Genomic DNA, 225,252 nt, shown 5'->3' with positions numbered 1-225,252 from the left:
CCGGCCTCGCATCCGCCCCCAGGATCACGTTACCCCCCACAAAGAGGGGCCTGTGCGGGAGCCGTGGCTTGCGCTGTGCCGAGAGGAGTCATAAAGCTCCTTTAAGCCGCCCAGCACAAAGCAGAGTCTGTTCGCGTGCAGGTTGGGGGCTCGCTGCCTCGGCCAGGCACGGAGGAGTGAGTCATCTCAGAGCCGCCGGGCTGCCAGCCCAGCGCCTGCGAGAGGGCCGGCAGCGGCGAGGGCGGATGGAGAAACCCACGTCTGCTCAGAAACTCCCAAGCAGCCGAAAATAGCGGAGAGCCGCTGTCCATCACGCAAGCTTCTCCCATCACTGTGCGAGAGCACAAGGCTGCCGGCTTGCCAGGAAACACTGCCGCTCCGAAACAGAGCTTCTGCCAACTGCTACAAGGGTAAAAAAATAACTTAAAAAATAATAATGATTCCCTCAATGTATTTCTTTCTCCCTAGCTGCAGCTATTCCACAAAACGGGCAATACGGTGGAAATTACCCAAGTTGGCTAGGGAAAGGGGCAGCCCCATGGAAGGGGGTGTGGAAGGCTTGTGTGAAACCTGCCCCAGGTTTTTAATCTTCTGCTCCAAAAGCTTTCAAATCTGTTTGTGACACAGAGCAGCACGGGTTCGCACCTGCGTCCTTTTACAGGGGAAGGGGGGAAAAGATGGAGGATATCTTGCAGCTTGTAATACTCATGGCTCTCCTGGTATCTGATGGGCTTTCTTCTCCTTAAAGCCTCCACACCCAGAGCCAAGGGACTGCAAAGGAATTGCGGCTTTTGTGTAAAGTGACACAAATATAACACACACTTCCGCCCTTCTAGGTCCCAGAGAAAAATCTGCAAAAAGTCAATGTCAGCATCTTCCAACTGGTTTTTTTTTTTCTCCTCCTCCAATGTTTTTATACCACTTTGACAATTTTGACTCCCACTTTTTTGACACTGAGCTGGCAGCGCTGTGCTGCTCCCAGGTCAGAGGTTTTATCGGTGCCAAAGGGATCAAGGTACTGATTCTCCTTGGCTCCTCTGCAGTCCAAGCCTCGACAGGTGAAAACGGAAAACCGACCTTTCTCCAGTGACATGATGCACATCACCAGCAGGCAGGGAGGAGAGCTACAGGTACACGTTGCGATTTCAGGTTACCAAGAACTCCTAAGACATAACATACAAACAAAATAAATTGCAGAGCATCATAAAGGTGGGAAACGGTCCTACTCAAAGCCTCTGTGAAGGTAGGAACATGGGATGGGTTGGAGAAACATACTGACTCTCTTACGCTGCGCATGCCAACACAGATACATGCTCCCTTACAAGCCCATCAGCTCCAGCAGGATAAAGCAGCAGCTGATTTAAAATAGATGGAAATAGGAGACTTTGAGCCAAAAAAGGAGGTCCTTGAGCAGCCCCCCTGCACCCAGCCATGCAAGTTCAACAGCTGGAAGCACTGCGCCCCTACTGTTACACACCTAAATAACTGGCCAGCTTCACTTAGAAATTCCCTTGTCGTGCCGAAAGACAAAACAAAAACAAACAGCTTAGCAGTCTGCAAGTTGGGAAAACGATAACTTCAGAGCAGAAAAAGAGTCAACGAAGGGCAGGAGATTCACTCTCCGAATTTCTTTGTCTTCCTAACTTTGTCTTCTCCTCTTCCTTTCTCTTACCACGTATTCTAAGGCACGCTAACTAACTACAGAGACTCAGTTAAAGTCACCACAAAACGCTCTTCTGAGAGTCTGAACCCAGGGCAAGCACTGAGGACCAGCTTGCAAACGGGTGTCAGCACTGAGCAGGCATTGATTTTTCCTGTTCTTATGCTACAACCTTCTCTCAAGAAGATCTCACAAAGACCAGCGCTTTGGTTTGACCACGTGTCACTCCGACAGGCTGGGCCTGAAGCCAAATCCTCCTGATTTCTGCCTCCGTGGACCATCGTGGGCATTCTCAGGCAAGAAGTGATTTTTCATCTGACACACCGGCTACTCCTGCCATGACCCAACCTGAAGTCACTCATGGTTCGCGTTCCTCCTTCGAGCATCACAGACTTTAATATTGACCTTCCTAGTCAGACTTGGCTGAAAAAACTGCAGCCTTTACGTACGTACGTACTGAGCTCAACTTGTGTTTGACCTCCAATGAAGGCCTGCAGTCTTGATTGCCAAGCGCAAGGCTTCAAAGAGCTAAGCAGACGTAATCAGCATTTGCAATGGCTTTCGATGGCCACAGCCACTTCGACCCTGCTGCAAGAATACGCCAAACAGCACGTTTTGCCTGTGCCCACCCAAAAGCTCCCGAGACATAAAGGGAAGGGGGTGCATCCTCAACCCCCCCCCCCGCAGCAAGTGCTGACAAACTGAGGAAACGGGCTCTCTCCCCTTGCCTGGGCTTGCCGCTAAGACAAGCGGGAACGAGTCTAACTGAACAGGCTATTTTAAAGCCAACTCTTTCCCTCGATTTCCAAGGGCCAGAAGTTTACTCCTCTCAGTAGGATGCTCTGCCCAACGCACTCAAGCACCAGGGCACAACGAGGAGGGAGCACCACGAAACTGCTGGACCATGACACCGGGGTGCTATTCGTGGCTCAGCCGCCCTCCCACCCCTCCTATTTTTATTTCCACGCTGAGCTCTGAGGACACAGTTGGGCACTGACCAGGTATCTCCAGCTCCAGGTGGGCAGGTAAGCCTGCTTTAAGCCACAAGTGATTGGATAAAGACCGGACCAACCTGCCAGAGCCCCTCTGTCTTAGCCATCCCCAAAAAAGTCTCCACTGAAACAACTTGGCAAATACGAGCTGGGCAGTTCCAGGTGGACCAAACCTGGATTTCCTACCGAATAAACTGTTTCACAAAACTCTGAACAGCATTGCAACAGGCATCTGACACGGGGAACAGCTAGCTGAATCGTCCCGACGCCTTCCTGCCAGCTCAAAGCCACTTCACTGCCCTGAATCTAAGTCATCCCTGCTGCAATTCTTACCTCTCCGTAACTTCTTGAATGCACTGTGCTCTGCTCCCCGAGTCCTGGCATCCATCTCCCGCAGGGCTGCTCTTGAGCTGCATTTCCTTGCAAGGAAAAGCCCAGGCAAAACCATATACTTCCCCTCCCCTTAAACACGCTCCTGCTTAACTTCATAAACCTGTCCGGGCTGGCTGCGCTCCACAGAAAAGCCACATGAGTGCTCCCCGCTCCGCAGGAGGGTTTCTGGGCAAAGCTTCACCTAAGGAGAATGATCCAGGCGATTTTGCAGAGCGGTCGACGCTACTCAGAGCCAGCCTCTAGTCAGGGAGAAAGGGGCTGGGTTTTTGGTTGGTCGAAGTTTGCTCCAAATGAACACTTGGTAATCAAGACTACCTTAAGATACGCTCCATTTTGTTGTTCTTCTCCTTTCCACAACAAGGAAAAATAAAGCCAAGCCCTGCGGGTCAGGGGAGCGTTTTTTAGCACCTCTCTGTACAAACAGGCATATATATATTTTTTTATATATGTGTATATATATATATATATGCATATGTATTAAATGCCAGGCACGCAGCAAACAAAGGTCAGACAGGAAACTGCTCAGGAAACCTCGGGACACAAACACGCCGAACGTCACGGCCTGCTGAAACGCCCTGCGCGGAGCCGACCTGTAGCCTTCTCGCAGCCCCGGCACAGGAGCACCCGCTCCCGACCGCCTCGCGCACAGCCCTCAAAGGCCCCGAGAGCAGCCAGCGAGCGCGCAGGCACCGGGACGGAGCGCTCCCCACGTTAGGTGTACGCGGCCTCCTTCCCCAGGCAGCTGCGGCTTCGTGCAAGCCGACTGAAGGGTTGCCACCCTCTCGAGGAGCTCCAAGGGGACCCTGCTCCATCGCATGCTCCTGAAAGCTGTACTTCACCAACAGGCTCTTCTGGAAACCGGGGAAGCTGCCTGCAGCTCGGAAGCCCCGAGTTTGGCTTCCTGCCCAAGTGATCCAGCTCTGCAGGGAGAAAAACCAAGCAGCTCAAGAAAGCCATAGGCTCAACAGAGAAGCTGAAACATTGCTGCCCAGGCAGTGCACGGGAGAATGAGGTGCCCAGGCTTGGCATTTTCAGAAGCTACCAAGGAGAAGAGCTCAACCCTTACTCCACAAAGGAGATTACCAGCAAACCTGAGGCCAAAGGGAGGCCCCCCTCCATGGGATACCCAGCTGGGAGCTCTCTCCTAGCAAGGTCAGCCCTGACTTCAGAGACGAAAAAACCCAGCCTCCTCCCTCCCTCCTGTTCACCTGGACAGGCATTCAGCCCAAGGGGAATGAAAAACTCCCACCCAAAGTGACCAAAATAGCCTTCATGCTTCACAGCACCTCCCGCACCCCCTCCCATTGGTTATTTTCTCTCTTAATACTCACTTTTTTTTTTTTTTTTAAAAACACAGTCTAAACTGTTCTCACTAGGGATGCTCTGGCTGTCCAAGACCTCTGTGGCACCTCAAACATGCTCCCGGGTGTGGGAAACTTCACCTCAAGCAGAACTGAGATTTGAAAATAAGCCAACCCCACCCCACCGGGGTGCAGAGTCTGATGGGATACATGCCCAGCATCTGTCCTTCAGCAATCCTTGGCTGCAGTGTGATAGTCTGGCAAAGAATAGGCTGAGGGCTAGCCAGTATGAGCAGCCTATGATCCTACTGTCTCCCCGGGAACTCCTCCCTTTAGCATTTATCTCAAGGACCTACCTGCTCGGAGCCTGCTAATGCAGGCCCACGCCAGCTGGGCTTCGGGAATAGTGAGATCCACTTAAACCTGAGGCGAGGCATCACCCAGATCAGCAATGACAGGACTTCACAGGTTGTTGTTCAAAGGGAGCTTTCCATAGGCTGGGCAGATGCTGCAGGTGAGGTTGGTTTTTTTTTGAAGACAAAGACTCATTTCAGAATAGTGGGATTCTCTGAATGATATAAAATGGGGGGGGGGGGCAACTCCAGCTCTTCACAAGGCTTTGAGGCTTCAGGGCTTTTAACAGGTATGTAAAAGTGATCACACTTAGTGTACGTTCCTGTCCTCTTAGTCCCACCTATGCCTGGTCATTCTTGGCCTACAGGGATCTTTCTGATTAGTGTGTAGGACAAGAAGGGTGGCCCCGTTCTGCATAGCCCAGCCTCCTCGAAATACGGCTTTCGGGCAGCAAGGGGAATTGGTGGTCCTCTCTCCAGCTCTGGAGCAGACAGGAGGGGAGGTGGCAATTCACCTGAGCTCAGGATTCGCCCCATGCTATTTGCAACTCCTGCAGGCTGGAGGCAGAAAGAAGGGACTGCAACTAGAGTTTATTAGCCAGCGCTTCTTCGTTCCTGCACCTCTGCAGGTTGACACTGGCAATCGTCTTCAGTCTTCCCTTTCTTTTCAATTTTCCTTTCTCTTTTAAAGATTTTTTCCTTCCCCTTCCTCATTCAAAGGTTTCAGAGCTATATTCTCTGCGATCCCTTGCCGGGTGGTTTAGAGGCCTCAGGAGGGTTTGACGGTGATGAGACAGGAGTGATTTTTCCTCTGCGCCGACGTGTTTGTGGCAAATCTGCCCCGCACGTGTTTCGCAACAGGCAGACTCTGCCACCAAAACATGCTGTAGTGAGTGCCTGCAGTCCTGGTCCAGAAAAGACATCTCAGCCTGTTTGGCTGCAGAAGGATCACAGGATGTATTAAAACAGCTTATTAAACTAACCTGGGTCGTGTTCCAAGGCGTGCTGAAAGTCAGTGCTGACATGAAGGGATTTCGGAGGGGAGCTGATACCATTAACCTGTGTGCCTGGGAGGTGCTGTAAACCCAGCTGATTACTGTGCGTGTAAGCCATTCCTCGTAAAACAAAGAGGACAAATTAGCCTCCTGTGTTTCATAATCTGTGATGACTAACAACAGATCACCTGCATCTGTTAATATCCGTCTCTTACACGGCCTCGTCTTTCTCTCCAGCTAGTGCCCAGCTCATCTTTAGTTACCGAAATCACAGCCAACTTTCCTGCAGAAGGGAAATTCCTTTCATAGTCATATTTAATTTCTTGCAAGCTACTGCTTTAAATCTGGGCTTTTCAATACAATTACTCCAGAGAATATGAATGTCTCCTCTGTTTTTACATGGAGCCCGTTTAGCCACTTTTGGGCAGAGGGAAACATCTGAGAGGGAGGGCCCATTTCTCCCTCTCTGAATCACAAAAGCAACATCACATCTCATTCCCTACGTCCACACCGCTTGACTCTCTGAATATCCCTCAGCAGTTCCTCCCGTGGCCTTTGAGCCTCTCACCATCACATTGCCTGCCAGCTTGAAAGCCAGGGACACATATCCGGTACCCCCGAAAAACAAAGATGTGGGCTTTTCCAGCCTTTCAGGGCTGTAGCAAGGACAGTTACCCCCTGCCTTGATCCCACGACAAAAATCAGAGCCCAACACGCAATCCCACAGCTCCTCACACTGCAGGGCCCTAGGCAGGAAATAGAGAGAGATTTTGCTCTCTCCGAAACAGGGAAATAGTGTTTTTTGCTTCCTAGTCGTTTATCTGCTGTCACAACAGCTGGTCTCCACGGACTTATTCTACAGCCCTCAGGCTTAGCTCAGTTTAAGTGCATTAAATTTGCCTCCACCCCACATGACTTATGCATTAAACCTGCCCACACAGCTGGCAGACAGTCTGCTGGTACAAGTGGGGCTGCAGGGACTGCCTTTCTGAGGATCATAACGTGATTAAGAGATTCTCCTGCCCAATCCTCCTCCTTACTCTCCCATGGGATGATGCCACTGGGCTGGAGAGCAGAGCCAGTACGAAAGGAAGATCAGAGCACAAGCTCTGGGACTTGAGTTTTATGTATATGCAGAAGGTGTCTTAGGCAATTTTTTTTTTTTTTTTAGTTTTTGAAAACAGGTTAAGTTATCCGTGTAGGCATAGCCAAGAAGGATGAAAGCAAATCAGAGCACAGCTTCTCTCTGCCATCACGCAGAGAGAGAGAGGACAGCTGATCTGTGCACCAGACTACTCCATAGCATACATTTGATTGAGGTCTCACATGAGCAGAAGATCTAATTTCTACCCAGTTAGCCACGGCTATACAGTTTACACTATCTTTGTGCAGGAAAACAGACAGTAAGTGGTCTGGCATGAAGTTAGCCGGATATAGATATAGGCAGTTCCTGATCTGGCACAAGGCCCTCCAGTGGAAAGTTAGCCTGCCAAAAGTATTTAACAAACGTGAACCAGAAAAGTGACTTTGTCAGTAATTAGCGCTTCGCATCACAGGGCCAGGATATTTCTGATGTGGTTAGCAGGAGCCCTGAAACCACAGCCTCAAGTCCAGGGCAAGAGCGCGGCACAGGATAGGAGAGAGCGCAGGCTACGCCACGCGACAAGCGGCACTGTCACCCTTACCTCGTTCCAGAGAGCGAGCCTTGACGTTTGGTTAAGCAAGGACCACACAGGGGAACAGACGAAAACCTCAACTCCTCCAACATACCTCCAGAAAAGCACAAGACCCTAAGAAACTTAGAACATGACAGTAAAAAGCAGCACGAGAAAAGATCTGGGGGAAACGGATAGTTTAGCAGTACCCGAGACGCTGAGATAGCAGCTGTGCAAGGAGATAGTAACGCATTTCTAAATTGAGCAGACGCGCTTCTGCGACTGTGATGGTTTCTTTCTGCACGTGCTGAAAAGGACACGAATACTCGGTTTCCCTTGACAGCTTTGTCAGCCTAAGGGGGTGCCAGGAGAGAGCCATTTCACCAGAAGTTTCGTGCTCTTCTTGTCGTCATGCCTGAGGCCAGGACCCCTTTCTGCAGCACTGTTCAAACACACAAGACAAAGATAGCCCCTATCTTAAACCGCTTTCAGGCTGAGAACAGATGGACTGTGTTTTAAGAAATTAATTGGTAGCCTCTGGAGGAGAGCACAGCAGAGCAGCTGTTGACACCAGGTTTCTTTGCCCAGCACTGAAATGCTTCTGCTTCTGGGGAGGCGCGTGGCAGCTGTTTCTACAGGGGTTTCAGCTGCAGCCGCTGCTAGGGTCAGTGATGGCCCCTAGTAGCATCATGCCAGAACATCACAAGATACGAAGACATCTCAGCCCAGACACCGGCTATGTTTTGCATTTGCCAAGAAGCACCCACTCACATACACACACCAGACACTTCAGGTCTTCAACCGAGTTAGGGAAAATGTTTCTAGTAGGTAGCTGGCCACATTCAAAGCCCACCATGCCCAGAGGTGAATTTCTGCCTATGCTACGCATCTGGTTTTCCAAATATATCACAGACCAAACCAAATATATCACTGACCAAATGGATGAGCTACTGAAACAGGCCAAAAGGAGGTAGGCACTACGTCATTCTCAGTGAGACTCAGGCTCCCAATTCCCCTGTTTCCCCTGGGAAATCACAGTGCTCTCCTCTAAAGACATGCAAAAAAGACAGGAATGGGGTACTGAGGGAATGAGTTTTTCCAGCATCCATCCCAATAGGGTCTTAATTTCTCTTTTAGGAGTAAAATAAGACCTCCCACAAACACCAAAGCATCAACACAACACGCAAGTAGCCAAAAGATTCATATCTACCTGATCCCCACCCAAAGATGGGCACAGAGCAAGCCAGCTGAGAAAGAAACAAGGAACATAAATGGGCACGGTTCCTCTCTGTACGAAATCATGACTTCCCTTGGTGGATCTGGTTAGTCAGTGGTAGAAGTGGCTGTACCGGATGGCAGATATACATGGCAGAGAGGGGCAATGGAGCAATTCAGCTCAGTCATGTTAGAAGATGTTGCCCAGGCTGCTGGGAGTCTGAACAGGGTGGAGGCAGCACGTTCTCCTGCTAGAGAACAAGGGTAGGAAAGTTGATGTCCTCCAGCACCCTCTGGGATCGACCCTAGTCTCCTCTGGAAGAGAAGAACCTGCTAAAGGATGGTAATAGCATTTCCAGCTATTCCCAAGGATTTCCATGCTTCCTACGATCCTAAATAAAACAAGGCTGGGGACCATTGTCCAGTCAAGGCCAAGCCACATGGCAACCAGGTTTGAGACAAACTGGCCTTGTTTCATTTTCTAGCATGTGCAGACTGGGCCTGCATTTTGTGCACAGACCAGTCTGTCCTTCCCCCCGGCTTTGGAGAGGCAGAAAAGCCTCCATCCCCATCCAGATCCCTCCAGGTCAAACCCTCTCCCCTGAGACAGGCAGGGGATGAAGGCACAGCATGGCCACATCAGGCAAGGCTGGAGACTTAAGACCGTAAGAGTGGCAGCAAGGTCCATTTCCACATGGCCAGTACTACTTCTTTCAATATAGCAAAGCCATTAATAAAAGCATTATTGCAGTCATTAAAAAAAGCAAGCACCTGGTCGCTCTTCCTGAGGAAGCGGGAACGCACGGTGTGCAGACACCACTGTGGAGGAGGAAGGAACGTATCAGTAAAAGTGCCAGCTGCCTCTTGCCTCTTCTGGGGCTAACGTTGGTTAATTCCCTCCTGTTGCTCCCCTCTCTCAGCAGATCAAAATAAAGAGTTTCTGGCTCTACGTGAGCCCCTCTAACAGGGGCAAACATTGTCCCAGCAACTCAAACAGAAAAGGGCTCGTCAGACATCAGACGAGAGCTGGTGCATCATTCACACTCATTTTGGCCAATGCCGAGCGTGAATAGGGGTTTGAGGACTTTCTTGATCGGAAATGTGCTGTTATGACCTTCAAGAACTGGCATGCCAGCAGGAAAAGCAGCATATTTCTAAAATAACCTTTTCTGATATCAACCTTGCAGCTTTTCAGACAAAATATGCCTGTACCTGAGAAAACCCAGAGCAGTTCCTGGAAAGTCTGTCCCACTTCTGTGACTGAGGCCAGTTTCATAAGTATTATCAGCAGCACCACCTCAGCCATAAAAACCATTTTTAGCCTTGGCCCTGCTCAGTTTCAGGTGAGCCTTAGAAAAAAGGAACAGTAAATCTGTAACCACTGGAACTACTTGACTCAGGAAAGCATTACAAATGAGAAGAGAGATTAAACACTTTGTTAGCTTACAAAGAGCCCTGTTGTGCTGCCTTCCCAGAGCAGAGTAGCCTACAAACACTGATATTTCAAACTGAAAGTATCACTTACTTCATGGGCAGTTGCTAGCAAAGCTCAGTGCTCCACAAATCCCAAGGTGAACGTGCCTGAGAACACGCCCCTTGGCAGCATTATCCACCAGGAAACAACGCTGCCTCTTCCACTTAGCTACCCTGCAGCCCCACCAAGAAACCTTCCTACGCAGCTCCTCTGAATGGGTCGCATGGAAAAATAATTCCTATGACATCTGTTACCTTCTCCGTGTGCAAATACCAGGCTGCTGACAGCAAGGAAAGGCTACAAATATTTACAGACAAGGTGAAGGCGGGAGCTCTGCCAGACATTGTGTTTGTGGGTCCTGCTGAGCAGCAAACTAAGCTGCCAGGCTGCCCGTGCCGTGGGCTTGCTGCGGAGATCCTGGATTCAGCAGCAAAGCATTTTTCATAGGCTGATTTTAAGGCATACAGTTTAGAGCTGACATACTGATCCAGACCCAGCCAAGGGTGGGAGAAGCAGTCATGTAAACCAGGCCTAGATATTGGAAGTTTTCCAGCATCCCAGCCTCTCCGCACACTAGCGGTCTCATCACAACACCCCACACCGGGCACCACCGCCACAAGCCTGCTGGCCAACAGGAAAGGCTGGCACCATTGCAGGAGACGCACACAACCACAGGAGCCCCCACCATCACCTTCCAGGCAGTGCTAAAATTCCAAAAACGCCCTCCCTTTAGGTATGTTCAGTCTCCTCTTTGTCCAGCAAGCCTCAGAGCTGGGACATCCTCCTGCCCTCACATGGACCAGCGAGAACAAGACAGTCTCCTACTGTATTAAAGGAGGGAGGGCAGCCTCCTACTGTATTAAAGGAGGGAGGGAAGGGAAAGCAAAGGAAGGATGAAACAATTTCACTATTCTAGAAATAATTTATTTAAATGTGCCAGGACCTTTGCTGGGAACTGGAACTGTTATTGTTAGGATGGTCCAGGGTGTGGTTTCAGCCCATGCAACATAGCTTCATCCTCCAGATATCCCAGATTTGGGAGGTAGTGTGGGTCAGAGAGCATTTCCAGCAGGCAGCATATCCTGCTCTGGAGGTAAGAGACTTTAAAAATATGGACTTGGTGAAACCCTGCCATCTGGGCCACAAAACACTCCTGCATACCTTAAACTTACTTGTGGAAGCAGCCTGCATGTTCATTTCTGCAGCTGGAGACCTAAGGACAAATATTCTGGGGTGGGTGAACACACTTTCACTCCGGCTTTCGTAGGCTCCCTCCTGAATTCATCTTTGATCTGACCTTTGCAGACACCCAGAGCCTCTGGCTGCTTTCCTGGGGTTTGTCCTTGCCAGGAATGGGCATGAAGGCACCTAAGTCCTCTCACCCACCCGACACAAGGGCCTCGTAAATGAAGAAGCTGGAAAACAAGTCTCAGTGACAAGAGAAGCATTGACCAAAGCAGCAGGGCCTGTTTCTGATGTTTAACAGGGACAATTTATCTGGCCCTTGACGCAAAGGCAGATATTCCTCTCAAATTTACAGTAGGACCTTGATGTATGGAAATGCTATTAAAGAGAAACCTTTCCCACCTGCTGCAGTGTCCTTGTCACAGCTGATCACCTTCAGCTCTCTGCTTCTCATTCCCCAATTGCACCTCACTGAAAACATGCCAAGTTATCTAATTCCTGTACCTACCAAGCCAAGAAAATCACATGTGATATTGCTTTCACATATCAGATTTCTGGCCTCACTCATTCAGGGCAACAAAACCATACAGGGAGAAAGAAGATCTTGCATAATCCAACAGGGGGAGCACAGAAGGCCTAGCTGAGCAACCAGGCAGGGACACAGGCCACGGTGGAGCCCATGGGGACCTTCAGGCTGGAGCAAAGGTTTCCTCTACCCTCTCTTCCCACCAAGCAACACAAGCTCATGCTGCATATGGACACCAAGTGGCCAGCACGTGTACGCTCTCCCAACAGCAAACACAAGGGTCACAGATACAGAGGCATCCACCTCTAAATGCTTTGATGGGAAGGCTTGAGACACATCAGCCCTTCAGCCAGCAGGATCTTCAATCTGTTCCAGCACTATGGGCCCAGTGCTGTCTGTCTCTTCTCCATTTTTCACCCTTTGATCTGCCCTGGTTCACTGTAGCATTGCAGCTCTGCTCCTTTAAGCATCCCCTGCAGTTCCCTGCCAAGGGGATTAACCTGTTTTCTCTGGCCCAGCTCTGCAGAAGTCTCTCCCATAGCTAGCACAGACACTGACTGCAGGCAGCTCAAACCCTGGCAGAGCCTCTTGCTTTCTCTCCCACTCAGCATGTATCTGGCTGCAGAGCCCTGCAAAGCAAAGAGCTCCTCAGGTTCAGAGGGCCTGCAAAGGGCCCACTCTCGTGGCGTTGACAAGGCAGACGAGAAGGAGCAGGGCCCCACTGCTTGGTCCACCCACAGGCAGAGCCCCAGCCACAGTTTCCCCTGCTCAGAGGGGTCCGGATCCATCAGGAACATGGAAGAGACCACTAAAAGTTGGGTGGCTTGCCCTAGATGCCCCATGGGGTAAGGAAACCAGGAAAAGCCAGGTCCCTACTGCCACACTGCTAGCCAAGTTTTTGAGGAATCAGCACCCTGATGTCACACACTGGCATGTTGTCCCCCTCTTCGCACCCATCTGGGGGATAGTTCCCTTCCCATCTCCACTCTGCCTACTTCGTTACAGCTCTGCAGAGCTGTGTGACAGCCACTTAAACAAGGATTGGGTAATCTCAACATGGAGCTCAGAGTCACTCACTCAGCAAACAAGTCTCCTTGTAGGACTGCCTTATCTTGCAGCTTTGGTAACCCCAGCTTACGCACAGAGCTGCCTATTGCAGCTGGCAGAGGCTGCCCTCAAGCCTTACCCATTTCCTTCTCGCTGGTGTGCTTCTCAAAAGCAGTGTTCCCTTTTCATGCTTCCTGCAGTTTCCCCAAAACTGCTCTATCTATCCAGCCCATGGGGCTCAGAGAACCTGTCCTCTCAGAGTCCTTCCTCTTAACCAAGCTTTCAAAAACAGTCCTTTTTCAGCTTGTCTGTAACCAAATAGAGCCAGGTGGCTTATTTGCAAAGATTTCTCCACTAAGCTGCATAGTTTCTCACCCACAGAAGACTCCTTGTTTTCATTGTACCTTCTTCCAGTTGTTCTGTGCACTGAGGGAGTCTTGGCAGCTAAGGTTTGCCTACTCGCACAACAGCTTCTAGGAGTAACCAACTTCTGTTGACTAAGTTATTCTATCCAAAGAAAGCCTTCAGCCAAGCATCATCTTTCTTCCTTCAGCATACATCCTTCAGCTTGCAATCTCATTCAAGCGGGGAAACATTACATGTGCCGTTCTGAGGACAGCAAAATGCTGCATTGTCCCCTTCCTCTCCAGCCAAGGCTGAGACGCTTGCAGCATCCAGGCCGCATGTTACAGTCTGGGCTTGGCATAACGCCTGACTGAGGAGGGCTCCTCAGTGTGGGCATCCGCACAAGAGATGCGAGCCCATTAGTCCTCCTTTGGGCCACTAGCTCCATTCGCAATGCCTCCCCCATTTCCTTCTTCAGGAGACCTAAACTCTGGCCTGGCCATTTTGCCAGCCCTTGCCACAGAGAGACAGGAGATACTGTCCTGGGGTCCAACGCATGACAGAGCTGCCTTTCCCTCAGTGTGAGATGGGGGGTAGCTCTCACTTGAGCACACACTGCTGTGCAGGAGAATGCACTGAATGAGCCAGCGTTGCCGGAAGAGCGTCCCCCGCTCCAATCCCATCCCTGCTGTCCACAGGGTCACACAGAGCAAGGAAAGCAAGGAGAGATCATCTTTTCCCTCGATTCCCACGGTAACACCCACCTGAGGCTTGGTGTTTCCCAAGAGCACTTACAGCATGATTCACTCACTCTGCCCAGAGCCAAGCTTCTCGGCCTCTTCTTTTAACCCAAGGGCAGCCTAGTCTCTCCAGAAAATATTAAACTGACTGCACACTGCACAGAATGGTTGACAGTGACAACCAGATTGAAGATAAGCTAAATCACTGTTTTCATTTATTGCTTCTACCTCCTCCGTTTCTTTCTTCGCATACACACATGGGACAGACAGAGCTTTTTCATGTTGTCTTGTTGCTATCTGAGACCGACCTCTGTATCGCCTTACATGTTTTCTAGGCCATAGGACTAGTAACTCCGGGAGGAACAGGCAGCCTTAAAGTCAGATCCTAGCCAGGCCCTTCATGGATGCAAAGCAGTGCCAACTCAGACCTAGAATCCAGGCTTTGCAGTAGGAAGGCTTTCTGCAGTAGATGGATGGAAAGACACAGACTCCAGCTAAGCCTAAAAAGCCCAGTCTGTCCAGTCAGGGCAGACAAACCACATTAAGGTGAAGACATCTGAAACGCACGCTGTCAGCTATCAATGGGAAAATATAGCAACGCAGAGGGCGGGACTTGACTTGTGTAAATACACACAGGGAGGGCTGGTACAGAAAGGCAGCAATGGCTCTTTGCGGTCAGTCATAAAAGGAAGAGGTGAATCAGGTCACCATATATTAACTCCACACTGACGTCACAACCAACCATATCCAGAACTAGGCAAACACAGTCAGAGAACCCTCTCGGTGTAAATCAGCCTTGCACTCTCACAAATCAACACAGCTACACCAGATTACATCAAAAGAGACTTCATCAGCCTCCTTTCCCAACATATGAAGAAACTGTGCAAGGAGGTTGTTTAAACTAGGATTACACCATCCTGCACTGCAAAACAGCTGGGCTGTGGCAAGTCCGGGAACAGTTTCCAGGGAAATCCTGGAGTAGCATTAGGGAGGATCTGGGAGTTTCACCCCACAATCACTGCTCTAGGATTTTGGTACTGCTCCCTTTCACATCGGGCGTCATCAGAAGCGCCCCAAATTCAGTCACCTACAGCAACCCTCTGAGCAGCTCCCAAGAGCCATCCCACAGGCCTCACTACTGATTTAACCACATATAGCACAGGAACAACACAGGTTGGTTAAACATATGGAAAGTAACACGGCACGTTAACAGAAGCAATGATGACTGGTGCTCGATGAGAAGTTGAACATTTTGTTTCCAGCCAGGCTACCTCACATAACATGATGGCCTATACATGCAGGAGTCTCCTCTGAAGCAAGTTCAGCTCCGTGAGCGTGAGCACAAAAACAGGCCCTTGGTATTTATTCAGGGTCAAAGCCATGGCTTGAAGTAGAACTAGCCCACTGGAGCTAAAGCTCAGGGCATAGCTGTAGCTGAAGAGACAACCTGGAGGCTAAGATACTTGCATCCTCCGAGAACAAAATCCTCTTATTCCCACTGCAAACCTATTCCTAGATGGAGGGGAAAAAAGGACTAGCAACAATAGGCAGGTCTAGAGCTACAGTCCTAATCTCTACATCATGAGAGGTTTGGGCTGAAGTTTTTCTATTTATTTGTACTGATTTGTTATGAATAGATTAGGGGAAGAAGAGAGACATCGGAGATCCCCAGAGCAACTGCTGTGGAATCCCAACCGCCGGATGGGCATCAGGTTGGATTGGAAGGCAGAGAATAGGCCAAGCTCTGGAGAGACTTGGTCCAGCAAAGACTGTCAAATGGAGGTTAAAGCTTGCCAAGTCAGACATGGCTTTCTTCATCCGTGTCTGTTGAATCTAGCATAGTTCAGGACCGTAAGCTGTGCCACATGCAGACAGACAAGACAGCAATGGGACAGAACCAGATCTGAACTAGATCACTGAAAAACCTGTCTCTGGAAGAACAGAAAGTCCTGATCCAACGGTCCATTTATGAGTGACCGACAACCACTGGTGAGCGTCAGTGGCAATCTGCTTGTCCGGCCTCTGAGGAAGATCACAGGAAGGATGGACAAGTCCTGGTAACAGGAAAGGCGTCAGTGCTTAGCAAGCTACCAAGCAGCCAAACCTTTATACAACTTGATGACGCTAACAGCGATGACTTGATAAAGCCAATTAGCCAGTAAGGGCTTATCTGGTCTCACCTTCTGCAGGAACTGGGTCCTCTTGCAGTGGAAGGATGAGGCCAACCTGCCCTGAAAGACCCTCCTCAAACTTCACCTCCTCCCCTCCACACGGAGATATGGTAGTTCTAAGCATTTAGATATTTGCAGGAACAGCCAGCCAGCTGCTAAAGCAACACACGTGGCCCAAACTGCTGTTTCTGGCTCCAGCAATAGCCGTCAGGACGCACCTCAGTTTGCCGGGTAGAGAACAGATCCACCACAGCAGAGGAGGTCTGAGAGGTCCTCCTTTAAGAGGTCCAAGGCCTGAAAAACCAGATACCTTCCTCTGCAAACAGTGGAGGGGAAGAAGAATAAGAGGAACTGCAGAGTTACAGACTCTGTAAATTCGCTAAGCATCTTACTCCCAAGTGAAAATCCCTCCTGCTCCACATGTTAATCAGGGCACTTAGAACTAGTCCCAAACAGCTGCTCCCACTTCCTTTGTCCAACTCTTCTTCAAACATACAAGCAGCACATTAAGAAACAGGGCAAAGCTGTGCAAAAGTCTGCAAATAAAAAATGAGACCTTTGGAAACACCCCATACAAGCAAGCACCCCCCTCCCAGCACAGAGGCAGCTATGCTTTACAGGAGGACAGTTTCCAATATTTTCCCTCTCTGTTCAGATGAGGGATTTCCTGTCCTCCATGGCAACAACACTGCATTTACTGAGGGAGGCCGTGCCAATAGACTCTGCAGCAGCATGAAAAATTTTAAAGTGGAACTGCCTGTTAGCTCAGGCCTTCAGCTCACTGATAGATTCCACATCCATGGTCCACAACCACTCGGCTGCCCTGCTTAAAAGGGTTGCGAGTGGATACAAGTTTCCAGACAACACAAATTTACAGAGCTGCACTGCCCATGGTAAGGGAGTTATTTCCACCACTGCTTGAGAAACTAATCTTTCTGAAGGAAGTCACCTACCACCAGCGTGTCGTCTTCCGGCAAGAGCTGCCTAAACGTGTTCCAAAGGACGATCCCTTTCTTGCAAGTAATGGTTCACAGTTCAAAGGCAGCCCCACTGTGCAAACAGCCTTGGATTGAGGCAGCCTGGGTCTTCCTGCTGCAGCTTTAAAAGTAAGGATTACCACTCTCTCCTGGCAGGGAAGCACCTACTAGGCAAGCACTAGTCTTGTTTCAAAACACAGAAGAGCTAAGCTAAACCTCCCCAGCAAGGTCTCCCCTCTCCTCCTTGCCATCCCCTCTCACTCTGCTCCAGGACCACTGAAGTCCCTGACTAAGTGATACCAAACCTGAGTTTTGGGCTGAACCATAGGTGCAAACGATACCTGTGCTAGCTTTTTTTAGGATGCAGATCTCTCCCTCTTTTTTTTTTTTTTGGCATCATACAGGGAGCAGAACAAATCCGATCCAATCCAAACCAAACCAGATACAATAAAGATGAACGTTGCTTTCAAAGCAGGTAGGTTATCATTAGACAGGAACGTTAAGCTGTTTTTCACCCTTCTTTTATACCAGGGAATCAGATTCCATGGGGCATTTACCACACAGAACAGACAAGGCTTATAAGTAAAAGCAAAGCAACTCTAAACAAAAGAAACAAACACAAGAGAGAAGAGAATCCCTTTAACGGATGGGGGAAACTTCTACAGACTTGCCTGAAAGCTAAGGTGCTGCAAGCAGCAAGTGCACGCGATCTGCCCGCTGCACTCCGCCTTTTAGCCCTTACACGAAGCTAAAGCATCAGCAAAGCACCCTCCACAAGGCATTTCAAGCCATCCAGGACTCAACCACCCTCTCAGCAGAAACCAATCTCGAAATTCCACCACCAAGGAAAACTGACCCACAAGAGAGATGCAAAAATACTTAAACCAACGTGTTTCACTGTGTGGAAGCAGTCAGGAAACAGTCACACTAGTAGTTACTACGTCTCCACTGAAAAGCAGCAAATAGCAGCCAAGGGACAGTCGAACTAAAGTCACGTGCACTCATTTGACCGCTTCCAAAAGCGGCGGATCGAGTCAGCAAGGGCTCTCGAGTGGGATTTCAGATCCAAGTTAAATTCCTGGCTCTTGCCACAGACTCCCTGTGGAGCAACGGACAAGTCACCTTCTCCGCACCCCGTCTCAATCCCCTCCCCTGTACAAGGGGTACCGTTCTTGCTTGTCTGTTCAAATTATAAAGCTTTCCTAGCAGGGATTATTTTTAGCATACAAGGATGAAAATCCAGCTCTGCTGGACTCTGATCTCAGCTGGGCCTTCTCCTTGGCCTTGTAATATGAAAAGCAAACAAAAGGTAAAGGCTGAGCCCAAAATACTCTGGACAGCATTCTGTTAGCAGATCAGCAGCTTACTGTTTTCTAGAAAATGCCGTTCGTCTAAAGCTAGAGCCAAGCAACAATCTGAAGCATTAAAACGGATCGCCAGCATCCAAATTCATTTGCTGGTGACCAGTGAGCTGCAAATGGACAAATTTCAAATCAAATTCAGATATTTCACTGTCACCAAGTGATGACACAGGCATTTCTCAGAAAAGCGCAAGTTGAAATAATTCCTAACTGCTCTCTCAGACCTAGAGCAGCAGGAAAAGCACTGGAAGTCCCATCCAAGAAGGCATAACCAAGCCGTTCCTCTCAATCTTTGGAGAGAGGCTGCAAGTGCCAGAGATGCTACTGATGGCTACTGGGAAAAAGCTTGCCAGCTCCATGTTTTGAGAAATTCATGTTTGCTGCTATCAGAAATGTGGCTCCAAAACTGCTAGACAGCAAGGCCTCAGATCATGTATACATACATAGTCAAGAAGAAACAGGATAGAGTGAAGAGAAGTTGAATAAGTTGGGAGCATATTCAAAAAAAAAAAAAGAAAGAAAAAAACCCCACACCCTCGTCACAATGAACCTTTAATCAAAGCATTTCCTCAGTGGTCATCTCAAGACAAGTCAGACCGTAGCTGAATTTCTTCCCCCTTTCAGGATCAGAGTGTTTATCAGAGGTTTCCAGGCTTACTAAGCCAGTCACAGCCACAGAACCACTGTGGGCAGCCCAAACCCCATAGTAACTAGGATAAGAAGTCCATGCTCTGAGCTTTTCTAGGCCCTCCGCATCCCAGAGGGGCAGGAACTCTTCTCTGCCCGGTTCACCAGCTTTAGCAGTGTTGCGTCTCCCTGGAATCATCAGTATTTGCATAAACAAGGACAAAGCAGCTCGCTCTTCAAGCACTCTCGAATGGCTGCCCTTAATTATCCCCTTTCTGTGACTGTTTCATTGAATCCCTTGTTTCTTGTACCACCTGGAATTGCAAACTCATGCAACAGGATAGATTTATTAGCCTCATGTATCTGATCAGGCTGGTTCCCATCCACAGTTTTCCAATATCCAAACATCTCTGACTCCAAGCACAACCACCACCTATTTCTACCACCCCGAAGATACTCTCATTTTAGTATGCCTGACCCACTGCAAACTCACTATACCAAGACTGCAGATCCAGACATCCTGCTGCTGCTCCCTCCTGAGTTTGTACTGTAATCCAGATCCACCGCTCTGTTCTTGACATTCAGCTCTACTCCACCAGGCACAACCAGCCAGATATCTGCAGCACCCAAGGACTCAGTTCTAACCTGCTAGAACTACACCATTGCAACAGTCATCTTCACTTCTCTGCAAGAAGAGATGTGCTACCGCTGTCCAAGGACAAGAATCTCTTCCTTGCTGTCTAATGCTGAGCACACAGCGGGATTCCTCAGAAACCATGCTCCAGCTGACAAGATGAAAACAAATCTGCTCATCTGCAGGATGGAAGAGAAAAAAATCAGACCCCCAAATTACTATGTGTGGAAGGGAGCACTATATCCTACAACACCCTGCACAGCCCAGCAGCTGCATGCCAGTAGAAGCATTCTCCCTTAGAGAGCAGTTTCTCCATGCTACCTACCATAATACAGACCACCAGCACAGCACTGATATACAGGCAAATGCATCTCTGCTACCAGCTATATAAGAGCACATGCCTGGCTCCAGGCTAGAGATTTTTACCTGCTGAGCTGCTCCTAAAAAAGCCCATAGCCCATTTCAGGCAAGGCAAGCTAGGTTAGCAGAAACCTGCTATTTAAACTCTGAGGTAACATGGCCAGAAGGGGTCACGTAGCACTAACCCAAGCACTTGGGCTGGCTGGTCAGTGGCGTGCTCACCTCCGGGTAGGAGCAGCAACTGCCTCTCAAAGCTAGAGCTGGATATTTAACAAACCTGAGTAAACGTGCCCAAACATTGGTTTTTCTCTCTGATCTTATTCAGTTGGACAGAAGAGAAGAGATGATAGACAGGAGAACTGATGTGGAAAGCCACAGACTGCAACAACTACCAAAACGGTGAGGCTTTTGTCTGTTCTCCAAAGCCTGTTTGCAACTCATAAATCAGAGCACCACACTTGTAAAAATAAACTGCTTTTTGAATGTGATCAGTATTTGCACACTGAAGAATCAATCCTTGTTTGAGGCCTTCACGAAACTCTGCTCTCCTCCCCCCCACCCAACCTTTTAAACCAAGTCTCTGGTTTCACACAACCACCAACCACCCTTGGATTTTATATTGGTGATGACTTGCCCTACCATACCAGCTTGTCTGTACTGATCTTTGTTCCACTAAGGCTTTATTCAAGGCCCTGCTACAAGGGAAGTCATTACATTAACTAGAAAAAAGATATTTTTGTCCTTCCCTATGAGCAGATTGCTCACATAGGCAGCTGTTTAAGGCTACACGTTTCTCTTATATATCAACATACAACCAATCACCAGGTAAGAAACTGGGTATGCAGGTTTCCAGCACTTCCTTACAACTCAGTCCAAGGGCCACTCTAGTGCTAATATTTATAAACAGCTGTCCAAGCCTGCCACCCACTGGTCGCTAGGAGAGTGATTTGCGCTCTGTTACCAGCATTTTCCCCAGTTTGACTCATTTCAGACATTGAAGCTGATCACAATGCACCCTGCTGACATATCTGATGCAAAACAGCTTCCTTCAATGCAACAACTCTTGGCAGACTGCTTTATAGCTACAGGCTTTTGCAGTCATTATGAATTAACTACAACATCAGTATAAAGCTATAGTTACACCCACTGAAACTATGCAGAAGATGCTTAAAATCTGATGAAATTAATGCTTTAAGTCAAGACTTTAGAGTACAAACCAACTTAGAGCCAACCATCTCTGCAAAAAGCTCCAAAAGAGCCAAACACTTTTTTGCCTAAAGTTTCAAGCACCTAGCTACTGGTAGTATGTGAAGTCGAGAACAGCCTAAAACGCTCCTGGAGTCAGCATTCAAAATGCCATTTCTCACGTTGATACTATCCGCAGCCTTTTTTCTAAAAGTAAGCCTGTAGCAAAAGTTGAAGTAGTTTAGGATAACCACATGTGCCAGTGACCCACTGTAAACGCGGCATTTTACTGTAAATGCAGCAAAAACAGGAGAATGCTACCTCCCCTACTCCATATGTACAAGGGCATGAAACAACCACGGCTTTCCTGGGCCACTGCTGGCCACCAGAGCCCAGAATACTCAGTCTGCTCTTCTGCAGAATGAAGCAGCCAGCAGCAAGGGCAAGAGGCAGAAAACATTTTTAGGAAATGCCAAAGCTCCACTAGCATGAAAGCTTCTAGCTCAAGACCACCAACTGCCCAAGGACAAGCAGCTAGAAGAGTTTACATGACATGTGCTTGTCATGAGTGATAGCAGTGCTACATACCAGCCCTGTTCTATATATGGGCCAGATAACCGCAAGCAATATGCTTATACGGCTGCTGCTGAAGTGATATTCAGGCAGAAGTTGAGCATGAACTCCAGAAACCAGATCACCCACTGCTTGCTATTGTTTCTGTCAAAGGAAGTTAAAAGGTGACAGAGCGAGGCATTTTTGAGCTGGACTGTGCAGCTCTCAGCAGCCACACCATCCTGCAGCAGAGTTTCTAGGGGTTTCAAAGCAGAAAAGCATTGAGAGTCATGGAAAAAGTAAACCCCTTAACAACTCTTAGATACTGCCTTTGAGCTGCTCATTCTTAGAGCTTCTGCAGCTGAGGCTGCACAGCCACACAGCCTCCTTTAAGCAGACAAGGGACTGGTACAAGGCTTAGATACTCTTCTTCCTCTACAAAAAGCAGCCTTTAGAAGGGTACAGCCAACTGAGCTAGATTCACACATGCCAGAAATTGGCCAGACTGTAGAAAGATGACATTGGAGCTTTCAAGTCAAGTTGCCTGAACTATGGCAGTTGGCCACACTAAACTTAAAAACGAGGTTGAGCTTAAATTGAAGACAGACAAGAGCTACACTCCAAGGCTTGAAGTTTAAACAGTCACTGGTTGCTAGTAGAAGGTGTTAAGATTGACAAAAATAAGTAGGAAGCTTTGTAAACCAGTCTGAAACAGCCTAACCCCTTTAAACATCTCCATTTAACATTTCAGAAAGCTTTAGTTTTCCTGGTGTGTAACATATCACAGAATCACAGAATCGTTTAGGTTGGAAGGGACCTCTGGAGAGCATCTAGTCCAACCTCCCTGCTCAAGCAGGGTCACCTAGAGCAGATTGCCCAGGATCACATCCAGACGGCTTTTGAATATCTCCAGCAAAGGAGACTCCACTACCTCTCTGGGCAACCTGTGCCAATGCTCTGTCACCCTCACAGTCAAGAAGTTTTTTCTCAGGTTCAGATGGAACTTCCCGTGGTTCAGTTTGTGCCCATTGCCTCTTGTCCTGTTGCTGGGCACCACGGAGAAGAGGCTGGCCTCATCCTCTTGACACTCCCCCTTCAGATACTTGTACACGTTGATGAGATCCCCTCTCAATCTTCTCTTCTCCAGGCTGAACAGGCCCAGCTCTTGCAGTCTTTCTTCAGAGGAGAGGTGCTCCAGCCCTCTAATCATCTTGGTAGCCCTCCGCTGGACTCTCTCCAGGAGTGCCATGTCTCTCTTGGACTGGGGAGCCCAGAACTGGACACAGGACTCCAGGGGAGGCCTCCCCAGGGCTGAGGAGAGGGGCAGGATCACCTCCCTCCACCTGCTGGCAACACTCTGCCTCATGCACCCCAGGAGACCATTGGCCTTCTTGGCCACAAGGGCACACTGCTGGCTCATGCTTAACTTGTTGTCCACCAGCACGCCCAGGTCCTTCTCGGCAGAGCTGCTTTCCAGCAGGTCAACCCCCAGCCTGTACTGGTGCATGGGATTATTCCTGCCTAGGTGCAGGACCTTGCACTTGCCTTTGTTGAACTTCAGGAGGTTCCTCTCCGCCCACCTCTCCAGCCTGTCCAGGTCCCTCTGAATGGCAGCACAGTCTTCTGGTGTGTCAGCCTCTCCCCCCAGTTTAGTATCATCAGCAAACTTGCTGAGGGTGCACTCTGTCCCTTCCTCCAGGTCATTGATGAATATATAGCAAAAAACAGCTTAGGACAGCTGCTCAGCAACAGCAGCATGTGCTGATTCCCCCATATTTCATATCAACACCCATTCTAAGAGCAATCCTATTGAGTCAGATAGGCATCATGTTCACAGTGAAGAGCCCCAGGTGATGAGTAATTTGTGATAATTCTGTGCCTGAAGCCTCAGTTCATCTTACATCCCACACAAAGTCTTGATAGAGCAACAGCCTGTAGTATCAGACATCTTTATTTGCTGTATTGCCCAAGTGTACAAATACTGAATGTACTCATAGAAATTCAAAATATACTGTAGTAGAAATCTGTCTGAAGTGGAATGTTAAGATACTTACTTTATAAAATTACTAGATTTATACAAGCCTTTCCCACTTGCAAGTTTCAAATATATCAGGGCTATGAAGAGACAGATTGCTTTATGACCCTTCAAAAGGGGAGTTCTCAGAAAATGCCTTCTACTAGATGAAGAGTCAGTCAACAGCAAAATGATTTCTTACATTTGACTCCTTTTGAGTTGTCAGCCAAACAGGATGTTAGCTACATCCAGACAATTCATATGCAATTCAGCTATCATATGCAATTCAGCTATCATTTATATCAAGAAAGTCAATACATCACTATCAACATGGTTAAGTATTAGTCAAACAGGATCTCAGTGACAATATTTATTTTAAGCTAATGAAATTAAGCCAATAAGTTTCCCCTGGCCATTGAGTGCAATTGATGCTTTTTTTCACATTCTCAGAATAAGGCGTCTTAGTTCTTGAACAAGTCAATACAGCTTTGCAGGAGAGACACATTGTTCTGGAAAGGAAGAGAATTAATTTCAGATGAGTATGACAGATGATCTAACCCCTGCCTTCCACAAAAGGAACAAGGTTTCAAAATAGCAGGCCCATCCCAGGATTTTGTAGCTTGTGGCAGTGACAGTATTAAAGTTGTTGTACTCCACAGGCAAGCATTCAAGCAATAAGTATCAAAAGCAGCTCATACAGTTTCTCATCTGCCCCTCACACAGGCCTAACTGACTTTGTGGGAAGGAAGAGGCGAAAAGACAAGAATATTTTTAAGTAGGCCACAAACTGAGTCGTGTTGTCAAAGCCTTTAGGCCACGTTCAAGCCTTGCGCTGAAGTAGCTACCTGTAATGAAGTCCTGGGAGATCACAGCTCCTAAAGTGGAAAACTAGCCTTTCCTTCTCCTAGGAAGCAGCTGAGCAGAGCTCAAGCCTCAGACATGAACCTGTTAGCTGCCAGTCCCTGCACTATGGCTGAATAACTGCATCTAATGCAAGTGGCACAAGTACAAGCACCTGTTTCCCATCCCACTCCATCTGAAAGCAATCAGTCTTTCAGCCCTGAGATATACAAGCACCTAGATTCAGAAGCTTTCCCTTTCCATAGGTACATACTAGGCAAGCAATTTATTCAAGAGACCTGGAGGCCTCTGCAGCTGAGGGTGCTGAGTTACCCCTTCCTGAAGCTTCCTGCTTTGTTCTCTACCCTAAACTAGCAGGCCCTGTAAATGGTGCACATTTTCCTGGATTAAGCCAGCAGCATGTGATGTGATCTCCCTAATCTACTACAATCCTGCCCACTGTGCCTTGGCTGAAGCCTCACAATAGACCTATAAACCAATATCTCCCCCGGCTGCCCAAGGGGACCACATTGCTGATAAGCCAGGCAAGAATGGTGGACAGCTAGATCAAAAGCTGCAGGGGAACAGCACTTCTGGAGAACGTTTGAGGCAACAGTTCCCCTTCAGCATCAAAAGGGAAAACCCCACAGTTAAGGTTGCATCATGGAAAGTTAGACAAGATAATATTGTGTACTACTTGCAAAATTGATGAGACTGCGCAAGGGATTTGTAGTGCAGTAGGCTGGTGTCCTAGAATTGACAGGTTGAAAATAGTCTTTCTGTACAGAACAGGTGAAACTGTCAGCACTTGTTCTTTGTGCATACTACAGCTTTTCACTTCTTCCTTCTCTTCTCGTCTCAGCTAGAGAGCCTGGCTGTTCTATTTTATATCTTCCAGCTCTAAAGAGAATCCACCAAGTTCCACTAAGTCACACATTAGTCATTTTTCCCCTCAAGTCATGCTATGCCCGTTTATTCTAAAAAGAACACACCTTTGCATGTTTTATTTCCAGTTCTGCCATTTCAATTAGGTTTTTGCGGAAAGCTGCTATTCTCTTCTGTTTGAAGCTCATCAGTTCTGTAGGGAAGAAAGAACAGGCTGAGACAAGACAGCTGTACAAGGTAGTGATTGAAGTTTTGGTTATGTCCTTTGTGTACGTGAGTTTTGTTGTGCAGTTCTGTAATTACAGCATTTGACCAGAGAGCTTCAAAAGCTAGTCTTACCGTTTCCAGCCAGAAAGTGTATTGTATTACATGGCACTGCTATCTTGAAGAAACAGACAACTTGCTACAAAAGCCATTCTGTCTTTAGTAAAGAGGACAACTAGACTACAGAAGGAGGAGTCCATACAACCTTTGGGAGAAGTCTGAGCACTTCCAATCTGAGAACAGGAAGAGAGAAGTAGAAGTGCAGCATGAAAGTATGTCTCCTATTTTAGGCTTGCCAAATACATTCAAGAACCAGTGTTTGAAACCTAGTATTAGGCATTCAGCTTTACTGGGACAGAGAAAAAAGCCTGCTTGCACAGTTCTACTTGAGAAGATTAGAAGATCATGTACCTACCTTCAGGTGGAGGCCAAGAACAAGAGCTCAGGCCAGAAAGCAAGTAATAGGGGCTTATGCTCAAGGTTGATCTAGTGCTGATGTTTGTGCTTCAGACTGAAGCAGTTATGCCTGCCATGTGCATGCAACTATACTCTGTCCCCGGTATTCTGTCCCAACTGCTCACTTCAGATGAGTGTTTAGAAGGCTGTAGCAGTTTAAAGTCAGATGGAGGCCAGGACTGCATTAAAGTCTCCCTTCCACAGAGGTATCAACTTTACCTTGTTTTGCCGATTCTGAAATCTTTTCAAACTTCTGGCAACAATCCTGTTGATGTGCCTCAGCCAGCCTGACATCCTTGCTTTTTAGTCTGGCTTTATCCAGAGCTTTGTTTGAGTTCTCATAGTCAACAAGAGCCCTTGTACGTCTGTACAGAAGATCCTGCAAGTAGAGAGAAAAATGCATCATACAGCCTGCAGAAGGACTACTTTTCAAATTGAGGTTACAACTACTTTAGCAGGAGAAGGCTTCACTTTTTTTCAGCATCAGATATTGCTTCTTCCAAAAAGCTTTTATAACTTGTCATACTTTTAATGCATCAACAGGAGCCTCTGCCAGTGCAGTATCAGGTGTTTATGACAGTCACTTGTACTTTCGGTCAAGAAGATACATATTAGGGCTACTGTAGGCATCACTTCTTCCCTTAGGATAGCTTCATCCTGCTCTAAGGAAGGCCTCTTCACTAAGGAGCAACAGAGTTTTCCAAATTTCCTCAGAATCAGAGTTTGCTTTGAGTAAGGGATACATTCCTATTCCCTGAAGATCTGGCAATTTGACTGATGCCCTATATTAACACTGACATGAGAAGCAGTTCAGATGTCAGTGCTGATGCCTTTTAATGTAGGGGCAGTCTGATCTTGATACCTAAACAGCTATACAGCATGTTCCAGGGTACGCATTAGAGACACTACACTGGATGGAAAGGACCGTCAGATCATACCATACCATTTCTCATGGTCATCCCTTTGCCAAGTATTGATTAGAGAAAGAGTTGCTCAAAAGTTTTGCAGTCCCATCACATATCAAGCCCTGTTGGAAATACAACCACCTTCATATGTTACTGCAAACCCATGCTAAAGGGTATACAGTAGCTCGGATGGCTAATTAAAAATCCTGAAGTAAATCCATAGCTTTATTACGAGTCTGAGCATTCAAGCAGGGTAAGGGTTAGGACACTGCTGGAAGCCTCAAACTCAGGTGGCTGTAACTTAAGGGAAAAAATCTAATGATACTTCCTCCCCCTTCCCTCTCCATGTGCTAAATGCAAACTGCTCAGATAGAGAATGGCTTTTTCAGAGCTAAGTGGACTGGATTGCAGCTGGCCAACATATACCTTTCCATATTCTGCCATGGCTCATGAGTGCCAAGTTTCTCTGAAAGGAGAATAATCCCTGTTCTTGCCTTCTTAAAGAATAGACTGCTGTAGCTAATTATGATACCCATAACAAGCTTCAAAAGGAAAATAACTCTCACCTTAGCAGCTTCTATATTGAGCATGTAGTATCTCAACAGTTCAGAGAGCTTTAAGTCTTCATCAGATGAAACTCTGCTCTCTACCTTCTGCAGGAGAGATTAGATAGCAGGCATGTAACAGGAGACAGTAAGACCCAGGTCTTTTGTTTTGTTTTTGTTTTAAGTTTTTCCTTACCCTGAGTTTCTCAAAGAGCTCAGCAACTTTCAACAAGTACCTAGAAAAAGCACACAGATTTTAGGTATTTCCCGAGCATGATGAACCCCAGGTTCAACCAGCAGGAAGCCAAAAAGCTGAAACTTGCAGTTTGTTCTTGCATACAGATCCAGACAAGGGCTTACAAAGAACTTTTGTCAAGGTCTTTGTCTAGAACCCAGGTTTAATGTAAGAGGTGCTGGATTCCAGGCCAGACTGGTAGAGCTGAGCAACTAGACATCATTTAAAGTAAAATCCTCTTACCTCTGGAACATAATGGTCTTGCAAAGAATCTCCCACCACTACTCCCCTCCAAGAAGGGTAAGCCATCTTGTTTATTCAGCAGTAAACTGGGTACACAAGGCCTCAGTAACTTGACAGCAAAATTTAGAGGCAGAATAATCTACCTCAGAACAGGTGACTAGGTTTCCACAGGTTGAAAAACCTACTAGCCCAGAAGATAACACATACCCGATTTAAGCTGCACATAGACTTATTTAGCAGCACATTAGAAAAGATGCATAACCCCTTTCCCCAATATTCATTTGGCATTTATAACCTGAATACAGTCTGGTGGGGGTCTATTTAGAAGAAGCTCTGATCAGTAATACAGTTCAGCTCAGGAGTTCTTGCCAGTTGTGCCCTAGAGACCAACTAGTTAAGAGTCAAAAACAAGTCAATAGTTTTATTAGGCCTGCCACATCAGAGGAAAGAGTGCTTCAACGGCACTTGGATGCAATTAAAGAAATTAAAACCAGCTCTAACTCAATCCCCTGAATTTTACAGGAGGAACTTAACCTACCCAGACTCAAGATAGGCTTATAAACAGTTAGTAGAATTGCTTACTTTTTAATAACTGTAGGCTCTTCTAATGCCAGACTGTTCAAACAAGCTGAAGCATAAATATAGTCATCTGCAACATCTGCAAGAAGACGACAAGATTTTCAGGCTACAGAAGACACCAACAAAACCAACAAGGTCTTCAGAAAGGTCTTTGAAAAGATTCACTTTTATGAGATCTTGTCATCTTGTCTGCTTTTGCACATGCATCCTTGATTCTGTTGTAGTAGTTTACAAGAAAAGTCTTCTCTTGCTCAAAGAAGTCCTCTACTTCCTGAAAGAGAGTATGATCTGTTAGGTCAGTTAAATTACTGCAGAATATAGGCTCTTCTTTATTTAGGAAACAGTCCAAAGATACAACCATAGCCACTTGAGTATAGCACCTGTCAAATTTCTACTGAAGAGCAGAGTTTGAGACACCGACAAGTTTCAAGCCACTTAGTAAGTTTCTTCTTCACAAAGAAGAGGGATTTGATGCCCATCTATTCAATGCTGCAGGGTCAGTCTATAAAGCAGCCAGCAAGTTGATATTAGAGAGCCTTTGGGGCTATGTACTGCTAGAACTTTATTTCTCAGGCCTGTTGCAGCATGGGGGCTAAGCAGTAAACAGTTCACAAGCTTGTTTCACATCCACACCAAAGACTGTATGTACTGTAATGCTGTAGGACCCCTAGTCTATTAGAACGAGCTACCATGGCAGAGTAGAAGAGCTGAAGCTAGACTAGAGGCAGGAGCCTTTGGTCCCATGATTTTATCTAGTGCAAGCAGAAACCCATAAATCATGTTTGCTCAGAGCTCTGAAGCAGACAGAAGCCATGAGCACATTTGTGGAAAAGTTTACCTTCCCTCCTCACCAGTATCATTGTCAAGGCAACTCTTGGGTGTCCAGCAGAAACTCTGAACACACACTAGAACTTTAAGTCTGTAGCTTCCATGTCTCTGGTTTCAGAGAGGTCAAGATTAATATAAGCTACTCCACCCAGCTTGGAGAAGCAGTAATAAGGAAGGTTGCATTAATTATTCAGACAGCCTCACGCACATCAAGCCTCCAGCAGATATAGCTAACCTCTCAAAAGCAAGAGGCAGTCAGAATTAGGGTGAACAAGTCAATCAACAACCTCACCTTGACTCCAGAGAAGAGGACTTCATCAGCACTCTTTACCACACTTTTTAAAAAGCCACCAAACACCTCTTTGGTGTTTTTCCTCCGAACACTTAGCTAGAACAGAGAAATAGACACAGCTTTAAAGTCACTGGGGGGGGGGGGAGTGGGAGCGGGTACTGTAACATTTGCAGTGTAGTGTCATTTATACATAGCGAGTGACAGTAGCAGCCTGATTAGGGTAGGGGTACCACGGAGAACTTGCCAAGTTGTACAAAAGATAGCTCTTGTAGTGTAACAAATGGTTTTACTGGAGGTCCAACTGTTCTGTGCTAGAGATGTCTTTTCTATTTCCAGAAACAGTTCCATTTCTCCTGATGCATTTTGGATCAACATCCACCACAGGGTGTGGCACAAGAAAAATCTAGTATCCACTTCGATACACCTCCATTCTTTCACGTTAATGACTGTGCAACAGACAGCACAGCTATATCTGAACCATACTTGTTCCTAACATCTCAGGACACAGGAAGCTGGCTTCTTCACTTTCCTAGAGCATTAAGACATGCTACGAGACTCATAGCAAAGCTTTCAAGATAAGCTTTCATCCCTTCATCATCTCACAAGCACTGGCAATATCTACCTACTGACACTGCATGTAGATTTACATAAACATCCTAACTGCGCACAGAAGAGTGACAGCACTCCTAAACACCTTGCCTCACTTAAGAAAAAGAATGCCTTACATCCTGGTCATACTCCAAGAAAACATGAAAATTGCGATCTTTGCTGAGCACAGGGTGAGAAGAAATCCGCTGAAGGAAGATTTCATGTGATGATACAGTCTTCTTGAAGACAGCAAGGTATTCACTGAAAGGAGAAAACAGACAGACCCCTTCTGTACTGCTTTCTTCCACGCACAAAGCGGTGAATATTTTCCCCGGATAAGTTTAAAGCAACAGTGTGCTTCTGAAATGACTAGTTGGTGATAGAAAAACTATTTCCAGCCTCTCTGGCTGGGAAGTTTTCTACTGAGAGAAACTTTCAGCAATTCCCCAATTCCAGGTTTTTACAGAAGATTGTGCAGGGACAGACACTCTTCAAAACAGCCACAAAACATCAACTAGCACCAAATTGGCTCTCCCAGGAGGCCTCTAAGTGCAGCTTTTAGCAGTAGATTCAGGTTCTACTTACGCTTCTAGCTCTTGCTTCATTTTGGCAAACTCTTCTTTTGTCATAGACACTTCACCCTCCCCTAGCTTCTGCATCTTCTCTCTGGGACCATCAAAGTCAGGCTTTGAAGGTGCTGGAGGTATCTAGCCAAAGAAATAGTTAATGATAGTTTCTAGCAATTGCAAGGTTTTCCAGTTTCTGCCAGCCTTCTCTGGAAGTAGCCCCTTCTGCCTGGTCACGTCCAGCCAGCAAGACTCTGCACCCAGAAAAATCTAGACATGTTGATGTCTAGGCACCTTATTGCCCCTCCCAGCTCCGAGGAGGGAAATCAACCCAGAGGAATAGCCTTCACTCTTCACCCCCTAGCCAGCTGTCTTCTGCAGCCCATAGAGCCTCCTGAAAAGTCCTAGCAGGAGAGAAAAGAGACTATTTAATAGAGTAGTCCACTTGCCATCTTCAGGTAGATATCAATACCAGCATGGAGTTGGGGACTCCCAGAGCCTCTAGGCTTTCTGCTAATCCTAGCCAAACTAAATGGAAAGTTAATACAGAGCCACATCACTGAAGTTGTTTGGGAACTAGGGAAACTCCATCAGCACTAAAAGAAGCACAGGGAATATCCAAATCATGAAACACTAGTAGCATTGGTAGAACAAACTTCATGTCCTTACTAGTTTCCACTCTAAATCACCATGGTATTCTTTAGAGTTGCATTTTTTCAGAAAGCACTTACAATGAGTCCCGCATACTCTTCAGTTTCAGTGAGCGTATCATGCAGCCATACAAAGTCTTCATGCTGCCTTGTAACTGAAAACTCAGGATTTTGAAAAGCTGGCAGCGTAGTCTGGAAGAGAAAATATAGAAGCCCTACTGTTTTTTAAATTAGTGCTTTTAGAGGCAGTTCTGTCCCTTTCCAAAGCAAGCTATTTTGCCGAGTAAGAGCCTCGCCTACTCCATTTTAGCTGAGCTGGCACTCATTCAAGAACTTTACTAGTAAAGAGACTATTTAAAGAAAAGACACTGTTGTAGAACAGTGTTCATGCAGATCACTGAAGTTTTATACCAGCTGATTTCCCCCTCCTCCCCATCCTCTGGTCTCTAGCTCCCGAGTAAAGCCAAACTAGCACATCAGCTACCTTGTCTCCATTTAGGAGACCGTTCAAGTCAGGAAATCCAGTTCTGCACATATACCCTCAGGCCACCTTTAAGTAGAATAGCTCCATCTAATTAGAGTTAGATTCAGGTTGATCTTTGCAGGTATATGTAACAGACAAACATGTTACATAAGTAATCTGTATATAAACACTGTTTTCTACCCCACAATCTTACCTTGGTGTGCACAGTGAACTTCACTCTGTCCTTTTCACTCAGGGCATCTGGTATATCAATTTGGAGAGAAGGATCAACATTCAGGTCTACAGATACAGACCTCAGCTGCAACAGAATTCGCAGTACAAGCCTTAGTCAGACATCAAGTAGGTTTAGTCAAACTAGACTGATCACCAGCTATGCCAATGAGAATCACATTGCCCTAGACTGACGCCTCCAGGAACAGCACGTATGGAAAATTATGACAGCCTTAACCCTACCTGCATGCCACTGCTACAAGCCTTCCCTTCCAAACACAAGGGAAAATGCTTGTTGGCTTAAAGACTGAAGAGCCAATATTTAGATATCATACTAAAGGTATTTGTAAAGCCTTTCTAGAGGGTAGCCTCCCTTTCTACCAGCCTTTCAGCTTGTAGACTTGGAGCACACCAAGCCAGAGCCTAGGGTGCCATTTTGAAGAAGTTAACAACCCTAATAGTTTTCTCTTCATTATCCTTTGCCTCTACAAGATGTTGAGGAACAGCTCTTAAAAAAAAAGTCTTGCAATACAAGAGTCCTCATCCTTAGGCCAGAGAGCTGCGTTTGAACCAAATGAGCTTAAAGTTTTTATCTACTATAGGCAAAAGCCTGGTGCCTCCCCTCAAGCCCAGCTCAGTCACCACTGCCATTCTGACCTCCCAGCACTGCTGTACATGAAGCTAAGCCCCCCCATGTCATTTCCAGTAATGTTTGACAACTGCAAAGGCTATATTCTTTCTGATCTTGACAAAATGTGACAATTTCATGAATCTTCTCTTTAGCCTTAGGCTTCTTCAGGCTTTTTAAGGAGAAAAATCAAATTATCTGCCAAAACAGCACCAAGAATCCAAGTACACTCTGGCACCAACACTGCAAATGTTAATCTTATTTTCAGATTATCAGGCATAGTGTTACTCACTGCTGCTAGAAAACTCATTTTTCTTTAAAGAAAGCCCCAGTAAACTGAAGTAGAGATCAGTTGCTGCCTGTCAGGCACATGGACTAGCCTCAACAACATCCGAGCTCTGCTTTACAAAAGCTTTAAGCTTTCTTGTAACTGCAAGTCTCACCCTCCTCCTAAATTCAGGTCTTATCTTTCCTAGACAGAGCTTTGTGTCTGGCAACATTTTAATGCTATTTGCCTCCAGAGTAGAGTAGCTAGGAGAGGTTTTTTGAGCATGCTATGTCAGGCATCCTTCACAGGAGACCCCAGAGCACTCCAGGTTCAATAAAAGCCAGACTTGCCTGTGCAGTGTTTTAGGCATCAGAGGCCTTGAGAAGAGCCAGCTTCCTTCCCCCAACATAGGGTTGTTTTTTTTTTTTTTTGGGGGGGGGGGGGGGAGAGGAGGGAAGTAGGAGGTAAAGGGTTCTTTATTTCAACAGTTTAAATCCAGAGCATAGTTTTAACTGTACTTAAACTTTTCTAGGCAGTGGAACAGCTTTCTCAGTTGAAGAGGCTGCAGTTTGTACATCTAAGCTCCTCAAGGCACAGCCCTGCAGATATTCCTTACAAAGACAGTGCTTTCAGGCTCAAAGCAAGTTAGGCCCTGGTGCTCAGTATGCCTCCCTATTCTGGAAAGCCAAAGCAGCAGCCAGGTTGAGCTCATGAACAGTAAGATTCATCACAGCTGCTAGCCCATTTCTCCCTCCAAACCATGGTTTCAGCTTCCTTTGGCAAGTGGTACTTCACAGCTTCCTGTATTCCTGAAGCATGCAAGACCCTCAGCCTGATGTGATAGGGTTCTTTGTGTGCTATGAAACCTGTTTTTTAAGAGGCCCTTACTTCAAGGCTACAGCCTAATACATCATTCTCATTTTCTACATAAGGGGGGGGGGGGGGGAAAAATCACTAGAGATCAAGGTCACAACACAGGAAGTTTGATGAAGAGCAAGTGACTGTCAGAGCTCAGCTGAATCCCAAGGCTATTCTTTAGAGATAATTACAAATACATTCCCAGGAAAGAAAGCTAAAGTCTGGGCCACAACTGATTTCATTTTACCACCCTGCAAGCACACTAGTAAACATGCTCCACTAGCCAAGAGCCTGCACCTACCACCTGCTAACCCCAACAAGAGTTACAGGAGTCAGCCCACAAGCAAACAGCACAAGAGCACACTAAGCAATCCTGCCATAACACAGATGGCTTGAAAGCCGCTTTAAGCTTCTGTAAAGCTGCATAAGAACTGTTGAGAGGCAATACTTCACCCCCAAAAAGCTTTAGAAACTCCCTCCCCCTAGTCTGGCCATCTGTGTACTGCAATCCAGATCAGGTAGACAAGTCTATCTGCAGAGGATACAGCTGTCAGGCTATCACTCATACGCCTTTTGCCAACCTGCTATCACTGACAGTGACCATTATCATCTCTGCTTAGGCTCTCATGCATAGGTGAAAGCTATCCAAGTCACTGCACCCTCCATCCTTCCAGACATGTTAAAAAGGCTTCTACCTTGCAGCATACTAGCTGTTCACTAGTTTACCACACTATAAGAAGGTTCTTACCGCTTTAGTAAAAGATATATACATATATACACACACACACTCCCCCCCACCTTTAAGCCTATGACTACAGGAAGGCTTTGGACACAGCACATTCAGCTTCCCATTCTGACTTCTACGCAACAGAAGGCTTTAATCCCATTCTGGGTACCATTTTGGCAGCAAGCAAGGATGCCAAGCTTACAGAGCATGCTCTGAAATACACTTCCCAGCAGCCCAGGCTTTGCTCAGATTTGAATGGATTTAGTGCTAAAACCACAGGGGCTTCAACCACACAGTTCCTTCCCTCCAGTCATCCCATGGGGTGGGGGGCTGGATCTTGTTATCCCCCTAAAGGCCTATGATTCTGGAAAGTCATAGGAAGCCACAGAACAAACAGCATAATGCAAAGCTACACAATTCAGAGATCACAAACACTAGCTGGGGCAGAGGCTGCCCTATCCAAACACTGAAGAGAGAGGCAGAAGGCCACCACCATTGAGACATTAATTTGAGCGCACAGCTGCCTGGCTGTTGCCAACTGCATGAAAGGTAAATTGCTCAGTGTTTTCCAGCTGCTATGGTAGCCAGATAACACTAGTATCCAAAGCAGTGAGGAAGAGACCCTTTAAGCACTAGGCAAAACATTAAGAGCCCACTATTTTGAAATTACTTATCTTCACTGTCCAAACAGAATCAGCAGAGCTAACAATACAAACTGCTGAGTCTGTGAAAAGTATGATAACCCAGAGGAAGCTGCTTCCTCTCAGCTAATCTAAGGAAAGGATTATATACAGTCAGTCCTGAAGTTGTGAGCTTTCTCATTATCTAATTGAGACAGAGAAAGTAACCTGTAATTAGATGTCAGTGTCTTCCCTCTCTATACCTAGTAGTTGTCTGCACAAGAGAAGCAGGTATGGACATAAACCGGTATTTCTTCTGTCAAATTAAATCAGTTTGAGCTTCCTGGGCATTTCTTCCCTGCCCTAGTGCCATAAACTGCAGAGGCAGCAGGGCAAGAACATGCAACCCACAGCCTCAACAATCCACAGGAATGCTACTGCAGGAGAGGCCCTGCTGGGGCAGCAAGCTCATCTATACAGAAGCAATCGGGAAGCAGCAGCCCTCAGCTGTACAGCATGAGACTGGCCCAAAACTGAGACAAGAGTCAAGAAAATCCCTGTTACAGGGGTGGAATCGCACCCCTCAAGGTAAAGGGCTCTGAGGACAGCCTCGGGTCTATGCAGAGCCATTTGCTGAAGGAATCCAACACCTCTCCAGCACCAACTCCTGCTGAGGCAAGTACAGACTATGCTTAAAGACCACTGCAGACTGAAACATTAAGCCTCTTACTGTTGGAAGACAACACAGGATTCTCACCTCTACTCTACAGGAGCCTGGTCTTCACTGACTAAGGCAAAAAGAACATAAAAGCACTGGTCTGCTCTAATCTATGAAGGCTACCATGGGCTCCTGACACCAGGCAAGAGACATCTAGGATTACACAATCATGGCAGCAAGGCTCAGACTACAAAGAGGGCATTCACATTGTCTGACTGGGGAAGGAGAGAGTGCTTTGTTTCCCTATAGAAACCGTGGGCAGAGCCTTTCCCCGCTCAGCAAGGGGCAGATGCCTCCCTCCTAACCAGCCCCAAGACACTAGCTCAGTAAACACCTAGAGCAGACTTTCTGCACCAACCCTTGATCAGCACAATCACCTGTTCCTACAACATTTAGTTTGTTATCTTCCAGGATCTTTTACTCTGCCAGTCCTTCTACACTCGTTTTATAAGCAGGAATGAGAACCAATTTGCTCACGGTCACATGAAGCCTGCACAGAGCAGAGGAATTAAACTTTCATCTCCAAGCCCCAGGCTTGTTCCTTTATCACAGCAGTCACCTGATCTAAAGAGACCTTCCAAGGAAAACGCTTTGTCTTAGTTCTCTGGCCTCCCATGCCTGGAAGCTCTTTCATACTGGAGCTGTTTCTCATGAGTGGGAGGTCATCACTTCCTCCCTGCGCTCTAAGCAGTAGGAGGGCACAAGAGAACTAAAGTTCCCCATCCTAGTTACCAGAATCCAGTCCCCATGCGGGAACATGATCAAAGCATGGCAGCTTCCTAGGCGGATTACCCCTTACTTGCAAGCTGTGCCCAAAGGTGTAGAGGATGACGATTTAGGTAGGACTCCTGAATTCCCACCCAAACTGAGCTCAGGGCCTGTACTTTCACCTCTCATCACCCTTCTCAAAAAGGGTTTAGAGGCTTCTGGTTTGCAATGACTATAGCAATGTTACAGGTGCCCTGGATGTCTTTCATTCCTAGGTTCAAATCTCCTTAGCAGCTTGCACAGGAATCCCCAGGCTCTCTTCAGGGTTCAAAAACCACACACACTTTTCCCTGTTAAGTGAAGATGCACTGTCCACCATGACACCTACTTAAACTGCCTGACCTGGAAATTAGAGCAAGACAAAGCAGAAATATCCAGAACAACAGATAGCCACCATATTGATTAGCATTTCCACCATCAGGACCAGAACACTAAGCAACATTCAAGATAGATGGTCCATTTTTTAAAAAGTGGATATTATTGTACTAATTAGGGCACTTACAATAACCACCTGACCTGAAATCCAGAGAGCTGACTGCAGTGTTACTCTGACCAATCCAGGTAGAGACAAGCTAGTGCTGTCAAACTCTACAGATGTAAGTTGGATCATCTACCTATAATCCAGTGATGATCAACTCCCCAGGCTTTAACTTGACAGGCCTCAGTTTCTGATCAGACCTTACCCAAGGCAAGCGTGTATCTTCACACATACAAGCACCCAGTGGTAGAAAATGCCCTGAGCCACAGAAGCCATTTAATTTTGTTGAGCAGCCTGCACTGCTGCTTTTAAAAGTACATTCTTAGCAGTTTTAGCATCAATTCTAGATAAAATGTGGAAGTAACATCTGGTTAACAGAAGCACCTGCCAGCACAAGCAACTGTGCATAACATCTCATTACTAGTGAAATAAGAATCCATATTTATTCTCAAAACCTGATCAATCCAGCAATCTCTTCCACATACTAGGCTCCCAGAAGGAGCAGAGACCCCTTTTACAAGGGTTTAACATTTCACAGCACATTCTGCTTGCAGTTAGCTACCTTTTAACCGACTCCCCTCTTGCTGATCACCTCTCTGCTGTCATTCAAGCAACAGCCACAAGTGAGACTTCAGCATTAATTACATCTGCCACTATCCAGCATCCATCAGCTTTCATAAAGTAGCTTTTCTAATTAAACCTGTTCTAGTGCTCTCTAGAGAACGTTTAAAGATCATGATGTTCTCTGGCAGTTGCTAGAGAGCTCTTAGCACCATAGATGCTGTATTTTTACATCCAGAAGCATGTCAGCAGCCTTTCAGAGCATCCAGCCAGCAGATACTAGTGGCATTAGTTGCTAGAACTATGTTTCAGTCATTCAGCTCAAGTAGATTAAGGGGAACTTAAGCAAGATACCAAAAATATACCTGAAAATACTCTGCATGCACACACTAATAAGCAGCCAGTACAGATGAGAAGCTCCAATATTGCAGCCTTCATGATAGACTTACTGTTAACACTCTTTAAGATTAGCTGAAATAGTCCTGAAGTACTCGGAGCTGCATATAACCAGGAAAACTGAACAGGGCTCACACACACAATCTTCATGTTGCTACTTAGGCTGTAGAAAATGCTTTTCCAAATTTGATTTTTGACTGTAGAACTGCAGTAACTTAACGGCTTAATTATTCTGCTTGAAATAAAGATTCAGAGGAAATAACAGCTCAGTTCAGTAGCACTACACTTGGCAAGCACAAATGGTATTCCTCACCAAGTGAGCAGAAGGCAGGCTTGCTAGCCAGAGCACCTGTTACCACTGGCTGTACAGTAAGCTGGGCTGGTTGCTGAGCTCTGTTGGCACAGGGGTCTCTGCATCCTTCTCCGTAGGAACCAAATAAGAGTCACACACCTCCCTGCAGTGCAAAGGGGTTGGGGGGGGGGGGGGAAACGGGGGACACTATCAGCATTCAAGAATTCTACATTCTCTTACAGACTAGAAGCCACTCACTTGCTTTGCTCCATCTGACACACAAGATGCGCACAAGACACCTCCACCTAGTCCACTGCTTCCTCAGCTCTCAAAGAGTCAAGCAACAGTTTAGACAGCGCAGGCCAATTCACCCTGCTGGGGCAATTCACATGCCAAACACAGACCACGGCAGAGCACTTTTGGCCCATGTTCCATCTGTAACATGAAGTAGGCCCAGCTAAGATGGAAACTGGGCAACAGGAGCAAAACCCTATGCCATGCTCAGTATTTACAAGAATGTTTTGTTGACCTACTGTAATAAGCCTGGAGCTGGTACTGGGAAGTCTCAGCAATACAACCTCACTAGGCTCTCTTTATCTCCACCTCTGGTGGATTTGAGAGGCTGACATAAGTCTAAGGAGTTCAGCCATCTTTATGGCAACTACAGCCCCTGGGTGGTAGGTTATGCCTATTCAATAGCTTTCACTTTGCTAGCACTTCATTGCCCTACTTGCTGCCTACAGCAGCATGCAGGAGCCATTTTCCTTGTAAAACAGAAGCAGGACTTAGTTGGCCCTCATTCCTCACGAGAGGCCTAGCAGAAGGTGTCTAGAACAAAGAACCACCGTTCACTTTTACCTGTATCAAATATATTCTCTCATGGCAGTAGTTCCGGACCAAACTTACAGAAAGTAAGGCATTTCCTATAAGTTAGTAAAATGAAAGTAGCCAGCGTTATACTAGCAAGTCCCTGCTTATGACAAGCCATGAACTTTGCATTGGAAATATCAGGGCAATTGGGACATTAGATATAATCTCGTGTCCTGCCTTCCACTGACTGTTCTAAGGAACTGGGGCTACAATGCTCATTTGAGCTAGAGCAGTTTAACTGCAGACTTGATTTTTGCAAAATACTATCACACCAGTGATGTTTTAAAAGGAACCTTGTGTAAATATACTGGTGTATCTTGGCAGTTTCACTACTTGCTTCACTTTCTGAAGTGCCTTTTCCTCCCCATGAAGAATTGAACTGTCTTTCCTACTGCACTTCAAATTCCCTTTTACCCTACCCTCCCTTCCTCTTCCTATGTATCCTGAACCTCTTCTGCTTTGCTGTCTCAGGGTCACGTTTTTTGTTTATGCTTACCAATGACTCTCACTCAAGGTTAAAACCTAACGAAGCCTCCCTCATAGGCACAAAATTTATCTACTGGCCACACACCAGTTCCATGTTGCTGTTTCCTTACCTAAACCGGAACAGACAAGATAGCAATATTCCTATCCTCCCCCAGCTGCTGGAATCTCAAGACAGCTCTACCACCTGAGACAAGCTAGTTAATCTTTGGCCATTCAGCATTAGAGTTGAAAACCACTCCAGCCCTCAGAGTGGGAACTTTTTCCTCCCTCCCCCAATATTCTCCTCTGCTAAATTAAAAAGGGCACATTAATATTTGTTGAGTTACTGATTGCTACAAGAAAGCAGATATCTTACCTTCCCCTCCACCCATCATTTGCAGGTCCTGCAAGCAGGCACAGACTTTCACTCAGCATTCTCAAGAGGCAGATACTTGAATTAATACTGCTAGTGAGTATTACAGAGCAGCAAAAGGTAAAAGCACAGGCTAGTCCACAGTTGAAAGCAGATAACCGGAAAACACAAGGCACTTTGGTTCAACAAGTTTCTGACAGTTCCAAGGGCCAAGATTACTTTTAAAAGATCCAAACTGCAGAGAAACCGAGGGAAGGAAGCTGTTTAAGAAACCACTTGAGGCAGGTGTACTTCTAGCCCTCGAGTCAGACAATCCATATCGCTCACAAGGCAGAGAAAGGCTCAGACTGAGGAAACATCACTTAAAACACCCGCAACAGCTTCAAACGCAAGTCATCTTCCCGCAAATGAGCTCTGCGCAACCGTAACACAAAACTACGCTCAGATGCAGCAGCACAAGAGTTGAAGGAGGCAGAGCACAGCTTGTTAGAGGGGTGGCTTGCCTTTTATTCGAGGTGTGTGTCAGGGGATGGGGGGGGGGTAGTTATTAAGCCAGGCAGAGGAGGCAGATTAAACGAGGCAGTTTGGCCAGTATGAGAACCGACTCCAAGCAGCCTCTTACATACACACACGCACTAACCAACGCACAAGGCTCCCATTTTAGCATTTGATTTGCATTTCCTCTGAGAGATCTTCCCCCCCCCCAAAGCCCAGACACAAGCCCCCTTGGCAACTAAGGCTTCGGGAGGCGCCACCACAGAGAAAGGGAAAAGCAAGTCGGTTGCTGCCGTGACAGCCGAAGGACACCGGGGCCAGAGCTGAAGTGAGAGCCCAGGGCCTCACCGAGGCAGGCCGGGCAACAGGGAAGGCTCACCCCGGGCAGACGAGGCACCTGGCAGCGAGCTGCGGCGCCGCCGACAACAGCGCAGCCCCCGGCCCCTCACCTTGCTCTGCGCGTCCTCCCGGAGCAAGGCCATATCGCCCAAACGCCACCGGCCAGCCGCCTGCCCACCCCGCCGCCTCGCCTCATATAAGCCCGGGGTGGAGCTACGGCCGCCGCCACCGGTACCGGCACACCCCCACCGTCCCGGCAGCCCCCGCGCCCAGCCCCGCCTCCCGCGATAGGCCGGCCTTCCCCCCCACCCCCCACCTCAGCAACCTCGAGGCAGCAGCCATCTTGGGTGAGGGCGCGGCACGGCTTTGCCCTCATCCGAGATGGTGGCGCGGTGTTGCGGTTGTTCGCTCTCTCCCTTCTCGGTCGGAGACTGCGTTGTTCCCCACGTCGTTGCTCCCGAAAGCTTCCGAAGAGCGACTCTCTGTAAATCGGAAGAAGCGCGCCCTCCCCCTCAGTGGCACCCTGGGGGAGGGGGAAGGGGGGGGCCGCAGCCGCCGAGCGGAGCGCGGTGCGTTGTGGGCATTGTAGTCCTCGCCCGGCGTGGGGGGCGGGGCCAGGGCCGGGCGCGGCGGCGGCGAACTACAAATCCCGAGAGGCCGTGGGGGGGGGTGTGGTGCGCGCGTGCCGTGAGGCGGAGCCGTTGGAGCCGTTGAGGGCTGCCGGCGCGCGCGCGCATGCGCTCTGGCGGCGGCGGTGGCGGGAAGCGCGGCGCTGAGGTAGACGGTCGCCTTTTGTACGCGTGAGGGGGCCGGGGCTTCGCCTCGCCTCACCTCACCTCAGGATCACCTCGGAGGGGTAGGCAGGCTCGGGGCGGTTCGGGCGTTGGTAGCTCTGTGGTGCGAGGCGAAGGGATGCCCGCCTCTCTGTCCGGGCCTGGATTAGCTGAGGGAGGGCAGCAGCTTGGCCTGTTTTATTTAAAAGTCACGCTTTTTCTCATTGCGCTTAGCTTCCCGAAGCAGGGGACGGCATGTGTTTTTTTAACCGGACTCAGTTTAGTTTACACGCTGCGCGGAGGAGTGGTTGTGGCAGGGAACAGCAGGTGGTAGAGGCCCTTCCGTTGGCGTCTCCGTCGTTGTTAAGCTATAACCAGGGAAAAAAAGGGAAGCGGTCTATTTGACCAGGAAGGTAGGCTGCTGTTGCCTCTCACCATCAAATAGTAATGCTTCTTTTTTTCCCAGAGAAAACTCTGTGATTTTAACTTAAAACTATGCCTTTATCAATATATTTCCTCTCCTCAAAACGGGGATACGGGGCAACAGGTCTGTAACTATGTTAAGTAGCATTCTTTCTTGTTGTCTCTAAAGTGAAATGGTGCTTGTATTTGCTATTTGGTAGGTGACTGTGAAGAAATAGCTATACTGGTTATTGTCTGAAACCATAGCTGGAGGAATATTTGTGCAGATGTGAACGCATACTTAAGTAATACCTTTCATTGCCCTTACTTAAGCCATTCATTCCTATCCCAGAACAACTTTTTTCAGTTGTATTAGTACCATAGTTATTGGAGCTGCAGAGTCAACTAGCATGGGGAAATTAAGAGAAGTCCTTCTTTTTCTTTTTCCAGGGTTTTTTTTTTTTTTTGCATCAATTCTCAGGTCTCGTTCATACTGCAGTACTTGAAACAAATTCACCAGTCTTGGAACAGAAACATTGTGAAGGAAAAAAGAGACACTTCCACTGAGAGAAATATCCATCAAGTTTTGTTCTGTCTGTATGAGAGTAGATCCAGACACACGGCCTCACATCTTTCTTGTAAATGTAAGTAGCTCTTTGTACAGAAGTATCACTGAAATTAACTAAACAACGTATGTGATTTTTCAGTCCGTTAGATACAATTGTTTTTTATTTCTTAGCCCTAGAATGTCTCTCCATCCTTAGAACAGCGCAGCAACTGACAAACTACAGACTCTCCCTTTTCCTGCAGTTCAGTTCATAGCATGTGCAAAGATTTCCACAAGTATTATTCCAGAACAAAACTTGTCTGCGAATTTAAATTTCATGCTAGGTATCACTGAGGCAGTGTTGCAGTAATATAGTCAGTCAGCTCTAGGGCTCATAATAGTGTGCATTTTTGTAGCCATGTAATCTGGTATAATTTACTTCTCCAAAAACATTGAGGGGACAGCTTAGTGCAAGTGAGCTTTATTTGTTGGGTCAGGTATCATTTTGCCTCCTGCAGCTGACAGACAAACTTCCACCATAAACCTTTTCTTTTGTGCTCTAGCTAAGTCAACAAGTACACAGTCGTTAACCAGGCTTTATTCTGTTCTGATTAATACACTTTGGTAAGCATATTAATAGTCAACAGACAATAGCCTGAGAAACTACAAGCTTGGATACTATTAGATTGGAATAAGAGGTTTTTTTTTTTCCCCCATTTTAGATTAAACCACTTCCCCAGTAACTCTTTAGAAGCATACCCCAAGAGAGGAGAGATTAATTTTCCTGCCTTATTTTCTATGATTAAAAAAAAGAAAAAAAATACCGTGAAACATTTTACCTATGGTGTTGAGGTCTGATCTTTATATATGCCTTTGCTGCCCTTACCCCTTTCTGTGATCTCCTGCAGCAAACTGAAAACTGTGCTAAAACTATTCGTTATTTCTTTTTCAGCAAGTGGCAGATTCTGACAGGTAGCCAATCCCATTCCAAGACTGAAAACCTATTTAAAAATGTAATCATCTTCTGAGAAGAATAAGTTACTGTAAATCTTGGCAAAGCAGCTTTGCAGAAGTGAGCTGCTTTATGATAATCAAATAACATCATGCAAGGTGCTTCTTAAAAATAAATTTATCAGAACAATGGGCAGTAGAAATTCAGGCATATAGAATTCACTGGCTGGAAACCTAAGGAGGACTGAAACAATTGAAACAGTTGCATACTTGATTTCAAAAGTACCTCTTTATCCTGTCAGAAATTTTTACAAATTTGTAACTAGCAAACTGTAGAAATAACTTCATGCCATCAAATAAAAAAATTAGAGGTAACATAAATTTGATTTTGTTTTACTTAAATTTGTAAAACTGCCTCAAATGTCTGTGAAATAAAGCCAGGTAGAACTTAATTTCCAGAACATAGACAAGCCAATGTATTACTGTTGTATAAGCTGTCCAAAACAGACTATTCTCTTTTTGGCAAAACTTGCACGCTGTCATGGAAATAAAATGGTTGAAATGGACTGGTTTGTCCTTTCGTAATGCATCTGAATGATCTCTTTTTGAGTGCATGTAGGAGAGTACTTTTTACTGAATCTGAACGTCAGGATGCTTACTGACAGAGCATTCTCAGTGTTGAGCACTGGAAAATTAGAAAACAGATGCAGCTGCACATAGCACAGTCCTACTGGAAAAGAAAAACAGATTAAGGTTTGCGTATGATTGAAAAGGGGAAGTGACACATTGAAAGTATCTTAAGTGGAAAGGTTTTCCTTTTAAAGTAACTTTTTATCAAATGAAACTGCAGAAAATCAGTAGCAGGATTAACCAGGGTACTTTCATTATTTACTTTGTTTCTCCCTTCTGGACCAGGAAGTCGTTTTAAAATCGCTAACTATTTGGGTTGATACGAATTGTAGTTACAGGGAATCCTTAATGAAGACTGAATGAGACCATCATACAACAGTTGATCAACTCTTACTTTAGAGCTCCTAGTGCTGGGTCAGAAATGCTGGTCCAGTACCACTGCTACGTGACACAAAGTTCTCTTCCAGTATAATTGGATTTTCCTCATTCGGATTTATCTGCTTTTGACAGGTTAATTTTGTATCAGATTACATGCCATCTGTTTGGACCCTTTATGTTCTACACTAGCTTTTTGTTAGATCAGTTATTATTTGCCCTCCCAAACCGTGCGAAGTCAGTGTGAAAATGTAAAGTCGGTAAAGAAAAGTACAGGGTATCTTTTTATTCCGACAAAACTTCTAACACCTGGAGGATTTTGTTCTTCACGAATGAAGAACGATGTTTTTGGAACCAGGGTCCAAGGTCACACCCTTTTGTTACAAGATGGCTTGATCTAATAAACTGTAGCTGATATAGCCCCATTTTTGCAAAGTGTTCTGCTTGAGAGATGCTTCAACCTACACAGAGCCTTACTGATGTCAGTGAGGCTCTGCATGAGTGCAGGATCTCTCCATCCAGAATAACTCCTTGTATCAGGGCCTTCAGGTGTTTTTTTTTTTTTTTTTCCTTTGGCATCTACTGTTTGGACAGTGTGTGAATTGCTGTGTAAGAAGTGTGGGGAAAGCAAAACGTAATGTTAAGGTATTTTTAAGAACAAAAAGCCGATGTCGGTTGGCAGTATGCATCGCCTGTCCTGTTTTGATTTGTTTTTTATACAGAGGGTGGAATGGAACTTTGCAATAGTAAGCAGATAATTTCTGAAAGAATAGGGTCTCAACTCTGTGAGTATTTAATGTTGATTTAAATGCCACTATTCAAGTGTTTACATCTAACCCATATTTGTAAAATTTTCTGGGGCTTACAAATGCAATTATACTATGGTTTTGAAAGCTATGCCGGGAACAATAAATCTGGTATACTTTTTTTTTTTTTAAACTTCCAAAGCATCTTTGAAGGACACAACTCCTCCTATTTTTGAAGCTCAGTTTGGAAAAATACTTTCATATTTATTTTACTATGATCTTCAAAAGATGTATTTAAGTTTGAAGTTACTTGCCGTTTATTTGATATCTCTTTGGTTTTCCCGAGTCTCAGGTCTTGCAATTCCAGCATGTACATAGTGCTACTGTTTGCTTTCTCCTAGGTATAACAGAGAAAAACGTGTTTTTATTCTCCAAAAATTACTTTGTCCCCACCACCTCCTTAAGTTCAGCATCCACTATAAACTTGCTCTTGTTTTTAATACCTTGGCAAAAAGAAATCCATTCATTCTCTTCTTCGTGGCTTTTTTCTCCTTGTCCCACTTCTGAGAGAAGTTGTTTGTTACAGATGAGTTTATTATGTCTTCTTTCATGAGCATCCTCTACTGCAGCTTTTTCTACTTGCACCATCTTTTATGTTTTTGCCCTGTTCCAGTTTTTGCCAACTAGCCCTAGTTCTTTTCAGGATCCTTTCCTCTTTTCACTGTTTATTGGTTCTTTCTGCTACTGTATTATTTATCTAAAGGAATTTTGGTGGCACCGATTGTATGAAGACACTTGTGACCATGGCAGTTCTTTATTTGGCAAAGAGCAAAAATAGATTGATAATAGAGTTTTTTGTCTCTGGAAATCACGAATTTCTTTTCCACAGGAGGAAGTTATGGTAACCTACAGAATGTTCCTAACAGAAGAAAGAAAACTGTAAATACCTACAAATGCTTCTTTTCAGAATGAAATTCCTACAGCAACTGTTCAGGAAATCTAGGGGACTGGAAATGCTCTTTCAAGTACCTTTGTGCCAAAAGCCAGTCCCGTGTATGTGCCTGGCTACCTCCACTTGCCTTTACAGTAAGAAGAAAAAAGTGAATGGTTATGAACAAGTTGATCAAGAAAAATACAAGAATTTGGTCTGCTCTGTGACATCTTACAAAACCAGCTCCCAAACACCAGAGACATTATTTGAAGAAGACAATTTGTTATATGGGCCAGCAGATAAACATAGATCTCCAGTTAAAAACGCTGAAACAAAAACTCCAAAGAGCTGGGTTCCTCTCGTAAACCCCAACAAGAGAATTCCACTTCCAGGCAGTGACTCAAACCTTCCCCTGAAAATCAGCTTACAAAGAAACAAAATACCCAGTGTTACCAGTATTCTTCAACAGACTATTCCTCCGCAGCAAGCCCTTTACCTAGAAAGATGGAAACAGAAAATGATACTCAAACTTGGGAAAGACGGTTTTGCAGAGTACACTAAAAGTAAGTCTAACCACAGTGTGATTACAAAGTAGAACCACTAGTCTGGATAGTTGGCTGGGACGTACTAGCATAGCTGCTGGATTTGGCCCTAGAAGTCAAAACGTTTTGAAAATCTGTTCTGCTCTTTCCATGTCAAGGTGCAAGAGCACATTGGAAGGGCACCTGTTATTAATGAATCTAATCTTTGTTCTAGGACCACTAAAACTAATTTAGAATTTCATGGGGAAACTAGAATTAGACTGTAGATATTTTTTGCTCTATCCTATCTGCCTCTCCATTACTTGTTCATTTGCTAAAATCTGCAACATATATTTCCTGCTGATTTGATTGAGCCTGTCTGCAGATGCAAGCATAATTTGTATTCTGAAATCATATCCTCCTGTGTATTTAGAAAACTGTATGTCTTGTTTTAAATGCTGAAGCTCTTAAGTAACTGTGGGCTTTAGTATATACAACCTTTTCTTTGAAATTCCATGCATTTAGACGTTTTTATTTCATAAAGTCTACAAAGCTGACTTCCCCCAGGCTGTAGGAGTGAAGACAGCATGGTGCTGAGGTGGTTGCCCTTGGGGGATAGTGTGTAGCTTCTTATAGCAAGATTGGTAAATACCTCAGCACTCCTTAACATAAATGATTATGCTTTTGAAAACTAGATATGCTTTGTTTATGCTCTTTTTGAATCATTTCTGCATTAAACCCTTTATTCCTAAGAATTATGTCCATCCAGTGAGGGAAGAGATTTGTTCAATTCAGATGAACCAACGCAATAGCACTAGCATATACAGCAAACAGCTCATAAGCAGCCTCAAATAATGTTTTTTTTTTTAATTCATAGAGATTGGCAAATGCCTTTGAATGAGCAGGAAATTAAAGATCATATTTTGTTCCTATGTAATTAGTATGGGGGGGGGGGATAGTCATTAATATAAGAGATACTAATTTCACTCTTGGCACTTAACTTTTTTCTCTCTTGTTTCTCTCTCCTCCTCAAATCCTGAAGCTTTCACTACAAAAAGCAGGATTGGTTTAAGAGCTATGCTGTGTAACATCTAGTACACATGTCCATCACGTATTATGAGTACAGCCTAAAATGTGGGTTTTTTTGACGTCTCTCTTAGATCTTTTCCTCCAAGGAAAGCTCTTTCATGCAACTTTGGAATCTATATTTCTGTCTGAAGAGATGCCAACTAAGGGGCAAGGAGAAGACACTGCTGTTTCTGGCTACTTATCAAGCGTACAACATGTCTTAAAAGATATCAGTGAAATAAAAGCTCTGGAAAGTGCGGTTCAACATGAGACTCTTCAGTATCTAGGCCTGGTAGACTGCGTGGCTAAGTATCGGTGAGATACTGGTTCTTTAAGAAACCGAAAAACGTCAACGTCGTTTGATGCTCTGTGTTTTATGGGAGGCTGTGTTCCAAGCTGGAACAGGTGTGTTGGTGAGCTCCGGGGGGAAAGCTGGGAAGACCGCTGAGAGAGGCAAAATGGATGAGCTCAGAGGTGAATCTGATGTCAGAAGTGCTGCTGTTCCTTGTGGAGGTTTCCCTATTGGAGTGGGGTATGAGCAGGGTGGGGTTAAGCGAGGCTCTGCAGTTGCCAAGAGCTTCAACTAGTATTAGTAAGTCCTGGTTTCTGAGAGCTAAGCTACCAGTGCAGAAGATATTTAATTAGACTGGATATGATAATGAGCAACATGACGTTGGGATGAAGCAGGGTGAGCGTGAAGTGCCTTTCTTTGGTGCCATGTCTTATTTCTTATTGGGACTAAATTTAAGGTAAAACGTTGTCCTCTCTTCTTGTGTTATGCAGAGGGCAGTTATGTGTGATTGACTGGAAGACTTCAGAGAAATCAAAGCCATCTCTGCAAAACACTTTTGACAACCCATTACAGGTTGCAGCATATATTGGAGCCATAAATCATGATGCTAACTATGACTTCCAGGTAAGCAGGCCTGCTGCCTGCCAAGACATGCAGCAGTACCTGTGTTATTTTCATTTCTCCCCACTTACTGATTTCAGACACGAGCTGTCCCTCACGCAACTATTGGTAGGATTTGTACACTTGTACAAAGCAGCCCAGCCTTAGATCAGGTTGAGTTGCCGTAGAACTGCACCTTAAAATAACTCCAGTACTCTTGCTAATCCTGTTGCCTTTGCTTGTCAGTAGTATCTTGTCATTGGTTTGAAGGAAATTCCTGCTCAGTGGGAACTAGGTGTCCAGTGTCTTAGGAAGTCAGATGAATTTACAGCAAGGACTCAGCCTGTGGCAATCCCCTCTGCTTTGTCCTGTATGTTTTGGTTTGTGTCAGGGAGTAGGAAAGAGGAAGTGAAGCAGAAGAGCATGCAGACAGGTAAACGGGACAGGAGTGCGTTCCTCACTTTGTGTTGCTTTATCCCATTAGCAAGTGAAAGACTACATGATTTACTTCCTTAGAGTACAGTGTGCTGTACACTGTACAGTGCTTCCTCAGAAGAAAAGGATGTGCTGTCACTCCATCACTTGATCAGTAAACAGTGGAGCAATGTTTTTAAAGACTCCAAAGGCAAGACTCCTGCTTGACCTGAAGGACTGTTATTTCAATACAAAGCCGTGAAGGGAAAATTTAAAGCAGGAGAGAAAAGGGTAATTCATAGATTCTACAAAGGACTTTCTAGAATAAGAAAGAGATCAGTGCACGTGAGCACTTAACAGGCATGGTCCTTATGCAGTGAAATATGCAGGATTCTGCTAGTAACCTTCTGTCATCCCAATCCCTCACCCCCTTGTTTGGGGTTTGAATTAGGGCTGTTTGTCAAGTGTCGAAGATGTCGGAACATACCAAAGTAACTACTTCTATTCAGACAGATGCTGCAATCGCATCAATAGGATTATATCCTCCCATGCAAAACCTCAGCAGTTGGTGGGAATTTTGCCTGCACCTGGAAGATGCAAATAGACCCTACCAATCAATTTCGACTAAGGTCAATGAGACCTTTGTACTCTCAGCATTTGAATATTAGTCTCCAAGTATTTTATTGCGAATTATTGGTCTTTTTGGTTCCCTATTTCTTATTGAAGATACTATATGTTAAACTGAAGTTTTGTAATGAAATTTAACCTTTAGAAGTGTTGACTGAAGTTGCATGTTAATGTTGAATTTCTGACAGCATCCTGTTTTTTTACTATAGGTTAGTTGTGGACTCATTGTGGTTGCTTATAAGAATGGCTCCCCAGCACACCCACATTTCATGGATCCGGATCTGTGCTCTCAGTACTGGAATAAATGGCTTCTGCGCCTTGAGGAATACATGGAAAGAAAATAATCCAAACTAAGCTATACAGAGGCGAGTGGTCTGAGCACAGAGCTGAAGCACTTTGTTCTAATCTGAAGTACTCTTTTTTGAACAACCTGGGCTAATTTCTTTATTAGTTTGTTTTCTCCTTTTTTAAAAAAAAAAAAAAAGGAACAGGGAATATTTATTTGCCTATGTTGTAGGTGATTTAGGTGGACCCAGCAGGACAACGCACACTTAATTGATCCCTATTTTTCCACACACGCAGTTTCTACCATCTGAGATCAATAGGAAAGTTTCTGTAATCTACATTTAAATAAAACTGTTCAGTAAAAATCATCCTTCTTTTGCCATTTTTGAGGAGAAAGCTGTTGCAGAACCGAGACTCTGGAAATGAAATTGATGGTGAACTAAAGCGAAAGGACACTTGCAGTGTCTGAGCTGAGAGAAATGCAAACGATAAATGAATACAGCAGATTGGGTTGGCTGGTTGACTGTTTGGCTATTAAGTCAGTCTTGCTAACCTCAGAGGTACCTATTAACAGATTTTTACTATGTGTGATTTTCTTACAGCAACAACTGGAAAAATTATAACGAAAGCTCTTGCAAGTAATTACTGAAACTACTAAGACAGATTGGCCATTTGACAGAAATGGCTCAGCAAAGAGGAGCAGAATTGTAGCTGATACACTTGGAAATTTTCCTCGTGTCCCGAAAGGTAGGAGATTTCACTGCTTGCAGTGGCTCCCCCTGCAGGCTGCTCCTCTTAGCCGTCTGCAATAGCCCCCATAGAAGAAACCTGAGAGTAAATGGGCCTTTGTACCTTAGGCTGTGAGTTACAATAGACTCTGTGCAGGCCAGTTCTGTGGCTGTCTTGAGCACTCCCGACTTTGCTGTGGTCTTTGCAGACAAGGACCCTACCCAAGTGGAACTACCTCCAGGGTCAGGTTCTAGCATTTGCCAGTGCCAGTAAGTTTCTTTATAACAGCAGGCTTGTGACTTTGGAGCTGGGCCTTCTTAGGAATGAAGAGTTGCTGATAGATTTTTCAGAGTAATAAGTTTATGAATAAATGTCCTAATGCAGAAGAGTTACTTTTGAAGCTTATTTTATAAAATAAGTTGTAGACACAGGAGACACTTCGATGTCAGGTAGTATTGCTTTGTGTGTTGTATTCATAGGAAAGCGTTTTTTTCCCCTCCTCTTTGTTTGCTTTGAATTGTACATAGGAGCTTTCCTAATAAAACCTTTGAGGATTATATGTAAAAATACAAGTAACCCATAAACTTCAAGAACATCACTAGAAGAGTCTAAAAAACAATGTGCAGGCTTGCTGCTGAAGAGACTTAGACCTTTGTAGTGTTTAATCTTCGGCTCTTCTAGGGCACTAATGGTAGAAAACTGTGCAGTAAAACGTTGTTAGTTATAGTGGTACTTGCTTATTCACATCCTGGTCTGGTGATGGTGGGATTACTCTATGCTTAATTAGATAAGACTTCTAACTAAAAAGACTCACATGGAGACTAAGCAACTAGGTTCAGAGATGACTAACCAGAATCATCAGGCTGTGTGAGGGCTCAGAAGTTATACCTGTTTTGCAAGTAGGTCCCCACTACATCGAATTTTAATAAGTGGGTTGTTCAACATCACTGAACACTGTCAGTGTTCTGCGAAATATAACTCCGTAGATAAAAAGAAGGCAAGTAGGAGATAAGATACTGTAGGCAGAAGCAGGAGGTGATAAAATGTGCTGAATTCCCCCTGAATTCCAGTCCCTGATTTGGACTGGATAAAACACGAGAGTATGGAACAGTGGGCCAACATTTGGGTTGGATTGCCTTGTTCATCAGCATGTCCTGCAGCTGCAGGATTTCCTGCAGCCATGTAGGAGTGCTTCGGGCACTGGTAATCAAGGACAAATCTGGAGCCTGGGCTGTGCAGGCACCTGTTTGCTTCACCTCTGTTCATTTGTTTAACAAAAGCCTTCTCTCTGAGGAAGGCTGCCAACTTCACAAGCCATGTCAGTCTGTGAGCCTATCTCAAAGTCTAAAGACCAGCCAGAGAGCCTTTGAATACGGTATCACTGGAAGGTACCGCTGTCAAATTACTTCTGAAAAAACCTGGCTGCTGCCTTGTGTGAGCTCTCGGGAACATTTCTGTAGAAGCCTAAGCTATTACCACCAACCCATAACAGATTTGGGAGATTGCCCGTGCCCATGCAAACTAGCATCTTTGCTCACACTTCATTACCAGTTTAAACTAATTCGCCAGACTGTTAAATTGCAGTGCCCACGGCATTTGCTACAGAGAGTATCTGTCCTCTGCAGAAAAGCCAGCCAGACAATCAGGGCAGTTACTCCAGCTATAGCAGTAAGCATTGCCTGAACTTTGCTGTCCATCAAAAGTGGCTTTTCTTCTGTTACGTGCTACTCTGTTCTGGTGCTGCAAATGGTCTTTGACTGAAGTCGGGTAGATGGACCATGTTGATCTGTCTGTAGTTCTTTCAGTGGAGACACGGCTTTGCAGTGATGTTGGAGGGACTCAAAAAAAAAAAAAATCACTGTATTCTACAGCAGAAAAACAATTATACAGCGGTGTCTCCAGTTAGATAGGCGAGGAGGGTTTCTGCTTTAGCTCCCCTGCTGCAGTCAAGGGCTGAGCTTTCAGAAGCGTTAAGAGCATGAATCCTTTGCAGTTGGGTGCACTCCAGTCACTTTGCTCAGGTGGACTCTGTTGAGCAGTGCCAGCTAGGTGCTGAGCTCAACAACCCGTCTTGCCTGAGACTTAACTAAGCAGGTTTTAGGGGGATTCTCACCAGTATAATTGGCTGAACCAGCAGTTAAGTCTGTCCGTCCCTATCTGGTCAATTTTGTCAAAATATTTGCAAGCTTCGCTTGGACTGAGCAACCTTGCATTTATACTATTCAGTTATAAGGGCACAAGCTCAGAAGAACTGAGGACTAGTACATAAGCTACAGTCAGTTTTACAAAGTATCTTCTAATTTACCTCAGACACTTTTTTCTTCCCCCTCCATGGACTTTCCATTTATTAAAGTATTCTGCAAACTCTCCTCTCATATAGGATGACAAGTTTAGTCTTTACACAGTAGCATCACTTTATTATCAATGTTTTCAAGGTCCCAAGCACCCACAGGTCTGTTGAATAAAATAGTAGTATCATTAGAAATGCTTTAAAAAAAAAAAAAACTAAAAGCTATTCCCCACAAGAGCCCAAGCAGATGCCTGTATAAAACAGAGGCAAAGTGAAAAGATTTTTGATTCTTACAAAGACACTCCAAATCTATCACTTGAATTATAATGTTTATGAAGGTAGTGGCCACGACTCAGCATTTCAGGTCGAGTTACATTTCAGCTTTTGTTTTAATGTATACAGAATGCAGCACATCTTCCCCAAATGTACAGCTTTATTTTGAGCACAACATGCATTTGGGGGAATTTATAAGTAAATCCATTCATATTTATTTATTTAAGTTCATTAAAAACCTGCTTAGCAGCTGTGTCCATTAAGGTAAGAGACAGGCAAACAACATGTGCTTGGACCAGCATAATGTCTGCTCGCTGAGGCAGTTACCACCCTACCCTGTCTGTCCTGATACAGCCAAGTGCCCAGTTAGGGCTGCAGCAGCTCAGCAGCATCTAAAGCATCCTCAAGCATGTCAGGAGGTCTTGGTGATAGCACCTAGGGACACCTCTCTTTTTTTTTTTTAATTACTAAATCTGCTCTTGATACTCCCTATATTGGTGCTCCAAGGTCAATAGGAGCTGGAGCAGAGATTTCGGGAGAGTCTGAAAAGCACGGGGACATAGTACCGCTCCCTCCTCGTCCTCTCTGCCTCTTTGCCTTGCAGCATCATTCGCACTGAAAGCCTTCTCAGCCAAGAGGGACTGAAAATTAGAGGCCAGAGTGACTCATACAATTTTGCACTGATCTCACGAGGCAGAGACAGCCTAAGCCTCACTCCTAACTGCTTTGCACTGCTTGGTTGCATTAGTGAACAGGCACTTGATTGTTCATTAAAAAGAAAGAAAAACCCAAAATACGCACTCACGCACACACACACACGCACCATAAAATACACACAAAATTGCATATCGTCATGACAGATACTACATATCTTCAAGTCATTAAAGTGTTTTCTTTCGGTTTCTGGCTTGATATTGATGTAGATTAAAGGGATGTGTTAGTAATCCCCAAAGTAAGTATGACGAGTCCAGGAGAGTCAGAGGTAAGGTCACATTTAAATCTAAACATGATAAAAAGTTCACAGCTTAAAGTACCTAAAACATGACCACAAGTCTGTCCTGGAATAATGTTACTACCTGGAAGAGAAAATGAAGGAGAGAAAAATTCTGCAGCCTTAAAAAAAAAGGTCTGTTTCAGCTCACCTTGGACTACAGATCCATAAATCATTAGTTTACTGCCCAGGTGGGCAGAGCTAAGATTCTTTGTGCATTTAAACTTCATTTACTGACACTATGTACTCCTAGCCTTAAAACCATTTCAATTATTTTTTTTAATCTGAGAACACCACAATAACAGCTGCGCCTACATGGCGCTTTCTACCCAAAGCTCTTTTGGGTGACGCTTTGGGGAAAGGTGAAATTACTTGTCTGTGGCCACTCAGCCTGGTGGTAGAGCTGAAACAGAAAACGGGTTGTCTGAATGCCATTTCAGTGAATACCCCGTTAACTAGGTGACATAGCCTCTTCCAAGCTTTCTGTTTTTTGATTGAAAAAGTCCGATGTTTGCGTCATACAAGGGAATATTTCTTTCAAGTTGAGGTTCCGTCGACATCAATAGAGTCCCATTAACAACAAGCATCCCTACTATTTCAGGGATTTCTTTCAAAATTGTTTTTAAAAAAATAATATATTTATAGTTCTGCGTGTAAACTTCATTCCTTTAGACCACTCTAATCCGCTGCATTATTCATCTTTGTCGTCTTCTTTGGAGTTCCTCTGAAGGACAGGGCTCAGTTTGTTTTGCAAAACTGCTGCAAGTTTTTTTGAGGTCTTTTTCAGGAAAGCACTTCCGGGGTGAACATTACTAACATGCAGATATAAGTCCTCCTGCGTGGGGCCCGTGTAGCCACAATCTTCGCACACATAGAGTTTATCTCGCCTCTGTTTGTAGGCATATTGTTGCTGCACTCCGTGGATCTTCTTAAGATGGGACTCTAGAGAACACCGCTGGGTAAATGCTTTGTTGCAAACCTCACATTTGTAAGGACGAATTCCTACAAGATTAAAAGACGGTGATTATCATTCAAATTTAAATTCATCATAGCCTGCTAGGGAATCAACAGAGAACAAGGCTCGGCATTATTAGATATTGAGCAAAATGCACAGCAGTAGGTAGCAGCTACACCCCAAGGAACCGTCTGTCTAAATAAAAGATCTTACTTTTAGACTAAGATTTTCAGAAACGGGTTCATATATTTACAAACGGTTCATGTATTATATCACCATAAAACCTAGAAATGTTGCAAAGAGGCTTAAGTAGATGCTGAATGTGGCAGATGCCCATCAGCGCTTTGGTCCTGAAGAAGAAACCATTAGCAGCTCTTGCAAAACTGACTGCTTTAAAGCCCTCTTGGAGTCCTGCAGTTAGGTAAAACTGTTGGTTCCAGCCCACCTTTCATTTCGTTTTCTTTTAGTGAATGAGATCTTGTATCTGAGTAAGTTCTTAATTTTTTGCTTGTAGTGAGCAAAGCTTAATGCTGCAGCGAACGGCTGCCGGACGTGAACATATAGTGATGACACTAATTCAAATGAGTGCTAGTGGTTTTGTACAATATCGTTTTGATTATTGTCATTGCAAGCGCCAAACGTGAAAACAAGTGCATTAAGATGAAAAAAAAAAAATGCACGCGTGTCTTCTAAGGGGGAAGAAGGGGCTGGCTTCTAATTTGAAAGCCTCTGAGCAGTTTCATTTACTACAGTCAACCAGCATTATAAAACGTACCAAGCAGTAAACAATATCCATTTTACCAGAAAGCCTCACTGAGTTAACAACAACAGCCCCCTGATACTTTCCTGATAAATAGCGCAGGGTTTATCAGCGCTTGAGACAAACTAAAGCAACTGGGATTTGAGGTTCTACAGAGTAGGTCAGTAGGTTTTCAAGCACAGACCAGCCTTAAAAGGGATGCAACGTCCTACTTACAAACCCTGGTTTTGCAATGAGAGGTGAAATGCATGCGAGAGCAGCGCTAAGGCAATAGCCAGGCCAAAAAGGAATAAATACACACGCTCGTACACACGGTTCATAACTTTGTAATTGAATCATGTCAAGTTTACCACTCAACTGCTGGTCTTTTTTTTTTAAACCAGAAACCCAAACTAATTAGAGGTTGCAATAGGAAGAATCTTGGCCGCATTTTTGCAAGTCTTGAAGAATGAGTTTGTTCCAATGTGTTGGCTTAAACAATCATGACTGAAAAGATATTTTCCTAGCATCTGCTGCTGTCAGACTGCCTCAACGACTTAAATTATATTAAACTGCAATTTGAGAGTGATTCCAAAGCTTCGTTAGAATTCACATGCAAAAGTTTATCTTTTATGAATAATATTTTAGCGGGCAATTTCATGCGCAGCTTAAGTCAACTTAAATCTTCAGTGCACAGGCTCCCGATGCCCATAGTCCTTCACAGGCACCAGTGCCAGCGCAGGAGAGGGTTAGACCATCATGCTGGGAAGGCTGGGTCTCTCCCTTTCCAGCATTAGCCCAGGCTTAGATCAGCATCAGCAATCCGACAGGAAGGAACCATGCCTTTCCATCACTTTGGAATTATTTTAAAAGTCGATTTTGCTGTCTAGATTACTTTTTAACATCTTACTCTGCTCATGCCATGAAACTAGTTAGGTGTATTTGGCTTTCGTGCTCTCCGATACTACCAGACTGTCACAAAGTCTGGCTACACACACTGCAGAATAATCAGGCTAGCTCACCGTTTCCACTGGAATGCCAAAACTGAAGAAACCACATGTACGCGAGCAGCTCTTGCTACATAAGAATGCCCACGCTACCACTTTCGGCCCCAGCCTGACTTCTTTTTAATATTCACATAAAGCCCAGCTTTCCTGACCAACAATAAATTGCAACATCAAAATCCATTGCTTTCAAAGATGCCTTTTTCAGCCTGGAAAAGACGCATGCCAAAGACACAACGCTACACCCTGTGCACCAAGGGAAACCCTACCCGTACGACCTGTACCCGCCTGAATCATGCTGACCTGAAAAAGCACCACACTATCTGCAAGGGCAGTGAAAGCAAAGTGGAGTGGAGAAATCGGGCATGATACCCAAGGAACATATCCAACGTGAAAGGCAAAACCTAGAAGAAAAAGCACAGGCTTTGCTCAGGAAAATACAGCCTATACAGCGTTCATCTTGTCTTAGACTAGAGAGGAGAAATAGTGAAGTCAGGTTTCTTCCAGTAAACTGATGGACAGTTTAACCATACGAGTCACGTCTCCAGGACAGTGGTTTTCACCCCCGCCCAGCACAAAGATCCTCCTCCTTCGCTTCCGTGGTTTTCCAAAATCACTTCCAACCCTGCATGGTGAATTCAAGTCTATCAGGCATAGCACATCTACTTTCACCTTCTGTTCACGGACTCGCTTGGAGTTAAGTTTATGAATCTCAAAGAAATATGTGAGAGGTTGAAAAAAAAAAAATCACTTCTTTTAGAAGCACGTACTCTCTGCAGTTGAGACAAACCTCCGAGGCAGTTCCCCGGTCACATCCAGATTCCTTTCCCACATGAAAGCTACGGTGGCGCTTTGCAGACAGAGCAAAACAGACCCAAACATTGGCTCTGGCCAATGTTTTGGCATCAAAATAGGTGTCAATGTTTACAAGGGTTCTACTGCTAAGAAATAACTCGCATCTACCAACATAGTTGCTGAACCTCTATGTGGGAACCTGGTTAATTGTGGCTGATCCCCTAAGCGAAGAGAAGGGATACTGCAGAGCAAGCCCAATTATTCAGTTGGTGTGGTAGGAAACTGGAAATTTGGGAAGTTGGAGTACACCCAGCACGTGCAATGGAGATCATCTTCTGGGTGCCTCGCAGTGCAAATTAAAAGCCTCCCGAATGCAGGCAGCTGCCTTACTAAAGAGCGTCCTGTTTGGGGAGGATGGAGTTGATACGTATTTAAGCCAACACTTCAAATAGAACAAAAAAAAAAAAAGAAAAAGGAAAAAAAGGCAGCCTTCTGCCTGCTTGGTTAGTACAAGCACTTCTGTAACCAGACAGCGAACTGGATTTGAGGTGGACTGGAGCAGGGAAGAAATGGGGAGCAGCTGGGGCTGTCGACCTCCAATCCCACCATTTCAGACAGAAGAGGACATTTGTCTTTGGCCCTGGATGTCCATTTTGACTTTGCAGGTTTATACACACCCATCTGAACCTGTAGGAACCCTTCTTCCAGTTCTGGAAATGGCTCATGTTGACATGAACACATTTACAATGAAGATAGTCCTTCAGATCTGATTTGTAAAAAGGTGCAAGGGCACAAAAGCTAAAACAGAGTCATGTAAACTCCTTAATACATCTCTTGCATTTCTTAATTTCTTGCAATTTCTGCACGCAGGCTCAGAAACCCCCACAGTGCCTCCTGCGCCCTCCACGGGGATTCAGCACGCAGGACTGATCAAAGTCGAACGGGTTGTCTAGTTTCCCTAAAGAAGCTCAAGGCACAGCAGAAACCACGTCTGGTTCCTTCAGAGGGTGCCAAAATCAAACCATAATCCCATTCCACGGATCGGCCCGCAGTGAAGGTTTACCAAAAAAAAAAAAACTGCTCCTCATTTCCTCTAGAGGGCAAAGCATTTTCGTTGAATGCCTGCAGTCACTCACCGGTACCCGCTCAGCCCTTGATAATCCACGCTGGATTATCCCGATGTCATGGGAGATAGCTCCACCAGCAATCCCAGCTCGCCAGGTTTGCTAGCCAAGGCGCAGCAGCACACAGGCTGCGTGTAAGCCTGTGCACCCCCAGGGCTTCACACGGATTTCACTAGTTCTCCTCAGATTTCATTAATTCCAGGAGTTTCTCTGTTCACAGACTCTTGTCTCTTCCTTGTCTCCATCACATCCCCATTACATTTTTGCAAAGGTTGTTTCCCTGCATATTGTGTTATCAGGTTGGGTTACCCTCACCCCCCCCCCCCGCCCCGTGTTGGTCCCATCTCACCCTTTCTCCCACTTCTGGTTATTCTGAATAGCCCAGGGCTGTCTGCAAAACACTTTGGTAAAGCATTCTCACCAGTATGGGTCCGGACATGTCTTTTCAGATCAAAGGTGTCGTTGAAGCCTTTCCCGCAGAACGTGCACAAGTGTCTCTTCACCTGGCTGTGACACTTGATGTGACGGTTGAGCATGCGCTGCAGACGAAAGCCTTTGCCGCACAGCTCACAGCTATGCATCGCAGCGTCGTTGCAGGTGCCAGTGGTGAACTGGGAAACGGAACAGCACTGGGTGAGTAGGTGTCAACATGGCAAAAAAGACTGACACCCCCCGCCCCAAAAGAAAGGAGGAGGGCTTGCTCATTGCTTCGTGAAAAAAACCCTTGGTATAAATTCAAAATGAGAAGTGAAAATATTCAGGAGAGATTCTTCCTGGGTGAAATCATCACACGTCCCTTGCAATAAGGTGTCCAAGACAGACTTCAGCCCAACACAGGTCTAACCAGGGCGCAAGAGGCCTGTGATGCCCAAGGAGCACCACGCGCAATCACGTGCACACATGGGGCCACGGCTAAGGAGCGGCCATCTATCCACTAACTGTTCTCCCTCTTGCAAGCTGTGCGTGCCCTGAGCACTACCCTTGCTTAAAGAGTAAAACCATCCCATCCCATCTAACCGCAACACCACGTCCCTACACCGCCGTTCCTCCTGGCCCAACATCTGATGGTTCAAGTCACGACAGAAAACGGGAGGAAGTTCCACAATGTCCTGGTTGACCTTCTCGGGATGCCTTGCTCCTATTGACCGTGTATATAGGCACGTGGAGAAATACCCATGGCTCGCCTGATGGTGTTAGGTGGACACCTGGTGATGCGTACTGGCAACCTTGACTTCAGCGGTTACAGCAGAAACCATGCTCTGGATGGCTTCCAGAGACATGGACCCTTATCAAACTATGTACTTCGCACATGTGCTCAGTCTATGAATGGCTGTCCTTCGGGCCACATCTGCACAGGTTCATGCATTCAGATAATATCTCGAACAGGGACCGGAGGCCCTTCCTGGCACGAGAAGGCTGCACCGAGGTAACTAAAAGCTCCATGTGCAGAGCAACGAGAAGCGTGACTCTCCTGTGTCGGTACGCCCTCGTGAATCATTCTTCTAGCTAGCATGGACACTGAATGCATACCTAGAAAACCAACCAGCAGGCCAAAATCATGCCACTGCCTCCTCTTTTCATGCTGTCAGGCCCCAACTCAGCAAGGTTAAAAGAAGACACCTCTTGTCTATAGGGCACGTGTGCCCCCAAAAGGCCTAATCTCTACAGCGAAGCCTTATGAGCCCTAGAGGAATTGTTAGAGGAGTGACCCCCCCACAACACACACACATAGCCTGCTGTCAGCGTGGCTCTGTATTTAAAGCTTAGCTTAAACCTCTTCCCAACCAAAATGAGACATGGCTGCAGACAAAAAGCAGGAAGCGATGCTGTCAAGTCAAGCTGGTCCAAAATCACGCTTTGAGCCTGCGACAGACGCTGTGCCGCCCTGCGGCCCCCCACCCAGTTAAAACCTGCTCCGGGGCCCAACCGCTTCCCCCATCGCCGCTTCTCTAGGGGGAGTCAGCCGAAGGGACCAAGGGGCCAACAGCCCAACTGCGGAGGGCAGCAACGGAGGTGCGGGCACACGTCCCCTGCCCCCGACCGCTTGGGGACACAAGCCCTGGCGGACCACACGGTCAGCCACCGCAGCTGTTTGCCCAGCCAAGGTGAGTCACAGCCCTTAGCTTGTGCCCAAAGCGCTCCTACCTGCAAACACGGCCTGGGCCAACTTAAAAAAAAAAAAGCTTTCTTCGAGTCCAGCATAGCTTTTCCACACGTCTCAGGTCATGGTTTCCCGCTAAGGATTTCCCTGGAAAATGTCGCCACTGAAGACTTTTCAACCCTCCCCCCGAAAAAGCTGGAGGGCGATGCTGACTGTGAAGGTAAACTTGGTTGGATAAAGCAAAGCAACGCTGCTGCGTTGACTCAGCAGGGATTGAGACAACGGCCCCAGAGTCTCCCTTGCTCGTTAATTCACTTCAGAGCGTCGGGACGGGTTAATCTCTTCATTCGCTGCTCCAATACCAAAAATGTTGCGCTGACGCCGTGACCTGACTTCCCTAAGAGAGATACGGACGACTGAGCTCCTGGGAAGAGCGTTCCTCATCGAGAGCGCCCCGCGCTTGGAACGTGCAAACGGCCCGCGAGCGCTGTAATTAATAGCCTAGCGGATGCGCTCGCTCCTACTGGCTGTTGAACGCAGGTGAAAGAAAGCGGATGACAGGCGTGTGCGGTGCTATCAGCGCTTGCGGCACCGTGGGCAACTTTCTGTGGCGTTCCTAGAAAACCCAACTCTGCAGAAATGAGGTTAACGAAACAGGTTTTCTCGTGGCCTTCACCGGGCCTTTCGCTAGCAGCGCAGATGAAAACATAAGAAGGAGGCTTAAGTAAAACTGGGGGGGGAAAAGTATGACTACATCCCAGCAGAGCTTCCATAGTCCGGGTGAAAAGTAAGCCCAAGTTCCCAGCTTGTCTCGCCTCTGCCCGCATGCGCCTTCTCTCCGGCGCTAACTCTGTAAAACCGAGCCTTGGAGCGGTGCTTTTTGTCAGACCCAAAGCAGATTCAAAGCGTTTCTAGTGGAGCAACGAAGCCAGCTCTTGGTACAGAAATGAGTAAGCGTTGGGTTTCTTCTTCCTGAGGGGCCAGGTATTTTTCGTGATCCCCCTCCTTATCATGAAGGAAGCAACGCTATCGGGAATGGTTGGTAAAGAAAAGAGGAAGGGAAAACACAAGCTAGCTGCAAAGCAACGTGTGAAGCTAGAGGGGGAGCAAACCGAAAGTGTCTATTGGGCTGCAGGTAGGACTCCACCTCCCTGTGGCCATCTATATAAGCAGAGCAAAAATGTAGTATTTAATCACGAGTTTACTAACCTGATGGCTAAAACACTGTAATCTCAGCGCAGACAGCGGGGGGGGGGGAGGGGGGGGGGATTTTTTACAGCGCCATCCAGCAAAACAACAGCTAGGGTTTAACGATGCGTTAAGTAGCCACTGGCAAAACACATCCCTTATTTGGCAGCACAGAGGTGGCCTGCGGACCTGATGCCACCTCTGTTAAGGAGAATCCTTGATGTTCTTAGGAGCTGGACAGGGTCCTGCGCTGCGCTTTCTCCTCCCACCCCGTGTGCATCACCAGATGCTTTGAGGGGTGGTGGGTGGTTGGGCAGGCATTCGCGCACGGCGAAGAGCCCGTGATCAATTTGCCTTCAGCCTTCGGAGTGAAATCCCTACTCTGCCTTCCCGAGGTACGGAAAAGGACCTTTTCCTAGCTGCTGTGCTGATAAGTCAAGAGAGGAGGGGGCTGGGGGAAAAAAAACGCGCTGCAGACCTCTTTGGTGAGGGCTTGGCCACGATCTAGAAGAAGGCCCTTCAAGAAGGCCCCATGTTACACAGGGGATCCACCCACGCGTTGTGGGGCTTGCCTCCTGGCTGCCAGGGCTGGTCCTTCCTGGCTGGGTTTGGATCTCCTGCAGGACCTGAGCCAAGCAGGTCAGCGGCAGCATGTCCCAGCAGGGCTAAGGGCACTGGAAGACGGTGGTATATCGCAGATGAGGTTTGCCTTGCTGCTGCCGTCCTACGTCCTACACCTAGCTCGCTCCGGCTGCTCTCGCGGGCATCGGTCTCAGCTTTTGGGATGGGCACCATCACCTCTGGCAAGAGGCGCGCGTGGGATGAAGCGGCTCAGCCCACGCAGAAGAAGAGGGGGGCTTTCAGCAGAGCGAGCGCGGCCCTAACCCGCTTCCATCCTCCCCGACGCCTTGAGCCCTCGCTGCGGGGAGGGTCGGGGCCTCGGGGCGCGCTTACCTTGATTTTCGACCTGACGGCGGCGGCGGGGCGCTTGACGGCCAAGTCGAGCAGCATCGCCCCGGCAGCGGGCTGGGGCGTCGGGGGGTCGCCGGGCTCCGCTTCCCTGGCGCCGCTGCTCCCGCCGCTCTCCGGGCTGCAGCTGCCTTCGTAGCCCAGCAGCGCGCAGCCGAGGCCGCCTGCATGCGGCAGGGGCAGGAGGAGGAGGGTGAAGGCGAGAGGAAGGAGAGGGCGCGGGGCGGGAGGAGAGGGGGGCGGCCTGCGAGCCTCCCCCCCCCCCCTCCGCTCGCCCTCCCGCAATCGCGAACTCAAACACGGCCGGTCCCAAAGTTCAGGCGCGGCCGCTCCGCCGCCGCCTTCCCGTTATACCCAGCCGGGGCGAGGGCGGCCGGGCAGCGGGGGGGGGGGGGGGAGGCCGAGGGGACGTGTCCGTCCGTCCGTCCCCCCCCAGCCCCACCGCCCCGAGCCCTTTCTTCCCCCGACCCTTTCTCCCGCAAACGAGGTTTCCCACCTTAATTTTAGGGTTCCCCCCCCCCCGGGGCGGGAGCTGCAGCGAGGCGGCTCCGAGCACCCCCTCCGCTAAGCGGACCCGGGTGGGTAGGTGGGTGGGTGGGTAGGTGGGCGCCCCCCCCCTCCACCCCGCCACCCCTCGGTGCCGCCCCCGCGCCGGGCAGCGAGCGGTGCGGCGGGCGGGCGGCGGCGGCGGCTCACCTGGGACGTAGGTGTCGGCTCGCTGCTCGTCGGGCAGCCCACCCCAGCTGCGCACGGCCGGCTGCGGGCTCCGGCGCTTCACCAGGAAGGCTCTGGGCATGGCGAGGGCAGGGCGAGGGCCGGGGGGGGTGCTCGGCGCGGCGCCGCGCTGCCGTCGGCGGGCAGCGGGACGGCGCGCACCGGGCAGAGGCGGCGAGGCGCGGGGAGGGGAAGGGGAGGGAGAGGAGCAGCGGCGGCGGCGGCGGCGGCGGGGGGGGGGGGGGGGGAAAGTTTCATAAGGTGGAATAGAAAAATGCACCAGGAAACTTGGGAAGGAGCATGCGTGCTGCAAACATAACGGTGTCAACAAGTCTGCTTACCTGTCCGACCGGTTGGAGCAGCTGAGCTTTGTTCCAGCCCTTCCTAAGGCATGAATGTTTGCAAAAGAATTTAACGTCTGAAAATTAAAAAAAAAAAAAAAAAAAAACCACCCAGCGGGCGGGCAGGGGTGGAGGGCGCCGGGGGTTGGGGGGGGTCCTGCCCCTGCCGCCCGGCGGCGGGCACCCGGCGGGACGCGGCCGCCCCGTCCACCCGCGGGTGCTGCGGGGGCCGCTTCCCCGCGGGGCAGCGCCTTCCTCGCTCCCCGAAAAGGAGTTTCCTTCCTGCCCCAAGCAGAAGGGGCCCCCGGTGTCCCCCACCCGCGGGGGGGGAGGGTGCACCCAAGGGCCCCTCTGGAGCACCCACCGGCCAGGGGAAAAAAACCCCGAGGGCTGCAGGCGGGAAGAGGCTGCGCTGTCCTTGGGCCAGGCGCCGGCCGAGAAAGTTGGGGTTTTTTTTTTTGGGGGGGGGGGTTAATGACAGGTTTTTCTTCTGTTTAAAAAAAAAAAGGGCTTTATTTATTTCATTTTAGTCCTTTCTTTGAAATGAAACATGTGTCGAAGCCTCAGTCCCCCCCCCTTCTTTTTTTTTTTTAATTTGCCTCTTCCCCCCCTTCCCCAAAGGGCAATTCAACAAAAGCAAAGAGGACGGCGAGGGGGGAGCCAGAGGAAGAAAGAGAGGAAAACCCACAGAACGGGGCTCAGGAGTCCGGGAGCGCAGCAAAGGCCGCGTGCGGCGTGGCCTTGAGTATTTAACAACAGTCGGGGCTTCTTCCTCCTGCCTCGTGCCTGTTATTGCCGTAGCTTTCTTATTAAACAAGGCGGAAATATATTCCGCGCCGTCCTGGGCAAGCACATCCTCCCCTTAGTGTCCGCGCTGGCCCGAAGCCCTTGCGCAGGGTGGCGGGGCTGCAGTAATAGCTGATTCCCCGCGTAAAGAGACCTTTCAGACTGCGTTATTTTCCCCTAAGATTGCTGCTTTCCTCCCAGAGAGCAAAACACAGGTCACAACCAGTGCGAGTTTCACTACTGATTTCCTCCACATGAAGCTTTTACTTCGGGCCAGCTCTGGAGCCCCTGGAACGGAGGTGCCTTCGGATGCACCGGCCACGGTAAAGAGCACTTTTTGGTGCATTGCAAGTCCCTGGCTCCTGCATCCGGACTCTTCCGGGAAGGAGCACCAGTTTAGGGCTGTTGGAGACTTCATCCAGACCAAGCGGGCGTGATGTCTCGCGTAAGTCTGAGATCTCAGGCCGTAAGAGGGGCTGGATCTGGGCTCCGGTGTGGATGCTCAGGATGGAGGAATTGCCAGGGCAGCATGGCCTGAGGACCCTGGCCGTGCAGGAGGAGCCTGAGCCCCACCGGCCCTGCAGCGCTCTGAGGCAGAGCTGCTGGTGGCACAACTGGGAAGGTCTTCTCGGCTAAGTGTCTCCACACGATTGGTATTTCCAGCCACAGAAATCCTAGCTAGGAGACACAGCAGCCCTCACCCGTCGGTATGTTTTGATAGGGCCTACCAGAGTGAGGCATGGGCATGGCCAGGACCTTCTGCGCAGAAGACTTCCAGCTCTTCCTCCCTGGCTAGGCACCATCCCCCAGGAGCCAAAAGACTTTTGAGGAACGGGGCCTGGCTTTGCTCCCATCAACACTAAGAATAAAACCAAAGTGGCAGAGGAGTTCACCCAGCACTTGGGGAAAGGTCACCCAGGAGGACTTCTAAAACCTGACCATTTGCCTGTAGGACAGGCTCCTCGGAGCGACCACAGCTGCTGGGGGTGGGAGGGGGGGGCCTCTTCTGGCAAACAAGGCTCCCTCGGCTTTCCTGGGGAGTTTATGGGAATCTGCAGGTACTGGAGAAAAGTGACCTCAGCATGCCTCCGGGGCATCTCACCAGCACCACATATAAAACCTTCTCTTCTCTTTAAGGCTATGTAATTTCTCTGTTATAGCTGATTTTGCTCCAGGTCAGAATATAACTACATGGGTTTTAATTGATTTCTGCAAGGCTTTCAACTTGAGGTTTCTTTTATTTTAACCACTCCTTGTCTTTTAAGCCAAAAGAGGTAGCAAACGACATTCATCACACCCGTCTCGAGGCAAGAGCTTGCTGTGACTACTCTAAGGTGTTCTTAGCTTTTTCAGCCCCCATTCTGAGACTCCCGTTTAGCGAGGTGCTGGAGCCCAGGCTTCGCCTTCACTGGGTGCTCCGAGTCAGACACGCAGCTACGTGCTCAGCTGAATCAGGGACTAAGTTATTAAACGAGCGGTCAGGGCTGCAATGTGCTCAGCGTGGTAGAAGGCACGGGGTGGAGAGAAGGTCTCGCCCCAACCCGCGCTCACTCCAGCAGCAGCCCCGCGGTGGGGAGCAGAAGAAAGCCATGCTTCCTTTCCCCAAAATAACGTTCCTCAGTGGTTGTTGCCCCGGAGGAGCGTGGGGAGCGTGCTCACCGCGGGGCCCCGCAAACAGCATTGTGGGAAGCTGCGCGCGGCACCCGGACCACGCGAAGGAGCGAACGGGGACCAGGCTGGAGACATAGGAACGGCTTGATCCATCCCTGCTCCCGTAGCCACCAAGCGGCATCCTTGGGGCTGCTCCTCCTTCGGCGAGGCAGCCCACAAACCCATCGCTGGGCAGCCAGGCTCCTTCCCCATGCGGCTGTCGGAGAAGCGTTGCACATACAGTCTGCGCACTGTAATTACGTAATAAATAATGATGCTAATGAGGTAATGGCTTATAAACCTTTCTGTAGAATCTTGTTTAATTTTGAGCCTTAGTTGGGTGTGGAAGAAAACCCAGTGTGTTAAATTAACGTTTTGGGTGTAAATCAAATTAAATGTACAAAATGCCCTGTAGGGTCAAAGCACAATGGGACCCACCCTTACAGATTTGACTACTAAAATGTGGTTCATTTGACTCAAATCATTGGGGAGTGAGAAGAGAGAGACTGGACCGAGTGATGAATCAGCCACAGGATGCTGTCGCAATCGCACCCCCCCCTTCCCGAGCAAACCCCTGGCGTGGGGATGGATTGATGGCCGCGTGGAAGACACACTGGCGACTGTTCCTTGCTGGAGGGCTCCTTTTCACTGCCAGCACCCTGATTTATGTACTACCTCAAAGAAAGTGGAGAAAGTGTGCTTGAGAGCAAGAGCCTTGGTTTAGAGAGCCAAGGAAGGCGCTGGGCTGGAGAGGGGCAGAGGGAGAGACGTAAGGACATTAAAGGGGGCAAAAAGGCGCAGGCAAAGGCAGAGGTCTACTGCTGGGGGATGAGGAGGCTCCAGTTCTATTTGCAAACAGGGAAGATTTTCGTTGCCTCTTAGGGGGAGTTTCCCAACGAGCGGAGCAGGAGCCGGTGACCCAGGGGAGCTGCGCAGTTCCCTTCACGGGGGATTTTGAGGGACAAACTGCATGGAGATGAACTTCCACCCTGCTTTGGTGCAGAGAGTGAGAGCAGAGCAGAGATGGGAACTGGCCAGCGGTGGGTTACCCCACGCCACTGTTGGCATCGCGTCACCGCGGGACAGCAGGCAGGGAGACCCACCAATGCCTTCCCACTCCTCCACCGCTCATCACAACTCCGCATCATGCCATCAGCTGTGCCTGCGCGACAGACAACTGATCAGAGTTAAAAATAACCTTTCTCTCTCTTGCCTGGGTTATTTTTAACCTTGATCAGCGCTGTGCAGCTCCAGAAATAGGCACATGCCAGTGTGGCGGAGGGCCACCGCCTGGGTGGGCATGAGGCGACGGCTTGATCATCCAGCTGCATTGCTCTGACCGAGCAGAAATGGAGGGACAGCAGTACGGACAACCCGCGGGAGCCATGTGGCAGTGCCCCACTCGCGAGGTAAGGGCTGGGCTGAGAGCACAGTACCAGCAAGTCACCCCGTGCCCCTTCTCCAGTGTTTTCCAGTCATTTTGAGCCAAACAGGACTGGAGGAAGACGAGACCCTGGATGGCTCCATCCAACGTGGAGCCTTGGGTCTCTAGCTCCCAGCAGAGCTCGGATGGGTGCATTTGTGCAGGTTTATGGGCTATGCTCAGCTGTGTGAGGGAGGCCATGACTTCGTACGCTTGGGAAGGTGAATCTTCATCTGCTGGGCTCTGCAGAGCGCCTGAAACAGCACGCCGTGACGCCACGGGGAGCCCTGGGCTCGCAGTCTGACCGCGTTGTGTAAATGCTCCTGTCCCGAGCAAGCCTTCGCATTACCACTTGAACTCGGGTCTCCACCTGGTTTGGCACAGCAATGCAAAGCAGCTGGAAGAGCCATGACGACCTGGCCTTGGGCTGCAGCGAGGGAAGGGGTCTCAGAAGGAAGACACCCATGTTGCGGTCAAGGGAAGCTCGGATAAGGGAGAGTATTTTGTCTGCAACCTGTTCCAACCTGCGGCCTCCCTGGCTTGTCCTGCGGTGCTCCAGCATGCTGTATAGTGTAGTTTAGCCTGCCGAGAATTGCCTGGCTTTAGTTGGTCTTCCCAGAAGGGTCTCAGAGACCACGTCTAAAGACAATGGCTTGAAAACCCACAGCAGAGTGTATAGGAAAGATCCCCTCGCTCTAATAAAAAAACATCAGCCTGAGCACAAGTTCCTTCCAGTCCGTACCTCCCTTCTACCTGCAATTCTAGTCTTCGTCTCAACGCTGAGCACTTGCCTCTAAAGAGCTGATGTGATTTTGGGGGATGCTCCTGTCCACCCCACCCTGCTCTGATTCTGCCCCACACCCCATCACGCATCTGAAGCACTTGGGGTGACTCAGCTCAGTTTCGGTAAGGTGTGTGTGAGCACACACCAGCCACAGCGGTGTTGCAGCCTTCGTTAGAGGAATGTGCCCAAATCCCCGGGAACTCAATCTTAACTTGTGCCCAGTGCCCCGTGCCTTCGCCTAGGGGCTGTGCTGGCACTGAGCAACTTCTCTGAGCCGCCGCACCAGGAGGACTGCAGTCACTCTCTGGCTGGCACTGGGATGAGATGCTCGGCAGCGGATGCAGGGGTGGGCAGTTCCAGCATAGCTGAACCGAAAAGGCAACGCAGCAGGTGGAGTCAGTTTGCCTTGGCTCTGCATCTGCACTACCGTGCCCCTCGGATCGGTCCAGCCAAATGGGTGTTCAATGCTTCTCTCCCAGGGTCACGAGGACTGAGAGAGCCCAGGGAGCAAGCTCTACTGTCAGAGGGGTTGCCATCACCTCCAGGGGCACCTTCTCCAGGAGGAGCTGTCAGCTCCACCACTGCACTATTGCCACTATATCAGGCACTCGCCATGAACAAGTCCATAACCCTCATCCTCTGGATTCAAAGCATGGCCGCAGGGTCAAATCCTGGACATTGGACGTGTGCTCCCAAGCCAGATTTTGGCAGTTCCCCTGGTTACATTAGGAATCACTTCACTGCAGCGTATGGAGCCAGCGCGGCTCAACACCAATGTACCTATGAAGAAGATAGCAGTGGCTCCACAAGCTTCTCCAATTTGGAGGGCAACCTGCTTTCCTTGGCTGGGCAGCAAGAAAGGGCTAGAGGAGGTGCCAGCTGGGGGAAAATGGCTCCTCAGGCTGTGGCAGAACCTGAACGATATGCGCTTCCCTGCTGGGTTTCAAGGTACCCCACCGTGCTGACTCACTGGGCTCCTGTCTCCTTGCCTCCCACATCCCCCGCCACTCCCAGCTTCTCCCTGTCTTTCTTCACCGATACCTTTGGTTCCTTCCCACTCCCTCTCCCAGCTTGGCGCTGTCTCTCGGGCCGCCCACTCGCTGCGGCTCCGCTCCCTCGGGGCACCCAGCTTCCCTGGCTGCTCCCAGCGGCTCCTCCGAGTCCTGCTTTCCTCCTGCGCCATCCCCAGGGAAACGGCAGCCTCCTGCACCCGTGTCCCTGGGCACCCCCAGGACTCAACCACCCCGGGAAGCCCATCTGACGTGTTAGTCCTGGTGGCTTCAATGAGACCCCCAGCTTGGCTAGAGCGAGCTCCGTCTCCAGAAGGAGATCCCCTGTTGGCTGCATGCAGCATTTCTGAGAGGACTTGGGCGACGAGCTCGCGGCCTCTCCTCCGCTGAAGACACAGCGGCTGCATGTGATGGCAGGTTCGTGTTGTAACAGAGATCTTTGCCGAGGGAGGATGGGGTGAACCAGTTTGGAAAGCTGTCCCAAGCCAGGTTTGTGGCAGGGGCTGTTCTGGCAAGGACTTTAGCAGAGCTCTGAGCGCTGGAGACTTGCGCACTGCAAGGACCCCTTTGCCATAGAGACAGGACTCGATCGGCATCTTTCTCTTAAGGTTCTCTGAAGCCCTTTCCCCACATTCACTCACTCTGCCCAGTGTCCCTTCTGCATTTTTTCCCCCTTGGTTTCCTGTGATCTATGCACTCACACTGTCTGTCCAGGGTTTCCTCTCCAGGAACTTTGGTGCCTTCCTACCAAATTTGATAAAATAGTAGAGGTCACAAAGGTATTCAAACCCCAGAAGTTTCATGCAAATAGGTAGCTAAGTAGAGGACAGAAAGCTACTCCATATTAACGTGCCCACAGTGCTTAAAAATACATCATCTGCATATTTATTAGACTTCAACAGATCCACAAAAGCCAAATGCACACCAGTCAGGGCTCCACCAGCTCCTCAAGCAACCACCTTCTGATGGTGATGGTGTTCCTCACTCCCTGTAGTTTATGCGACGTTTTCACAGGAGATATCTACATACCAACCAAACCAAACAGCCATGTGAACTGGCTCATGTTCTTCTGCTGATTTCATCCCCGATGAGGTCTCAATACCCTCAGTGACAATCTTGTTCATCAGCTGTCATGAACTTGTTCCTGTTGACTGCATGCTTGGCGAGTTTGCCACTCTGTGTAGTGCTGTGTTGGATAGCTTCCTCCTCCTGATGAATGATTGTCCGCGCTGGAAACATGTGGCATTCATGCATTATGCTCCATCCAGGGGGCTCTTTGGGTAACTTGGAGTGAGTCATCTTATTTGGTTGAAGGATGTGCTTTTTGATTGTGTTGACTGGTGGCAGAGTTAGTCTCATTTGGATTTTGGATTCACTCTGGCAAGTTGGAAGGAGCTGAGTCCCACAGGTGGGCATAGAAAGCTTCAGCCAGGCAAGATCTGGCTGGAGCAGATGCTGATACCCACAAAGCTCCCACATCTGTAAGTCTGACTCTGTCTCCCAAGCAGATTACAGCCACCACTTAAAAGCAGGATGAAGGCTACTCTAGGTGATATGGCCGCAGCATGGAAACTCTGTGCCCTGACTGACCTTATTCTTGAGTGAGATGTTTTCCCTTATCACGTTATCAATTTCCAGCACTCCCCCAAGCTCACTAGCTTTTTTATGTTGTTCCCATTTTGCTGCTTGACTGCTGCTCGTTTCAGGGGGATAATCCATGCAAGTGAAAGGCAACATGCTGGAAAAGGACCCACTTTCCTTACCATTAGCATGTGTAGCTCACCGTTGCAAGTTCTCATGGAGGCTGAGAGTCCCAACAAGAGGTGCAAATCCATGCTGCCGAGCAAGCCAGTGATGCACCACTCCAGCCTGTCCCATGAGCCGACTGTGGCCACTCTATTTTATCCAGGATTACGAAACAGCTTTGCCAGGGAGCTGGCAACTGCCCAGCTTGCTTGGGAAACACCTTTCTGAAAAGGCTGATGTTGGCTGGTGCTGGAGGAAAAAGGCTGGATTAGCTGGAATTGCAGTCTGACCTAGATTGTCCCTTCCTATATTCCTAAAAATAATGAGAGTACTCTCAAAATGCATTTAAAAATCCCCGCTTCCGGCAAATCACACGCCCCGATGAGCTGTTATGCACTGCACCAGGGGCTGCATGGGTCCAGGTTTGCTTAAACAACAGCTTTTTAACCTCTCCTGCAAGCGGTGCAAGCTCTGACATCCCCCTTCAAGCTCAGACAGAAAATCCCCATCCCCGAAGGACAAATGGCATCTCTGAGGCTCCGAGGAGACTTCCTCATTCCTGTTAGACGACCAGCTGCAATAAAAACTATTGTATGCATATGGGTCGGCCACATTTCTTTACTGTTTCAAATAGATAGGAGTCAGCTTCCCTAGAGTGGGTCGAATGGGTGGTAGGTGCCGCCTGTGCCCTTCATTTCATTTTGGGTAAGTGCGAAGGTTAATAGTGTGAATGAGAGGAGACAGAGGCTTAGAGAGACCGTGCTGAGCTGGAGGAAGAAATAACTCCTGGGTTGGGCTCAGGTGCTCAGGTACCATCCTGCCACCCATGACAAAGCGCCCTCGCATCACAGCTCCCTGGAGACTTCTACAGCAGAAGGAAGAGGCGAAGACGTCCATCTGGACTCCCCTCAGCTCCTCAGCCTGGTTTGCAGTGAGGGGGACGATCATCAGAGCCAGGAACGGTCTTTGGCACTGCTGATGCCAGCATGAGCGCAGCCCAGGTCTGAGCTGGGCCGGAGCACGGGCTGGGCTGTCCGGTCCCCATGCAGCAGCTGCTACAGCAGAGATGGGCCTTTCCCACCGCCTGCCCTGGTGCCCCGGGTCCCCTGCCTACACCAGAGCGAAGGCAGGGCCAGGCTCCTGGCCAGGGAAGCCAGCGTCGCTCCCAGGGAGTCTTGCTAAGGCAGACGCATGTGTTCAAACATGCCCAGAATAAGTTAACCATCAGGCTACACACTCGCCGTCTATAAAATCGCCCAGAGATCTCACTGGTGCCGTTTCCAGTCGAGCTCCTCTTCCTATGGCGGTGGTTTGACGGTCGGTGCTAAGTGCTGGCTGCAGTGCGCAAGGGTGGCTCTGCCTCCTCGCTGCCCGCCCAGCTGAGGACCATCCCTGGCTTCTGCTTTCCTCTCCCCTTTCCCCGCACGGCCGCACCACCATTTGCGATGCCCCAGAATGGAGAGTCTGGGGTGGACAGGACCATCCTCTCCAGCAACAGCATGATCTGGGGGGTCAGCTCAGGCCTCAAGATAACTCATTTTCCACCAGACGGTCACATTTGCAACCTCGCATGGCCACGAAGCACAGGGAAGACGGGACAGTAGGGGCCCTGGTTCTGCTGGCTGCTGCTCTCATATCTCCCCGGAAGCACCCTCACCTTGCACCGTCGCCATTGATGGAGACGAGGCGTCTCCCCAGAGCCCCCCAACACCCTCAGGTGCAGGTCCCTGAGGTTTCACCCCTGGGGTCAGAAGGACTGAAAGAAGCTCCAAGAAAAAGAAAGAAGCTCCAAGGAGGGGAGCTGGGCTGAGGCAGAGCCAACACACTGCCACAGCGAGGTGGAGAGTTTCAGCCTCATCGGGCTTGGAGATGACTCCAAACGACTCCACGGCCGAAAGAAAGCCTTCTCCTCTTTGGGGTAACCTCTGGAAGCAGGGAGCGGCGCGCCAGGCGGCCCAGCTTGCCTGGCCCAGGTGCTGGGGCTGGGTGCTGGGCGGGTGCTGCGCCCAGGACTTGCACATCTCACCTGCGGCGCAGCAGGGAGGCAGCGGCTCCGGCTTTCGGGCAGGGTTGCCTTGTCATGCGAGGTAAGGCTGAGTAATTGCTTTCAGAATGACTTCACCAACGTTTTGGCACCAGGGTTTTTTATCACCGTTGCCTTTTACGATGTTTACCAGATAAAACGTGCCTTTCAGTGGCTCTGGCTGCAACAGATTCCCAACAATACTGCTGCGATATCTGCCCCTCTTTCTGTCCTGGACAAGGTTCTGCGAAATTGCCACCAATATAATTATAAAGTGCTGTTTTTACATCCTCCTCTTGCTACCACGCTGCTAGACTTTGGCCTGAGCCTACGTTTCAACCTCCCGTCCTTGCTGCCCGGGAGCACGTTCAGGATGAAGCTCCTGAGGCCACCAACTCAGCCACCAATTAGCTGCTTCGGCACCCCAAAGCGAGGACGCGGGGAAGAGCCAGACCAAGCAAAAAGGGGAAGACGGAGGGGTGACGCCAAGCCCCGGGGCCACCCCGAGCACCCCCATCGCTTCGTCAGTCCCAGGAGCTGGTGCGGTCCCGGGGCAGCGAAGCAGCTCCGGGCACGCGCCGGGTTGGGAAACTCCTGCAGGTCGGCCCCTTGACGCCCTCCGCCCGGGGCAAAGCAAGGCCACGGAGGAGGTACCGCGCTGGGAGTCCACACCTTAGTTTGCCTAGAGGTAACCTGCCCGTACGGCTGGCCCCCAGGCTTGCTGGCTAACGTGTAACCAGACGTCGCCAGGCTGTAAAACTGGCAAGGGTTTTGCACTGGCTTTCCAGGGTTTCTGCCCTCCCCGCTGCAAGGAGGAAGTGCGCAGGAGCATTAAAATCAGAAGTGACCATTTTACAAGCTGCTCTTCAAAGGAAAGGGACGTTTTGGCAACGTGTGCTTTTTGCTCTTTGGAGAGGATTAAAAAAAAAAGGCATTCCCCCGCCTCCTTTTCCTCTCTTTTTTCCACCGCTGGAGCTTCAGAAGCATTAGACTGACTTCCCTCAGCTTTCCTTGGAAGACTTGTTGGCGGCCCTGTGGCTTGGCCACGTGGGACACGCAGCAAAACTCACCCCAGTGGGTTGCGAGAGCAGATCAGAGGCTCAGGAAGCCCCGGGACGAGCGCTCCCGGGAGAAATCACGGTGGCGTCCATTTAATTCCTGCTGGCAGCAAATAAAACTAAACCAAGTTAGGAACAGTGCCGACTGCTTGGAAAGGAGGCTAACGCAACTGAAACGGCGCCTTCGAAATCCGAAGTCGATCGCTCGGACCGTGGGCCGAGTCTCGTCGCAGGCAGGAGCCCCCGCTGCCCTGCCGCTTCGTTTCAGAGACACGCTTACGTTTTTTTTTCCTCAAGTTTTTGAATTAAAAAAACGTTGACGATGCCACCCCCTAGCAAATCCGAAAGCACAAATTTGCTCCCTGGTCCGGTAGGTTTTGTTTGAGCGATCTCTACGTTGCCAGCACCTGACAGGGGGAGCGGAGGGCATAAATAATTGTTTTTAAGTGGAAAAGGCATTGCGGTGGGAAGAAAAACCCACCTAAACGCAGCAATTACCCTTTTTGCTACTGTTATTTGTACTCATGCTCCGTTAAGAAAAAAAATCAGTGATGGTAACGGTGGGAACGACGTGTTCCCCTCCCCGATAGTTTCTTCTTTTTGTTCCGCTCTGCGCCCCACGACTTTGCGCAGACTGTACGCACGCACACGCGGGCGGTCAGGCGGACGCGCACCACCGCACGCACAGACCCCTGGCGGTGTCTGGCCGGGCGTGCGACCGTGCCGCTGCCGGCACATCCTCGGGGAGGGAACGGCTCGGCTCCGCTCGGCTCTCCGGGGCGCACTCCTAACGAACGCGCTGCGAATCGTCGCTGCTTCACGGAGCATTTGTTGTTGTTGTTGCTGTTTCGGTTTTCTCTTTTTCCGGGCCAGGTAGTAAAGCGCTCCCGCGGCAGCGGCGCGCTCGGCGCGTACATCAGCTGGCCGGCACGCGCGCCCACCTTGTGAGAAGCAAGGACAGCTAGGCGTCCGCGGCCTTACAAAACCCTTCCGTACACTTTGTGAAACCACATCCTTGGGATTTTGGCTTGAGGGTTTTTTTTATTTGTTTGCTTTTGGTTTGATACAAGGTATTTGTTACTCGCGTTACACAGGAGACACGACGTGATGCTGGGGGGGGCGGTTCAGACTTTGACCCACATGCAGAAACCGATTCAGTTCAAATTTTATTTCCATCCTCTGCTGTATTTTGGAGGGTTTCCCCTTAGGCTTTATCGCTACGGGTGGCCGTCTAAGGCAAACCACAACAGAGCAGCCAGAGCTGTGGATTCTCTGGTGGCTAATATAAGGTTGAGCTCGTGCTGTTGCCCCCCACTCCTTTCATGGGATGCTACTCTGCTCTCTCATTTCTAGATAACCCCCCCGTCTACACAAAGCTTAGCACGGACTCCATGACTGTCAAAATGGTTGGAAGGGGCAAATAAATAGAGAAGACTTACCAACAAGACTGCTAGAAAGCATAAGGCAAACGACGAGAGGCTTTGTTAAGGAGACCGACAGACATCTGTGCAGAGCACAAAGGGAAGGGAGGGGGAGAATGAGGGACAGAGTTTGCATAAGCCTCATGTGCTTAGGAAACCAGGCTAAAAATGTCCCTTCAGCATCGACTTCAGATGCATTAGCCAAGTAACTCTAGAGATCTGAGCTGTTTGCCCAGGAGATAAATAGCCTCTATTTAGCTTTTTTTACAGTCTCCATCACGTGTGTGTAAACCCCTTACTGACTGATTCTCGATGCCTTCTCCATGAGATGTCACAGGTCGCTGTGCTCAGGTTAGCAAACAGGGAGCCAAGACACAGGAAAGAGGACATCAGAGAAAGGTATGGACACAGCACATATGGACACAGCACAGAGAAAGGTATGGGAACCAGCTATTAGTAGCCAAAGTGTTTATTTGAGGAAACCTCATGTTCACAGAAACCAGCAGTACCAGGAGAAAAAAAAAAAAAGGCCCTCCTAAGCCACATTTTACCCAGCACAAGCTCAGCCTTTGCCTCACCCTCTTGTTCGAGGGCATCAGCAACACGGTTTGTCTCCCTGCAAGAAGTTTCCATCACTTTGCCAGCCGCCACACGCTGCACTGGCTTCACAGGCCCTGCGACAGGTCTTTGCAACAGGCCTTGGGCACTTAAGCCCATACTCATAGTGGGAAAGTAAAATCTCATCTGCTCTTGTCCTTCTGCCAATCTCTAGGCCAAAGGCTTTCACCGGCAGTATCACCGTGGGGTATTCCCACCTCCCTCCCACATCACCTCCATGTCCCTCGCACCGCAACACCCCCTTCGGCTGTGCCAGGCTGCAAACGTGATTCAGAGAGAAAACAGTTTCTCAAAGAAAGGCAAGTGGGCTTTTCCCCATGTGGTTGCAGGGTTTTAAGCCAGATCCAGTTGTCAATCTGGTCCACGGCTCAGTCTCCCACTGGGTCACCTCCCAGAATCAGTTTACCTTGAGCATGGCAAGGGGACAACTGTCCAAAGCGGGAGGAGAGCAGGACCACGGCAGGCTGAACCGTCGGAGGGTGAGCACTCCAGCAAGCCCTAGCCGTAGGGAGGAAAGGGAAGAGAATGGTAACACCTTAAGCCAGAACTGTTAGGCAAAATACATCCTTGTTGTGAGACCCGTAGCTTGAATGTTTACTATTCAGCTGGGATTTCAGCCCCTCAGGTGGGTAACCCCAGGCTTGGGAAAAGGCACCCAGCTTCCAGCTGGGGTGAACTGTGCCCTTCCCCGGCTGCCAAGGGTGCTCTGCTGGCTCATATCCACTGTGCATCTGGCTCGCCCCTGCTCTCGGCACTCCGGTGGCCTTGGCTATGGTACAAGTGCTCAGGCATGTCTTAACAATAGTCAATACACCGATGTGAGCAAAACCATTCTACTAAATTGAAATCTTATCATTCCCACTATTTTTACCTTTCATTTTAATCACATTTGTTCAGCAGACAGATAAAGATGATTATAATGAAGAGGGATCAGCTTCACGCATTAGGCGTTCCTCTTCCACTCAGGAGTGGACTGGGGACACGACCCAGTCATCTCCTTGCAGCAACTGTTCCCATTAATGGTACAGAAGCTCCTGTATTCCAGCCTTTCCTAGAAAGTATTTGGATGCATTTCAAAATCCCCTTCTACCTGGAAACATCTGAGCTTGTGTTTGAGATAGGGACTGCGGTACTCGTGAGGCTGAAAGTCCCTCTTGCCTGCCAGCAACCAACAGCGCTTGCTTGGAGAAAAAGTACAGGAAGGAATCAGGAATAAGACAAAACCTCTCACGATAGACCTCCCACCTGCCCGTTAATTTGTGGTTCAAGGAATTCATGAGGGAAAAGCAGCATCCAGAGGTCAATGGTACCCCATGAATTTGTCCAATTTCTGCCTGAATCTGTAGATAAGTTTAGCACTATCTAGGGCAATGAATTCAACAAATCACTTGCTCATGGTGTGGAAGAGTACTTCTTTTTGCTTGATTTAAGCTTCCTACCTGAAGCTGGTTCCCATTGTACTGTGGCAAATTGTGAATGATTGTTCCCTCACATCCTTCAGGATTTTATAGGCCTCGCAATATATCCCACCTCCCCACTAGACATCCTTTGGCTCAATAAATTCACAAGAGTCACCAAGACGGCTCTTCCGCAGCTCTGACTTGCTTACTTGTATCTTAACGTAGCAGATAGTGACTGCCCGACTGTTCCTCACTTTGGGGGATTCTGACCTGAATCTCTCAGTGCTCCACCACCGCCAGAGGAAGCTTTGCTTTTAAGTGTTACAGGGTGAATATGCTCTGAAAAAAATGAACTCCCAAACCTCCCACTCCGAGCATCCAAACACAGCCGACCAAAGTCATTCACGATAACCACCTGCGGCTCTCGTACAGAGGCACTGGGAACATACATCTTTCTCTGCCTGTAAAACGCTCCGATGCTCTAGTGAGGTGTCAGTGAAAGCTTACAGAGAGGAATCACGTTGTCTTCAGAGCACAAAAAACTGCCAAACATGACGCCTACGGCCGCACGCTGAACAATGAGAAGAAAAACAGCCGAAGAGCTGCTTTCTCCAGTCGCTTGTCCCATGCAGTTTGGGTTTCCTGGGCAAGGAGAGCGCAGAAGTGGAGGTCTCCATGCAATAAAAGCCGCAGCTCTTTCCTCTTGAATTCTGCAGAAATTCCCTTTTGTTCGTTTTTCAGAGCTGCAGCCGCCCCGGACGCGCTCCGGAAGAAAGCCCCAGCAAACATCCCCTCCTGAAAGGCAGGGGCATCAGACCGGCTGGCCACGCTCCCTCCTCCGGTGCGCTCTCCACATCCGCCGCGTTAACGGGCCAAACACCCACCTTGTTTTGTTTCCCCGCACCTCAGCTCAGCCGCCGTTTCGGCCCGGCGCCGCCTCGCAGGCCCTTGGGAGGCCCCGCCGCCTCCCACCCTCTCCTGCCGCCTCCGCCCGGGCGGACAAGCGCCTGCCGGCGTGGCGACAGGGCCGGCGAGCGGCCCCGGCCCGGCGGAGGCGGCGGGGAGCGGCTCAGGGCACCGCTCCGCACAAGGCCTCGGCGCTGCCCCGGCGGCCGCCTTCTCCCTCACCCGCCTCAACCTCAGCTCGGCCTTCTGCTGCTCTCGCCTGGCAGGCGGCGGCGGCTCGATGCGCTCGGCGCGCGGCTGCCGGGGCGTGCCGCCTTTCCCCCCCCCCCCCCCGCCCGGCTGCCCAGCAGGCGGCTCCGGCACGCGCGGGCAACGGCCGTCCGCGCGCCGCGGGCCGGGGCAGGCGGCGGCGATGTCGAGGAGCTCCCGGGTGACGCTGGCTGTCTCCGTGCTGCTCTCGGCCCTCACCGTGGCCGCCGTGCACGTCCAGCAGCGGCGCGAGAGGGAGGTGAGCGGCGCCCCGGCCCGGCCCGCCGCGGGGAGGGAGAGAGGGGTTGGGGGGGGGGAAGGGGGAAGCGAAGCGGCCCCGCCCCTGCCAACCGCCACCAACGGCCCCTTCCCCCCCCGGGCCACGCCCACCGCCGGGCCCGGCCCCACCCCCTGCGGGTGACGCCCGCCAGCCCCACCCTTCTTCCCCCCACCCCAGCGGGAGCCCCGCCCCTCACCTGGCGCCCCGCCCCTAGGGGGTTCGGAGCCCCGCCCACCCGCCCCTCACCTGGCGCCCCGCCCCTCACCTGGCGCCCCGCCCCTAGGGGGTTCGGAGCCCCGCCCACCCGCCCCTCACCTGGCGCCCCGCCCCTAGGGGGTTCGGAGCCCCGCCCACCGGCCGCACTCCCGGAGCCCCGCCCCTCACCTGGTCCCCCGCCCCTAGGGGGTTCGGAGCCCCGCCCACCGGCCGCACTCCCTGAGCCCCGCCCCTCACCTGGTCCCCCGCCCCTAGGGGTTCAGAGCCCCGCCCACCGCTCCCCCCCCACCGGCGGCATCCCCCTAAGCCCCGCCCTAGGGAGGCAGAGGTCCGCCCCTCACCTGGTGCCCCGCCCCCTGGGCTCGGAGCCCCGCCCCCAGTTGGAGCCCCGCCCCCCGGGGGCCGGTGCCCGCTTCCCCGTGCGCTGGGGGGAGTGCGCTTGGGCCATGGGGCTCCTCTGGGTGGGAGAAGAGGCAATTTAATTTGCTACAGAAGCTGAAAAGCGTATAGGGAATGGAGCAGGCAAGACTCTTATTTGGGCTCATCCAAGGGGAAATGGTGCTTGACCAATCCGACAGCCTTCTCTGATGGCATGACTGGCTGGGTAGATGAGGGCAGAGCAGTGGAGTTGTCTCTCTTGACTTCTGTAAGGCTTTCGACACCATCTCCCATCACATCGTCATAGGGAAACTCAGGAAGTGTGGGTTGGATGGGTGGCCAGTGAGGTGGATGGAGAACTGGCTGGATGGCAGGGCTCCGAGGGTTGTGATCTGCAGTGCAGAGTCTAGTTGGAAGCGTGAATCTAACGGTGTCTCCCAGGGGTCCATACCGGGTCCAGTCTCGTTCAATGTATTCATCAGTGGCCTGGATGAAGGCAGAGAGTGCACCCTCAGCAAGTTTGCTGATAACACTAAACTGGGGGGAGTGGCTGATACCCCAGAGGGCTGTGCTGCCATTCCGAGGGACCTGGACAGGCTGGAGAGTTGGGCGGAAAGGAACCTCCTGGAGTTCAACAAAGGCAAATGCGGAGTCCTGCACCTAGGGAGGAATAATCCTATGCACACCAGTACAGGCTGGGGGTTGAGCTGCTGGAAAGCAGCTCTGCAGAGAAGGAGCTGGGCGTGCTGGTGGACAAGTTGACCATGAGCCAGCAATGTGGCCAAGAAGGCCAATGGTCTCCTGGGGTGCATGAGGCAGAGTGTTGCCAGCAGGCGGAGGGAGGTGATCCTGCCCCTCTCCTCAGCCCTGGGGAGGCCACATCTAGAGTACTGTGTCCAGATCTGGGCTCCCCAGTACAAGAGAGACATGGTACTCCTGGAGAGAGTCCAGTGGAGGGCTACGAAGATGATGAGGGGACTGGAGCATCTCTCCTAGGAAGAAAGGCTGCGAGAGCTGGGCCTGTCCAGGCTGGAGAAGAGAAGATTGAGAGGGGATCTCATCAACGTGTACAAGTATGTGAAGGGAGGGTGTCAAGAGGATGGGGCCAGACTCGTCAATGGTGCCCAGGGTGAGGGGCAACAAATAGGACAGGTACAAACAATCACAGGAAGTTCCATCTGAACATGAGGACAAACTTCTTCACTGTGAGGGTGACAGAGCTTTGGAACAGGTTGCCCAGAGAGGTGGTGGAGTCTCCTTTGCTGGAGATATTCAAAGCCTGCCTGGACGCGATCCTGGGCAACGTGCTCTAGAGGACTCTGCTTGAGCAGGGGGGTGGGACAAGATGATCTCCAGAGGTCCCTTCCAGCCTCAACCTTTCTGTGATTCTGTGATTGGTGGATGGGATGCCTTCAGCCACCAAGGGTCTAGCAGGAACATGTACTAAACGTTCCTGAGTGTCAGCTGAAATAAATGGGAGCTGTACTTTGAACACATGGTGTGCTGCAGGATACTGAATGCTCTGAAAAAAGTCTCTCCTTAATGTTTTAGTGAGACATCTAAAATTAAGGGGTGTTTTTGACCTTAATCTTTCCTTGATTAGTATCACTCCTTCGTCTGATAGAGGGGTTCTGAAAACAAATTCATATTTACAAACTGTGGAGGTAACGGACATAAAAGAGTCCATAAGGAAATGAGTGACACCACCATCAGAGCGTGATCTGTGTATCTCAAAGTAAATAATGCCTCAGGCAACAGGAGGAACAAGGGATGTGAAACTAAATACTGAATACCTGGTCAGGATCCATTCCCATTACTGAACGAGATGGCAGTCCCATGGCAAGAGCAGCATGGGAGAGACTGGACTGTAACTCCTGGGCAAAAAAAAGGGGGTGAGTTAAGGGCACAGAAGCAACTCCAGAGTGTGGGATTCTGAGCTTTTAACTTGGAAGCTTGGCGTTCTTCCAGTGTGTCCCTGAAAAAAGCAGTGGTCGATCAGCAAATTAATTCGTATGGTTAGCGCCCCCAGCTTGGTTTATGCATCTCTTTTACTATCTGGAAGAAAATAGGGACTTGCTGCCCTATGCCTGATGTTCCCATTGCTCTGCTGTAGTTGCTCCAGCAGGCTTCCGAGCAGAACAAAAAGCTTCCCTTCCCAGCCTAGCTTCTCAGAGCTTTGAAAAGCCTCGTTCAGCAGTGGTTCTCCTAATCCGCTGACGTCTGCTTCGTTTGCACAACAGCGTTGAGTAGCTTTGGTTGCTGGCGACCTGAGATCGCTTCTGCAACCTTCTGCCTGAGGAAATCCTGCATTTTCCAAGTGCCGGATAACTTATGGACAAGGATGGACAGCCTTCACCCCTGTGGCTGGGAGCGGTCACTGCTGCGGAGGGTATCAGCGTCGCTGCTGTTAAGCCGCTGACAGACAGTTTTGCTGCGTTTCCTAGAGATGGAGGGGTCAAAGGAACGCCGATCAGCGGAAAAACCTTTTTGGAGTTTCTGGGTGACAGAGCCGGTGTCCTCATTTTTTTTAAACCAAAATTTAAATACAATTTTTTTTTTTTCAGATCACTGAGCATTTTGTCCCTTTCCGCACAAAATGCAACCTGTTATTTTCTATCCGTCCTCACACAGCCTCTGCGAACTCTGGGAAGGGGAAAGGGGTTGCAGGGCTACCAGAAAGTTACCATATCATGGGCAAGGGAGGATGCGGGGAACTATTTTCCCCCCAGAGAAGCCGCTCTACTCTCAAAATATATGTCCGATGTATGACTTCAGAGGTGGCTGACCTGTCCTTAGGGGGATGGGTTAGCAAAACAGTTCTCTAGAATTGAGGAGGATTCCCCGAAAAGCTGAGTTTGACACAGATTACATGTTTCTGTTACAGGAGTACTAGGATTACTCAAGATGCTGCTGCTGCAGCAAAGCCCAATCACTTGATTCTTCGTTCTGAGCTCGCAGTTAAACTTTAAATCACTATTCAGAATCAATAGGGCTCAAAGCTTACCTTAGTATTAATAGGGCCCAAAGCTTATCTTTTATAAATGAAATCTGAAATTTTATTTTTATGATCTTGATGTTCAAGTTGGGAAATAATGGCTTCAGGTTTGAGGGAGCCAATTATTTAGATAAAGAAATGAAAATGAGTAACATGGACATTCTTCAGACCTGGTGTAGGGATTATTTCAGTTTTATCTTTACGTAGATTAACAGACTTTTGGCTTTTATAATTTGATATTCCAGGAACTGATTGATTTCAGCTTGCATAAATTTATCTAAATTGATTCAGAAAGCAAACAGGCCTAACCTTAGAGTATAGAAAAAGGAGAGAAGAACTTTTTTGTAGCTCTTTGTCATGTATGAGGTAACAATTATAAAGGTGTCTTTTGCAAACTGTGCGTTTTAGGAGGAAACGTTTTCAGCATCTGAAGGATTGCAGAACAGCTGTATTTTATGAAGGAAAAAGGTTAACCTGCCTGATGCCCTGATTGTTCAGTTACACAGTATCTCTTCACATCTTTGTTGTTATTAGATAGCACTAATGAAGTATTTAGTTTATGAGCTTTGTCTTTAGCAATTAGTAATTTGTAACCTGAATTCAGTGCTTTGAAGGTGATGGGAAGGAACTGCTTTTATTAGATTAATTTCCAGAGAGAGTTTTGATTATTGGCTGACAAACGTGTCTGTATATTTTTAACAAGATAAAGCATTTCTTAAACAAAGCATTCCTATTTTAATCTTAACAGAAGAAAAACACACACTTTTTGGTATTCTAGATGAAAAAGAAAACCCCGTGAGAATTTGTCAAATAATAATTACAAGTATGTTCTAAAACAGCTTCAGGGTCAGTTTTCAAACAAATTATTTGCAGGTGCATTTTGGCACCGGTAAAACAGATCAAATAAATTATTCCTCTTTTTCGTCATTAGGCTAAATACTTTATTCCTAACTCCAGTATCCAATGACTAGCCTTAGTACGTGTGAATCTTTCTCGTTGCTGACTGCAAGCTGGACGTTTTAGATTTATGCGTGTCAGCTGGTAAATCAGGCAGGGGTATCGCACTTCTTAGATTCCCGTCTCTAGTTGTGCTAAAACGTGACTGCGCTCATGTGGCTTGATTTAGATGTGAGCCACTACTGGCTTATTACAATCGTTTGGAGTGTTGCTCTCCTCAGTTACAATATCTCTCGCCTCGTGCACAATATCTTCTGATAAGCATATGACTGCTGCTTTGAAATTGAGTATAACGTCCACAGATTTAAAAGCTACCGCCTGCCCGAGGAGTTCGAGACAGACAGACAGGCAAGGGAGTCGGCATGTTGCTATGTTTGCCTTTGCACTGGCACTTACCTTGCGGTGAGCCAGTTCAGGGAGGTCAGTCAGCAGAGTATGACTTCTTTATGGGGGGGGAGGGGGAGAAGAAAAAAGTGAGCTATTTTCTACTGTTTTATCTGTCTGGGCTGGCTCACCCCTGGGATCAGGTGAGCACTGTTGTGAGTGCAGAGGAGAGCACGGGAATGGAAAAACTAGAGCAAGGCTGGCTTAGGTTGGTTTAAATGGCTGGGGAACACCATCCCAGCTGCCTGTAGCCAGTTTTACTTCTTTTTTCTTCTCCCCACTGTCACACAGATGCTCATATAGATAATAATAAGGAACTGGTAGAAGTTCCAGTTAAGCAGTCTGGTCCGCTTTCAGGACCAGGCTCTGAATTTGCAGGGCAGACTCTGGAAAGGACTGGTCGCGAAGTCTTAAAAGCACTGCAGGAGTGGGTCTGTGTGTGTGCCTGGAGCCCACCAAAGCCGGTTCTTCTCTATACTTCTTTCAGAGTTCAGTCTATGCAGTGTTCGCTGCAGGATCCCTGCCTAAGTGTTGTCACATGCACAAAGTGCTCGAGCAGATGAAATGCTCAGCTTGGGTCACCTTTTCTTCCAGAACTAGTTTCAGTCTTGCCATCTTCTCCATCCTGTGTCTAACCTCATCATCCTCTCCATTCACGTACTGCTGCTGTCTTACCTGTCCCCATCTGGAGCACAGCAACTGGTTCCCGTCTGCTGCCTCCCATTTCTTTTCCCCATCCTGATACATGTCACCACTTTTGGTTCCACCACTTGTTTTTCATTCCCCGTTTCCCTTGGTAAGAAATTAAGGTTAAGCATTTCTCTTGCTTACCGGAGTAAAGAAAACTTTCCAGGAGCAGAGAGAGACGAAAGGGTAAGGAGGAAACAAAGGCTAGCTGGAATTTTCTTAGGGCTTTTCAAACCCTTTTGGGGGCTTACCGGTCAGTTTGAGAACTGCTGATTGATTCTGCACATTTCATTCTTAACGAACATTTTAGGTAAAGGTTATTTTTTTTAATTAAGTGCCTTGCTTGATTTCAAGAGCTTGGCATAAGCACGCTAGGGACTTTTATCAGACTTCTAGCAACATCTTACCAGGTTTTTTTTAGGAGTAAGATATAAGCAGAAAGAAGCAGAATAAGGCAAAATTGTTTCTGATTTGCCACAAAATTCTCTTCAAGCGGAAGAGAAGTTTTGGAGAGATTCGTTCAATTTCCATAAAGATTTAGGGCAGAGTTACTGATACATAGCACTTCTTTGCTCAGTAGCTTTACCACGTCGTAAGTGCACCCATCTGAAGTGAGTACAAACCAAGTATTAGCTTATCAGCCTCAGATGTCAGCTACTGTAGTTTTAGATTCAGACAACAAAGTGGCTGTGGCTGAAGGCAGCGGAGAACTGAAGATTTGCAAAGGTAATATGATTAACAGCGCTGCCAGAGGGGTTGGAGCCCAGGTGGAGATTAGTCGTATTCAATATCAAGCAGGCTGTGATGAACCCTGTCTCTTGTATTTTCAGAGGCTGCACAGAGGAGTTCTCAGAGACCTTGAGCGACTGAGTCAGAAAGAGCAAAATATTCGCCTTTTAGAAGAGCAGATCGCTTTGACGAAGCAGCTCAAAGAAGAAAGAGACAAGACGCTAATGGAGAAAGGGTCCCAGCAGTCCTAGGCACGGTCCTGACCCCTGAGAGTGTGGACTGAAGGCAGTTGGCCAGGTTTGCTATCTGACAGCCCACAAGTAAGCGGAGGTAATCTGTGAAAGACCATTTCTTTCACATACATTCTAATACAATTCAAAAAACTATAGCGCCTCTATCTTCAGCACTTTCACGAGCGGAGACTTGACTGGCACATGCAGTGGGGATGGTCTTGTGAATGTGAGGAGGAAGGGCTCCTTGTAAAGTAAGCACCATCTTCCTTTATGTGATAAAGGATGGCTAATAATGTTCACATGAGCGGGCTGCTGAGTCGCCATGATGATGAAGCGACAAGGACGTCGACCTCCGAAGGCCTGGAGGAGGGTGAGGTGGAAGGGGAGACGCTCCTGATTGTCGAGTCTGAGGATCAAGCCTCCGTGGATTTATCGCATGATCAGAGCGGAGACTCTCTGAACAGTGACGAAGGTGATGCATCTTGGATGGAGGAGATGTCCTATTATTGTGAGAAGTGTCAGAAGTGGATACCAGCAAGTAAGGATGCTGTTTTTATTATTTCTTGTAGCGCTTCCCATTTCCAGTTTGCTTTATTACGGTTGCTATGTTCCCCCAAAATACAGTGTGTGGGTCTCGCCTGGTCTCATGAGGCATGAGGCAAGGTGGTCATGCTGTCCATTTTAAAGAATAGCTCTATTTAGCCTTATTCTGTCATTGGGAAGAAATGCTGTTTTGGCATCACATGGAGCCCAGTAGCCGAAAGCCATTTGTTGTGTTTGTGTGCATCAGGCGCTTACACCCATGAACCCCATATGGGTATCCAAAACTGGCATTCCCCAGTAAAAAAAATGGGACTGTTGGATCTGCTAAACAGAAAGCAAGGGCAGGACTTCGGAAATGCGAGCACGCATTCAAGTTCTGTTGTCAGTGTGTTAGGGGACTTTAGCCAAGTGACTTTGCATGTCGCTCAGCAGAGAGGTAAAGGCAGTGACTGTTTCTATAAAGGTCTATGGGTGAAAAGGGTTCTGTAGGTGGTGGTCTTTTTGTCTTTCTTTTTCTTTATTTTTCCTGGCTAGTTTGTCACATCTGTGGAACATAAGACTAACTCTCAACCTTAATGATTTCCTAAGAACGTGAATTTAATGTAGGTTTCACAGAGGCGTGTTAGGCCTGTAGCAGCTAGCTTTCGGAGGCGTTTGAAGCAGGTTGGATCACTTGATCTCTCCGCTCCTGCTATTTGACATAAGATACATGCTGTTAGCTGAGAAATAGAAGAGATGTTACTTTCCAAAATCTAAATGATTGAATCTACTATTATATCTAAAACCTACGTATTGCTACCTGCTGTTTGTTGGTGGCTAGAAGTAGTGAGCTCTTCAGGTGGCATCTGCCTGGCAGGTACGCCAGCCGCCCGTTTCGCCATCTTTGAGTCCACCAAAAGTTATAGGGTAGACGTCTCCTCTCCAGGCCGGTCGGCGGGTGTTTTGTGGTTAGCTTGATGGAGCCAGCATAGTACTACTGAGATACAGTGAGGAGCAGTTAAAGGGACATACTCACTTGACAATTATTAGTTTCTCAAAAAAAAAAAAAAAAAAAAAGGCAACCGAGTCCAAGGGAGCATGAGATGTTGCATCTGAGAGCGCTTAATTTTATACGCAATTTGTTGTGTTTTACAAAGATGTTCCTTTCTCTTGTTGCTGCCTAACAAATCCACAGAGCAGAGAGAGCTAATCGCAGAGCAACCGTAACTAGATGCAGGTGTGTAGAGTAAACAAGCTGGGAAGAGGAAATACTGTTCTCTGTGCTGTTGTTCCGTTAAACTGATCTCGCTTGTCGCTTGTGAACGATACCAACAGACTCGGCCAAATAATCTCTTTCTGTGTTGACCTGCCCTCTAGAAATCCTGTTCATCTAACAAGCGTGCTTTTTCCCAGCAAAGACATAGGTGCAACCTTACTCAATAGCCAAATTCTGCAGTTCCCTACAAAAGCAAAGCAGCCGTATGTGGGGAAACGCTCGATCTAGAGTCACAGCGTAGTAAGGGAGGTGCGGTGCTTTCCGAAAACAACCTTTCCTGTGTGAATTTTCAGAAAGGCTTTAGTGTTTCCCATGTTTTGCCATTTTTTCCTTGTAATATTCATATGTATGTAAATGAACCTCTGGTGAATTTAGAAGTCCAGATTCATTTGCTTGGGTTTTTTTTCTTTTTCTTTCCTTTTTCTTCCCATGCTCTGCTGCGGAAACATGGCGTTAGATCGTTTAACTGTGGGACCGGTGGGCTTTTACAGTTGGCTCCGTCCCAGCAGACCACTTTCGTTCAGATAAACTTGCGTTCAGGCTTAGCTTTATCCAGTAAAGCACATGCTGAAGGGCTTCGCTGATTTGGGGCCTAATGCGTGACCTGTAGACAAAAAAAAACCCCGTTTCCTGATAATATCGTTCCTTTTTGTCTAGTAAGGCCGTTCTTTTGGCTCTCAGCCTCAAGGAAAGATTAACCCCCAAAGGAGTAATAAACACCTTAAAGCTCCGCACCATGTCTACTTTGGTGTGTCCCGGAGGCTGCTGTAAACGGGGATCGACAACCTTGCTGTGTGGACAGGGAAAGGGAAGAGAGAGCTGTAAAGCTGCCTAATAATTCGTGGAAAGGTGACCAGAAAGAGAAAGCTTGTGTATTCTAATAGCCTTCGCCGTTGCATACCTTTTTTACAGGCCAGCTTTTTAAAGTCGAGTGGAAACACAGTTATTTACTGAAGTATATACTGAAGTATCTTAACCTCGGGGAGCATGAAGGAGTGAAGAAAGCAGAGGAAACAGGCAAACCCTTTAGCTGTTTACATGTTTCCAGATGTTAAGTGGGGCACCTCTTCCTAACGTCTGGGCCTTTCAGCTGGTCACTGCTGAGTCCTGTAGCTGTAAAATTACTCTGCACCTTAGTCATCACGGTGAATTCTGGAATTTCTTAGGAACTGGCTGGATCGCTGGACTCCAGAAAAAGGCAAAAGGACTCTTCTGCCTGATCTTGTAGGGGTTCCAAATATACTTTGCAGCATTTTTTCCTACAAAAGGACAAATAATTTGCTTTTTTGCCTGTTTGTTGTAGGTCAACTGAGAGAACAGCTCAGCTACCTCAAAGGAGATAACTTTTTCAGGTTTACTTGCTCTGATTGCTCAGAAGATGGGAAGGAGCAGTTTGAACGACTGAGATTAACATGGCAACAAGTAAGTAGAAATATTTGTGCCAGCAGAATGACCACGGGACTCTAAAAAATTGTTCTCTATGTTGTGCATGTACTACCTAGAAAATGAGGATTGGGTACAGATAACAAAGCCAGACATCCATGAACTTCAGAAATTAATTAGCTAAGGATTGCCTACATATTAGAACTTGAGCATTTGGCAAGTAAATTGGAAGGTAATCATGCAAACTACATTCCTCCTCTTTTTTTTGTTTTGTTTTTGCTTTTTTCATTCATGTTGCTCCTGAATTCATGGCCCCAGGCAAGTTTGGAAAAGGCAAATGCATACAATTTGGCTGCTAGTCACGAGCAGTTGTTTGTGTGTGTGAGATAACGTAGAGCTAGTGAGGTGGCGATACACAACTAGAAAGTTTGCCAGCTGCCTGAACGCAGAGTTATTTCTGCTCTCCGTAATCTGAATAAGCTGTGACTCGGCCACTTGCTTGCTAGCAATAGTCCTTGCTGGTGCTTACTGCTGAAACGTACTACTTCAGTCACTCGCACACCTGAACAACCAAAATAATCTCTGAATTATTCAGCAGCCACTATGTTATGGAGACACTGGCAATTACAGTGACACGTCTCAGGAGAATTCCTCATATGAGATGCAGCTTAGGTTGGGTTGAAATTAAGAACTTTTAGTGCAGGTCTAGATTTACTAAGCTCCTGAAAGATAGTTGAAATCAGGGATTTGCAAAGGCTCTTCCCATTCCCCCTAAAACATGAATTTTTAAGTGAGGTAGGAGTAATGGCTCACTGCGATAGGGCTGAGGCAGACTGATGCACATCATCTTGCCCTAACTAGGGTGCTAGTGTTCCCATTTATTGGCGGGGGAGCAGACAGGCAGCGCTGGTTGCCCCTGCATAAGGTGAATTTGATGAAGCAGCGGCTGCTGCTCGGCATTCAGTGTTCACGCATGCAGAGGAGCATTGGGCAGTATGTGTGCAAGGCATCTGTGTTCATCCTTTGGGACGGGGTGTTACGCTGTCTCATAACAGACCATTTAAAACCTTCCAGCCCAATTTTAGCTGTGGGCAACCTGCTAAAAACCAGCCGCATTTGTACGTAGTGGTCTTGGGCAATGTTGTGCCGCTTCTCAGGGAAGCTGGTGGTGTTACCGAGAGCGCGAGGGCCTGGTACTCTTAGCAAGTGCAATAGCAAGTGCTATTAGCATTACACTCAGGTCTTTCCAGTAGAATGGGAGGAGATTGAAACAGGGAAGAGAAAGACAAAATTCAAAAACCGGCCGAGAAGAGAGTTGATAAGTGAAAAATGTGTCTTCCTAGGCTTCCAGCAGCCAGAGATACTGCTGCTGGGGTAAGTCAGCTTGAGGGAAGTGGTCAAATGACTTTATCTGAAGTAGAAAAACCGGGGACGGTGATTTCTGGACTTTTCAGAGTACGTGGCCTCAACAGACCCTTGTCTTTAGCCTACTGAAAAGACGAGTGTTTTTGAAGTCTCACCTGAGTTTAAAGATTTAAAGTATAAATCTCTAGAGAAATAGCTGTCAAACCAAGAGGGATCAGGAGCGGGGCGAGAGTAGGGTACATAGGACATTAAAGCTGTCTGTATTCCCTCATTTTGGCATCTTCAGGGATATATTCCATGAAGCTACAGCCCATTGCTAGGAGACCATCTCCTTAAAAAAAATATATGTGAAACCTCTATGAAAGTGAAGACTGTGTCCCCACTGGAAGCTGTGTCCAACTGCGGCTTTGTGATTATTGAGAGGTGATTTAAGCCTAGCTGCAATATTTTGACTGTGTTGAGTGAATTGATTAAATGTAATTAACAGTTTGTCTTCTCGGATTTACTCATAATGAGGTGTGATTTTCAAACCTGTCTTTTAGTTTAGTCATATAATAGATCAAGCTGAATTTGGTTGTGATGCATGTGAATGAACTGTAAATGGATTATGTTTAATGAAGAGCATGTGGAGGAAAACTTAATTTGTGGATGCTCAGAACTACTGGTAGATATCATGTAATTTTTCAGAGAGTTTAACTTGTGTTCTGTTTGAAATGTAACAGTAAGTGTCTAGAAGGATGATTGTCACTGTGTTTCTGATGGATTAGCAAATGGGATTACTTATAAGCCATTTTTGGGGCAGACTTTTCCCTACCTCCACACTAGAGTCCTATCCCTGCTGTGGTACAGTTCTTTTATACTACTCTCATGCAAAGACTCATTATAAACCTGCATAACTAAATAACTTGGTATTCCCCTGGCATGGAGGAATCTCTGGGAGGAATTGAAAAATGTGTGCCTAACAATAGAAAGAGGAGTATGAAAGTAGGAAGAAGATGGATTGCAGAAATTGCCTATAAGGTGATGCAAAAAGTAAGATATTTAAGAGGATGCAAAGATTTTTTTTTCCCCATGAGATGATACAAATGGATTTGTTTCTGCTTCTAACATTTTCTTTTCCAGGTCGTCATGCTGGCAATGTACAATTTGTCTCTGGAAGGAACTGGCCGTCAAGGGTACTTCAGGTGGAAAGAAGATATTTGTGCTTTTATTGAGAAACACTGGACTTTCTTGTTAGGGAACAGGTAAAGACATCATGTTTCCCTGAAGCTCTGATTGGTGAGCAGAACGAGGAAGAAACTGTTACACAGCTGGAGAAGAGGAATCCTGGTTTATTTAATGACATCTCTACGGAGTTTTGCTGTTCAGAAAATGGGAGAATTTAATATTAAGAACCTGAATATAGAAGTGGAGGGTCATTTGGGGAAAGAATAAGCTTTTTTCGAAATGCTTCGAAATGCTTTTTTAAACGAAAAAAACCAAACAAACAGGAATGTTGCACAAAAGCAACATAGATGCATATATTTTTGGTACATCTATTACCTGCCTTTAGGTAGTATGTGAACCTGCAAAGTCAGGGCATTTGAGTCTTTTATAAATTGTCACAATGCATGGATTAGTTCTAGATCTCGTCTGCCCAGGCTTTAAAAAAAACCACACACACACAAAATAAAACCAAAAGAGCCCCTCCAACAATGAACCATGTTATTCAGCTATGCAGCTTATATGGACCAGGTTCCACAAAGAGGAAAACTGAGCTTTGTCTTTTTGCTTGTTTTGGATCTTAATAGACTATCTCCTACATAGCATGTATTACAAACCTTTGAAATCTGGCTTTCACGCTTGGTGTGTATTAAGGAAGAAACGGTCAGAATAAGAGTCCTTTTCAATGGTAGCCTTCCGTGGCACAGTATCTTGTGTGTTGTATAGACCGACATCAATTTTTTTTTTCTGAGCTCACTGAACCGGTCAAAAACAAAACTCACTTTTTAATGCATGTGCATTAAAGGGACTAGAGCAAGGAAGCTGTAGATTTGATTGATTTCACAGACTTCTCCCCCTCCCCCGGATTTCTCTGTTGTAAGATCTGTTTTCCCTAACTAGATTTGTTCTTTAGGGTTGCTTTCATTGCTTGTCTGGGCCTTCTTGCTCTGTTCTCAGTAATGTAAGTATTTGTCTCCTCTGCAAACAGCAGCATCCTGACAGGGAGGCAGCTGATGGCCCATTGTCCCTCACTCAGGGAGCCATCACCTCCCAGTGTTTGCTGCTGGCTTTTGAGACCTGCCCCATGAAGCTGATCTTCCTAGCTCTGATTAAATTCAGATGAAGTGATTAGTGCCTTCAGCAGTACGCTCCCCTCCTTGTCTGGAACTAGCCGCTGCTGGAGCAGGGACAGCTGAACCATGTGTGTAGCAGCTCCTGAACTGTTCCACTTTACATCCTTCGCATATTAAACTACTGCCGATCTAGACTTATTATAACACGTCAGGCTGTAAACTGGGGCATTTGACTTTAATCCCCCCTATCTGAGAGTCAATACCATGAGACGCCTAATTGCAGCATTCAGACATCAGCAAATAGCTGCTCAGCTAAGCCTAGCCCCTGAATACTGAAGTTTTTGCCAGTGGAGATGTGCAAACGCAAGGAGGAATACTGAGAGCCTCTGCAAAAGATGGCTTTAGACCTGATTCTCCAGTGTCCAAGGGAGTATCTCAGTTACTGGCTGATCAATTTTTTTACAGATCAATTTTTTTAACTCTTACTCACTCATTCTGCCCTAAGGGACATTTAGGTTAGCCCTGTGACCGGTTCTAAGAGGAAGGAGCTGTGCCTCAAATGCCTAATGCAGAGTACGCTGTCCCACAAAGTGAAAGGCTTAAATGCAGCTCCCTGTTCCCGAGTGGGTAAAAACATGATTCAGAAAACAGTTCAGTGAGTGCGCCTGGCTCAGGTTCGTTGACTAATACAGATCCTGTTCACTGTGCTGCAGGAGAAGCTTTATAGCAGAGAACCCCAGAGATGGGGCTGCAGAGTTTAGCTCATGCACATATGTGGGACAAACATACGCTGTCCTTCTTTTACCTTGATGTTTCCTGCTGCTCAGTTGTTGTCCTCGGTGTTTTGTTTCTCGTACTTTGTTTCTCGTACTCCTACTTCCCCTCTGCAGTGCCTGACAAGGCTGCAGCTATGGGTTCAAGCAGGTGGAGGCCAGTTAAAAGTGAAGTCATCTGATCCGAACCCCCTTTGTGAATTCAGCCCTTGGGATCCTATCCTACAGCGTTGGGAACATACTTTGCTACATGGGTTGAAATCTCAAAGTTGTTAGGGCAGGCGTTCAAATTGAGATTCTCTTTCTTTCTGTGTGAAGTGACACCTTTATCCCTATCTTCCCCTTGCCTCTCCCATCCTGTACACCCTAAGTCCTGTTTGCCGTCTTTACTAATGGTATATGCCTCTATAACATTAAGTCAACACAGCTATCTCTGGGATCCTGTTCCTGCTCTTGTGCCATTATAGAACTGCTAAGTGAGTAAGCTAAATGAGTATGAGAGTATTGGAAAGACTGGGGCGCTAGTGGCAAGGTAGACCTGTCCTTTGTAGGCTCAGTGTATTGTGACTCGTTGACAGAGGAAGACAAATCAGGTCTTGCAATGCTGTAGTTGCGTAGCGTTTGCAGGACATAAGTTCACACCACTCTGTAGGTCAGAGCCAATCAATACATTGCAGACTGTCCTTCAGAGCGGTTCTCTATTTGAGAAGGAAGTCATTCATCCTTCGTCTCTCTGAGGCTGGGAGACTAGTGAGTACATAAGCATGCATTAGAGTCAGGGGCAAAAACACACTGCCCTTTCCTCCTTTGTGGAGCAAAGCTTCAGGATAAAAAAAACGCTAGTGAATGGCGACTTAACACTTGTTTTTCCCTGTCCCACTACAGGAAAAAGACTTCGACATGGTGGAGCACGGTTGCTGGCTGTCTCTCTGTAGGAAGCCCCTTGTTTTTCCGTTCCGGGGCACAGGAATTTGGAGAACCAGGATGGTGGAAACTTGTTCATAATAAACCCCCAACAATGAAACCTGAAGGAGAGAAGCTGCCTGCATCTGCACTGAAGGCAAAAGGTAACTACGTCCAGGATCGTGAATAGGTTCCTAGCTGGGTCAGAACTGATGGTGCTGGAAGACATGAGAAAAGTTTATTTAAAACAATGTCGTCGTGTGTATGGATAGCGACAGGGCATGATATTTTTTCTTAGCTCTGCTCTGCTGTAATGGTTGATTTGAGAGGACTATATGTTGCATTATGAGAAGCAGCCTGTTATATTTTATTGCTTTTTTGCATTTGTACTAACTGCTTTGAAGCCTTCTGAGCTTTGTGCAGCTGAAAGCGATAATTCATCCGCTGTTCTTTATCCTGGAGACTGTTTTTTCTTTTGTCCACACTAGCTGCAAATTCCCTTTTGTGCAGAGGAGCAAGATTCGGGCTTAAAATGAGGCCTTAGTTGTGCATAGACTTTGTTACATGCCTTGGAACGAATTTCCTAGATATTTTCAAAATATGTCTTTTAAGATTTTTAGCCAACTGATTCTTATGACTGTGTGGTATTTATACAGTGATTGTAGCAGCTCAGTGTCCATTAGAATAAGCAGACTACTTCTGTTAGCAGCTTCAAAGCCACCTCTGGATCCCATCATTACTGTGGAAGGACTCAGGAAACGGGTGAGCCGCAATCCAGTTGAGTCAGCCATGGAGCTGAAGGAGAAGAGGTCTCGCACTCAGGAAGCCAAGGATATTCGGAGAGCCCAGAAGGAGGCAGCTGGCTTCCTGGACCGGAGTACTTCGTCCACCCCTGTTAAATTCAGCAGTCGGGGCCGTCGCCCTGACATAGTTCTTGAGAAAGGAGAGGTGATTGACTTTTCTTCCTTGAGCTCCTCAGATCGTACTCCTCTGACAAGCCCATCTCCTTCCCCATCTCTGGACTTCTCTGCTCCTGGAACTCCAGCCTCGCATTCAGCTACTCCTAGCCTTCTCTCGGAAGCAGATCTTATCCCAGATGTCATGCCACCACAGGCCCTCTTTCATGGTAAGAGATGCCATGTTTTTTTGTTTAATAAGAAGCTTGGTTTTCAAGCAAGACATTAAAAAAAGGGAAACTCCCAATGAGCTGCATGATTTTTTCAAGATAACATCGAAACTAACTAACATTCTGTTTTACCATAATTGCACATCAATCTTAATTAGATTTTCATAGTTGTAGTCACAGCTTCTGAGATCAGAAGGAACGGCCATTACCTTCTTCTGAGGCATCCTGAGTGCCTCAGAAGAACAGTGGGCAGAAGATTTCACCTAGCAATTTCTGCACCGTTCAACACAAGCTTTTTACTGCAACATGAATTAGACTGGTAGATAACTTTAATTTTGCCTTGATTGTTTCTTAAATGGGTGAACTTTTATTTTCACAGTAGTGTTTTAGTCGTTTTGTAAGTTTGAACATGGACAGTTAGCAATCCCAGCTAACAGATGTTAAATATGTGTCAGGTTGCAGTACACTAATTCAGGCTGAAAGCTGATAGTTCCTTAAGCAACCAGATCTCATTCTAATGGAGAAAGTAGAGAATAAAGCACTTCTTGTTGCAGGGAAAGATAACGTAGTTCTGTAGAGGGATCGATCCTATGCTTGTGTAACTCCTAATTATTCCCTCAGTTTAAACAGAACTTCTCTAGGGTACGCTAGCTGGAGATGTAGCTTACCAGCTTGGTCATTTGATCCCAAGTCTTCAGGAATTTTCAAGCAAACAATTAAATGAAAACACAATTTAAAGTTTGTCAAAGAAAGTGAGCTTACAGCTCAAGAGCACGGTGTTTTTGGATACCAAACTGGAAGACAGCTTAAGACGGGGATTGATTCTGTGTCCTGAAATTGGGCTCCTTAAGGTATCTCCTTTCAGGCATCCAGAATCAGGAGGCCCAGAAGTTATACAGAAAATGGAGTATGTTGGGTAAACCCATGTTATTGTTCTTTAGCAGAAAAGTCCTGTTACAACCCTCTTTGAAATGAGGCTCAGATCTTTACCTTTTCTTCCTGGGTTATTTTGATCTATTGAACAGATGATGAGGAGATGGAAGGAGATGGAGTCATAGACCCAGGAATAGAGTATGTGCCCCCTCCAAGTGGGACTGCTGGGGCTGGGACTGTGATAACGAGTAGAAAAAAAGTGAAGACAGCTGAGCAGATCAAGCAAGAGGTGGAGAGCGAAGAAGAAAAAACAGAAAGGATGGAAGGTGACAATGAAGATCCTGAAGAGTCAAACGCATCCTTGCAGGCAAGGGGGCGAGACAAGAGGAAACCACAGCTGGAGAAGGATGCTAAACCCAGAGCTCCCAAGCATGCCTCTGTTAGTATCTATGAAGAAAAGTTGCTGCTGAAGAGACTGGAAGCCTGTCCCAATGCCATGAGCATGACCCCAGAGGCCCGGAGGCTGAGGCGCAAGCTGATAGTCAGGCAGGCCAAGAGGGAAAGAGGACTGCCCCTCTTTGACTTGGACCAAGTTGTGAATGCTGCACTGCTGTTGGTTGATGGGATCTATGGAGCCAAAGAAGGAGGTGTTCCCAGGCCCCCAGTAGGACAAGCAACATACAGAACTACCAGCCAGGACTTCAGGATCTTGGACAGATACCAGGTGAGTGTTTTCAGGTCTAAGTGAGCTTTTGGCACTGGTCATTTGAGAGCTTTGGTGCAGAGAGCATCATCACCTTGAGGATATCTGACTCCCAAACTAAAAGGATTATGTGAACAAGCCTCATTTTGCCTTGGGGCTGTATCCCCACCAATGCTCTCACAAGCGCGTTTCTTCTTGGAAAATGCTCATACAGCACAGCTCTCTGTAAGTATCAGCGGTAAAAATTGTTATGTATTTGCACTCCAACCCTTCCAAAACACTGTGATGATGGAGGCCTGAAATTATCACAATGAAAGGCTGTTCTTTCATGCACTTCCAGTGCTTTGCTGAGCAATATGTGCAGCTCATAAGCTCTGGCGCTGAATCTGAGAGTGTGCTGCAGACTACTCTTGAGTGGGACCACTATGCTGCGGGTCCAGGCCATCCTGTCATAGAAGAAAGCCCTTATTGCAAAAGCCCTTTTTCTCTCTCTATTGATATGATTCCTCCATGTTAAGACATTGACTAATTTTCCTGATGTGTTTTGGATTTTTTTTTTTTTTTGGTACATGTAGACAATGCTGCCTGCCATGAAGGGATATCGACAGCAGACAACGAAATTTCTGTATCGATTGGTAGGCTCGGAAGACCTGCTGACAGACCACAGTATTGTCAGTCCTTACACATCTCGTGTCCTGAAGCCTTACATCAGGTACAGATGGTCAGAGATTGAATTTGCTCTTTGCTCATGAACCAACAGCCCACAGAGAGGACACCTTCCTTGTGGCAGTGATCCTCATCCCTCCCTGCAGTTTACAACCCAGTTTTTTATGATAACCCTGAAAGGACAGTGATTTAATTGGCAGAACAGCTAAATGGCTCTGCATCAGGAAGGGGAATCTCCAAGAGAGGGCAGGTCAGAGAGGGAATCGCTGTAGCCATTCAGTGCATGTTACACCTCTTCTTGGGTCAGAACCATAATTTTCCTGGCCCTCCTGTAAAGACGGGCTAGCTTGATGCGCTGTGGACCTGGGAAGCATCTTGGCCTCTGACACAGTGGGTTTTTTTGCTGAGTTGGGTGCTGTTTTCCCCCATGAATAGAAGACCGTTCTTTTGTTCCAACTTCAGCATGTAAAAAAATACTTCCTGGGCAGCATCCATTCAGCTGCAATGGCAGTTATTGTTGCTGACTGGCCTTTTGTGTTTGCTTTTCATGTTATTGGCAGGCGCGATTATGAGACAAAACCCCCAAAACTCAGGCTACTGGCAGAAATCCGGGCGTATCCACATAGGACTGATCCCAACTGGAAGGCTGAGCCAGAAGCACCCATTGATTACTGCTATGTTCGCCCTAATCACATACCCACTATAAACTCCATGTGCCACGAATTCTTCTGGCCTGGTAAGATTCCTTTATTGCTTGGTTTTCTAAGAAGGAAGTGGTTTTGTTCAGAAAAAATATTCTTGGGCTAAATTTTTCTTCAGTCAGTGTCTGTCTCAGTTCTTAGAAAACCATTATCTGATGTCCTAGAAATGCAGTTGAGATGGAGACATGGATTTGGTGTCTTTGTCTTTTGAGATCACATAGAACTGGGCAATTAGGCCCTAATTAGCACAGCACTTAAAGAAATAGGTCATGTGGGGTAATACCATTGATGCCAGTAGGAATCAAAACACTCCCTAACATCAAGCATCCATTTATATGTTCTGCAGAATCAGGGCCTTGAAGTAACAAACAATTTTATACCTAGTGCTTATTAAGTTCATAAGAAAGTTTCTTCCTAGTAGCCACAGGCTTGATGTGCTGGAGTGAAATCTGGGAATCGCACTGACTACTGCAAACTTCATGGTGGTGGTCTTTACTTCTCAGTATTTGCAAGGTATGGGAGAGCTTTGGTATTGATTTTTCTGTATCATCTCTTGAATTGTAAGCTCCTTGGAACAGTGGCTCTCCTTTACTGGGGGCACAGTAACGAGGCTGGAGTCTCTCGTCGTTCTGGAATAATAATAGTGACGTTCATCTACTGCATGGATCAGCTTCTGCAGCACTGCAGACTAATTTAGAAAAGCCAAATGCAAACAGTACACACCTTTATTCAAAGTAACCGTTTGCTTTATGTTTTGATTTGCAGATAATGATTCAACATTGTTCATAGTTTGGCAGTGCCCATAAGCTGCAGTTGGCATCAGAGCTCTTTGTGCTATTCGTTGTCCAAATTATACAGTTTAGAGGGGATAACTTGGCCTGTCTTCCTTTTCGCAGGCCGTTTTGCAATGCATGAGACGCTGCCATTCTAACAAAAGCTGAATTCCTTAGTCTCTCCCTTCTGATTGTGCATTTGAAGTTCTGGCCAAGTTGGGTGGCACCTTCCTTAAGTTCTTCGGGACTCACCCTGTTTTATTTAAGTTAAGGAGCGTGGGTGTGTTCCACCCTACTATGGACTGTGCATCATTAAATCAGAAAGCTGACACTCCCATCAGTCTCCAAGCAGGAATCAACATCTCTTCCTTGGTGTAAATTTTCTGAGGCTGGGGTTATACAGTTATTGCACCCTGCTCTGTGTTAGCAGGAGAGGTAAATGAGGAAGTGATAGCTCTGAAGATAAAGCACTGTCCTTACACCAGCGCAGAGGCTATTGGGACACAAAGGCTTTCGCTTCACAAGCACTACTTTTCAGCAGAAAATACGGAGTTAAGCAGCTCCTCCCTTCTTTTTCCTAGACCAATCACTGCTGTACCAGTACAGTGATATGTGATGAACCGACTGATGAACTTGTTAATAATCACTAGTATTTTCTGGGTTAATGTTAACCTGAAACAGTTTTCTGAGCCAGTTCATCATGTGGCTGCAGAAAGAGGTGGGCTGGCACAACTGAGGAGGCAGAATTGGGAATTGGATATGCAGCTGAGAGGGCATAGTTAAGTTAGCGCTGTTGTTCAAAGAAATAGCTGTAAACATTACAGCTTGATCCCACCTAAGTTTAGGCATCTGAGGCACCAGTGATTGGTGGCTGCTATAGCAGTAAATGAAAAGATGGGCGTTTTGCATCTCAGATGTGTTCAGTTGTCTTCTAATAGTGATGTTCTCTCATTGACTGGGGTCTTTAAATTTTAAGCACTTCACTAGGTGAGTCCAGGCCTCAGTTCTTATACCTTTCCTCTGAATCTTTCCTTCAGAGCTTTTCATGTTTTTCACAAGGCAGAAACAAGCATGCAGGTAGTTACTGCAAATGAGCTGACATGAAACAAGACTCCCCCTTGTTGGCTCTCGTGGTCTCTTGTGTCTTCATGTCCTAACGGGAAACATCTCCCAAGCAGGCAAGTGGTAAACCGTACTGAGCTAAGCGTCTTCCTGCAAGAGTAACTGCATACTGAAGGGACAGACCCGTTTCACTGACGCCATTGTGCTCAGGGCATTGCGGCGTTCCTGTACAGACATGCTCTAAGGCATTTCACAGTCAATTGCAGCCTTGAGATAATTAACACTGCTCCCTATTGCCAATCGATTCCTCCCACGTCTTACCCCACCCAGTTTGCTCTCGAGCAAGAAAGTAATTCTTCCGCTTATTTGGGCATAGTGCTGTGTGAAGTCTTGTATCTCTTCAGGAATGATAAACATTGCTGGAAAACCATATTCGGTTATTTTGTTAGCCCACCTTCCAAATAAATCTGTGATTGCCACTTTGAGGCTGAAACTAACATTTATGGCATGACTCTGCCATATCTTGCACCTCGTGTAGGGACTGTCTACACAAACAAGTCACCAAGCAGTCATCTGGGCTATGAACTAAACTGCTTGGTCCTAACATGCAGTGTGGCTGCTCTTAGGCTGCAACAGCCACATTATTAGGAAAGGTAATGAACTCCACTCAGAGGTCAAGCTTCAGGTATTTCTGTCCAGCTTCTGATTCATAGACAGCACCACTGTCTGAGAGGCAGCTTCACACCCCGGATTAGGAAACAGACACGTGCTAAAAGGAAATGTTTTTGATGGACTGGAAATCCCTGCTCAGGTTCACAGTGCAGCTCCGCAAACATCTGGGTACGCACAACAGAGGAGGTAGGAGCTCCGTGCCAGGTGGAGAAAAGAGGTGGGAACACCTTAGGCAGGTAATGCTCCCGAAGCTGAAGCCCAGCTTCATGTCTGCTGTGCTTGGAGAGTTTTTGCTGCAGGAGTGTGGGATGGAGTGGCTGATATGCTCTAAATTCCCCCTCGGCTTGCCTCAGGCAGGTTCCTTCAGCATTTGCAGACTGGAATATTAATGGTGGAGGCCAACCCAGCACTGGCCTGGTCCAGGTGGAACAGCGAATGCCTTACTCATTGACGTTCCTGCAGTACTTAGGAGTGCCAGGCAAGGGGCATAAACCTACTGGGACCCTATGCAGCAAACATTTGCACATGCAAGTATCTTTGTCGATATGGATGTTTAGAACTGGCTCCTTAACAGAGTCTAATGATATGGCTCAAGAATATAAACTAGGGAAAGATTAGTTGGATGATGAGATTATGTGATTTTTCTTTTAATCATTCATTAGAACCTAATTCTTGCATTCCAGTTTCATCCTGAGGTCCTTAGAGAGGAAATCAGCTTTGTTAGTTTCTTCACGCTGATTGCAGGAGTCCCCATTTTCAAGCAGGCTTTTTCCCTTTGTGCATGCTAAATCCAGCACCTATTGACATCAGTGGCAAAACTCTCGTTTTGACTATATGTTTGGTTGGAGCATCTCTGAATTGTAGCGCTTTGAAATAAAGGCAGAAGGAAGGAATCAAATAAGTGTTTCTAGAAGGGCTTTAAACTTTGAATTTCCATGCAAGTGTGGCATAGTGTAGCCTACTCTGCTCTTTATTTGCAATGCTTTCAACTGCTGTTTATCTTTCTCTCTATAGGAATTGATTTGTCCGAATGCCTGCAGTATCCAGACTTCAGCGTTGTTGTTCTTTACAAAAAAGTTATTATTGCTTTTGGCTTTATGGTGCCAGATGTGAAATACAATGAAGCATACATCTCTTTTCTGTTAGTTCATCCTGAGTGGAGAAGAGCGGGAATTGCAACCTTCATGATCTACCATCTCATCCAGGTAATGAAAAAGATCCCGTGTCTCTGCAAAAGATCTAGCTTTCCCTTCTTCCTTGTGTGTACACATGCAAATAGTACAGAGTAAGTAGTGATGTGTTGCTTCTTTCTGTCTCTTTCCCCTTGCCCTTTCTTTGTTTACTTACTCACAGAGTTGCACAGACTGTCCACAGTCACCAGCTAATATGAACATTTATAGTGTGAAATCACTTAAAAACCCTAATTCATCAGGATTAGTAGTGTGATGTAGGCTTTGACTGTCTTGGGATTCATTTTGAGTTTTTCGACGGTCCATATTTCATAAAACAGCAGTGTTGTAAATTTAGGGTATGGAGGAAAAAAAAAAAGATATGATAATGGGTAGGTTCAGTTAGTGTCTGTTGCAGCTTTTCTTACTTAGGTCTGGAGGTGTATTTTGTGACCAGTGTAGTTGCATTAAATCACTTACTGATCTTAATCATTCTCTTCCACTTGTAATATGCTGGTTCAAAACCAGCTGAGTTGAAGATAAAGAACGAATGTTTGCAGCTTCATTCACATTTGTTCAGACTAGCTTGTACTGGGCTTCGTTCCACAGGGACACTTGGGAAAATGAATCTGCGCTAACTAAAGGGGTGGTATTAAAGCAGTTAAACTTCATTAAACCTCTGAATGAATACTGTTATTCAGGAATCAGGTGGTCTACTTACTTCAATTAAATTGCATGAAACACAGCCTAATTGTGAGCAAAGATGCAGACAGATGTCCTTTTTGGAACCCAACTATGCCTCTTCAGGGCCCACAGTTTTACCACTCCCTGAAATCTCTTGGCAGAGTTGCAGATGTAAAACGTTCCTTAACTTGTTTTAGTCAAGATGAGCTGCACTAGTGAAAACTCGCTATTGAAATTGCTTTTGCTCCAACTCATTTGGTTAGAGACAGGTAAGGAGTGCTAGCAGGTCCTCAGGAACAGTGGTTCCTACCTTGGAAAACCAGTTTCCTATTGAGGGTAGCTCCTCAAGGACACCTGAGGGTAACTCTTCTACCAGCAAAGCTCTTTGCAGTGTCTGCCTCTCTTCACTCTACATGGTGGCACAGGCGTTTAGTTCACTAACCAATCTATTTAAAATTCACCCCTTACATTTTCTAAGTGTCTCTGGGTAGATGAGTGTTGAAGTAAATTGTCCTTAACTGCAGTCAGCTGATGTGAGATATCAACACCTAGTGAGAACAGGCCCTAGGGAGGAGATAAGATTTGAAGGGGTCCAACCGCTGGACTCATCCCTCCCTGTCAGGGTTGGGTGTGTTGGCATGCCCACTGTGGAAGATTACTACAGCTTTCTGTAGGACCTATTGCAGCCATTTAACCTAATTCTGCTCACAGGTAGACTAGCATGAAGCAATCAGGTTGAGGAGAGCCAAGCAGGTTTTAGGCTGATTAGACTTGCTAGATGTGTTACAAACAGTTCCTGAAGCGAGGAGAGATCACCGCTGTACATTTGGCTCATGGTGGATTTCTTTTCCGTTGCTGCGTGTCTTTCAGTGGTAGAAGGAATTCAGTCATACAGGAGACACAGTGGTGGCTGTGACCTTGTATTCACAATTGTCAGGTCATATGAGCTGCTCCACAGCCTGTTTGGGGTGATGGTATGGTATGCTTTCTGTAGCTAGAACCGCTTTCACCTGTTTGGATTAATGGTGATTCTCCATTTTGTGGGTCAGCATCCTTAGTTTGGGGATAAATTCTTGGGAACAGCATAATGTAACAGAAAACACTTTGATGCAGGCAGTGCTTTGGGTATGGGTTTGTTTTCAGAAGTTATTCTTTAATGTATCTGGCCCACAGGACCAAACTACAGCTCTTGAATGTTCTCATTCCAACTCTTTTCAAGGACTCTCGATTTTAAATCCCTACGAGAGCAAGCATTGCTTTTCCCCTGAATGATCATGGAAATTTCCTAAAGGGTGTTACTTACTGCTTCCACTTAGAGTTACAATTCATTCATTATACATAGAATGCTACTAAGTCACTAGATGAAAACGTGAACAATTATTATATTGGCATCTTTATCAGAGACCTGCTGGTTAAATAATCTGGGATCTTTAAGGTAATGTTAGCAATGCCATTTTCTGACTGAACTGAATTCTCTGCCTTCTCAGGAGGTGAGCGCTGTGCCCTGGAGGATGGGAGAGGAGCTGGGTGGGATATACAGGAATTCCAGTGTGACAGCCTTGGGGTACGTTGCTGTTGCTAGAGCAGTTGCAGAGTTCAGCTTTGTTTGCTGGCAGGGAGGAGCGGAGTGCCTGATCCTTTGGCGTGTTTTGTCTTTTCTTCAGGCCGTTGTTATTAAGTATTTGAGATTAGTGCTATACACTGAGATTAGTTTTAATTAACAATTATTTAGCCATTGACAATGGAAAGCTGACAAATTATAATCCAAAAGCTGCTTCCATTGTCAGAGATTCCCCCTTTCTCGGAAACAAAGGCTTTGAGAAACAGGAGCGTTCCCTTCACATTTCAGCTGTTGCTATGTGTGGTAACTTCTGTGTCGAGGCCTATGATTTTTCTCACGTTCCCTCAGTAACTTAAATACCAGAACTTATGAATCTCTTCTCCTCCACATTGCCCCAGAGGCTTTCGCATTCTCGTGTGTGATTTTTTTTTTTTCTTTCCCCCTCCACTTGGCAGACCTGCATGGGCAAAGATGTAACCCTTCACGTCTCTGCAAGCAACCCTGCTATGCTGCTCTACCAAAAGTTTGGATTTAAGACTGAAGAATACATTTTGGATTTTTATGACAAATACTATCCCTTAGACAGCAAGGAGTGCAAGCACGCATTCTTCCTCAGACTGCGTCGCTGATGTGTCAGGGCTCTTTGTGGTTCTGAGGAAAGCCCTGTCTGTCAAACAAAGAGTTACCATGGCTTTTGGCTGAGGATGTTGGCTGTCACATGAGGGCTGAAACGCACCAATGCCTTTATCCCTAGGACTGCTAATATCAGCAGTGCTATGTTGTGTGCTGAACGTGCAGTCTGAGAAGATTGACTCGTATCCTCCAAGGGGAGAGGCCTGGAAATACCACCTGGGACTTGCTGAAACCACTGGAAGACTGAAAGTATTTATGGGGTATTTATCTGCCCCTTTGTTTTGGAGAGCCTTATTGACTGTCCCCCCCCCCACACACACACACACAACTTGCCACTTCAGAGGGGCCCGAGATTTCAGATTTTGAAACCTATCCAAGGAAAGTGTCACAGGGGTGTTGTTGTTGTTGTTGTTGTTTTTGGTTTATGGAAAATGACGAGCATCTAGACGTAAATCATGAAAAGTGTTTCTGTGATTTGATGGCTTTGTTAGGAACTATGTTTTGAATCTATGAGGAGAAATACGATATTGGTACATATAGCTGGATGCTAACTTTAGGAAAGCTCTGCACAGGGCAGAACAGCAATACTGGAACCATGTTTTAGGAATAACGAAGAGTGTGTGAAGAGTGTGTGTTAGATGATTCCTAATGACAGGCTCAGAGGAGATGTCTTTGTCCTGCTCCTTCCCCGCTGCCCTCCTTTCCCTCCCTTGTTGAATGTGTGCTCAATATGACATGTTCTTGTAGTTTGCAGTATTTTGTGTTCAGGAACAAGATGTCAAGTGAGTTTGTAGCTAGGGGAGGTAGAACACAACGGCTGCCAAATCAGCCCTTTGGAATTTTGCAATCTATCCGCCAGTTCTTGATGCTGTGAATCAGCCATGGAGGCACACCTCTAACCACAGACCCAGCCTTGCGAGCTCCACCTCTTCCCGCCACAGACACTGGCTAGAAGAAACCCAGAGCAAAAGTCAGTGCAAAGGTTTGAAATGCAAACTCTGGTTTCTAGAAGCAAGCTGTTTGCAACCTCGAGGGAGCAGAGGGTAGAGGTGAGCCAGGAACAGTTCTTGGAAGCATCAAGGCTGTGATTTCATGGCTCTAAGTATAAGAGAGCAAAAAAAAAAAAAGAAATAATTGAGAAAAATAAACAAATAAGTTTCCCTGATAATGGAGTCTAGTCCTTCCATACAGTTTAGCAGCTTCCTCTCTCCCCGATTTTTACTGCGGAAGAACAGTAAATTGGCAGTTTATTCTGCAACTTGCTAAACTGAAGATTTGTCAGTGCATTTTGAACATGAATCACATCCACTGTGCTGTCCCTTAACAATCGAGTCCTGTGGAGAGCTACACGAGATGAGACTTCTGTGTTCTTAATGCACTGTGCAGACGTTTTGGGTACCTAGCTATAGTAATAGTTGCCTTAATGGAGTCTTCATGTTGATAGCAGCAGAGAGATGGACACAAAGTATGTTTTTGTGTAACCAATATATGTCTTCACTGAAACAAAAACAGTGTTAGTAGGAGCATAAAAGAACCCATCTGCAAATTGTGTGCCCTCAAATCCATGCACGACTGCCTGCTTTATTACTACAGGAAAATTTTTGATGTTACCAGTGTTAGGAGTTATCTGTACTTGCAGAAAAAAACCCTGTCTTTATGAATGAAATTAAAGCCCTTCCCTTGGAAAAGCCTACGTGTAGTCATACTGTCTGTGAAGCTGTCTCTCCATCATCTTTCACTGAAATCTAGCCAGGTCGGGTATGCCTGATAAAGGATGCTCCCTGCTTCTCTGAAATGGAGTCGCATTCACATTCTGCCTAATGCTCGGAGGATCTGCGACGCCCTCTTCCCTCTTTCTGAAGCACCATGTGCCCATACAGGGCAAATCCAGGGGCAAAGCGTGGTTTGGGATGGGGCAAGAAACTCTTTAATTGTCTACTGGGCATCTACACAGAGGCCACATAAATTCTAGCCCTAGCAGGCTGTTTCCTCACCCATCAGAAGCAGGAGATAGAACAGCTCTGCAGATTTATCTTTTATGTCATGTTCTCCACAGTGGCAGTGAAGACTTTGAGGAGCTTCTTGTTTTGTGCTTATACCTCTATAGCTTTGTCCCCAGAGGGAGGGTGACAAGTGAACAAAGTGTTTAAACAGCCTTGGCATTCCTACTCTGCTTCAGATAGCCTGTTTTATCCAGGCAGTTCATTTATCCTCAGATCCTCAAAGGGAATTAAGTGACTAGGTGTCTTTGAGTCTTTGCATCTTGACCATTTTGGATCTGTCTGTCATCTGGAAAAAGAGAAACAATGATGTTCCCCGTCTTCGGGGAAATGCTAAGAATGACGCATCAGAGGTTCCAGGGGCTGAGGATCAATACTGCTGTTCTGCAGGCTGCAGAGATGTGAGATTGCTCTGCAGCTTTGCAGGTCTACCTGTGTTTATGCAGGGATGGCTTGTTTTCTTGCTGATCTGCACATATTTCTGGGAAAATCAGCCAGTTTACTGCTATACCTATCGTATTCCTATCCCCAGGCTTCAGTTTCGATCCCTTGGTGTTGTTTTTAATGTGCTCTGAAAAACTCTGCACCGTTCCTTTGTGCTGCCTGTGAAAATTTGGCATGGCTTTGAATTGCTTATGCCGAGATCTTTCCCTGTTGAACCTAATCGCTTTGGTGAGAGCAGGATGCAAGCGTGGTTTGCTCTAGGATCGCTTCCTGATGGACTGGGCGAAGAAGAATGGTTACGACCCAAGAACAACTTGGAGCAAAGGGCTCCTTCCACGTCAGATCTGAAGGACACTGATGAAGCCTGTCGTATCTGTTCAGGAGGCAGGTGGCTATGCATGATTTCCGCTTGGCACCTCAAGTGAACCTAATGTTTTGAAGAGAGAGTTTCTGTTACATTGCTGGCTATACACGTGAACACAATGCATTATTTGGCAAGCAGAGATTGCTTTCAGCAAGAGACGTCTGAGGACAGTAGTTTGAGCCTAGCCTCTTAGCAGGCACTGTGTGAAATCGGGTGTGCGGGCTGATTTGAGCCAGCAGCCCTGGGGAGATAGGCCAGGGCTTCCAGGGAGCTGTACCTGGCCTTACTAGGTCGTCACCAGAAGCCTTTGAAGTAGCTGTGAACCAGCTGCTCAGAAACAGCCACCTTGTTCCAGCTCTCAGTTGTGGCTGCACAGGGAACACTTTCAACCTCCTTTCACAAGCCCACCCCCTCCCCAAACTGCTGAGTAATGAGAAGTCCGAACAGCGCATAGCAGCTCAAGGCCACTGCTTGAGTGGTCACACACTCGGCTTTCTGTGCCTTCTGTTGCCTTTCTGTGCAACAGCTGAAGCTCTTCCAGGGTATGGAGTGAAACTCCGTGCTCTTAGCCCTCTGCTTCCCTTCTCCTCATGCCTCAGAGACCAGTATGATAAACTATCTTAGCTGTGATGAGAAAGCCAGCATCCACCTTGATTAATGATGCAACACCCCATAATTCGGATTACTCTGCACTTCCCTGAGCTGTGCAATGACGGTATGACTGCAGTTGCCAAATGCAGCCCAGTTCAGCAGAACAAACTTTTCTTGGAAAATAAAGGTGGAATTTCCCCTTTCCTAATAGGACAGCAGAGCCCAAACTTCTTTAATTCCTTGTATGTGCTTTGATACTTCACAACCAGGAGGCCACCTATTGTGGTCAGCTTATCTGGCCTGTAGATCTACGTGAGCTGAGCTGGATAAATACTGGCATCATTCTGCAAGTACTCAATAATTTGGTAAAAGTAATAATTCACAGTTTACTCGCAAGAGAATTTTTCGGAGAGTCCTGCTGTTGCGTACATATGGGCTGAATGCTTCTTTCCCAATTTCAGATCCGATCTCTTTCTGGTCCTTTCATTGCCCCTTACACTTTCAGGATGCGTTTCCTTGCAGATCCACTTGGTCGTGATGGTAAGTTCTTAGTGGTTGAGCTAAGCTATGTTTATCACCTATCTTTGACCACTTTGCTTGCCTCGGCTTGCTCCAAAAGGTAGCCTGGTCCTCAGGGTTGCTCCCTTCCAGCCACTTGTGTTTTTTCTGAAGGAGCAAACCCCACGTGCTGCACCAGCCATCGGACAACATGGCAGGGAAAAGGCAGGGAAACCTCCTTTGCTGCTGTGATGGATGGTAGCTGGTTCTTCCTCGAAAAACAGGCTGCCTCCTGCCCCGGGGGCAGCTGTTCAGCTTCCTGGGTCCTGCTGCCTGCAGGAGAGGAAGGGCAGCTGCACGTGGCAAGAACAGGCAACCGCTGCCTCCAAGGACCGGGAGCATCTCTGCGCTCAGCGGAGGTTTGGCCCTTCATGGCTGCCACCACAGTCTCCTCCTTTCCGTGCTTGTTTCCCCGCTCTGTCAACGTTGAAACCCACAGCACCTTACCACAGACGTCATTTAAGAAGGGGGGGGGGGGGGAAAGGCCAACCTGACAAACTCATCCTCCTTCCTCTTGCATTTGTGCTGGAGGGAGCGGCTAGTATTTTAAAAAAACCCCAGCTTTTTCCTTCCGCTTCATGTCGTACCTCAGGCTTCTCAGAAATTACGGGGCTGCTTTCTGCCCTTCCCTCGCTGGCGGCGTTTCAAGGTGCCGAGTCTTGGCCAAGGTGGCCTCGGCCAGCTCGGGTGCCCGGCCCGACCCTTTCCCGTCGACGAATTTGCCTCCTCCAGCTGACTAGGGAGGAAAACCAGGGCGCCCGGCTCTTGTGGCACCGCCGGCCCCGACCCGCCCTGTGGTGGCTGCTGGCGGCGCGGGCACTACAGCTCCCGGCGTGCCGCGCGCGCCCCCGCCCCTCCCGCCCTGCCCCGCGGCCGCGCGCGCGCCCTTCCGACCGTTGGGAGCATGGCGGCCGGCGCCGAGGGGCTGCCCGCGGAATGGCGGCTCTACCTCGTCCCGGTCCGCGCCGCCACCTTCCGCAACTGGCCCTTCACCGAGGGCTGCGCCTGCACGCCGGAGAGGGTGAGCCTGGCCCCCGCTTCGCGGCCGGGGGGGAGGCGGAGCGGCCCCCCGCCCCGGCGGCGCTGACGGCCCCCTCTCGCCCCCAGATGGCGTCGGCGGGGTTCGTGCACTGCCCCAGCGAGAACTGCCCGGACGTGGCCCAGTGCTTCTTCTGCTTCAAGGAGCTGGAAGGCTGGGAGCCCGACGACGACCCCCTGTGAGTGGCGGGGGCGCTGGGCAGCGATGGTTCGGGTGGACCCCTTTGCGGCCGCCGGAGCGCTCGGCAGGAACGCACAAGTTGTGCCTGACTGCTCTGGCTTGTTTTGTTTTCCCTCCCCTTAGGAAGGAACACCAAAAACACTCTGCCGGCTGCGCTTTTCTCTCCCTCCAGAAGGATCCGGCTAACCTGACGTTGCAGGAGTTCCTGAAGCTGGACAAAGAACGAACAAAAAATGCAATTGTATGTAGCTGTCAGCACTGTAATGTTTCCTAAATCTTGTGAGTTTGAAAAAGCTATTTCAGCTCCTAGACGTGAGGTTGTTTAGCTGGCCTCTTCATTCCTTACTGCTGTGCTGACAGATGGGTTTGCTTCCTCTGTCTCGTGTTGGGTCAGATGGTACGCCCTTTCCTCGTTTTCAGCTTTTGCCTTACAGAAAATAATTTAGTAAAAATGTTTTATTTTTATTCTTTGCAGAAAAAACAAATTTCTCAGAAGGTGACTGAGGTTGAAGATGCGGCCAAGTGCATGCGTCGTGAAATACAGAATCTTGCCTCCTAGGCAACTCTAGCCTCTCACTTGCCTGTGGCGTCCGTCTTGTACAGATGCTCTGACATCGCGTCTTTGACTGAATCAGTGTCTCTCCTGAGGACGCTTCTGGGATGGCCGTATCTGTGAGGAGCAGAACAGCTCTGAATTCTCCTTCAGTCACCCGATTCTGGCAAGGAAGTATGTTGTGTTTGATGAATTGCATGAATAATCTTTTTCTGCAGGGATTCGCCTCTTCTTCCTGTTGGTCTAATTAAGGGTTATTACTTTGTTTGTTTGTTTGTTTTTTGTTGTTTTTTCTTCCTTTTTTTAAACCTAGCTGTTGCTATTTGGAGGATGCTTGTAGCCCCATCGTCAAAACTGTGTTTCCTACAAGGGTTGAAAGTCATTTCCATTCTTTTACTGAACATACCAATGCTTACTGATCCCTTTGGAAATAAAAAGGGGAAGGGGTTTCAAAACTCCTTCTGGGACTTAGGAACATGGCTGCTAATGTCTAAGAATTCATAGCAAATGTTAGTGTGTCCGTTATCTGTACGTTTCTGTTGTAGTTGGCTGCTGCCTTATGTTGATGCATTTATAAATAAAAGTTGAAGGCAAAACAGTGACTTGATTTTACTCAGTTTTCTGAAGGCAAAGAATCTGACCGTTAATGCAAAAAGCTGCACTGAATGCCTTTTTAACTTGAAAATGGAAAATAAGCTAATTGGAGTACAGCTTACAATGCTATCGGCTCAACTGTCAAACCATCTTAAGTAACGTTCATCAGGTTTCCTTAAAATGTCTTTGTGCCTTGGAAGAGTTTTGTTGGTCCTTCTCTTTGCACAAGTATGGAAAAACTCCTTTGGAAAGGAAAAGAAATCTTGCTGAATGGAGCACAGACAGTGAAGAACTGGACTATGAACTGCTGGGAGAGGATGGGAGAATCTTTCACCAAGTAGTTGGCTGTCATGGGGCCAGGGTTGATTCTACGATCCAGTGAAGCCTCTAGACAGAACTAGACAGACGAGTTTAAATTCTCCCAAACTCAAGAGCCTCCAGCTCAATCCTGGGGAAGAGGCAGTTGCAATCAAACACTGGCGAGACCAATGTTCCTGGATTTTGTAAGTTTGTCCAACATTTCCTGTCCGAGCTTACTTGCAAATAATGAAATAACTTCATTATTTCCAACTGTAACAGCCAAATCATATGCTGATTGTCCTTTTGCATTCTTCTTTTTTATGCTTGCATTGCAGCTGTAAATAAAGAACAGATTATTTTTAGCTACTTAAATTAATTCCAAATTACTGGCACTAGTAAAGTGGCTTCTAGGTAAATACTAATGTAGAGTCACTTCAGAATTTCTGGAAGTCTCTTTCTGCAAGGACGGAACGCTGAGATGAGAGCGTTCAACTGCTTGCAGGCTGTGCTCCTTCAGTATTACTGGCTGAATCTGTGCAGCTGGCTTGCAGCTGAGCTAGATGTCCCAGCTGCAGTACTTACTGTAATAGGACTTCAGTGCACTCCTTTCCCTCTAATCCAAGCAAAACTGCCTCATGGAGAGCAGTGGTGTTGTCCCTGCGTAGGAGTAATCAACAATATATTTACTACCTAAAGAAACTGTCCTGATACATCGAGAGGTGGTCTACCAAATTAAACTAAGGAAAAGGAATATTTTGATATAGAATATGCAAGCAGCTCCAGTGATTTTTTTTTTTTTTTTTTTGGTAGGCTTTAGTTTGATTTATCATTTATAAGTTGAATTTGATGGGGGAAGGAATTGGATGGAACAGCAGGCTTGTAACTAAAATGATAAGAAAACTTCAAAACTGGGAGCTGAGAGAACTGAATACTATTACCTTTGTTCAGGTGTGGTTTTTTGTTTTTTGTTTTTGTTTTTAATTGGCTTTGAAAGTTTATCTCCTAGGCTACAGATTTGGGGAGGGGCACCAGGGGGCTAATCCTCTCCAAAATTGGAGCACAAGTTCCTTTTGGTATACCTATTGAAAAGACCCGAGGCAGAGAATCCTAGCTCACTTACAGTCCTGACTGCTGGTTTATATTAGCACCTTTCTGCACAAGAAGGGAGATTGCGTTAGCATGCTTGTGTTACAGACAGCTACAGTTAGAACAGGTTGTTCCTTGCTGTCAGTGCAGTTCAGGTCAGCTCCCTAGAACACACAGGAGAGGGGAAGCGAGCTGTTAAATGCTATAAAGATTGTCTGGCTTCCACCTTGCTTGAATATAATGTCAATTTGAGTTGGGGCATGTCCTAGGGAGTTAGATACCAGACAGCAAGGGTGAAGAGAAGATGATAATATCTCCATCCGATGTTGCTTCTGACAAAAGCCTATAACAAAATCAGTCTGCAATGGTCTTTATGCCTAATGCTGTATCATTAAAAGCAAAATGGGTCCAAAACAAGAGCAACAATTTAATTAAGCTCATAGAGAACAGGAACAAAGTTGGCTAGTTCCAGTTCTGTGATAAATGCCAGTCACCAATTTTTTCAGGTTTTATATGAAGGTGGACTTATGTCCCCTTTTCTTTTTCCCCCGCAGTCAGTATTACAAGTTTTTTTTTTAACTCTTGGATGCCTGCCTTCATGTTAGTGCAACTCTATTGCTAAGTTTTCCTGTACTGCCAGAAAATACATACGGGGAGCTTATCTTCTTTTTCTGTAAGTTTTCTTGATTTTGTTTGCTTTATTTTGCTTCTTGAATGTGAAAGATTATGATCCTCTTCGTCTGCTAGAAAGGGAAAGCAGCGTTAATTCAACGCAAAGTCAGTATCCTAACAAGAACTCAGGAGTGCAGATCTAGAAATAATTTATCCCCAAAAAATCTTTTGTTTTGGGTTGAAATGAAAGCAGTATTTATCATTTTTCTACAAGAGAGAAAGCGATGAAATATGTGTTGCGGACCAGACTGGTTTTAACAAAGGTTTACATTCAGGCAGACTTAAAAACCTGCTATTTTGCAATGAAGATTCAATGAAATTTGGAGCTTTGGTGGGGTTTGAGTCTCTTTTTTTTTTAACTGGCTGCAGCTATTCAACAGTCTTGACTCAGATTCATGAATTATGTTGACCAAAATCCCTGCAATTTTTTTCAAAGTTGTTTAGTTCTGAAATACCTACGACCAAGACTAGAGGACCTTGAATAGATATGGATGTCCATTATTTTTAAGAGATACAATCTACCAATGTGTAGGAGAGTTGAAAAGCAAATTATACCACACATAGGGATCCTTTGGGCTGGTACTACTAGAGTGCCTAGGATCATGGTCACATCACTGATACTCTAGAAAACCAGGTCATACTTCCATGGCTGCCATTTGCGAAATCTAAGATCAGAAGTGCAAACTGGCAGGAATTTATATATTAATTGAAGTATGTGAAATAAATTTCTAAATTCTAATGCTGGCTTTATATATTCATGGTTGATGCAATGAAAATGAGAGTCCAATAGGAGTTACCTAAAGTAACAGTTGCCAATATGAGTTGCTGAGCTCCTACCGAAACCAGTGGGAGAGGCAAATTAAGCATCTCTGAAAACTAGCTCTAGGTTTAATGTGTTTCATCATTTCTTACATTTGCCAAATGTAGCAAAGCTGGAGTTCCTAGCACAGCTCAAAAGTAAAGATAATGGCATTTACAGCTCCTATTGGAAAATAATATGCAAACTGTCAGAAGCTTTATCACTTGACTAAAAACACTGCAGTGAGCTATGGCTGCAGTTTACTGTTTTAGCTGTCCTCTAGGGATGAAACATACTCGTGACCTTTTGACAGAGTCTGTACGTTGCTTAAATCTCTATTCAGCCACATTTTGAGACATAAGATGAACTTTAGTGGGCACAGAACATGCCAATATGATAGTTTGCTTGTCTCAGTATGTAATTTTAACCTTCCAAGCACTACTTCCCTATTCTTGACTAATAAGTTTATGATTGACCATAAAGACAGAAAAAAAAATCACCAAAACTAGCCTGACTGCCATCCTGTCCATCTCTGCCTTCTTTTACAGTGCTCAGGTAATGATTGCTGAACTTCACTGGTTTACTGGCAAGAGTATCCTGTAGAATCAAATGCAGGCATTTAATCAGATTATCGTGTAATGCTGTAATAATCTCAGTAGCACAAAACAGGTGTTATTTATCACCTAATATCATCAGTCTCAAATTAGCAGAAAACAGATGATTACCTGTAACTGAGCTCTTTTTGTTTTGAAGCAAGATAATACAGCAGATTTTTTCTAAACCATGTGTTTGTTTGGATTTAAAAAGTGACACAACCTCACTTTTGTGAAACCATTCTCATCCAAATGAAAGCATCTCTTCTGTTTGAGAGATCTGATTAATTCCTCACTTGTCAAATGAAGTGATATACCTTTTCAGTCACTGCTTGGCAAGGTAAGCTTTTTAAGATGCCACACAAAATATACAATCTGAATTCTGGATCTTTGAAATGATGGATTTTCATCTTTGAAAAAAATGGAAATAAATATGTGAGTGTTTTTTGGAACATGGTAATGCTGAAGGTAGGGATTTGGGGTGTTTGAATATTGTTATCAGGAGCTCTGGCAATTGTTATCTCCAAACTATTCAAAATTACTAAGCTTGTTTCATTAAGAGCATAACATGCAAACTGAAGAAAAGTAGGGTCAAAGATCAGGAGCTAAGTGATGCTAGGATGATTAAACACATCAGTTGAAAGAAGAATGTTAATATTAATAGCAAAATAATGAAATGCAAGGTAGCAACGTAACCATGGAGTCTGGCTTAATCAGATAAAGATTCCTGTTCAACCAGCTCTAACAGAAAAAGATTCTTTTCACTGAAGTGATGAGTTAACATCCTCTGAACAAAAAAAAATTATTGTACAGACCTGAATTTAAAAATATATCACGTATTATGCTGACTTGTCTAATGACAGCTTTAGACCAACTTTCTAACAACGGACCTCATCCCCCAAACTGACCTTGTTAATAGCAAGAGTGTAATTTAATGTAATAGTGACTTCACAGTCATCCTCATGAACTGTAGCAGAAGTAATCTAGAGGGAAAGAACAACTGTTAGTATCTCTTACAAAAGTACACAAATAGTTTTAGGAATAATCTTTGCTGATGGGCTGATGATCGTTATCAGCGAGCCAATTAAAAAAAAAAAAGTCTGTTGGCCTTTGCATAATTATCACAAAATCACAGAATGGTTGAGGTTGGAAGGGACCTCTGGAGATCATCTAGTCCCACCCCCCTGCTCAAGCAGAGTCCTCTAGAGCACATTGCACAGGATCGCGTCCAGGCGAGTTTTGAGTATTTCCAGCAAAGGAGACTCCACCACCTCTCTGGGCAACCTGTTCCAATGCTCTGTCACCCTCACAGTGAAGAAGTTTGTCCTCATGTTCAGATGGAACTTCCTGTGGTTCAGTTTGTGCCTGTTGCCTCTTGTCCTGTCACTGGGCACCATGGAGACGAGCCTGGCCCCATCTTCTCTGCACCCTCCCTTCAGATAGTTAAACAAGTTGATAAGATCCCCCTTCAGTCTTCTCTTCTCCAGCCTGAACAGGCCCAGCTCTCGCAGCCTTTCTTCCTAGGAGAGATGCTCCAGTCCCCTCATCATCTTCGTAGCCCTCCACTGGACTCTCTCCAGGAGTACCATGTCTCTCTTGTACTGGGGAGCCCAGAATTGGACACAGTACTCCAGATGTGGCCTCCCCAGGGCTGAGGAGAGGGGCAGGATCACCTCCCTCCGCCTGCTGGCAACACTCTGCCTCATGCACCCCAGGAGACCATTGGCCTTCTTGGCCACATTGCTGGCTCATGGTCAACTTGTCCACCAGCACGCCCAGCTCCTTCTCCGCAGAGCTGCTTTCCAGCAGGTCAACCCCCAGCCTGTACTGGTGTGCATAGGATTATTCCTCCCTAGGTGCAGGACTCCGCATTTGCCTTTGTTGAACTCCAGGAGGTTCCTTTCCGCCCAACTCTCCAGCCTGTCCAGGTCCCTCGGAATGGCAGCACAGCCCTCTGGGGTATCAGCCACTCCTCCCAGTTTAGTGTTATCAGCAAACTTGCTGAGGGTGCACTCTGTCCCTTCATCCAGGTCACTGATGAATACATTGAACGAGACTGGACCCGGTATGGACCCCTGGGAGACACCGTTAGATTCACGCTTCCAACTAGACTCTGCACTGCAGATCACAACCCTCTGAGCCCTGCCATCCAGCCAGTTCTCCATCCACCTCACTGGCCACCCATCCAACCCACACTTCCTGAGTTTCCCTATGAGGATGTGATGGGAGACGGTGTCGAAAGCCTTACAGAAGTCAAGAGAGACAACTCCACTGCTCTCCCCTCATCTACCCAGCCAGTCATGCCATCAGAGAAGGCTATCAGATTGGTCAAGCATCATTTCCCTTTGGTGAATCCATGCTGACTGCCCCTGATCACCTTCTTGTCCTCCAGATGCTCATCTCAGGATGAGCTGTTCCATCACCTCCCCAGGGGTCGAGGTGAGGCTGACTGACCTGTAGTTTCCTGGCTCCTCCTGCTTGCCCTTTTGGAAGACTGGGGTGACATTGGCTTTCTTCCAGTCCTCAGGCACCTCTTCTGTTCTCCAGGACCTTTCCAAGATGATCAAGAGTGGCCTAGCAATGACATCCACCAGCTCCCTCAGTGCTCGTGGGTGCATCCCATCAGGGCCCATGGACCTGTGGGTGTCAAGTTTGCCTAAATGATCTCTAACCTGATCCTCCTCGACCAAGGGAAAGTCTTCCTTTCTCCAGACTTTCTCTCCAGTCTCCATGGTCAGGGATTCCTGAGGGCTGGCCTTAGCAGTAAAGACTGAGGCAAAGAAGGGATTCAGTTATCTCTGCCTTCTCTGTGTCCTCTGATACTAGGGCCCCTACCCCATTCAGTAGGGGGCCCACATTTTCCCTAGTCTTCCTTTTGTTAATGATGTATTTGAAGAACCCCTTCTTGTTGCCCTTGACATCCCTTGCCCGATTTAGTTCCAAGTGGGCCTTGGCCTTTCTTGTCGCATCCCTGCATACTCTGACAACGTCCCTATATTCATCTCAAGTGGCCTTTATGATATGGTACCACCACTTCTCATCTAACTGAGCAAGGGGCATGTGGTATTTTGAGTGATTGCAATATCTGAACGCCAGAAATGCCCAATTCGTCCAAAAGATACAATAATGCTATGCTTCATACAACTGCGGCTGTTTTCCACTCAGACTTTGCAGCTTCATGAAAGGCTACGGAGTCCTTAGGATTCCCTAATCCAGCAGAGCTTGTTAACTGCTTTAATTTACCAAACTGTAGAAGCATAGTCTGTAGTAAAACATGGGCACCTTTCTGTATCAGTTCATTTAGACAACAGTGCTGGCAGGAAGGGAATTGAGGTCATTTATAAAAAGTGCATAGGGGATCATAAAAAGTGGTATGAAGCTGACAAGGTTACACTGTAGCAGGCTGAGAATTTTGATAATGTTGATTATATTTCTAATCTGCAGGAAAACTCAAAAAGAAGCATTCAACTCAGATAGTTGGCATCTATTTTGAATCATTTCTGTTACTTTTGGGGGTAATGGTTTCAAGACAATAGGATGACAAAAGGCCAAGAAGGAGCAGGAATAGTCTCTCTAGGCAATTTAATATCTTTCAGGCACATCCTTTTGAATCCTCTAGTAAAGAAAACAAGTTGCAGTGAATCTGTATCTCATCTCCACCAAGCAGATATCCTTTATATTTATACTTGTGCTACAGTTTCTGAACATACTGGTGGACACAATAGGTCTGAGTGGATATAAAATTCAGAAGCAAAATATCTGATGGAGTGTCATACCTCACAAAAGTGAAATTTGCCAAATGCCAATTAGATTTCTGACCCTCTGTGGTTCACGTGTACAGCAGGAGTTTTTCTATAGTTGCTTCTATTTGATATGATTGCTTTTTTCATGGGTGTTTCATAACCCTCAAGACAGGCTAAGTAGTAATGAGCTTACATTGTAACAAGGGAGATTCAGCTCAGATACTGAGAAAAAGCTTCCCACATTTTCTCAGTAGCAATGCCAACTTAAGGAAATCCCAGTCCTGCTTCTGCCTCCATCCCACTTTCAGCTACTCACTGCCAACCTTCTCGTGTACTAGCACTGATGCCCTTCCCCTGGCCCCCGAGTTATTTTTAGCATGGGTCAGTTCACTGATCCGGTCCACAGGACAGCCCCATAAACAGTTGTGCTGGCATCACTTAGGAAGCGGTGTGGGGGATGCAACTCCTTAACCCAGCAGGCCTGCCAAAGAAAATATGATACTGCAACTGAACTTCAAGGATAATTGAGTGCAGAAATGGACTGCTTGGGGCAATTGTGAAATCTCCATTGTTGGTGAGTTTTAAAAGCTACAAGACCAAACATCTGTCAGTAACAGTTTAGGCAGAGTTGATTCTCTGTCAGGGTAGGGACCAAATGATCACTCAGTCATTCCACCCCTATCTTCTAGGACTCTTAGGAAGAGCCTTCAATTTTCACCTTCTCACCAGCACCCCTTTAATTATTTTAAAGCATTCTGGTGACATATGAAGACCACATCTCCAATCTGAAAAGCCAACTGCCTTAAATACACTGTTCCAGTGCCAGTTTGCAGCAGGAGTAGACTATGTAGACCAGAGAGAATTGCTGCTATCTACTGGTGTAATCCAGCCATGAGCAGAGGCAAACACCATCTAAATCCTACTTCTCTAGCAGGGCTCATTTAACTGACCAGCTGCATAGATGTCAATGGCCTCTTTTTTTCTCTCAATTGCCTGGTGTGGAACATTGTAAAGGCAGCCGAGCAAGGGCTTTCTGGCTTCTGTCATTTCTCTCATAGCTGTGAGGTGAGAGAAGAATAGGAACTACTACAGAAATAAAAGCAGAAAAAAAAATCCTCAGTAAAAGACTAAGCAGAAAAAATGGAATAAAAAGGAGAAAAAAAGAACCAACCAAAACCCCAGGTCAAGGTCTAAAGAAAAGGGAGACATTTATTTCCCCCATGTTTTTCCAGCAGCCAGAATAATTTTTTCGTGAGATTTTTCTTTTCTATCACACTACATAGGAAGATACTATTCACAAGTTCCTACCTTTCCCATTCGAGGTTCTCCAATCAGTGCTCTAAATTCAAGGTTGTTCTGTGCATAGCTTCTCAGGTGAGCGCAGATGTGATCCAGCTGTTTTCTCCAGTAACCTGATCAGAGGGAGTGAAGCAGGAGAAAAATCTCTGAAACTGTGATCAAAATTTTTTTCCATTTATGTGATGGATGATTAGAAAATAGCATATTTTCACTGAGACAAAAATCAGATTTTTTTAGAAGATTCAACTGATCAAGAAAATGAAAAGCAAGTTACGCTCTAAAAAAAGATGAAATACTTTTATACATGAGTCATAATTCATTCCTAGAGCACCTCTATTCACAACAAAACCATGCCTCAGTTTTCTTCTAGAATCGAAACTGGCCCTTTGGGAAGGAGAATCTCAAATCCCAGATACAAAATTTTATCCCAGATAAAAATCAGTACAACGTTACAAATAAGCAATTGTGCATTACTGAATTTATTTTTAGTTGATTTGATGTCACTGACAGTTAACAATGAGCCAGATCTAAAAACTGCAGGCATGGTAACAAAATATATGGCATTCTAATCCATGTAAATGATTCCCCAAACAAATGCCTTCCAATTATACAGAGGAGAGCACATTAAAACTTAAGCAAGAATAAGTTTTTCTTTGACAACCAGTTGTTGGGATTCAGAAGTGGTCAAATGAGCAAATGCTCCTTCACTAACTCACATCCCTGCACCTTCTGCCATTGCACCCTTCAGCATGAAATGCCTTTCCTGAACCATGCGGCTGACAACTGCTCTTCTTAAAAGGCTTCAAGTGCCACATCTAACATAGTACTTCCAAACATTGGCCAGCTGCTAATTCCTAGGAAGAGTGCATGGGGTCCTCTGGGCTCATTCATGCAATATGGAAAGGCTATACATCTTCCTGTCAATACTGACTGCTTAGCTCGTTCAGTGGAGTTATTTCGCTAATCATCTTCCTGCTCCTTTGCCTGTCCGACTCTCTAGGAGGGAGACTTGGCAATCCCTTCTGTTGATACAGGGCGTGGAACATTCAGGGCTGAATGTTCCAGGATTCAAAACTCAGGATAAGACATTTTGGCTTTTGGCAGCTCCAGTCCAGTATTTTCAATGCAATGTTCTGTTTTCATCAAAGAAAAAAATCAAAAGGACTTGTTCTCATTCTTAAATGGGTGCTATCGGGATCTAGCTAGTTTTATTTTTGAGCATACTTACAGGAAGTACAGAGTATGATTTATTTTGTTGTTAATAAATTGTGTAGGCTTGGTAACCTCATTTAACTTAAACATTTAAGTTGCTCTGATATTGTCCTTGCCTTCACATTAAATGAAGCTCATAATAGTTGAAAAGAAGCTAAGTCAGAAGAGAAGTGCTGCTCTCCGACTTGTACTAGAGAGGGCAAGTGCACGAGGGATTTCATGCTTGGAGGACTCTTCTAAGACTGATCTGGCAGGAACTTTGACAAACTGAAACAGTAAGTCTTATTTGTTAGGCAACTTTAAAGGAACATAAAGAGAAGGAAAGTTGATCTCCAGAGCAACATAAATTGTTCCCTGCCATGGTCTCCTATGCAAAAACAAATACATACTGAAAATAGTAGTTAAAAATCTAAGCTAGACTAACACTTTGTGAATGAGGCCTCCAGAGAAGTAAAAGTTATTTGCAATAAAGTGGTTCATAACTAACCCTGAGTCCCAGCTTTCATTTCAAAAAAATCCAAATGGCCAGGAACATGCGCTTGCATATCTGAAGTTTTATTGCATCTAAAAAGATTTTTGGCAGCATTAATGGAGTACTTGAATTCATGCTGTCAATAGCTAGTTGCACCTAGGGCACACTGATTTACTGTTTGCTATAGTGGAAAAGGGGAGGCTTCTTTGTAAATTTTACCTGGTAAATGACTTGGCTTCTGTTCGACACAGACAGAAAGTACAGCAGAAAAGAAATGCAGTACGCATCAGAGGATTAGTGTTTTGGTACTGCTCTTATTTCCCCTGTCCTTTTTTTATTTTCTTTTTTAATCTTCACAAAAGCAAAGGAGGTTAGTTAATGGCCGATATAGTCAAGAAGAATAAAAACTACTTACTTATTCACTTGCATTTTTTTAAACTTTAAAAATAGCATCCAATATCTGGAACTGGCACTACTTGAATTCAAGAAACAGGCATATTTGGCCTACATAACTACAATTTTTCTGGGTAATGGCATATGGCTTTGTCAATGCATGGGGTTTCAGGCCTTATATACAGCTCAGCATCAAGGATAGGCAGCAGCACAGAAGACTTGAGACCGTAACAGATATCTGTCCATGTATAGAATGAAATATATTCCTCAGTCCCTGCGACGGTCTAATGGAGAATGCGTTACACCAGTGACACTTCAACAAAGTTGCCTTTGCTAACTGGCTTAAAAATTAACAAGAGTCTGCTGTAGTTCAAAAGCAGTTCAGAATGTCTTCCTAGCCTTTCCTAGTGAAAGGATTTCTCTCTCACAGGTCAAGAGCTATATGTCTGATGCACAGATATAGAAGCGTTTAGTGTTAAACATTTTCTCAGCACTGTTAGGGGTCAATCCCTTATCATCTCTAACTAAAGTTAAGCTCCCAAGACTTGCTGAGTCAAGTGTTGTGTTTGCTACAGTGATGTCTCTAAGGGAAGACTCCACATTTCAGAGCAAGGGAGAAGGAAAACAGATTGCTCTAGTGATAATCTTAAAAACAAAAAAAGAATCATTTGGATATGTACACACAGAGTCAAAACACAAAATTCTAACGTGCATTAGTGCCTTTTCCACACAATAGATAAACAACCGATAATGGCATGAGGGGTTGACCCTCTGATTGTAGAAAAGAGCTAGAGATGGGAAAGCCAAGCAAAAAAAGTAATTGTCCCTTTAAACTATGATTTGATGCTGTAATGCTTTAAAATTAACCTATACTCTGGACTCCACAACTCGACTGCCCTGTGACATTAAAGACAATCTGGCAGATTGGGCCATTTAATAGCTCCTTAGTTAATACTGATAGACTGTCTTCAAAGGTTTGGGGTCTAATAGGCTGGAACTGGAGTTTTCTCAGGATAATAAAACTAAAATCTCTAAAAATTGCAATGTTTTTAATCACAGCAAACAGACTAGAGATTCAACAAAGAAATCTGACCAAACCAGCAACTGCAAAACAAATTACTCTGCACTAATGACACAGTAGCTTCTGGACTTCTTACTCTGCAAGGAATGATGTAGAGGTACTGATACTTTTGAGGGCTGGAAGATGGGGACTACAAGAGCTGGAAGAGTTTCCACCAGCCCAATTTTTTGTAATCCTGTTAAGAATCCCTTTCCCCAGTGTAATTTGCTTTGCTTCCAAAACTCCCATCCTCTATTCCACAATGCTATTCCAAACAAGTTCTTCATGGAGACAAGCTCCATCACGTTTTTCAAGAGCTGTGATCCCCAGTGTCTCTAAGAGAGAGAGTTTTGTTCAGCAATTCTCCCAGCAGACACTACAGCAGAACTAACTGAACTTCACTTTCTTGGCCGCAGGGTGGGGATGATTCTCGGAGGTTTACAATTCAAATATAGGACACATCTGCCCCTGATCTTGTAAGATCTGAGGAGATTAAACTACTACCAAGTCAGTAAAGCTGTACAGCAGTCATTAACCCTAATTTAGATTACTGCTGGTATGCTTTTTTTTAGCCATTGATCAGTGAGAGCAGTGGTCTGACTTCTGCATTTACAAGTGTCTGGTGGGGAGACAGACTCGTAAAGATAGAAATTAGTGGCCTATTGACGGCACATTCCATAGACTATAATCTTTTCAAGAAAATACTAATTCAAACATCGTGGCTTTGGAAACTAAGAAGAGTTTTCCTTGATTACATAAAAACAAGAACTCTTTCTAACCCCTTCCAGGACTGATAGCTGTTAGGACAGGCTTATGATCACTCATCTTTTCCAGCTTTTCTTTTTGCGAAACCAGCTCAAGCTCCTTCTTCTCCAACAATTTGCTAGATGGGTAAAAAAGTCCAACGGTTTGGGTTCCTTTATCTTTTCTTTGATTTAGATCTAGTCTTGATTTGGACAAGGAAATAGGAAGAGGCTGCCAGGCAGCTTCAGCTTGGAATCCTTTAGCCTGAGGGGGAGTCAAGAGAGGAAAAGTGCAAATATTATTATTAAATCACTTACAAGTAGAAATTAACCAGAACAGTACGAAAAAAAAAAGTAGAAGAATGAAAAGGCTAGAAGGGAGAGATGTTAACAATTCTTGGTTATATTTATCAGTCAGTAAAAGACGATGCAACTTATCACAAATATTCAAGAAATCAAAACACCAAAGAAGATGAAGAAACCAAAACTGACGCGTGTTCTGGTAGGACAAACTATCTGCGTGCTACCCTTGCTAAGTATCATGGTCCTTCCTTAAAATAGAGAAAATAGAGTTTTAAAAGCAACGTTACATATGCATGAAAGATTCTTATACCTTGTCTTAGCAGGGCACAAATAATTTGTGATTAATCAGATAAAAGTACTTAAAGAGCTAAGACTTTTGAAAAGCTGATTGCTTCTCACTTTGCTACTTGGAATAAGGCTAGATTAAGGCCTTCAGCTAAGGCTGAATACATTTCCATAGAAAACGCTTCTCAGAATAAACATATCCTTTGTTTTGCCCACAGAATGCTCACAGAACACAGCACTGTCTCAAAAAGGAAATTAATGGAGTTACACTGATTTATACCATCAGTGGACTAGCCTATCTTTTAAATGTGGTCAAAACCCTGCTTTGTAAAACATTATGTCATTTGTACAAACCATTTGTAAGACACATGTCTTACCTCAGATGAGACCAACAAGTCCCCAGCACCCATAAGCATGCTGTTGCGAGTACCCACCCTTGCCTGGGGCTCTATATAAACACCACAGGACCCACAGAATCGAGCATACGGTTGGTTGGTTGTACCACACTCGAAGCAAGTAAAGTAGCACGGAGGAGGGCCAGACTGGAAAGTTCAATAAAACACTTGTCACCACAGCAACATATGATGCACCGTTCAAGAGAGATAAAAGCATGTCATGAATTAAAAAGAACTAAAACAACAGTAACAGAACTAAAATAATGGTAAGGTGTTAGATTAGAAATATTAACCAGGACACCAGACTGCTAACACATCGGCAGATGCAAGACAGTAAAATTTCAGTTATCTCAGCACTATGCCATGGAGGCAAATTTTTTTTCAGAAAGATCTAGCATTTTGGCAGCTTTTTTTTTTTAACATTCACTTTGAAAAAGTATTTCTTTTCTTTGGCAAACCCCTGTCATTACTAGTGTGATGCGCTGGTACTGAATCTTGACTGAAATTGTTTCCAGTTCAATTCCAGTCCCACTATCCCACTAGAGTCCTCTTTGTATAGCGTAGGACCAATGGTTATGTGCACTTATAGGGGAGAGTTTCATATTTGATGTGGACTCAGCCCATAGGGAAAAAAAAAACCTCTTCCTGCATGTGATTTTAGCCCAAAACACTACACTTTTAAATGTATTCCAGAAGAAATTTTTTTCATTGATTGTACTCAGTAGAGCAAAGACTCTACTGGGCAGTAATTATACAGGAAATGCTGTCTTTACTGAAGTTAATGAGGCCTTCAGCCAAAAAGTCTGCATGCATCATCTGATATCTGGCAATTGCCTGTATAAGCAATCATAGCCCAGGGTACACTTTGGGCAACAACCGGAGTTAGGTTAGCCTATACTTTAACATTTGATGGATAAGTTACTTTGGCAAAGAGTACGTGGTTACTGGATCTCAGCTCATGCAATGAGCTAATGCTCATTGACCCCCTGCAATTGGTTTACATCCCTAAACCGTTAAGTCATTAACTGAAGTGGGGCCAGGATGTCATCTAAGGCTTTAATTTTTCTTTACATAATCCTGTATGTTCTAAGCAAATGTTTTGATAATAATAATAATGGTAAGTCATGTCCTAACTGACGAGTTTTGCAAAGAGAAGTTTGGATTTGCTGCAGGTCATAGATGAGTAAAAACAGACTTGTCAACACAAACACTGATAGCAAATTAATCAGAAATAATTTTCAACAGAAGCCCAAACTTTGTCAGTTTTGGCACGTACCTTGGCCCCACACCAGTCACAGAAACTGGCATCACAGTGGTTAAGACGACTGCATTTTGAGCAGGCAACTGTCTTCCCTTGCTGACTGGGGAAAGGTTGGGGGGTGTCTCCTCTAAACGTGGGCTAATAAAACAACGCAAGCATTAGGAAGAAAATACTTCTTATAAAGAAAAGCTTGCAAGCTAAGTAAGGGGAATGGGAAAGCAAGCTACTTTGATAACACTAACACAAAGTAATATTCAGCCTAAAAGAATTCTTTCAACAGAGAATAATCAGATTGACTTTGAGCTAGCTTGTAATTTTTTCATTACAAAACCACAGTAAAATGTGGTATTAATTCAATTTCTTTACTTTTTTATTAGAAATGAGAGGAAAAAAAAGCTCTTATCAATTGTTCCCCTTTCTTTGAGTATTTATTAATGCAGCCCAATGTATAAGTACACTGGACACTAAGATGCGGTTTTTCTACTGCTAAACATATTTTCAAGATCCAAACCACAACAGATATTTTTGTTTGTACTTTAAAGTCTTTGTAGCAATTTGTCAGGGAAAGTTCATTCAGATAACGAGTTTTCTTTCGGTCTGATATTTTATTTGCCTCATACATAATTTTGGCACTCTTTTGCTCATACGGTTATATATTAGCTAGCTTTCCTTACTGCAATTAACCTCTATGAGTAAGCAAAAGAGATTTTTTTTCAGTTGAGACTTCTAGAGGGGTGATTATAGATCCTAGTTAGTACAAATATGTCCTAAAATGTTTTGTTAGCTTTTGCCTCAGGGCTTATGCAATTTATTTTCTCTGCAAGTCAGGACTATGGAAAAGGAACAGAGTCTGAGGAGAGTGATTTTTATGACATATCACAACAGCAAGTTGCAAAAACACTGACTAGTCCTCTTTTCATCTGTAGCCTTGATGACCATTTGAGCAATGTCATTTAGGGGTTTTGCATCATTTCACATTTGGAAGGTAAAATTTACAAGATCACAGGTCTAAATATCTTTTTAAATCTAAAATATTTAATTAGTAGTAATATCAGTACTATTGGTAATTATTAACTAGAAATTACTATTAATTATCACTAATCACTATTTATTCACTATTATCAGTAAAATTTATAATAACTATTCATAGTATTTCAGTAAGCACTTAACTTTCTCTCTTAGGTATCGCATATCTCACCATTCAAGTCACATGCTTAAGTTTATGCAGTCACATATTAATACCTACATTCAGTGAAGCAGTTAAATGTGTTTATCTTAAGTAAGTGCAGATTCCTACTGAAATTCACTTTGAAATGACACCTCAGTGACTGTACAAAAGACCTTTGCATCTAGCTAGTGACAGTCTTAAAATTCAGGATGTTGCCATTATAATCAGAAGATTTTAACTCGCAAATCATTCTTCTTCTCTCATCTCTATATTTATCAAAACCTGGAGAAGTGAAATGTATCATAAGGCTTTATACAAAACTTTTCAGGAGTGAAAATAAAATTCTTACAAGGAACCAAATCAGCAAGCTAAACTGGGAGTTGAAAAATAGCAATTTTAGGGGGAACGATTATTGTCATTTTTCTCACCTCTGTGTAGAGTTACTGTCAAATACAAGCACAGTAGCTGTATGCTGGTAGGGAGAGCAGCAAATGGAGATAACAAAGATAATGTAAAAGATTTATTTTATTTCCATAATATAATTGAAATCAATGAGAATGATACTCCTGATGTATATACTAAAATTCTCTACTGCAATTAAAAATAATCTGGACACAAAGAAGACTTCTTACAACGCTCAGTCAGGACTATCTGTTTTCTGAACTTTGACAATGGCATTTGCAATCCTGACTTCCACAAGAGAAACCTGAAGGTATAGGATGCATTTATTTTATGTGTAGCTGGGCATTTGAGATGGGGCATCAGTGGGAATGTTGAGCTAGAATATAGCAGGGGAAGGAGTCTCTGCTTCTGCAACATAGGTTCAAAGGGATATGACTTCAGTTTTTCAGAGGAGAAAAAAATATTAATTTTCTGCTTTGACTTGATTAACCCCAGTGTGATTGGTGCACGAAACCTTACCGTCTGTGTTTCAGGCAGTTTGCTTTCACAAGTCACACAGCGTTTATGGTGAAGAGGATTTCCTGCGCCACATGCCTGACAAATTACTTTGCCCTTTCAAATACAGAACGAATACATTTCACATAGTATTTAAAAATTGTCAGTAACAACAATAAGATAAAGTCTTATTGACTTTATTGACTATCCAGTCATTAAAGACTTGATCTTACAAAATGATGTGGGGATTCTGCACTGCACAATAGACGAGATCCTTCAAGTCAGTGCTATGGGCTTCAGACTTGAGTTACGCCATATTGCCTGGTCATCACAAATCTACCATTGGTGCCAATTTTGTTTAAACTATGGTACATTTCAGTCAGGAGATCCAGTATCAATACCTCCAGAGCTTCTTATGTATTACTGTCAGCTTGCTTAGTCACTGAAATTATACAGCACAGACAGTCCAATATTTGCAAGAAAAGGGTGAGTTTCCACCAGGGCTGAGTGAGAATGGTGGGTCTGATGTCTTAACTGTTGGCACCAACTAGTTCAGGTTTGCCTTTGTACCTTCCTCAGGGCTGCCCTAAAGCTTTAAATTTGGGTCAATGTCTAGCTGATAGTTGCTATGAGTCTCTTTTATTATCTGATACTATTCAGTCAGCAGTTTCCTTTCAGCATCCTCCTCTTGTCAGAAATGTTCCTCTACAGTTATCAGCCACTTTTGTCTAGCTAAGATCACTAGCATCTTTTGATCACTGACAAAGACTGTGCTTTAACTTTGTGGGCATGCACCCACTGCCCAAGTCCTGCCAGCCTATGTCTACTAAGCATTCACAATCCAATAAGGTAAACAGGGTAATGAGGATATATTTAATAAACTTAAAATGCTTAGTAATGCCATAAGTAAGGCCATAACTATGTTGATAAATTAAGATACTCTATATTAAACACAAATGCATGCATTTGTTTCAGAGTGCTAATGCTGCATCATATGCTCTTCAGCATGCCTCCCTGTGCAACCGTATATGGTTTACCTTTAATGATCATTTCTATTCAAAGTATTTTTAATCCTACTAACACTTAAAGCTGCAGTAATGTAGTTAGGCAAACCCAAGTTAGATCACAATATTTGTAATGAAGTCACCTGTTAGAAAATGAATGTAGGAGGTAAATGGTTACTTGGTTATTATTATTCTCAAATACCTTTAAGCAGATAGTGGTTTGGGGCTGCAGCTGCGGAGCTATTGGTGCTTCACATACAATGCAGGTGGGTGTATTCATTGGCACCAGACATCTGCACTCAAGACATGGTGCCATCTGAAGGAAAAGCCACATCGCATCTTACTAAGGACCATAATGAGATCGTTAAGGTTATCGTGACATTTTCAATATTTTGCTGGTTAGAGTCTACATCAGCAGCAAAGCCATTGGAACCAGCAACTGCCAACAACAGAAGCTGATATTGATTCTTAAAGATCAGAGGCTATCAAAAAATAGGAAGACAACTGGAGAGAGGATGCTTTACTAACTACTAAAAAATGTGCCAGAAAGGCAGTAAGCTAGTTTTCACTAGATTTAAAATGCTATAATAGTATGTGTGTACGTAGTTCAAATCCTCCTAATGATGAGCCTAATCTAATGAGGTGCTGAGTATCTTCCATCACCACTTGACACTACAGCATTGGCCTAGACAAAACATCCCTCTGAGGACACAGGAAAAAAAAAATAGACCACTGACTCATTAGATTGGGTTATTATCTCTTGTGAAGAACTTAGGGAAGATACTTAAAGGCATCATATAAAAAAACAGATAAACAGGGTGCTCTTACATATGCCCACACATGCCACCATGTATGTCTTCAGGCACATTAAATGGGTCCTCTACAATTATGACATATTAATCATTATGATAGTAATTATGCTAACTGCAGTGAAGGCTAGGGTCATGGGACTGCACTAGTTAAGGTGCATATGCAGTTCTTGAAGATTGGTGGTGGTTGTTGCAGGAAGAGGATGCTGAATTTGGTGATGTTTCCTGGTACAAATGAATAAAACATAATTTATTTTTCCAAAGATTTTCTTAATAAAACATATGGCACTTGAAGCAATCAATGGTTGATTTTTTGGGGGGAGGGTGAGGTTAGCTGGTGTCCCATTACTTAAAAATTACATTAGTCCCAATGCTAAGGTTCCTGAACAAAATAAAACAATCAGAATAGAACTTTCCAAATGAAAGTATGATTAAATATTTGGCATTCCCAGGATTAAATGGGTAATCTGCTGAGGAAGCTAGTCTCTCTTAAGAAGATTTGTTGATTTTTATGATTTTTTGCTGACCTGTGCTCCTTCAGGGGCTGGGAAGCGACGTACTGGCACAGGTGGGAGAGGAGATCCACATTCCTGACAGAAGTGAGCCAAGGGGTCAGACGGGCGAGGTACAGAACAGTGTGCACATCTAAAAATACATACAAACTGGCATAAGAAAAAGTAACCTGGAACATGACTTGGATCAGTAATTTCTAAGTTGCGGTTTTTAGGCTATGGTGGTCCATCAGGCCATGTCTCAGTGTCCATAATATGAGGCCCGGAGCTCTAAGCAGCCTTGCAAGGTATAAAATGCGATGGCTGCTGTTATTTCATACTTTCTTCCTCACCACATGAGGAAACATGTTTCTTGACATGAGATCTGTACCAGGCCTTGCTGCTGCAATATGGGGTAGCACTGATATAGATCACACGCCTCTTTCAGGATTAGTGAGCAGTGAAGGCTCTCTGCAAATTGGAAAGACAGTTTTTCCTCTGATCCTACAGATATTAGGGGTTTTTAAAAGGATGATGAGATAGATGATGGCTTTCTACAATGACAAGTAAATATAACCATCAGTAAGAGAAATCAGAATTTTCGAAGCCTTAACTAGATCACATTCTTCTGTTATGAGCCAGTGTCCGTCTTTGCTTTCCTTGTTTTTGTGAAACTCCATGGTATTATCAACTTGGTTGTTTAAGGCAATTGCTTTGTTACTTTCCACACACAAAAATGTCGAAAGAAAAAGTCACTTACTTGAGGAAATCTGTTTCCTTCTGGATTCTTGCTGTCTGTGTGCTTGCTAAACTCTTCCGGCTAATCACTGCAGAAGAACTAGCAAACTGAAATAAAGGGAGTTCTTTGGCATTAATTAGCTGACGTTTGCAAATGCATGCAAGGCTAGCAAAATCAACTGCAGACATGTTATTTGAGACAAAGTGCACTGAAATGCAGTGCTTTAAGGAATACCTGCTACACCTTGATTCCTCCATTAGCTGTAGTAAGGACACACAACTTCTTCCAATAAAAATAAACATGTCTTGCTACTTACTTCCAAGAAAGCATGACTGAATCTTAAGTTTTAAATACCAGCTGACTGACCTATAGCAATAACTATTTGTTAATTACAGCTCAGTAACATATTAGAAAAGAATTGTTAGGAATGTAAGCATTGGTAGTCTGCGTTGCCTGGTTTCCCCTTTTTCGATAACCGCGTACTGCTTTGGGCATTCCTATTCCAGTGTGTCACTACCAGCAAGTTTAAATCAGTACTGCATAGTGTAGTGTAGTCAGAGGTATTAATTTCAGACAGATTATGTAAGAACGTTCACAAATTTTCACATCTTTATTTGTTTAGAGCTCAGTTCTGATAACAGCCCTTTACAATTTCCCTCCATACCCCTTTGCTTACCTGTAATGACTCTGTGAGTGGTGCTGAGATGGATTCCTCTCTGTACCCTATAGTTTCCAAATGACTGGTCAGGAGCTGTGGTCCTTTCAGGGACCTGTGAGCAGTTCTTCTTTCTGTCTCCAACTCTAAAATTACAACCAAATTCCATCCTATTATTCCACTCTCCTTCACGTCATGCGATTTACATATAGGTTAACATGAATATCACATACTCTAATGTTTATATTCCAATGGCTAAACGTATTTCTAGCCATTCTAAAACATCTACATCTTGGTTAAAATAAATTGCATGGGATTATAGAAAATTAAGCCAGAAGAAATCTCATTCCTCTCTGAAATAGCTTTCTTTTGCATTTTTCTCAATTTAAGATTTTCTTCCTTCCCCCCCCACCCCCAAACAGCTCCTAAGAGTAAATTAGTGAGTAAATATTAATATGATTCCCTGCTCTTAAACAGTCCCATTGCCATAAGCATGAAATAATAGCTTTTATTAAAAGAGACAATTTGGGTCAAGTTTTCATTTCTGTTTTGTATATTTATTTTGGAATCCTTCTGCAAGCAACATTCAAGCATCAGTAAAGAACCCTGTAAAGGGTTTGAAATCCCATCAGTTTAACAGGATATTCTGGCACAAAGGAGAACACAGACTGGGCCTTGTTATGTTGCTCAGAACTGAATGATGTTTTAAAATGTTTTTAAAAAGGTAATGTCATATGTATGGAAAGTAATTTTTTTTCTCTATTTGCAGCGTCAAGAAATCTAAACTGGAATTTCCAGTGAATGCTATGTCCTCTGAGATGGTTATGAAATTACCCATATTTTACCAACGTTAACAGAGAAAACCCTTACACCACCTATTTGCAGCTAAGGTAGAAATCTATTTCAGCTATTACAAAGTAATACTATACTTTGAAAATCTTGGGGTGCTTCACTCCAAGCAGCCTTGATTTCCACATTCACTCCATTCTTTGGTTTTGTAGTAAACACTCCATTTTCAGTCTCCTAGAAAGTAATTCAATTTGAATTCCAAATGAAATAGTTGTCTTTCCTCCAGTCATCTCTTGCTATAGTTACTTGTTATGATTCAAAAAGTATACAGCTAAGGTATTTATTTTCAATACAAGCATTTAAAATGCTTAAATTATAAATGTATTTTTAAAATATCTGACCTGAACTGGTCATACAAGACCAAACAAGAAAAAAGAAAAGCAGTGTTCCCTTGAAATTTTAGTATCATGGAAAGGACTGAAGCAGGAAATATGGGCAAACAGAGAAAATGTAATATATAAACAGTACAGTTTAATCAAAGTTTAATTTCTGAGTAACACAATACAACATTTTATGCTCAGACAAAATTGCTACAACTTGCCTGTATGGAGAGATCCTTTAGGAAATTCTTGTCATTCTCTTCACCAGAGAAGGGGGTGATTGGCGGTTTGTATTCTACCAGAAACACCTTTGTTACGATGGCACTTTCCCTGCAGTCCCTGAAAGCCAATGTTCACAAAGCTATATACATACAACACACGGGTGTACAGCAAAACGTAAATCATTGATGAAAACAGTTCATTTGGTAGAACATTGCTTCCAAGCTTGCAGGTCATTACTTCAGTAAATAACGACCTAGGCAATACTCTCAGTAACTACCGTTTTGTTTTCTTCCTTTTTTTTTAAAGTTAATTATGCACACAGTAAGAAGTTACCAATAAAGCATATGGATACTTTAATTCCTTGCTATCTTTTACATATACGACTCCTGATACTCCTTAAACTGTGTCTGCCTTCTGGGGTAATTAGTGCTTACCAGCACCACAGAGACAGATAACGAGATTTTTCTCCCATTCATAACACCACATGTAAGCACTCATTTTCCCAATCAAGGAGCAGTTAGCATGATATTCATTTCAGGTAATAACTGTCATTCTCTACCATTTATTAGATTACAGTAGCAACACTAAAATGCCTGTAAATGTCCAAAACATCCATTCAAGATTTTATTAAACGTCATTCTAGAGCATATCTTTATCCCACCTAAAAACGTCTCAATAAAAACACACTGGAAATAAGTGTTAATCCAGATAGCGATAGCAGAAAATACATAGAGGCCTTTTTTCCGTGTCTCCGCACAAGGACTATAATGTTGTTTCATTGCAATGCAGACATAAGCAAAGGCTACCTGCAGGTGCTAATAGTGCGGGAGCAGTAAGCCCAGATCCCCAGCTGGAGCGGAATTTTATGCTCCCTTGTAAATAGAACATAAAAATACAACAGGGTACAGTCAGAGAATGCATGTGTCCCCATGGCCTGTGTCTAAGTGTGAAGTTAGCTGGAAGAAAGTCAATGATCAAGTTCTCTTTCTACATGTTATATTTTTACTTTGCTTTTGTGTGTGCTACATTGTACTTACGCTGTGAGGCCTAGTATTCTGCGCTCCTTTAGGAGAAGCTGAGCACGTTTCTCAGAAGACCACTTCTATAAATCTGTTGAATCACTGGATGTTTCCTGGCCTCAGAAAGCATCATACCAGCTCCTCTAGCATTTCTGATGATCATACTCACATGGAAGAACTCTAAGTACAGTGTATTTTACCAGCCCCTCACCCACAGCCTTCATGGATCATTGGCCTTCAGCCAAGGCCCAGGAGAAAACATTGTAGAGATAATCCAGCTCCACAAACACTTAATGATTAAAAAGTGCTATGAGAAAGTGAACACAGTGAAAGGAATCCAGGAAGATCACTTAGACTGAAAACCGGCTGGGGCAAGAGCTGCCCCTCATTCCCCAGGTACAGAATGCTTAGAAAAACACAGCTCCACGCCATGACTGGGATGTCCAGTCCTTGCCCCAGTACTACTAAAATAAAACAAGATACCTACTTTGTAACTGCCAATGCCTTGACCATTATTTTCCCAACTGGTAACATGATAGGTTGCTTATACTCAAAAGTATTATGCTCTCCATAGCTGGGTTTCCTAATGAGTTCTGGCTTACTTCCGTCTAAAGTGTAATAAATAGTGACTGCAGGTGTATCTGAAAGACACGGAGAAAGTTATTATCCAAATTATATTAGAGCTGGGCAAAATAAGCTCTACACCTGGAAATACTCACTCCTATGTTTGATTTTTCTCACATAAACAAAATCAAGGAGTAAATGATTGAAAGTTCAGGACCAAAACTATTTCTCCCATGAAATGCTGGTGACTAAACAAACAAAATGTCATTACAAGCAATATTTCTTTTCATAAAGTAGTCATACACTGGTTTTGTATGAAAACAATGCAACAACTTGTCTGTTCTAAAGACAGAAAAAATAATTTCTCCCATGATGAAAGATGGAATTTCAAAAACCGTAAGGAACACTTTCTGAGTGAGCCAGGCACATCATATTTTCAAGTCCTGGTTTTGCAGTCACAGCAAAATACAACAACTTAAGAGCTTGATCTCGGAAGCAATTAAAACTGCGAACAGGTATGAACTCATATATTATGACAATAATATTGCTTGAATGCTAAAAGTTAAGTGTATATATTTGCAGTTTCAAAACATCTAGGTTAATTTTGTGAGTTACTTAAGGAAGTGGAAACTCACAAAAATCATAATTAAATGTAAACAAAAATATAGAGGCTAAGAGTTTCAAATGATCACATAAGGAAAAGTTTTACACAGAGTCAAAAGTGTTATTTATACCTGACTTTATTTCTACAAGAGTATTTGTGTCTATTTCATGTTTAGCCTTCCCTGGAAGAGGGATTCGAAGAGGTATGACCTGAGGAACTAAGACAGAACCCGCTGTCATTTTTCTCAGCAAGGATCTTTAAAAAAGAACGAAAAACAAAAAAGCAGACAATTATTTTTCATAACACAAGAATGCAGTGAGAAATGTTGCATTTTAAAGAGATTCCTCATCCTGGTTTGTTTCCTTGAAAGAAAGAACACTGAATTCCTTGAAATACTAGTTCTCATCAATATTTCTAAGGTTTTCACACTGAAAAAGAATAAGATGCTATAGACCCATCAAACTTTCGACCTATTGTCCTATTACAGGGCTATGAATAGGGCTTGAGATGAGCACTGTTGCTTTTATTTCAGTTTGGCCTTCTCTGCTTGAATTTGAGGGCCACTTACTCAGGTGAAACAGCTTTAGCATCATATATCTTATACCATGCCAGGAGAGAATAACTGTGAAGCATCTTCACCCTCATCACTGAGATATGGTGTCATTTTCTCTACAGGAGGAACCAGTCCCTTGTTTCATTGTGGCCATCCAAATGTATGTCAGTGAGATGCAAGATGTCCCGAAAAGGACTAAAACAAGACAGCTATTCCTCAAGCTTGCCTCACCTGTGGTATACTTTAAGCATATACCTATCAAGCAGGTGCCATACATGATTTATCATAGCCTTTATGTCACTGAATTCAAGAATGAAAAGTTACGTTTGGATACGACAGCGTTTTAGAATACAAAAAGGATGTACTGCAGGTCATGGGAATTGATATTCACTGCCAGAAAACATGTCTACACTGGAAGCATTTCGTTTTGTAACTGGCCGTTCAGTCCTCCCGCAACGTCTCTAACACTAACTCATCAACGTAGATAGTAATGACTGAGTACAGAAGGAGTTCACGGATCTATGGGCTCACAGGGGCTACACTGAGATAAGCCAAAGTGCTATCTGCAGCTGCCCATCACCTCGGCTGCACTGCCTGTAACGGCTGGTGTAATGAGTGTGGGCAGTTCTCAGCCAAGCCGTTGGGCCGCATGCTGTGGCACAGGTGAAAGGATGATGCATGGATCCGCTCTTTACCTGACACGAGGGGGCAGACACTAATTTTCTCCGAGTACCTGACTGCTCTTGCCACACCTAGACCAGAAGCAAAGCGCCCTGTTTCAAGCCTGTGGCAGCCCACGATGGGTGGGATAAAGAGTGAGTTCCCATGGGCATCGCACCGTGACGGGGCTCCGGACCCCGCTCCAGCACAGCACAGCCCCTTGCTGCACCCCGCCGTGTGCCGGGCCCCGCGTTCCCTCCTTTCACTACGCAGCCCTGCCCACCCCACTGGATCCCCACTACGCAGCCCTGCCCACCCCACTCGGTCCGTGCTCGGCAGCCCCTGCCCACCCAGCTCCATTGCATCCCACAGCCCTGCCCTCCCCCTCCATCCCTGCTATACAGCCTCCCCACCTCCCCTTCATTCCCCCTGTATAGCCTATAGTCACTGCACTCCCAGCAGATCCCCACTATACCGCCCTGCCCTCCCGCTCGATCCCCTCTGTACCGCCCCGCGTACCCGCTCGATCCCTGCTATACCGCCCTGCCCTCCCCACTCGATCCCCTCTATACCGCCCTGCCCTCCCCACTCGATCCCCTCTGTACCGCCCTGCCCTCCCACTCGAACCCCGCTATACCGCCCTTCCCTCCCTACTCGATCCCCTCTATACCGCCCTTCCCTCCCTACTCGATCCCCTCTATACCGCCCTCCCAGCAGATCCCCTCTATACCGCCCTGCCCTCCCCACTCGATCCCCTCTATACTGCCCTGCCCTCCCAGCCGATCTCCTCTATACTGCCCTGCCCTCCCCGCTCGATCCCCTCTGTACCGCCCCATGTACCCGCTCGATCCCTGCTATACCGCCCTGCCCTCCCCACTCGATCCCCTCTATACCGCCCCGCGCACCCCCTCGATCCCCTCTGTACCGCCCTGCCCTCCCACTCGATCCCTGCTATACCGCCCTGCCCTCCCTACTTGATCCCCTCTATACCGCCCTCCCAGCAGATCCCCTCTATACCGCCCTGCCCTCCCCACTCGATCCCCGCTATACCGCCCTCCCAGCAGATCCCCTCTATACCGCCCTGCCCTCCCCACTCGGTCCCCTCTATACTACCCTGCCCTCCCCCTCGATCCCCTCTGTACCGCCCTGCCCTCCCCCTCGATCCCCGCTATACCGCCCTCCCCCTCGATCCCCGCTATACCGCCCTGCCCTCCCCCTCGATCCCCGCTATACCGCCCTCCCCCTCGATCCCCGCTATACCGCCCTCCCCGCTCGATCCCCGCTATACCGCCCTCCCCCTCGATCCCCTCTATACCGCCCTGCCCTCCCCCTCGATCCCCTCTATACTGCCCTGCCCTCCCCACTCGATCCCCGCTATACTACCCTGCCCTCCCCCTCGATCCCCTCTGTACCGCCCTGCCCTCCCCCTCGATCCCCACTATACCGCCCTCCCCCTCGATCCCCACTATACCGCTCTCCCCGCTCGATCCCCGCTATACCGCCCCGCGCACCCGCTCGATCCCCGCTATACCGCCCTCCCCCCTCGATCCCCGCTATACCGCCCTCCCCCTCGATCCCCGCTATACCGCCCCGCGCACCCGCTCGATCCCCGCTATACCGCCCTCCCCCCTCGATCCCCGCTATACCGCCCTCCCCCTCGATCCCCGCTATACCGCCCCGCGCACCCGCTCGATCCCCGCTATACCGCCCTCCCCCTCGATCCCCGCTATACCGCCCTCCCCCTCGATCCCCGCTATACCGCCCCGCGCACCCCCTCGATCCCCGCTACACCGCCCTCCCCCTCGATCCCCTCTATACCGCCCTGCCCTCCCCCTCGATCCCCGCTATACCGCCCCGCGCACCCGCTCGACCCCCTCGTCCCTCCTCGCGCCCGTTACCACAGACGCCGCGAGCCCGGCCGCGCCCCTCGCCCTCTCCCCTACCCCCGCCGCCGCCGATTGGCCCGCGTCCCGTTGCCTGGCGACCGGCGCCTCACTGCGGCGCGCCGCTCCGGCGTCATCGCCGCGCGCCGCGACCCGGCGGTGCCGCCATGGCGGAGGTGAAGGTGAAGCCGGAGGTCCCCGACCCGGTGGACATAGAGAATAGGTGCGCCCTGGGCCCGGCCCGCCGGCGGGGAGCGTCGCGTCGCGGGTGGGTGGGGCGGCGGCGGCGCCCGAGGCCCAGGGGGCTGGTCCTTGCCTGGGGACACCGCGCGTGTCGTGCTGGCGCAGGGGCACAACGAGGGATGGCGTCAGGTTGCCTCAGCTCCCCCCCCCTCCCCCCCCCGTTGCCTTTCCCAGTCCTCGGGAAAACTCTGTTCTTTTCCCTTCTCTTCCGTCGTGGTTGCAGTAACTTTGCGCCTTTGGTTGCCGCTGCAGCGGGGCCTGGTTGAAAATTTGCCTTTCTCCTCCCCCAGGATCATTGAACTGTGCCATCAGTTCCCCCACGGCATCACAGACCAGGTGATCCAAAATGACATGCCTCACATGGAAGCCCAGCAGCGAGCCATGGCAATCAACAGGCTGCTCTCAATGGTAGGGCCATCTTGGCTTCCAGTGCGCTCTGCATACACATAGGCTGCATGGTAGAAACCCGTCGGGCAGGGCTAGCAAGTTTTCTTTGGATTTAGTGATGTGCTCAAAGGTTGCCATAACCAATTAAAACATGCCTCAAAACTTAATAGTTTCCACTCTGTAATACAAGATTAACATGGATGTGCATATTCACATGGATTTCTAGGTTTAAGAGGCTACCACTGAGAAGTTCCGCATTTGTTTTTAATATTTTTCTCAAGAGTAGATGTGTCTAGAGTTCTGTGGTCTTTCCCCTGTGTATCAGTTTGTATGCAAAGCAGAATGTGATACAGTAGTGTAATATGAGAGTCCTGAGTGCAGGTGTAGCAGCAGTGGCTCAGCAGGTGATAAGACAAGCAGACATGGGTGATAATGACAAAGCCCTGTTAATGGTGGGGAAAGAATTAGCTAGAAAGGAAAGAATGGATATTGGCCTGTGCTGTTATATGTGAAGCCCTTCACCAAGCCCCTCACAAAATTGCAGGATTGTGGATTACTCTGATGACAAATAAGCAGGTGAAACACCTCAAGGAGTTTTTGTAACTCCTAGAAGTTTCCTACATCTCACTATGCATTTCCCTTTATTTTATCAGGACCCAGCTTAAGATAAGAGTGAGGATCACAGCCAACTACTTCTGCCACATGTTCAGGAATAGATAGAAGCTGTTGAGTCTTGGTTCTACGTGGCATAAACTTGAATATCAGCTAAGTGTTCAAGGTCTTAAAGATCAGGATTCCGTTCAGTTCCTTTGATAGCTGTTTCATACGCACATGGAGACTGGGTGGTGCAATGGAAAGCACTGTAGCGAAAGAAAAGCAGTATCTGATGCTATTGCGGTGGCGTGTGTCAGCGAAAGGAGGGGCGCTTGTACCCTGGGAAAGAGGGGTGGTAGAAAGTATCCGAACTGAGCAAGTTTCTTTTTGGGTTTGTTTGTTTGGTGTGGGGTTGGGTTTTTTTGTTCTGTTTTGTTTCTTTTCATAAGCAAAACTTCTTTAACTGGAAGAAAAAGTGCATGGTGCTGGAACTAATCTCTCTCTCTTTCATCTTTCTGCTTATAGATACGAGGTTTATAAGCACAGTAGATAAGAGCTTGTATTCAACCACTTTTTAATGGGTTGGCCATGTTTCACAGGGAGGTTTCAATGATAGTTAAGTCTCTAGAACTTATTTAAAATAGACACCTTGGGAGTGTGGGGAGAGATCCAGTAAGTACCTTAAGCATGGGAAGAACAGCAGTGAGTGCTAAGCCTTCATAAGCATCAGGGACTTCACATGAGATAAGACATAAGCGCTTTACCTATGGAAAAGCATCGAGTGGGATCATGTTGAGGTGTGAGCTCCAATCAACCACATAATGCAAATCTATAAGAAATAAGGCTGTTACCTATGAGGAATGGATTAGCTAGCAATGAAGGAGTGAATATTAAGCTAATGCTATTATATGCATTTATGTTCTTGGGCTTGTCTAATTGCTTGCCTCTTTCTTCAAAACAGGAAGTAAGAAATTACTTGGCTCAGTCAGAAGTCCAGGATAGGATACACCTTGTGTGTGAGAGATGCCAGTAATTTGTCTCTGAGAGTTATTGGCAGTCCTGACTGGCAGTTTCCCATTGGTGGTTTTTTTTTTTTTTTTAACTAAAGAAAGAACTTTGTTACTGGAAATCAGAATTTTTCAAATCTATTGTTCATTAGAGCTCTAACTTGATTTCTGGATTGCCATAGAAATGAGCGTTTCGGTGGAAAGCAAGAAAAAGGCATACGAGAGCTTGATGTCCTTTGTGCAGTGGCGAAAGCTAGCAAGCGCATAGAGGTGGGAAGAGGCTGGAACTGTATTTATTATTTCTAATAGCTGAGGATAAATGGATAGTTGCAGGAAAAAACACCCCGGAGTGTATTGTTTCTAGTGGTTGGAAATGTTAGTTTTCCCTTTCTTCACGCAGTTGACATTAAATAAGGCTTTATACTTTAGAAATGGTTTAGAAGATTCTTGCCATATTCTGAAACAAGATATTTGAAGGAAAATAATGTGTGCCTGTCTCTCCTAGGGACAACTGGACCTGCTCAGGAGCAATGCCGGTCTCCTATATAGGATCAAAGAGTCTCAAAATGCAAGGTAAGCCTCATATTTGTTGGATAAATGTTTGGCGCACAATTCTGTACTTCACGTGCCGCACTGCTGAGAAGACGCTCTGAGAAGTCTTCACTGGGATGATGGCTGTTACAGAATGTAATTGCTCATTCCAGAAGGGTATACTTAATTGCCCTGAGCTGATCCTGAAAACTGTTTTAGGTATAATGCTTTCTACTGAACAGAGGTTACTATGGAGCTAGAGCTCTCACTTGCTAGCAGAGTTCCTGATCTGGCAATGTGATCTTTGCAAACAAAGGCGTATGCTCAAGTGAAATCCAGTTGAAGTACAGTCTGCAAACGGTGGTTCTGTGGTCTTCCTGCATTGCTCAGGTTTCAAGGTTAGCTTTCCAATTTGTAGCTGTTCCAGGAGACCATTTGATCTGTTACTCGGGCCCTTTATTTTGTTCATTAAAATTTACCTTCAAACTGTGTTTTGTGATGCCTGTGTAAATTTGAGAAGGAGATTGTAGGCACCTCGTGCTCTTTCAAATGCTTTAGGAAAAGATTTGAATTCAGGCTTTCTCAGATCAGTGAAAAAGCAGTTTCCCGATTTGGGAGCACTGCACTATCCTTTTCTAGCCATTCTTGTAGAGAGTAATTATTCCAAAACATGCTCTGTGCTGTTTAGGCTTCTGCAGTTGTGTTGGTATGTGACTCTGAGTTCCCCGCTATTAGGACAAGCAACAAGTTGAGTGACTCCTGCTAATCACTTTTCTTTCATAGTGTGCACTTTTCTCTTTACCATGGCTTCTCACTGGCAAACTTGGCTTGATCCAGAGATGTTTACAGAGTCATGTATTGTATTTGCCTATAGGTGGCTCATTGTAGAGGGGTGTGTGTGTGTGTGTTGTTTTTTTTCATTTGTGCATTGCATTTTTTCCATAGTATTTGTTTTCAGTTTAAAACAAATCCAAATTCTTTCGGGCTTCGTGGACTTTTCAAAAATCCTGATGTCTGTCCTGTTTTTGCAGTAAAATGAAAGGCTCTGACAATCAAGAGAAGCTGGTTTACCAAATTATAGAAGATGCAGGCAACAAAGGTATTGAAATAAACTATATTCATGAATGCTGCCAACTCTGTTTATTTATGCATCTGTTTCTGTCCAAAGTTTTAAATGATTGTCCAAACACTACAAATATAAAAACGAGAATGCCCTCAACAGGACTGTAGCTAATGTTTCCTGTGACTAATTTAAAAAAAAAAAAAAAAAAAGACATGTTTCTCCACCGACTTTTTTTTTTTTTACAGACTTTTTCAGAAGATTTGGAACATAAGTTAAGTTATATCTGGGTCTGTCACCTGAGGAATCTGTGCAGAATACTCACTACTTTAAAGAAAATGTTATATCCTTATCAGATTTCACAGGTGTACTGCCAGCAGAAGCCACTACTAGTAACTAGGCTATCCTGGCGTTCTTTAGCACGTTGTGCTTGAGAGAGGGCCGATAGAACTGATTGTAATGTTTTTGTTGAAGCAAAAACTTGTTAGGTAAAAGCACATAAACATTTCTGTGGTGTATTCCTGTTAGCAGTGAAATGAGGTCTATGTGTAAGAGCTCTCAGAGGAGGGGTAAAGGACAGTTCTTTTTTTCAGCAACTGCAGAGAGTGGTAGGATCAGGGATACACTGCAAGTCAAGCAATGTTGTGACGTGGTTTTTGGATTGCAATGAATTACAGAAATGAACAGTTTCTGCTTGTATTCATTTCCATTCACTTCTCTGTTTTTAAACAGGCATTTGGAGCAGGGACATCAGATACAAAAGTAATCTGCCTTTAACGGAGATCAACAAGATACTGAAAAACTTGGAAAGTAAGAAACTAATTAAAGCAGTTAAATCTGTAGCGGTGAGTAATTTGTGATTGATTTACTTATTTCAAATAGTAACAAAATAATTAAAATGTCTGCTGCACACTGCATGTTTGGACAAAGTAGTGGGGGGCAGAGGAACGTGGGTTCTGTGTCCACCATTGACTATGTCCCAGAGTCTGACTCTCTTCCTTTAGAATGGAGGCTCGAGTTGTAACAGATACAAGAAACTACGATGCTTATTAAGTAATCAACACATTACTAATAAACTGATTAACTAGATAATAAACTGATTAACTAATAAACACATCATTATTAATATACAGTTCTATCGCTCTTCACACCATTGGTAATTACACACCATTATTATCAAGTTGTAGTCTTTACTACACAAAACTATTATTACGGTTCTGTCACCTCTCACACCACTTATTATTAAGTTGCAGTTCCATCACCCTTTTCTTTACCCTCCCACACCCAGTCTTCAGGGCACAGACCTAATAGAGAGTCTTGTGGGCCGCTTAAAGCGTTTTCCTCTGGCGTCCCAGGGGGCTTGAGTCTGCAGGTCAGCCTCTCTGCATCTGTAGGCATCCGTGCCCCTGCTGTTGGCAGATTCTGCTCTCCTTATTCTCCTTTCTTGTTTCTGGATCTTCCTTTTCACCACCCTTGTAGCATCCTTCCCCCCCCTAGTGCAGGAGAAAAGGATTTTCTCTTCTGCAGATCCTTTTCTTAAATGTTCCTCTCCTATAGAATTTTTTCAGCTACTAAAAGCTGTGCACTTTTCTTTTACAGGCATCAAAGAAAAAGGTGTATATGCTATATAACCTACAGCCTGACCGGTCAGTGACTGGTGGGGCTTGGTACAGTGACCAAGACTTTGAGTCTGAATTTGTGGAGGTTTTAAATCAACAGTGCTTTAAATTTCTACAGAGTAAGGTGAGTGCCGCTATTCAATTCATCTTCCATTTGTTTTGTCCAAGTAATAGTTTTCCTTATAAAACTCTTGAAAGAAAAGATTCTCCGTAGTGTTTTCCCTAAGTGTTGGCCGTGGTTGTAACTGGATCAGCAAATCTGTACTGGATTTTTACTTGTTTGCCACGGTAAGTGTGGCAATATTGCATTTTAATAAATGCATGTTTAGCACCCTTTACAGGCAATGAAGTCTTCAGTCTCCAAGGCTCAGTGATGAGTTAGGCAGCAAAGAACATAGGACTAAAAAAACTAGCGAAAGTCACAGTTTTTACCCTCGCAGCTCCAGATTTATGAGAGGGTAGATTGCCCTAGTCAGTTAGCTCTTCCTAGAAAGCAATTCTTGCTAGGCTAACTGCAGGAGAAGCCTGTTCCCTGTTAGCTGAGTCCTAGGCAAACTGCATCATTTCTCTGTTCAATCAAAATACTTTTTACCTGGCAAGCAGGTACAGCAGAGACTTTGTTTGTTTGTTTTTTAAATCAGTGTCAAGAAAACTCCAATGATTATATTACTTCACGTGAGTCTAAATCACTGCACCATATTTAGTGTAAAATCATGTCTGGCTATGCACTGTGTCCTTAAGACTGATGTCCATGAGATAACATAGTTTTAAATGTTAAATAAAAAAACATGTCCCAGAAATGGTTTGGAAATCAATTTTGATACTCCAGTCTGCGTGAAACTGGTCCACATATACGTAAAAAGAGGCTCTTGATGACAAGTGCTGACTGTAACTCATCTTTGCCTTTTCCCAGGCAGAAGCCGCTCGAGAGAGCAAACAGAACCCCATGATACAGAGGAACAGCTCGTTTGCCTCTTCCCATGAGGTGTGGAAATACATCTGTGAACTGGGTATCAGTAAGGTCAGAATAGATTCCTCTTACTACACTCAAAATCACAAGTGCATGACTAACTACAGGAGTTGACTCTTTCAAATAATAATTTGGTGTGGGTCTGATTAGTACTGTAGAAACCTACTGTTACTGTAGTAGAAATGGGTTTTGCTGCTTTATTGCTTTTTGAGGGGAGTGAGTGGTGCTGCATGGGATTACAGGATAACTGTACATGGGTTTTCTAAGTGGTTTAAGAGAATTAGTATCCACATCCTTGCTATTGGGAACTGGAATCAGTTTCACTTTAATAATCTCAACTAGGATATATTTTATAATTTCTTTCAAGTTTGCCTATTCACTTCCAGCAGTTTTAGAAAAATAAAATGTCAGTTACTGGTCACTGTCCAACTGATGCATCTTCAGTGGTCTGCCTTTTCTTCTTGCACAATTAGTTTCCCATTCAACTTTAAATGTATTATGCTAGGATGCTCCAGACACTTGAGGTGCACAGGGAGAATTTTCTGGGGAAACCAGGGCTAGTGTAATCCAAACTTGCTTGGGAGGAAAGAGGCGTTTGGTTTTTTTCCCTTTGTATCTGCACAACCCCATAAAGCGCCCAGTGGGAGCTGTACCTATATCTGGGCTAGGTTATAACTCCAAGGGGTTTGTCATTCATAGTATTTGCTTTTGTTTCATCCTCGCAGGAGTTTATTGACGTTCATTTTTCCTGATTTATCTTTCAAATTGATTCTTAGGTAGAGTTGTCAATGGAAGACATTGAAACCATTTTAAATACGCTAATATATGATGGAAAAGTGGAAATGACTATTATTGCTGCGAAGGAAGGCACAGTGGGCAGTGTGGATGGACAAATGAAGTTGTACAGAGCTGTTAGTCCTCTCATACAACCCACTGGATTAGTCAGGACACCCTGTGGACTCTGCCCGGTGAGTTACTAGCTTTGTGTATGAATAGGTGGATGCATCCAAATACGGAATACAATCCTGCAACTACACAGCGAGTGAATACCAAATGTACGCCTGTGAGTGATCTCCATGGGTTTTTAAGCCAGCTATGCTCACGAGTATCATCACGGATGCCTTGGTTAAGGCGTAAGAGGTAGATGCTTTAGTTTAGGCCAGGATGTTGCCCACTGCTGTGCTGTCTCTTCCCTGTACTGTATGTGAAAAGGACGCTGACAGGTTTAGCCTGTTTCAAAGTATAATTTTTTTAAGATATGTTTTCTAATCCCAAGTATGTTCACCTCCTTGCATCTTTTAGCCAGCTAATTTGTTTCTGTCTAGCTTTTGGTCTCTTCTGTGCTGATTGTAGACTGATATATGGCTACAGCTTGCCAGTGCATCTGTGCATTATTTATCACAGTGCGTCTGGTTTGCTTTGTTGCGCTCACTTTATTCTTCCTCAGAGCTGGAATTGGACTGTCTAGATTTTGCCTACTGTTAGATCAAAACTGCTGCTTTCCTACTGGGGAAAGAGCAGAAAATGTTTAGAGCATGTTACTTCCGAGTAGACTGTGCTTGCTGCATATAATTACACTACTGACACAAGGCCTTCTTTTTCATAGGTTTTTGACGATTGCCATGAAGGTGGTGAGATTTCTCCATCAAACTGTATTTATATGACAGAGTGGCTGGAGTTTTAAAGTGGGAAAAAAGAACTGTAAACTGGATCAATTCTTTACTGCCAAGGTGAAAAAGCAGCTTGCTTTTTATTAATGGACTTTTAAAATTTGTGAATGACTTTAGGACATGGAATTATTTTGTTTTTAACTATACATAAAGCAGCAATACATCAATTGCGTGAACAGTCCTGACAGTGGACTGAAAAACAAGCCAGCACTGAAGACTGGGGCTGAAGTGGGAAATCGATCTGCTCTTACACAAACACACAGGCTTGTTGACTTGCAACCCAGCTGTTCTTTGGCACTTTTTGATGCATCGCTTCCAAGGATTGCATCTAGTACTCCACAGGCAGTTATCCTGAATGAGAGGAAATAAGCTGCCGCCAGTAGTATTAGTCTGAAAACAAAGTTTGGGACCTTGTTCTTGGCAGAACTCATTTGCAGCTTTTTCCGGTCAGCTAATGACTTAAGTCTTAAAACTGGCACTTTTCTCCTGTGATAGCTATCATCTAATTGGAAACGAAGAATCTGATGCGATAAAGATCCTAAATACTTCAAACAGCACTCGCTGATTCTTTTTCATCTTTCTTACCTGCTAATTTATCCTTAAAACACCCTTTGATTGTTCTCATGTACATCTGTGTTTCATTTTCTCCATTGCTGCTGTTGTCTGCTGATGAGTCTGTTGTTAACAATTCCCTCATCTGACACCTAGAGGATCATCATGGGATTGGTGTGCTCTGGCAGCTTCATTGTGTGAGTAGCTGTGTCAGCTGAAATTCTAAATAGAAGTATTCTGGAAAGGTGTGTTTTCAGAATAGAAAACCACCACCTGCGGCCTGGTACTACAGGTACAAGGGAAGTGCTCTCAGGGTTGTAAAAGTTGCCCATGACAGTTACTCGCACATAAATATGGTCTCTGGTCTTGGTTTGTGATCTCAGAAAGGCATGATATTGGCATATCATCAACAAGTACCATCTTTTCTTCCTGTGGTGTACAGCCAATTCTTTTTTCTTTTAAACACAGCCTCTTGGCTCCTTCTCTGTGTGCCTCTAAAGTGGTGACTAGTGATAATTTCTAGACTCTGTTATTGTCGTGAGCCTGCTGTTCTTATGGTGTCCCAAGGCATGCTGGGACATGGACATGTCCTGAAGACAGAGCTTTTTCTAGTTTACTAGGACTGTGGATACCTATCTGGGTAGTGTAAAGGTGTGATACCGCCCTCGGAAATGTAGGTTCAAATCCTACTTGAAGTAAATAGATTTTTGCACTGTGTTACGCTATTCCAACTCTTCCTTAGCCTGTAATCAAGAAACCACTTGGAAAAGGTCAGCTCCTTTCTCATAAATGGAAATATTGTACATCTATGGCACAGTCGGCTCTCCACCATCCAGAATAAGAGGGGTGGGATGAGGTACTAGCAGCCAGGGCAGTGCAGATGCGTTAACTTTGCAGAGTCAGCTTCATTCCAGTACAACTTGCTACCTGTGGCTCAGCTCAACCTTGCTGAATCCAAGCTGGGTCTGTATGCAACTACTCAGTGTCTTCATGATATCCTCTCAGTGCTGGGAAATGGGATTGTTGGATCAAGCACAACATTGGACCCGTTGTACCTAGCTATTTGCAAAATTCCCTGTCTGGAAATAAGCCCTACAGGACACAAGCCAGCTCCTGTATTAGAAGGGGTAGTGGTCAAACACCTGCAACTGAATTAGCAGCATGCTAGGTAATCTGACCATGAATAGTAAACAACTGGCTAACTGATTTTGGAGGTCAGTTTACCTAGTTGGGGTGGGAGACTCTATATCAGTTATGTCAATACTGGCCAGGAATTAGATTGCCTCCTTATTTGGCAGCAGCTAAGCATGTTGTCTCAGGCTGGAGCAAACAGCTAAGACTGATAAACTGTCATGCCCATGGAATCGGTTTGATAACAGGGCATTAGCTAGTGGGTACACCCAGAGCCTGCCCTTTCTTTTGTTGCAGTGCTATCTTTTGAGTGACATGGGTGCACGACTCTAGCCAGAGGCAGAAGAGTTTTAACAAAAGAAATGTGGGGGTGAAACTGTGAGGTGTTTGTTTCTCCTCTGTCTCCTTTGTCCACTCAGTACACTGAAGCCTGAGGAAAGCCTTCAGGCATCTGCTACTTTGCTGAAGATAACTTTCATTGAGGTGTGGGGCTGGGATTGTTTTTGCCTTTCTGCTTTCAGAGAGGACCTAACACAATCAGTCCTGAATCCTGCTGCTGCAGAGATAACAAGCTGTTTATGCTCTGCTTCAGCTAGAAGACTGCTTCCAGGGAAACAATCTTAAATATGCAGGAGTGTCACCTTGTGCAGTATGACTATATTCACTTGCAATAAGAAAAAGGAGAGAGAGCTTGTAGTCAGGGAACAGGTTTAGGAAGCGGATAGCTGGTTTATTAAGGTCTTGCCATCATGCCTTGTTTGTACTGGCTTTATCTGGTGACTTACCCAGCATGATCCAAGCTCTGTGGTCCCTGCAGCTTCTTAGCATTGCAGCTGTAGCATGAGTTCAAGTTTGGAAAAAATGTGCCTATAGAGAAAAGTAAAGCAATTTCACTTTCCTCTCCATGAAAATGAAACATATTTAAAAATAAACATATATTGACAATGTGTATCAATATGACTATATGGATCTACCTTTAAATAGGAGAATGATCTTTTTATCATTCTAGCTCTTCATGAATGTGAGTGAACTATTAGCCTCTGTCATTCTTTTTTAAAAGAAAGAATGAATGCTAAAAGGTAATATAAATTCTCTATTCTGCTTTCCTCCTTGACTTCCTTCAGTCTTCTGCCTGACAAAGCTGTCTCCTTTACAAATGAATTCGGACGTGCAGTCTGCTCATTTCTTTATGCAAGCCTCATGCAAGAGGTCACAGTTCAGCCATTACAGGACCAGCAGGGACCTCCTGGGTCATAGAATTCATCCCTGTTTTAAGCCCTGGGTTGTGCAGTCCCTTTTGTGAACTTACAGGCTGTCCTGAAAGGTTCATTAATTAATGGTAACCAACGGTCCAAAGGCAAGTTGGAGGTAGTCACACCCCCAAATGCTATTTTCACATGAAATCAAGTGTAAGATTGCTTTTGTTTCTGAGAGAAACATTAACTACAGTACCAGGCTGTATTGTCAACTGAAAGAGGGTACCGCTAGCAGATCCTGTTTAACGTTTCTAGCCTTTACAGTCCAAAGTTTAAAACATTAACATTAATGACAAACTTGAAGCTCTGCTAGTGCAAACATTTATCCTTTGCCTTGCTGGCGTTGTTGTTTTTTTCCTAGTTTTGTTTTGTTTTTTTTTATTTAGTCTAGTTTTAACCTCCCCTCTGTTGGAGGTGTTAAATGTGATGGTTGTTCATGTGGTGCTGTTCGAGTGCCATCTTCTGCCTGATCTCAGGATGGCTGCTAGGAGGCTCCAAGAGGAAAAAGAGACAGAAAAGTTCTAAGCCTTGCTCAGTTTTCTGTTCTGCCGTGAGGTGCAGAGTATTTTTTGGGGGGTGAATGGGGACAGTGACTCCAATTGCTGCCAAACGTTTCATAATTTGAAACAGGTTATAGACATATTGACAAACAGGGTTGTCCTCCAAAACACACACCACCACCTCGTTTTGCATCACAGACAAAACCATGGTGGCCTTTCCAGCTATGAGAAACAGGTAGCTGTGCAGAGGCTCTCTTAGCCTATGGCCTGGGGGGAACAAAAAGGTGCTGTGGGGAGCGCTACAGATGATGTCAAAGTTCTTGTTGAAACTGCTCTTGTTCTCTGAGAAAGTTAATTATTGCATTTTGTGCAGTTTTCAGAAGATCCTGGCAGGTGAAGAGGAGGGGAAGCTAAGCTCAAAGTATATTTCTTCAGTTGTTAAATACAAAACAACTTGGGGCTTGTGTACTGGCCGGTGTTTTCCCTATCCCGTGCTCACACGCTTTTTGCGCAAGCCTGTGATTGTTTCAGGTAAATTCAAGACTGGGAAAGCTTTTGCTTTAGTTATTGGTGGTTTGTAGAGAAATCAAGGGCTTTATGATTTTGCTCCTCTTGCAAACTCACAACAGTTGCTCAATGTTTTGGTTAATCTAATGATAACAGGATGGGCAGAGTGTGGCCTGAAGCCCTGGATCCCAGTAAGGCGCTGTGCTTTGCTTTTGAAACGTGGCGGTACGTGAGGAAGATGTAAAAGGAAGGCCAAACTACTAAGTCCAGAAGAGCACGTTTGCTTGGCCTCTTACTGATATTGCTTGGAGAGAGCGTCCTGGGGCTGAGACCATAAACAATAAAGTAGTTTAAACTTTATATACTTTAGTGTATAAGCATAGGTAGGTTCTTTCCTATTTTTCCTAGAAAATAGCTTCTTTCCTATTTTTCCTTCCCATTGGATTTTCTGCTCACGTTCAGCTTTTACGTAAGCAAATTTAATCCTACCTCCTGGAGAGCATACAGCTTGCCCTATGTCAGAAAGCTAGGAAGGCAAAATTAACGTTCAGCTCAGACAACAGTCTGGCCTAGAACACTGCTCTCCAGTGTTAGTTGCTTCAGGAGCAAATATAACTTTTTACACCCTGGAGAGAAGGAATGGCTTCTGGTTTAAGCAGTTTCCTCAAGTATTCCCTAGTTAATGCCAATCAGTTTGTGGAATTTGGTGTTCTGAAAATGGCCCCTCTCTGTATTTGTGCAGTTCTGCTCCAGCTCTGTCAACTGCTTCTTGCGGTCCTTTCCAGGAAGGAAAACTGTCTGTGGATCCAAACTGTGCAAAAGTCTGAGGGCAGTTTGACTTGATCTTCTCCCACTGTCAGGGTCTGTTGAAGTATCTGGAGGGGCACAGAGAACGGCGTTGAAAACCTCATCCTTCTCTTCCCAATGGTTTGTTTAGTTTCTTGCTATTTCTAGTGTAAATAAACCCTTTCGTAGCACAAACTGCAAGCTAGGAGCAGTCACATATTTTTACAGGTGCTTGAAGCCTGAGAAGAGGTTGTCCGTTTCTTATGGCCAAGCGTTCCATCTTGGGCTGCACAGTAATATTTAAAACATACTTCCATTCCTAATGGCTTATTACATGTCAAAGGTGGCCAAATTCTCTATGCATGGTTTAGCAAAACCTTCATATAGCAAAGTAAGTTGTGTCACCTGTCCCATGTAGCTGAGCGAGCAGAAAGGAAGGGGTGCTTTGAGAGGAGGTGATAACAGTTGTGCATGATTCTGGCATGCGAGGGAGGTAAGCTGGGTCACCGAACACCCCAGCGCTCTGCACCTCAGCAGCTCCTGCGAGTTTGCATCCTCCCAGGCACATGGTTTGGACCAGCCGGCAGTCCTGTTAGCAACTTCACCCTGCTGGGCACAAGAGACAGCGCCCACAAGGAATCTATGCTCCACAGCTTGGACAGCTTTTATATTCTTGTGCCAGTTAACCGGCATGAGGACACGCCACTTAGCTCAATAGATCTCCTTCCTGCTGGCTCTCTAGTTTTCATCTCCCATATCAGAAGCGTAGGCAGGCACCAACACGATGGCGTATATTGGGTGAGTTTTGGCATACGTGGGAAAAACAAGAGCCTAGTGACCAAGCCTGCATGGAGGACCACACTGCTGTACAGCATGTCAAACGCATTGTTCCTGTTGTCTTAAGCTAGGTGTTACAAAGTGAACAAACTTTAGACTTTTTTCTAATCAATCACTTCAAGAAAAATGTGAAATTTTTAAAACATGGATTTTTTTCATTTAAAAGAGAGAGAAAACAGAAAAAGGGCAGCTTAACAGCGCATGCATGAGTGAACTTTACCACAAGGCATTAGTTTCCTTTAAGCAGAAATGGAGTGATGCTCACTCAGAAGCCTGGGAAAGATTTATAGGCTGACCACTGCATGAATTTAAGGCAGATTATTGAAGTGAGGCGCCCAGACTATGAGAACCGAGTGGAGATGTTTCACTATAACATGTTATTATGCATGAAAGTTGGCAGCATTCAGCAACAGGGTTATAGGCATAGGCTAAAGTAGGGACAAATCCCACTTACGTGGCATTACATGAAGTCGTAATCAAGGATTCAGTCATTTTTATTCTAGTCGATGGGAGTTTTGTCATCAATCTCTCTGGGAAAAGACTTTACCTTCCACAATCGTTCCTCTTCTGAGGCCAAGGAGGCAACAGAAGAAGGAACCTCTTTGCCTAGTCGTGTGTGCTGTACCTCGCAGCAGCAGCTGCTCTAGACCTGTGTCCGATAACAACAGTCGGCTCGTTGCAGCAGAGCTCCGATGCCGTGAACAGCAGCCAGATGCTCTCTTGAGGGGTAAGGGGGTTTCCCAGAGAAGACGGCCACTTTGCGTTTCCTCATCTAGCAGAGAATGAACTTCACTAAGTAGCATTCCCTGGCCACATGTCTCAGGGTTTTTTCCTTCTTAAATTCCCAGTCTTTCAGTGCGTACATTATAGCGGGACTCATCAAGCCAGGACACCACAGTTTGGCTACAGACTGGTGAAGTAGATATCGCAGCACAGCAAATTCTTCTTGCAGTTGCATCTCATTTCTGAGCAGTGGAGAAATCAGTGCATAAGTCAGTGCCATAGCTTAGTTCTGGACCTCTTCTGTGGCAGCAGGTAGCTTCATCCATGAGGTGCTGGGCTGCCAGAGAAAATCCCTTCAACTTTTCTAGCGTGCCCTGTGGGTTTCTGCAATATTGATTATCGTCGTTCCTCCTTCCTACAGCTCTCAGGTGAGTTTTAGTTCATCTGGGCACAGAAGTTTCTGAGGCAGGTCAGATTTAGTCACACCTATATCACACGTTCACGGGAAGCGTTTTTTTTTTTTTTTCCAGGTATACTAGTCATATCAGCATCCCCAGATCTCTCCTGATCAGAGAGTCTGAGCAACTGGGCTGGGTTTTCCTCAAAGGCTGGGGACTTCCTTGTGGAGTGAGGAAACTCTGTTGCCTTAAGCCAGCCATAAAGGTAAAGCAGGCTCACACCTATTTTCTGGCAGTAGCACGGGAAGGAAATCCAGCTTACCTGTGTCAGGCGTATTTTGAAGTAAATACTGGAAACATGGTATCTGAATGGAAGAAGACAAGTATTGTCAAAGGATGCAAGTTCTCAGAGCAAACAGAATTAGGCAAATATTATATTGGTCCTTTACAAGCCATCAATTTTTAGATGCTTGAGCATAACGAAGCCAGAGTAAAATACTAAATAAATTCAGTGATACGTTACAGTTCCTGTGAGCATGGAGAGGACTTAGCAAGTGCGAAAGCACACTGCAAGAGGTGACAGTTCTCCCAGGCTAGTAGGCACACTTCAAAATTTCACAGAAATTTGAGTTACTCCTGACTCAGTCTATTAGTAGTGTCTATGCAGTGTCTATGCTGTTTGTTCTTTCCTGACAAATCCCTGCTTGCTCAGGCTTGCACCTGCCTCAAGCTGCTAGTTATTTTTGTGCCAATATTCTCCTCTCCTCCTTTTGTGCCGATATTCTCCAGGAGCTCTCCCTGGTTTTCCTTCTACCTGCTGCCAGTTGTGGATTTAAAAAAGCAACACGCAAACCCATACTATCATGAGAGGAGAGGTGAAAAACCACTGGGGACAGAGAGCGTAAAGGACATAAGCCAGATCCTTTTCCTGTAATGCTCCAATCAATAGATGGAGAGAGAGGCTGCAGGTAAGCCAGAGAAAACCATTTCCAGTGTCTCACTTGGTCTAATCTTTTCCCTCCTTATCTGTCCTGACCGGCCAACTCTACGTTGCAGGCCCCATGGCCAGGCAGCATAGCGGCTTTGGTGGGGGCACCTTCCGCTGAGACGTTTTGCAGAGGTGACTCGCAAGGGAAACGCTGTCTGAGCCTGGGAATCGAGCCCCAAACGAGGCATCGTGGGACTTGCGGTTGACTTTTTTTTTTTTTTTTAAAAGGCCGCTGCGGTTTTTCGGTGGAGAAGGGGCCTCGACAGCAGGGTCCACAACCCACAGCGTTGGTAGGCCTTGACGTGGGTGCCGCGCCGGCACAGGCTGCCAGCGCGGACCATGCAAGAGCGACGGCCGCGTAAAGGCGGTCGATGCTTGTAACGGCCTTAGAAGGCAGAAGCTGCCCGAGGGGACTCCTCGGCGTCGGTACCCGGCCGCAGCGAAGGCGCGCGTTGCGTTGCGTTGCGTTGGAGCGGGTGCCCGCCCGCTGGCTGCTGGTGAACGCGGGTAACGGGAGACGGCCGTTCCGCCCGCGCGAACGTTGCCTTAACGTCGCCCTCGCTCTGCCGCTAGCGTGAGAAAAGCACGCGCCAGCCCGGCCGCCTGCCCCCACCCCGCCATCCGCCACGCTTCTCCGCCCATCTTTACTAGGGGCACCCTCTTCCCGGGCCGGTGACCGCCGCGCACGGTGCCCTTAACCAAAATGGCCGGCCCGACGCCTCCGCCGCCATGTCTTCTAACCTCCCCCCCCAGCCTTCTTCCGAACGTTGCGCCAGCTGCCCTTAGCTAAGATGGCGGCGGAGGTCGAGGCGTGCTGGTGCCGCCATTTTGCCTGAGGGCACCCCCTACCGCTGAGCTGGCCTTCCTGGGCGCGCGGGGAGTGCCGGGAGCAGCAGGCGGCGGCGGCGGCGCGGGCAGGTGGGCGCCGATCCGGGGCCGGGACCGGGACCTTGGGCGGGGGGGGGTCCCCGTATGGCCGCGCTGGGGTCGGCGGTGTCCCCGTCCGGCAGCGCCGGGGGTCGGCGGTGTCCCCGTCCGGCCGCGCCGGGGTCGGCGGTGTCCCCGTCCGGCAGTGCCGGGGGTCGGCGGTGTCCCCGTCCGGCAGCGCTGGGGTCGGCGGTGTCCCCGTCCGGCCGTGCCGGGGGTCGGCGGTGTCCCCGTCCGGCAGCGCTGGAGTCGGCGGTGTCCCCGTCCGGCAGTGCTGGGGTCGGCGGTGTCCCCGTCCGGCCGTGCCGGGGGTCGGCGGTGTCCCCGTCCAGCAGCGCTGGGGTCGGCGGTGTCCCCGTCCGGCAGCGCCGGGGTCGGCGGTGTCCCCGTCCGGCCGTGCTGGGGTCGGCGGTGTCCCCGTCCGGCAGCGCTGGGGTCGGCGGTGTCCCCGTCCGGCCGTGCCGGGGGTCGGCGGTGTCCCCGTCCGGCAGCGCTGGAGTCGGCGGTGTCCCCGTCCGGCAGTGCTGGGGTCGGCGGTGTCCCCGTCCGGCCGTGCCGGGGGTCGGCGGTGTCCCCGTCCGGCCGTGCCGGGGGTCGGCGGTGTCCCCGTCCGGCAGCGCTGGAGTCGGCGGTGTCCCCGTCCGGCAGTGCTGGGGTCGGCGGTGTCCCCGTCCGGCCGTGCCGGGGGTCGGCGGTGTCCCCGTCCAGCAGCGCTGGGGTCGGCGGTGTCCCCGTCCGGCAGCGCCGGGGTCGGCGGTGTCCCCGTCCGGCCGTGCTGGGGTCGGCGGTGTCCCCGTCCGGCAGCGCTGGGGTCGGCGGTGTCCCCGTCCGGCCGTGCCGGGGGTCGGCGGTGTCCCCGTCCGGCAGCGCTGGGGTCGGCGGTGTCCCCGTCCGGCCGTGCCGGGGGTCGGCGGTGTCCCCGTCTGGCCGCACTGGGGTCGGCGGTGTCCCCGTCCGGCCGCGCTGGGGTCGGCGGTGTCCCCGTCCGGCAGTGCTGGGGTCGGCGGTGTCCCCGTCCGGCAGCGGTAGGGTCGGCGGTGTCCCCGTCCGGCAGCGCCGGGGGTCGGCGGTGTCCCCGTCCGGCAGCGGTAGGGTCGGCGGTGTCCCCGTCCGGCAGCGCCGGGGGTCGGCGGTGTCCCCGTCCGGCCGTGCTGGGGTCGGCGGTGTCCCCGTCCAGCAGCACTGGGGTCGGCGGTGTCCCCGTCCGGCGGTGCCGGGGGTCGGCGGTGTCCCCGTCCGGCCGCGCCGGGGGTCGGCGGTGTCCCCGTCCGGCAGCGCTGGGGTCGGCGGTGTCCCCGTCCGGCAGTGCCGGGGGTCGGCGGTGTCCCCGTCCAGCAGCGCCGGGGGTCGGCGGTGTCCCCGTCCGGCCGCGCTGGGGTCGGCGGTGTCCCCGTCCGGCCGCGCTGGGGTCGGCGGTGTCCCCGTCCGGCCGTGCTGGGGGTCGGCGGTGTCCCCGTCCGGCCGCGCTGGGGTCGGCGGTGTCCCCGTCCGGCCGTGCTGGGGGTCGGCGGTGTCCCCGTCTGGCCGCACTGGGGTCGGCGGTGTCCCCGTCCGGCCGCGCTGGGGTCGGCGGTGTCCCCGTCCGGCAGTGCCGGGGGTCGGCGGTGTCCCCGTCCGGCAGCGGTAGGGTCGGCGGTGTCCCCGTCCGGCAGCGCCGGGGGTCGGCGGTGTCCCCGTCCGGCAGCGCCGGGGGTCGGCGGTGTCCCCGTCCGGCCGTGCTGGGGTCGGCGGTGTCCCCGTCCAGCAGCACTGGGGTCGGCGGTGTCCCCGTCCGGCGGCGCCGGGGGTCGGCGGTGTCCCCGTCCGGCCGCGCCGGGGGTCGGCGGTGTCCCCGTCCGGCAGCGCTGGGGTCGGCGGTGTCCCCGTCCGGCAGTGCCGGGGGTCGGCGGTGTCCCCGTCCGGCCGTGCTGGGGTCGGCGGTGTCCCCCTCCGGCCGCGCTGGGGTCGGCAGTGTCCCCGTCCGGCCGTGCCGGGGGTCGGCGGTGTCCCCATCCGGCAGTGCCGGGGTCGGCAGTGTCCCCGTCCAGCAGCACTGGGGTCGGCGGTGTCCCCGTCCGGCAGCGCTGGGGTCGGCGGTGTCCCCGTCTGGCCGTGCCGGGGGTCGGCGGTGTCCCCGTCCAGCAGCACTGGGGTCGGCGGTGTCCTCGTCCAGCAGCGCCGGGGGTCGGCGGTGTCCCCGTCCGGCAGCGCCGGGGGTCGGCGGTGTCCCCGTCCGGCAGCGCTGGGGTCGGCGGTGTCCCTGTCTGGCCGCGGTGGGGTCGGCGGTGTCCCCGTCCGGCAGCGCCGGGGGTCGGCGGTGTCCCCGTCCGGCCGTGCCGGGGGTCGGCGGTGTCCCCGTCCGGCCGCGCTGGGGGTCGGCGGTGTCCCCGTCCGGCAGCGCCGGGGTCGGCGGTGTCCCCGTCCGGCAGTGCCGGGGTCGGCGGTGTCCCCGTCCAGCCGTGCCGGGGTCGGCGGTGTCCCCGTCCGGCCGCGCTGGGGTCGGCGGTGTCCCCGTCCGGCAGCGCTGGGGTCGGTGGTGTCCCCGTCCGGCCGCGCTGGGGTCGGTGGTGTCCCCGTCCAGCAGTGCCGGGGGTCGGCGGTATCCCCGTCCGGCCGTGCCGGGGGTCGGCGGTGTCCCCGTCCGGCAGTGCCGGGGGTCGGCGGTGTCCCCGTCCGGCAGCGCTGGGGTCGGTGATGTCCCCGTCCAGCCGTGCCGGGGGTCGGCGGTGTCCCCGTCCGGCCGTGCTGGGGTCGGCGGTGTCCCCGTCCGGCAGCACTGGGGTCGGCGGTGTCCCCGTCCGGCCGTGCTGGGGTCGGCGGTGTCCCCGTCCGGCAGTGCCGGGGGTCGGCGGTGTCCCCGTCCGGCAGCACTGGGGTCGGCGGTGTCCCCGTACGGCCGCGCTGGGGCCGTGGTGTCTCCCACAGCCGTGCTGGGAGCGGGCCTGGGCCCTCTGCGGTGGTCCCCGTAGCAGAGCGAGGCTGAGCGGTGTCCCCGGTAGCCTGGCCGGGTGGGGGATCCCCTGTGCTAGGCCTCCGTGGTGTCCCCAGCGGCCGTGCTGGCGGCAGCCCAGCTCGGCTGGGCGGGAGGTCGCTGGGATCCCCTGTAGCACTGCCAGTCCCCTACGGCGGCTGGGGAAACCTCACCGATGCGGCTGCCCGTGCTGCGGTCCGATCCGTCCCCTGGCCAGGGGCTTCGCCGTCCCCCCCCGGCGCTGGGACAAACGTGTGAGATCTTTTACAGGGAAGCTCAGCTCTGCCGTTTATGCCGACTGACCCATCTTCAGTGGGGACGCGTCGCTGCGCCGATGAATTTGTCCTTCCAGAAGTGGGGGCAGAAATACAGAGCGATATCTGTGAACTTGATATACGTCCTGAATCAAAGGGACAAACAAAAGAGCGATGAGCGTGGTGGCTGGGGGAAGCGCTCTGTTATTACTTCTCTGGGGGAGGTGACGCTTCTGATTTCTCAAACTGGTGCCCCTCTGAACGTCCCAGATGCAATGAGGACTGTGAACAAAGTAATCACGGAGGACCTGCAGCAATATGTGAAACTTTGGATTTCTTTGGCCTTGCCCTGTTTGAGGCCAGAGTGGGTGATGGTGCTGCTGTATTTGGCTCTACGAGTTGCTTTCAGTGCTGCAGAGCGTTTGCAGACTTGGCTGGACTTGAGGAGCGAGTTTTTCTCTTGGCTTGTCCCTTTTCTCAAAGGTAGTGATGGCCCGAGAGCTCTTGTTTTGATCTTGTCCCGCTTCTTACTCTGAAGAGTTTTGTAAGGCGGTACAGAGAATGATTTCTCTGGTGTGTTGGTGATATCACTCCTTAAATTATGTCTTTTCTGAAGTCTGCTGGACTCTTAATTCCTCCCTTACAGGAGGATGCCGTATGCAGAGGGTGTCTTAAATCCCTGAAGACCTTTTTGACCTTTTTGTCCTGCACTCCTTTTTCTCTGTAAGGAGGGCAGACTGGCTGCAAAGCGGTATTTGTGAAGAGTGTTTTGGTCTCAAACTTAGCCTCCTTTGCTCCCCCCAAGGTTTTATTCAAAGGCTACAGCATGCATTGCAAATTTGTCCTGTTTTCCTTTCCTGATCCCCTTTGGGCAGGCCTGAGGCTAGGTAGATGCTGGGATATTAAATGTGATATCCGCACGATAAAACACTTGCATTCTGGCTTTGAGTGTCAGATTTTCTTGTTTCTTTGTTGGATCTGGTTGGATTTGAATTACTTGTGTGGGATGTTGATCAGAGCGCCGGACAGAAAAGATTAATGTAGTTATATGGTTCATTTGATAATGGGATTAACTCATTAAAACGTATTAGCTTTGTCTTGCAACATCTGTTGTCTACGTATAGTTCAAGTCTGCTGACTTCCCTTGCGATGCTGTTGTCCGGACAGATGACCGCGGCCTGCATACGTGTTGCTTATGTTGCCCTTCCTTTCAGAGCTTCTGCAGTCCCATGGCGACATATCTAGAGTTCATTCAACAAAACGAGGAACGTGATGGAGTGCGTTTTAGTTGGAACGTATGGCCCTCCAGCAGGCTGGAGGCCACCAGGATGGTCGTCCCCCTGGCCTGTCTGCTGACTCCGCTGAAGGAACGTCTCGACCTGCCACCTGTGCAGTATGAACCGGTGCTTTGTAGCAGACCGACTTGCAAAGCAGTACTCAACCCACTCTGGTATGAATTTCTTAGCCGGGGGCATTAAGAGATGGATAGTATCTAGTTTTTAATCTAAACTTTACTACTTCCTCGTTCCCCTTTTACTCGGCCCAGTGCCTGGCAGCCTCTTTCGTTTAGGCGCAGTGATAATTGTTAAATCCTTGTGTGCTTAGTGAGGTGTGTTGAATGCCAGCCTGTTACTAGAGCTGCCAGAACCAGAGGAGAGAAGAAAGCCTTCAGAGAGACTGTTAAACCAGAGCTAACGTGGCAATGGCCAATCCCGCTCCCATCCCATTGTGGGAATTCGGTGGTGAATGATGAAACGAAGCAGAGACGCTGATTATACAGATACTGTCCTCTGGGCTGTGACACTGACTTGGTTTCCTGCTTCCTACACATCCTGCTGCTCACAGGTCCATTCCAATATGAGCATCAAGGTTTTCTTTGGCATTTTACTGAGAATTAGAGGGGAATGATCTCTGATCCAAAGCCACTTGATGATCATACGTAGTCGGAGCACACTGTGGGCTGAGGAATATCCGGGAAGGGAGCTGTTGCCAGTAAGAGGGACAGAAAGTAAGAAGGGATCAAGCCTGAGAAACAAGAACACGCATGTGTTTTACTACACTAGAGTTACAGCATGTCCCGGGGGGTGAGGAGAGTAAACTCTCTGGGGCAGGGAACAGCCTATTTGTCCTGTGTTTGAACAGGATTTAGGTGGATGGCTCTTGCTCTGTGACTGGAGCACTTGTGTGCTACAGCTGTACAAATAATAAGACTACTGAGATAAGCCTGAGCATAGTAGAAGAATGACTAGATACCAGTCTTTGTCTGCCAGAGGCGAAGCTTCAGAGAGCTGTCAGTGATCCACTGGGGCGACGAGCTTGGAAACTGCTGGGCGGGATGAGCTAAGGGGACTTTCTGGCATTGGAGCGAGAGTCTGGATCCCTGGAACTGTGTCATTAAAAGTTTCTTCATCTGCGCTGTGAACCAGCATAGGTAACTGAGAAGCTGGACTGTAACGTTGTTGCTGTACTTGTGCTAAACATCTCTCCTCTTTCCCTTCTTGCAGCCAAGTTGACTATCGCGCCAAGCTCTGGGCTTGTAATTTCTGTTTTCAGAGAAACCAGGTAGGTTGAAAAAAGCTTCAGCCCTTTCATCGTCTTCCATAGCCAGCCTGTTTTCTTGTCAGTGAGCATTTTATTGATGGCCTTCCCTGGAAAAGGATGTTAAGAGTAGCAGAAATCCCGCCTTTCTAGATTCCTTCTCTTGCTGAGCCCAGGCCAGAATTACTTGTTAATCAAGCTGCTTTACGTGATATCTTGTCTGTTTTCAGTTCACTTTTGCCAATGTTTTTGCCAGCATGCAGGGCACAGAAAGGAGATACAGCGCTGTTTTGTTTCACGTGTTTCCAATATGTTCTTTGCATATTATAGTTCCTGTTCTTGCCAAGCATGAATTTCATTAGATTGTAGTAGACTTTTGCCATCAGAAACTGTCACGTGGCCAAGCAAGTTTCAGCTAATGCGTAGCCACTGCTTTAGTTGTGCCTTTTAGTTATAGTGGACTGAGTAGCTGTCCATCCTGCTGGCTGTCTGTTCTTAGGGAAATAGCAGTACTGGACCCATGTTGTGGATTAGTCAAGTTGGTGCAATGACAGTAAACAAAGAGTTGAATAACCTTAACATAAGCGAGGCAACATCTGTAACGCAGAGGGGAGCCCTCCGTTTCTATCGTGCAACTTCCTTGTCCTAATTTCTGGTTCTCTTTTTCAGTTTCCTCCAGCATATGCAGGCATATCTGAGCTCAATCAACCAGCAGAACTTATGCCTCAGTTTTCAACAATTGAATATATAGTACAGGTAAGTGAATCACAGGCAAGTTTGAAGCTCCCGGAAATGTCTTGTTTGTGACATCTGAGGTATGTTTTTGTTTCGCTTAAGATTTCCACAGCGTGCTTAAGACCAGACTCATTTTATTCCTTGTCTGGAGAGCATTATAAAGTGTCACTTAACATATGCGCATGCCCAGTAACTCCATCTCTTTCCACATTAGCGAGGTCCTCAGACACCGTTGATCTTCCTGTATGTTGTTGACACGTGCTTGGAAGAGGACGACTTACAGGCGCTGAAGGAGTCCCTGCAGATGTCCCTGAGTCTGCTGCCTGCTGACGCTCTGGTGGGGCTTATCACTTTTGGCAGAATGATCCAGGTTCACGAGCTGAGCTGTGAAGGGATTTCCAAGAGTTATGTGTTTAGGGGCACAAAGGACCTGACAGCTAAGCAGATACAGGTATGTTCTGCCATCTCTTAGGCCAGTGGCTTGTTCCTGTTAGCTCCATCGACACCACCGCTGGTCTTTCAAGCTTTGGGTTTGCAGGGAGGAAGGGTTCAGTGCTCTTGATTATTTGCTACTCTATTTCCCTCCCAACATCTGTCGTGTCTTTTTGTAAAAACTCCTTGAAAGCTTTCTCAAGATAGAGTTCATGTGATTCCTCACGCAATGGACCCATCGGTCCATTACCAAGGGGAATGCAAAGATTAATCATTCCGCAGATTTCAATGAATTTAATTCTGCAGTGTTGGGGACCTCAGGGTGTATTGCTTGACAGCAAATAATGGGTTTAGGATTTCAGTACTACATCTCCTCTGCCTCCTCTTTACTATTCCGTAGGATATGCTTGGGCTTTCAAGGCCAGCTGTCCCCATTCAACAGGGAAGACCTGTTCAACCCCAGGAACAACCTGTTATTTCAAGCAGGTAAGTGTGTTGGTTACACCAGCACAGCACAAGGGCAACTCAGGTGCTGTGTGCCCCTTTGGACCCACACTTCTAAACATAGGTTTCTTAAAACAAGTCTTTTTAAGAAGATTCAAATGGTACTGTCTCGTCAAAGTTATTTCTCTGCAAAAAATGCTACATTTTTACTAGAGCAGCAGGCAACACATTAGACTTCTGTAGCATCTTGGTCTTGCAGTTGCAAGAACACGGTTGCCATTCAGACTAGGTTTCTACCTGAAAAAATGTAGAGTAGCTGTCTTTGGAAAGCATCTTGCTTCGGGGTTGTATGCATTTGGAGCAAGGGTCTGTCTTTCAGTCTTTTCGATTGTCCAGCTGATGGAGGCTTGGTCTATGCATAACAATCCTAGGTATGACCCCCCACCTCCTGCCCAGTTAAGTCCAAAACATGATTGGCAGGCAGGCAGTGATCCCTGAAGAATAAAGCCATATTTGCCTTTGTTGAATACAATTCTGTCTTTCTCATCCCTTCTTTTGCTGTGGCAGCTCTTGTGGATTTTGTTAAACTAAATCACCACTGAAGTCTTTTCCTATGCTTTATGTGACTTTGCCTTCTTGTCGGTTCCTGATGTCTTGCTTTGTTCAAATGGTTTGTGTTTCACAGGCCTGTTATCTTAGAAAGTTTGGATGTAAGATGGGAGTACTCCACATGACTCTCTGCTTCTGATAACTCTGTCCGTGCAATTTGTGTGTGCCAGGAACAAAAAGGCACCTTCTTTCCTCCTTGAACTGAAGAGGCTTGTGAACAGTAAAACATTGATTTTGAATTTTTGCAGGTTTCTGCAGCCAGTACATAAGATTGACATGAATTTAACAGATCTGCTTGGAGAACTGCAAAGGGACCCATGGCCAGTGACCCAGGGAAAGAGGCCTTTACGGTCCACTGGAGTAGCTCTTTCTATTGCTGTCGGCTTATTGGAGGTACTCTTAGCGCTGCTGTTTGTTTGAAATGAGCTGGTCAAAGTAAGCATTTTGCAGTCTTTGCTGAGACACATGCAGGTCACAGTCCAGCTTGGTCTGCGTCTCAGTTATGTTGGGATGCAGAGGTATAATTTGTTTCCACTGACATTTGACATGAGTTAGCACCAGTTGGTGTAGAGCGAGCTGAAAATTTACATCTAAACGATGAAAGATGCAAGCATTTAAAGGTCTCTGATTTTTGTGTGCACTGCCAAATGCAGATGATGGATGAACCCAGTGCATACTAAGCGTCATCTAAGACATAAGGACAAAGGAGAACAGAGACTGCCTGCTTCCTGTTGTGAAGACATGAAGCCTGACCTAGCCTGGGTCTAAACTCGAGAGTGCTGTGCCTGTCGGGAAATGCACTGTTATTTATTGAGGTGGCCTCTAGCAGAGGCAGGTCCTTAATGATGTTACAGAAGTGCGCATCAGGCTCTTCTCTAAAGAAAAGCATTGTTGCTCTTTAATCAATCTCTCTCTCTCTCTCTCTCTAATACAAGGCCTTATTTTTATTTTAGGGCACCTTTCCAAACACAGGGGCCAGGATAATGTTGTTTACAGGTGGGCCACCGACACAAGGACCAGGCATGGTCGTAGGAGATGAACTGAAAACACCCATCCGTTCTTGGCATGACATAGAGAAGGACAACGCAAGGTTCATGAAGAAGGCCACCAAAGTAGGTGCTGATGTCTGCTGGGGGCAAAGGCACACGCAGTAGCTTGGGTTTGCTAGTGGGCGTGACATAGTCTGCTTAAAGGCAAAACTGAATGTTGTGGAAGTCAGAACACTAAGCGGGGGGATAGGGAGTGACACAAACCTGTGTACACTGCTATGTAGACAGCTGCCCAAACCTTCTCTAGGGAATAAATACGTCCTGCTCTCTTGATATGCAAGCGGTATATCAGACACGTATGGGTGTCCATGAAGAGTGCGTTAATGCCTTTCTGTGCATTAAGGTGTGACAACGGTCCTCAAAGAAAGGGTAAAACAGAATTCCTGCTAGTTACTTCTCCAGGAGTCTTGTGTCTTCTGAGAGAATGAGGTACTTCAGTGTAGTTTCTCAGTGTCTATCTGATGGTGAGTGGACAGTTTGTTCATCAACGTTGTTGTATCTCCTTCTGGAGTTGGGGGGAAATTGCCTATCTGCCAAGAACTGGTCGCTTCACAAAAGCTTCCCTATGGCAGAATACTTAAAACAGTTAAAATGGCAGGCATGAAATGTGCCTGGCAGCTTAGAGAAAGCAATACAACACCTGTCCTCTTAACTAGCACCTAGAAACCTCTGGGTTCCCCATAAGTTATCACAGGCAAAGAGCCCACACTTGGTTGAGGATAGCAGTTCATGTCCTCTCTGTATTTGTGACTTGCAACTCAAGCTCATGCAAATGCAAACATTGCAGGAGGGAGAATCATACTCCAGTGGACAGCTGGTCGCTTATTACAGCACTGGTAGTCGCTTTATTTGTGGCTTGTGTCTCATGTGCTGGCCTCATTTGGAGAGCAGAAGAAAAAGTGCCCATCACAGTGTCCTAAACCCCATGTATGTTGTCTGTTTTCCCTAGCACTATGAGACTTTGGCTAATCGCACGGCTGCCAACGGTCATTGCATTGACATCTATGCCTGCGCCCTGGATCAGACCGGCCTGCTGGAGATGAAGTGTTGTGCAAACCTCACTGGGTAGGTTTTGCAGCAGGGAAGCACAAATGCACCTGTATTCTTCAGAGGCGGGGTAACTGTTCAGAAAACAGTTAATTTGCTATTAGGGCAAAAGGGTGCATTTTTGGTCATTTTGTTCTAAACCGTGGTTTGAATTTGCCAGGAAGTATATGACAAACCTCCCCTGACTCCAGTCCACATTTCTGAAGTCTCAAAACAGCATGTGAATTAACACTGCTGGTAAAAAAACTCGATGTTCTGCTTTGAGAAAGGTATTCTAAAGCATGGTGCAGCTTGTCTTCTGCAAATACTTTCTGTCTTCTCGGGAGGTAGCAAATATCCTTTCCAGAGGAGATGCGATATAGAAGCCACGCTCTGTGGCGTGTGCATGACCAAAGGGCGATCACAAGACAAGAGCTTCAGGCACGGTTATTGGAAACTTCCTTTGTGTGGGCCAGAATGGATTTTCTATGCTTAACAGCTCGCTTGTGCTTCCTCCAGGGATTCTTGACCTCCCTGTTTTACGTAACAGCTGTATGGGCCAAGTGTCCGTGTTGCATACTGATGGAAACCTTATAATCTCTGTGAAAAAGGCTGTGTGCTAAACCGGGCCTTGTAGGGACTCACCATGTCTTAATTGGACGTTTGAAGTCTGCTCGCTCTAGGGAGCCAAAAGATGGTTTGGGCAAACGCAAGGTATTTGTAAAGAATCACTTTTCTGCTCAGTATGTGGAAGAGAGATTGTTTGACCCTTTGGCTGTGTTACTAAGTCTTATGCAGTCAGACCTGGGTTTATTAAAGGAACTGGGAACGCCACTACATCTTTTGTTAACGGAGCAAAGATGCATGCACCAGGCTTTGTGATGCGGCTGTGCAGCCATCCCGTTTGCAGTGTGGGTGGCTCCAGCCCTGCCCCCAGCCCTTCTTGGGGGAAGCAGGCTGAGCAGAGCTCTTTCCTAGGTTGGGAATTTTGTAACCAGTGGAACATTATCTTGTTTAAGGCAACTAAAGGGCTGCCGGAAAAAAAGGGAGTTGAGAAAACAAGCTGGCAAAGATGGAGCATTAACTTGTCTGGCTTTGGAGGCATGCATGAATCTTCATCGCCTGATGCAGACTCCGCCTAGACAAAGACACGTTTAAAAGCAGTTTCTGCCTGTGTTTGCATGCATAAGAGTTGGAGGGAATGTATCCTTTGTGATTTATTTCTGGTTCCTAGTTGTTTCAGTTCCCTTGGGTATCTGCTTTTCCTTCCTAGAGGTCACATGGTGATGGGAGACTCCTTCAACACCTCTCTCTTCAAGCAGACCTTCCAGCGAGTGTTTAACAAAGGGTTCAATGGGGAATTTCAGATGGCTTTTGGTGCAAGTTTGGAAGTGAAGGTGAGAGATTAATCTCATTGGATGACATTAACTGGGAAATGCAAGTGCTGTTAACTGGAGAGTTGCTTAAGTGTTTGGGTTGTAGCAAATTCTACACTTTTGAGCTGAGCTTTAGCGTGTACTTTGGAAGAAGCTGCAGGCTGGATTGAGTGGAGGGATTTTTGTTTGAAAGTTGATTAAATTTGTGTTTAAAAAAAAAAAAAAAAGCTTGAGCTGTGCCTCTCCTCACCCTGCAAGGAACATTTCACATTCTGTAGTGATGACTATGGATATCTCTTCATTATTAAAATGTGACTACGTTGATTCTCTTACCTTCAGCAACTGTAGCAATAAGTGACTCTGAAGAGTACTCAGAGCTCCTTTCCCTGACAGCCACATGTATGCCCTTTCTGATTAAAGTTGAGCAGCTGATTTATCCTCTGTGTGTTCTATTTGACTAACCTGATTTTTTTTAAAATTGTTTTGACCCTGTTCTAGACTTCTAGGGAGCTGAAAATTGCAGGAGCTATTGGACCATGCATATCCCTGAATGCTAAAGGGCTATGTGTCTCTGAAAATGTAAGTTTATAATGGAATGTGGTATAACTGTTATTAAAGAAGTAAATAAACAGTGCAAAGTTTGTATCTAGACCTACAGCTCAGCTGGAATGTCAGATTTTTCAAGAAGAGCAATTTGGAAACATCCCTAAGAAATACAGTCTCTTCTAGACTAAATCCTTGCCCCATAAAGCCTCATTTTAACTGTTTGTCATCTCAGTAACTTAATTCACTTCCAGAAGATAGAAATCCAGAAGGTCTTCCATGACATGAGTTTGGGTGAATGAGCACTGGCACAGGTTGCCCAGAGAGGTTGTGGAGCCTCCTTCTCTGGAGATCTTCAAAACCCGCCTGGACGCGATCCTGTGCAATCCAGATGACCCTGCTTGAGCAGGGGGGTTGGACTAGATGATCTCCAGAGCTCCCTTCCAACCTTGGCCATTCTGCCATTCTGTGACTTGTACCTCTGTAACATAAGCTTGTGTTACCCACTGCTACAGGTAAAAATGCTACTTTCTGTTCAATTCTGTGCAGGAGCTCGGAATTGGAGGAACATCTCAATGGAAAATTTGCAGCCTAGATCCAAGCACAACTCTGGCCATTTACTTTGAAGTGGTAAATCAGGTTGGTCCTGGCTTTTCTTTCTTTGGTCTTAACTTTTTATACCCCAAAATATTTGTTTGAAATTGGGCCAGCAAATGCAGTGACTTCCCTTGGGTTACAGATGGACAGTTGCAAAGTAATCGAGCGTTTTGTGTCAAAGAAGCATTCTCAGTTTGTTTTCATAGGCGTAAATTGCCTAATAATTTTATTTTGTATAAACCTGCATTCTTTCTTCCTGTCTTCTTCCTGTGGTATTTATATCACAAAGAAGAAATTGTCTTTATGGAATTCATTGCTATTAGGTGCTGTGGAGAATAAAAGTATAAAAGCCTTCAAATTCCTGGAGGACTTCTCCTCCAGCTCACTAGTATGTGATGATTCAGAAGCAACTTCTGGCTGGGGAAGTTTCCGAGCATGTGGCAGCTAGAAGCTAGGAGGGTTGCCCCAAAGGAATTCCATTCTATGGGCCTCTTTTTTTTTGTCTGCTCTGTCATGGGAGTTTGCTACTGTTGGGAATAAGATGCCGGACTCAAAGGACCTTTTCTCAGAACTCATACGGTCATTCTTAACGTTCCGTGCTGTAAAGATGATAAGTTGCCGCCATCCTGTAAGGGACCAGCTGATGAAGGGTCAGCTACAATACTAAATGGGCCCAGCACCACTTGACTTTGAGGGCTGCTGGAAAGCGCAACACTAGCAGACACCTCTCTCTTCTCTGATCCATCTCAAGCTTGTACTTATTCTATGACTGCTTGAATGATGCCCTGGAATTGTCTCTGTAGTGCACAGAGCTATGGAGAAGCCAGCCTGTTTTGAAGGCTTGCCTTGTTTCATTTGCAGCACAACGCACCAATTCCTCAGGGAGGCAGAGGGGCAGTTCAGTTTGTCACTCAGTACCAACACTCCAGTACGCAGAAACGCATTCGAGTCACCACCATAGCCAGAAAGTGAGTATTTCATGCCAGTTCTTTGGCAGACTAGCAGAAACTCTAGCCACAGTCTGTGCTGGAATTTTTCAAGCCTTTTGTTGCATGTATCGGCTGCAGAGTATTTGGCACAAGGGGGATGAATCTGGTGTGGGTTTTGCTGAAGATGAATGCACACAGCACTAACCCTTTACTCACCCTTTAAGTTGGGCAGATGCGCAGAGTCAACTCCAGCATATCGAAGCTGCATTTGACCAGGAAGCAGCTGCTGTGCTGATGGCACGGCTAGGAGTGTACAGAGCTGAATCCGAGGAGGGACCCGATGTACTGCGGTGGCTTGACAGACAGCTGATCAGACTGGTAAGACTGATGGACTGCAGTTGAATGCGTTCTTGATTTTAATAAAAATGGTCTTTGGAAATTAAAAGGTCCTTTTTTTGCCCGAGCGACTCACTTCCTTTGTGCTGTGATCAGGGCCCCATAGTTGTAATATGTGATGACTCGGAAGCCAGTATGATCAGTGTATTTGTGATGGGGTGGGTAAGCATCCCATCATGCTGAAAGGGTTAAGCCTGAGGGTAAAGCAGTTGGGTGGGGACCTCTGGAAGTTTCTGGTTTAATCCCCTGCTCAAAGCAGGGCCAGCTTCAGAGTTAGAGGAGGATGCTCCAGGCGTTGTTCAAGTGAGCTTTGAAGATCTCCAGGGATGGAGATTCCCTTGCTTCTCTTGACAACCAGTGTTTGACCAGTTCCAGTGTTTGACCACCGTCACTGTGAAATTTTTTTTCCTCTTATTTTCAGTCAGAACTTCCCTTTCTCCAGCTACCCGTGAGGTAGCTGTAGGCAGCAGTATGATCTGCCAATCCTACTCTTCTCCAAGCTGTGTAAACCCAGCTTCCTCAGCCTCTCCTACATTGCATGCTCCAGCTTCTGACCAGCTTGGTGGCCCCTGCTAGACTTGTTCCAGTACGCCAGTGTCTGTCCTGTACTGGGGAGCTCCAAGCTGGACATAGCGTTCAGATGTGGTCTCACCTGTGCCAAGTTCAGGGGAGTAGTTGCTTCCCAGCTCGTGGTAGTATTCCACAACTCCCTAGTTTCTCTTTCTTCAGCTTTCACAGGCCTGAACTGCCTAAACACACTCTGGCTTTGTCTGAACAACCATGTGGAGTTGATACTAACAGTTACGGCACATCAGACCCCGAAAAAAGCAGGGCCAGTGTGAAATAGAGATTCAGCTACCAAAACACACAATGACATATTGCACGCGGAAATGATTATGGAGCCATTTATAGCTAAAACTATTGATGCTGCTTATTTTCAGTGAAGCAGCTGCTGAAATTCCAGTCTGCTGCTGCTCTAGGAGGAAATAGAGTTGCTGCAGAAGTGTTTCATAATGTGCAAAGCACCTTAGGTATAAGGTAGTATCCCTGATTTAGTGAAAAAAATGAGTATTAGTAGCCCTATTTCTTTCATTCTTAGATAATTTTGAGTCTAGATTTTATATATTAAATAAGATAAAGAGATCACAGAATCACAGAATCGTTTAGGTTGGAAGGGACCTCTGGAGATCATCTAGTCCAACCTCCCTGCTCAAGCAGGGTCACCTAGAGCGTATTGCCCAGGATCACATCCAGGATCCATTCATCATTTTCATTCCAGTAAGATACAAAAGTCACTGACTTAAATAAGAATAGCCTGTACATTGTATATTACTTGCTATTGTCCCTTTCCCATCTTGGTTACTCTGTTTAAAAACAACAAAAAAAAAACTTCCAAAAAATGTTCATTCTAAAAAGGAGCTCACCGGAACATCCATATTGCCTCCAACAGTGTCAGAAGTTTGGACAGTACAACAAAGATGATCCCAACTCCTTCAGACTGTCAGAATCATTTTCTTTGTATCCCCAGGTAAGAACTGCACGTTCTGCAGATATGGGAAAAGTGTGCAAGGACGGGAGTGAGGATAAAGCATCTTGTTCCGTTTATCAGTTTCATGAGGGGAGGAACAGATGCTTTTTAAATTTGGCGAGCTAGTTCTGCAGTTCCGTGTTGCAAATGATGGTAAGGAAAGACTTTTGAGGAGTTAATAAGGAAGAGACTTTTTGGAGGAATTTGTTTGGAAAGATTGGACTTTGGTGGAGAAGGATATACTGATTGGACTTTGGAGAAGAATATACTGATATTTCTCTTCTCTCTCATCTTTGTGATGCAGTTCATGTTCCATTTGCGACGCTCCCCATTCCTGCAGGTCTTCAATAACAGCCCAGATGAATCATCTTATTACCGTCACCACTTTGCTAGGCAAGATCTGACACAGTCTCTCATTATGATCCAGCCCATCCTTTATGCTTATTCTTTCTATGGACCGCCTGAGGTGAGTCCCTGTTTAACAAAAAATGGTGGAATGATCCAAAATAATGAGTATTCAGTCAAAATAACACTATTTCATCAAAAAGGTCCTTTTTTTTTTTAAATCGGGGTACTTTTTGAAGGATGAGATGGGGTAGTGTAAATATATAAACTGTGATTTCAGTAACGTTACAGCTTTGATTAAAAAAAAAAAAAAAGGTGAATCCTGCAGTCGTCAATTGTGCTCTCGCTTCTCTGTCAGAGGCTGCCATCTCCACTGCCGTAAGTCAGCAAGCTTCAGCCCTTCAAGGTCAGAATCTCCCACCAGCTCTTTGTTTTCAGTTGTTTATGCAGCAATGTTAAACTATGCGCGAGTAGTCGACGGTCAGACACCGCTTGCCTTATACCAGCAGCATCCTTGGAAGGAGAGCGTTTGGCAGGAAAGAGATGCAGAAGCTACTGGAGTAACACTCTGAGTTCATGTATCAGGTTCCTTCTCAGTCTTGAGCGACTCATGATCATCTCAGATTAAACTTGGACAGTAAAGGAAATTGCTTGCTCACATACTGCATTGCATACAACAGCTAATAACCTGCTGTTCTGTTCAGTGCGGCCACGGGAGGCTGACCGCGCTCTGCAAGGCGTTCACACAGCCTGATAAGCTGTCGTGGAGTCCCCTCTAACCCGGCAAGGCAGAGCAATCTGCTCAGCCCAGCATGAAGGTTAATACAGTTGTGAGGGCTTAGCAGTGACTGACCTCCTTGTTTATTTCCCCCAGCCAGTGCTTTTGGACAGCAGCAGTATTCTTCCAGACAGAATCCTCCTGATGGATACGTTCTTCCAGATAGTTATCTACCTTGGTGAGGTACAGTGAAATATGTACTCTTTCTCTGCGCGCCCTCCCTCCTGCCATGCATGTGCACAACGTCTTTGTTTATATAAAATCAGCTGCTTGTGAAGACAGTGCTAGCCTACGCTGTTGACAGCTGCTCCTATATTCCTTCCACTGTGACCTCGAGGTTTAGACCAACATCCAAAGCCTTGGCTTTCCAGTGCCTCGTCGTCATGAAGACCTGTAGGTCTATATTTCAGTCCTGTCAGGTTTTGTAACAGAGCGGTAATGTACTATAGCTGGATAATAGAAGTGTCTCACACCCTAAAGAAGTTAATGGGGAAGGGGATGAAGCTCGCTTTCCTCTTCTTTCCCTGGGAATCTTCCTTTTCTTTGCCTCTTTCCCTCATATCCATTTTAGTCCTATTTGGGGAGTAGCCCTCATTCAGTTTCAGCAAACTAAATAAAATCTCTTCTACTTAAACACTGGCATCAAATTGGAGTAGTTTAAATAAACCCATCTTGGTTTATGATCAAATATTTCTATTAGTGAAAACTTTTTTGGGGAGGTGTTTTAACTCTTCCCTTTGTTTTTGAACTAGGCTTCTTTAGTGCTTATATTTAATGACTGTTACTACTATATTTATGGTTTGGCATGACAGTTTGCAGCAGCTCCGTTACTGTCTTCCTACTTCCCTCCAAATGGGATTTGTTCTCTTTTCTGAGAAGCAAGCAGGCATACCCGATTGACATGAACAGGAGTTGAAAGCTTGAGTCAACAATGACAAAATATCTTCCAAAGTTACCTTAAACAGTCTTGACCTACCTAAACTGTTGCAATTGAAGACATTCAGCTATTGGGTAACATTAGACTAAGAAGGGGCTAAGTGTCTGATCTGCAGATGTATAGCCCAATTATCAGCTACATGGTTACCTTGAAAATACTATAAAGCAATGGCTACTACCATTCAAGAGCAAGTCAAAATCAAAACATCAGTGCTTTATAAATGCTTTGTGTTTCTGTGTTGGTACAGGTTGAAACACAATGTCTTTGAAGTTCATTTTCAACACATTGCTCTTGCAATGCAGAAACTGGTACCAGCTTTTGTGTTAGTGCCTGCTTTTAATTTAAATTCAGGAACAGCAAATAAAAAAGCAAGCTTTCACTCTTTTGGCGAGTAGTGAAAGCATGTATTTGTCCAACGCTCTGTAAGCAGAAACACGTGTAATGTTCTGCTGCCTTAAAGACACGCGAGTTAAAAGAGGGAGGCTTGCAGAGAGGATCTCTACTAGTTTTTATTTCGTCCTTTTCCTGTTAATAGACTATTGCACAGTGGCAGAAAGCTGGTTACCAAGACATGCCTGAATATGAAAACTTCAAGCACTTACTGCAAGCCCCGCTGGATGATGCCCAGGAAATCTTGCAGACTAGATTCCCAATGCCACGTTACATCAACACTGAGCACGGGGGCAGTCAGGTAAGGAGCTTTATCCAAGAGCTCTTACTGCTACTGAATAGCGCAAATCCTGTCTTTTCTGCTTTTCTGAAAGGATGATTCGGTAAGTTAAATACAGCAGTAATTTGGCCGTCTAAAGTGTAGGGCTTACATCTTTTCTCATGAGCTCTTACTGCAAACGTATGTCTTTTAATAAGCCAGTTGCTCATTGGACATGCTTTTGAAATGTGAGGATGCAAAAAAACCAAAATAGCCAGCTTACTTATCTTTTATTCCCAATAGAGGCGGGGAAAGAAATGATTTGGCTAAGTATCAAAACCTACTCAAGATAGGGAGCACAGTCAGTTTGCTGGGACGGTAGTTACACTGAATGATTGAGCGTCTGTTCCTTTATTCTCGGATACTGAATGAGGATATAAAATAGTTCCTATTTTGGTTCTTCCTGGAATTACAGTTGTTCAGTACTTCTCTGTGACTGGCTCTTTTCTTTTTGTAGCAGTGAAGAGGTGAGAATTTGTGCTCCACAAGAAAAATTTGGTATTAAATTTCTGGTGTGAGCACGTTACGCTGGTTCTCCGCAGAACTCTGTTCCCAAGAGCAGCCGGGGGGCATGTGAGGGACAGTGCTGGTGACATGCCCTGCCAGACGAGCACCTCTTGCTGTGGCAGAGCAGCCCTTGCCACAGGGAGAGACCTGCAGGAGAACGTTTTTGCTTTCCAAGTGGAGTTGCCCACTGGCACTGCCTTGTGGTAAACTAACTCCAAATTGCAGCAGGGCAGGAAACACAACCGGCATGAACTCCTGCACTCGTTCTGAGAGGACGGGAAGATGCCGAAGTGTTTAACTTGACTTTCCCCTTTCCCTCCCCCAAGGATTCCTCCCCAACCTTTTTCTGTTACAAGGTTCCAGAACTTTGTTTCTTTCAAAACAATTTGTAAAATTGCAAGGTATTTTTGCAGTATTGTTTTCTCTGCCCTTTGGGAGTCACAGCTGGGCTATAACATCCCTTTTTTATCCTCACAAAACAGCTACCAGTTAAAGTCAGCAGATTCCTGCTCTAAATCCAGTAAAATAATCTGTAGAGCAGGGCTGTTTCTTCTTAACAAAGGCAGTGGGGAAGGAGGAGGCCGGGGGCTATGAAGCTGTGCATACCAGATGAGGAAGCATGTCGTGAGGCGGGATACAGCTGTCGTTAGTGTCTTATCTCAGATAAATCTGTGCCTGTTTATCCACGTGTTCCTTGCATCTATGGGACTAAGGTGCTGTTTCACTTTCTTCTCTCCATCTTCCTTTCCTGCGCTCCATGTAAGCATTGATAAATAACAAGTCTGACAGGTAGCGCTTGTTAACAGTGACCAAACTGTAGTCAAACGGGAGGTATGTGCTGAGCACAAGATCATGGCATTCATTGTGTGTTTACCATAGTTAACATCAGAGTACTTGCACTTGAACTTGAAACCTATTCACATTAAACTAGAACCTGGCTGGAAAAGGAGAGGAATGTGGCTAGTCATGTATCTGAGATGACAGGAGGTCTTGAGGGAGCTGACAGGTCTATCATTTTACAAAAATACCTCTCTGTAATGTTTTGTTTTAATAGGCCCGGTTCCTCTTGTCTAAAGTGAACCCTTCTCAGACCCACAACAACCTCTATGCGTGGGGACAGGTAAGCAATGGAAGAGCTGCTCATGTACGAGAATGCTGGAAAATGCACATTGTACATACGTGTCTGCATATTAGCCCTTCTGTTTCATCACGTGGTATTAGGCCATTAACAATGAGCTGGTTAGGTTCGTGCTGGTACTCCGACCCAAGAGCTTTTTGCAGACATGCATGGCTGGATTTGAAAATCACAGAATAGTTGGGGTCGGAAGGGACCTCTGGAGATCATGTGGTCCAACCCCTCTGCTCAGGCAGGGTCAGCCAGAGCAGGTTCCCCAGGCCCACATCCAGTTAGGTGTTGAATATCTTGCAATGGTTTGTGGCGCAAGGAAACAAAATTATTCTATGTAATAAAGAATATGATGGAATTGCTGGCTGAGACTATAATAGTTGTAGCAGTTAAGAGGACACAACTGACTGACAAGATTTTTGTCTGAAGCTTACGCAGAATAGGGTTTTTTTTTCAACCTGATTATTCAAATCCACAGTTATTGACAAGGTAAACAGTATTGGTGGGCAGCACTCGATGACTAGAAGATGTTGAGAATAAAGTTTTCAAGCCTGCAGGAATAAACTCATGTTCCTGTTATTGTAATGAACCCTCCAAAATTTTCAGCAAGATCCAGCTGACAGGCTGAAAGCTTGTTCTGCTGCCTTTTGGGCTTTTCCTCAGCATCTTGACCGTGCCAGGAGATGAGTGGTCTTCACTGGCAGTGGTTCACCTCTTTGTTCTCCCTTCTCGTATCCCACTACCCGTGCTGGGTGCGGGCACACCAGGAGGATATACTTGGTGTCCGCTGCTGAAGGAAGTGGATGGGTTGACACAGGCCATGGAAAGGAGCTAAATCCAAGACGGGCTCTGAAGCGGTTGCTCCTGCAAGCTTTGTTGATAAAAATAACCTAATGGATCTGAATGCCAAAAGCTGTAATTAACTTTTGCTAGGAGTTGCAGGTCCTCTGCATCTGGAAAGGCGGGCTAATTTGATTTAGAATATGCCCTTGCTGTTTTAGATGACTGGATGTAGAAATTTTATCCTCACTATTTTCTATACCTCTGGTCTAAAACTCTTAGGTCACAATTAATGTATGTAGTATTCTGGAAAAAATAACTAGTGTATAAGTACATACAGATACAGTTTATCTGAGAATACTAGTCTTTTATGTCCTCTTTCTTGATCTTGTTTGCGTAAAGCTCTGGGCAGAAAAAGATCCTAATGCTTTAGAAAGAAGAGATTTTTTTTCCCCTCCCAGTGCTGCAGATGGCATGGAAGGGTATTGTCAGGAGCGTTGTCAAAGAGCGGCGCCTTTCCACTAGCTCTGCCCTTTGCGACAGGGAAGGAAACGCGACTGATTTAGCAGGCAGTTAGCTCAGAGTGCTGACATCTGATTTGCCTAAGCTGGTTCCCAGTGCGAACAGTATTATTTTGGGCTCGCTATGTCTTTATTTTCCTGCAGGAATCGGGAGCTCCAATCTTAACGGATGATGTTAGTCTCCAGGTATTCATGGACCACCTGAAAAAGCTGGCCGTTTCAAGCGCATCCTAACTTTGATCTAAGCAAGCAGCAAGAGCAGAAGAGTTACGCTGATCATGTCGACGATGGAAGCGGAGCAGCTTATTGCATTCCCTTCTCTTTTAGACTAAGACTTTTAAATACTACATGAAATAAATATTAACGGAGAGTTTTGTACTTGGCCCCTCTAGCGATTAATTTATTTCTATTCCTTTTGGTCCCTCTTCTGTTTAATCCACGTTGTTTTTTCCAAACATTGTAATCAGAGCTGAAGGATGGTTTAGCTAATACAGATCGGAAGCCTTGAGCCTGTTTTTACATGTCTTGTGTTCTTAAGACGCTCCTTTCAGCGCCTCTCTTGGAAAGCAGGGGCTGCAGGAATGGAAAATAAAAGTGGGTAAGAGCATGAAGGCTTAGTAGTGTTCCAAGGGCGGCTGTGGGAGCGCTGGACATGGCAAACCTCCCTCGCCTTTCCGGAGAGGCGACGAGCGCGACGGCCGCCGCCATCTTCCCGCCGCCATTACCCAACCGCCGCCATCTTCCCGCCGCCCGTGCGCCCCGCCACGTGGGGCGGCGCCGGCCGCGCGATTGGTGGCGGAGCGCAGCCAATGGGTGCGGGCGTGGCTGGGGGCGATGCGGGCGGCGGTGTGGACGGCGCGCTCGGCCCTGCTGTACTCGGTGGGAGGTTGGACGCTGCTGGGGGCTCTGCTCCACCACACGCAGACCGGCGGCGGCGGCGGCGGGGGGCCCGGTACCGGCACCGGCTCGCGCGGCTCCGTCTCGGGTGACCTCCGACAGCGGCGGGGTGTACCCGCCCCCAGGCCCTGGGGGAAGGGCGTCCCCGGCTGCGAGGCCTCGGCCGCGTCTCCTCCCCCCCCCCCCCCCCCCCGACGTCAGGGCCGGGGCCGGGGCTAGAGCTGCCTCTGGGGGCTCCCAGGGCTGCTCTGGGCATGAGGCCGCCGTGCAGGACCTGCAGGGGACACCGCCGGGCCGGCCAGCCCCCCCCCCCCCTTGCTCTCAGGGTCTGCGGGCGCCCTGAAGGCAGACAGATGCCGCGCGGATGGGATAAGACGCGGGGTTTATCTGTGAGCAGAGCCTGGAGCCCCTGTGGCTTGTTGCGGCCTCCGTGTGCTGCAGCGAGATGAGAAAGGAGCTCTTCGGCCCTCTCGTTGCTGCTCGGAAGCCTGCCGCTCGGTACGGCGCGGTAGCGCGCAGCTAGCTTTGACGCGGAGGCCTTGGGAGCCGGTTGTTGGTGCTGCTGCTGCCGCCGTGCTGTTATCAGTCCAGTAGCAGCGCAGCAGCTTACCCGGGTAAATCACTTCTGTCAGCACGCTGGCCAGGTCTTTACTGTCTATTTCTCAAAATCTGAGAAGCAGCATGAAGACTGAATACATACGTAGCTGCTGTTTTTCCCTGATGAAGGGGGGATGAAATCTTCTGTTACTAATCTTTTTCTTTTCTTTCCTTCCCCCTTTCTTAGAGAAAGAAAGTGATCCTGAGGCAAGCCAAACGACCCGCAGAGAAGTAATTACTACCAACACACCTATAGGCCTACAAATCACGACGGTAGTAACGTACAATGAGACCGCTGAAACGCCTCTGGCTCGACTGTGCCAGCGTTTGAAGTCATTCCTTGAGTCCCATGATGGAGGTCCTTCTAAAAATTAACGTGGTCTGGAAGCATGGAGTTTTGTGCTGATGCAGAGGAGAGCTGGCTTGTCTGAGAAAGCCATCTTGATGTGCGATGTCAGAATGTCAGCGGAAACCTTTTTCTTGCGTTGTTGAAACAACAACAGATCCACATCCGAAATAATTTTGCAAAGCTTTGCAAACCTTCTCATCTGCTCAAATCGGCTGTTTTCTTTGCATATGTATTCAAATTATTAAACACGAACTGTCTTCAACTAAACGTGCTGCGAGATGTTAGTGTAACTGCATGCTACCCGGTGTGCAGTGTCTGACAATGTGACAAGGTGGCTGTTGCTCCATTTTTGTGGAATGGATTTGTTGGTGTGCAGGACCTACATGGGCGATCTGTGATCTGTTCTTCCACTGATTCAGTTCCTCAGCTGATTGTTTGGGAGCAACTGGTAAACTGGAAGGAATGTAGTTTGATCTTTGGGGTATTAGAGTTGTATCGTCCTTCAGAACTCTACAAGGTGAATGACTTTGGTGAAACATGAATTGCAAAGGTAGAAATACTATTGCTGGAAGCACTTGCATTTGGAAATTCAGTAACGCTATTAAATTCTCTTAACATTTTAAGAACCCAGCTAACATATCTGAAAATGTATTAAGTTGTCAGGGAAAGATGTTCTTTCAATTGCAAGCCTGGAGAATGTTCTGAAAGACATCAAAGAAGCTTTGCGCTTTTTTTCTTGGTTTTGTAACACAGTCCTAACTCAGCACCCCTGCATTAATGATGACAGTAGTAGCAAAGGTCCACGACAACAGATTTCCATTGCAAATAGAACAGCTTTAGGTGTAAACATGCATTAACTTGGAAAAAAAAGTTACAGTGCTTTTTCTCTTGTCTTTACAGTCACCTTGAGCATGCACAGGTGAGTGGATAAAGTACAAACCACTGAGAAATGGCAGGAAGACGACTAGTTTAAGCATTCTGTGACTGAAATAACCTTTCAGACAATAATTTATTACGAGGCAAAATTTGTCAATAGTGGTTCCCAATCTATTTTATAAGGCAGACCTTACAACCACTGCTGCTTCCTTTTCCTCAGCTGCTTCATCTTCCAGTTGTTGCTGCGATGTACTGGTGCCAGCTTTCGGCAAGGAACCGAAGCTAGTAAGTTGGGCAGAGCTTAATAGCTTTTGCTGTGTCTCAGCACTAGCTTTTGATGTTAAAAAGTCTCATGAGCCAGTTATGCCTCACTGATTGTGTTTAATAGCTGTGGTAGTGGTCTAGTGGTGTACGTGATGCAGGGCTATTATGGTACTAGTGCTTTATGAAACTTAAGAAGGAAAACGTAGGAAAACACAAAGCTAAAAATAAAGTTTATATATATATTTTTCCGTATTAACTGAGTCTTTAGCCAAGTGTCCAAGCACATTTTGCAGTCCTTATGTTCAGGACTATCACTGTAGTCCTGAAGCTGTTCTTGCACCCCTTCTATTTGGTCAAACATCCCTGCTTTGCTTTGGAGGACACTAGTAGTTCTGGACTGAGCCTGTTGTTTCAGTTCTGTTTGCTAGAGAGGATACCACATTTTTCTTCTAATTAGTAGTAGCATCCTGAAGATGGAAAAGGGAATGAACTGAGTCTTTTTGTGTATGTTAAGGGAGAGGCAGACCAAAGATTATTGGTTGTACAGTTTTTTTTTTTGATTGAACACATAAAACAGCTATCTTTTAATTTCATATTCCTCAGAGGAAAACCAGGGCCATGGGTAAAGCATTACTGTTTCTTACTAGAAAGCATCATTCAGCTAAGGACTGCTCATTTCAAGAGGAATTGAACGTATCTTGTGACTAGCCACAGAAACTATTTAATACAAATGCTCTCTAACACCTCAATAATGTATTAAAGACAACAATAAACACAACAACTTCTAGGTGAACTCAGCTGCAGTATTCAGGGCTCAAGGCTTAAGACTCAGACTTCATACTTCATTGTATTTGGAAGTCAAAAGATTCCTTTGTACCTAAGAAGAAAGCTAAACAGAGTAGAACACTGTTCACAGTGAACTACAGCCACTCAGCAAATCTTTCTGTGGCCTTAGCCCACTTGACAGGAAATTACATGCACACCTCTGTTGAACTGCGAAGCAAGCGGATACAACAGAGTCAAAAATGCTGACTGGGAAATAAGAGGACAGCCTTGGGCCAAGGGCCTGTAACACGCTCTTGGTGTAGCATCAGGCGTGATCCTTTGCAGCTTCCTACTAGAAAATCCCTTTGCTGATGTACCAGGATTGCCACCCGAGCTTCCTGTGATGACGCAGCAAAGAGACGTTGAGGTGTGAAACAGAAAACAGTAATGGGTGAGGGAGGGGAGAAACGTTTTTTGTCATATGGGACAAAAAATACGGACAGCAAATAGTTGCCAATAAAACCTAAGCGATCAAGACTTCACGAGAGGGCATCAACCCTTGGTCGTTCTGTAGGGAGAGCTATTGCTTACGGAGATTAAGAAATTCTCTGCAGTTCTCTCCATAGGTTTTGGCACTATATTCCCCATACATGGATTGTCTTTAAAGATGCCAGCTATTTTCTTTCCTGCTAAAGGCTGACCCTTGTTCTCTCCATAGGGGCTGTCCCTAATTTCTATAGGCAATCCCCCTTTCCATCACAGAATCTGTCTTCCAGTCTCTGAAGGCATTTTCCTTCCCCATAGCCAGTTCCCCCAAGTGTTGCCCTGCCCCTGTAAAAGCTGGTGCGACCCCCTAAGACCCCTTACAGGGACAGACCCTGGTCCTTATGGGCAGTATGTTCGCTTACAGGCGCTGCCCCGCGTCCAAGAGATCCTCTCTCCCTTACATGAGCCGTCCCTATAGACATTACCCCTTCCCCTGTGTTTGCTGACCCTCATTTTTATAGGGGGATTCCCCATCTTCTTATAGATACTGTGTCCCCTTATAGGAGGCTGCACCCAGGTCCTGGCACTTACACATGCTATATATGCGTCCCTTATAGGCTACTGCTCCCAGCAGCTGTTACTGCTAAGCTTCATCTCTACAGGGTTTTCCCCCAGTCTTTACGGACGTCACCTCCTTTTCTAGGAAGCTGCTCCCAGCCCCCGTTACCTGCAGACCCTCCTTTCTGCAGAGGCTTCTCCCTGTCCCTAGAGGCTATAGCCCTTTCCAGGAGGCTGCCACCAGCACCTATAGGGTCTATAGGGTCTCCCGCTGCACACATCACCGCCCTGTCCCCAGCCTCTCTACCCGCAGACCCTAGTTTCCGTGGGGGCTTACATACGATGTTGCCCCCTCCCCTGTCCCTGCAGTCTCACCTTTCTATAGGGTGGGACTTTCTATAGGGTTTCCCCTCCCCCCATTCCTATAGGGCTTCCCACCCCTCACAGAACCCCCCTGTTTCTATACGGCTTCTCTTACCCCCACAGACACCCCCCGTTCCTATAGGGCTTCCCCTCCCCTCACAGAAACCCTCCGTTCCTATAGGGCTTCCCCTCCCCTCACAGAAACCCCCCATTTCTATATGGTTTCTCTTACCCCCACAGACACCCCCCGTTCCTATAGGGCTTCCCCTCCCCTCACAGAAACCCCCCATTTCTATATGGTTTCTCTTACCCCCACAGACACCCCCCGTTCCTATAGGGCTTCCCCTCCCCTCACAGAAACCCTCCGTTCCTATAGAGCTTCCCCTCCCCTCACAGAACCCCCCCCATTTCTATATGGCTTCTCTTACCCCCACAGACACCCCCTGTTCCTATAGGGCTTCCCCTCCCCTCACAGAAACCCCCCATTTCTATATGGTTTCTCTTACCCCCACAGACACCCCCCGTTCCTATAGGGCTTCCCCTCCCCTCACAGAAACCCTCCGTTCCTATAGGGCTTCCCCTCCCCTCACAGAAACCCCCCATTTCTATATGGTTTCTCTTACCCCCACAGACACCCCCTGTTCCTATAGGGCTTCCCCTCCCCTCACAGAAACCCCCCATTTCTATATGGTTTCTCTTACCCCCACAGACACCCCCCGTTCCTATAGGGCTTCCCCTCCCCTCACAGAAACCCCCCATTTCTATATGGTTTCTCTTACCCCCACAGACACCCCCCGTTCCTATAGGGCTTCCCCTCCCCTCACAGAAACCCTCCGTTCCTATAGGGCTTCCCCTCCTCTCACAGAACCCCCCCCATTTCTATATGGCTTCTCTTACCCCCACAGACACCCCCCGTTCCTATAGGGCTTCCCCTCCCCTCACAGAAACCCCCCGTTCCTACAGAGCTTCCCCTCCCCCCCGCACCCCCACAGGGCGCCGCAGCCTTTCCCGCCGCCAGGGGCGCTGCGCGCGCAGCCGCGGGGCGGGGCGGCCGTTGCCCAGCCCCGCCCCCCCCCCCCCCCCCGCCGGGCCTGCGCGCGCCGCCGCGCCACCATGAAGGCCGTCGTGCAGCGGGTCGCCCAGGCCAGCGTCACAGGTCAGCGCGCCGCCGGCCCCCCGGCCCCGTTGCTGTGTTGCACTGTGCGCGTGTCGGCGGTGCAGCCCCGTTGCCGCGTTGCATTGCGCGCGCGCGTGTCGGCGGTGCAGCCCCGTTGCCGCGTTGCATTGCGCGCACCTGTCAGCGGTGCAGCCCCATTGCTGCATTGCATTGCGCGTGTTTCAGCGGTGCAGCCCCGTTGCCGTGTTGCATTGCGCGTGTGTCAGCAGTGCCGTCCTCATTGCTATGTTGCATTGCGCGCGCATGTCAGCAGTGCTGTCCCTGTTGCTGCATTGCATTGTGTGTGTGTGTCGGCAGTGCAGCCCCCTTGCTGTGTTGCACTGCACATGTGTGTCAGCAGTGCTGTCCTCATTGCTGTGCTGCATTGCGCACGTGTGTCGGCAGTGCCGTCCTCATTGCTATGTTGCATTGCACGCGCATGTCAGCAGTGCTGTCCCCATTGCTGCACTGCATTGCGTGCGCATCTTCGGTGCAGCCCCGTTGCCGTGTTGCATCGCGCGTGTGTGTCAGCGGTGCAGCCCTATTGCTGTGTTGCATCACGTGTGTGTCAGCGGTGCAGCCCCGTTGCCGTGTTGCATTACGCGCACCTGTCAGCGGTGCAGCCCCACTGCCGTGTTGCATTGCGCGTGTGTGTCAGCAGTGCCATCCTCATTGCTATGTTGCATTGCGCGCGCATGTCAGCAGTGCTGTCCCTGTTGCTGCGTTGCATTGCTTGTGTGTGTTGGCGGTGCAGCCCCCTTGCTGTGTTGCATTGCACATGTGTGTCAGCAGTGCTGTCCTCATTGCTGTGTTGCATTGCGCACGTGTGTCGGCAGTGCCATCCTCATTGCTATGTTGCATTGCGTGCGCATGTCAGCAGTGCTGTCCCCATTGCTGCACTGCATTGCGCGCGTGTCTGCGGTGCAGCCCCGTTGCCTTGTTGCGTTGTGTGTGTGTGTTGGCAGTGCCGTCCTCATTGCTGCGTTGCATTGTGTGCGCGTGTCAGCGGTGCAGCCCCATTGCTGCGTTGCATTGCGCGTGTGTGTCGGCAGTGCCATTCTCATTGCCATGTTGCATTGCGCGTGTGTGTCAGCAGCGCAGCCCCATTGCCATGTTGCATTGCGTGTATGTGTCAGCAGTGGAGCCCCGTTGCTGCGTTCCATTGCGCGCGCGTGTCGGCGGTGCAGCCCCATTGCTGCGTTGCATTGCGTGTGTGTGTCGGCGGTGCCGTTCTCATTGCCATGTTGCGTTGCATGTGTGTGTCGGTGGTGCAGCCCCGTTGCCGTGTTGCACTGCGCGTGTGTGTTGGCGGTGCAGCCCCGTTGCCGTGTTGCACTGCGCGCGTGCGTGCCGGCAGCGCAGCCCCAGGCGCTGCCATGCATTGCTTGCGCGTGTCATGTATGCTAGCAGCAGCCCTGATGCCTGCTTAGCATCCGCTTGGAGCAGTGTGTCCTGACAGTAGGGCTCTGCTGCTGTCCTGGTTGGGTCATTACGTTTGCTTGAAAGCCCCGAGAAGTTTGTGTGGAAGGCAGGAAGCTGGCCCGCTCCGAAGCGAGTTGAGTGAGCAGCCTGGGCTCGCGTGCGCCCGTTCGGAGGCACGCGCCGCGTGCGCGCTGGTACGCTGCTCACGTCGCAGCGGTCGGAGTCCATCGGCACCGGGACGGCGGCTCATTCGTTGCCGCGTTTCTGGGTAGAGTTTAAACCGCTGTTTCTGCCTGTAAAACAGTTTGAGAAGTCCCTCCGCGAGGGAGACGGCGCTGGGCTTAGGACGAGGACAGAGTTTTGAGCTGGAGGACCCTTACCCAGATCAGCGGGGATGGGACGTCTTTGGGAGGAGGCTTCCCCTTGCTTTGCCCCCTGGGAGCAGCCCGCAGCTGGCTCTCGGTGCGTGTCGCGCAGGCCGTGAGCTTTCGCCCTCGCTCCGTTGTACAGGACGCCCCGGGCTCCTTTCCCAGGTAGCGTGAGCCTGGGTGCAGTTTTAACAGGTGAGTAGGCAGCGCTTACCTGAGTTTTAAGACATCGTGTTAAGTCTTACTGCAGTCATCCCAGGCTCAACCCCGTTCTCTCAGTAATTTAAAACGTTTCTTAGGGTAACGCAGAGGACCTGCGATGGTTTGCGTTTTGTTTTAAACGTCGTTAAAGTAGCGTCCTCAGATAGGAGAGTAACATTTGCAGGTTGTTGGAAGTCGTGTTTCAAAAAATCCGCGAGGAGGGGTCAGCGCTGCTGATCCTGTTGTAGTCCAAAGGCTTTCTGAAGAAATTTGCAACGCCGACGTAAGCAGCTTGAGGGCGTCCCTCACAAGTACACCGTTTCATTGGCAGGACTCTTGAAGGAGGACTTCTCAAAGACCTGCACTCTGATTTAACTAACTTAAGACAGAGGAGAAAGGTTTGGATTGGTGTTTTACGTGGTGGTTGTACGGTTGCCAGCTGAAATCGCTACTTACCTGTGGCATAAAATGAGACGGTCTCGCTTCTTTTCTTTTTGCCTTCCCCAGTGGGCGGTGAACAAATAAGTTCGATAGGACGAGGCCTCTGCGTGCTGCTGGGCATTTCTTTGGAAGATACTCAAAGGGAGCTGGAGCACATGTAAGTCACGTATTTCCTTTTCTCTTGTACTCCTTACTTAGGCATTTTTGACACTGAATTAGGGATACTTGAGCTGTAGCCAAAGCAGTGGGGAGCTCCTTCTGTTGGGGAAGTCATGTTTGCTTTTGTTAGTTCCTCTTAAGATTTTACTTTGCACGTAGGCTTCTTAGTCACAGTCGTCTTTTTATGTCTTATTAAGCACCTCTCTTTTCCTTTCCGTCTTCATGCTCCTTTCTATGTTGTTTTTACCAAGAGGAGAATCAAAAAGGAAGAATCAACACGTTGGGTTTTACTGATATCCTTTTTTTAATGTCTGTCCCTTTTACCAAAAGAATTCACCCTAAAGGAGTCCACCACAGAATGGCCGAGGTTGGAAGGGACCTCTGGAGATCATCCAGTCCAACCCCCCTGCTCAAGCAGGGTCCTCTAGAGCACCCTTCAAGTACGTGATATATCAGAAACCTCAAACTCTCACTTTAGTTCGCACATGAAAAGTTTTGTTCTTCTGAAAAGTTGGAAGATCTCATCATTTGCTTTTTTCTAAAGATGAACGAGTTTTGGCAGCCTGGAAGGCTCTGGCCATCCCTTCCATGGCCACCAAATCCTGGGATTCAGCCAGCAAACATGTGCAAGGAAGCGTTCTCCAAGGGCCTGTTGGCTGGGCTGTGGCTGATCTCAGTACTTAACGAAGGCGAAGAAGAAACAGATAATAGAGCTAAACAATGTCAAGAGGAGGAATGGCTCAAGCAAGGAAGAGAGAAGAATGTGACCAAGGGTGAAAACAAGTCTTAGCAGATGTGGAAGAGAAAGTAGTGAGAGGGGACCTGAACTGAAGGTCGCCAGGGGTGTCACGTGAACATCTACAGTTCATAGAAAATGGCAGCAAATCTGCAGATGTTTTTATTATGATACGCTCCGTTGGCTTGTCGTAATGTTCGCCTTCAGTGTGCGACGTTTGCGTTATCATTGTTTCTCATTCCTGCCTTGGTGAAAGTGAAAGCTGCTGCTGATTATTGCAAGCGCGGGTGATCAGTAACTACTGTGCTGCCAACACCAGGCTGTTAGGAAAGGCAGGAAGCTGGCGTCTGAATAACAGGAGAGTTATTAAGTGTGAACCCTACCAGGAATTACTAAGCAGAAAAAAAGGAATAACAAGAAATCAGTCTCACCGGGCTCTTCACGTGCTTTTACATGAACCTTTAGTAGTCCTGTAAGTGAAACAACCTTGATGCCGTCTTTATCATTAAGCACAGCAGTGGTGATGATTTAAGCCTGTGCGCCAGGCCTTCCAAGGCCTCTTACCCACCCACTTCGTTCAGGAGTTGTTTCTACTTGTCTTTGACACGCATGAATTGGCCAGGATGGTTTTTGTGACTATGCCTTAACGATGGCAAAGCCTTAAGTTGGACCATAACAAAGTCTCAGCTTTATTTTATGCTATCTCCCTCGTCTCTGGTGCAGCATAAAACGTCTGGCTGAGGGCTGCAACTGAAGTGCTTTGCCCTTGATACGCTCCATTGTCTCTAGATGCCGCAGGCGCAGAGGAGAAACTAAAAGAAGAAACCAAAGACTGGAGAGTGGTATGCATGTGGTGTCATTATCGATCAAAGTCCAACCATAGATTGGTTTGCAAGCCTGCCTGCTGCTTTTCCGGATCCATTTGTGAAAGTCCTCTTGTCCTTGTCCTCTCTTGAGTATTCAAGCCGGTCATTTCTGCCCTCCGCTTCCGAAGATCAGCCCTTAGAAAAATGCAAATGACAAGTCCCAGACTTTGTTGCCACCTGTAGTTCTGCACCGTTCCCTGCCTTCCCCCGCCATCATCCTGGTAAAGAAACGCTGGCTTCATCTGGGTTGTGGGCTCTTGTTTGGGCGGAGTGCTAGGAGGTGACGGAGCTGGAGAAGTGTATGTGAATTGTGGTCAGAAACAACCATAGTTTAGCATGATCTGATTTCAAAGCTGAGTGTGATTTCCCAGTGCAGTGGGACGACGTCAATCCCCAAAGCTTATACGCATGCTAAATAGCATTGTGACACATCAAATCAGGAAGTAAAGAGTAAGCTTTCTTACTTCTTCTGCCATCCTTAGGTCACCCGGCAACCTACAGCTATGTTGTTCTATCCTGATCTCATGCTCTATAAGAAGATGCTTAAAGGAAGACCTTAATAAACGGTCTGACGGTATTATGTATGTGCATAAGAGCTTTCTTGCTTATGGCTCTGCCTAATGGAAGGAGATTTCTCTGGGGGGAAGAAAGGGATATTGAAATTGGTAGGCAGAAGGAGTGTGCATCTGCCTTCCCTTTCACTTCTTTCTGTGTGGTAGGTATTACTTGTACCCATCGATCCTGCATGGGACGGTTTAGATGCTATCTAACCGGTTTCTCCTCCTAGGGTTCGAAAGATCTTAAACTTGCGAGTGTTTGAAGATGAAAGTGGGAAGCACTGGTCCAAAAGTGTGATGGATAAACAGTATGAAGTGTTATGTGTCAGCCAATTTACTCTCCAGTGCATCCTGAAAGGAAACAAACCCGACTACCACATGGCAATGCCTACAGAGCAGGCGGAGTGTTTTTACAACAACTTCCTAGAGCAGCTAAGAAAAGCCTACAAACCGGAGCTTATTAAAGGTAAGGGCGAAGGGCTGGTAAGGTCCTGGATGCAACCAGGGGACCTCGTTTGTGCGCGCTCCTCCCTGGTCTTTACTTTCTTTGCGCGATGAGTTTCTGGCAGTCTGCGTTTCACGGGAGCTGTCGTTGGGCGGCAGGACGCGAGGGGATGCTGTGGCGTTTTCCCCAGCAGCCTGCCAGGGAGATCAGTGCAGCCTTCCTCTAGCCAAGCCGCTGGCGGGCATACCTCTGGAACGGTTTGGCGCTGAGCTGTTCCCGCGGTGATATCGCCTGTGCAGCGTGAGCGGTGGCTCTGACCGTGCAAGAACAAGCTCTGCGGTCAGGCTCTTCGCAGGCTGGGTGTCTCGGTGCCGTACTGCTAGACTCGCTCAGGACGCGCTTCTGATGCAAAAAGTGGGATTAGTCAGGCTCAAAGGTGTCTCCAGGGTGTGACGAACAGGGTAGCTCTCTCTGTCACTTTATTTTTCCAGTCTGTTAAATGATAATGATGACACTGGGAAGTCTAGTGTGCTACTTGATAACAGCATTTGATTTAGACCATTTTTTTTTCTCAGCTCTGTTCCATGCATGCAGCACTTTTCTCTTTACCAGAAAACGCTTGGCTTCCCTTCGCATTTGTGCTCTTTCTGCCCGTCAGCTTTTCTGTTTGCTTTCTGTGGCCATTTTCATATTTAGAGTTGAATTTTTGATACAGTCGCCCAGAAGACAAGCGTCTAGAAAAGACATATGCTTGAATGTTGGTGTCGCTACTTCTGGGGCTACTAATAGATTGAAAACGATCTACAGCAAATAGATTGATTGGAAAAACAGAGATCCTGGTAATGGTCAGCTTTACTTTCCTTTTGGGGAAAGTGGGGGAAAAAAGAGAGGAAAACTGGTAGCTGGGGAAAGGATTAAGGGTTAATCACCTTATTGACTGTAGATGAAATTATCCCAGACACCCTTATCATGCAGTGCTTTCCAAGGCGGTGCAGTGAAACGTGCATGCAAAATGTCCATCTTGTGTCAACTTTCCAATACCTTGATATATTCTTCGAATCAGCATTTGTTGATGATAAGAAATGCACTTCCCATATCCCTTCTGTGCATCCTTTTGGTCTAGAAAACTTTGGTTTTAATGAATTCAGAGTACGTGCTTTTTTTTTTTAATCTTATCTTTGTTGAGTTATAACTAAGTTAGGATCGGTTCCTGCGCCTCTGAAACTGATAGCAGAACTTCCTGGAAGTCAATGGGAACAAGATTTGCTGTAGTAGGATTTGATTGAGTTGGACCGTTATGTCCAGGTAAACTAAAAGCAGATACAGGCTTGCTTCTCTCACTTAAATGAGGTGTGGAAAATTTTGTATATCTACCTACATCTTTGTGTTTTGGCTTTGCAAAATACTCTGTTTTTGAAATACTTTCAAGCTGTTTATATTTTGACAGCAGTTTTTAAACTTCTCTTTTTAGTGAGTAACTCATCCACCTGAAATGAATAGCCATGGCTGTTGAGTGCCAGTATTTTGACACTTAAGTGCCAAGCTATTTTCAAAAAGAGCTCCTATTTCTGCTTTTTCTTCATGCTGAAAATGAAGATTTAGAAACCCTAGAGTGGCTGCTGTTGCTATTGTTTCAGATAAAATACGCACTAGAACCACCTGTTCGTTTATCATTTTAATTTATCATTTTGTTTCCTCTGTAGGCTGTGCCAGTCGACATTATGCTTCATCCGAGTCAGTTAGTCTCCTATGACTGAAGTTTCTGTTGTTTGACTGCTTTGCCAGTGGTTTTTGGTTGGTTGGTTTTGAGCTGGTTTTCCTCTGTGTGGGTTTCTGAAGCCTGGGAGTTTCACGGATAGCATGCTAAGCCGCGTGGCTGCATCAGCAAGAGTTTACAACTTCCCTGAGCTGGTGTGGACAAAAACGCAGAGCCTTTACACGCCGGCAGGTCGTATGTGGGCAGGACTGCTTGAGTGTAAATACAACTTTGTGAAATTGTAATATGCTGGGCTGTGATTTAATGGGGCATTCATATACCTTGAATTCTGCCCTGAAATAGTCCTAAAAAACCAGAGCCTGCCTTGCTGGGGTAATCCTATGTGCTACTGTCTTACAAAGGGTGACAGGAGAGCCCTGGAAAGGAGGACTGGTGAATGAACTGATGGGCTACTAAAGGCTTAATTTATCAGCGCGAGGCTCTACCTTATATCTTCAATATCTGTACTAGTGTATTTCCCCTGCACATACGTATGCACATAAACGCATGCCCGCTCACCCATACACGCTACTGTAGCTCTTAGAAGATTAGGGTTTGACTACCTTTGTTGCTGTAGATGCCTTACCCTTTGATCCTGCAAATTGCTTAATGCATTTTAAAAGAAGTACTTCATCACTTAAAGTAGAGAGGAGGTACACTGAGTCAAAGACAGATCCATAAAAGTCTTGCCATATTGCTTAGGAGCCTTTTGTTTTTCAGTCCCTGTGTTTTTTCCATAGACTAACTGGGCTGTTGGAAGTTCAGCTGCTGTCTGCCTCTGTTGTAGGTGCTGGGGCAGGTAGCTCCTCCATCTGGTATCTGTGGCCATCTGGAGGTTGCCAGCTAGGAGCTCAGAGTGGTTAAGTGTTCCCTCAAGAGAAGTGCAAGCCATTTTTTCACAGCCAGAGCAGGGGGACATTTAACAAAAAATCCTGGAGAAGGTTCAGAGCCATGGTTCCTAGTTTCACCCAGGTGTCTTAAGACTGCAGATGGACACTCATGTCTGGGGAAAAGGGTGCATGAGAAATCCATGCTTGCCTCAATTCAGCGCCTTTTTGTTGACACATTTATTCTTAACCACCTCACTCTCCCATCCGCTCTCTGAGGAACAGAAGTGATGAATGCAGGTCTGAGGGCTCTGTTGCACAAGCTAGCATCTGAAAACTAGGCTTACCAAGGCCTCTCCTTGGGTGTTTGGGCCTTGGCTCTCTGTCTTGAATAGGGATTAGTCTTCTGAGGCAGTAAGGGTAAGCATGGCAGTGAGTGTGAAGCATCTTCCTCCATGAACAGCAACATCTGAATAAGTATGAGAGGACTCTTCCGTAAGGAGTTGTTTAATTCAGATTAAGACTTGCTAAAAGTTGAAAGCAGAATTATTATCTCTGATAAATTCCACGTGTGAGTGTTGTCAATTTGCCTTGCTCAATAGAGCAAGGGTGGCCAGCAAAATAAGCTTGTCGCTTTAATTTTAAGATTCTCTTTTATTGTAGAGCAGGTTGGAGGGAGGTGACTTGAACTGTCAAGAAGTCTTAAAATGGGTAAAGTTACTTACTATATTTAAAAGCATTGTGGTTTAAAAATCAGGAAAAGAAATCTTACTCATATCTCCCATGGACAATACTGGATAATTTTGGAAACCTACCCAAAGTTGCCAGGATAACAGATAACATCCTAGGAGTGTGGATTCTCTCTTCTCCTTCTAACTGAAAAAGGAAAATCAGTCCAGGTAGTGTTTATTGCCTTGGGAGAGACAGGTGGAAGAGATCATCTCTTCAGTTTCTTGGCAGTCCTGTGCAGAGGAGGGATTTGTCTGCATCAGAGTTTCAAAAGTGGCATTCACGGGCAGCATAAAACCTCTTACGCCCTGCCCAGGCGCAACAGAAGTATGATCTTCTACCAGTATGCCTTTAGGTGACTGCAAAATGGAGTGGATGTCGGTTTGTTTTAAGGTGGACGAGGCCCTTCAGGAAACCACGACACCCAAATGAAAATTGCCCTCTTGGAGAGGTTATACAAACTGCTGTGTAATGAAACTACTGCAGACATTTGGATGGGTGAAGGAAGACAGGAGCATGATTTGAGGCAGACGGCCAAAGCTGAGGGAGATGCCTGCTGAAGAAGCATCACTTCCTATTGAAGAATTAGGCACTCGTGTAAGAAGAAACCGTGAAACTAGGTTTTAGTTTTTATTTGTTCTTTCAGGCAAGACCAGCCCCGCAAGCTGCAGAGGAAAAAGCTGTGTTACAGTAAGACCACTTCTTTCAAAGAGCTAGGATGCCCGGCGGACCACTAAAACCCTTCAGTTTTGTTGTGTAAGGCTACACAGAGAGGCTACAGAGGAGGGCAGCATTAACGAACGTTTCTAGTTTTAAATACTGTTTCCACTAGCTCTTAATTTCTCAAATTTTCTGCACTATGATTCACCTTGGCCTGAGCTGAGTTCTCCTTGAGTCAAAACACCACAGGTTTAAGTAGGAGGAGAATGGTAGGGGACTGCTATAGAAATATGTCCCTTAAAAGTAATTCTGATGCCAAAACAATTAAGATAGAAAGTACTTATGGCGCAGAAGTGCCTTGAGAGACCTAGTAAATGTGGGGGCTTACTTGATCGCTTTATCAGCCTTTGAAAGAAGGTGCCTGTGAAGTCTGCATGTCTTTTGGTTTTTTAGCCTCATACATGTATGGAAAGTCTAAAAGGCAGTCTTTTTTCATGAGTAAAGTACAGCGGAGTAAAGATACGATATATAGGGAACCACTTGAAAAGTTCTCCCACTGATAAGGTTTAAGATTGTGTTTTTTATTCTGTTAAAGAAAGGTGCGTTAGTTTTGACTGGTTTATGCGTTCATCACGTAGGTACTGCTCTTTGCATAGCACTGTAGCTAGAACAACAACCCTTCTAGGAGCAGATGCTCCTGTGAAGTCTGCTTACGTCTCCCAGGAGTCACGTATCTCTCTGAACGTGTGTGCCCTTGCTACTCACCAGTGAGACCGGAAGCTGCAGGTATAGGGAAAAGCTACCTGAATTTTCTCTGCAGATTCTGGTCTGTGGTGGGTGGCAAAGGGTTTGAAAAATGTCCTGGGGAATTATAATTGCTGGAGCTTTTTGGCTGCTCTGATGTTCCAGGCTCCTGCAAGTTTATAAAATGAGAACAGGTCTTTTTTCTTTTTTTTTTTTTAAACCTGCTTTGCAATACTTTTGTCTCTTAAATTTTCTTTTATTTTCTGTTATTATTTAGTAACTCTCTTCTTCTGCACTGTTGGCTAGCATTCAGAATATATCGATCCTTTCCCGAAACAGTGACAGCATCATGGTATCTTTATCCATCTGAGTGGTAAATCAAGTCAGCTGCAACTTTTTAAAGCAGTAACTGTTGTCAGTTCTTGGGGAAAACTGCTAGTGAGATTTTATTGTGAGAAAAATTCTGCACATTGTCTTTGGTGCCAGATGTATTTTTGTCACCAGAGAGCTACCCTGCTTCACTGCATCTAACAGCTCTGACAGCTGATCTCACCTCCTGATGTGCCTTTCTTTGATGTCACTGTAGCTTCGGTTGTCCCCTCCCTTCCAGAGGTTATCGACCGCACAGTGCAGTTGTTAGATGGGAAGATGTTTCCCTTCCTGCTGGTGTAGTTCTCGGCCCACTGGGACCACTGAAGACGTTCTCCTCTGCTGCCTCCTCGGTGGGGCAGAAAACATTGTCGGAGGAGTACGGCACATACTTACCGAGCTGGTCAAATTTTGCAGCTGTTTGTGCAGTAAAGCTATTTTAGAGCCATTGTTAAATGAGAAAGCAGCTTGAGGTCCATTTTTTACTGTTGCTTAAAGCCATTCACACTCCTTTTCACAGAAATACTTCCTCAGTCAAGCTCTTCTCCCCTTCACATTGGCATTTACGTTTCTATGACTCTGCAGTGATCAGTCCAGGACCTTTTTCCTTGGCCACTGGACCATCAGTGCTGTAGTGTTTGGCTCTGCCAGAGCTTGTATCTCTTGCTCATGGGGTGGCTTGTGGCATGCAGCCTTTGGAAAAGCAGTCGGGCAGTAAATCTGTGGAACGTGCCAGGGAGAAACTGAAAACTCTTCCAGAGGAATTTTTCCCTAAAGAACAAAGACAGTTTGGTTTGACCTCTGTTCTGTCGGAGACATCACGTGTGGCCACATAAAGCTGCCTATAATGTAGCTATATGAAGTCCAGTGCAAGTATCCCCAGTGGCTCTACTTAAGTTTGAGCCTACTGCTTTCAGCATGTTCTTGCTCAGTGCCCGAGGTGGTAGTGGAGAGGTTCTGGCTGTGCTGCTGAGCAGTGTCCAAGCCTACCTGTCCAGCGAGCGAGACTGTTCCAGCCTTTGGATTACTACTGCCTGCTTGCTGCACTATTCCTTTCCTTCTTTCAAGCTGTGGCATTCATATGGTGGTATCTGTTCTTGTTTCCGTCTTTAAAGGGAAGGTCTGGAAAGGTGACTCGTGTCTGTGGGGCAGGAGAACAGAGTACATGGGAGTGAGCCACCACGTTGACTCAGCCAGGGACGGGGTGAATTCAAGGGGCAGAAAGCTGGACTAGAGAAAGTGGAACATGGAGAAGTGAGAGTTGAGAGAAGAAGAAAGCATAAGTAGAGATGCGTTTTGTAGAATATATAGGATAAAAATGTCATGGGTCTGTTGTGATAGAAGCTGCTCAAATGCTTAACAAAAACAAGTGGTCTGTGCCTCAGCTGATGCGCTAATAAACACTGCTGATGACAAATGACATAGACATTTCTGATTTCAGAATTACATTCCTGTGAAGTAGCAGGGTTGAGGGAGTAGAGGCAGTCTCTGTCTCTGATCTTGTCTTTTTTTTTTTTTTTAATGAACTCTGATAAAGAATGGTTTAGGTTTCAGACAGGAACATAGAAATTACTGTATCAGATTTGAATTGAACTGGAAACCAATGTCCCATGCTGTAAAGCATTCAATGTCATATGCTTTTGAATAATTTGGTTGGTTGGTTGGTTGGTTTTTTTTTTAGCCTTTGCCCATGTATGAGATTTCTTCAAAACATCTACTGGTTAGCTGTACTGGATCCGTAGGCTTAACTATTACCTCCTTTAAAATTGTATCTCCTACCTGAACTGAACTTTGAATGCTCTGATTATCTGCAGATTGTTTTGTGTTGCAGACACCTCTGCATTTAGCTGTGTTTATGCCATCTCTGAATATCAGACCACAGAGCTGGGTGCCTGTAGACTTTTTTTTTTCTCAGTAACTATCTGCAGTTTGTTAAGTTAGAGATCCTTTTCTTTCTTTCTTTTTTTTTTTCTTTTTTAGTAGCACAGCTGGGAAAGTTTTTCCCGTATGCCATCCTTTCCAGAGTCTTCAGCCCTGCTTATCTTTTCCTTTTCCAGATGGCAAGTTTGGCGCCTACATGCAGGTACACATCCAGAACGATGGTCCTGTAACAATAGAATTGGAGTCGCCGGCTGCCACCGTTGACCCTAAACAGGTAAGTCGGCCAACGGATCTGTTTGGAAAGGGCGGGTGTAGAGGCCCTGCCTCCTCCGAGGATGCGTGTGGCTGCCTTTGTTTGGTGCAGGTGTGTGAGAGCATTGTGCATGGCCCCAGGGAAGCATTCCCGTTATTAAGCAGTATAGCTTCCCTTGGGTGTGAGGGTTTTGTGCTTCCTGTGCAACCTCTGAAAGGTCAAATAATTACATTGTTTTCTTCAGTTTGGGTGGCCTCCTGAAAACTGCCTACTGTCCTGGTAAAGATTGTGCCTGTGTCATGGGGGGGCAGCTTTTACAGTTTATTCTTGCTCAACATTAAAGCTGCCTCTTTCTGAGAAACGAGAGAACAGCCAAATTCAGTCCTGAACAGCATCTGGAGTAGAGAGGAGAGTAGTTCTGCTGAGGAGCAGCGCAGACAATGCTGAAAACCAAAGGCAATGATGAGGTTTTCCCATCTTCTAAACACAACAGTAGCCAACTTTTCCAGGCTGAAAGGGAAGGTGGGGTGGCTGGAGATTTTTATTCCCAGCTATGCTTAAGAGAGGGCACACAAAACCTATTTGTACAACACTTTGCTTAATCTAGTAAGTCCATCCAGCCCTAGTTAGTCCCAAACAGTTGTTCCTGCCAACTCACGTGGCCAGTGGAACAACAAGATAAAATCACTTTACTGATGGGGTCTGTCCTCAAGTCACCAGTCATTACTCTTCTGTGTTAAAAATCAGACATTTGGGGTTTCCAGGCAGCCACATATGTTTATGCCTGCTCTTTTAAAGCCTGCTTATTGGTTCTGTGATAACTGCAGTGCAACTCCGCCCAGGTTCACATCGTCTGTGACCTTGCTGCGGGTGTCCTCAGTCACATCTGCCAGGCCGTTCATGAAAACACTAAACAGGACTGGCTCCAGGATTGAGGCCTGGCAGACACCTGTGTGGCCTGGGCTCCAGGGGCACTTTGTGGCCCTGAGCCCAACCCTCGGAGACCAGCACTTGAGGCAGTCTTCAGTGCAGCTCCCTGACCACTTACCTAGCCTAGTCCCTGCTTCTACCTCTTGTACACTTCTTTGTTACGTTTGAGTTTAGTCAGAAATTCACAGAATCACAGAATCACAGAATCGTTTAGGTTGGAAGGGACCTCTGGAGATCATCTAGTCCAACCTCCCTGCTCAAGCAGGGTCACCTAGAGCATATTGCCCAGGATCACATCCAGACGGCTTTTGAATATCTCCAGCAAAGGAGACTCCACTACCTCTCTGGGCAACCTGTGCTAATGCTCTGTCACCCTCACAGTGAAGAAGTTTTTTCTCAGGTTCAGATGGAACTTCCTGTGGTTCAGTTTCTGCCCGTTGCCTCTTGTCCTGTTGCTGGGCACCACGGAGAAGAGGCTGGCCTCATCCTCTTGACACTCCCCCTTCAGATACTTGTACACATTTATGAGATCCCCTCTCAATCTTATCTTCTCCAGGCTGAACAGGCCCAGCTCTTGCAGCCTTTCTTCCTAGGAGAGGTGCTCCAGCCCTCTAATCATCTTGGTAGCCCTCCGCTGGACTCTCTCCAGGAGTGCCATGTCTCTCTTGTACTGGGGAGCCCAGAACTGGACACAGTACTCCAGGGGAGGCCTCCCCAGGGCCGAGGAGAGGGGCAGGATCACCTCCCTCCACCTGCTGGCAACACTCTGCCTCATGCACCCCAGGAGACCATTGGCCTTCTTGGCCACAAGGGCACACTGCTGGCTCATGTTTAACTTGTTGTCCACCAGCACTCCCAGCTCCTTTTCTGCAGAGCTGCTTTCCAGCAGGTCAACCCCCAGCCTGTACTGGGGCATGGGATTATTCCTGCCTAGGTGCAGGACCTTGCACTTGCCTTTGTTGAACTTCAGGAGGTTCCTCTCCGCCCACCTCTCCAGCCTGTCCAGGTCCCTCGGAATGGCAGCACAGTCTTCTGGTGTGTTAGCCTCTCCCCCCAGTTTAGTATCATCAGCAAACTTGCTGAGGGTGCACTCTGTCCCTTCCTCCAGGTCATTGATGAATATATTGAACAAGACTGGGCCCAGGACTGACCCCTGGGGGACACCACTAGCCACAGGCCTCCAACTTGACTCTGCGCCATTCACCACAACCCGCTGAGCTCGGCTATCCAGCCAGTTCTCAAGCCACCTCACCGTCCACTCATCTAGCCCACACTTCCTGAGCTTACCTAGGAGGATGTGATGGGAGACAGTGTCCAAAGCCTTGCTCAAGTCCAGGGAGACAACATCCACTGCTCTGCCCTCATCTACCCAGCCAGTCATTCCGTCATAGAAGGCTATCAGATTGGTCAAATTCCTTGTTCATCCACGCAGGCTTCCTCCTGCCTTTGCTTTGATTTCCTGCTTGCTGAGATGGACCATTCTTGACTTTGGAGGACATGATCCTTGAATATTAACCAGCTATCTTGGACCCCTCTTCCATCTATGGCAGTATCCCATGGGATTCTTCCAAGCAGGTCCCTGAATAGGCTGAAGTCTGCTCTCCTGAAATCCAAGGTTGTAGTCCTGCTATTTTCCCTCCTGCCTCCTTTCAGGATCCTGAACTCCACCATCTTGTGGCTGCTGCCTCCAAGGCTGCCCCTGACTTTTGTATCTTCAACCAATTCTTCCTTGTTTGTATGAGGTCCGGCAGAGCGCCTCTCTATCATTTACTCCATCACTTGTATTAGTAAGTTTTCATCAATGCAGTCTAGAATCCACCTGGATCGCTCATGGCCTGCTGAGCTGTCACAGATACAGGATGGTTAAAGCCCCCCATGAGGATCAGGGCCTACAAACGTGAGGCTTCTTCCAGCTGCCTGAAGAACGCCTCATCTATTTCTTCTTCCTGATCAGGCGGTCTATAGCAGCCACCCACTACACTGCCACCTGTGTTGGTCTGCCTGCTAATCCTGACCCATAAGCTCTCAGCTGGTCCCTCACCTGTCCCCGGGCAGAGCTTCATGCATTCCAGTTGCTCTCTCACATAAAGGGCAAATTCTCCTTAATCCTTCCTGAAGTACACATGATAAAGCAGTGCAGTTTATCATGGCAACCAAGAGGATCTTATTGATACATAAGATAAAAGTATAGCTGATCTAAGCTTATACTGGCTCTGATATCTTCGAGGCTTTAATTTTGCTAGCATTTTGCCATTTTATTTTTTGATGGGCAGACTGCTGTTGCAGTCCAGTTGCACACAAACTACTTGTCTTCTTGGGAATGCTGGATGGCACGTAGGGCACCAGGTGGCAGCAGAGTCATTTCTTCAGAAGTTGTGCGTTGCACACTTTTCCGTTTGCTTGTCCTTCTGTTCTTACAGAGGTGGTGAAAAATTGGGAATTCTGCGTGTGCTAGGACTTCTGCATATCTGATCATACTAAAGGCATTTGGAGACTAATGGGAAGAGAGCGTGGGAAAGCCTAAAGAGGCATCTCTTCCACAGCGGTTTCTCCTTAGAATTAGGAATTGCTGCTTTGAAAGAGGTTGCCAACAGAAAAAATATCTGCATTTTCAGACAGAAAAAATATCTCCAGGGCAAGCACTGGAGGAGGGAAGGTCCACAGAGCTATCTGGTGACTTAGAGGACTTCCTCTGCTCGCTCAGTGAGTCTTTGAGTTTCATGATGTGTAGACAGTAAGGCCAGCTAAAATCTGAAATAATAAGTATTGTTAAGATAAACTTATCTTATTTTGCACATCTGATCTCAAACCTATTAATAATTTTCTCAGTTAAAAATATTCATAACAGAATAAAGCAATGCTGTACTGACAAATGATTTATCTTGATTTGTGTTTGCTGAAAGCAAGGATAGCATTTGTTTTGATCTTAAAGACAAAAGTAGAAGTTGAATAAAGAAAGCAGATAAAAATAGAAGCAAGTTGATCCTAGTGCTAATGTAATAGATTATTTGATATTTTGGCATTTGGTTTTTCTAATCATTTAGAGTCTTCTGTACGATTTCCCTTTTCCCTTCAATGTTTGAGCAAAGAAGTAAAATCAATTAGTATGTAATGCTGCTTTTTAGATTCATGGAAGAAGGATCAGGGGCCTGTAGAGATCACCTATTCTGTCCCCTTGTCCAACAGTCAGACTAGCCTGATCAACTTTGTCTGTGTCAGGGGATTGCCTATCCTAGTCTCAAAAACTGCCAGGGAAAGAAATGCCAGTCTTTCCCTGGGCAGTCGATTTCAACTTGGTGGTTGAGAGACAATGAGAGACTCCGCTTAAGAAGCAGAAATGCTAGCATCAACCCTTGAAACAAAAGTTTTACATAGTTTCAGGAACTACTTTTTTTTTTGCCTTTCAGTGAATTTTGTCTGTAATGAGCTTTAAACACTGTTGAAAAAAGTTTTCAGACAACATACAAATATCTTGTATTTTGTCATTCCGTATGGTAAAAATAAACTATTTTAGCTCATGAAACAGTGAGATAAGAATATGCTGTGTCTGACTAGATGCCCGCCTGTGCAGGATCTTGTCTCCAGCAGTGGCCAGTAGCAGGTGTTCGAGGAGGGAGTGCAAGAGTGGGATAAGGAGCAGGGGGATGCTGGGCCTCCTCTGAAAGCTCTGGAGTCTGACTGCAGGCTCTTCTGGCCCAGAGCATCTGTTGCGCGTCTTCCAGAAGCTTGGCTAATTCATAATTGTCACACATAATCTAGCTTGTTTGATTTTATGGAGATTTCACCTCAGAAGAGATCTGCTGGCCAGGAAGTTGTGATTTATGACGAGTATGCTTTATCTTGGGAGAACTGTGGTGGAAGCAGTTGAGACAATCCGTAGATTATGGAGATTCGCCAAACTGATAAGCTGCACGAGTGAAGTGTCTGTAGTCACTTAAGTAGCTGTTGGTTGTGGTGTCCCCAAAACTTACTGCAGCCTGCTTCTCTGAAAGATTGGAAGGAGATGCAAAAGTGACAGCTATGTGCAACTTAAGTTTCCTTCTTTCAGTAACATTGACAGCAGCTTTACTGAAAGGTGGTCAGTTAGTGTTAGCAGGGGTTTTGTCCAGTCTGATTTGAAATGGGTATTCTATGATGTGATGCCGTGGATCATATATCTCTTTCTCTGTAGAAATAAATTTATTCTTGTTGGAGGTCTTGTGTGCTAGGTTGCTGACCTTGGGGATATGCCTGTTGTCAGAAACTTTGAAATTACAAAGCTGCATCTTGAAACCCAAAACTAAACAGCTTGGTGGAATTCAGCTCCCTTGCTTGGTTGTTGTAATTTATCCTTTTCCATGTTGGCAGATTGTGTTGGGTAGAAAAGGAACTCCAAAACGTGGAGGGTAGTCCTCTGAATACATGCACTTCTCTTTCATGCTCAGGGGATGATCATGTTAGTTTATAACAGTTCACTGTCTTATCAGAGATCTGAAAATGGAAGCCTTGGGCTTTTTTTCTTCTATTTTATTGAGATATGTATTGGCATTGTGAGTCTGAGTTGCCAGTTTTCTACAAATGCTCAAATTTACGGTCTTCAGAAATACTGTACTCTGAAATGATAGTTCTACTCCATGAAGTGTTTTGTCCTTCTCCTTGCTTTGTGAATAGCTGACAAAACTTGAAAAACAACAACAAAGAAAAGAGAAGACCAGAACCAAGGTACCCTCTGAATCAAGTAGAGAAAGAAATGTCCCCCGTAACAAGGATGACCCCAGCGCAAGCAGCGGAGCAGAGGGAGATGTGTCTTCGGAGAGAGAGCCTTAGCTAATCCAAAGCAGGCCTCAGGTATGGCTCTTCCACTCCTCTGTAAAGCTGTATCCTACTGCTTGACAGTCTCTAACAGCACCTGGAGACTGCAGAGAGTTGCGCTGAAAGTGCTAAAAGGTGAAATTCTGATGATCCTGTTAGCTCTATGAAGCCTGCAGGGCTGTTGGTGGGAAACCTCTTCTGTCTGCAGCGGATACCTGGAGTTTGCTCTGAAGTAGGCAGCTACAGAAGATTACACTTTTTGATATTAGAGTATTTAAAACAGTATCCAGGGTTTCTTTAAGCTTCTTAGCAGGATTTTTTTTCCTTTTTGCATTTACAAGCATTAGTAAGTTTTGAAGAACGTGCTACAGGGGGGAGGAGAAGGCCCTTGTTGACACTGACCCAAAAATTTGCTTTCGGGGATCCAGGGGCGAGCTCCAGTACTGCCCAGTCCAAGGAGAAAGTAAGGGAGAAGGTGTGCTGACAAAGGGTTGCTGTTACACAAATTTTGGAGGAGGCTGCAGTAACTTAGACAAGTCTCTGTAACGTAATTCCACTAGCCCTCAAAGCATCCCAGGACTGGAAGAGTCCAAATTTGGGTTCAAGCCACCCTTGGCTGCAAGTACTGTTCTGTATCTCCTTCTGGTGTAACATGAGCTTTTACCCGTAGGAGCTAAAGTCGTGGAAGTTGCATGAACCCTGGCCTTACAACAGTGGCTGCTGCCGGTGGTACCAGTAGAAACCCCAGTCAGCCACATGGCAAAATTCCCTGGACAAAGTCCGTGTTTGGATTTTAAATACAGGTGTGACTTTTGGCAAAGGTCTGCTCTGCTTGCAAAAGTCACTGCTTGCAGGGACAGCAGGACAGTATGGATGTATTCCAGATGCATTGAACCTTCTTTGGATGCTCTGTATTTTTGGTCTCCCTGTGTGTATAGAGTCCAGGTCCTGGCTGCCATAGACAACCGCATATCTCAAAATCCTAACTGCATGTTCAGCATTCTCAGCTTTTCCAAGATGAGATTTTTAGGTGGAAAGAGACATAGCTGAGGTTATATCTTACCCCTGTGTGTTCTAGTCTGAGTTTTGCCTTTCCTCCTCCTTGCTTGCCTAACAGCGTAGGAGGCCTGGAGAACGCTGGGGAGACTTTCCCCTTGTCTTAGCTTCTGGTACCTGACTCTGCAGTGATTTAAGGCTGCTGGAAGGAGAAGTGTCCCTGGAACAACTTGCGACAGTCTGGGTAGCAGTGCGATGGTTTGTTCTTACTGCAGATTGCAGCTGCAAAGCAACTTGCTGTCTGTAACACGTGTCTTACAGAACACACAGCAGCAGATGTCTTGGGGGCTTTCTTGAAAGGCCATACCTTGTGCATGTTCTGGTCGATTTTCATGGAGACACCTAAAGATGCATCACCTGGTTGTAAGGGAGGCCTTCTGCCAAACTTCAGGTGGTTGCTTCATAGCATGGATGCGCTAGAAATTCTCAACAATAAAAACGTAGGCTTTTCCTTCCCTCAGAAGATGGGAGAGGTTGTCCCTTCTTACAGTATGTCCAAAATGGCAACACTGTTCTAGCTGGGCATCCTGAGTATCACACATGCTCCCTTAAAAATGAAATTGAGCTTAATACACCATTCTGTTCTATCAGAAATGGAAAAGCTCTACCAAGGTAGCTGGCTGAACAACTGAGAATGTCCCTGAAAAGTGGAACGTAGTATAAATGTTGCAGTCTTTTCAGATTTATGAATAATGTGTCATACAGCCCTGAGCATTTCTGTCAAAACAGAACACCCAAATACAGGCACTCAAAATGTGACTTAAATTCAAAATTTGAAAAGCAGACATAACTCTACCTAGTTCTAGGTGTTAAACTTTCCCCTTCTTGCTTTTAATAATCAGTGGAGAAGGAATTCCCTCTGGATATACTCCTTTCTCTACTGGCTAGAGAGTGAGCCACAGGTTACTGTGCTCCTAGCATAGCACATGAACGCAAGCGGCACGAATCTGGGCAGAAAAGGACCATTGTGCATTTCTGTTCATTAATTGGACTGTAGTCAAAAATTAGACTGTCATATAGTACAATAACTGGCATCGTGTGCGCTCCTGCTCTCTCACGCTTTATGCTTTAGAGCAAGTAAACCCTGTTTTAACATTGGAGATGAGTAGCCACAGAGGGAAGGAGAAGATGTCCTTAGAAAATAAAGCAAAAAAAAAAAAGTACTGCTTGGCAACTGTCGGCCTTGCTGCTGTGCTGCAGGACTGTGAGGTGTCATTTGTCCCATCCGCTGCCCCTCTACCCCCAGCTGCTGTTTATAGGTTGCGTGTTGAAATAAGAAAATCTTAGAGGACAGGAGTTCATATGCCTTTTGGAATATGTTGCTCAGTCTGCTCTTTTCACTAGTATTTGAAAATCTGGTGACTTGAGGAATGTTATATACTGATAATTCGACATTAATTTTCATGCTGTGACAATAAGTAAAGGTACTTTTCTTTATGTGAGTCGAAGGAACCCTGCGCTTCCTGTTCTGCTTGTAGTAATGGTCCTGTTTGTCTGTTTGCCTTCAACAGTTTCTTGTACAAAAGCTACACTGGATTCTTGAAGAGAGCCCTAAAAGACGTTCACCTCAGCACCACTCTGCTAGGACTTTGGAAAAGAAGGACTGGGCCAGTAGAATGAAGACAATAGAAATCGGTATCATTCTGTTTTGAAACAACCAAAGCAATGTTATCAGATTCAGTTGTTAATGTGTAGCTTCAGTAGTTTAAAAAAAAAAAAAAGGACTTGTCACGTTTGTGTGTGTGTATTTTCACATGACTGGTGAGTGAAGGATGACTGTAGACAGATTGTAGCAGAACAGTCTCTGTCAGTACATATGCTCCATGGCAGAAAGAAATCAGGGTTTTTCCTTAAATTTACACTTGAATTCTGAAAATTATCGAGCAAGCTGTATTTTGATTCTGACGGTGTCCTGTGCTGCCCATTTACATGGAACTGTGTATGTCTATGTATATTTTCGTATACCGTTCAGCAGCTACGTAACAACAAGTTCGGCAGTCCGGTCTTTCTGCATGGATTAAGATATAAAACGAAAAATTTGGTTGCCAGTCATTTACCATGTGAAACACGTGTCTTGTCAACTTTTTTAAAAGCAGGAAAGACTTTATTAAAGAAATGATGCCAGCTGAGTGCCTGTTTGGGTTTGTCCGTTGCCTTCGCTAAGAGCGAGCAGTGTGCCTAACACGGTGACTGCTCCCGGGCAAACAGCGCAAGCCCAGAGCCACCTCCCCGGTGGAGAAGATCGTGCCTGCTGTGCGAAGCTCTCCGTGGTGTGAGGGTCTCAGAGCGAGGGCTGTTGCCTGCCTGGGGCCCTTGTGCCAGGCTTGTTGGTGTGCCGGTGCCATGGTGGGGGAGGTTGGGGCTGGGGCTCTGGTCCGTCTTGCCGAGGAGGTAGTGCCTGTTGCCGAGGGCATTCTCCCCGTTGCCTGGAGTGGCCGCGAAGTTGGTTTTGTGGTAGGAAAGGTGGCAGGGGACTGCCGTGGCCACAGGGTGGGTGTCCTCGTGGGCAGCCAGGGAACTGGCGTGGGTCCCAGGTGTGTCATGGTGCTTTTTTCTTGGGGGCTGTGGCCCAGTGGCAGCTGCTGATGGCCTCGCTCCTCCTTTGTCTTTGCATGGTGGAGCAGCTCCCGAGGCCGTCCCGGGCCTGCGCAGAGCAGCGCGCAGGTGAGCGCGCCGCCGTTGGGGTGTGGATGGGGGGGGGGGGGCGGTCTTGGTGGCAGCGCAGTAAGTGCTCCAGGGAGTGCGTGGGAGGTTTGGGCGAGGGGGCAGGGCCCTTTTGGGTGGTTGTGCCTGGTGCCTTGGGGGGGGGGCCTCGATGGAGTCCTGCAGGGCAGCGGGAAGGGAGTTATCTGGGGCTGGAGACTTTGGAGTGTGGTTGGAGGTGGGAGGAGGTATTTCTTCGGGGTGGGGGGGAGGCTGGGACTGGTATCGTCCTCTGACGGCCTCGCTGTTTCTTTGCCCAGCAGCCGAGTGCGGCGGTGAGCAGCTCCCGAGGGCGTCGCGGGGCCGCGCGACTCAGTGGTGGAGGAGAGCTGGGGGCATTCCCCTTGCTCTTGAGAAACACCTGTCTGGTCCACTTTTTTTAAAAGCAGGAAAGACATCATTAAAGCCATGATGCCAGCTGAGCACCTCTTTGCCTTTGCCTCTTGCATGTTCTAAGAGCAAGCAGTGTGCCTAGCAAGGTGACTCCTCCCGAGCAAGAAGAGCACGCCACGAAACACCTCCTGATGGCACTCTGCCACCTCTGCCTTGGTGTTACGAAGGTCTCCAGGGATTCACCGCTATGTCAGAGTCAGAGTCAGACTCTTATAGGAGCGTTTATTTCGGCTCGAGCTGGGTGCCTCTGAAGAGGGACCCAGAACAAAGAAATTTTGGGATCATTATACTCCTTACAATCTTATTTGCCCACTCGCCCAGGACAATCTCTTCCAATCTTCTCACTGAGTCGGTGGTCTCTTTCCTTTTGATTGGTTCACGTCTACATCCCTGGATGGCTGCTGTGTTCCTGCTTCACAGTGTCTTAGCTTATCCAGAGGTTCACCGTGACCTCTGTCCATTGTGTTCTGTAGCTTCGAGGGCTGGGTCTGCAGTTGTTCTGTCAGCAGTAGCCCACACGTTTGGTTACAGTTCAAGCTTAGGCCTGCAGGCGTCACTACTCCAAGCACCGATGCCAAGTTTAATCAAGGTTATGCCAATGGAAATAACAGTAGTTTTCTTACAAATTCCTCCATTTGTTTTTCTGACTGTTCGTCTTAGTAATAAATCCATTTTTCAAGACGAGCAGCCAGCCATCATAATTTTTTTTAATGCCAAATCTTGCTGAGGTGTCCACTTTACAGGTTCTACTTCTTCCTGTTCAGTTGCTTCCACTAATGGTTCACCTAATACCTCCAATCTGGGAATTCACAGTTTACAGAAGCCTACTGCCCCTAAAAAAAAAAAAAAACCCTCTAATCTGTTTTTCGTCACAGATTGAGGTAGATCTTCGATTGCTTTAATGTGTTCAGGATTGTTTGATCATTTTCCTTTTGTTAGAATAAATCCTAAATATTTTACTCTTTCTTGACAGAACTGGAGTTTAGATGGGGATGCACAACGTCCCTTGGACATTTTGTCCTTTTGTGTACAGCTAAGGTTGTACACAAAATTATTGTATCTGAAGTACAAACATTTTTTGTTCTGCTAGCAAGCAAGAAGTCGTCTACATACTGTATTAACACTGAATCAGAGGCTAAAACAATGTTATGCAAATCTTTCTGCAACAACCGAGCAAAAATAGTTGGTGAGCCAGTGAATCCTTGTGGAAGTCGCATCCAGGTCTGTTGTTGTCCTTTCCGGGTAAATGCGAACAAAAGTTGACTCTCTTCTGCTACAGGTATACTAAAGAAAGCTGAAGTTCAATCTATTACTGTAAACCACTTAGCCCATACAGGTAGTGGAGTTAAAATTGTAAAAGGGTCAGGTACTACAGAGTGAGGTGTGACAACATACTGATTAATAGTGCATACATCCTGTACAAATCGATATTCAGGCTCTTCATCACTATCCAGACGATGTTTACGTACTGGTAAAATGGGTGTATTAAAAGGAGAAATTCAGGGCTTCAAAAAAATCCCCTGTTCTAAATATGTATCCATGTGATTTTGAATACTTTTCTCTGCCTCATGCGGGACAGCATATTGTTTTACAGCTGGAGGGGGACCTTGGAGAGTTTTTATGTATACAGGCTCTGCAGATGAGAGCAAGCCCACGGCCGTTCCTTTTCTACTCCACAATTCAGCAGGCACAGCGGCTACTTCAGTGGGAACATCTGCCACCGGAACTTGCACTTTTGATACACCAGCTTCTCAAACACCCGTAATTACCAAATCCCTACCGTTTGGACTTGCCCGTATCTCTACGTCAAGCGGTTCTAACAAATCTTGCCCTAATAAACACACAGGTGATTCTTCAATCAATAGACATTGACTCCATATTGATTTTGCACCTATAACTGCCAGTAATGGTTTGCTCAGAGGTTTCTCTCCTCCCCCCACCACTCCCCATATTTTCCGGCCCTCCCCAGAACACAACCATTTATCTGTATAATTCGAAAGAGAGAAAGTAGCCCCTATATCCACTAAAAAACATTACTTGTTTTCCAGCAACTTTCCCGCTTATGCAGCCCTGACTATCCAAAGGGATTACATCCAAAAATATACATACATACACACAAAGACAATCAATCATATTCCTCCTCAACTAGTCATTGATCAATTCGGCCTAAAGCTTGATTTTCTCCCGAAGGAGGATTCACCCCTGACTGTGGTTGAATTCGTGGACAGCTTGGGCACTCACGCTGCATCTGTCCTAAGTTCCCAAAGCAATAACATTCCCAAGAACCTAACCCAGGTGCAGAAGTTAATGGCATTCCCTTTCCTCCCCTCATGACTCTTTATCCTGCTGCCATCCCATGCATCCACCGTCCAGGAAAAGATCCATGACCTTGTCCTCCAAAAAACCCAGTTTTACACTCACAGGGAGTAGCTCCTCTCATGACTGCAGCCAGAATTGTCGCTCCTTCCTTTTTTAATTTACATTTTTCTAACTTCTTAGCATCGTGCCCGTTACATACAAAGGTTGCCAGGCAGACAGTTTCCCCTACCGTTTTTCCTGGCCAATGAGGTACACATTTATAAAAATATTTTTTTATATCTATGGCAGCTTGATCAACATAAGTAGACACAACTAATGATCTATTAGCTTCAGCTTCTGGGTCCGCTCCACCCCCATACATTTGAATTTGCTTGAACAAACGCAACAGATGTGCGGATGGGTGTTCAGTAGGCTGTTGTTGACACTCCCTCACCCTTGACCAATTTGCTGGTCTAACACCTGGCAGCCTAATAGCTTCTTCCAGTCCTCTCTGAGCCCGTCTAAGCTGCCTGTGATCTGCATCATTCGAATAATCTCACCCAGGATCTAGAGCAGGCTGGGGAGGGTACAAGCCTCAGGATCCCCTCCCTGTTCCGCCCAATGTCGACCGGCATCTAAAATCATGTGTTCCTCATCTGGTCTACTAACGTCTGTACATCTCCCCAGGTACGGTCATGTGCCTGAAATATGCCTTTCATGATTCAAACTACTTTCTCAGGATCCTCCCGCAATTGAGGGGTCTTTTGCCTCCACATAATCAAATCTTGGGGTCCCCAGGGTCTATAAACTCGAGCAGTAAAGACTTGGGGTACTCCTGCTCCTCCCTCTCGCAGGGCACCAGCTATTGGGACTACCCGTAAGGGGGCGTGCACTATTTTTATCATCACTATTTTTCCCTTCCTCACGTTCTTCATGACTGCCATTCTCATTCACCTTTCTAATCTTCTTACCATTCCCATTGCCGTTATCATTACTACCATGCCCTGACCGTCTGCATCATCATCGTTCAGGCTGCGCTATCCTTCTGGCGTTCATATGCCCAGTTGTCCCACACATACCAGTAATCCATTTGAGCAGGGTAACGATCCTCAAGACGGTGCCGTAAGAAAAAAGTTAATACTTGCAAATCAAAACTGCCGCTCGGCGACCGGCGTTCGGCTGCACTGCCTTCACGAGTAATGAAAGCCCAGTCCTCCCGGCACAAAGTCATTAATCGTCTCAGTGACATACCTGCAATCCCTGGAATACGTTTCCAATGAGTAATAATTTCTGCCAAGTGTGTCCCCTTTGGGGCACTTAATCCAATTCCCATCTTTCTTTCTCTTTTTTTCCTTTTCTTCTTCTTTTCTTCTCCTCTCCGACTCAACCAGGCCCAAAACCAGTCTGCTAGGCCCGAAACCACTCCACTGGGCCCAAAGCCTCTCCGCCGTGGCCAAAACCAGTCTGTTGGACCCGAAACCCCTCCGCCGCGGCCACAACCCCTCCGCCGCGGCCACAACCCCTCCGCCAGGCCTGAAACAACTGTGCCGGGGCCGAAACCAGTCTGCCGCAGCCGAAACCACTCTGCTGCCACCAAAACCAGCCCGCCGGGCCTGAAACTACTCCGCCAGGACGAAACCAGCCTATGGCAGCCGAAACCTCTCCACCGGGACCGAAACCACTCCGCTGAGCCCAAAAACACTCTGCTGAGCCCAAAAACACTCCGCCGTGGCTGAAAGCACAGTGCCACGCCTGAAATCACTCCACTGGGCCCGAAACCCCTCCGCTGCGGCTGAAAACTCTCTGCCACGGCCGAAAACCAGTCTGCCGTGGCCAAAACCACTCCATGGTGGCCAAAACCACTCCAACGGGCCCAAAACCACTCCAACGGGCCCAAAACCACTCTGCCATGGATGAAACCAGCCCACTGCGGCCGAAATCCCTCCGCCGGGTCCGAAACCGCTCCGCTGCAGCTGAAACCGCTCCGCTGCAGTCGAAACTACTCTGCCGTGACCTAAAAGTCTCCACTGCAGTCAAAAAACTCTGACATGGTGGAAACCACTCCGCTGGGCCAGAAACCACTCTGCTGGGGCCCAAAACCAGCCTGCCATGGCCGAGCCCACGCCACCGGGCCCGAAACCAGCCTGCTGCAGCTGAAACCTCTCTACCGGGCCTAAAACCACTCTCTCGTGCCCAAAACCACTCTGCTGCATCTGAAATGAGTCCGCGGGGCCCGAAACCAGCCCGTGGGGCCCGAAATCACTCCACTGCAGCCAAAACCTGTCTGCTGGGCCAGAAAACACTCCACCACGGCTGAAACCAGTCCACGGGGCCAAAAACCACTCCGCTGCAGCCGAAATCACTTTGCTGTGGCCCGAAGCAGTCTGACGAAGATGAAATCACTCTGCTGCAACCGAAACCACTCTGTCGTGGCTGAAACCCCTCTGTCGGGCCCAAAACCTCTCCGCTACGGCTGAAACCAGTCTGACAAAGATGAAACCACTCCACCGGACCCGAAACTGGTCGGCAGGGGCCGAAACCACTCAGCTGCACCCGAAACCATCCTGCTGGGCTACAAACCACTTTGCCATGATCGAAACCATTCCACCACAGCCAAAACCACTCCCCTGGGCCCAAAACCTCTCCGCCGGGCCCGAAACTGCTCCACCACGGCCGAAAACTCTCCACTGCAGCCAAAAAACTCCAACATGACGGAAACCAGCCCGCCGGGCCCAAAACCACTCCGCCGCGGCCAAAACTGCCCCGCTGGGCTTGAAACCAGCCCGCCGTACCCAAAACCAGCCCATCGCAGCTGAAACCACTCTGCCGCAGCCGAAATGAGTCTGCTGGTGCAGAAACCACTCTGCGGGACCCGAAACCCCTCCGCCGCGGCCGAAAACGCTCTGCCATAGCTGAGACCACTCCGCCGCAGCTGAAACTAGTCTGATGAGCCCAAAACCACTCCGTTGTGACGGAAAACTCTCCACTGTGGCCAAAAAACTCCGACATGGTGGAAACCACTCTGCCAGGCCTGAAACCACTCCACCATGCCTGAAACCAGCCTGCTGTGGCTGGAAACCCTTCCACCATGGCCAAAACTACTCTGCTGGCTCAGAAAATACTCCGCCGTGGCTGAAACCCCTCTGCGGGGCCCAAAACCAGTCTAACAAAGCTGAAACCACTCCGTCGGGCCTGAAACTGCTCCGTGGGGCCTGAAACCAGTCTGCTGCAGCCGAAACGGCTCTGCCACGGCCGAAACCGCTCCGCCGTGGCCCGAACCAATCTGACGAAGATGAAACCACTCTGCTGCAACCGAGAGCACTCCGTCGTGGCCAAAAGCCCTCCGTCGGGCTTGAAACCACTCTGCTGCGGCCGAAACTGCTCTGACGAAGATAAAACCACTCTGCTGCAACCAAAATCACTCCATCGCGGCCGAAACCCCTCCACTGCACCCGAAACCACTCTGCCACAGCCGGAAACCACTCTACTGCACCCGAAACTGCTCCACCATGCCCGAAACCAGTCTGTGAGGTCCAAAACCACTCCACCAGGCAAGAATAGTTTCAGCCATGGTGACTGGTTTCTGCTGGGCCAGAAACCACTCTGCCGTGGCCCAAACCAGTCTGTGGGGCTCGAAACCACTCCGCCGCAGCCGAAAGGATGCTGCAGGGTCCAAAACCACTTTGCTGCGGCAGAAACCAGTCTGATGAAGCTGAAAGCACTCGGCTGCAACCAAACCACTCCATCGCGGCTGAAACCGCTCCGCCAGGCCTGAAACCTCTTCATCGGGCCTGAAAACACTCTGCCGCTGCCCAAAACCAGTCTGTGAGGCCCAAAACGAGCCCACCACGGCCAAAACCACTTGGCCGGGGCCTGAAATCACTCTGCCCAGCCCAAAGCAGTCCACAGGGTCAAAACCAGTCTGTTGGGCCCGAAACCAGCGTACTGTGGCCAAAACCGCTCTGCCACAGCTGGAAACCGCTCTGCCATGGCCAAAACCAGTCTGTGAGGCTTGAATCGAGCACACTGCACCCGAAACCACTCCGCTGCCGCTGAAACCAGTCTACTGGGCCAGAAATGACGCCACCACGACCAAAAGCACTCCACCATGACCAAAAACTCTCCACTGCAGCCAAAAAACTCTGACATGGCGGAAACCACACTGCTGGGCCTAAAATAACTCCGATGCAGCCAAAACCAGTCTGCCGGGCCCGAAATGAGCCTGCTGCAGCTGAAGCCAGCCCTCTGGGCCCAAAACCTCTCCGCCAAGCCTGACCCAGTTTGCTGGGGGCTGAAATCGCTCTGCTGCGGCCCAAACCAGTCTGTGAGGCTCGAATCGAGCAAACTGTGCCCGAAACCAGTCTGCTGGGCCAGAAACCACTCCACCATGACCAAAACCACTCCGCTGGGCCCAAAAACTGCAGCCAAAAAACTCCAACGTGGCAGACACCACACCGCCAAGCCTGAAATCGCTCCGCTGCGGCTGAAAACTCTCCGCCACAGCCAGTCTGCGAGGCTCGAATCGAGCCCGCTGCGGCCGAAACCAGTCTGCGAGGCTCGAATCGAGCCCGCTGCGGCCGAAACCAGTCTGCGAGGCTCGAATCGAGCCCGCTGCGGCCGAAACCAGTCTGCGAGGCTCGAATCGAGCCCGCTGCGGCCGAAACCAGTCTGCTGGGCCACAAACCACTCCACCATGACTGAAAACTCTCCGCCACAGCCAAAAAACTCCAACATGGTGGAAACCACATTGCTGGGCCTGAAACCACTCCATCGCGGCCAAAACCACTCCGCCGGGCCCGCCATAGCTGAAAACACTCTGCTACGGCCCAAAATCTCGAAGCCATGTCCTGGAACCTGTCTGCCGGGAACAGAACCTGTCCAGAACTAGCCCACCACAGCTGAAGGAAGGCCGCTGGGGCCAGAACCAGGCCACCGGGGCCTGGAACCAGACACCAGGGCTGGAACCACGCTACTGCCACCAAAACCAGGAGCCACGGCTGGGACCAGACCGTGGTGGCCAGAACCAGGCTGTTGCACCCTGGAACCAGGCTGCTGGGCCCCAGAACCTCACCACTGCAGCTGAAGCCTCTCCGCTGTGGTTCCCCACTCCACCACACACGGAACCACTCTGCCCCACCTGGAACCTGCTCACTCTGGAAGGAAGGCTGCTGGGGCCAGAAACATGCTGCCATGGTTGGAACCAGGCTGCCATGCCCGGAACCACTCTGCCGAGGCTGTAGGAAGGCCATCGCAACCCAAAACCAGGCCACTGCAGCCTGGACCCTTACCACTGGGCCCTGAACTAGACCGCCACAGCTGGGAACCTCACCTGATTTGCGGCCATGGTGGCCTGAAACCACTCCGCCGCACCAAGAACCTCAACGCCACATCCTGGAACCTGTCCACTGGGAACGGAACCTGTCTGCTGGGAATGGTACCAGTCTGCCATGCCCAGAACCACACCACTGCAGCCAAAGGAAGGCTGCCGGGGCCAGAACCAGGACACCGTGGCTGTAAACAGGATGCCGCAGGCCAGAACCACGCTGCTACAGCCTGGAACCATGCTGCCAAGGCCGAAGCCTGTCTGCTGGGCCCAGAACCTCGACACCACGGCCCAAAACCACCCCACCCCACCGGAACCTCAACACCATGGCCCAGAACCTGTCTGCTGGGAATGGAACCTGTCCCACGAGCCCACTGCAGCCAAAGGAAGGCCACCGGGGACAGAACTGCCCTGCCAAGACCAGAACCACCCCACCAGGCCCCAGACCTGCCCTGCTAGGGCCCAGTTAAATCTGCTCCACCAAACCCAGCCTGAACCTGTGAGGTGTGATTGGACAGCGAGATTCTGTGGTAACCACCTCCCACCTGTCAGTCATAGTGAAGGGGCTGGAATATGCACATAAAGGGTTAGAACATGCCTTCCTGATTGGCTAAAGGCCACACGCCCTAATTTGCCTCAGCCTATGTAAAGAGAGCAGAGGGGTGTGGGGGGACCTTGAGGTGAGCAGCTGGAGAGTGGAGAGGTTTGGGGTGGAGGAGCCCCAGTGGCCTTTCTGAAGGCTTGAAGGAGCTTGGCAGCCTTTTTCAAGGCCAGGCTCCAGCTGAAGACATCAGGAGCAGAGGAACCATTGATGACCACAAGAGGGGCATTCGAATGGTGGTAGCTGGCCACTGTCCCCTAACAGGGCCTTGCTCTGCCTCTCCCCCTCAGTCAGGCTGCTGGCTGGGACCACCATTGGCTCTGACACCCAGGAGACCCTTCCTCTGGGGGGCAGGCACATAAGTGTGGGTGTATCACTTCTTGAGGGTGTGCGTTTGAAGCTCCATTCTCATAACAACCTGAGACCAGGAGGGCCTTAGTGAGGTTCAGCTCACCCCTGCCTATCAGGTGGCATGTTGTGCAGGTGTGACCCCATAGACCATCCTACGCTTTACTGTGCACTCTCTTGCTCTCTCTCTGTCTTCCTTTTGGGGATAGGGGGATCTTACTGTTGAGCTAGCTAATAGACACTGGAAACCCGAGCTATATGGTATCTAAATGAGTTATCTGTGAATAAGTTGTTAGTGTTGTCACCCCTTCTTGCTTATTTGGAGCATCTCTGTGGACCTATGCACTCAGTAAAGGTCCCATCAGCCCCCAGGAACCTGCTAGGTGTGAGTGGTTAATGAAGTTGTTGAAGAGGCCTTTGGCTTGGCTCAGGCATGCTTCTTCATCCAACAGCACCATAAGCTTTCCAGGTGTTGTGCCGCTGTTGACTCACTGCTGAGTGATTGAACTAACTGAGCAATTAGCTTAGGAATAGTGACTCGATATTGACTCCCTGGTCAATAGTGCTTCAGTACCTAGAAGCCAATTGGTTAAGTAGTGCTGAAAGTACTGGAGAAGTGTTGAATAAATGCTGGACTTGGACAAGGGTGTGTCCCCTGTCCCCCGCACCCCCAAAAGAACAGTTTCTGGCATGAAAGCATCTCAGAGGGGAGGTTTGTCCTGGTGCATGCTGGCCTCCCTGCCCTCTGGGTGCTTGCAGATGGACCCCCACCCACCTTGAGGGGGGTCCATGCACCCTGCCCCCACCCCAAAAAGGGCCCCCTCAGCCTCTGCTTTGGGGCTGGAAATGCCCGAGCTTGCCTCTGTTGCCAAGTCCCCACAAGGCAGGACTTGGCCCCAGTTTCCAGCCACAGAAACAGCCACTCAGCCTCTGTTTGCAGACCCCAAAAAGCAGGACTTAGGCTCTGTTTTGGCGCCCAAAAGGCAGGACTTCTTCACCTGTTCCTGTGCTCAAAAACAGGGACTAAGCTTCCCTTGGTGGTCCTAAAACACAGCACCCGGCCTCTGCTTTTAGTCCCCACAACAGGCACCCTTGCCTCTGTTCCCAGAGTCCCAAAAACACAGGACTTGGTCTCTGTTTCTGGAGCTGGAAACCTCGGACTTGGTCTCTGCTTGGACGATGCCAAAGGGCCAACTACGCCTCCATTCCAGGCCCCCAAAACAGAGGCCTTAGTCGCTGTCTGCAACCACAAGAACAGCCAACTACAAGGCTCTGTTTGTGGCCCCCAAAATGCAGGACTTGGCCTGTCTTCAGACACAAAGGCAGCCAGCTAAGGCTCCCTTTCTGGACCTCAAAGTGGCCTAACGAGCCTGGGTTTGTGGCCCCAGGAACCCAGGACTTAGGCCCCCTTGTGGGCTCAGAAGTGGGGCACTTGCTCTCCGTTCTCAGCCAGAAGCACAGCCAGCTCAGCCCCTGCTGCTGAGCTCCACAATGCCTCGCCAAGTCTCTGGTGGTGGCCCCCAAACCTCACCACTTCCTGCCTGCCCTGGCACCAGGCCCCCAAAGCCCCTGCCCTCGGGCTGCAAGTGCAGGGCTTGGGGCAGCAGCCTCCACCTGGGCTGGCCCTGGGGGGCTCTGGGCTGTGCTTGGGGCTGGGGCTGGGGCTGGGGTGTCCGGGCTGGGAGGACCCAGCCCCAGCTGTGGGGCAGCCTGGGGGTGTCAGGCCTTTCAGCCTTTATTCCCTGGCCTGGCCCCACTCTCAGCCCTGGGAGAGCGGCCCTGCCCCCTTCCCCCTCTGCAGCCCCACTCACCCCCAGGCACCTCCTAGGGGCTCCCAGTGCCCCCTGGCCCCCACAGCTCCTACTCGCCCCTCAGGCCCTCTGCTCTCCCTGGGGCCCCTCTCAGCCCCAGTCCCCCCATCACCCTGGTCACCTCACTGTCCCCAGTGGTCCCCAGTGTCCCCAGTGCCCCTCCCGTCTCTCTGCTGGGGCCATGTCCTGGGGGCAGCAGGGCCAGGGCCGGCGCAAGACCCCCACAGAGCCTGGAAACAGCTGGCGCCTTCCTCATGTGGATGGAGCTTTATTGTCCTCCAGCCTCGGGCTACTGGAGCCCCCTGGCACGGGGGGCCTTGGTGTGCCACCGCCTCTGCTGAGCTGCAATGACACCAGAGGGAGGCACCGTGGGTGCTCAGCTGCTGTTTCCCCATGGACCCCCATGGCCCCCGGTGCTCCACGGTGCTCAGCTGCCTGGTCAGGAGCCCGGGGGCCGTGCAAGTCCTCTCTCCCCATGCCACCCCCTGCAATTTCGGCACCAGCCACCCTGGCCTGGTGCCCATAGGGCCTCTGGATGCCTCCCTGGGCCATGGGGTGGGAGCTCGGTCTCCATCACCTACCTCCCAACAGGAATGCCAGGTCCCGCTGCTGGAGCCACTCAGCTGGCGCTGTGTCCAGGATGATGCCTGGCACATGGGGAAGTGCAGCCGTCAGGGCATGGCCCCAGTCCCAAACCCAGCTCCAGCCCTGAAGCCCAACCCCGGCCCCGACCCGAGGGACGTGACCACGAGCAACGCGACAGCCCTGCACTGCCTCTCACCCAGGACGGTGACGGCTGCCGCCTGCGACGCCTGGCAGCTCCCCATGCAGCAGCTCCGGGCCGTGCTGAAGAGCCTCTCCAGCAGCGTGGGGCAGTCTTGGGCCTAGGGCAGAGCAGGCACGTGGGAGCTCGTCTCTGGCTCCAAGCGCCCCTGCGCCCACCCACCCCCGGGTGCCCTGCAGCCGGCACAGGAGCCACAGGGCGGCCACCCGCCCGCCTGCAGGGACGCAGGCCCCAGTGCAGAGCTCGCTCACCAGGTGACTGCAGATCTCGTCCTGCAGCTCGGCCGCGCTCAGCCCAGCGCTCGTGGCAATGCGCCTCTGCACCCTCTTTGACCCCAGAAACGGGGCACACAGGCGAAGAGTGACCTTGCACGCCTGGAAAAGAGCATCGGGCCGTCATGGGGACACTGAGCACCTGCCCGCAGCGCCAAGGGAGGGAGAAACCTCACTGCCGCACTGTCAGCGAGGACTGCAGAGACGCCAGCAGCCCCATGCCAGCAGCAGCAGCACCACAGCTCTGCTGGCACCACAGGGCTTTCTGCAGATCTGCAGATAGCAGAAAGCTTCTTACATCGGAGACGGCTGGGGCCGGGTCCCGCAGGTGCAGCACGAGGCTGGGAAACACTTCCTCCACCTCTCTGCTGAAGCTGGACCTCCTCCCTGAGGCAGACGAGGCCAGGGTGCCATAGAGGGTGAAGGCCAAGCGGCGCAGCACCTCTTCCTCCTGCAAACAAAAAAGCCTGTGTGGCAGGTGCTAACAAGGGTGCTGCCTACAAACCCCTTGGCACTAGCGCGGCACTGCCCACAGGGGGATGGCAGCCCCAGGACGGCTCTTGCCTGCCCAACACGAGAACGAGTGGCTTCACTTACCGCCCCCAGGAACGCCCGGGTGGACCTGGCGATGTCTGCCAGGGCAGAGCCCACGGCCCTCGCCTTCAGCTGCCCCAGCACCTTCACCAGCGCCAGCAGGCTCTCGGCAGCCACCTGCGCGCCGGCCACGTCCTCCAGGCCCCTGCACAGCACCTCCACCACGACCGCCCTGTGCCTCCGCAGCTGCGGAGTGATGGGTGCACGAGCTGCTTGCTAGTCCTGCCCCTCACTGGGGCTCTTCATCACAGCGCCAAGGGCTGCGCTTGCTCGAGCAAGCCCAGAGCAACTCCCCACCCGGGGAGCCCCGCTTTGCACCCACTTTCCCATTTGCCACCCCGCTGACATCAGAGCGAGGAGCGTGGCCTTAGCACGGCCCTGTGTCCACCTCTGCTCGACCCTCCAGGCTCTGCAAGCCCTGCGCACCTCTCCACCGGCACCTCTCGAGCTCGGGCTGTGCTCAGAGCACAGGAAAGGCCATCTCACCTTTGTGGGCGCTCCGCTGGCCATGTTGCCCACGCCTCTCATGGCCATTTGCCGCACAGTGCTGATGGGGTCACGTGATCTTTCTAGTAGGGCCTTGAGCAGGGGCTTCAGGAGCTTCCTCTTCTCCACCAGATGGTCCTTCACCAGCTGCAATAAAGCCACAGGGCTGCTAGCATCAGGACACCATTCACGCCGGGCAAGACGCAGGACCCCTCCGAGCCCTCCCTGCCCCGCCTGCTGCCTCACCTCAGCAAAGAAAGCCGTGGCCGTCAGCCGCAGGTTTGCTGAGGGTGAATCCAGCCACGGGAAGAAGCTCTGCACCAGGCGCTGCGGGACGAGCTCTGCGCGGAGCAGCACACTGCGCACAAAGCACAAGCAGGCTCGTGACACACAGTCATGTGGGACGGCCACGGGCCGCAACTCCCAAATCCACCCGCTCCAACACAGATGCTGCTCTGCACCTCAGCAGAGCTGCCGGGCACGCAGGAAGGTCCCAGCCGCCCTCTCCCCAGGCACAGCCCCCGCGACAAGGCAGGGCGCATCCCAGGAGCTCTCACCTCACCAGGAGACACACGCCGGCGGTGTGAGCCTGGGGGTCGGCCAGGGACGCCCACACTCCCTGCTCCCGGAGCAGCCGCAGCCAGCGCTCCTCCAGGCACCTCGCCAGCACCAGCTCTAAGGCCTCCACAAAAAGCCTGTGGGGGGGGAGGAAAAAACACCCAAAGAAAGCTCCAGGGGCAGAAGTTTGGGGGCAGATTTCTCTTTGGCAGAGCTAAAGCAGCTCAGGCACTTTGGGAGCTGTTCATCCGCTCATCCTAAACTCCACCAAGGGAGAGGCAAAGTACCCCTGAAACGACGCTCCAAGGTCTTCAAGTCTCCAGCTAACTGGAAGCTGGCAGTTTTGCCCTTTGTCCTGCCCCAAACCCACGGACGGCAGGAGAAAGCCCAGAGGCCCTGGGCTGCCTTCACGCCAGGCGCCCAAGGCAATCCCCAAGGGTTGTGCTCAGCAGCACTTTGAGGAGAGCGCCTTGAAGGCAGCACGCAGCACCGATTTGCTCCTGCCCTTGCGCAGTGGGAGCGCGGGCAGAGCATGGCACTGTGGGGAGCCTCACGATGGCCCCAGCCGGCGACACAGAGTTGACAGGCAGCCCTGCACCAGTGGGACAGTCGGGTGTGCCTGCAAGGCCACGAACCACACAAAGAGGCCAACCCCTGCCCCTGCCCCAGCCGCTCCTCACCTGCCGGCTGTGTCGTCGCTGCCCAGCTCCCCCAGGGACAGTGCCATCTCCTCCCCCAGTGTCTCGCTGACCTGCCCCAGGAGGCTGGGAAGCAGGGAGGGAAGCAGGTGCTGGACCAGCGTCTTGCTCCGCACCACCACCACCACCTCGGAGAGGGCGCGGGTCATCTACAGAGAAAGTCAACCAAGAACCACCTGGTAAAACAAGGGCTTTTCCCACCCTCCACGTCTCCCTGCCACCCTGGGGGGGAGCTTTTACTGCCTCCAATTCTCACTGCAGCGACAGTTGGAAAGACGACGTGTAGTGGCATAAATGCCTCTGCTGCTGACCGTACCGTGCGAGGCTCCAGGGCAGCCTGGCTGCTGCCCAGCTCCTGAGTGCAGCAGTCCCTGCTGTGGCTGCTCTTTCCAGCTGCCCTTAATTGTTTGGTTAAGTGCACCAGGATGTGGCATCCCAGGGTGCTTCTTGCCAGGCTCCTCCACAGCTCCACCATGTCACTGCAAGAGAACAGACGCTCGCCCAGGAGCCCCTAGCTAGCCTCGGGCACCTGCAACAGCCTCACGAGAGGCCAAAGGCTCTCCTTGTCTGCAACGGGGCTGGCCATGCCCAGCTCGGGACAGAGACACGAGCCCACGATGCTGCAGCGCTCAGCCTTTCCCGGGGAAAAACCACCTGCTCCCTCGCGGGACCCCGCAGGCAGGGGCGCCCTGGGGCCGAGGGCACAGACCTGTCCATGGGCAGGCGCTTCTGCAGGAGGCTGTCGAGCACCGGCTGTTGGTGAGAGCGGGCCAGGAGGAACAGCGCCCGCAGCACCAACCCCCTGGGCGTGCTCTGCCGGGTGCTGCGCAGGCAGCTGGAAAGGATGGTCACCATTTGGGGCACCTGAAAGCAGGAAGGCGAGAAAGAATGGCTCGGTGCGTCTTTTCCCCATCCTTCTTCGGGGCCAATGCTCAACAACAGAGAGCAGCTAAAGGCGAACGGAAAAAACGCCCCTCTCACCTCCTCCTGGAGGATGTGCTCCCCGCGCTCCCCCAGAAAGGTGAGCATCCACCGCCCAGCGGCCCACACACCCATGGGCCTGGCGCACAACAAGCTCTCCACGATGGCGCTCGTGAAGTCTGTGGCCTGGGCTGCGGGGCAGGATTTGCAAACAAGCTGGGGAGAAATCAGGAACAGAAGAGACCACGTCATGGGTTGCTCAGATGCAAAACTCACGTCCTGACAGGAGCACTCGCATGCAAACGCGCGCGCACACACACATATACGGTGGCCCCCTCCCTGCTTTTTGGGGGCCAGTTACCTTCGCGATGTTGGTGGAGGTCGTGAGCAGAGACTCGGAGGTGACGGCGTTGAGTCTCTCATGCAGGCACCCGATCTCGCTGCTCCAGGCGGCCTCATCCGTGGTCTTGGCTGGAGCCAGGAGAAAGGGGAGTCACATTCGGGGGGAGCGAAACTCCGACCCCGCGTGCTGGGGACGTGATGTCTTGCCCGCTCTCCTCACCTCCTATTTGGAGCAGGCGGCCGAGGCAGGTCGCTGCCCGCTGGCGGGACACGGCCGACGTGTCGCATGTCAGAGGCCCCAGCAGTCCCGCCAGGGAGCCGAACTGCTCGCAGGCATGGCCTCGCTGCAGGAGCAAGAGGCAGGCAAAGAGGTCACTGGCAGCCCTCGCGGCCACTCGCCCTCTCCTGGCCACGCTGCCCCCGAGCTGTGGCTGGGCAGGGGGCAAACGAGGAGCCGTCCTGCAGCCCCAGGAGACCCACAACCCGGCGCCCGCTGGGGCAGCTCTCCCTACGCGCAGGGTCCCTGCTCACCCTGTGCTCGCGTCGCTCTTCATAAGCGCCCAGCAGCTGGACGCAGACCTGCAGGGCCCTCTCCCGCTCACACGCGTGGGCCGAGGTGAGCCAGCGCCGCAGGACCTGGGCACGGGCACACCTGTCTCACCACGGGCGTCTTTCCACCCGAAGCCCTTCGCCAGCCGCCTCCTTCCTCGGCCCTGCTGCTTGCATAGCCCCGGTCTCTCTGGGCACCCCGGCCCCAGGCCAGGAGCCCTTCCCCGTGGGGACCTCCCTGCTCTGGGCTCTCGCTGCGGGCAGCGTTGACCTGTGCAGCAGCCCTCGCACACGGCTGCGGCTGGGGAGAAGCTCTGGCTCATCCAGGGGGCTCGGCAGGACACGGCGAGCTGCCTGCAAGCAGGCTGCTGCCGATGGGAAAAAGCTTGGGTGCCAAATTAGGGCAAGGGGGCCTGAACCTAGGACCATTTCCCTGTCCGCCACAGCGGGGTGTTGCCCCTAGGTGCAGGGGAGCTCCCCTCCTCACACCAGCCCTGTGGCAGGATCCCCACGCCTCTGCCCCGCTCTGACAGCGGCGACGCTTTCCCCGCCGCCGCCCCAGGGACACTCACCTGCACCAGGTCCTTGAAGCAGACAGGGGCCGGCTCCGCTCGGAGAAGGGCTGCCATGAGCTGCCCCAGCACGCGCAGAGACAGCGCGTGCACACCCTGGCACCAGAAAGGGGGACTGAGGTCGGGCACCCCACGCGCTCGCCAGCACAGCCAGCGGCTGCCAGAGTGCGGGGCGCCCGCAGCTGGGCCCCCGCCCAGGGGTGGCCGAGAAGCGCCGGCAGGTACCGATGCGTGTGGAGCAGCCGCCCCCGTCTCCCCTTCCTTCGCCGTCTGCTCCGGGCGACGAAGGCGCACGACGCCCTGGCAGCACTGAGCCAGGAGGTTGCGCTTTTCCTCCCTCCTCAGGTGGGGCTTCAGCTTGCTGCCAGGAGAAAAAGGGGGGGACGACAGAGAGGGGGCTTACTAGCACTCTCCAGAGCGAGTCACAACACCACTGGCTTGGTCCCCGTCGACAGCCCCAAATCCAACGCCCGCAGCCCCAGCCAGCCCAGCTGTCGGGGCTGGGGCACGCAGCCACTCCCACAGTCCCGGGGACAGACCCTACCTCAACTGCTCGATGGCCACGATGGCCCGCGGGTGCACCGGCGACTCCTGCGGCTCCTCCTGAATCACCTCCTGCAAGTCACAGAGAGACACGCGCCAAGTGGGCAGCGGGCAGGGGTGAGGGAGAGCCTGCCCGCCCAGCCCGGCCACGCGCTCTTCTGCAGGACCCTGCAGGCACTGGCCCCACCACCCCCACGGCTCCCTCAAGGGTCGCGCAGGACGAGGCAGCAGCTCCCCAGCACCCAAATGTCCCGCGCTCCCCTGCCACGGTCCCAAGTGCCAGCACCCAAGCGCCCTGTCCCCTGGGGACGAGGCTCGGGGAGCTCGTGCACTGCCCCGGGAGACCTTTGCACCTCTGGGCAAACCCGCCCCACGGCAGAGCCCACAGCCACCCCTGCGTGACGGCCTCGGCTCCGGGCACTCACCAGCAGGGTCTGCAGCAGCTCCCGCTTGCGGCGGAGCTCAAACCTGGGGCAGGCGCCCACAGCCCCGATGGCGAGGCTGATCTCGGTGACACTCTGCACCAGGGAGAGCCTCAGCTGGGCATCCTGATTGCAGGGGAGGAAAACACACTTGGAGCTCCTTGGAGGGCTGAGGAACCTGCCTCCAAGCACAGTGCGGGGAGGAGACTGTGCCCTCTGGGAGCCCAGCAGACCCCAGCTCGGCACCCGCGGCCTAGGAAGGGACTCTCCTCTCCCCTCCTGGGAAGGAGCCTCCCATGGAGAGGCAAGCAGCTGCCCCAGCTGCTGGCCAGAAAGCCCCACAGCTCCCGGCCCAGAGGAGCAGGGCAAGCAGCGCTGGCGCGGCTGCGACGGGAGAGGTGCGCGTGGGAAGGGTGAGGAGAGGCCGGAGCTGGCAGCACCCGGCCGGCTCTGCCCTGCGCCCCGAGCACCCACCTGGCGGCCCTCTCGGTAGAGCTGCAGGACGTTCCCCACAATGTCTCTCCCGACGTGGGCCAGCAGCTGCTCCCTGGGGGCGCGCAGCGCCATCCTGCCGTACGCCACCATGAGCGCAGCGCGAGTAGCGCGGGTCCTCACCGTGTTGCTCTGCTGGGGGTTTGTCGGAGAAGCACCGAGACATCAGCCCACGGCCCCACTGTGCCCGGGACTCCGCACGCTCCCGAGGCGGGAGCTGCTCTGCACCCGACCGGCGGCTCGGCTCCCCGCGCACCTCTGGCAGCTGCCCACAACAACACCCTGGGCTCTTTACCTTCTGGGGTTTCAAAGTGCCCACGAACGCCTTCACCGAGGACAAGGCCAGCTGGAAGTGGCTCTCGGCACAGCGGGACACAACCGAAATCACTCCCTGCAACGCAGCCGAAACGGGGAGTTGCTCCCACCAGCTCCACTGGCCAGGCAGGACCTTTCCCACGGCAAACAGCAGCGAGGAGAAAACCAGCAAGGGCTGGAGCAGGCCACGCAGAGCCCCTCTGCCCCGGGACACGCCGAGGACACTCGGCAAAGCAGGGCGACACCAGGAAAGCTCACCTGGGCCTGCCACAGCTCCAGGTAGTTGGCTTCTCGGAGATATCTCAGCGTCTGCTCTTGCACGTGCCTGAGACACCCACAAGCTGCCAGGGCCGTGCCGAGAGCCTTGTACAGGAAGCGCTGCAAGAGAAGAGGCTGAGCCCTGGCTGTGGGGACAGCCCGACCTGGCGGGAGAGGGCCAGGCCACGGCCAACCCCACCATGCTGGCACCCATGCCCAGCGACCGAGGGCTCTCCGGCACGGCTCTCGCGCACGTGAGCGGCAGCAGCACCGCACAGGGAACAAACCTTCTCCCAGGACAGGCGCGGAGAGCTGCCCAGCTGCTGGCTCAGCTCCCGGCTCAGGCCCACCGTCCAGGCCTCACTCCCAATGACCTCCAGCGAAGTTCTCAGGAACTAGGGCGAGAAGGACGATGAAGCAAACGCTCGCCTGCCCCTTACCGGGGCCTTGTGCACATCCTCTGAGCACGCAGCACCCACGGCCGGGGCAGGTGCAGGCTGCTCGGGAAGTGCCTGCCCGGCTCCGTCCTCCCACCACTTCTCCTGCCCCCTGCTTGCCCCATCCAGCTGGGGACCCCACACGCACGCCATACCTTAAGCAGAAGGCTCTCCCACTCGGCCACGTGCAGGGAGCTTGCGGTTGTTCCTGCCAAGCCAGAGGAAGCAAAAGCCCTCGCTGTTGTTCCAGCGGGCTCCGCAGCAGAGCCCCGGGGTCTCCTTTGCCGTCCAAAGCCCCACAGCCTCAGGCCAGCGGGCTGGCAAGCGCCAGCAAACCCGGGACCGGTCCCCTCCGCCAGGCTGGGGAGCTGAAGGCAGTTTCCTGCCCCTCCGCCCCCAGCCTCTCCCTCCCGCCCGCACCTTACCTGCCAGGTGCTGCAGCAGCAGGGGGATCTCTGCGGCCCACCTCGCCCCCACGGCGCCGTGGATCGTGCTGGGGAGCGCCTGCAGCAGCTGCAGGGCCGCCGCTCCACGGCCACCGCTCGCGTGCGGAGCCACCGCCGCCACCACCTAGGCCGGGGCAGCAGGGAGACGGGCTCGCGCCTGCCCCAAGAGCCGCAGCTGGCAGCAGGCAGCCGACGTCTTCGCCCGGGCACTGCCGTCCCCCAGGAGGAGCAGGAGCCCCCGACGGGCAGGGGAGGCTCAGGCACCCTCCGACAGCTCCTGCCTCCTCCCGGGGTGCCGGCACCGGCCTCGGCACCATCTCTCCCACCTCTCCCCTCAGCCCGGCCACAAAAGCTCTTTCCCCGGGGCCCCGCTACTCACCAGCAGGCGAGCCAGCAGGGCCTGGGGAGCCGGCAGAGGGGCTGCGGGCAGAAAGAAAGGCTGCGGGAGACGCCCAGCCCTGCCGCACCTCGCCCACGCCACGTCCCACGACCCTCACGTCCCACACCCCCGCGCGGGGCTGCAGGGCGCCCCGGCCGCGCCACCTCCACGCCGGCCCTGCTGGGCTCCCCTGGCTCAACGGCTGCCGACGAAGGCAGCTCCGGCACGGCAGGAACCGGCCCCCGGACCCGCGGCGAGAGCAGGCTGAGCCCGCCCAGGGGGGGCCAGGGGACACAGGGACACGCACCGCCCTGGCACCACCCAGCCTGGCTCAGCGCACCGGGACTTTCTGCTCCCCACCTTGCTCCACAGGCTCCAGGGCCTCGGGCGCCGCCTCCTCTTCCTCGCGCCCTGCGC

The 225,252-nt window shown here is 48.0% G+C and overlaps 11 protein-coding genes and 1 long non-coding RNA gene across 33 annotated transcripts; 7 read left to right on the top strand and 5 right to left on the bottom strand.

Moving 5' to 3' along the window:
• Window positions 1–23,683: 23,683 nt before the first annotated feature.
• Window positions 23,684–41,800, bottom strand: SNX5 (sorting nexin 5). 3 transcript variants are annotated; one of them, XM_068940801.1, is made up of 13 exons: window positions 41,514–41,800; window positions 32,316–32,420; window positions 31,720–31,830; window positions 31,008–31,129; window positions 30,560–30,683; window positions 29,835–29,930; window positions 28,880–28,985; window positions 28,718–28,793; window positions 27,854–27,893; window positions 27,679–27,765; window positions 26,427–26,586; window positions 25,595–25,680; window positions 23,684–24,271 (listed from the first exon to the last, which is right to left on the bottom strand). In XM_068940801.1, exons 1-13 carry the CDS (start codon window positions 41,562–41,564, stop codon window positions 24,224–24,226), a joined length of 1,212 nt encoding a protein of 403 aa, XP_068796902.1. In that variant the 5' UTR covers window positions 41,565–41,800; the 3' UTR covers window positions 23,684–24,223. The 3 variants fall into 3 exon arrangements, with proteins under 3 accessions (XP_068796902.1, XP_068796903.1, XP_068796904.1); XM_068940802.1 differs by having other exon boundaries at window positions 41,505–41,781; XM_068940803.1 differs by lacking the exon at window positions 41,514–41,800 and adding an exon at window positions 41,299–41,438.
• Window positions 41,801–41,825: 25 nt separating this feature from the next.
• MGME1 (mitochondrial genome maintenance exonuclease 1) lies at window positions 41,826–51,725 on the top strand. Of its 3 annotated transcripts, none has more exons than XM_068940796.1 (6): window positions 41,826–42,044; window positions 42,814–43,007; window positions 46,502–47,106; window positions 48,225–48,447; window positions 48,916–49,048; window positions 50,275–51,725. In XM_068940796.1, exons 3-6 carry the CDS (start codon window positions 46,566–46,568, stop codon window positions 50,407–50,409), a joined length of 1,032 nt encoding a protein of 343 aa, XP_068796897.1. In that variant the 5' UTR covers window positions 41,826–42,044; window positions 42,814–43,007; window positions 46,502–46,565; the 3' UTR covers window positions 50,410–51,725. The 3 variants fall into 3 exon arrangements, with proteins under 3 accessions (XP_068796897.1, XP_068796898.1, XP_068796899.1); XM_068940797.1 differs by having other exon boundaries at window positions 41,871–41,965; window positions 50,275–51,641; XM_068940798.1 differs by having other exon boundaries at window positions 41,928–42,374; window positions 50,275–50,720.
• A 1,753-nt stretch (window positions 51,726–53,478) lies between these two features.
• OVOL2 (ovo like zinc finger 2) lies at window positions 53,479–64,319 on the bottom strand. The gene is made up of 4 exons (XM_068940799.1): window positions 64,205–64,319; window positions 63,494–63,672; window positions 59,672–59,861; window positions 53,479–55,635 (listed from the first exon to the last, which is right to left on the bottom strand). Exons 1-4 carry the CDS (start codon window positions 64,302–64,304, stop codon window positions 55,325–55,327), a joined length of 780 nt encoding a protein of 259 aa, XP_068796900.1. The 5' UTR covers window positions 64,305–64,319; the 3' UTR covers window positions 53,479–55,324.
• A 12,598-nt stretch (window positions 64,320–76,917) lies between these two features.
• Window positions 76,918–79,623, bottom strand: LOC138066916 (uncharacterized). The gene is made up of 2 exons (XR_011140613.1): window positions 78,522–79,623; window positions 76,918–77,580 (listed from the first exon to the last, which is right to left on the bottom strand). It is a non-coding gene; the product is annotated as an uncharacterized lncRNA (long non-coding RNA).
• Window positions 79,624–84,862: 5,239 nt separating this feature from the next.
• KAT14 (lysine acetyltransferase 14) lies at window positions 84,863–110,050 on the top strand. Of its 4 annotated transcripts, none has more exons than XM_068940812.1 (11): window positions 84,863–86,260; window positions 86,365–87,034; window positions 89,598–89,716; window positions 92,165–92,286; window positions 94,977–95,158; window positions 95,704–96,120; window positions 97,146–97,717; window positions 98,272–98,408; window positions 98,923–99,098; window positions 102,585–102,775; window positions 104,911–105,413. In XM_068940812.1, exons 2-11 carry the CDS (start codon window positions 86,779–86,781, stop codon window positions 105,142–105,144), a joined length of 2,406 nt encoding a protein of 801 aa, XP_068796913.1. In that variant the 5' UTR covers window positions 84,863–86,260; window positions 86,365–86,778; the 3' UTR covers window positions 105,145–105,413. The 4 variants fall into 4 exon arrangements, with proteins under 4 accessions (XP_068796913.1, XP_009671421.1, XP_068796916.1 ...); XM_009673126.2 differs by having other exon boundaries at window positions 95,701–96,120; XM_068940815.1 differs by lacking the exon at window positions 104,911–105,413 and adding an exon at window positions 105,440–110,050 and having other exon boundaries at window positions 84,883–86,260.
• A 367-nt stretch (window positions 110,051–110,417) lies between these two features.
• Window positions 110,418–111,948, top strand: BIRC5 (baculoviral IAP repeat containing 5). Its single transcript, XM_068940828.1, has 4 exons — window positions 110,418–110,595; window positions 110,682–110,791; window positions 110,917–111,034; window positions 111,269–111,948. The coding sequence occupies exons 1-4, from the start codon at window positions 110,479–110,481 to the stop codon at window positions 111,350–111,352; spliced, it is 429 nt and encodes a 142-aa protein (XP_068796929.1). The 5' UTR covers window positions 110,418–110,478; the 3' UTR covers window positions 111,353–111,948.
• A 1,640-nt stretch (window positions 111,949–113,588) lies between these two features.
• On the bottom strand, window positions 113,589–139,057 carry DZANK1 (double zinc ribbon and ankyrin repeat domains 1). Of its 14 annotated transcripts, none has more exons than XM_068940820.1 (18): window positions 139,009–139,057; window positions 137,146–137,202; window positions 136,028–136,152; window positions 135,217–135,370; window positions 133,710–133,827; window positions 133,249–133,342; window positions 132,341–132,465; window positions 131,686–131,771; window positions 130,962–131,079; window positions 129,828–129,941; window positions 128,646–128,738; window positions 126,572–126,694; window positions 125,335–125,442; window positions 124,349–124,577; window positions 120,442–120,545; window positions 116,299–116,373; window positions 115,298–115,394; window positions 113,589–114,066 (listed from the first exon to the last, which is right to left on the bottom strand). In XM_068940820.1, exons 3-18 carry the CDS (start codon window positions 136,134–136,136, stop codon window positions 113,945–113,947), a joined length of 1,869 nt encoding a protein of 622 aa, XP_068796921.1. In that variant the 5' UTR covers window positions 136,137–136,152; window positions 137,146–137,202; window positions 139,009–139,057; the 3' UTR covers window positions 113,589–113,944. The 14 variants fall into 14 exon arrangements, 11 of the variants coding, with proteins under 11 accessions (XP_068796921.1, XP_068796917.1, XP_068796920.1 ...); XM_068940816.1 differs by having other exon boundaries at window positions 113,589–114,069; window positions 125,278–125,442; window positions 139,009–139,045; XM_068940819.1 differs by having other exon boundaries at window positions 113,589–114,069; window positions 139,009–139,045.
• A 56-nt stretch (window positions 139,058–139,113) lies between these two features.
• POLR3F (RNA polymerase III subunit F) lies at window positions 139,114–148,343 on the top strand. The gene is made up of 9 exons (XM_068940794.1): window positions 139,114–139,216; window positions 139,527–139,644; window positions 141,730–141,797; window positions 142,787–142,854; window positions 143,548–143,660; window positions 144,415–144,558; window positions 145,348–145,455; window positions 146,181–146,372; window positions 147,011–148,343. Exons 1-9 carry the CDS (start codon window positions 139,161–139,163, stop codon window positions 147,086–147,088), a joined length of 945 nt encoding a protein of 314 aa, XP_068796895.1. The 5' UTR covers window positions 139,114–139,160; the 3' UTR covers window positions 147,089–148,343.
• Window positions 148,344–151,962: 3,619 nt separating this feature from the next.
• RBBP9 (RB binding protein 9, serine hydrolase) lies at window positions 151,963–153,606 on the bottom strand. The gene is made up of 3 exons (XM_068936529.1): window positions 153,555–153,606; window positions 153,269–153,410; window positions 151,963–152,620 (listed from the first exon to the last, which is right to left on the bottom strand). The coding sequence occupies exons 1-3, from the start codon at window positions 153,604–153,606 to the stop codon at window positions 152,545–152,547; spliced, it is 270 nt and encodes an 89-aa protein (XP_068792630.1). The 3' UTR covers window positions 151,963–152,544.
• A 292-nt stretch (window positions 153,607–153,898) lies between these two features.
• SEC23B (SEC23 homolog B, COPII coat complex component) lies at window positions 153,899–177,296 on the top strand. Of its 2 annotated transcripts, XM_009673122.2 has the most exons (21): window positions 153,899–154,029; window positions 154,554–154,732; window positions 160,098–160,333; window positions 161,388–161,445; window positions 162,091–162,177; window positions 162,371–162,607; window positions 162,989–163,074; window positions 163,890–164,034; window positions 164,595–164,753; window positions 165,640–165,755; window positions 166,990–167,113; window positions 167,591–167,671; window positions 168,185–168,274; window positions 169,094–169,200; window positions 169,386–169,539; window positions 171,008–171,085; window positions 171,390–171,551; window positions 172,305–172,391; window positions 173,681–173,836; window positions 175,416–175,481; window positions 176,933–177,296. In XM_009673122.2, exons 3-21 carry the CDS (start codon window positions 160,113–160,115, stop codon window positions 177,020–177,022), a joined length of 2,304 nt encoding a protein of 767 aa, XP_009671417.2. In that variant the 5' UTR covers window positions 153,899–154,029; window positions 154,554–154,732; window positions 160,098–160,112; the 3' UTR covers window positions 177,023–177,296. The 2 variants fall into 2 exon arrangements, with proteins under 2 accessions (XP_009671417.2, XP_068796894.1); XM_068940793.1 differs by lacking the exons at window positions 153,899–154,029; window positions 154,554–154,732 and adding an exon at window positions 155,511–155,670.
• Window positions 177,297–177,369: 73 nt separating this feature from the next.
• On the top strand, window positions 177,370–180,013 carry SMIM26 (small integral membrane protein 26). Its single transcript, XM_068936528.1, has 3 exons — window positions 177,370–177,386; window positions 177,433–177,740; window positions 178,470–180,013. Exons 1-3 carry the CDS (start codon window positions 177,370–177,372, stop codon window positions 178,655–178,657), a joined length of 513 nt encoding a protein of 170 aa, XP_068792629.1. The 3' UTR covers window positions 178,658–180,013.
• A 2,980-nt stretch (window positions 180,014–182,993) lies between these two features.
• DTD1 (D-aminoacyl-tRNA deacylase 1) lies at window positions 182,994–204,419 on the top strand. Its single transcript, XM_068940792.1, has 6 exons — window positions 182,994–183,099; window positions 185,598–185,688; window positions 188,080–188,315; window positions 195,437–195,534; window positions 201,094–201,270; window positions 203,802–204,419. Exons 1-5 carry the CDS (start codon window positions 183,057–183,059, stop codon window positions 201,247–201,249), a joined length of 624 nt encoding a protein of 207 aa, XP_068796893.1. The 5' UTR covers window positions 182,994–183,056; the 3' UTR covers window positions 201,250–201,270; window positions 203,802–204,419.
• Window positions 204,420–225,252: the final 20,833 nt, after the last annotated feature.

The sequence above is a fragment of the Struthio camelus genome, chromosome 3 (genome assembly GCF_040807025.1).
Source record: "Struthio camelus isolate bStrCam1 chromosome 3, bStrCam1.hap1, whole genome shotgun sequence".
NCBI classification, from domain to species: Eukaryota; Metazoa; Chordata; class Aves; order Struthioniformes; family Struthionidae; genus Struthio; species Struthio camelus.
The sequence above is the reverse complement of the archived record's forward strand: the minus strand, read 5'-3'. Positions and strand labels throughout refer to the sequence as shown.

What these genes read in the sequence shown, in the direction of transcription:
- SMIM26 (XM_068936528.1), top strand. An exon ending in CGGCGGCGGCGGGGGGCCCG is followed by an intron (nt 177,741 to 178,469) that starts GTACCGGCACCG and finishes CCCCTTTCTTAG; the next exon opens with AGAAAGAAAGTGATCCTGAG.
- MGME1 (XM_068940796.1), top strand. Translation starts at nt 46,566, where the DNA reads ATGCTTCTTTTCAGAATGAAATTCCTACAGCAACTGTTCAGGAAATCT. An exon ending in GACTGCGTGGCTAAGTATCG is followed by an intron (nt 48,448 to 48,915) that starts GTGAGATACTGG and finishes TGTGTTATGCAG; the next exon opens with AGGGCAGTTATGTGTGATTG. An exon ending in ATGCTAACTATGACTTCCAG is followed by an intron (nt 49,049 to 50,274) that starts GTAAGCAGGCCT and finishes TTTTTACTATAG; the next exon opens with GTTAGTTGTGGACTCATTGT.
- DZANK1 (XM_068940816.1), bottom strand. Translation starts at nt 136,136, where the DNA reads ATGACAGCGGGTTCTGTCTTAGTTCCTCAGGTCATACCTCTTCGAATC. An exon ending in GTGACTGGTGTGGGGCCAAG is followed by an intron (nt 125,443 to 126,571) that starts GTACGTGCCAAA and finishes TGAACTTTCCAG; the next exon opens with TCTGGCCCTCCTCCGTGCTA. An exon ending in ACACTCTTGCTATTAACAAG is followed by an intron (nt 115,395 to 116,298) that starts GTCAGTTTGGGG and finishes TTGATTCTACAG; the next exon opens with GATACTCTTGCCAGTAAACC.
- SEC23B (XM_009673122.2), top strand. Translation starts at nt 160,113, where the DNA reads ATGGCGACATATCTAGAGTTCATTCAACAAAACGAGGAACGTGATGGA. An exon ending in GCAGTACTCAACCCACTCTG is followed by an intron (nt 160,334 to 161,387) that starts GTATGAATTTCT and finishes CCCTTCTTGCAG; the next exon opens with CCAAGTTGACTATCGCGCCA. An exon ending in TGACAGCTAAGCAGATACAG is followed by an intron (nt 162,608 to 162,988) that starts GTATGTTCTGCC and finishes ACTATTCCGTAG; the next exon opens with GATATGCTTGGGCTTTCAAG.
- BIRC5 (XM_068940828.1), top strand. Translation starts at nt 110,479, where the DNA reads ATGGCGGCCGGCGCCGAGGGGCTGCCCGCGGAATGGCGGCTCTACCTC. An exon ending in GCGCCTGCACGCCGGAGAGG is followed by an intron (nt 110,596 to 110,681) that starts GTGAGCCTGGCC and finishes TCTCGCCCCCAG; the next exon opens with ATGGCGTCGGCGGGGTTCGT. An exon ending in GAGCCCGACGACGACCCCCT is followed by an intron (nt 110,792 to 110,916) that starts GTGAGTGGCGGG and finishes CCCTCCCCTTAG; the next exon opens with GAAGGAACACCAAAAACACT.
- SNX5 (XM_068940802.1), bottom strand. Translation starts at nt 41,564, where the DNA reads ATGAGGGCAAAGCCGTGCCGCGCCCTCACCCAAGATGGCTGCTGCCTC. An exon ending in AGTTCACTGTGCACACCAAG is followed by an intron (nt 31,831 to 32,315) that starts GTAAGATTGTGG and finishes TTTCTCTTCCAG; the next exon opens with ACTACGCTGCCAGCTTTTCA. An exon ending in TCAATATAGAAGCTGCTAAG is followed by an intron (nt 26,587 to 27,678) that starts GTGAGAGTTATT and finishes CTCTACTTGCAG; the next exon opens with GATCTTCTGTACAGACGTAC.
- RBBP9 (XM_068936529.1), bottom strand. Translation starts at nt 153,606, where the DNA reads ATGAGATGCAACTGCAAGAAGAATTTGCTGTGCTGCGATATCTACTTC. An exon ending in CTGCGATATCTACTTCACCA is followed by an intron (nt 153,411 to 153,554) that starts GTCTGTAGCCAA and finishes CTGCTAGATGAG; the next exon opens with GAAACGCAAAGTGGCCGTCT. An exon ending in AGAGCAGCTGCTGCTGCGAG is followed by an intron (nt 152,621 to 153,268) that starts GTACAGCACACA and finishes TGTTTTTCCCAC; the next exon opens with GTATGCCAAAACTCACCCAA.
- POLR3F (XM_068940794.1), top strand. Translation starts at nt 139,161, where the DNA reads ATGGCGGAGGTGAAGGTGAAGCCGGAGGTCCCCGACCCGGTGGACATA. An exon ending in AAAGAGTCTCAAAATGCAAG is followed by an intron (nt 141,798 to 142,786) that starts GTAAGCCTCATA and finishes CTGTTTTTGCAG; the next exon opens with TAAAATGAAAGGCTCTGACA. An exon ending in AAGCAGTTAAATCTGTAGCG is followed by an intron (nt 143,661 to 144,414) that starts GTGAGTAATTTG and finishes TTTCTTTTACAG; the next exon opens with GCATCAAAGAAAAAGGTGTA.
- KAT14 (XM_009673126.2), top strand. Translation starts at nt 86,779, where the DNA reads ATGGCTAATAATGTTCACATGAGCGGGCTGCTGAGTCGCCATGATGAT. An exon ending in ACCACAGGCCCTCTTTCATG is followed by an intron (nt 96,121 to 97,145) that starts GTAAGAGATGCC and finishes TCTATTGAACAG; the next exon opens with ATGATGAGGAGATGGAAGGA. An exon ending in GGATCTTGGACAGATACCAG is followed by an intron (nt 97,718 to 98,271) that starts GTGAGTGTTTTC and finishes TGGTACATGTAG; the next exon opens with ACAATGCTGCCTGCCATGAA.
- OVOL2 (XM_068940799.1), bottom strand. Translation starts at nt 64,304, where the DNA reads ATGCCCAGAGCCTTCCTGGTGAAGCGCCGGAGCCCGCAGCCGGCCGTG. An exon ending in AGCCGACACCTACGTCCCAG is followed by an intron (nt 63,673 to 64,204) that starts GTGAGCCGCCGC and finishes TGCCGCATGCAG; the next exon opens with GCGGCCTCGGCTGCGCGCTG. An exon ending in ACATGTCCGGACCCATACTG is followed by an intron (nt 55,636 to 59,671) that starts GTGAGAATGCTT and finishes TTAATCTTGTAG; the next exon opens with GAATTCGTCCTTACAAATGT.
- DTD1 (XM_068940792.1), top strand. Translation starts at nt 183,057, where the DNA reads ATGAAGGCCGTCGTGCAGCGGGTCGCCCAGGCCAGCGTCACAG. An exon ending in CAAAGGGAGCTGGAGCACAT is followed by an intron (nt 185,689 to 188,079) that starts GTAAGTCACGTA and finishes TTCTCCTCCTAG; the next exon opens with GGTTCGAAAGATCTTAAACT. An exon ending in CCACCGTTGACCCTAAACAG is followed by an intron (nt 195,535 to 201,093) that starts GTAAGTCGGCCA and finishes CTTTGTGAATAG; the next exon opens with CTGACAAAACTTGAAAAACA.